The sequence below is a fragment of the Scardinius erythrophthalmus genome, assembly GCF_964197995.2.
Source record: "Scardinius erythrophthalmus genome assembly, chromosome: 8".
In the NCBI taxonomy this organism is placed as follows: Eukaryota; Metazoa; Chordata; class Actinopteri; order Cypriniformes; family Leuciscidae; genus Scardinius; species Scardinius erythrophthalmus.
The window spans coordinates 32,342,471-32,630,828 of NC_138228.1; the positions used below are offsets into that span (position 1 = coordinate 32,342,471).

The following is a 288,358-nucleotide window of genomic DNA, read 5'->3' on the forward strand; positions in this document are numbered from 1 at the left end:
TTTATGATTTTTTGAATGTATGGACAAAACAGCATATATATGAGGTTTGGGGGGCTTTTATTTTGTAAAACGACATCAGAATGTCCTGAAACATTGTAGTTGACACCTTGAGAAGGTGTACTCTCCAGCTGAGGTGGAATTGGCCTGTGGAAGCTAGGACTTTTATTTTTATGACTTTCTGAATGTATGGACACACCAGGTAATATATGAGGTTTGGGGGGCTCTCATTTTAGAAAACAACATCAGAATGTCCTGAAACATTGTAGCTGACACCTTGAGAAGGTGTACTCTCCATCTGAGGTAGAATTGGTCTGTGGAAGCTAGGACTTTTATTTTTATGATTTTTTGAATGTATGGACAAAACAGCATATATATGAGGTTTGGGGGGCTCTTATTTTGTAAAACGACATCAGAATGTCCTGAAACATTGTAGTTGACACCTTGAGAAGGTGTACTCTCCAGCTGAGGTGGAATTGGTCTGTGGAAGCTAGGACTTTTATTTTTATGATTTTTTGAATGTATGGACAAAACAGCATATATATGAGGTTTGGGGGGCTCTCATTTTAGAAAACAACATCAGAATGTCCTGAAACATTGTAGCTGACACCTTGTGAAGGTGTACTCTCCAGCTGAGGTGGAATTGGTCTGTGGAAGCTAGGACTTTTATTTTTATGATCTTTTGAATGTATGGACAAAACAGCATATATATGAGGTTTGGGGGGCTCTTATTTTGTAAAACGACATCAGAATGTCCTGAAACATTGTAGTTGACACCTTGAGAAGGTGTACTCTCCATCTGAGGTGGAATTGGTCTGTGGAAGCTAGGACTTTTATTTTTATGATTTTCTGAATGGATGGACACACCAGGTAATATATGAGTTTTGGGGGGCTCTTATTTTGGTAAACAACATTAGAATGTCCTGAAACATTGTAGTTGACACCTTGAGAAGGTGTACTCTCCAGCTGAGGTGGAATTGGTCTGTGGAAGCTAGGACTTTTATTTTTATGATTTTCTGAATGTATGGACACACCAGGTAATATATGAGATTTGGAGGGCTCTTATTTTGTAAAACAACATCAGAATGTCCTGAAACATTGTAGTTGACACCTTGAGAAGGTGTACTCTCCAGCTGAGGTGGAATTGGTCTGTGGAAGCTAGGACTTTTATTTTTATGATTTTCTGAATGGATGGACACACCAGTTAATATATGAGTTTTGGGGGGCTCTTATTTTGTAAAACAGCATCAGAATGTCCTGAAACATTGTAGTTGACACCTTGAGAAGGTGTACTCTCCATTTGAGGTGGAATTGGCCTGTGGAAGCTAGGACTTTTATTTTTATGATTTTTTGAATGTATGGACAAAACAGCATATATATGAAGTTTGGGGGGCTCTCATTTTAGAAAACAACATCAGAATGTCCTGAAACATTGTAGCTGACACCTTGTGAAGGTGTACTCTCCATCTGAGGTGGAATTGGTCTGTGGAAGCTAGGACCTTTATTTTTATGATATTTTGAATGTATGGACAAAACAGCATATATATGAGGTTTGGGGGGCTCTTATTTTGTAAAACGACATAAGAATGTCCTGAGACATTGTAGTTGACACCTTGAGAAGGTGTACTCTCCATCTGAGGTGGAATTGGTCTGTGGAAGCTAGGACTTTTATTTTTATGATTTTCTGAATGTATGGACAAAACAGCATATATATGAGGTTTGGGGGGCTCTCATTTTAGAAAACAACATCAGAATGTCCTGAAACATTGTAGCTGACACCTTGTGAAGGTGTACTCTCCATCTGAGGTGGAATTGGTCTGTGGAAGCTAGGACCTTTATTTTTATGATCTTTTGAATGTATGGAGAAAACAGCATATATATGAGGTTTGGGGGGCTCTTATTTTGTAAAACGACATCAGAATGTCCTGAAACATTGTAGTTGACACCTTGAGAAGGTGTACTCTCCAGCTGAGGTGGAATTGGTCTGTGGAAGCTAGGACTTTTATTTTTATGATTTTTTGAATGTATGGACAAAACAGCATATATATGAGGTTTGGGGGGCTCTTATTTTGTAAAACGACATCAGAATGTCCTGAAACATTGTAGTTGACACCTTGAGAAGGTGTACTCTCCATCTGAGGTGGAATTGGTCTGTGGAAGCTAGGACTTTTATTTTTATGATTTTCTGAATGGATGGACACACCAGGTAATATATGAGTTTTGGGGGGCTCTTATTTTGTTAAACAACATTAGAATGTCCTGAAACATTGTAGTTGACACCTTGAGAAGGTGTACTCTCCAGCTGAGGTGGAATTGGTCTGTGGAAGCTAGGACTTTTATTTTTATGATTTTCTGAATGTATGGACAAAACAGCATATATATGAAGTTTGGGGGGCTCTCATTTTGTTAAACAACATTAGAATGTCCTGAAACATGTCCTGAAACAGAATGTCCTGAAACAGAATGTCCTGAAACATTGTAGTTGACACCTTGAGAAGGTGTACTCTCCATCTGAGGTGGAATTGGTCTGTGGAAGCTAGGACTTTTATTTTTATGATTTTCTGAATGGATGGACACACCAGGTAATATATGAGTTTTGGGGGGCTCTTATTTTGTTAAACAACATTAGAATGTCCTGAAACATTGTAGTTGACACCTTGAGAAGGTGTACTCTCCAGCTGAGGTGGAATTGGCCTGTGGAAGCTAGGACTTTTATTTTTATGATTTTTTGAATGTATGGACAAAACAGCATATATATGAAGTTTGGGGGGCTCTCATTTTAGAAAACAACATCAGAATGTCCTGAAACATTGTAGCTGACACCTTGTGAAGGTGTACTCTCCATCTGAGGTGGAATTGGTCTGTGGAAGCTAGGACCTTTATTTTTATGATATTTTGAATGTATGGACAAAACAGCATATATATGAGGTTTGGGGGGCTCTTATTTTGTAAAACGACATAAGAATGTCCTGAGACATTGTAGTTGACACCTTGAGAAGGTGTACTCTCCATCTGAGGTGGAATTGGTCTGTGGAAGCTAGGACTTTTATTTTTATGATTTTCTGAATGTATGGACAAAACAGCATATATATGAGGTTTGGGGGGCTCTCATTTTAGAAAACAACATCAGAATGTCCTGAAACATTGTAGCTGACACCTTGTGAAGGTGTACTCTCCATCTGAGGTGGAATTGGTCTGTGGAAGCTAGGACCTTTATTTTTATGATCTTTTGAATGTATGGAGAAAACAGCATATATATGAGGTTTGGGGGGCTCTTATTTTGTAAAACGACATCAGAATGTCCTGAAACATTGTAGTTGACACCTTGAGAAGGTGTACTCTCCAGCTGAGGTGGAATTGGTCTGTGGAAGCTAGGACTTTTATTTTTATGATCTTTTGAATGTATGGACAAAACAGCATATATATGAGGTTTGGGGGGCTCTTATTTTGTAAAACGACATCAGAATGTCCTGAAACATTGTAGTTGACACCTTGAGAAGGTGTACTCTCCATCTGAGGTGGAATTGGTCTGTGGAAGCTAGGACTTTTATTTTTATGATTTTCTGAATGGATGGACACACCAGGTAATATATGAGTTTTGGGGGGCTCTTATTTTGTTAAACAACATTAGAATGTCCTGAAACATTGTAGTTGACACCTTGAGAAGGTGTACTCTCCAGCTGAGGTGGAATTGGTCTGTGGAAGCTAGGACTTTTATTTTTATGATTTTCTGAATGTATGGACACACCAGGTAATATATGAGATTTGGAGGGCTCTTATTTTGTAAAACAACATCAGAATGTCCTGAAACATTGTAGTTGACACCTTGAGAAGGTGTACTCTCCAGCTGAGGTGGAATTGGTCTGTGGAAGCTAGGACTTTTATTTTTATGATTTTCTGAATGGATGGACACACCAGTTAATATATGAGTTTTGGGGGGCTCTTATTTTGTAAAACAGCATCAGAATGTCCTGAAACATTGTAGTTGACACCTTGAGAAGGTGTACTCTCCATTTGAGGTGGAATTGGCCTGTGGAAGCTAGGACTTTTATTTTTATGATTTTTTGAATGTATGGACAAAACAGCATATATATGAAGTTTGGGGGGCTCTCATTTTAGAAAACAACATCAGAATGTCCTGAAACATTGTAGCTGACACCTTGTGAAGGTGTACTCTCCATCTGAGGTGGAATTGGTCTGTGGAAGCTAGGACCTTTATTTTTATGATATTTTGAATGTATGGACAAAACAGCATATATATGAGGTTTGGGGGGCTCTTATTTTGTAAAACGACATAAGAATGTCCTGAGACATTGTAGTTGACACCTTGAGAAGGTGTACTCTCCATCTGAGGTGGAATTGGTCTGTGGAAGCTAGGACTTTTATTTTTATGATTTTCTGAATGGATGGACACACCAGGTAATATATGAGTTTTGGGGGGCTCTTATTTTGTAAAACAGCATCAGAATGTCCTGAAACATTGTAGTTGACACCTTGAGAAGGTGTACTCTCCAGCTGAGGTGGAATTGGTCTGTGGAAGCTAGGACTTTTATTTTTATGATTTTCTGAATGGATGGACACACCAGTTAATATATGAGTTTTGGGGGGCTCTTATTTTGTAAAACAGCATCAGAATGTCCTGAAACATTGTAGTTGACACCTTGAGAAGGTGTACTCTCCATTTGAGGTGGAATTGGCCTGTGGAAGCTAGGACTTTTATTTTTATGATTTTTTGAATGTATGGACAAAACAGCATATATATGAGGTTTGGGGGGCTCTCATTTTAGAAAACAACATCAGAATGTCCTGAAACATTGTAGCTGACACCTTGTGAAGGTGTACTCTCCATCTGAGGTGGAATTGGTCTGTGGAAGCTAGGACTTTTATTTTTATGATTTTTTGAATGTATGGACAAAACAGCATATATATGAGGTTTGGGGGGCTCTCATTTTAGAAAACAACATCAGAATGTCCTGAAACATTGTAGCTGACACCTTGTGAAGGTGTACTCTCCATCTGAGGTGGAATTGGTCTGTGGAAGCTAGGACCTTTATTTTTATGATCTTTTGAATGTATGGAGAAAACAGCATATATATGAGGTTTGGGGGGCTCTTATTTTGTAAAACGACATCAGAATGTCCTGAAACATTGTAGTTGACACCTTGAGAAGGTGTACTCTCCATCTGAGGTGGAATTGGTCTGTGGAAGCTAGGACTTTTATTTTTATGATTTTCTGAATGGATGGACACACCAGGTAATATATGAGTTTTGGGGGGCTCTTATTTTGTAAAACAGCATCAGAATGTCCTGAAACATTGTAGTTGACACCTTGAGAAGGTGTACTCTCCAGCTGAGGTGGAATTGGTCTGTGGAAGCTAGGACTTTTATTTTTATGATTTTCTGAATGTATGGACACACCAGGTAATATATGAGATTTGGAGGGCTCTTATTTTGTAAAACAGCATCAGAATGTCCTGAAACATTGTAGTTGACACCTTGAGAAGGTGTACTCTCCAGCTGAGGTGGAATTGGTCTGTGGAAGCTAGGACTTTTATTTTTATGATTTTCTGAATGGATGGACACACCAGGTAATATATGAGTTTTGGGGGGCTCTTATTTTGTAAAACAGCATCAGAATGTCCTGAAACATTGTAGTTGACACCTTGAGAAGGTGTACTCTCCATCTGAGGTGGAATTGGTCTGTGGAAGCTAGGACTTTTATTTTTATGATTTTTTGAATGTATGGACAAAACAGCATATATATGAGGTTTGGGGGGCTCTTATTTTGTAAAACGACATCAGAATGTCCTGAAACATTGTAGTTGACACCTTGAGAAGGTGTACTCTCCATCTGAGGTGGAATTGGTCTGTGGAAGCTAGGACTTTTATTTTTATGATTTTCTGAATGGATGGACACACCAGGTAATATATGAGTTTTGGGGGGCTCTTATTTTGTAAAACAGCATCAGAATGTCCTGAAACATTGTAGTTGACACCTTGAGAAGGTGTACTCTCCAGCTGAGGTGGAATTGGTCTGTGGAAGCTAGGACTTTTATTTTTATGATTTTCTGAATGTATGGACACACCAGGTAATACATGAGATTTGGAGGGCTCTTATTTTGTAAAACAGCATCAGAATGTCCTGAAACATTGTAGTTGACACCTTGAGAAGGTGTACTCTCCATTTGAGGTGGAATTGGCCTGTGGAAGCTAGGACTTTTATTTTTATTACTTTCTGAATGTATGGCCACACCAGGTAATATATGAGGTTTGGGGGGCTCTCATTTTAGAAAACAACATCAGAATGTCCTGAAACATTGTAGCTGACACCTTGAGAAGGTGTACTCTCCATCTGAGGTGGAATTGGTCTGTGGAAGCTAGGACTTTTATTTTTATGATTTTTTGAATGTATGGACAAAACAGCATATATATGAGGTTTGGGGGGCTCTTATTTTGTAAAACGACATCAGAATGTCCTGAAACATTGTAGTTGACACCTCGAGAAGGTGTACTCTCCAGCTGAGGTGGAATTGGTCTGTGGAAGCTAGGACTTTTATTTTTATGATTTTTTGAATGTATGGACAAAACAGCATATGTATGAGGTTTGGGGGGCTCTTATTTTGTAAAACGACATCAGAATGTCCTGAAACATTGTAGTTGACACCTTGAGAAGGTGTACTCTCCAGCTGAGGTGGAATTGGTCTGTGGAAGCTAGGACTTTTATTTTTATGATTTTATGAATGGATGGACACACCAGGTAATATATGAGTTTTGGGGGGCTCTTATTTTGTAAAACAACATCAGAATGTCCTGAAACATTGTAGTTGACACCTTGAGAAGGTGTACTCTCCATCTGAGGTGGAACTGGTCTGTGGAAGCTAGGACTTTTATTTTTATGATTTTCTGAATGGATGGACACACCAGGTAATATATGAGTTTTGGGGGGCTCTTATTTTGTAAAACAACATCAGAATGTCCTGAAACATTGTAGTTGACACCTTGAGAAGGTGTACTCTCCAGCTGAGGTGGAACTGGTCTGTGGAAGCTAGGACTTTTATTTTTATGATTTTCTGAATGGATGGACACACCAGGTAATATATGAGTTTTGGGGGGCTCTTATTTTGTAAAACAGCATCAGAATGTCCTGAAACATTGTAGTTGACACCTTGAGAAGGTGTACTCTCCAGCTGAGGTGGAATTGGTCTGTGGAAGCTAGGACTTTTATTTTCATGATTTTCTGAATGTATGGACAAAACAGCATATATATGAGATTTGGGGAGCTCTTATTTTGTTAAACAACATCAGAATGTCCTGAAACATTGTAGTTGACACCTTGAGAAGGTGTACTCTCCATTTGAAGTGGAATTGGTCTGTGGAAGCTAGGACTTTTATTTTTATGATTTTTTGAATGTATGGACAAAACAGCATATATATGAGATTTGGGGAGCTCTTATTTTGTTCAACAACATCAGAATGTCCTGAAACATTGTAGTTGACACCTTGAGAAGGTGTACTCTCCATCTGAGGTGGAATTGGTCTGTGGAAGCTAGGACTTTTATTTTTATGATTTTCTGAATGTATGGACACAGCAGTTAATATATGAGTTTTGGGGGGCTCTTATTTTGTTAAACAACATCAGAATGTCCTGAAACATTGTAGTTGACACCTTGAGAAGGTGTACTCTCCAGCTGAGGTGGAATTTGTCTGTGGAAGCTAGGACTTTTATTTTTATGATTTCCTGAATGTATGGACACAGCAGTTAATATATGAGTTTTGGGGGGCTCTTATTTTGTAAAACAACATCAGAATGTCCTGAAACATTGTAGTTGACACCTCGAGAAGGTGTACTCTCCATTTGAGGTGGAATTGGTCTGTGAATAAAAATAAAATAAAAAATAATTTATAGACAAACCAGCATATTTATGATTTTATGAGGACCCGATAGATAATTATAGAGATATATAGATAGATAATATCTCTCTCTCTCTCTCTCTCTATATATATATATATATATATATATATATATATATATATATATATATATAATTACAGTATATATATATAGATAGATAGATAGATAATTATAGGGATAGATAGATAGATAGATAGATAGATAGATAGATAGATAGATAGATAGATAGATAGATAGATAGATAGATAGATAGATAGATAGATAATTATAGGGATAGATAGATAGATAGATAGATAGATAGATAGATAGATAGATAGATAGATAGATAGATAGATAGATAGATAGATAGATAGATAGATAATTATAGGGATGATAGATAGATAGATAGATAGATAGATAGATAGATAGATAGATAGATAGATAGATAGATAGATAGATAGATAGATAGATAGATAGATAGATAGATAGATAGATAGATAGATAATTATAGGGATGATCTGTTATGTATCTAAAGAAAGCTTTAAATGTCTTTAAATGAAACAATTCAAAATGAAAAGAAATAGGCTACTCTCTAATCCAAGATGATGTGCATTTCTCACTATCATGCACGTTCACTACGGAGATGGCGATCGTCAACTTCATCTTTGCAGCAGACACTGACAGAAAACACCAGTTTATTAATAAAAATCAATGCACGCGTGTCACCGGATTTACAAATGCACATCTTGCTTGTTGCACGCACACTCGGCACACATATGATGTCGAAATAACGAGATATATGGTGTTGAAATAACATTATTAATAATAATAATTATTAATATTTAATAATACATCTTTAATAATATTTAATTGAATGCCGAATGTTGTGCTTGTTCAATTTAATAAAATTAATACTTTAATTGTGATCATTAAAATAATTGAATATTAAATATTAAGTGTCCAATTTTCGCTCATTTATTAAAAGTATTTATATATTATATATTTAGCACCCCCTCAACACACGTAAAAAAAATATCTGGCGTCGCCCCTGGTTATAACGGCCCACGTATTAAAAATGATTGGGTCTAAATTGGGCTCGGGCTCATAATTACAGTTAATGTGTCGGGCCGGGCTCGGACACAACGGGCTCAGGTAGGGTCGGGCTTGATTTTTTGGGCCCGATCTAAGCTCTACTCATTATCCAACCAAGTTGTTTGGGCTTGTTGAGGCTCTCTGATAGCTGTATCTTCAGGCTAACGTAAGCCGGAAGTTCGTTACCGGCTTGTTCTACGTTGCCATAGCGATCACGGGAAAGTTCAGAGTTCGGGAAAGTCGTAGATAGATCAGTGGATCAGTGGTACCTGCTCAGATGTGCGCGCGCTGCTGTTGGTAGGAAACAGACGGGCGGACATTGATTTCTGTCGCGCGTGTCAGCTTTTGTTTTACAAGCGTTGATTGTTTTATTATTGCGTTGCAAATAGACAATTTCTATACTATATAATATAATTTCTATAAAATACATTGACGAATAAAAATAAATTGTTAAAGTCAAATTTACTGGGGCATAGAAGATTTATACTACTGGGGCACATGCCCCAGTAAAGGGGGTCTAGCAACGCCCCTTCTCCGGGCCCCGCCCCGAATTTCAGCCAATCTCATCTGGTCACCCTATCAGTAAGCATTAATGTTGAAAAGTTAACGGATTATTTTGAAAGGTCATATCCTGGCGCCAGGGCTTGATTAACTTTTTTGCTCACTAGCCAATGTGGCTAGTGGTTTTCCAAAGTTACTAGCCACACAGCATTTTTACTAGCCACATTTTTGTTGTTGTGAAATTACCTGATAAAAGTTGACTATGGCGTGCTAAAATGTACTTGAACTAGATTTACAACCCTTTTAAATGTAAAACCACTGTATACACCCAAATCAAGACTACATAAATATATAACAATACAGGTCATTATCATTAGCTCTGATAAGGTTGTGTGTAAAGCTCCTTTTTTAAAATAAAACCATGTATTATGTATTATGTCGCCACATTGCTCCACCGGCATACGACATAACTCCAGCAGGTTCTTTGTTGTCTGTCACTAGCGACAATAGTTGTAGTGTCGTAGTGTCACACTTATTTCAGATGCCTTTTGAAAAGACTACAATTATTCAACCCGCCAAAGTGGCTAGTTGGAGTGACTGTGTTACCCGCCACGAGCAAAATCCACCCGCATTTGGCGGGTTGGCGGGTGTTAATGTCAAGCCCTGCCTGGCGCTCAAAAAATTGCGCGCGAAGAATTCAGATTAGGCTACTGCTCATTTGCACCTGGGGGACCACCGCTGATTTGACTCTTGCAGCAACTCCGTAAAAGATGAATTACCAGCAGGACAAAGCCACCCTCTGGCGTGGACACAGAACGATACAAATCCGGGAAGTGGACATCACCCTGGAAAACATTTCGAGAATATTTACGGTTAGAAAAAAATATCAAATTCAAAGTGTAGGCCTATCCCAGAAGAGGTATACAATATAGGTTAGGCTTAATATTGGTTTAGCCTAAATTTAGTCTTGAAAGAAATAGTGTAAGTTAACGGTATGTTAAAGAGGCTGGAATGCCCAAACTCGGCAACAAAGTTATGTTTACAATAAACTCCTGTTAAAATAGTTTTTATAGGTAAAAATGCATGGTATGAAGACTAACTAAAAAATGCTGGGTTCTTTCAACCCAAATTTGGGTAAAATATGGACGATCCCAGCTGTTGGATTACAGTTCTAAATTATTATTTTTTAACCCAATGTTTGTGTTTGTCCATATTTTACCCAGATTTGGGTTGAAACAACACAGCATTTTTTAGAGTCTATGATCCACATCAAGTGCCTTATGATGATGTAATTTTAGAAACACTGATATGAGCATGCCTTATCTGTGAGCTCTTAGCTTTCCAAGTTAGGCCCAGCAGCAAAAGCAAAAAAAAATTGAGCCTAGTTAGCGCCAAATTGGGTGTAATTTGGCGAGCAGGATCTAAATTGCGCGCGTTTTCATTATAGACCACAGCTGCAAACTTATCTGCAGAAATTGTATTCTGTGTTTTCCAATTCTTTCAACACTGGTAAATAATTCTTCACCGACCAAACGGCGACGTTATTATTTTCACTGTTTGGGGTGTCATTTTCATTACTTGAAATGTACAGAAAAAAATATTTTAGAGCCATCAGTAAGGGTTGACATGGTCCCTGTTTCTCCTGCTGAAAGCAGTTTGTTATTTACAATGATTTAAATAATGAGATACGTTTTGATGTAGTGAGAATAAAATCTGGAAGAGTCTTTTTACTCTGCCTGAGTGAGTGAGAAAGAGAGAGAAATAAAATCAACTTACATTGTCATATTTGTATTTGCAGCTGATGCCGACCAGCATCTATTTAATTTCAGAGACTGGCGTTGTCCTGCTACCCAGCTCAACAGGGTACATTGGGGACATCGAACTATCAGGGAGATATGAGGTTTGTGGAGAGGAAGGCCCTACAGCACCAGTGCCACTGCCAACCCAATCTCTCCCAGCACAACCTAATCTGTTCAGATTTGCGACCAGGCCTGTGGCTTCTGCTGTCCGTTTAGGACCAGCGCCTGCACCAGCCGCAAGAAGCTTTTCGAGGTTTGTTGTAACATAAACCAAATACACCCTCAGAGCATTATTGCAAAGCCGTGAGGGAAAACATAAAAGCATGGTATCGTAAAAGGCTGAATGATAAAACAACTCTCTAAATGTATCTCTATCTATCTCCGTTTGTATCTATCAAAAGGAGCATTTCAATCGGAAGGGTGGAGGGTGGAGTCCTTCGTGCGGACGGAGGCACCCTTTATATAACTTTTTTGGAGCGTGAGGCAAATGTGTCCACTATATCTGAAAAAGTGAAACATGACCTGGGCTCAGAGGAAGACATTGTCCTTTGTGATGGTCAGGGAAACCGCCTCATCGAAGGCATTGGCATAACAGGTATGTTATTGTAAAAAAATACAGACATGCTAACGTTACACTTAACTACAGTACGTGACCCGATTTGAAGTGGTTTTCACCCCTTTGAACACTTTTGTTTTCATCCTTGAAAAAAGCCATCATGGCAGCCAAGGAGATCATGACTGCACTGATAAGTCTACCGTGCAAAAACGCAACACAGGTTTTTATTATTATTTTTATTATTTTTTTATTTTTTACAAGTTCCACCAATCAGATGCATCACTGTGGGATTGTTCAGGATTGTGGGTAATGAAGTGTCATGATTCTGCCTTCTTGTCTCAAATTTTCCCTGGTCTTGAGGCAGGATCATGACAGGCCCATGTTTTATGTGTAAGCACATGGCCATTTGTTTTGGCTGTGTGCTTGCGTTGTCTTGTCACCTTACCCCGCCCCCTTGTTATCTCATCTTGTAATCATTAGATTGTTGCTTTCACCTGTGTTCCTGATTAGTTTGCTCCCTATTTAATCCCCTCATGTTCTCTGTCCTGGGGGCTGTTCCATAAAAGACGCTTAGAAAAGCGGGGATTAAACTCCAAAACCGGACTTGAATAAGCCTAACAAATAAGCTGGGGCTAAAGTGGTTCCATAAAAGGTAATTGAAGCTCACGCAATCTCACTAATTTGATCCAGGTTTATCTAGTCTAGATAATTGCGTGTGCACGCGTTTCTGAAGCAGCCCTAGAGGTCGATCGTGGATCTAATCGATCCACCATCAAACAGCGTATATTTTGTGCTGTTTTATGCGTTTGTGACATGTTTTTTCCCCCCTCAGTTCAAAACTTACATTTTACAGTTATATTCTCCATCTGTAAATGTTCGAAAGTCATGCAAATGTATCCATTTTGCTGCTAATTTTCATATTGAACGAGCGCTGCTGCACGCATGCGCGCCAAATAGGAGCGCAATAATTCTTAAAATCGGAAAATTCGGAAAATTAATATGCGATATTTTATAACACTAGAAATATCTTCTAATTATAATAATTTATCTTTAGGATGTTGGATAAGTTGCAGTAAACTTCTAGCGAACAGAAGTACTTCAGTGAAGTAGCCTAAGTCAGGGAAGATTTTAAGAAACTAAATATATAGCGATACAAAATATAGTTTTGGGTATAGGACCTATACTTAATAAAGATGATGTATACTTATTTAGAAAGCTGAGAATTACAGCTTTTAATGCAATATTTTTTTGGAGAAAGCAAGAATCCCCAGTTTTAAATGAGTGGTTTGATTTAGTTTCTAAAGTACACTATGGGGAGGATAACATGAAATTAAGAGCAAATGTATATCATTGGCACCATTTATTTTCAAGCATGTTAATGGCATATTTTTATGAATAAAGACCAGGATCACTGATATAGCTACTTATGTCTCTTTGTCCAAAATTTGAAACATTTATTAAGCTTAAAAAAATATAACAACTTTTAATTTAAGTAAACTTAAAACAATCATCACTTAAACCCATAATAAATGTAATATTTACCTGTACCTTACCTGTCTAACCAATGTGAATTATATAGAAATTGAATACGTTTATAAAACAGTCCGCACTGCATAAATTATAAATGAAAAATAGATTAATCCTTAAGCGTTTGGCAGTTAGTAATTTTCTCTGTTCCCATTGTTCTTTGGTTAACTATAACAGAGAGAATTGCTGTCACTTACCCGCCGCTGCTGACAGGATCTCACGCATTCTCTACTCTTTACGAACTATTTAAGATTGTATTTAACTCATTTTACTGTTCTTGTGAAGATACTCGACAAAACTGACATTTTGACATAGCCTAAATGTGTGTGTTATGCAGGACCGGCTCTAGCCCTTTGGTTGCCCTAGGCAAGATTGAGTTTTTGAACAAACAAAAATGCTCTAATAGTCACTCCAACACTTCAACAAGCAAATTATGACTTGAAGAATCAACTGTAAATTGTTTATACACAAATTCTACAAAGAATGTTCAAGGATATTTACCAAATTGGATTAATTTAAGCAAATTATGACCATTAAACTGGTTTAACTATACCTTGTACAAACAAATGTGCTATTATGGATAATCTACCACTACAAAATTAAAATATTTAAGTTCTTTTAGTTCTATCTCAAATAATAAAATATTAACAGTTGTTTCTGTCATTTCTATTCACCTTCAAAGTAACTATAGCTAGCAAACTATAGCTAGTGACAGCAATGAAACGTCCAATATTAGGTGATGTAGGCTACAATACTCAGTAAATTTATTTCATTGGACACCTTAATAGCTAAGATGAGAAGACTTAGGCTGAGTCCCAATTCGCCTACTTATACTACGACCTAAAAGTATGTACTTTTTTTGTGATGAAAAAGTACATACTTTTGAGTGTGTAGCAAAAAGTATGCACGTTCTGGGACATACTTCGATGACATCATGCAACGTGAACTTGAACGTGGTTGCCTAGTTACGCACACCGCGACTGTTAACAAAACATTTAACATTTCATTCATTCTTATATATCCAATATAATTTTATTTGCTATTCCCATCTTTTTTTCCACAATACATTTACAATGTGTTTACCAAATTGAGGAGTGAAGCAGGGCGTCGTCGTAGATCTCCCAAACGCAGGTCGTTTGTGAGGCGGCTCTGACGTTCATGTGCAAATGTGTGTAACGAAAGCTAGCGCTACTTATTTTCTGAGTTAAAATATTTAAAGTTTATAGTGTAACTATTGTTTAACGTATTTTATACTTCATCTTATACTTATGTATAATACTTAAAAATACCCCGATGAAAATGAACCATGCTTTTACTATAGTAAAAGTGTAGTAACCATGTTTCTTTGGTTGGACTGATAAAGTTAACATATGTACAGCCACAGTATTACTACAAATAAGTCAGACAGAAACATCAAAAGAAATACATAAAAAAAGACACTTGCATGACACTACTACTAGAGCCTTTTTATTTATTGTTTTGTAGACTGCAATGAGGCGCTCGGTATCTTCATCGGACCCTACAAGATAAACACGGTACTTTTTTGGCACAACATAAACCCATTAATATTACGAGACAATAAAATATAACTTTAATTAGGGTTAAACATTTGAATTCTTACACTTAAAAACTGAGGGCGCATCTCCGTTGCAGCATCCGACTGCCAGGTTTACATCACAACCATCACCGCAAAGCTCCTCCCTCCCGAACGCAATGGGTTGTGGGCAATATTAGCCGTTAGAGTGTGCATTGATCTGCACTTCGAATTCTAACCGGAAATAGTAAACCATCCGGGTATCTTTGGAATACTTATTTCAACATGCTATGATTTGGGACGTACTAATTCTAGTTTCGCATACTATTTAGGACGGATAGTATGCGAATTGGGACTCAGCATTACTCTATACTGAGCTTTATTTTTTATCTTCTTCCTTTCTCCGTTTTCGTCCCTGTGCACCAGAGGTTTAGACCGCTTCATTTTCGATCAACGCGCCAGCAGCTGAGCACTTCCCTAACGTAACGTAACGCAACCCTCCCGCCCCCCGCCAATCCAGAAATGGTCGACAAAAATCATAAATTCAATCTAATAATCAGGTTGACAAGTAATTAAACGTGTGGTTGAGGGGGCGCCCTTTGCCCTTTGATCATGTTTAATAAACATGTTTTATTTCGCGTTTCGTTCTAATTTTATGATTAATATGGGAAGTAGATAGGGCGACACTAGAGTGCGTCCGCGCCCCCAACACATTTGTCGCCCTAGGCAACCGCCTAGTTCGCCTATAGCAATCGCCGGCCCTGGTGTTATGGTTCGTACAAGCGCGAAACTCGATGGCGCGCTGTCGACTGCGAATGCGATACTGGCGCGCGTCTTTCTGTGTGTGTGTGTTTCAGGAGGACATTCATTCACTGACAGCGCGTTCTCTTTTGTCTTCTCGCGCATTGATAGTTTAAAACATTTGCGTGAAGGAGAGCATGATCATATAACCCAAAGGATGACAGAAAGAACAGACGCTGCGATAAATATTTTAACACGGTAGAGCTGGACAAATTAATCGCATGCGTTTACGTTGACAGCACGTTAGGCTACTTGTCATACATTGCTGACAGAAAATGTTGCGGTTTAAAGTGGACTCGTTTTCATGGTAGGCCTACATAGAATGTGTTTTTTTTTTTGTAAGCTACACAGAATATTTAATTAAATATTCAAATTAAATATTTAGCCAAGTCTGAAGTTACCAAGGAGCAGTGTATGTTAACGTTAGCTCAGTTATCAACAGGTGTAGACAGAAAATATGATTATCCTGACCTGAGCTAATTTACTGAATCAACTCACATCTCTTCTTTCTTTTCATCCATGATGACATTAAGTCACGTACCGTTACCTGTTGTTTTAAGTTACTCGCTCATTAGAACATTCAGTGAGCTATTTTACACAGGCTCGGTCCTGCTCCTCTATGTCAATGACGGCGTGCGGTTAAACATCATAACAAACGAATTTGAGTGGGGGTGGGGAGGACAACGGGATTTTGGAAAGTGTCCCCATAGGAAATTACGCCCGTGCAGGACATCATCCAAAGCTTCATGAACTAGCGCTCCTTTCCCCGACAACGCTAACGTGACGTATAAATCGTTTCGGTTACTCACGTAACCTCTGTTCTCTCTAGAAGAGGGAACGAGTATTGCGTAGTTGCTTACGCTACGGGAAAGCCTTTCTTTCTCGAGATACTGAAGCCAAAAATTATCCTTAATTTTTATAATCTTGTCAACGCAGTGCGGCAGCCTGCAGACCTAGGGCAAGCTTACTAGCGTGCCCATTGGCTGCCCTGCGGCAACTGCAGCAGCCTACCGCTGAGCCCTTGGCGTGACGTCACGACCAATGAGCGCGCTTGGCGCGCTTAATGCGTCACAGCCCGCGAAAAGGGGTGTGGCTTAGCGTATATAAACAGGGCTCGGAGGCTGCTTCTCTGGTTTCTGTCGCATGAAGCGAAATGAGCTCTTGGTGCGAGCACGGCGGGCTACGCAATACTCGTTCCCTCTTCTAGAGAGAACAGAGGTTACGTGAGTAACCGAAACGTTCTCTTACGAGAGGTTCTCTCGTATTGCGTAGTTGCTTACGCTAAAAAGTTTTTTCTGCTGCCAGAGCCGGATTCGAACACGGGTCTCTGGTGCGGAAGCCTAATGTTCTGCCACTGAGCCACAGGGGCACACATGAGCTTCCGGTCAGTGCGAGCATATGACCGAGCGTTTGTTTGCAGGCGCGCGTGTATTACAACAGGCTCGTTTACTGCAATAATAGTATTTCCAGCCGCCTGAACTTAGAGGGGACTGAGAAATATGCGAGGATTGGAGGAAGTCCGGCCTAAGCGGGACGAAAACACTCTCTCTTCCTCCTTTCGCCGGTGCTCGTGACGTCCGCTCTGATATCCCTTGAGAACGGCGCAGTTGCGCGGCTCGAACAAAGGGAGAGAGAGCGGGAAGATGTCATTATGTGCTGTGACATCGTTTGTTTGCAGGCGTGCGTGTATAACAGGCTCGTTTACTGCAATATAGATATTTCTAGTCGCCTGAGCTAGGAGGGGACTGAGAAATGTGTGAGAAACGGAGGTGGCCGGAGAGTGACGCGCGCGACCGAGACGCGGGGTAGCTTTCTTATAACGTAAAGGAAGCCAGCCCGTGACCGTCTACTTCTGACATCCCTTGTGAGCGGCGCCTTGCGCGGCTCGAACAGAGGGGGAGAGGGCGTGCGTCATCTATGGCGAGCGGATAATGACTTTTCTAAGTCTACCCTGAAGAAGGCGAAGGAGCAGTCTACCCTTCCGTCGCCGTCAGTCCGTGTCTATTTTTGAATGGGATTGATAGAGACGTCAGACGACAGACCGGCGGCGACGTCACGGCGGCGTCACAGTTGTAACGTATACCTTACGGCGACGTGGCGACGGCGTACGTGAGAAATGTATAAAAAATCATAACGTCTGAACCAGGCACGTGGCCTAATAAGACGCCTGATACACACGTCGTCCCTCAGTACGTCGCCTAATAAGACGCCTAATACACACGTCGTCCCTCAGTACGTCGCCTAATAAGACGCCTGATACACACGTCGTCCCAATCTAATGTTATTTTTCCGATGTTGATAACGAAAAGTGAATTGAGAATGAGGAGATGTCGTCACGACACAGCGCCCCGCCCCCAGAGACCGCGTCTCCTCCCCTTTCCGCCATTTTGGGAGGATACCCGCCAGCACCGTTCATTGTTTGTATTGGTAGTAGAGTTGTCGCACTATTTTAGAATGCCTGGAAAACACTGCTGTGTAAAAAAACTGCTCCGGTGTCTCACACGATTGTCGTGGAAACCGTAGGAACCATTTGTTACAGTTTTTTCGTTATAGCTGATGCCAAAAACCAAGTAATTAGCTATTTCCATATAAGTGCAAGGTGGTAAAGAGTCTAGGTCTCTGTTCCATTCAGCTGCAGGCAGCTCGTATGAGTCGACGTTTTTAATATCAGCCAGCTTCTCTAAATACCTCTGTTTGACATTGGTAGTAAGTTTCTCCCTGTAATGACCCTTTTCTTTTGCCACATTCTTATCCATTTCTTCTTAATTTTCTCGTACTTTCTATCCATATATCCGTTACAATTTGTATCCGTCTCTGTATCGCTCTTACACTGTTGCCCCTAGCAACCGATAGCGTATCCTCCCAAAATGGTGGGCGGGCTCAATTCATCACGTGACAGCAAGCTACCGTGACGCATGTCCTCATTCTCAATAGCATGAGTAAGATTGGATTTGCAATAGGCGATCGGGAGACATGATTTTTGTTTTGTTTGGTAAGCTTTTCTTTAAAGTGAATTTTTGTTTAATATTAAAGCCTCTTAATTTTAAATTTGTCATCACCCAATTGCTTGGATTTAATAAAAAAAGAAGCGAATATTCCATAAACAGGCTCTAACTTGTTGGTCTTTCTACAGCAGTGTTTCAATAAATGGTCTATCTTAGACAGAAAAGTTAACAACAAAGTAATAAAAATCTTTTATTTGCAAAATCTATCCCTGCCTCCAGATACAAATGGTCCCCCTTGTATGAAAATATTAATTGGAATGGAGCATGGAGTAACCCACATACATTTTTAATTACAAACAAATTAAAAGAAATATAATTTATTACCCCTGTAACAAGATTATCTCTAAATTTATATACCGTAGACGAAAAATGCAGCTTTTGCTTTATGGAAACGGAAACGTTAGACCATTTATTCTATAATTGCTCACAGCTCTTCTCTGTGGAATGATATAGCCTACAATGTTTCATTAATGGCAACATAAGAATAGGACAGAGGCCGCACTATGCATAGACGTTTTTTATTCGTTGCACAAACGCGTTTCGGCGTGTGCCTTCCGAAACGCGTTTGTGCAACGAATAAAAAACGTCTATGCATAGTGCGGCCTCTGTCCTATTCTTATGTAGGCTATTATATTTTTAGGCCAGCACTCTAAAAAGTGTATTATCAAAAATTGAGTGAAGCCTGCTCCTATCCTCATTAATCATTAATGGCAACAACAATGTTTCAACAACTTGGCTCAAACATAGCCTACATTTATCTAATTTTGATATCTTCTTTTACTTTTCTGACTCAAATTTCTCTGTACAATATATAGTCGACTTGGAAAATATTTGCTTGGAAAATTCTTTATTCTTAAATCGAAGTTTATGAAAAACTACGGTGACGCATTGCTGCCACATAGGCTACATATAATTTTTTCCACTCAATTGACCTTTCGCCGAGCCCCGCCCCCCTTAGTTACTGTTGCTACGTCCGACAAACAAATGGTCAAACACGACCAGCGCGACAGATTGCCATGATGGAAAAAGGTATACCCGTGCGTGTCAGTGACCTTTTTTGGAGCAATACCTCCACGATATCCTCCAGATTGAGGCAAAAAGGGTTACAGTATGCAGTGGAGGGATATATTATAATATAAAAATACGCAATGAAGGAGACACGACTACTATCTACGTCTCTATCGAGGCTAATGCTTACCGGTGTTCATACACATCATTTGTGATTATGGCAAAGAACAAGGAAACAAGTGTTTAAAAGACACTTACTGTTGTGTTTTTGTGTGAAAGAAAAAACTGTCTCTGAAAATAAAAGTGCTGTCAGCAATAATTTCTTATGTGTGTTTTTTCGCATAACACTATGACTAAAATTTTAAATGCTGCAAAACACATGGGAGTTATATTCCCGATGCTGTAGTTTATTTGATCAGTCACAGTATATCATTAATCAAGCTTAATTTGACTTTTCAATTACAATTAGGCAGGGTGAACTGAAAGCTTTTACAATATTTTAGCTATAACTTAGGCCTATATCATTGACAAAAGTATGTGCATTTTCTTCCAAAAATGATTTTCTTTCTCAAATTCATGCTTCAAGTTGACAAAGCACAATAAACGAAATCACACAATAACTGTTTAACCAGACATAGCCTTAATTTGCATCTAAATAACTTTCATTGATTGTCTTTCATAATGCACTTACCATAATATTTATTAGGGGGACAACAGATCACAAAAATCGCGTTTGAGACCATACAATTTATTAGTGGGGCAACGGATCATAAAACTCGCGGTTCAGACAATATTATGTTTTTTGAGTTACAGATAGGATAGTTTTTCAGATCAGAAAAACAAAACAAAAAAAACTTTAAGTAGCCATCGATACCACAGCCAGCAGACGTATTTATGCTTCGTAATTTTCGACACATTTAACTGGGATTGGGGCCGTCCACACTGTTTTATCCATTGTAGGCACCGCTCACGTTGTGTTTTCGGCTTTGGGAATGGAAAGACCACAACTCCTCCAGACAATCTCTCGGGGTATGTAGTGTCCGATTTACAAACGCCATGGGCGCACGCTTCACCATCTTGCTAATGTTTGTCGGACCTGCTCACATAGTAACGGTTGCTATGATGTGTGATTGGACAATGGCCGTTTTGGGGGAGGGGCCGGCGAAAGGTCAATTATGTCGTAATAACAAAGAGTATAGAAGCCCAAGAGGCGAAACTCAATAGAACGCTCCATAGCAACAGTTGCCCCCATGACGTGACGGCGCGGCCGCCATTATGGACTGAAAACTGAAGGAAAACGCCGAAAAATAATGGGAGTCAATGGCACTGAAAAACTTAACATAACAAAAACTTAACATAACTTAATTTTTTCTGGCCGTCATATCTCAATATGAAAACAATTTAAAATACATTAATGAGGATAACCGACGTTAAATGACGTTAAATGACAGAAAATATACGTCTATGTGTTGGTTATGCATGGCCTAATTACCCTTAGGAAAAAAGTATTTTGGGACAAAATATTACTATAGAAGTACTATAAGACTACTATAGAAATACTATAGCGGCTCTAGGATATTATAGAGGTATTACAGAACATAACATACTTCTGTGATTTTCTGTAATACCTCTATAATATTTTAAAGCTGCTACAGTATTTATATAGTAGTCTTATCGTACTTCTGTAGTATGCCCCAAATTACTATAGTATTCCTATAAGATTACTATAATATTTTGTCCCAAAATACTATAAGATTCCTATAGTACTTTTTAGTAAGGGTATGTCCCCCACCCAATCGGCTTCATTAGCCTACCACTTACGGTTTGCAAAGATACAATTATAAAATTACTGCAAAACTTTAATCTATCAATATTTATGTTCTATTATGCATTTTCCTAGTTATATGACTAACAGAAATTCATGAAATAATATAGGCTATAGGCAGACACACAGTAATAAGATATAAGTAATAAGATGTTTATTCAAATGTTGATTTTGAAATTAGTGAACATCACCATATATATGATTTGGAAAAATAAATAAATAAATAAAATTATAAATGAACATTTCTAAAGACAGTTAATATTTTACATAGAATATCACAAAAATATTAACAACTTGTTTTTTCAACATCTTCAGTGAAAGTGCACACAGTGAACGTTTCAATGGGAAGAACAAAAACAATCTGTGAATGTCCTATTACAGGCGGAAAGGTACAAAAAAGATGTGCAATCTAGCAAGTGCACACACGAACTATAAACACCTACTAAAATGGATTTTGCCATTGATAGTCAGGTCCGGATCTTCAAGATTGTGTAACCCTGTAGGCATTTTTGAGGAAAAGTTGTTATACCACATTTTTAGAAAGTTCTATGTCTCCTGAATAAGGATCCACCGTATAACATTTGAAATAAGGGTCCCATTTTCTTGTAATTGTTATTGAAAGAATAGGTGCATTATTCACAGCCGAAACACTAGAGGTGGATAGGGTAAATTTTTGAAGTTATAGATATCACCATAAAACCTTTCCAGTTTTTCACTTACATAGAGACAGACATTTTTTGTATTACAAGTTTTCTGAAATGTCATGTTTACATATGCAAATGAGGCATACCAGTATATATATATATATATATATATATATATATATATATATATAAATAATTCGAGGGGCAGGCATACCAGTACGCGGTTCTCCCTTTCGGGCTAGCCCTGTCTCCTCGCGTCTTCACGAAGGTTGTCGAGGCAGCCCTTGTTCCTCTCGACGCTTCAGCTTTGGCTACGCGATTGAGTCCCGAGGTGGGCAAGGCAACACGGCATGCTCCGAGTCCCAGTGACTTCGACCTGCCGTCAGACCTTCACCCCGTGGACGAACCTCAGTTTTCTATGGGCTGGAGTGCCCATAGAACGAGTTTCCTGGCATGTTGTTGTATCAACAGATGCCTCCACAATGAGCTGGGGTGCCATGTGCAATGGACATGATGCCGCGGGCTCCTGGACAAGCGCCTTTGGCATGTCAATTGCCTCGAGTTGCAGGCTGTACGTCTCGCCCTGCACCGCTTCTGTGCGTTGCTCAGGGGTCAGCACGTATTAGTCCGATCAGACAATACTGCCACAGTAGCGTACATCAACCGACAAGGTGGTCTGCGCTCCCGCCGTATGTCGAAACTCGCCCGCCACCTCCTCATATGGAGTCAGAAGCATCTGAGGTCGCTTCGAGCCATTTATATCCCGGGAGACCTGAACCGTGCAGCTGATCTGTCTCGGTTTCGGCCTCTCGCTGGAGAATGGAGACTCCATCCCCAGTCGGTTCAGCTGATTTGGGATCAGTTCGGGGACGCACAGGTAGATCTGTTTGCCTCCCACGACTCGTCCCACTGCGACCTGTTTTATTCTCTGACCGAGGGCACGCTCGGCACGGATGCACTGGCGCACAGCTGGCCGCGGGGCCTCTGCAAGTATGCGTTTCCCCCAGTGAGCCTTCTTGCGCAGACTTTGCGCAAGATCAGGGAGGACGAGGAGCAGGTAATTTTGGTTGCCCCGTATTGGCACAACCGCACCTGGTTCCAAGAACTAGTACTCCTCGCGACAGCACCTCCCTGGCCAATTCCTCTGAGAAAGAACCTGCTTTCTCAGGGACGGGGCACCCTATGGCACCCTCGTCCCGATCTTTGAAACCTCCATGTGTGGTTCTGGACGAGGCAGGTTTGAGTACCCTACCACCAGCGGTGGTGGCTACCATCACTTCCGCTAGAGCATCGTCCACGAGACATGCCTATGCGTTGAAGTGGAACCTCTTCGTCAACTGGTGTTCTTCTAAACTTCAAGAACCCACGAAAGGCCCGATCAGTGTCGTGCTTTCCTTCCTGCAAGAAGGGTTGGAGAGAAGGTTGTCTCCCTCCACCCTGAAAGTGTATGGTGCCTCCATTGCCACACATCATGATGCAGTTGATTGTAAGTCCATTGGAAAGCACGACCTGATCATCAGTTTCCTGAGAGGAGCGAGGAGACTGAATCCTCCTCGCCCTCCTCTCGTTCCCTCTTGGGATCTCTCAGTGGTTTTAACTGCCCTGCAGAGTGCTCCCTTTGAGCCTCTGCAATCAGTGGAGCTTAAGTTCCTGTCAATGAAGACAGTGCTCCTGGTTGCATTGGCCTCCATCAAGAGGGTAGGGGACATGCAGGCATTTTCGGTTGACGAAGCGTGCCTGGAATTTGGACCGGCTAACTCTTACGTCATCCTGAGACCCCGGCCTGGATATGTGCCCAAGGTTCCCACCACACCCTTTCGAGACCAGGTGGTGAACCTGCAAGCGCTGCCCTTGGAGGAGGCAGACCCAGCCTTGGCACTGCTCTGTCCAGTACGCACCCTCCATGCTTACGTAGACAGAACGCATTGTTTCAGGACTTCAGACCAGCTCTTTGTCTGTCATGGTGGGAAGCTGAAGGGAAAGGCTCTCTCCAAGCAAAGGTTGTCTCACTGGATAGTGGACGCCATTGCTTTGGCTTACCAGCAGCAAGGTCGACCATGCTCCCTTGGTGTGACGGCCTACTCCACCCGGAGTGTGGCATCCTCTTGGGCTCTAGCGCATGGCGCCTCGCTAACAAACATCTGTAGAGCTGCAGGCTGGGCGACACCTAACACGGCCTCTGGGCGACCCCCACGTGTGTAGTCCACTGTAAGCCTCTTTGAGCATGTGTCTTTCCCTCGGCAAGCCACCTTGCCACCCCTGGGTTTGAAATATTCCACCTGCGGCTGGACACCCCAGTGATTCTCAATATGCAGCCCCCTGGGGTCATGTGTATTCCAAGTCCCCCCCCTTCGGGCTGGGCATAATTGCATATTTCCACTGATATATGCTTCCCAGTGTACCTTGGTACCTTGGCATAATTCCAGCAGCTATTAAAAACTGTCCCTTTCATGTTAATGTTGTTTTTTCATTGTTTACTTGTTTAAATATTCTGAGAATGCATAGTTTAGTTCTAATGTTTAATGTTTAAAATGCAATAAATGCATTAAAACGTTTTTTTTTTTGTTTTTGTTTTTTTGGGCAGCCATTTTGTTTTATTGTTTATGCCAAAACAGTGATGTTTACAACTTGTTATACGGCAGAAATGGATTCAGCACCTAAAAATCATATAGAAACAACACTTGAAGTACTTTTCCTCAAAAATGCCTACTGCATCTTATCCAGGGCTATTTATCTATTTTGGGACTCGACTATGACTGGCGCTAACGATTTCAGCAGCTTTCAGTCCATAATGGCGGACGCGCCTCCGCAGCGCCATCTACAGACTGTTACCCATAACACAACAGAGTTTCGCCTCTTGGGCTTCTATACTCTTTGGTAATAACGAGATCTTATGTCGTTTTGACGACATATTTTTCTCGTAATAACGAGATCTTATTTCATTAAAACGACACATGTTGTAGTCATGTACAAAATATGCCTTTATCCACATAAAATTGATAGCCAATCATGTCTTTATCATACGTTCAAAAAGCTGAAGAAATAGCAGCCCCCAACGGACATTCATGTTAAAAGATCAAATTCTGTACACACCTTATTAATAGCAGATGAGCCCAGAATGCGAACATTGTGTTTAATTCAGACTGTAAAAAATAGGTTTAATTGCATATTAGGCTAAGCATAAAGAAAAAGCTTAATGTGGCTTAATAGGCTACTTCAGTGATAAAGATCAAATGCTGTACACACCTTATTAATAAACCATATCCTACAGAAAAGCAGATGAGCCCAGAATATGAACGCAATGCATTTAATTATTAAGCGTTTTCCGATAGAAACCCTTTATTATAAAGAAAATAAAGGTGGCTCTTAACGTTTCTTTCTATGGGAGGATGGCATTGCGGTGCACAGCAAATCCTTTAAATGGTATTCAATGCAAAACAAAAATGAAAAATAAAAGTAGCCAATAAAATAAACAAATTATTGTGGCATTAATTAGCCCACAAACAATATTTATTTTAAAGACTAAACGAATTTGTTTAAAGAAAAAAAAAAACAGCATTGGGCGTTTATCTGTAGAGTGTTTCAGCCGCCCTTTTCAAACTGGCGCAATAAAATGCAACAGAATTTGATTTGTTAAACATGAAGGACTTATCAGTCTGGCATGGCCGCTCGCTCTAACGTTAACCTAGATAAATGTTCGCTATTATTAAGCGCATATCCGAGTGTTTGTGCAGAGTGTGGAGCGCGCACTGCATGGCACACATGGACGCGCCGGTGCCATCACTCGCATTTTCCTATCAACAGTGGAAACAACTTAAATACTCCATTTCTGGTCATACAGAAAAGAATAATACATCAGTCGCAACTTTATTTGTGTAAACTCTCAACAACAAGAAAACGTTGTGCTTTTGTAAAATAAAAGAAAACGAACGCGCTTTCATGATCTCTGTGAATTGGAGCGCATCTAAAAAATGAGCCGAAAACAGTTAGCCTCACAGACATGAGAAATATCACTATCTATATAAAGTTTATAAATAAAATAAAAATGTCCACCAACGAAAAAAAAATCCAATCGAAAGCAAATACGGTAGGCTACCATCTGATTATGTGATCCTGTCCGTATGAAAGGCGCATTCATTAGCCTACTTTTGCCGGTGCTTTGCGGCAAGTTTTATGCGCTTGAGCGCGGAATAGCCATATACACCCAGGATTGAATATAAACGTGCGATTAGTCCTAATTGCTTAAATAAATTACTACTAGTCTAGAAAAATCCTTTAGTCTATGGCAACTCTAATCAATAGCCTACATTTAATATTTGACATTATTTAATTAGTAATTTTATCCAGCTCTTTACATTAAATTAGTTGAGTTAGCATAATTAGTTCATGAACAAATAAAATAATAAAATAAAGTTTAAATTATACCGGTAACATTTCTATATAGCATTGCTTATTCCACCACAAAAAGGACTGTTTATAAGGTGACTGTCCGTTATACATGTGAAGATTGTATATGGCTGTATCTTGAAGATTTTTGTATTGTATCTTCTGTTATAAAGATGAAGATTGACATTTCGTTAATTAAACAAAATAAGAACACAATGTTGTAAAAAAATAAACAACTTAGGCTATGTTCTGTTAGATGTGTTTTGACTACTTTTTGTTTAATTATCTCTAGGTAATGAAGATATAGCCTATTAACAAAAATAAATCTTTGGCTATATATAATTAATATATTATATAAAAAAAACTTATAGGCCTGTATAAAATATATTTTTAAAAAGGGCCTCATTGATTCATTTTGCCTGATTGGGGGCTACTATTTGCATAAGCTTTTTGAACGTAGAAGTGTGAAAAAGGATAGGCTATCAATTTTATGTGGATTATAAAGGCAAAAAAAAGATGTCGTGACATCTCGTTATTACGAGAAAAATATGTCGTTTTAACGACATAAGATCACGTTATTACGAGAAAAGATGACGTTAAAACGACATAAGATCTCGTTATTAGGCTACAACATAATTGAGGGGAAACAATAATATGTATGTGGCAGCAGCTATCCCAGCAAACATTTGGACGTTTAATGACCGTTGAAAAGACGTCCGTCCGAGACGTCCCGTCATGGTTGAAAAATAGTTCCAAAATGGAAGTTGAACCGACGTCTTTTCTGGCCGTGAATTCCACGTCTCTTCTGGCCGTGAATTCCACGTCTCTTCTGGCCGTGAATTCCACGTCTCTTCTGCGCGTCCCTGGACGTCTAAATGCGTCGTCATATGTGTTTAAATGTGTTGCATAATTTAAGTGTATATATAAGCCTGCATATAAAATAATCACACACCTATTGTGTAACATCGTGAAAGACAATCAAGTCTTGAGGTTTAGCCTACACATCTTGACAAAGGTTCTAAAAAGGTCCAAAATTGGTCCAGTCAGACCTGAACGTCAATAAAACGTTTTAATCACGTGTACATCAAAAACAATAACACATTATTTGTGGACATAAGCAAAAAAGAAGCATGTTCTGATTAAGCACAACATTTTATTGATATTGAACAGCCAAAATTTCTCTTTATTTTTTTCAATGTTTAACATTTCGTGAGCTTAGAATTTTAAGGTTCTATCCCCACTTTTGGTTGAAATTGAGTTTTTGACAATCTGATCCATTAGGTGTTTATTAATGCCTGTGGGGTGTTATTTTTGTAAAAAAAAAAAAAAAAATTGTTAGTAGTTATTAATAAAATAAAAGGTTCCATCTCACAAAACATAAACCGAGTTTAAAAACTTTGATGCTCAATAAACTACAATAAACGGAGATAGAACCTTATAATTCTAAGCTCTCGATTTGTTAACCAAACTAAAATACCAATTGCAAAATACTGAATTATTATATAAAGATAGTTCACCCAAAAATGAAAATTATGTAATTTACTCACCAAATTCCAAACCTGTATGAGTTTCTTTCTTCTGCTGAACACAAAAGAAGATATTTTGAAGAATGTTTGTAACCAAGCAAATAGAGCATCCACTGACTACCATTGTTGGAGAAAAAAATATTATTAATGGGAAGCGACATCTGCTTGGTTACAAACATTCTTCTAAACATCTTTGTGTTTAGCATAGAAAGGTATACAGGTTTGAAACATGAGGTTGAGTAAATGATGACAATTTTCATTTTTGGGTGAACTATCCCTTAAACACATTGTTTGGCTCATTTTTTGTATCCACCACCCCCAGCTCTTCCTGGAGCGTGTTTCAGGTGTTCTGCCATTGCTGCATCAATTTCAGTGTCTGTATAGCATGTGGGCTCCACCTCTTCACATCATCTAAGGGAAGAGAATATATTTCTTTTTAAAATAAATGAAAATTAAAAATTTGAGGTAAATGACATGCACTTATTTTCAAAATATTTTTATGGTCTTCAGCTAAATTCAAAACAGCATTTGTCCCCTGCCTCTTCAATACCACTGTGGTGCCCTTGAGAAAGACCCTTAACTAGGTGTGTAACAGTGAGAAAGTGAACAGGACATTTCTGATAAAGACAGGTGGGCTGTGATGTCCCCTGAATAGACATGTTTAGCAATTCTAAAATTACAAAAATTTTAAAGCAGTTACTGAAAACATACATGTTCAAATCCAGCTAAACATTTCATTCTACTTCAGATAATTTACTTTCTGAAAGAAACTCTCAAAAGGCTACATTAATAATTTACAGTAATAACTTTGACTGTATCATTAAACATACTTTATGGTATACCGTCGTATAAGTTCAAAGCAACTTTTAGCCCACTAGCTAATTTTAGCCAAACTCAGTTAACGTTAGCCAATTTCAGTTGACAAGGTGGGCATCATTTCTTTCGGTTCATTCATGTCAAACAAGTAAAACTCTAGCACGTGAATCTAATAATACAAAATGTACGTACCCAACAGTAGATTTTTAATAATATGGGCCTCAATTCCTCCTCTCTTCGTGGTTGTTCAAACTTCAGTGTTCCGGAGTGAGTCTATGGGGAAAACGCGTTAACATCTCGTGAGATAATCTAACCTATCGCGGGATTTGGTAATGTCGGGAGATCTTTTGTTACATCTTGGCAGCACAGTTTTGGCAATTACATCCAACTCAGACATAAATGGTGACCAGATATATTTCTGTTTTACATGCATACATTCCATAAAAAAAAAAAAAAAAAAAAAAACACAACGTATCAGGTTGAAATAATGACTAAAATGCAGAGGCTTTGCATTCACTTAACCACACTGGGAACTGTGTGATTATAATTTATTTAAACAAGATAAAGTAAATATATTTACTTTGTATACAATTCGTGTATTTCATAAAGATAATTCCTGGGTTTTTTTTTCCTCTGTCTTGCTTGACTAGACGTGTACGTCAGTGGACGTGTATTCACAGCCTTGACGTGTAAAGGACGTCAGTGGACGTCTTCACAACCTCTTAAAAACTACTTGGGCAATTAAATTAATTTTTGCAGTATTAACCATGCAAGGATTAAGCACAGCTTTTGCATATTTCACAAGGATTCCATGATGGAGGGTCATAATGGACTATAAATGCACGTGTAAAAGACGTCGCCAGGTGACGTCCTCTCACCCGATAAAGTTTTAATAAGTTGTGTGAATACGTCCACTGACGTGTAAAGGACGTCAGTGGACGTATTCACACAACTTATTAAAACTTTAATTTAATAAAAAATTGTATTAATTATTGCAGTATTAACCACGCAAGGATTAAGCACAGCTTTATCACAATTGATTTCATAGAGGGTCATGATGGACTATAAATGCACGTGTAAAAGACGTCGCCATGGTGACGTCCTCTCTCACCCGAAACACAACATGGTATATATTGAACTACACGTAGCTAAAAGTCAAAATAACAATTATACATGCAACCTCAGATAACTGTAGACATGCACACATGTATCTGAATGCATTTTTAGGAAATGTTCTGTGTTACATATTTTTATCGATTTATGCCGTCATACCGCGACTATTTTTGGCCAGGGACACGACGTTGCCGTCGGACCAATGTTTGCTGGGATGCCTCACCGTAGTACTGCTCTTGATGTAAAGTGTAACAATTATCGTCAGTTATCCTCTTGCGCCCTCTGTTGGCATTTGTACATAATATACATATGTTCATTGTTTATATATTTCTTCATGTATTTTAATAGTGTTGTTAAATAAAATAAAAGAATTAATTACTTTTAATACCCTACTTTATTTGAACCAATTATATTGCCTCATTTGTAATTATGTATTTAAGTCATACTAAAGGCTATTGTTCACTTCAGATCTATCTTTATGAACAAAAAATATATAGCCTAAATAAATAGTCGACACTGACAGCCCTAGTCTTGAACATTTGACCATGAACCTACATTGTTTTGCATTTTGTGACTAAACGACTATTTCCCTGTCTTATATTTTTTCATTGTTGGTTTCTTGAAAATAATAGGCTATTAAAATACTTTCTTGTCACCTTCTCCTGTAAACAATATCGTGAATAGTTTAATTTTGTGTATTCGCCCATTATGGTCAACTGTGTAAATTAAAATTATTACCACCTTCAAAAGTAAAAACTCAGACTGACACATTCCAGAATATTATGTTTATAGATTACAATTAATGAATTTATCTGTTCAACTTTAAAGTTGTTGTTAATAATTGTGCAAAAAGTTGTGACTTTGATGGTGTATAATTTGCATAGCCCTCATATCCAGTAGAAAGTGAGTGAATTATATATATATATATAAAAAACTATGTTCGTAAACCATTCAGAGATGACATTAATGACATACACAACTTTGTATACAATACAAAATTTGTATCAATGATATTTTCAATGTCATCAGAATACAAGAAAAGAATGATTGATTAGAAAGATAACAAAGGAAAGATAAGAAAAGCTAGGGGGGGAAATAGATATTATTTTATTGTGATGCGACGTTGGAGTCATGCTGTGGTGAGACGTTGGTGTCACGCGTCTGTGATGCGACGTGCTGTGGTGAGACGTTGGAGTCACGCGTCAGTGGTGCGACGTGCTGTGATGCGACGTTGGAGTCACGCGTTGGTTTCACCCGTCTGTGGTGCGGCGTACCCCTTCTGTCACGTAAAAGTACACGACTGTAGACTTAGGTAAGTTATCCGTGGCATTATCCACTCGCCATAGTCATCCGGGGGGGGGGTAGCTTCCTTGTAACGTAAAGGAAGCTATAGCCCGTGACCGTCCGTTCTGACATCCCTTGTGAGCGGCGCCGTTTGCGCGGCTTGACAGAGGGGAGTAACCTGCTGGTCTGCTTCATCCCCTGAGGCGACGGCAGTGCGGGCAGAGGCCGGCCGCTGCGCGTCGGTGAAGGGCGGGGGAGAAGGAGAGAGCGAGGCTCGCGGGAGGGGCTCCGGCGAGCGCTCAGCTATAACCACCGGCTCGGAAGGCCTTGAGAGCGGCGTTTTTTTCTTACGCGGCCCGGAAGAGGCAGCCGGAGAAGGTGGAGGATCGTGAAACATGGCGAGTCGAGCCCGCAGGGTCGACATCGGCAAGTCCTCACACTGTTCGCAGCCGCCCGTGAAGGGCGCGGGCTGCGTGGTCGAAACCCAGGCAGAGAGCGCAGATTACGTGGCGGTCTCCGTCGCTGAGCGCGGCTCTGCACGAGCCACAGGATGAGCGAGGCATTTGCAACAACGCCTCGCGCTCTTTTAGATGCAAAGTGTGTCGCGGGGCGAACACACAAACACATACAACACAGAGCAGTAAAAGGATATATTCGCCGGATAGCGAAGCAGGCAGGGAAAGCTGAAGGCGGCGAAGGCGGCCGGCGTCCTCAGGCTGAGATCCTCGGCGTGCTGGTCGCTTGATTCGACGGCGGCTTCCTCAGAGAGCAGCGATGCGTAGAGCTTCGCTGAAAAGACAGAAAACAGAGAAGCAGCCTCCGAGCCCTGTTTATATACGCTAAGCCACACCCCTTTTCGCGGGCTGTGACGCATTAAGCGCGCCAAGCGCGCTCATTGGTCGTGACGTCACGCCAAGGGCTCAGCGGTAGGCTGCTGCAGTTGCCGCAGGGCAGCCAATGGGCACGCTAGTAAGCTTGCCCTAGGTCTGCAGGCTGCCGCACTGCGTTGACAAGATTATAAAAATTAAGGATAATTTTTGGCTTCAGTATCTCGAGAAAGAAAGGCTTTCCCGTAGCGTAAGCAACTACGCAATACGAGAGAACCTCTCGTAAGAGAACTCAATCACACTGTGTTGCCAGGCCCCGCCCTGCTCTGCTTCTGATAGGCTTGTAACGTTAGTAGAGCTGCGTTTCTTTCATATGATTGGTAGGTGAAATCAATTGACTCGAAAATATTGAACCGCATGCAAGATTCAAATTTATTTTTTTTCTTCATCACGGCCGCACGCCGGAGATCCGGCACGGTGCCGGAATACTTTAAGCCCTGCTATTAGGAATTATGTGTCATTATAAGAGTTTGATATAAATATGTTAATGTTAAATTTTTATTACTATTTATTTATTGTTTTTTTGTCTTTTCCCCCCTTAAATCATATGTAAAAGTGTCTATGTACTTCTTGGTTATTGTTCTAATCATGTGTGTTTTTAGGCTATGTGTTGGTGGGTATTATCACAAAAGAAAAAAAGTAGAAGGAAAAATAAGGAATATTTATTGGGGGAAAATATGATGTCTTTAAAGGAACTGTCCATTTGTATAATTGTGTTAAATGTGTTTGAATTGAAAGACATAATAAAGTACATTTTATATATATATATATATATATATATATATATATATATATATATATATATATATATATATATATATATATATATATATATATATATATATATATATGGGCGATTCCACAGTTTCGGTCCACAAGGGGTGTAATGAACAATATAGATTGAATAATACCCAGTTGTTGTAATTTTTTTATTTTTAGTTCACTATTTTGTTAAAGATAGATGTAAGAAATAATAAAGTTACTTTTATCCCACTAAGCCTTGGCATTATCGTGTAATGAGACTTTATTTTATTTCCGTCCCCAGAAATTGCGGGTGTCAGGGTAGGACATTCAGTGCATCTGGTTTTTCCTAAGTCATTTCTTTCATTTCCTTTAATAAAATCCTGAATTTTGGCGCATAACATTTATTTTGGTGTGTCTTCTACAAAATACTACTACTAACACTGAAAGTAGAATTCCCTTAATCCACCACGATGCAATGGAAACATTTACTAACGTTCGTTACACTTTCTGTCCAAGCAGTTACGCACGTTAAACTACCCAGATAGCAGACGGATGTGGGCCACTTCAGGCAATGATGCGGCACTGCTGGCCTACTTATGGCCCGGACCAAATGTGTCTGAGCCTGAAGTGGCCCACATGTAAAATGGCAAATATGGCCCAAATATGTTAAATCACATGTGGGCCTTTTTAGGCAAAGATGCGGCACTCATGGCAATGTGTAATCTGAATGTGAGCCTAAAGTGGCCCATATGATAAACAATGAATATGGCCCAAATATCACAAACCAAATGTGGGCCACCTATGGCAAAACCGTGGCACAATCGACAATGACTAATCTGGATGTAAACCAAAAATGGCCCACATATGTTTCAGCAAATGTGGCCCAGTTTTCTTAAAACATATCTGGGCCAGTTTGGGCAAAGATATGGCACAGTGGCACTGTCTCATCTGGGTGTGAGCCAAAAGTGGCCCACATATGATGCTTCAAATGTGGCCCAGTTATCTTAAAACACATCTGGGCCAGTTTTGGCAAAGATATGGCTCAGTGAGCACTGGCTCATCTGGGTGTGAGCCAAAAGTGGCCCACAAATAATGCTGCAAATGTGGCCCAGTTATCTTAAAACACATCTGGGCCAGTTTTGGCAAATATATGGCTCAGTGGCACTGTCTCATCTGGATGTGAGCCAAAAGTGGCCCACATATGATGCTTCAAATGTGGCCCAGTTATCTTAAACCATATCTGGGCCAGTTTTGGCAAAGATATGGTTCAGTGGCACTGTCTCATCTGGATGTGAGCCAAAAGTGGCCCACATATAATGCTGCAAACGTGGCCCAGTTATCTTAAAACACATCTGGGCCAGTTTTGGCAAAGATATGGCTCAGTGAGCACTGGCTCATCTGGGTGTGAGCCAAAAGTGGCCCACATATAATGCTGCAAATGTGGCCCAGTTATCTTAAAACATATCTGGGCCAGTTTGGGCAAAGATATGCCTCAGTGAGCACTGGCTCATTTGGGTGTGAGCCAAAAGTGGCCCACATATAATGCTGCAAATGTGGCCCAGTTATCTTAAAACACATCTGGGCCAGTTTTGGCAATGATATGGCTCAGTGAGCACTGGTTCATTTGGGTGTGAGCCAAAAGTGGCCCCCATATGTTTCAGCAAATGTGGCCCAGTTATCTTAAAACACATCTGGGCCAGTTTTGGTAAATATATGGCTCAGTGGCACTGTCTCATCTGGATGTGAGCCAAAAGTGGCCCACATATAATGCTGCAAATGTGGCCCAGTTATCTTAAAACACACCTGGGCCAGTTTTGGCAATGATATGGCTCAGTGAGCTCCGGCTCATTCGGGTGTGAGCCAAAAGTGGCCCACATATGTTTCAGCAAATGTGGCCCAGTTATCTTAAAACACATCTGGGCCAGTTTGGGCAAAGATATGGCTCAGTGAGCACTGGCTCATCTGGGTGTGAGCCAAAAGTAGCCCACATATAATGCTGCAAATGTGGCCCAGTGATCTTAAAACACATCTGGGCCAGTTTGGGCAAAGATATGGCTCAGTGAGCACTGGCTCATCTGGGTGTGAGCCAAAAGTGGCCCACATATAATGCTGCAAATGTGGCCCAGTTATCTTAAAACATATCTGGGCCAGTTTGGGCAAAGATATGCCTCAGTGAGCACTGGCTCATTTGGGTGTGAGCCAAAAGTGGCCCACATATAATGCTGCAAATGTGGCCCAGTTATCTTAAAACACATCTGGGCCAGTTTTGGCAATGATATGGCTCAGTGAGCACTGGTTCATTTGGGTGTGAGCCAAAAGTGGCCCACATATGTTTCAGCAAATGTGGCCCAGTTATCTTAAAACACATCTGGGCCAGTTTTGGTAAATATATGGCTCAGTGGCACTGTCTCATCTGGATGTGAGCCAAAAGTGGCCCACATATAATGCTGCAAATGTGGCCCAGTTATCTTAAAACACACCTGGGCCAGTTTTGGCAATGATATGGCTCAGTGAGCTCCGGCTCATTCGGGTGTGAGCCAAAAGTGGCCCACATATGTTTCAGCAAATGTGGCCCAGTTATCTTAAAACACATCTGGGCCAGTTTGGGCAAAGATATGGCTCAGTGAGCACTGGCTCATCTGGGTGTGAGCCAAAAGTAGCCCACATATAATGCTGCAAATGTGGCCCAGTGATCTTAAAACACATCTGGGCCAGTTTGGGCAAAGATATGGCTCAGTGAGCACTGGCTCATCTGGGTGTGAGCCAAAAGTGGCCCACATATAATGCTGCAAATGTGGCCCAGTGATCTTAAAACACATCTGGGCCAGTTTGGGCAAAGATATGGCTCAGTGAGCACTGGCTCATCTGGGTGTGAGCCAAAAGTGGCCCACATATAATGCTGCAAATGTGGCCCAGTTATCTTAAAACACATCTGGGCCAGTTTTGGCAATGATATGGCTCAGTGAGCACTTGCTCATCTGGGTGTGAGCCAAAAGTGGCCCACATATGATGATCCAAATGTGGCCCGGTTATCTTAAAACATATCTGGGCCAGTTTGGGCAAAGATATGGCTCAGTGAGCACTGGCTAATTTGGGTGTGAGCCAAAAGTGGCCCACATATAATGCTGCAAATGTGGCCCAGTTATCTTAAAACACATCTGGGCCAGTTTTGGAAATGATATGGCTCTGTGAGCTCTGGCTCATCTGGGTGTGAGCCAAAAGTGGCCCACATATAATGCTGCAAATGTGGCCCAGTTATCTTAAAACACATCTGGGCCAGTTTTGGCAATGATATGGCTCAGTGAGCACTTGCTCATCTGGGTGTGAGCCAAAAGTGGCCCACATATGATGATCCAAATGTGGCCCGGTTATCTTAAAACACATCTGGGCCAGTTTTGGCAAAGATATGGCTTAGTGAGCCCTGGCTCATCTGTGTGTGAGCCAAAAGTGGCCCACATATGATGATCCAAATGTGGCCCAGTTATCTTAAAACACATCTGGGCCAGTTTTGGCAAAGATATGGCTCAGTGAGCACTATCTCATCTCGATGTGAGGCAAAAGTGGCCCACATATGACATGGCAAATATTGCCCAAATAATTAATTACATTTTGGGCCACGTTTGGGAAATATATACGGCATATCAACGTGGCAAATATTCTTTGTGTTTCCCAAAAATTAAAACCTACGTGGTAAGTACATTTCTGGATTGGATGCAACAATTCTGAAAATGGCTAATTTAGCTTAAAAGGGACAAAGTTTGAAACTGTAATGGCCTGAATAATTTTTTTTTTTTTTAATTTAACAACATTTAACAATATTTTTTTGGTATGGATGGAGCAGACACTTAGGCTGGATGTGAGGCTACATGTACTTACATCTATGACATATATGCTATTGCTAACATATGTTTTGTAGGTAGAGTGTCTAGAAAAGTTCAAGTGTCTAGGTTCAAAGTTATGAAGACTTTTTATGGTTTTGGGATGTGCAAGAAGATACTTTAGTTGCTGTTTGTGCAAAGCTTGGGGCACAATGATTTTGCCAAGTACATGCTCCTGTATCAATATATTTTGTTGTAACATACATGTAACATGTAACATTTTGTAGCAATAACATTCCTGTCCATAAAAATAGTCCTAACCCTAACCCTAAACCTACAATCAGAGGGAAATTATAATAACATTGATCTAAAAGCATGGTTGTAAGCCTAAACTTGACATAACTGCAAACTTCAAATCTAATTGGTCGAATGCTGTTCCAGGATCAACAAAGATGTTGAGCCAGGGACATGTTGTAGCCTACTCGGTGTAACCTTGCTTATCTTGCTAGCAGTGCCATCTAACTTCTAGAGCAGACCTGGACAAACTTCCACTGGGGCCTCAAGATGACTTAAAATTATGACAAAACTATTATTTGGCTATTTTTATAACAAATGTACAGGATTTGTTGTGGAGAATATAAGGGGACATTGAGGTTGCGATTCACTGTTCCTAGGTGTGTCAGTGGCCCCACAAAGGGTAATATTTTAAACTCCCTTAAAATATTTAAATATGTAAAATATTTTATATATATCTTCATCTTCATTTAATTGTATTTCATTTTATATATATATATATACACATATATATATATATCTTCATCTTCATTTAATTGTATTTCATCACTTATAGTGTCAATTAGTATTATAATTTTTATATATATATATATATATATATATATATACATATAGCCTATATATATATATATATATATATATATATATATATATATATATATATATATATATATATCAAAAATATTTTATTCTAAATAAACCTTACATTTTTCTTACATTTCTGGCTAAATATAATTTACATTTATACAACTGTCATCTTTAGGCTATAAACAATCTTTATTAAAGATTAAAAAATTATAATACTAATTGACACTATAAGTGATGAAATACAATTTAATGAAGATGACAAATCAGCAGAACCTGCTATGAGAAAATATTATTTTGATATTTTTTCTTGAATACTTTTTCAAAGCCCTGCATTCATGACAAAATGTTCCCACTTTTTTGCTGATTAGAGATCTATTATGTTTAAATATAATATTTACTGCATTTGTAGTTGTCTGTGAAGAAAAAAAAATCTAACGGACGATTTTCCAGTTCACGGCCCTTTAAATTTAAACGTTGCCGGAAAGCGCGAAAAAGGCGCTGAAAACCAAAACGTCAGAGGATTGTCAGGACAGAGGACGGAGGACGGATACCGGTACTGCAAAAAGTCAAGGTAAGACATAATAGAAATGTTTATTTTTGTTAGCGATTACTTCGTTATATCAAGTTGGAGTCTGCATGTTGTGTTATATAGAGTCGATGGAATCATTTCTATTCGAAGTTACATTATTTTGGCAGTTCAACTCTAAGCTGGTTGTCACGAATGCGAAATGAACAAGTATCGATTGCTCGGCGCGCCTTTAACGTTACATTTAGATTTGCTCATGTTGCTCCCTATCACTCTCCCAACCTTTAGTCAGTTCTGCACGGTTAAAGTATTTAACTCGTGTCTTATTTTGGCACAACAATGAAAAGATAAATATATATTATAGTGTAATTTGACATTCATACATTGGACATAATACTGCACTAGTTGTATTACTTTGTGACAGCAATGTTTCATTAACCCTAGGAATAATGCACAAAAAAAAAAAAAAAAACTACATGCTTTTTCTTACAATAAAAGCTTTTATGAGATGATTACAAAGTAACAATAATAGATGTTTTGGGTTCAGGTAGACTATTTAAAAGTTGGTTCAGGTATTAGGCTATTCCTCTATGTATTTCACATTTTTATTATACCCTAGTAATTATAAAATTAACGTTAGGTGGCCTGCTTTATGTTTTTTTTTTTTTTTTTTTTTGTCATTTACTGTTTTGAGTCAGGATGTTTTCACCTTAACATGTGTCAATGTGATTTGCTACAGAAAACTGCTGGTGGGAATAAAATAGCCTACAGTTTAAAACACATCTAGTGCATTTGCTGCCAAAAAGCCCCTTTTTTTGTTTCATCTGACCATAGAATCCGGTCCCTTTTGAAGTTCCAGTCATGTCTGACAACTGAATATGCTGGAGTTTAATTTTAGCGGAGCGAGGAGGATTTTTCTTGAAACCCTCCCAAACAACATGTGGGGATGTAGGGGTTGTTTGATTTTTTTTTTTTTTTTTTAGGCTTTCTGACCCCAAGACTCAACTAATCTCTGCAATTCTCCATCTGTGATCCTTGAAGAGTCTTTGGCCACTCAAACTCTCCTCCTCACCGTCCATTAAGACAATATAGACACACGTCCTCTTCCAGGCAGATTCGTAACATCATTAGTTGATTATAACTTCTTAATTATTGCCCTGATGGTCAAAATGGGGATTTTCAATTCTTTAGCTATTTTCTTAGAGGCACTTCTAGTCACCCTGTTGTGCTAAAAAAGATAAATATTAATGGGAATATACTTCTGAGATATTTTACTCGTAAACAAAATCTAGAGGTGCCAATAATTGTGGCCAATGTGTTTTGGAGATAAACATTTATTTCATAATGTGATTTCCATTTTTTGACGCAGTCCGATCTTCCTAGCAGGCATCAAACTTGTTCCTTTTGGACATCTGGAAGCAAAGAGTGTCCTTGGCCATGGCCAAAATGTTCTTTACATTGGCGCTGGCTAGCTATGCATTAACTATGCGCTAATGCTTGTGTTACCTAATTGGGTCCTAAGATTTTAAAAGTTGTGTAGTCCATCCTTGCATTTACAATGTTATATTTTTTTAGGAACTGTCAGAAACAACAGACTGACAGCTGCGGCCACCGATCAAGAGATCGAATCATTTATTAAAAAATGGCTTCATCTTGCAAGTGACCGAGACGGAGGGAGAAGAGAAAGAAAAACGGAGGAGGGTCCAAGACACCAGTAAGTCAGTTACATTGTGTTTTTGCTATTGTGTATAATACCATGGTCTGTCTGAATACTTTATTCTGATTGGCTGCAAGGTGTAGCCATTTGTAACACTTTACAAGTTAACATTAGTAACTACTTAAGTTAACATGTGGCATGAACAATTCTTCTACAGTATTTATTAGGGGTGGAACGGTACATGTATTCGTATTAAACCGAAACGGTACGGGCGTCATGGTTCGGTGCATGAATATACACAGAGAATACACGGTATAAAAATAAATAAAACTTGCGTGCAAATTAATTAATGTAATGCGGAACTACTGTTAGATACGCGGGTTATTTAGGGACACCTAATCTGTAGCTCCGCCTTAGCTCTGAAGCTCTGTGGCTATAATGAACAGGCTGCGATGTCAAGATTGCAATGCTGGAATATGTTGTGTGCGTGCGTGTGTGAGAGAGAGATCGAGGCGTGGGCGCGATCGAACAGTGGAAACATAAAAACATACTCCATCATTTTGTTCATACAGGACATCATTCAAACTGCAAAGTGTTTACTTATATTTGTGTACACTCGCAATAAAACACAACATTGTGCTTTCGTCAAACTATAAACTCTTGTCAAACTGTAACCTACAACTGTCACCCAACCAAAATCTCTCTCTCTCTCTCTCTCTCTCTCTCTCTCTCTCTCTCTCTCTCTCTCTCTCTCTCTCTCTCTCTCTCTCTCTCACACTGTTTAAAAGCAAAAAATATTTATCCAACCCCATTTAAAAACAGTCTGTGGGTGCCATCTTTTGGACATTCATCATATTGCATTGGTTTTCATTTCTTGTCCTAAAAATAAACAGAGCAGTAATCCGTTTATTTTTAAGTTAAACATTCTACATTGATTAAAAAAAGAAAATCAAATGTGTTTTTAATGGTAGTATTATTTTATACAGAAATAAATTATGTATAATTAATTTAGTTAGAATAACTTAGAATAAAGTTTGTGTTCATTAAAATTTTAAGGAAAACAAATATATTGATCTGAAATGTAGCAAATTTATTTTAAATTCATTCAGATACAATTACAAAACACATCTCAAGTTCTTTTTGTCTTTTTATTAATTTAATTAATAAACTAATTATATAAAACTATTGTCAATGCACTACAAATAAACTGGTTCTATGCCTTTACTTTATTAATAAAACATTTAAAAAAAAAAAAATACAAGGCTTAAAGGAGAACTCCGGTCAATTTTAACATTGAACTCATTTTTTTGTAAATTTGGAGTGCTGTCAATACAGAGAACAACAACAAAAATCGGTGTTGCCTACACCGTGTTATCCTCTTTAAAATTTGCACCCTGTTGACTTAAATGGGGCAAGTACTAAACCTGCTTTTAGCCTCTTAACATCCTTGATGTGTCATTACAAGTGCACAGTCATGTGAGTGATTCCTTCAGAGTGAACACGGGTGAATCTGACTGCAGTAGATGAGAAAGATATGAATAAAAGTGATGTTAATTCAGCCAGCGCACATACCTGTATTTACATCCTGTTTTCGGTCGAAGTCCACAGTAGTCGATTGTCGAGTTCACACGCGTGATCATAGGTAACTAAGCAACAGTGGAGAATAAATTCACTCTGAATAAAATCACTCACATTGGCTGGTGCACTTGTAATGACACATCAAGGATGTTAAGAGGCTAAAAGCAGGTTTAAAACTTGCCCCTTTGAAGTCAACAGGGTGCAAATTTTAAAGAGGATAACACGGTGTAGGCAACACCGATTTTGTCGTTGTTCTCTGTATTGACAGCACTTCAAAATTACAAAAAAAATGAGCTCAATGTTAAAAGTGACCGGAGTTCTCCTTTAAGACATTTATTTTCCTTTGGTGGTACAGCCTACAGACATGCACAAGAAAAAAAAATTGCTTTCTACATTTTTGTTTTGCTTTTCCCTCCATTGTACCGAACTCGTACCGAACCGTGATGTCCGAACCATGACTTCTGTGTACCGTTCCACCCCTAGTATTTATTAATCGTAATAAATGCTAATTGTGATGCTTACTAATGCATTACTAAAATCAAAAGTTGTATTTGTTAACATTAGTTAATGCACTGTGAACTAACATGATCAAACAATGATTGACTGTAACTTTAAGAAAGCTTAATACATAATGTAGTTAATGTTAGTTAATACTAGTTAATACATTAACTAATGTTAACAAATAAGACCTTACAGTGTTACCAAACCGTTTAATGCACTGGTAGTTCCAGTCCATTTATTCACCATTCAGTATTAATGTGCTGCTTTGATTAAAGCACAGAGACAGCCGTTTTTAAAGTTTTTAAAACTTGCAGCTTCACTATTAGTAAATAGACGGTGTATAGACGCAGGTAATTCCTGAACGCATTTCTCACTACAGTGCGGTGCCTGCTTTTTTTGTTTTGTATTTATTTATTTTATTTTTTAATTATATTTTGTTTAGGGCTTTTTTATTTAATTTGGCTTCTAAGTAGTTGTGTGTGTGTTTGTTTTGTACTTCAACACTATTGTATTATCAGCGTACTGTTACTGATTCAACAGTTTTTTTTTTTCATTTGTGTATTCAATAAAGGCTTGCAAGATTGCCATGATGCAGATGGGCCCAGTCAAGGAGGTCAAATTTTATAATTTTGGATGGATCAATTTGCCAAATTTTTGTAGTGTGTTAACTTCTGTGTTGTCTGTTTGTTTGTTTTTTGGATGACCAAGGCTACTGGAAACATGTTTTGTTTTTATTTAGTTTTTACTATGCTTTCTATGCATATATTGTGTTTGTTTATTGTTGGTGTTTTTTTTTTGTTTAGATTGCTTTCCAGTTTTGAAAATGTGGGTTGGGTTGTTCTTTGGCAATATTAATAAATGATGCAAATGTTTTCAGAAATGTGTTTGAATCATCTGTTGTAACTTATCTTAACATAAAGAGGGACCATTTTTACATTTCTCTTTTCTGTATGTTGGATATTGTTGATGCAGAGTTCACTTAGTGTCAGTGATATTCAGTCACTGAGTTTCCCAAAGTTTAAATGGCACAGCATGCACACACAAAAACACACATTTAAGGCTTATTTAGTTAATTCTTGGCTAAAATGTGGCTGAACAAATGGCCTGCTTGTGGCCCAGATCTGTTAAACAGGAGTGGACTACCCAAGTGCTATCATTTCAGGTATACATACAAGGTGTCGAATCTGGGCCCGAATTAAAATGAACTGTGGCTCAGATATGGGCCAGTTCTGCTTCATTTGTTTTGTTTATGGCTGACATGTGGCATTGCTATGGCTTAATTGTGGCCCAAATCTGGCAAACAAGAGCGGACCGCCCAAGTGCCATCATTTTCATCTGGCCCACATACCGCGTGGAATGATGGCACTTGGGCGGTCCGCTCTTGTTTGCCAGATTTGGGCCACAATTAAGCCATAGCAATGCCACATGTCAGCCATAAACAAAACAAATGAAGCAGAACTGGCCCAGACACCAAAGTTGCTGTGGCCCAGATCCGGCCCACACTTGACACTTTCATCTGGCCCACATACCGCGTGGAATGATGGCACTTGGGCGGTCCGCTCCTGTTTGCCAGATGTGGGCCACAATTAAGCCATAGCAATGCCGCATGTCAGCCGTAAACAAAACAAATGAAGCAGAATTGGCCCATATCTGGCCCAGACACCAAAGTTGCTGTGGCCCAGATCCGGCCCACACTTGACACTTTCATCTGGCCCACATACCGCGTGGAATGATGGCACTTGGGCGGTCCGCTCCTGTTTGCCAGAGGTGGGCCACAATTAAGCCATAGCAATGCCGCATGTCAGCCGTAAACAAAACAAATGAAGCAGAACTGGCCCATATCTGGCCCAGACACCAAAGTTGCTGTGGCCCAGATCCGGCCCACACTTGACACTTTCATCTGGCCCACATACCGCATGGAATGATGGCACTTGGGCGGTCCGCTCCTGTTGGCCAGATGTGGGCCACAATTAAGCCATAGCAATGCCGCATGTCAGCCGTAAACAAAACATATGAAGCAGAACTGGCCCATATCTGGCCCAGACACCAAAGTTGCTGTGGCCCAGATCCGGCCCACACTTGACACTTTCATCTGGCCCACATACCGCGTGGAATGATGGCACTTGGGCGGTCCGCTCCTGTTTGCCGGATCTGGGCCACAGCAACTTTGGTGTCTGGGCCAGATATGGGCCAGTTCTGCTTCATTTGTTTTGTTTACGGCTGACATGCGGCATTGCTATGGCTTAAATGTGGCCCACATCTGGCAAACAGGAGCGGACCGCCCAAGTGCCATCATTCCACGCGGTATGTGGGCCAGATGAAAGTGTCAAGTGTGGGCCGGATCTGGGCCACAGCAACTTTAGTGTCTGGGCCAGATATGGGCCAGTTCTGCTTCATTTGTTTTGTTTACGGCTGACATGCGGCATTGTTATGGCTTAATTGTGGCCCAAATTTGGCAAACAGGAGCAGACCGCCCAAGTGCCATCATTCCACGCGGTATGTGGGCCAGATGAAAGTGTCAAGTGTGGGCCGGATCTGGGCCACACCAATTTTGCTATCTGGGTATGATTCTAAAGGAAGCGGAGATATAATTTTTCCATGTAATTCTATCAGTAGCATAACGATAAAACCATCTTGTGTGGGTTAAATTCTCATATTCGTTGCCACATGATAAATAGTTAATAAATCGGGATAAAACAGGGGCAGAGATTTTCTGTCCAAAAATCATAACGCTCGAACATTTTATTCTGACGCTGAATTCCCATCTCCTAATGTCTTAACGTTTCTCATGTCAGAAATAAGATTGTCTAGGTCACGGTCGCTCTGCGCGGGAGGAAGAGTTAAAAGGATTTCACGGATTTCGACGACTGTGGGTAAGTTTGTGGATTCTGTCCAAAAGGTTACGAACGTTAAAATGATACGAACGTGGTAAACTTTGGTTAAGTAAACATTAAATAGGATTATTGTGATGAGAAAGGATAAAAGAGTGTGCAAGTCGGATGATTGCGAGTGGTTTCGGACCGAGAGCGTCGTTCATCGTGAAAGAGCATGCATGAATGGTGGTTTTATACATTTTGACGGATTCTGCACATCTTGTTCGTAAATTAGACGAAAATTTTCAGTCTGTCCAACTTCCAACGTTGTTTTCTGCGTATTTTTGACTAAATAAGCTGTTCATGAAAGTCAACATCGTCAATGACATTTTTCTGTTTTTTTTTTTTTTTTGATGATTTTATTTTTCTGTCCAATGTTCGTAAGAATATAGCTTAGGGCGATTCCACAGTTTAGGGCCAACTGCAAGGACAACAGCCTGCAAAAATCAATCTTCATGGAGAAAGCCATTGTCCTCAGGTTAACATCCTGAGAAAACCTGGGGTACAGCTGTGTGAAAGGCAGGATAAATTTGGCAATGGTAAACTAGTAAACTTTGATCAAAGTTGAGCTTATTTCAAATTTAACGTATGTAACATGGACGGAAAAACAATGTAAGTTCAAGCAAAAAGTGTACTTAATCTAATTCAGTTTAATTAAATTCTGGTTGAATCCCAGTTCATGTTTTACTTTGTTCCTAATTTGGTATAGTTATGAGTCATGCATTGTGTATGGTTCACAAAACTGGTAATAGGACTTCCATGCAGGCAGGGTGGCCATCTAATATTATCTGTTCTATAAACTTAAAGGTGCATTTTTTTAGTCATGTTCATAAACTGAAAGCCAGCAAAATACTAACTAATACCACAGGTATATTTGTCAAATTTATTTGCCAAATGTAGAAGACAAAGGAATTCCTACAAGTGTGCTAAGTTATAACGTGTGTAACGTGGACGGAAAAAATTAAACAATCCTGCAAGATTGCCTCTGTAACACAAAATAATACCATTTCATGAAAACTGGCAAAGAACAGAACAAGTTCATAACACATTAAAATAACCTGTCATCATACTATCAAATTTAAAGATCTTACAGATTGTGTTAACGCACTATTAACGTGTTAACTTCGTCAGCCTAAGCCAGAGGTGGAAAGAGTAATAAAATATTCTACTCAAGTAAAAGTACTATTACTACAATTTTTTTTTACTTAAGTACAAGTAAAAGTACCAGTCGAAAAATCTACTCAAGTAAAAGTAAAAAGTAGCTCATTTAAAATGTACTCAGAGTAAAAGTTACTGAGTTACTTTTTTAACAGCGGGGGTGGGTTGGGGAGTCCCCCGAGTAGGGTTGTAATGGTATGAGATTTTCACAGTATGATAACCGACTCCGGAAATATAATGGTATTAAAAAATTATTAAATATAAAAACTGTATTATTAAATTAGGGTTATTATTATCATCAGTTAAAATGAGTTACAGTAAATGGATGAAAACAGTATTTTTGGGAACATTTGTTTTGTTTATTAAAATTTCAATAAAACATGTCTAATCAACTAATTTCAATAAATGATTGTGAATTTGATTAAAGGAGTAGTTCACTTTAAAATGAAACCAGCCCAAATGATTTACTCACCCTCAAGCCATGTATATGACATTCTTCTTTCAGACGAATACAATCAGAATTATATTAAGTCAAGTCTCCTTCATTTATACAGCGCTTTAACAATATAGATTGTTTCAAAGCAGCTTTACAGAGATAATAGGAGATTACAGTAACAGAGAGTGTTTTGGCTTTACAGCCGCTCTAGAATAAAGTTATTGTCCAGCTAAAGTTAGTTTTTGATTCATTAATTTTTGATTGATTCATTAGTTGCGAAAAGCACATTAGTTGTTAACTTAGGGGCCGCTAACACGACACCGCTTTAACAGAAAACAGAAAACTTTAATGTGTTCTGGCCGTTCATTTGCACGACAACAGTGTTTGGAGCTCAAGAATGTAAACCTTGAAATAAGTTACAAGGTGCAAGCTTTAAAATTTGAATGTGTGCATGCGAGTAGTCTTTCTTTACAAATTGACCTCACCAAATTACTTGTCTGGCCTGCATAATACAAAAAAAAATGTGTCGCTTCCGCGTATCCATGCGAACTGGAATCATTTTGATAATGTTTTATCTGTACAGAGGTGAAGGAAGCCTCTGATATTAATAAACACCCTGACGCTTCCTAGCTTGATAATGGCTGTGGATTGCAACCATCAGTTTGAAGCTCATAAAAGTGCATCTATCCATCCATCATAAAAGTGCTCCACATGGCAACGGGGGGTTAATAAAGGCCTTCTGAAACAAAACGTTGAGTTTGTGTAAGAAAGATATTCATATTTAAATCTTTATGAAGTAAAATAACTAGCTTCCGGCCAAACGAACATATGTATTCGACTTAAATCTAAAGCGCAACTTATGTGAGTAATGCGACATACTGCTGATATTTACGCTACGCCAGGACGCACTACACTACTTCTGATGTCATGAGTTGAATAAGTTGCGTTTAAGGTGTAAGTAGACTGCGTATGGCGTACTTTTTTGAGCTTTAAACTGATGGTTGCAATCCACTGCCATTATAAAGCTCAGAAGCATCAGAGTGTTTATTAATATAATTCCGATTGTATTCGTCTGAAAGAACAAAGAAGAAAGTTATATAGCCTACACCTATAGGATGGTTTCAGGGCTGATAAATCATGGGGTAATTTTCATTTTAACTACTCATTTAACAACTTATTTTTTATCATTGATAATTTATTAAAATGTTCAAGAACAATAGACTTCTATGAAATGTATTTAATTCAGAAAAATCCTTTTTCTTTTTATGATTTAAAACAAATATATTATCCAAACGGTGGTAATCAAATAAAAGTTTAACACATTTTTTTAACCTTTTATTTTTTGGCAAAGTGCTGCAAAACAGATTTACTCAATTAAACCATGGACAAAAAAAAATCCTTAAATAATATTTAAATAAACTGTATTATTATTGTTGTTGTTAATATTATTATGAGAAATTCTATTGTAGGCCCACAACAGTTATGTCATCATTTCTTTGTAGTTAAACCAAACTTTTATTTTGATGGGTTGCAATGAAGTCCTGTTTCAGAGTGTAGGCTATTTGACAAGGTTTTTCTCAAAGGTCATTCTCTCAGAGCAGCTCTGGAGATGTTCATGTTTTCATGTTCTCATATTGTTTGTGAGATGCTGAAAACACCATTAGCGCGTCGCATACTTGAGTATGTAAACGGCTCGTCTCATTCGCACTGATTCACACAGACAGACACGCAGATTATACATTTATATAGCAGTCTCTTGTGCTTTAATATATAGACTACAGACCATGTCGCAATTTGATTTATTGTACAGCTTTACTTTCATGTGTTTTACGTGACGTCTGCGTTACTGTAAATTCCATTTTCATGATAATGAAACTCCGGGATTCCCTCTGCATAACAGAAATTCTTCGACCTTAAATTATAAACGGGACATATCTTAATCTGCACGGAGGGATGGTGTTCCCGAACACGTTCTATGTGTTTCCTTCTTTTGCAGCCAATTTGCGTCCACAATTTTTGCAAAATGAATAGGCTATGCTCGAGCCTCGAGGACAACCACGCGTTCGTTTTTCTATATCCAAGTATCCCCATACTTACCAGGGGTTCGCCTCACGTGTGTGTGTGTAAAGAATCTGTGTTGTCCGTCTCCATATTGTTTGTGGTTTTTTCGTGTCTGTTCTCCCGACTCCCGCCCTTCAATCAATCAATGCTGAGCACGAGCGCGCGCGCTGTTTTACCCATAGTAGGCTAGTTAATGTTTTTTTAATAATGTTTTTTTTTTTTTTTTTACTCAGTAACGGATATGTTTTAAAATGTAGCGAATTACAATACTTTAAACAAAACATACTTAAGTAAAAGTAAAATTACAGATTTTAAAAACTACTTAAAAAAGTAGAAATACACAAAAAAACTACTCAATTACAGTAACGCGAGTAAATGTAATTCGTTACTTTCCACCTCTGTCGCCCATATATATATATATATATATATATATATATATATATATATATATATATATATATATATATATATATATATATATATATATACTAAAATATTTGTTATTTGGACATTAGATGTGCCTTATTTAGAATTTTAAACCTGTATTTTTATGATAGCAATAACTGTAAAGGGGTAATAACTATTGTAATGGGGTAAATCAAATGTAGGCTAATATACTGTCAATTACTAAGCTCAGATTCATCTTACCAGTTAAAATTTATACTCTGCTTTTGTAATTATTTATTTTTAATTTTGTGATTTTAACTTCTGCTTTAAAAATCTTTTTTTAGATTGTGTTCTAATGTTCTTCTAATAATCATAAACGTGTACAGCTGCCAAACAAAACCAGAGAGAAATGTATTCATAAATCTTTAAAACAATCTAATTAAATCTTGGGCATAAAACATTCAGCCAGTAAAAAAACCTGTAGTAGGCCTACATATTTTGTATTTAGGCCTATCTATCTATCTATATAGGTCTATATTGTCTAATTTATCATTGTAGCCTTATTTAAGTTGATTTTCTGTATACTGTGTATTTATTTTTGGACTAATAGTGGTTAATAAAGTCCAATAATGGTATGAGAGAGTGTCAGTGGTAATATCATTGTGTTCTTGTCGGTCAGTGTTAGAGGATCTGTGTAACAACTGAGGCTTAGCTTGACAGTTAGCCTGCCCTGGACCAGGCTAGTTTCCCAGCATATAAGTTGCCAGGGTAACTTGAGTTTGAACTATTTTAAGTTTGCTTTATGAAACCGAATCTACCAAAAATAAGCCTGACTAACCGAAATAAGCCTGGCTTATACTCTAATCTTGGTTTATGGAACAGCCCCCTGGGTTGGTACATTGTCTAATATTGCGTGTTATTCATTGTGAAACCTTGTGAGTATCCTGTCAAGAGTATTGTCTAGAGAAAGTTCTATTTTTGCTGTTTGTTTATAGTCTAGTTAATTGTCAGAGTCATGTCTTGTCTAGTTTTGCCCCCTCGTGTGTCACGGTTCATGAGTGCGCTGCTTCCTGCTTGTCTCGTGCATTTGTTATTGTTGTCTGTGTGCCATGTGCGTGTGTGTGTGGGTGTCACCGTATTAATTATCAGTTAATCACATCATCCGCAATCAGCTCAGCGCCAGCTGTCACTCATCTCCTGTTCCTTTAAAAGACTCACTGAATCCTTCTCTCATTGTCAGATCGTTGGTCGATGTTTGTGCCGTGTTTCCCGTTTGAGTTGGTGTCTTCCTGGAGTCCTGTGCTGTTTGTTCTTCGTGTCTGGTTCCTGTCTTCACCTTCACGCCGTTTCACCGCCGGATTCATCACGACCATCTAAGTCCCTGCGTCACCCTGCTACAGCCGTCTGACCCTCACGATCTGCCTGAGTCTACTTCTGTTCTGAGTGTTAATAAACGTACTTTCTTGAGATCGCCTGCATTTGCTTCCTTTTTTCCCAGCACGTCATGACAGAACGATCTGACCAATCGATGGGAGCAGCAGGCGAGACCCAGATGTCTATGGAGGCTTTCATCGGCACTAGTATGCAACGAATGGACGCTCAAGAGGAGGGGCTTAACAACAACGGACGTGCCATACAGGCACTGGTGACGCAGGTGTCCGAGCTAACCCAGCAAATTCAACATCTGCGCATGCCCACTGCGCCACCCACGCCGTTCGTGCCCCCCGTTCCAGCTGATCCGCTCTCCCAGTCTGAACCTCGGATGCCAGTTCCGGAGAGGTATGCTGGAGAACCTGATTATTGTCGTGCTTTCATTACCCGTTGTGAGATGCATTTCGCCCTACAGCCACGCACGTTTGCCACGGAAACTTCTAAGGTGGCATTCGTTCTCACTCTCCTGACTGGGAGGGCGGCCCTTTGGGGTACGGCGGTGTGGGCGAATAGAGATCCCTGTTGCGTGTCGTTCCAGGCACTCGCGGAAGCCATGAGGGAAGTCTTCGACCGCGCGGCGGCCGGGAGGGAGGCTGCTAGGAGGCTGGCGGAACTCAGACAGGGTAATCGCTCTGTATCGGACTACGCCATTGAGTTCCGCACCCTGGCCGCCGAGTGCCAATGGAACGACACGGCGCAGTGGGACATGTTCCTGCATGGGCTGGCTGACCGCGTTCATCAGGAGATCTACGCCCTGGACCTCCCGACGACCCTCCACGGGTTAATAGAGCTGGCGCTGCGGGTGGACTCCAGGCTTGGCCGGATGAGTCGACGCGCGCCAACCGAAGCTCCAGTCCACTTCTTCAACCTCCCGAGGTCCAGTGGCACCGACGCAGTCAGCCCCATCAACGACACCGAACCCATGCAGGTGGGGAGAGCTCGGCTTTCCCGGGAGGAGAAGGAGAGGCGGAGATCCCTGGGCCTTTGTTTGTACTGTGGAGGATCTGGACATTTTCTGAACTCATGTCCGTTAAAAGGCCCAGCCCGGCAGTAACTATGAGGCTACTGTCGGGTGGGATCTCCGCTGCTAAGACCTCAGGAACACCATCAGCGACATCTACTCTCCTCCCGGTTAGACTTAGATGGTCGCATCACCAACACCACTGCCACGCACTCTTGGACTCTGGGGCGGAAGGTAATTTTCTGGATCATCACTTCGCCATCAAACATCACATTCCTCTACTACCACTCACCCAACGCATCTCTGTCCACGCACTCAACGGCCAAGACCTCCCTGTCATTACCCTGTCCACTGCTCCTCTCACACTCACCACCTCCGGAAACCACACTGAAACCATCACCTTCTACATCATGGACTCCCCCCTGGCTCCCATAGTACTTGGACACCCCTGGCTCACTCAACACAATCCCAAAATAGACTGGCAACACAGAACTATCAATGAATGGAGCACTGAATGTCATAAGTCTTGTCTTTTGTCTGCCTGTTCGTCTGTTCCCATGTCTGTCTTACAGGAGAAAGCAGCGGACTTGTCAACCGTGCCCGAGGAGTACCACGACCTGAAGGAGGTGTTTAGTAAGTCTCGAGCTGCTTCTCTTCCTCCTCACCGTCCCTACGACTGTGCTATAGATCTACTGCCAGGTAAATCTCCGCCTAAGGGCAAGTTGTATTCACTTTCTGCTCCAGAAAGGGAGGCCATGGAGAAATATATTTCTGATTCTCTGGCAACCAAATTCATTCGCCCTTCCTCTTCTCCTGCAGGGGCGGGGTTCTTTTTCGTGGGGAAGAAGGACGGATCCCTGCGACCTTGCATTGATTACCGGGGACTGAACAACATCACGGTAAAGAATACTTATCCTTTGCCGTTGATGTCTTCAGCCTTCGAGAGGTTGCAGAGAGCGACTCTCTTCACGAAACTGGATTTACGCAATGCTTATCATTTGGTCCGCATCAGGGAGGGTGATGAATGGAAGACCGCCTTTAATACCCCCAGGGGACACTTTGAATATTTGGTTATGCCCTTCGGGCTTTCCAACAGTCCAGCGGTCTTCCAGGCACTCGTCAACGACGTGCTGCGAGATATGGTAGATCAGTTCATATATGTTTACCTGGATGACATATTGATTTTTTCTTCATCTCTCCAGGAACACGTGCAGCATGTCCGACGAGTGCTTCAGCGGTTGCTAGAGAATGGGCTTTTTGTCAAGGCGGAGAAATGCGAATTCCACGCACAGTCGGTTCAATTTTTGGGGTACGTTATCTCGTCCGAGGGGATTCGCATGGACCCTGACAAGGTTAAGGCTGTGGTAGAGTGGCCAATTCCAGATTCCCGCAAGGCCCTGCAGAGGTTTCTGGGATTCGCCAACTTCTACAGACGTTTCGTCCGTAATTTCAGCCAACTAGCCGCACCTCTGACTGCCTTGACCTCCCCCCGAACTACGTTCAGGTGGACAGACGCGGCTGGCTCCGCGTTTGCCAAACTCAAGGACCGCTTTGTTTCGGCCCCTATTCTCATCGCCCCTGATTCCTCACGTCAGTTCGTGGTGGAGGTCGACGCGTCAGAGGTGGGGGTAGGAGCAGTGTTGTCCCAGCGTTCCCCCACGGACGAGAGGATGCATCCTTGCGCGTATTTTTCACACCGTCTGTCTCCTGCCGAACGTAACTATGACATTGGTAACAGAGAGTTGTTGGCCGTCAAGCTAGCGTTGGAGGAGTGGCGCCACTGGTTGGAAGGGTCGGGGGTACCTTTTATTGTTTGGACCGATCATAAGAATCTGGAATACATTCGTACTGCTAAAAGGTTAAACTCCAGGCAGGCTCGGTGGGCACTTTTTTTCGGTCGTTTTGATTTTTCTCTCTCGTACCGCCCGGGTTCCAAGAATATTAAACCCGATTCTTTATCGCGACTTTTTGATCGTTCCGAACGCCTGGTTACTCCCGAGTGCATTTTACCGGAGAGTCTATTTGTCTCCACACTCGTATGGGAGGTCGAATCGAAGGTCAAGAAGACCTTAGAAGGGGTAACGCCCCCGGTCGGGTGTCCACCGAACCGTTTATTTGTGCCGGAGGAACTACGGTCTGAAGTTATTCAGTGGGGTCATTGTTCCAACATAGCCTGTCACCCAGGAATCAATCGCACGAGGTTTTTGGTTAAGCAGCGATTCTGGTGGCCACGGATGGCCCGCGACATTCACGATTTTGTTTTGGCTTGCTCGGTATGTGCCACTGGTAAGACTTCCAATCGCGCGCCAGATGGGTTACTCCAACCGTTGCCAGTCCCTTCGAGACCCTGGTCCCACATCGCTCTAGATTTTATTACCGCCCTCCCGCCCTCCCAGGGCAACACGGTTGTTTTGACCGTGGTGGACCGGTTCTCGAAGGCGGCTCATTTCATTCCCTTGCCCAAATTGCCGTCAGCCAAGGAGACAGCGGTTGCCGTCATTGACCACGTCTTTCGTTTACATGGCCTTCCGATTGACGTGGTCTCTGACAGGGGTCCCCAGTTTGTGTCCAAATTCTGGCAAGAGTTCTGTAAATTACTGGGCGCGACTGTTAGCCTGTCCTCTGGGTTTCACCCTCAGAGCAATGGCCAGACCGAGAGAGCCAACCAGGATTTAGAGAGAATGTTACGGTGTTTGGTTTCCAAGAATCCGACTTCCTGGTGTCAACAACTGTCTATGGTGGAGTACGCCCACAATACGTTACCAGTGTCATCCACGAGCCTTTCTCCGTTTGAAGGTAGTGTAGGATACCAGCCACCTGTTTTTCCCAGTCTGGAATCTGAAGTCGCGGTTCCCTCCGCACACGCCTTTGTCCAGAGGTGCCACCGCACCTGGACTAGAGCCCGTGAGACTCTACTCCAGGTGGGGGCGCGCACTAAGGCTAACGCCGATCGCCACCGGTCTAAGCCTCCCGTTTACATCGTCGGTCAAAAAGTGTGGCTTTCTACTAAGAACATTCCTCTCCGTTCCGTCTCGAATAAGTTAGCACCCAAATTTATTGGCCCGTTCACTGTCACCAAGATTATTAGTCCGGTGGCAGTCCGCCTCAACCTTCCTCCAGCGTACAGGAGGATACACCCCGTGTTCCATGTCTCCAAAATTAAGCCTGTGTTTCGATCAGCAATTAATCCGCCTGTACCGGTTCCCCCACCGCCGCGTCTTGTAGATGGGGAACCGACGTATTCGGTTAACCGTATTCTGGACACCAGGCGGAGGGGACGAGGATTCCAGTACTTGGTGGACTGGGAGGGTTACGGTCCGGAGGCGAGGAGTTGGGTTCCTGCGAGAGACATACTAGATCACTCCCTTATTGATGATTTCCATCGACAGGTAAGGGAGTCTGGGGACGCCAGGAGGCGTCCCTAGGAGGGGGGGTACTGTCACGGTTCATGAGTGCGCTGCTTCCTGCTTGTCTCGTGCATTTGTTATTGTTGTCTGTGTGCCATGTGCGTGTGTGTGTGGGTGTCACCGTATTAATTATCAGTTAATCACATCATCCGCAATCAGCTCAGCGCCAGCTGTCACTCATCTCCTGTTCCTTTAAAAGACTCACTGAATCCTTCTCTCATTGTCAGATCGTTGGTCGATGTTTGTGCCGTGTTTCCCGTTTGAGTTGGTGTCTTCCTGGAGTCCTGTGCTGTTTGTTCTTCGTGTCTGGTTCCTGTCTTCACCTTCACGCCGTTTCACCGCCGGATTCATCACGACCATCTAAGTCCCTGCGTCACCCTGCTACAGCCGTCTGACCCTCACGATCTGCCTGAGTCTACTTCTGTTCTGAGTGTTAATAAACGTACTTTCTTGAGATCGCCTGCATTTGCTTCCTTTTTTCCCAGCACGTCATGACATCGTGGGCTTTGTTTTTCCTGTTATTTGTACAATAAACTGTGTTCCTGTGACTACTGTCTGCAATTGGGTTCATCTCCACACCACCCCATGACATGAAGTACTTATCCAAGACATCGCGAATAAAAGGCATTTATCTAAAAACAAGATTAGTGCCGTATGAACTTATGGCGTTTATATGAGCATATACAATCGCTTAGTACAGCCGTAGCTGGTTTTAAGTCTACCATGTATGGTTACGTTTTTATGGCTTATACCCCTACTGCCAATGGAGAAATTGTATTGAATTCTTACTTCCGGCACCAGCTGTGGGCGGGAATGTGATGCTCTATTATCAAACAAAACGGAGGCTAGCTAGACCCTCCCTCCCTCCTCCTCGGTTATTGGCTAGAACAGTCTGTTATTTTTCATGATATGGGTCGAACTGTTTGTTGCTCAGTTTGTTTGAGCTGCGTTTGTGGAGACTAGGCTGTCTGCAGAGACTGCGTTTTTTTACAGTGTGTTCAGGGGACAGGCAGCTAGCGGATAGTGAGGAGATGTTTGCGGTAGGTGACAAAAAAATGTTTTGGCCTAAAAAACGTGTGAGATTGCTGAATGCACCTTTAATAGTAGTTCATTATTATTATTGACACCACATATCTTGGATATCACCTATTTTTTCAATATTGTCTGATTAGCTTGTTTATTGAATGTATTTCACTTTAATTTTGTAGCCTTTGTAACGTGTTTTCATATAAGCTGATAATTGTCCTACTCTTTTGCAACCTGTTGCACTCCTGGTTGCCAGCAATGGGCTCTCTCTTACTTCCTTCATTGGGCAAGGCATAGGGAGTTAGTTGTGCCTTTCATCTAAACCACATTAAACTTGCCAAGGAGTCTGTTCAAAATCAAAAAAAGTAATGGAATTGAAATTGAAAATGTAATTTTATCCCCAACATCTTCTCTTTAGGACTCTTGTTCTGGAAGCAGAATGCTCGGAAGATTGTTGCCCTCTGTGACAGTGCCTACCAGGAGTTGATGAGAAAGAAGAGAAGGAGGACAAGGTAACAAGCATACTGTTTATAGAAGCCTTCATCTATTACAGAATTCAAGACTAACTTCTTTCAACACAAAAGGCACTGCAGAGTAAATACTCCAGAGTCTCCACATGTACATTTAAATTTGAATTTCAAGTCAATAAGCCCTTTTCAACATATAAGCAAATTCACAAAGACCAATAAATTCTGTCAAAAACCATCCAGCAACGGAGATGACTTTAAATTGATTAGGCATTATCAAATTAAATTATTTTAAAGTATGCTGAATACAAATAAACTGGTTAAAAGGTGTGACGGCCCCAAGAGCTCTTGGTGTTGGGCCTCTGTACTGTGTGCTGTCTCTGTGTTTCTCACTGCAGGCAATTAAGGAGATTGGGAGCACCTGGCCCGTAGCCCAACCTATTTAGGCCTGCCCGCCCAGACGCCAGTGCCGGCGCTTGTGCCTGCCACGCTACAGTCATGGTCAAAATTGATGGCACCCCTGGTAAATATGATCAAAAATGGCTGTAAAAAATAAATCTGCATTGTTTATCCTTTTGATCTTTCCTTCAAAAAATTCGCAAAAATCTAACCTTTCATTTAAGTAAAAGAATTGAAATTGGGGGGTAAATCACATTATGAAATAAATGTTTTTCTCCGAAAGACGCTGGCCATAATTGTTGGCACCCCTAGAATTTTTTTATGAGAAAAATATTTCTGAAGTATATTCCCATTAATATTTACCTTTTTTAAGCACACCAGGGTGACTAGGAACATGAAATTGTCCAGCTATGACTTCTTGTTTCACAGAGTTTATATATGAGGAAACACAAAGGCCAAATTCCCTGAATCATCCATCACAATGAGTAAAACTAAAGAATATAGTTCTGATGTGCATCAAAAGATTGTTGAACTGAAAGTGGCTGTAAGAAAATATCTAAAGAATTGAAAATCCCCATTTTGACCATCAGGGCAATAATTAAGAAGTTATAATCAACTAAAGATGTTATGAATCTGCCAAGAAGAGGACGTGTGTCTATATTGTCTTAATGGACTGTGAGGAGGAACGTTTGAGTGGCCAAAGATTCTCCAAGGATCCCAGATGGAGAATTGCAGAGATTAGTTGAGTCTTGGGGGTCAGAAAGCCTAAAAAAAAATTATCAAACAACCCCTACATCACCACATGTTGTTTGGGAGGGTTTCAAGAAAAATCCTTCTCGCTCCTCCAAAAACAAACTCCAGCATATTCAGTGGTCAGACACGACTGGATCTTCAAAAGGGACCGGATTCTGTGGTCAGATGAAACTAAAAAATGACTTTTTGGCAGAAAACCCAGCAGATATGTATGGTGCAAACAGGGATAAAAAGTACCCCATGCCTACGGTTAATTATACTGCTGAATCTTATATGTTGTGGGCCTATTTATTTGCTGGAGGTCCTGGACATCTTGTTCAGATACATGGTATTATGGATTCTAGCAAATACAAACAGATAAAAAATCAAAACCTGACGGCCTCTGCTAGAAATCTTATAATGGGCCGTGGTTGGATCTTCCTTCAGGACAACGATCCAAAACAAACATCAAAATCAACACAAAAATGGGTAACTGAGCACAAAATGAAGCTTCTGCCATGACCGTCCCAGTCCCCTAAACTGAACACTATAGAAAATGAGTGGGCTGAACTGAAGATAAGAAGCACCAACATGAACTTGTGAATCTGAAGGATCTGGAGAGATTCTGTATGGAGGAATGGTCTCTGATCTCAGGTCAGGTGTTCTCCAAACTCATTAGGCATTATAGGAGAAGACTCGGAGCTGTTATCTTGACAAAAGGAGGTTGCAAAAAGTATTTAATAACAGGGTGCCAACAATTATGGCCAGCGTGTTTTGGAGAAAAACATTTATTTCATAATGTGATTTACCCCCCAATTTCAATTCTTTTACTTCAATGAAAGGTTAGATTTTTGTGAATTTTTTGAATGAAAGATCAAAAGGATAAACAATGCAGATTTATTTTTTACAGCCATTTTTTATCATATTTATCAGGGGTGCCATAAATTTTGACCATGACTGTATTCTTTTGTGTTGTGTTGTTTTAGATACATTTATGTAGCCTGGCAAGCCAGACCTACATCAAGATGTTAGGTCTGGAAACTCACCATAGTCACGGCTCAATCCGAGGGGCGGGATAAACGGCTGTCTTTCAAATTCCCTCTGCACGCAATAGGACAGCGCTTCAACCAACCAGAGCGTTTTCCCAACAGCGGAGCTTAGTTGATAGATTCAACTTTTGCCATATCTGGCCGGCAAAACGACGAACACATCTTCCTTTTTTAAAAAAAATGACTTAAGTGCCGTTCTTTGCTCTTTTCTCAAAGAAAAACTTAACTCCAAGTCCTCCAGAGTCGCGGCCAAAGCCGATTCGAAAGACCGTTGTTCTCCATCAGCAGCCGCCATTCTTTGTTTTCAAGTAGCAGCAGCCAGGTAACCGTCGCAACTCTGTCGTGTATGTTAAGCCCGCCCCCGCCTACTCTATACACAACGTGATTGGCCTGACCCAATCTGGGTTTTTGCAGCGAGAAGGTTTATTGAGAGTTGCTAGACTACCCTAGCCTGGCTCCGCCCTCCTACGTACTTCCGCTCAATTTCATTTTCCTTCAGTACTACGTCTGGGACTGCTGTATATTCTTAGGTTTCCAGAAATCAATTTTTTGTAGGACCAATCAGCGAACAGAGGGAGTGGCTGAGAACGATGACGTTGATGTAGTGCGTCAGTTTGAGTTGGAGTAATGGCAGCGGAGAAAGATGTGAGAAAAGCTATTCGGTCCTTTGTTGCAAAACTGCCGAATATACAGAAGTTAAAGCCGGAGCAAGAACAATGTTTGCTAAGTTTTGTTGGTGGCCATGATGTTGTGGCCCTCCTCCCCACGGGGTTCGGGAAAAGTTTGATTTTCCAGCTCACTCAGCACTAGAAGTGCCAGAATTCCATAACTACTAGAACTGCCACAAGCGGTCATTTTGATCGCTATTCAAAACTCTGTATCTTTAATGATAAATCCCCAATTGAGAGATTAATGCATTTATTGTATTAGGATGTCTTTTAAAAACAAAACAACACCAAACTGTACATTTAAACAAGTTTAATTATAATTTATAAATAAATAATATTCGTAGATGCCCTGAACAAAATGACGGAGATGTTTTCATGTTTCCACTGTTCGATCGCGCCCGCCGACACACACACCATATTCCAGCATTGCAGCCTGTTCATTATAGCCATAATAAAATATAATAATAAAATAGTCAACCTAACATATAAAAATTCCACTGCTCTGTTTCTCAGTACTGGTAGGCTACAATTCGTACCATTTTATGCGTGTGAAGAGGATGATTTTTTCCGTCGATATTGGAACGTGAGTGAAGTTCAAAGCCTATATGATAAAGAATAGTTTAGCATCCAAATACATCGCAAATGTTGAAACATTTTGATTCTAATTAGAGAGTTACGTGAGCCCAACGCCGCTTACTTTCACTTTCGCGTATAAAGCATTTCATTTTGGCTTTAGTTATTTTTTCATTCTTGTTCTGTTCTGAATATCATTAAATTTAAATGATTTGTTGTTGAATATGTTAGTGTATTTTTTACCACATTTTATTGTTGCGTATATTGGTATAATAATACCGCGAAATTCAGTGCGGTCAATATGACCGTTTATGGCCGAAATAGGTAAATATGTTCATTTGTTTTTTTTTTTTTTGCTTTATGTGTAATTTACATAGGTAATTTATATGAAAAACATTTTAAATGAAAATACAGACACTTTTAGGAAAAGTCAGGTACCAGCAGGATTGTATTTATTTTTTCAACAAAGTTATTGCAGATATAAAATTCAAAACGGTAAAAATGACTGGCAGTTCTAGTGGTGAATGTGTTAGCTAAGGCGAGCGATAGGGATGCAAAGCCGATAGTTGTTGTCTTCTCCCCTCTTGTTGCACTAATGGAGGACCAAGTGAAGGAGGCAGAAAAGTTGTTTCCGTATCGCGCAGTAGCCGGTGATCACTGTACAGCATTTGCGGCAGATCCGAAACGACCGCAGCGGCGTATTGTTAATGATTAGATCCAGCTTCGACAGTTGACTGAATACATCACTGTCCTTATACATTTTGAATTTGTAAATGTTTCCGGCCGGTTTCGGCGCATGACATACGTCACGACCACACGTTAGCGATTGGCTATGGCAGATCCTGAGTGACTCTGGGCAGATCCAATAGTTTTGAACTTTAACAGAGAACCCGCCTACAAGGAAGTAAACGTTTCTCAATGGAGAGATTCCAGACTCTCTGTACAAATGAAATGTACGAGAGTCTGGTAGAACCAGGCTAAGACTACCCTGGCTGTGAAATACATTTTGCTGCCCCTAGGGTGCGTCTAGATTTCTAGGCTAACATTTATGTTAATATTTGAAAACCTGAGTTGCATCCTCCTTCTTTGTTGCGGCCTGAGAGCCGGGTTTGTAACAAATTGGGTGCTCGTCTGTTTTTTTTTTTTTTATTCTGGTAGGTTTAATTTTAATAACTTTATTTAGTAAGTTTGTTGCGTTCTAGGATTTTTTTTTTTTTTTTTTTTTTTTTTTTTGGAGGATGAGCTTGAGCAGGTTTTGGATCACATTTAAAACAAATGGTAACACTTTACAATAAGGTTCATTAGTTACCATTAGTTAACTACATTAGTTAACATTAATTAATAATGAACTGCACTTATACAGCATTTTTTCATCTTTGTTAAAGGAGAACTCCGGTCAATTTTAACATTGAGCTCATTTTTTTGTACATTTGGAGTGCTGTCAATACAGAGAACAACGACAAAAATCGGTGTTGCCTACACCGTGTTATCCTCTTTTTAAAATGTGCACCCTATTGACTTCAATGGGGTAAGTAGTAAGCCTGCTTTTTAGCCTCTTAACATCCTTTAAGTGTCATTACAAGTGCACAGAAAATGTGAGTGATTCCTTCCGAGTGAACACGGGTGAATCTGACTGCAGTAGATGTTAGAGATATTAATAAAAATGAAGTTAATTCAGCCAGCGCTCATACCTCTGTTTACATCCTGTTTTCGGTGAAAGGCCATAGTAATCGATTGTCGAGTTCACGCACATAGGTTTAGTGCCTATGATCACGCGCGTGAACTCGACAATCGATTACTATGGCCTTCCACCGAAAACAGGATGTAAACAGAGGTATGAGCGCTGGCTGAATTAACTTCATTTTTATTAATATCTCTAACATCTACTGCAGTCAGATTCACCCGTGTTCACTCGGAAGGAATCACTCACATTTTCTGTGCACTTGTAATGACACATCAAGGATGTTAAGAGGCTAAAAAGCAGGCTTACTACTTGCCCCATTGAAGTCAATAGGGTGCAAATTTTAAAAATAGAATAACTCAGTGTAGGCAACACCGATTTTTGTCGTTGTTCTCTGTATTGACAGCACTCCAGATGTACAAAAAAATGAGCTCAATGTTAAAATTGACCGGAGTTCTCCTTTAATGCTAATTTCAACATTTACTAATACTTTATTAAAATCTTGCTAACATTAGTTAATGCACTGTGAACTAACATGAACAAAAAATGAACAGCTTTATTTCTATTAACTAACATTAACAAATATTAATAAATACTGTAACAAATGTATTGCTCATTGTTAGTTCATGTTAGTTAATACATTAATTAATGTTTAATAAATAAACCTTATTGTAAAGTGTTACCAAACAATTTTTTTGCGATTGTGGTTAAGGAGCTGGTTTTATAACCATTTCTGCGGAAAAGGGATGAGTGTGAAACCAAAAAGTCCTTATGTTAAGTTGGGTTAGGTCATGAAAACCAAAAATATAGATAACAGCAAATAATCAACGTGGCTGTTCAGCATGACTTGCTTGAATTGTGTAAACTAACTTTTTTGTACCCCACAGTGGCATTGATGACCAAACTGTCCGATGTGTCGAGGAGCTGGTGCTGGCAGCCGAAGAGCTGTAATACGCAATACGCTCGAGCAAATAGGGTCAGCGCGGTGGCTCTGACTGGTGACCAGGTGGCAACAGTCAGGTCAACGTTTCAGTGCCTTATATGCAGAGGTTAGTCAGTTGTAAATTATCTACAAACAAGTCATATTCTGCAGTAAAATCAAGTCATAGCATTACCCTATTGAAAGTCGCCTGTCACATTAAAGGGACATTATAAACGGACACTGCACTGCCAAACTTTGTTCAAAGATTTATTTTAGATTCTACTACAGAACCCAGGGTTTCAGAAGAAAACAAATATGTACTGCTTAATTACAGGGAAATGTGCCAAAACATGTTATGTTTAATGTAATCCTGCAGCTATAAAACAATGGCATATTGGATTTTAATATTTGTATCAATATAAGTGTGATGTAGCTTCAGTGAAGATGTAACCAGCAGATAAAAAATATGGATGTTACTGTCATACAATATAGAACATGGATGTTACTGTCATACAATATAGAACAAGAGGCTTATGACACCAGAGATATATAGGGGATACATAGGGATTTTTTTAGACAGATATCATTACTATGACTACAATTTTTATTAAAATTTAATTATTGCAGTCAATGGGAATACATAACTATTAACACACTGTAACACTAACAAGTGAAATGAGACAGATGAAAATTGCTTGAGAAAACTGTTGAAATATTTGTTGAAAAATATTCTGAATCTTGCAGATGTGATGGAAAACCCAGTTGTGGCACCATGCTGCCGCAGCCTCGTTGGATATGCCGGGTCTGCGTTGAGCAGTGGGCAACTACCTCGCCGCACTGCCCAAAATGCAGGGTTGAGATGTTCCAAGAATTTTTTTTTGAAATTACAGGGATGGGGGAGATTGTGAATGTTTTTAAGGACACTATAATTTAGGGGATTGTTTTAGTTAGTGTTTTTTTTTTAGGTTTAGGTTTTAAGTTAAGTTGAATGGTTAAGTTTGTTATGTTCATCTGTTATGTTATTTTATGCAAATTGTTCCATTTTCTTTCTATTATTCTCACTTGCAGAACTCCTTTTGTTGTATTCATTTTTGTTATTTTATGCATATAATAAATTAATATAAACATTTTAATAAAATAAATTATGTTCACTTGCATGACATACTGCTTGTTGTCTATTATACACACTAGAACCACACACCCCGCTGGACTGAAGGCCTATATGTGAGACATGTTTTTAAATTTGTGAGTGTTACAGTCCACTCCTAAAACTGTTCACGCAGTATAATAGCACACATGTAAATCAGACAATCAAACATGAGGAGAAAGAGCTCATTTTGGTGAGTAGGCTAATGCCTTAAGCAGCAGTGCTAAGAAACGTGATTTGTGAAAGCACAGTTGTAATTAAAATAATGGAAAGTGTTTTAATTGCAGAACATAAATCAATATATCCATGACAGTAGCTCGCACACAGCAGACACAGTGCGACACCTACTGGTCTCTAATCGTTTTGAACTGCCCTTGATTTTAAACTTCGTTGGATTATTAACGTTACATGGAGGACTGAGAACCTTCACATATGTCGTTTTTGATTGTACTACTATCACTATTAGTTACCTAACTAGCCTGTAACACTGTAACGTGAGCGAGGTAACAGCGTGTCCTTGGGCTTTTTGAAAATAGATATGATGCGTACGGCGCTGTCAAGCGCAGCTTCACCACACAGATTTAACTCCGCACAGCTAAATAAAACAGGCTGGTGGCAGACTAGTATTTAATATTTCTAATGTAAAGATTTCTGTGAAACGCGTAAAGTAGCCATAGTAACGTTAGCGGACTATTATTTTGTTGAACAGGCCTGAGCGACGACCGATGACGTCACATGCTCAGATTTGCTTGACCAATCGGCGGAAGGGGGCGTCTCAGGACCGCCCACATGTGGAAAACGAATTTTGAAGTCATTTATTCGTTTTTTGCCCGTGAACTAAAAAACGAAAAATCAAGCCGAAATCTCGTTTTTTCGGGTTTTTTTGAAAAAAACGAAAAAAACGAATAAAGGGGGCCTTTTTCTCGTTTCTGCTTATTTCATTTCAAATTGGAAAACAAACTATCAAAACGTACACAGACCGGGTCACGCTTCACAATTCAGTTTTCAGACCATACAATGCAAATGCAAAAATGAAAAATTGAAACCAGACATTCATTTTTCTTGTTTTTCCAGTTACATTATCAATGGATATTTTCCCTTTTCAATCAGGGTATCTTCCCTGCGTCCGTGTACTTTTTGATCATTTCATTTCCTGTTTGGAATGGAATAACGATAAATTAAAACAAACTCGTTTATTCGTTTTTTAATTTAGTTTAAAAAATGAAAAATTCGATTTTGACTAGATGTTTCATTTTTCGTTTGTGGTTTACAAATAGGTTTATGGGTTCGATATTTCATTTGCACACGTGGGCGGCGCCGAAACGCCCATTTCATCTGATTGGTCAAAACGCTACACCTTCAGTAAGCTACGAGCTTTTCTTTCTGTCAGGCAGAGTCAGTACGACAAATCATCACGCACTATAATAAAATAATGTCTGAAACCACCACTCACTTGTAACTACGCACAATATTTGAAGCAGAATATGTTGCTGCTCACGTAATTCGTGCTGCTGCTACTTGCAAGCGACCCCATTAATGTGAGCCACAGTATAGCCTATGACAGATTATTTTAGCATGATATTTCCCATTGATAAATACAGTGCAAATAGTTCCGTCTCTTTGGATAAAAGGGAAGTGGAAATAAAAATTAATAATAGGCTGAACGGTACCATGATATGTCCGTAACATGTTCGTAGATGACCTACCCATAACTGTTACATTAGAGGGGATAACACAGTTTGTACAGTATAAAAATTATGTCTAAGGTTCCCATAAAACATGAAAACCCAACAACCTAATGGGAATATATCCTTGTTGTGTAAAACATCTGTTCATAATCTGTGATTACACAATTCCAATACGAATAGCACCGGGAGGCGTCTGGAATAACTGCAATGATCAATCCGCATTTTTAAGACAGCTAATTTTACAGTAGGCTCATATTCAAAATGTCCTTGTCGTATACCGCACGACCGCACAAATGCGCTTCCTTATAGCAGACCACCGTTTTAAATAACAGTTTAAAAAAGATGGTCTGTTATAGTCTGTTATAGTCAGACAGACAGACAGACAGACAGACAGACAGACAGATAGATAGATAGATAGATAGATCTTGAAGTGTAAAGCGTGTTCTCACAGATATGGCTTATTTATGAATGAAATTCATGCATTTATTTGTCATTTAAACTGATGCAAACAGGGAAAGAGAGTAGAAAACACTTATTATCCTGTCGCACCCTCTAGTGGACAGCATTAAGCATTACGGCCTTCATTGCTCAGAAAAGATATAGAAAAGATATAAGCGAGTCAGACCAGTCTGAAGGTCTCAGCTGAGTTTGGTGATGAATTTAAGTTCTAGGCGGAGTCAATTTCTCATAATATTAATAGGCTACATAATAATAATGTTTAAATATATGCTGGCTTTTTCAAGCCAACATAAAGAAAACTCAGAGAGACTCGACCAATTCAGTAGCCTATGTAATAAAAAATGTATTAGTTTTATAATAAAACTAATAACATTTCAAAGGTATCCTGTGCTCTTCAACCAACATGACTTTAATTAACTTTAATTAATCCCAAACCTGTAATTTTTTCAGTACTAATGTACGTTCACTTCTAGCTGGCCCGTGTACGTTTTGATAGTTTGTTTTCCAATTTGAAATGAAATAAGCAGAAACGAGAAAACGGCCCCTTTATTCGTTTTTTCGTTTTTTCAAAAAAAACGAAAAAACGAGATTTCGGCTTGATTTTTCGTTTTTTAGTTCCCATGCAAAAAACGAATAAATAGGCTTGTTTGAGATGCGCCTTGCCTCGCCTGCAATGTAGCCGAAAGTAGGCGGCTGCAGTGAGAGGAGGAGTGAAAAAAGCGCAGGCAAGACGGACAGTTCTCTCTTCTCGCAGTGGATCTGACACCTGTGAGATCAAAGATGGATATCGCGGGATTCACCGGATTCACGCTTGTGCACAGTGTTGCTAATAAACTGGATAGAATTTAAGTTCTGTTGCTTTTATGAAAATAAATAGAATGAACAAGACACCCAAAGTAGCCTACTTATTTAATTCCATTCCAAATACATGTTTATCAGTCTTTTTTTCTTTAATACAGACTTGTTTTTTTTTTAAATAAAAAATACATTGCATAACCCATAGAGATCGCACTGGTAGTTAGTTTGGGAATATTCACACATTAGGCTTGTTCGACTTCATGCAGCTCTGCGCAGACCGATCGGCGGCTGACTTGAAGCAGTGCATGCCGGTTAGAAATTTTGTCCGACTTGATCAGTGGGTAAGCGTTTCATATTACTTTGAAGGTACCCCCGGGAGCCGCCATTGGCTAACAAGCCTTCACCTGCTGTTAGCATCCCATTGACTCCCATTCATTTTGGCGTCACTTTGACAGCGAATAACTTTACATCTGAGGCGTTTAAAGACTCCATTTGTCCATGGTTTATTTCTAAAGAAACACGACAATGTATAAAAGGCTCCATTACCTTGTATCTTACGTTATGCCCCCGTAGAAGCAGTTTTTGTAAAAGTAGGCTAACGATTGCGTCATAACCACGCGACTCTCTGGAAATTACCGTAGAGACAGGAAGAGAAGCTCGCATGCAATCGGGGGGACGTGGAGGCATAAAGTCCGATAAAGTCAAGGGAGAAGGCCATAGAGAGTCATGACGTTGCTCCTGCTCCTAGCTCATGGACAGATTCTACTCACGCTTTCCATCTCTGCAAGATTCGGAAGGGAATGGTTCAGATTTCGTTTGGCACAGCTACTAGAAAACTTACAACTGTCAGGCAGGCTGCTCACGTCACATCCACGTTGTCAAGCTCAGTTTGAGTCTGCGCAGTACGCTTGGCAATCAGGAAATGAGGGCTTCTAATGTGCTTCACTTTCTCTCCGTTGAAACCTATGGGGTCACTGTGTCCAGTTTATATACTGTCTATGGACTTGATACAGCGCCGACGCCACGTGACTGTGACGTATGCCATCAAAGTACCGCGAGAGCAATTCGAGAGTAGCCGGAGAACTCAGCCAGCGCAGCTTCTCAAGAGCGGCTGCACTGGGCTGCACGTGGGCTGATGACGACACAGCTGTTCCACGATTGGCCGGATTCACCGCATGACAACGATCACGTGTGTTTCGTGTTTATTTCGAACACCTTTAGTTCCTCTAAAGCTCTCAAATCAGTTTATTATAACAGTGAACACTCTTTTCATGTCGTTGTCATGCTATATTGTGTCATGTTTATCAAATTAAAACTGCTTAAAAAACGTAGACTCCACTTCATTGATAGTTGCTTATGTTGAACTTTATTCTTGTTCAAACAGACGCTGTATGAAGCAGTACATAAAGTATTGAATGAAAATGTCTCTGAAACATCTGTGCATTATTAGGCAAATATTGCATTTACTTCACTGCAGCTGTGGTAAAGTATGCAAACACCACGTGAGCGGTCACTACGGGAACCAGAAAGTGTCCGACTTCACGTCTCCGTTTGCAGCTCCTCCCCGCCTGCACGCGGCTACTCTCGCAGATCGGGTGCATCCAGCCGCAGCCGATGTCGAACACACCTATAATTTATACACATAAAACATGATATCAGAGTTTTAAAATCAAACATTTTAAAATAGAACAAATACATCACGGTTGTTTAAACCAATGAGCATTAAGCTGTGACGTCAGCAAGTCGTTTCCCATCATGCTTTTGATCAGCGCAGTCGGTGGAGAGCAACTGCGCGCGACTATGGCAAGCCATTTTAACATTTAAAAGCAAATTTTGACTATCCGGAATTAACATTGTAGATATCAACAATGTCTTTCTGACTAGTCGTAATTACATTTTGGATAGTTGGAATTGTCATTCAAGATATCTGTAACGTAATTGTGACTAGTCGAAACGACAGATAGAGATATCTTTAATTCAGTTTTGACTAGGCAAAACTGAATTACAGATATCTGCAATGACCTCATTGAAAATGACATTCAACTCGTCACACATCTTAAATGACAATTGCAGATATCTGTAATTCAGTTTTGACTAGGCAGAATGAAAGTTAAAGATATCTCAAACGTCATTATGACTAGTGCAAATTATTGTGCATGACGTTGCTCTATTTTACATATCCATTTCCCCTCCCCACCACAATCAAAGAAAAAGTGGGTTAATTTCTTTATTTCTATGAATGGAAGAAGAAAGAATCAGGCTGTAATCGAAAAAAACACCAGAAAATGTTTTTTATATACAAAAAAAAATAAAATAATTTTTACAATGCTATGTTTATGTTCATGCTTAAAAGGTTGTTGTTGCCGTAAGATTTATGCATGAAAAAGATTCACACTAATTCACTTTAATAAAGATGCTTACATGCATGCTATTCATGAAAGTACAATAACATTAACTTCCTTAGATGAGAAACAAAGTTCTTAGTTCAGATTAGTTCTTATTTTTTATTTTATTTTTTCAGTTTGAAACAGTATCTAACAGCATGAAAAAAGATGATTAAAAACTCTGGTTGCTCTGACATGGTGCTAATCAGTGCTAATTAAAGTTAACAGTTAACAGGTGCTATGTGATTTGATGATGAACAACACGCTCTGCTCCCGCCTAAAGTGTGATGCATGCATACAGATATCTGCCACGTCATTTGGCCTAGTCAAAACTCTAATTCAAGATATCTGTAATTACATTTTGACTAGGCAGAATAAAAGTTACAGATATCTCAAATTTCAGATATCTCTAATCAAAATTAATTTCAAGATATCTTTAACTTGATAATAGATATCTACAATTAAATTATGACTATCCCTAACTCCAGTTTGAGATATCTACAACGCCATTTTGACTAGACATAACTCTAGTTACAGATATCTACAACGTAATTTCGCCTAGTCAAAACTTAATTTAAGATATCTGAAAAGGAACATGTAGATATCTTGAATTGAGGTGAATTAAAGATATCTTGAACTGGAGTTATGACTAGTCAGAATCTAATTGAAGATATCTCAAACTAGAATTACAGATATCTACAATTCAGTTACAGATATCCGTAATTCACATAGTGGATATCTGCAACTGAATTGTAGATATCTGTAATGATAAACCCCATTCAAATGAATGGCAAAAGTGATGTCATTTGTCCTAGGAAGAATGTCTTTGTGGATATCTGAAATGACAATTATGGATAGGAAGAATGTAGTTGCGGATATCTGAAATGTTCTTTTCGACAAGGCAAAACTGAATTAAAGATATCTGCAACACATATCCAGTCTAGCTTTTAAATGTTAAAATGGCTTGCCATACGCGACTGCAGAATCCGACAGGTGCGCCTTGCGCTCGCGAGAGATTTTTGACATACGTCAGCATGACATCAGAGCAAGGCGGACCGCACTCGGACACATTTCTAACCTATGGAATATGGAACGCCGTTGGGGACAATACTTATTATATGCAACGCGTGAAATTTGGACGCATTAACACGCACAGTTTGTACGCGTAAATACGAAGTATATGTTCGGGTGTCGCGTCAGACCGCACAACAGCCAATAGCGTTGCTCTATTTAGGATTTCATTTGCATTTGTGATGCGATGGCACGTTGCTGTATACATATATAAACATCAGACGACATTTCTTTCCGTGAGGGATGATGTGCTGTTAGGTAAGCAAATACCTATGCAAACGTCACACGTAACATTTGTTCGTGAATGAGATCGTAATTTTACGTTGGCATGTACGTAGGCAAGCGTAAAACTTTAGAGTCAATAGGTGTGTTCGACATCGGCTGCGGCTGGATGCACCCGATCTGCGAGAGTAGCCGCGTGCAGGCGGGGAGGAGCTGCAAACGGAGACGTGAAGTCGGACACTTTCTGGTTCCCGTAGTGACCGCTCACGTGGTGTTTGCATACTTTACCACAGCTGCAGTGAAGTAAATGCAATATTTGCCTAATAATGCACAGATGTTTCAGAGACATTTTCATTCAATACTTTATGTACTGCTTCATACAGCGTCTGTTTGAACAAGAATAAAGTTCAACATAAGCAACTATCAATGAAGTGGAGTCTACGTTTTTTAAGCAGTTTTAATTTGATAAACATGACACAATATAGCATGACAACGACATGAAAAGAGTGTTCACTGTTATAATAAACTGATTTGAGAGCTTTAGAGGAACTAAAGGTGTTCGAAATAAACACGAAACACACGTGATCGTTGTCATGCGGTGAATCCGGCCAATCGTGGAACAGCTGTGTCGTCATCAGCCCACGTGCAGCCCAGTGCAGCCGCTCTTGAGAAGCTGCGCTGGCTGAGTTCTCCGGCTACTCTCGAATTGCTCTCGCGGTACTTTGATGGCATACGTCACAGTCACGTGGCGTCGGCGCTGTATCAAGTCGGACAAAATTTCTAACCGGCATGCACTGCTTCAAGTCAGCCGCCGATCGGTCTGCGCAGAGCTGCATGAAGTCGAACAAGCCTAATGATGCATTTATACGTTGGTTGTGATGTCAGTGCTGTGTCATGCTGTGTCATCTCATCCCGTTTGTACTCATGCAGGTTTTTTGTCTCCGGTAACGTGGAAAAGTGGATTGCTGATGGAGTTTTCGGTTCCTTGCCACTGTTGCCTTTGGCTTGCTCAGTTGGGGATATTTTGGGAATATTTAATTTAATTTTATCAATCAATAAATTTACACTAGAAACAAACCTTGTTGTGTTATTTTGGTTTATGCTGTGAAGCTGCTTTGATGCAATCTGTATTGTGAAAAGCGCTATATAAATATACTTGACTTGACTTGACTCTCTACGATGGCTCTTAGAATTTTTTTATAAAACTGTCAAAGAACTTTTACAGACTGCGTTCAGTTGGCATCCTCTTATAACAGGCTATATGTTAACATATACAACATACAACACTGGATACGGCCATATGCCAGGGTTTAATAATTAGTGAGGTCCACGGTGGGGTGTCAATAATTATACATATAGTGCCAATAAATGCCATAAATCATTCAACTTTAATAAATACAATGAATAATAAAGTTAGCAAAGGCTAAATACTAAATACTGTGGCTATTGTTTTTTCAAAATGACTGGAGTAATCTCTGAGTGGGCCAGCATCAATCTGGTATGATGACTCTGGAATGCTCCTTGAAGTCGGGATGTCAGTTTGACTGGAAATAATTAATACACATATACTGTATGTATACTGTATATGTCAGATAAAAATCTAATAACAACAATATATTGTAACAATCACAAATTTAACAATTATATTATAACAATAAGGCAAATACAAAAGCAGAAAACAAAGCACCAGTAGCCTATGACAATTTACAAATCTTTATTCAACATTTAAACACAGACACAATCATACAACACATAAACATTACAGAATCACTACAGCAGGCGGACCACGTAAACTGTGGGGCAGCCAGTCCAAGTCCAAGTGTAAATAGCAACAGTTGTGGATTCAGTAGACATTTAGCTACCCCGAACCTTACCCTAAATGTAACTTTTATGAATTAAAATGAATTTTAATTCAAATCATTTTTATTGAAAACAAATGCGTTTAATAACTGTAAAGTTATATATAAAAAAAGCGCTGTCAGTGGGAATAGAACCCCGGTCTCCCTTTACACGTTACGCCACAACCGCTGACTAAAGAGGTGACTTTTTCCACATATAGGGTAGACTGGCCTAGTGTAATTAGTTCTGCCAACAAGTAGGCTATTTGCAGTGGTCCAAATAGACACCTCGAATGTATTAACCAGAAGGGAAATATGGTCGTTTACTTTACCTACAGGACAAATTCCTTTAACGTTACAAAAGAATATAATGTTAAATGCATGCAGAAAATTGAATGTATTTAATCACTGACTCTAAATTATCACCAGTTTAACTAAAACAGAAAAAATTGTATGTGGGTGGGAGACATGACATGCAATTCTACCCATCCATGATGTCATAACCTATTAAAAATGGGTATTTGTTAAAAATATATATCTTCATGTTGTTCCTCTGACAAGATATTATTACAGCATACCATAGCTGTAGTAGGTGTATAAAGACCTCTACTTCAAATTTTTATCTAAACATCAAAATTGTCATGTGGTGTGACTGTCCGGGATATGTGTGACCTTACTAATATGACAATATATATCAGCAAAGTATAAATAATTGATAGATTTACAGTTTAAGTAACAGAATTAGGCCATTTCAACAGACACAGAAAGTGTTGATGTCTGTGTATGATTTTAAAGCAAGTTCTGGACAAATACATTTTGTCCGTAAAATATGCGTCAAATGGTGTGACACTGCAATCTATATTTTTAACGGGCAATAATTTGGACATCATTATGATGAAGAGGTCCACACTCATCCAGGAAGTTCTCTCCATCTCTGGAGTGGTTTGCAAGGTCAAGAGTTGAGTTCTGGCATTTTCATTTTTAATTAAAAAGCTCTGTATCTGATATGCTCACTAGTGGTCAATGTTTTGTGTCTTATGGTGTGACATTATTTACAAAAAAATTAAACACTTTTATACAAATTTAACTTATTAATTCTTAAAAATCATTCCTGCCATGTGGCAATTTACATGCTAAGTAAGCTAGCTGTTTTTAGTTAACCAAGCGATTAGCTTAACTGAACAAAACGTCAGATGGTGTGACACTGTATCATACGGTGTGAGTGTTTTTCTAAGTCACACCATATGATATATTTGTCACACAATATTACATACACCTTTTTTAATGATAAATAAATAACTATTCAAAACATATTCAATAATAATAGTGAATGTTTAATAGTGAACATTAAATTACCTATACAATTAATGTATTTCTTTTCAATTTTATACTTAATTTAATGTTCTTGAAGTGAGATGGTGTTTGATTTACTAATTTTTATGAGTTTATTATAATTTTAAAAGTTTTAAAACAATGTTAGTATGTTTTTTTTTATTAATGTTAACTGAATTGAATTAATTGAATGATGAATGCAAATAAAAAAACAGGTTTTTTACATTGACAAATCGTGGAGTGTTGCAGTTCCTCATATAGCGTGACACTATATAATTTGGTGTGACATTCAGAATTGTGCCAGTAAAAATACTTTCTTAATCATAACTCATAAAAAAGTCAACGGAACACAAGCTGATTTAGAAAAACAATACAAAATCTAATTAATCTGCACAAAAGAAATGTTAAATCTTAAGATAGTAATGAAAAAAATGTGTGTTGAAGGTAGTTACTTAGGGAGAGTATATCCCATTTTTATTTTATATAGAATAACTTTTATGTCACATATGACAATTTTAGGCACAAATGCAACAAATTGGTGAATAAATCCAATTTGAAATACAAAATCTAAAAGACCACATATATTGTGGGAAATGCAAGAGTCAGTACAACACAACTCAATATTTTTTATGCCTAATATTTGAAGTAAAAAATAAAAACTTTTTTCAGGCGTCTCCCACCCATGTCGCACATCAAATAAGACTCAGAAATATTACACGTTCAAAAATGTCATGTTTACACGACGAAAACGTTCGTCTAGAAACACGTAACAAAAAATACACGGCCATAAATGTTGCGTTAAGGCGATACAAACGATCGTGTCTTTAAATAACATGACAAAAAAATTCGTGTTTAGACGTACAAGGGCCATTCCACCGAATGGGTGACATTTGCTTGTTGTAACTCTTAAAAATTAAACTTAATTTTTTTATTTTTTTCAACACTGAATCTAATACTCAAATATTTACCTATTCAAAATGTGTATTGGTCAATCTCAGGCTACTTTATTTAATTTTTTACAAGGTTTCTAAGCAGAAGATGGATGCATGTTTTCACAGTCCTGTTACCGAAACTCATGCGACATTTAAAAAGCATGTTTAAAAGCATGTCAATTATTCCTTTGTTTTCCCCACAAGAAAGTGTTTATTTTAAAGATATTGTTGGTTATATGTTCAAATAACTGATATTTGTGACAAAAAAATCACTATATTAAGGCAAAGTGTATTTTAATAAAAAACACAAAGCCATTTTTTCATTTTAAAGAAGACCGAAGCCTCAAGTTTATAATTTTTTTTTAGAATTTAATTTATTAAACAATTGTATAAATGATGGACCAAACAAAACTGATAAAAAAAGTGGTTTAACTTTATTTTTTTAGAAAATAAATAAATAATAGTAACAGGAATGAACACTTGGTAACAGGAATGAACTATTTCATAACAGGAATGAGGAACAGGTAACAGGAATGAGTGTCCATATGTGTGTGCACGAGAGAGAGTGTACATGACTGTGTGTGCATTAGATTTCTATGTTGAAGTGATGTACTATATGCTAGTAGTACTTCACAGCAAATGAGGTGGAAAGAGAAATAATATTTACAGTATTAAATCATCAAAACAGAGGACTCTACTCACTCCTGTTACGTTAACTCACTCCTGTTATTTTTTCATATAAGTAACAGGACTGAAAGTAACAGGATTGAGTTTTTAAGCAAAAAGTTCTCAAATACATGACATATGGCCACATAGCATACATGCTAATAGCATGAGGACACTGAGCAAATTCTAGTGACTTAACAAAAGTTAATATCTTTAAAATAAACAAATACATTCTAAGAAATTATTTAGGTAACAGGAAAGTATGTTGAGATTGACCTTCTCAGTCATAGTTACAATTTCATCAAATATACAGAAATTAAAATAAGAGGACTAACTTATGATCTTCCCATTGCCTTTAGAAGATCAAGATGATGCAACTTCCTGTTGAAAATGTGTCTTGTGGAATATTCCAAGTTTTTCAGAGGGGGGGATGTGTTAGGGTAACAGGACTGAGTGAAAATCCGGGGACATGACTAAAATGTGTATTTTATCTAAAATATTAGATAAAATATTTTTTTCTCATAAAAATAAACAAACATTTTAAATACATTGGATATTAAGTCATACAACAATCCCCAAAACTTAAGATTTCTGAAGGATTTTAATCATTATATTTCATGGCAAAGTTTAGAGACAGAGAGTGGGGACATGCAGAAAATGCTATTTTTTTGTGTTCTATGTAGTTTTTATTAATGTTTTTAATTATAAATTTTATAATTTGTAGTTAGCTTAATATGCAGGACATTTTGCTTAATAATAAAATGTATTTTAGAGTTAATTTTCATGCAATTTTTTACATATGATGTTCTGGGGACATAAATGTCACCCATTCGGTGGAATGGCTCACAAAACGTTCGCGTTTACACGGACCAAGACGCGTGCAAACTGTGCCTATTACATGCAACGCGTGAAATTTGGACGCATTAACACGCACAGTTTGTACGCGTCTTTTTGGTCCGTGTAAACGCGAACGTTTTGTACGTCTAAACGCGAAGTTTTTTGTCATGTTATTTAAAGACACGATCGTTTGTATCGCCTTAACGCAACATTTATGGCCGTGTATTTTTTTGTTACGTGTTTCTAGACGAAAGTTTTCGTCGTGTAAACATGACATTTTTGAACGTGTAATATTTCTGAGTCTTATTTGATGTGCGACATGAAAAAAGTTTTTATTTTTTACTTCAAATATTAGGCATAAAAAATATTGAGTTGTGTTGTACTGACTCTTGCATTTCCCACAATATATGTGGCCTTTTAGATTTTGTATTTGAAATTGATTTATTCACCAATTTGTTGCATTCGTGCCTAAAATTGTCATATGGTGTGACATAAAAGTTATTCAATATAAAATGAAAATGAGATATACTCTCCCTAAGTAACTAACTTCAACATACATTTTTTCATTACTATCTTAAGATTTAACATTTCTTTTGTGCAGATTAATTAGATTTTGTATTGTTTTTCTAAATCATCATGCAAAGTAAGTCATCTCTCCTCAGCCTTTCCAGATATTTTAGATTAATTATGTTAAACCCGGTTATAAATCTATGAAAATGCTTGTGACTCTTGCTGATACTATTTCTCTTGTGTTCCGTTGACTTTTTTATGATTTATGATTAAAGTATTTTTACTGGCACAATTCTAAATGTCACACCAAATTATATAGTGTCACGCTATATGATGAACTGCAACACTCCACGATTTGTCAATGTAAAAAAACAGTTTTTTATGCATTCATCATTCAATTAATTCAATTCAGTTAACTTTAATCAAAAAAACATACTAACATTCTTTTAAAACTTTTAAAATTATAATAAACTCATAAAAATGAGTAAATCAAACACCATCTCACTTCAAGAACATTAAATTAAGTATAAAATTGAAAAGAAATAATTTAATTGTATAGGTAATTTAATGTTCACTATTAAACATTCACTATTATTAATGAATATGTTTTGAATAGTTATTTATTTATCATTAAAAAAGGTGTATGTAATATTGTGTGACAAATATATCATATGGTGTGACTTAGAAAAACACTCACACCGTATGATACAGTGTCACACCATCTGACGTTTTGTTCAGTTAAGCTAATCTCTTGGTTAACTAAAAACAGCTAGCTTATACTTAGCATGTAAATTGCCACATGGCAGGAATGATTTTTAAGAATTAATAAGTTAAATTTGTATAAAAGTGTTTAATTTTTATGTAAATAATGTCACACCATAAGACACAAAACATTGACCACTAGTGAGCATATCAGATACAGAGCTTTTTAATTAAAAATGAAAATGCCAGAACTCAACTCTTGACCTTGCAAACCACTCCAGAGATGACACTGTAACTTCCTGGTTGAGTGTGGACCTCTTCATCATAATGATGTCCAAATTATTGCCCGTTAAAAATATAGATTGCAGTATCACACCATTTGACGCCTATTTTACGGACAAAATGTATTTGTCCAGAACTTGCTTTAAAATCATACACAGACATCAACACTTTCTGTGTCTGTTGAAATGGCCTAATTCTGTTACTTAAACTGTAAATCTATCAATTATTTATACTTTGCTGATATATATTGTCATATTAGTAAGGTCACACATATCCCGGACAGTCACACCACATGACAATTTTGATGTTTAGATAAAAATTTGAAGTAGAGGTCTTTATACACCTACTACAGCTATGGTATGCTGTAATAATATCTTGTCAGAGGAACAACATGAAGATATATATTTTTAACAAATACCCATTTTTAATAGGTTATGACATCATGGACAGGTAGAATTGCATGTCATGTCTCCCACCCACAAACATTTTTTTCTGTTTTAGTTAAACTGGTGATAATTTAGAGTCAATGATTAAATACATTCAATGATTGCATGAATTAACATTATATTCTTTTGTAACGTTAAAGGAATTTGTCCTGTAGAAAACGACCATATTTCCCTTCTGGTTAATACATTCGAGGTGTCTATTTGGACCACTGCAAATAGCCTACTTGTTGGCAGAACTAATTACACTAGGCCAGTCTACCATATATGTGGAAAAAGTCACCTCTTTAGTCAGCGGTTGTGGCGTAACGTGTAAAGGGAGACCGGGGTTCTATTCCCACTGACCGGTTTTTTTTATATAACTTTACAGTTATTAAACGCATTTGTTTTCAATTAAAAAGATTTGAATTAAAATTCATTTTAATTCATAAAAGTTACATTTAGGGTAAGGTTCGGGGTAGCTCTAGGTCTTTAATATCTCAATAAGTTGCCATGATTTTAATATTGTTTTATAAATCTAATGATCTACTGTCAGTTATATTGCAGGATGTTTAATGCACAACAATACTGATGAGCAAATAGTAACGTTATCTGTCACTATTTATAAGTAAATAGCATCTAAATGTCTACTGAATCCACAACTGTTGCCATTTACACTTGGACTTGGACTGGCTGCCCCACAGTTTACGTGGTCCGCCTGCTGTAGTGATTCTGTAATGTTTATGTGTCGTATGATTGTGTCTGTGTTTAAATGTTGAATAAAGATTTGTAAATTGTCATAGGCTACTGGTGCTTTGTTTTCTGCTTTTGTATTTGCCTTATTGTTATAATATAATTGTTAAATTTGTGATTGTTACAATATATTGTTGTTATTAGATTTTTATCTGACATATACAGTATACATACAGTAGCCTATATGTGTATTAATTATTTCCAGTCAAACTGACATCCCGACTTCAAGGAGCATTCCAGAGTCTCTCATACCAGATTGATGCTGGCCCACTCGGAGATTACTCCAGTCATTTTGAAAAAACAATAGCCACAGTATTTAGTATTTAGCCTTTGCTAACTTTATTATTCATTGTATTTATTAAAGTTGAATGATTTATGGCATTTATTGGCACTATTATGTATAATTATTGACACCCCACCGTGGACCTCACTAATTATTAAACCCTGGCTATGGCCATATCCAGTGTTGTATGTTGTATATGTTAACATATGTTATACATGTAGCCTGTTATAAGAGGATGCCAACTGAACGCAGTCTGTAAAAGTTCTTTGACAGTTAAATAAAAAAATTCTAAGAGCCATCGTAGAGAGTCAAGTCAAGTCAAGTATATTTATATAGTGCTTTTCACAATACAGACTGCATCAAAGCAGCTTCACAGCATAAACCAAAATAACACAACAAGGTTTGTTTCTAGTGTCAATTTATTGATTGATAAAATTAAATTAAATATTCCCAAAATATCCCCAACTGAGCAAGCCAAAGGCAACAGTGGCAAGGAACCGAAAACTCCATCAGCAATCCACTTTTCCACGTTACCGGAGACAAAAAACCTGCATGAGTACAAACGGGATGAGATGACACAGCATGACACAGCACTGACATCACAACCAACGTATAAATGCATCATTGACTCTAAAGTTTTACGCTTGCCTATGTACATGCCAACGTAAAATTACGATCTCATTCACGAACAAATGTTACGTGTGACGTTTGCATAGGTATTTGCTTACCTAACAGCACATCATCCCTCACGGAAAGAAATGTCGTCTGATGTTTATGTATGTATACAGCAACGTGCCATCGCATCACAAATGCAAATGCAATCCTAAATAGAGCAACGCTATTGGCTGTTGTGCGGTCTGACACGACACCCGAACATATACTTCGTATTTACGCGTACAAACTGTGCGTGTTAATGCGTACAAATTTCACGCGTTGCATATAATAAGTATTGTCCCCAACGGCGTTCCATAGATTTTTGACATACGTCAGCATGACATCAGAGCCAGGCGGACTTCTGTTAGGGTTGTTCGACTTCATGCAGCTCTGCCTGTCTATGAGCTCTGCGCAGACCGATCGGCGGCTGACTTGAAGCAGTGCATGCCGGTTAGAAATTCTGTCCGACTTGATCCAGCGCCGACGACACGTGACTGTGACGTATGCCATCAAAGTACCGCGAGAGCGATTCGAGAGTAGCCGGAGAACTCAGCCAGCGCAGCTTCTCAAGAGCGGCTGCACTGGGCTGCAGGAGCTCTGATGACGACACAGCAGGTGTGTTCGACATCGGCTACGGCTGGATGCACCCGATCGGCGAGAGTAGCCGCGTGCAGGCGGGGAGGAGCTGCAAACGGAGACGTGAAGTCGGACACTTTCTGGTTCCCGTAGTGACCGCTCACGTGGTGTTTGCATACTTTACCACAGCTGAAGTGAAATAAATGCAATATTTGCCAAATAATGTTTCAGAGACATTTTCATTCAATACTTTATATACTGCTTCTTCACACAGCGTCTGTTTGAACAAGAATAAAGTTCAACCTTCAACATAAGCTACTATCAATGAAGTGGAGTCTACGTTTTTTAATCAGTTTTATTTTGATAAACATGACACAATATAACATCGCAACTACATGAAAAGAGTGTTTACTGTTATAAAAAACTGATTTGTTGTGCGCTTTAGAGGAACTAAAGGTGTTTGAATAAACACGAAACACACGTGATCGTTGTCATGCAATGGATCTGGCCAATCGTGGAACAGCTGTGTCGTCATCAGCCCTCGTGAAGCCCAGTGCAGCCGCTCTTGAGAAGCTGCGCTGGCTGAGTTCTCCGGCTACTCTCGAATCGGTCTCGCGGTACTTTGATGGCATACGTCACAGTCACGTGGCGTCGGCGCTGTATCAAGTCGGACAAAATTTCTAACCGGCATGCACTGCTTCAAGTCAGCCGCCGATCGGTCTGCGCAGAGCTGCATGAAGTCGAACAAGCCTAGCTGTTCCACGATTGGCCAGATCCATTGCATGTGTTGCGTGTTTATTCAAACACCTTTAGTTCCTCTAAAGCGCACAAATCAGTTTTTTATAACAGTAAACACTCTTTTCATGTAGTTGCGATGTTATATTGTGTCATGTTTATCAAAATAAAACTGATTAAAAAACGTAGACTCCACTTCATTGATAGTAGCTTATGTTGAACTTTATTCTTGTTCAAACAGATGCTGTGTGAAGCAGTACATAAAGTATTGAATGAAAATGTCTCTGAAACATTATTTGGCAAATATTGCATTTATTTCACTTCAGCTGTGGTAAAGTATGCAAACACCACGTGAGCGGTCACTACGGGAACCAGAAATTGTCCGACTTCACGTCTCCGTTTGCAGCTCCTCCCCGCCTGCACGCGGCTACCCTCGCCGATCGGTTGCATCCAGCCGCAGGCGATGTCGAAAACACCTATTGTCAAGAAGTGCTTTGAACGGATAGTCATGTATGCAACACATCACAACCACGCCTCTGTTTGACAATACAGTTTGAAACTTTAACTTGAAACTTGGTGACACCTGCTGGTCGGAGCATTGTAAATGCAGCAAAGCTCAGCCCAAACATGCATAATACATAAGATAACAACAAACCAAATTCAAATAATTTATTGAAAGTGTAATCTATTAAACACAATTAACAAACAATCTAATACTGAAGTGTCTGTATAATATGCAGTTATTTTATTAACTTGTTTTGCTTGTTTATAGAGAGTTTGATTAATCAGGCCAGTTTTTCTGAATTGCTAAAACACTAAACCCCATTCTCTGAACCAAATTCAGGCATTTAAAACACTGTTTTAAATCTCATGCAAATCTCATGCACTCTTTTTGCAAAACTCTAAACAAATTCTCACTCACTAAAACACATTTCGCACTGTGATGCACTTATGTTTCAAAATGCTAAACAAAAGCAGGCAAAAGTCAAACACAACTACAACACAGTTGTCATCGTTTACACACAATAACTCAAAATTGTTCACACTTATTTCTAATGATGTGACCAAACCAACTGTACATAATACAAGTCAGTTCAGAGTGCCAAAATTGAGACTCAAAAGAATGTTTATACCAACAATGGATGGAAACAATATAAGTGGGAGAGTCGGAAGAGTATGAGTAAGAGGTGGTGAAGAATGAGGAAGAGGATGAGAAAGAGCAAGGTGTAGAGAATGTTGTTGAGGCTGGATCTGGCATTAGGGGTTTTCCCTTTGACTACAGAGATGACATTGTCTGTAAAGTGGACAAAGTCCTCCGGCCAGACCCAACATGAAGACATGATGCTGAAGCAGAATCAATCTCTCTCACTGACCTTGATTTTGCAGTTACACAGCTCTTCTGAGTGTACTGTAACATGCTTTTCATTTACTGTAACATGAGTTTTTTACTGTAAAAGAGTTTTTACTGTGTACAGACATTCAATACTATACATTATTTAGTACAATACTACAGTGGGGAGAACAAGTATTTGATACACTGCCGATTTTGCAGGTTTTCCCAATTACAAAGCATGTAGAGGTCTGTCATTTTTATCATAGGTACACTTCAACTGTGAGTGATGGAATCTAAAACAAAAATCCAGAAAATCACATTGTATGATTTTTAAATAATTAATTTGCATTTTATTACATGACATAAGTATTTGATCACCTACCAACCAGTAAGAATTCCGGCTCTCACAGACCTGTTAGTTTTTCTTTTAGAAGCCCTCCTGTTCTCCACTCATTACCTGTATTAACTGCACCTGTTTGAACTCGTTACCTGTATAAAAGACACCTGTCCACACACTCAATCAAACAGATTCCAACCTCTCCACAATGGCCAAGACCAGAGAGCTGTGTAAGGACATCAGGGATAAAATTGTAGACCTGCACAAGGCTGGGATGGGCTACAGGACAATAGGCAAGCAGCTTGGTGAGAAGGCAACAACTGTTGGCGCAATTATGAGAAAATGGAAGAAGTTCAAGATGACGGTCAATCTCCCTCGGTCTGGGGCACCATGCAAGATCTCACCTCGTGGGGCATCAATGATCATGAGGAAGGTGAGGGATCAGCCCAGAACTACACGGCAGGACCTGGTCAATGACCTGAAGAGAGCTGGGACCACAGTCTCAGAGAAAACCATTAGTAACACACTACGCCGTCATGGATTAAAATCCTGCAGCGCACGCAAGGTCCCCCCGCTCAAGCCAGCGCATGTCCAGGCCTGTCTGAAGTTTGCCAATGACCATCTGGATGATCCAAAGGAGGAATGGGAGAAGGTCATGTGATCTGATGAGACAAAAATAGAGCTTTTTGGTCTAAACTCCACTCGCCGTGTTTGGAGGAAGAAGAAGGATGAGTACAACCCCAAGAACACCATCCCAACCGTGAAGCATGGAGGCGGAAACATCATTCTTTGGGGATGCTTTTCTGCAAAGGGGACAGGACGACTGCACCGTATTGAGGGGAGGATGGATGGGGCCATGTATCGCGAGATCTTGGCCAACAACCTCCTTCCCTCAGTAAGAGCATTGAAGATGGGTCGTGGCTGGGTCTTCCAGCATGACAACAACCCGAAACACACAGCCAGGGCAACTAAGGAGTGGCTCCGTAAGAAGCATCTCAAGGTCCTGGAGTGGCCTAGCCAGTCTCTAGACCTGAACCCAATAGAAAATCTTTGGAGGGAGATGAAAGTCCGTATTGCCCAGCGACAGCCCCAAAACCTGAAGGATCTCGAGAAGGTCTGTATGGAGGAGTGGGCCAAAATCCCTGCTGCAGTGTGTGCAAACCTGGTCAAGAACTACAGGAAACGTATGATCTCTGTAATTGCAAACAAAGGTTTCTGTACCAAATATTAAGTTCTGCTTTTCTGATGTATCAAATACTTATGTCATGCAATAAAATGCAAATTAATTACTTAAAAATCATACAATATGATTTTCTGGATTTTTGTTTTAGATTCCGACCCTCACAGTTGAAGAGTACCTAAGATAAAAATTACAGACCTCTACATGCTTTGTAAGTGGGAAAACCTGCAAAATCAGCAGTGTATCAAATACTTGTTCTCCCCACTGTATACTTGCAGTGCATTCAGTATACAATTTATTCATAATTAATTTATATACTACTGTAATTTGTCATTACTATACTTTTTAACGTAATTGCAGAATTTGTTTACTTGTTACAATATACTTTTTTTTTTCCTGTAACTGCATGCTTTGGGTTCTGTGTTCTCCTTTTTTCTTTTTTCTTTTTTTTTTATGTATAGTCTAACTATGTAGTGTCTATCTGTAGTGTTTATAATATTGACTCGTGTGTATGATCTGAAAGCATTGTTTGATTTTGAGCACAAATAAAATGGTTTTGAGGCAGTTGTTTCATTCTGCCAGAAGAGTCTGAGGTTCACTGAATGTGGAAAAACTGTAATGTTTTACAGAAAAAGTGATTGATCCGACAATTTGGTTTAGGCGATTGAGAATTTGGTTGAGAGCATGGGGTTTAGTGTTTTAGCAATTCAGAAAAACTGTAATCATGTTTTCTTTTTGCGAAATGAAATGAATCAAATGTTTTTGTTCATGTACTATATTGTTTTTGGAATATGTTCTGATTTTCATTGCAAAATGCAAACTTTGGAAATGCATGGATGTATTGAATGGTTTTATAATGTGGAAAGAAATTATTTTCATCAATGTGCAGTACTGGACTTGTGTTATGTTTGGTGGTCACTATATTCATGTACTTCACTCTAACAATATCTCTGAAAAAAAAATCAAGCACAGACTATCATCAACTCAAGTCACCCTTATATATTTATTTCTTATTTAACGCTTTTTACAATACAGATTTTTTCAAAGAAGCTTTACAGTGATAACAGGAAAATAATGCAACAAAGTTTGTTTAGGCTGTACAGCGGATCTACAAGAAATTACAAAAGTAGAAATGTTTAACGTGTTTAAGTTTGAGCAGTGTAAAAGTGGTTCAAACAGTATCAGATTGTATCAACCATGTGTGTGCCATAGGTGTCAAAAAATGTGTTTTGTTAAATTATTCTAAAGTTTTGAATGAAGTGTTTCATTTTGCAAAAGAACTGTGTTCTGCTACTTGTGTGTGAGGATGTGTGAATTGTGTGTAGTGTGTTGACAAAATGAGCATTGTTTTGTAAAACCGTGCTTAAGCAATCGTAAAAAAAACTTGAGAGGATCGCCCTCTGCTACTGGACCATCAAATGAACACAGAATTTTTCGAGCAAGATTAACTTCCTTGTTCCTTGTGTTGTAACAGTGATTATAAAAATATGAATATGTGGTTTATCTGATTTACCCTCTGTCATTACATAATGACAATTGTGCATTTATTTGCTTTAGTTATGAATATGGTGCATTCACAAAGAAAAATGTCCCTACATTTTGAAACTGTTTAGAAGTCACTCAACATTAGGTTATACACACAACACAAAAAAGAGGAAATGAAACTTGGCAATAATATAAATGACAAATAATTGAAAGAAGCAAATCCTGAGTTTATTGTAAGTACAAATGAACACATAACACACTCTCTTGAGATAAATAAACAAAATCACTGTTAACATTTTGACAGCATCCAAGTAAACATATTGTTCCTTCTATTATTATATTAGATGATAAAAATCGCTCCTCAGTGACAATAATAATGAAAATGGATGAAAGTAACAGGGATGTATAAAATTGATCAAGATCACACCCAAGATATTATAAAATAAACGCAATACAAGTCAATGCCATATCTCTCTCTCATCTATCTCTGTGTGTGTTTTGATGCAGTTTGTCAGTTTAAACTCATCATAAATGCTTCATATTTCAGTTACTTGCTGCTGAAGCCTCCTTGAATGATAGGTAAACTGTTTTCACACTGGAATCTTTATTCGTTGACGGTCACAGACATGGGATTGTCATACGCTGCCGTCTCTAGGTTATCCACCTTCTTTCGGCGGAGTTCGGGAGGAGGTCGAGGTGGAGGGTTTTGAGGAGGTTCTTTGATGCTCTCCCCAACACGCTTTGGTGGCTCTGTCCGGGGCAGTATTGGCTCCCAATGCTCTCCATGAATAGCTGCCTGTGATGCAGTACAACAATCATGTACAAAAGGCTGAATTTAATGCGAATAATCTTTACAACAAGTCCATATTGCCACACAACTAAATACATCCAAACATAGATGTTGTCCCGAGACTTCTTTAAGTGAGTTCATATGAGTCTAAGGAAGTGAAATACACTGTACTAAAATACTGTGGGATGGATCATCATACACTTATATAATCTGTCAGCATCACTTGTCAGCACAAAGACAAAGAACCATATATGTTTTTAAAGCTTGAGTTCACTCAAAAAGGAAAATTCTTTTAGAATTTATTCAGTAGAACTTAAAAGGAGAATGTGAATGTTTCACAGAATGTGCATATGGACTACATGTAACGTCATACGAGTTTGTGAGCAAATGACAAAATTCATTTTGGTTGAACTGTTCACTGTAACAGTTTGAAAGTAAAAAAGGGGATTTTACAAGAGGAAGCATCTGAACATGAAGCAATAAGATCTTCTTTTAGTTTCCTATCTTCTTTTAGTTGTGGTTGCATTCACATTCATTCAGTCACTGAATTAGTTTGGACCTGTTTGGAGGAACTTACCGAAAGGTAGATTAAACTGGCAATTGCTAGACACACACTTCCCAGAACTGTGGCTAACATGAACCCTCCAGGAACACACAGCCTGCAGGGTAACACACACAGAAACACAGGTAAGTTGCTGTCTTATCCCGCAACAGTAAAAGTTCATGGACCCATGACAACAACTGACAGAAGAATGACAGACTTACACAGCGTGTAAGAACGCTCTGATGTAATAGTTTCTGGTCAGGGGTCCAAAAGCCTTTACACATGCTGTGAAGCAGTACTGACCACTAAAAAATAAAATAAATAAATAAACAAATTATATATATTTATATATACACACATATATATTAAACAAAAAAGCCTCTCAAGAAAAGTGTATGATTCAAAGCACACAAGGAAGTTTTCACTATACAAATGACTCAGTCCAAAATGTTTTTATGTGGTGAAATCACCAGGCTGTACTTCCTGTAATAACTTACAGTCTCAAATGAGGTCAGATTGATACATATTAAAGACTTACGTTCTCTCAACGCTGGTGCCTTTGCCCCGTTTGCTGCGCGGATATTCAAGCAAACACACAAACACACCGGCAGCACTATCACAGTAAAGGATATAAATGTATACACTAGAAATACACTTAGGAACTTTACAACAAAAAAATGGTAGGCTACTTTATCAGCCGAAAGACTAAAAGAACAAATGACGAAAAGAAAATGAAAAATGAGGTCAAATCAAAGCCATTAATAGGAAAGATTCCTGCAGAGGTTGTAAGGATACATGCCGAACGCTGCAAACTGCCAGCCTCTGAACTGACCGGCCACTCCGACGATTCCACCAGTCGCATAAACTGCAACAGGAAAAAAGTCGCATAAACTGTCACACAAGCCTGCATTAACTGACAATAGGCCTATATATTTTTTAAGATAAAAATAGTAGACCAATATAAGAATTTAAACATTGTTCTTTCACATTTAACAATTAGCTCAGATAGCCTACTGAAAATCAACTTCTTGGTTTTAATATAGTCTAAATAAATAATAGGCTATAGCCTACAATAATAATAATAAAAAAAAACATCACGGAATGAACGGCCGCTTACAGTTTTATATGTTAAAACTTTTAGTTATGTAGTATTCAAATATTAATGGAAGTGTAACTTCCTCGTTTAAATGCTTTAGACAGCCAAAAAAAAAAACAAAAAAAAAAAACAGAATGAGATAAAGAATTAGAGTATAATGTGTGTTCTTACTGAGTCCAGCAGCCAGAGCTTGCTCGTTAGCCCACATAGCCCACTCAATCTTCCCCATGGCCACTTGAGTGCGTGCTGACACTGATAAATGAAGTATATTTTCAACTTAATTCTATAATACAAGTGGGTAGTGGCCAGTGTTTCGTAACCCCAACCCTTTCATTTCATCACTTCCGCTTTTACTTTGCTCTACGTTTCATCAAATTGACTCCTACCAGAGCCCGTCTACGGAGAGCCTTGGCACTCCCTATTCAGCCCCATTGTATTGATTTTGGTTGCAGTTCCATTATAATTCCACTGGGGGTGATCGCGAGCGAGTGCAGACTGAATGGGAGTCAATGGGGCTAGACGGCTAAATGTGTCTCTTTCACCCAAATGCCGTTGAGAAATCTCAGATTTTATTGTAGGTTTTGCAAGTTCAACATGGGTTATAGGTCGAAAGTTGAATGAACGAGTACTTATTTCTTTTCTATTTCTTACAGGTTGAGTTGTTGTTGCCCATAACACGCTAGCATTCTGCTAATGACGTCAGCATTCTGACGTCATTGACATTTTAAAAGACTTTTTAAACCAAATAAGTGACTCTAAAAAAATCGAACACCCAGCAATGTGTAATTTCTTTGCATCTCCTTTCGAATACAACATTCAAATTACTAGACAAAAAATTATATCCTGAGAAAAGTGGGTTTTGAGGGGTATTTCGCCATAGACCTCCATTCATTCTGCACTCGCTCGCGAGCGCCCCCGCATGGACAGAGACGTGTTACTGCAACCAATCCAGAACCCGGAAGTAAGCAGAGAGTGCCAATTCTCTTCCTATTAGACATTCTCTGCTCCTACTCCTGCGAGGACATATGACGCAAACTCTGAATCAGCATGCTCCACCTATGCTACATTCTCTATTGTAATCATTGTTCACAACTTATAATAATAACTGAGCTCATTGTTTCTGCCGTAAATTAATACTTTATTAGCTGCGTGATTTGTGTACATTACTTGGACACAGTCACCTCTGATAACAGATTCCTCTTAATTGTAATTTAGACACATGCATTTTCTGTAAAGTTGCTTTGAAACGATGTGAAAAGCGCTATACAAATAAATGTGAATTGAATTTAATCAAATTATTCAGTAAATTCGTTAAAGGCCAATTAAAGCGCTAGAGTGGACATGTCAATAAAGAGAAAGACCACAGGAGGCGGGACGACAGAGCTGGTAAGTCCCGCCCCTTCCGCTAACCCCACTGGACCTCTAGGTTGAAAAATCGTCAATGCAAGTGAATGTGAGAAAATAATTATTTTCTGGTCCCGTTTGAATTTTGCCATGAATGTGAACATATGTTGTCTGTGAATTTTTAATACAATTTTTTCGTGTGAAGAATGCTACAATTTAGCTGGTAGAAGTTTGATACGGTTAGACTTTGTGTGAGAGCACTTTGTGGACTACAACTCTTCGCTGCTTTCAGACGGGAATCTGAAGAAAAAACAGCCCATTTGGTTTGAATGGTGACATTTGGGTACAAAACACACAGACATCTCGATCTGTCTCCATAGATTATCGCAGCATTAGCACCGTGATTTGATAAGTGGAGGGAAAATGTGTTATGGGGTGACGTCACACAGGCGACATGTAGTCTTTCTCGTTATGTCTTTTCCACAACTGCTAGCCAAAGAATCATACAATATACTGTCAAACTCGTAATATGAAAAATTATATAAAAAATTCACAGACAACATATGTTCACATTCATGGCACAATTCAAACGGGACCAGAAAATAATTATTTTCTCACATTCACTTGCATTGACGATTTTTCAACCTAGAGGTCCAGTGGGGTTAGCGGATGGGCGGGACTTACCAGCTGCTCAGACGAGTTGAGGTCAAGACATTCTCTGGTCGAGTCTAAAATCGAAATGCTCTCTTGCAGCTCTTGTTTGTGTTACATTACATGCAGTAGAGTTTTTAGATTTCTTCAATGAGTTTAGATACATATCAAATTCTTTCTTAAAAATAAAAAGAAGGATTTTTTAAAAAAATGTAGGCTACATAAAAATGTGGCAAGAAAAAGTAGTACAATTACAAATTTAAAATGAGAAGGGTCTAATTAGATATTAAGTTTATGTTATAATACCTTTATGTGTGCTTTTCGTCAGCTGCTTTCAAAGCGATGTTATGTTTTTGTTCTGTTTTTTTTGTTTGTTTGTATTTTAACATAATTGACGCAAAAATACGATATGCTCTCGTTGTGTCGTGGCGACATCATGTGGACAACATGTGAACGTGACGTCTGATTGCCAGGAATTTACCGAGGTCTGAAGTGGAACATAATTTATATATTCCCACGCCAAACCTTGTCTGGAATGCAGTAGTGTGTGTGTGTGTGTGTGTGCGCGCGCATGCATGCATGTTTGAGCTGTTTTAAATGAAAGCATATCTTAAAATATGCCAGTGCGTTGTTTTGTCTTTTTTTTTAAAGGCATTTTTATAAAAGCCACTTAAATGTCCTGATTGAACTAAAAGACTAATCCTGGCTTAATCTAAGCCAGGTTTCACCGGGCCCATGTCTTTCTCTTATTTTATTATCTCCCCCATTCATTTTAAATGGATGGTCATTTCTGACTCAGATCAATGTTAGAATTAGTCTACAATCAGTCAGTTTAAAAAAAGAAATACAAAACCTGTCCTAATTGAAAGAAAACAAGTTGACAAAAAGATTGAATCTTGACTGAATATTTATTATAAGCTATGGTATTTTGTAGGCTGGACATTTGTTTGACCGGGAAAACCACAGGTGTGACTTTGTACCATTTAGTACAAGATAAAAGCATTTCAAAACAAACTTCCTAAACATTAAAGCACACTAGTGTGATACATTTTTACATTTTATTCAATATTGCCAAAATTACCCACAAATAATGCTTTTTGTTTTGGTCAAACATTTAGGTACATAGGCTCAGATAAAGGAGGCCTTTGTGGTGATTATTTTTCGAGATCTGAATGTGAGCAAAGAATTGTGGGGACTTGGCAGCTGAGATATGCAGCCTTACTAGGATGCAGCGTTCCGACTGAAAAGCACACCCATCAGCATGAAAAGAAAGTTGCAATATTCTTTTCTTTCCTTTTGTGGCATATATCCAAGTGAAACCATAGACATGCATGTATTTATGGGTGCTTCTAAATAGAAACAAAGATAAAAATCCCTTTTTGCAGACCATACAAAAAGACAAATCATGTCATCATTAAAAATCATTATTTTATTCAGAGTAAATGTACTCTTTAGACAACAATTTATATTAAAATATATTTACAAAGTAAAGTATATATTTATGCAAAATCATTTTCTTTTTTTCTTTCTTGATCTAAAAGGATCTTTAAGGTTAATCTGAGACTGCATTCTTCTTGGGCAGCCCGTCAACACCCAACAAATGATGGTTTGGATCCTCCACCACACATGGTCCAGGACCAGCCTTAAAACAGGTTATGCAGCAATTATGATAAAACAGGTATGATAAAACATTTTGCACTGACACAGAATTCAATAAGGGTATAGTGTTACATAAATATAGTGAGACAAACAAGGTATTTTATTTCTTTTTAAAGAACTATTAGATAATAGATGAACGTGCCTTACAGTTAATGCAGTTTCCAGATACTTACCTTAGTGCTGATTATGTAGTGTATGCCCTTTGGAGTTGGCTCCATATTAAGGTCTCTCTTCAGCTCCTCAGAGAGGTCAGCTGAACATACAGGAAGACCTCTGACAAACCTGCAAATTAAAGTTACTGCGTTGAGTTATAGGTTGATGTGCTTTGTTTTGTGAAGAGCTGCAGTGTTTGTTTTAATATGTCAAAGTAAAAATATGAACAGCATGCTTGATTTTAGCAACTTACTCTGATCCATTGGCTTCTGAGGGAAAGAAATGACGAACCACCTGTACAAACTCTGGTACGTGCTCTTGCAAGGTGTAAATAACAGCATTAGGACCAGCATCAAAGGTATATGCCACCTAAAACAAGACAAAAGGTGCAAATACATCAATCCACTTACATCAAAATAAAGGAGTATGCTGAGATTTAAAGAAAGAGAATTTTATATAGTATATACAGTACAAAATAGTATTTAATGTGCACCGTCTAGGGTTCATCTTAAAACCATACAAACATTCCACACACTATCAGAGTCAACAGGTTAATATGGGGCGCCGTTTGTAAAGCGGCTCACGCTGAAAATAACAGCAACATTTTGTCACATTTAGCTTCAAACAATGTTTAAAAAACTGGTATGAATTTTTGACGGTCACTTTTTACCACATTTACAACAATATTTGTCAACTTAGAGATATTTTAAATAGTTAAATCTAAATATTAAATGTTACACCTAAATGTTAAATGTTAAATCTAAATCTAAATCTAAATGCTAAATCTAAATCTAAATGTTAAATCTAAATCTAAATGTTAAATATAAATATAAATATAAATGTGAAATCTAAATATTAAATCTAAATCTAAATGTTAAATCTAAATGTTAAATCTAAATCTAAATGTTAAATCTAAATATTAAATCTAAATCTAAATGTTAAATCTAAATGTTAAATCTAAATCTAAATGTTAAATCTAAATGTTAAATCTAAATCTAAATCTAAATGTTGAATCTAAATCTAAATGTTAAATCTAAATGTTAAATCTAAATCTAAATCTAAATGTTGAATCTAAATCTAAATGTTAAATCTAAATCTAAATATTGAATCTAAATGTTTGGGGTGAAACTAAATATTTAACTAATATGCAAATTCAAAATGCCGGTAACAGGAAGTTCCAAAATAAAAGCTCGAGGTGGTCAGTGTGTGTTTATAGCATGGTTTATAGTGTCAAATAACGAATAAAAACCATCTCATCCGAGGAAATGGACTCTTGGACATAGATTATCGTGATAATAACTACCTAAAATAATAAACACGTTTGGAGAAACTGTATTTGAAGAGTATGCTAGTGTCACTTTTATGAAAAGTGCGGGACTTATGACCTGTAGCCATAATAGCCAGCCACTAGGGGGCTCACTTTGACTGAATGTCATGTCATCGCTCTGTCATCACGAGACTCTACAGTTTCTCCAAACGTGTTTATTATTTTAGGAAGTTATTATCGTTATATTATAGTTATTATTATGAGATGGTTTTTATTCGTTATTTGACACTATAAACCATGCTATAAACACACACTGACCACCTCGAGCTTTTATTTTGGCACTTCCGGCATTTTGAATTTGCATATTAGTTAAATATTTAGTTTCACCCAAAACATTTAGATTCAACATTTAGATTTAGATTCAACATTTAGATTTAGATTTAGATTTAGATTTAACATTTAGATTTAACATTTAGATTTAGATTTAACATTTAGATTTAGATTTAACATTTAGATTTAACATTTAGATTTAGATTTAATATTTAGATTTAACATTTAGATTTAGATTTAACATTTAACATTTAGATTTAACATTTAGATTTAGATTTAATATTTAGATTTAACATTTAGATTTAGATTTAACATTTAGATTTAACATTTAGATTTAGATTTAATATTTAGATTTAACATTTAGATTTAGATTTAACATTTAACATTTAGATTTAACATTTAGATTTAGATTTAACATTTAGATTTATATTTAGCATTTAGATTTAATATTTAACATTTAGGTGTAACATTTAATATTTAGATTTAACTATTTAAAATATCTCTAAGTTGACAAATATTGTTGTAAATGTGGTAAAAAGTGACCGTCAAAAATTTATACCAGTTTTTTAAACATTGTTTGAAGCTAAATGTGACAAAATGTTGCTGTTATTTTCAGCGTGAGCCGCTTTACAAACGGCGCCCCATAGGTTAACTATATACTACACTATACTAAATTATATCATACCATTCCATACTATCCTATTGAAGGATCTAAGGATTCTTAATAGCAACCTGTTTGTGCAGCTTCAAGAGAGCAACATATATCTGTTGTACTTTATTTGTGTTGTTACTTTGTTTCCTTCAAATTACTTGCTATACCTGTATACTAATTTAACAAATTAGCTGGCGATAGAGACATGGAGCAGGGACCCCTGATACAAAATGTGTCAAACAGAGCTACACTGACGTTCAAAAGTTTGGGGTCAGTAAGATTTTTTTAATGTTTTTAAAATAAGTATCTTCTGCTCATCAAGGCTGCGTTTATTTGATAAAAAAACAAAAAAAAACAAAAAACAGTAATATTGTGAAATATTATGACAATTTAAAATGACTGTTTTCTATTTTAATATATTTTCAACTGTAATTTATTCCTGTGATCAAAGCTGAATTTTCAGCATCATTACTCCAGTCTTCAGTGTCACATGATCCTTCAGAAATCATTCTAATATGATGATTTGATGCTCAAGAAACATTTATGATTATTATAAATGTTGAAAACAGTTGTGTACAATGTTTTTTCTAAATTCTTTGATGAATAGAAAGTTCAAAAGAACAGCATTTATTTAAAATAAAATATTTTCTAACATTATAAATGTCTTTACTGCAACTTTTGATCAGTTTAACTCATCCTTGATGAATAAAAGTATTGATTTATTTTATTTATTTTCCCCAAAAATAAAATTAAAATTCTTAATGACCCCAAACTTTTGAACGGTAGTTACAAAAGCTTTAGATTTCAGATAAATTATGTTCTTTTGAACTTTCTATTCACCATAGCATCATGAAATAAAATGTAAATAACTGTTTTCAACACTGATAATAATCATAAATGTTTCTTGAGCATCAAATCATCATATTAGAATGATTTCTGAAGGATCATGTGACACTGAAGACTGGAGTAATGATGCTGAAAATTCAGCTTTGATCACAGGAATAAATTACACTTTACTGTATATTCACATAGAAAACACTTTCTGTAAAGCTGCTTTGAAACAATGTGTATTGTGAAAAGCGCTATACAAATAAATTTGAATTGAATTGAAAAAACAGCTGTTTTAAAGGTACAATATGTAAGAATTTTGCATTAAAATATCCCATAATCTCAAGGCCAGTGTTATATATTTTGTTAAGTTGATTACTTACAATATCCCAAATGTTTTCAACTATTTTTAAATCGTGAGAAAATTGCGATTTTTAACCAAGGAAACGGGGCGTTAGAGCAGGGGGGAGCTGGGAGTCGCCAGTCAATTGTGTCATATCCGCGTTACCCTCGGTTTCCGCTCGTACTGCGTGGAGTCCTGGACAAATGCGGAAGTTGTAGTTGTAGCGTCTATCAAGCAACAAACGTTAGCTTGTTTCGTGCAGTCGTTATGGAACACAATTATTCTTTACCGATTGCAGCTGGTTCTGTCGACATATCTGTCAATATTAATAGAAACCAACCATACAGCCACAACCAACAGTTGATTAGAACTATGCACATTATTGTTGCACATGATTAATTGTCTGTATGTTACTTTTCATTGTTAAAATTGAGATTTATGTATCACAACAAATATACATGTTGCAGTAAAAAAAAAAAAGCACAATTCATTAGTTGTTTACAGTTGTTTTAATCACAATTATTTTAATGGGTTTGCAATCATACATTTTAATTTTACTGTCAGATGGACAATTAAACATTTACCTGAACTTTAGCTTTAGGTGTATAAACATTTTAATTTTACTGTGAGATCAAATCAATGAGGGTGCTTCTGAAATTAGTGAGTGAGGGTGCTCTAGTAAAGTGCAGATGTAATGTATAACTAATGGGTCCACAATAACACGAATATGTACAGAGAGAGTCTGTAAAGTCATTACTTTTACAATTAGTATAGAATAGAATAGAATAGAATAGAATAGAATTTTTTTTAAATATTTTGATACCTATATTTTTCTGTTAAAGGAGAATTCCGGTCAATTTTAACATTGAGCTCATTTTTTTGTAAATTTGGAGTGCTGTCAATACAGAGAACAACGACAAAAATCGGTGTTGCCTACACCTTGTTATCCTCTTTTTAAAATTTGCACCCTGTTGACTTCAATGGGGCAAGTTTTAAACCTGCTTTTAGCCTCTTAACATCCTTGATGTGTCATTACAAGTGCCCAGCCATACAAGTGATTCCTTCAGAGTGAACACGGTGAATCTGACTGCAGTAGATGTGAAAGATATGAATAAAAATGATGTTTATTCAGCCAGCGCAAATACCTGTATTTTCTTCCTGTTTTCAGTCGAAGTCCACAGTAGAAGATTGTCAAGTTCACGCACATAGGTTATCACGCGAGTGAACTCGACAATCGACTACTTCGGACTTCGACCGAAAACAGGAAGAAAATACAGGTATAAAATCCAGTCTATTTAACGGATCTTCTATCGCCCTATAATCCATCGCGCTCTTGAAGGTCACTAAATTCGAGGCTTTTGGTCATACCTAGGATATCCAGATCCACCAAAGGAGGGAGAGCATTTTCACATTTAGCTCCAAAACTCATATAACTCATTCATATAATACTTTTAATCTTACAGTTAAATCCGACCTCTAGTTCATAGACGCCAGAGGAGAACTGGCCCCCGACTGAGCCTGGGTTCTCCCAAGGTTTTTTTTTTTCTCTCCATTAGGTCACCTGATGGAGTTTTTCGGTTCCTTGCCACTGTTGCCTTTGGCTTGCTCAGTTGGGGATATTTGGGGATATTTAATTTAATTAATCAATCATCAAATACTATTGATCAGCATTACCAAACGTGGACATTCTACACTAGAAACAAACATTGATGTATTATTTTAATTTAATACTGTGAAGCTGCTTTGCTACAATCTGTATTGTGAAAAGCGCTATATAAATAAACTTGACTTGACACACACACACACACACACACACACACACACACACACACACACACACACACACACACACACACACACACACACACACACACACACACACACACACACACACACACACACACACACACACACACACACACACAACAATATCAGTTCTTCTCACATTGCTAACTTGACGTTGCAGCCTCTTATAAGACAACTAAACTCATACACTGTTCGTTTGTTGGCCAGAGGAGAACTGGCCCCCCGACTGAGCCTGGTTTATCCCAAGGTTTTTTTTCCTCCATTCTGTCACCTGATGGAGTTTTGGTTCCTTGCCACCGTCGCATTGGCTTTTGAGTTGCTTAGTCAGGGACATTTAATATTCAACGATATTATTGATCTGCCTGCATTGATACCATTATATGAGAACTGAAAACTGGAAGATGACATCACGGTTTTTATTTATAAATAAATAAATGAATAAAAAAAAAAAAAAAAAAAAAAAAAAATGAACTAAATTAATAACTTTTTTACAACAAAAATTAACCATCACTGCACTTACTTAAGCTGGTCTATGACGCTATTTTTTTCTAGAAACAAACTTTGTTGTATTATTTTCCTGTTATCACTGTAAAGCTGCTTTGAAACAATCTGTATTGTAAAAAGCACTATATAAATAAAGGTGACTTGACTTGACTAAACAAAAAAGTTATTCGGTTACTCAATTACATTTTTCTGTTGTACAATATGTAGGCTGTCACTCCGTGGTGTTATTCCAAACTATTTTTTTTGTTTTGCATATGTGAAGGATGCTTTTTTATGTGTGGATATTGGGATTTTTATTTTATTATACTGTTTCTTTTTTTTTCTCTGTTCTGAATAGGCCTACCATTAAATTGAAAGGATTTAGAGTGATGGGAAGTAAAATACATGTTTAGGGGAGACCGGATATGGTTGTAACATGGGGAGAGTTGTAACACCACCAATGAGGGATAAGCTAGGAGTCCTTTCATTATTTACCCACTTCCTCCCAGATCCCATATGAATGGTTGTCCCCCTATAGTGTTTAGAGTTTGTTAATTTACCAGTTTTATTTACCAGTATTTTACATTATTTCATTATCTGTTATTAATCTAATAACAAAATGCGACTTGTACACCAAAGCGACTTATGTTTTTTTTTTTTTCTCAAAAATGCAAGTTTGACCTGATACGACTTATTTTCTAGAAAATACAGTAAATAATAAAATTGAGCTGTAGCCTATTATTAAAAAGTGCATTTACAATGGGGACCATTTGCAACAATAAAACAAGCATATTATGTTCATTATTCTCACCCACATTTATTTATAATTATGATGGGGTCCTTGGAAAATTCTCTTTCCTCTAAGAAGACCCTGACTCTAAAAGCTAAAGTTTGAAAACCTCTGCTCTAAAACAAAACTTTTATTTCAAGGTTAAATATAGCCTCGAAAGAGCGCAAAGGCCACTCATGTCAAGAGTTTATACTTTGTTAATGAGAGGATTCGCAAGCAAACAGATCATTTCATTAGTTACCCACTATCTCCCACATCCATATGAATGGTTGTCAAGGGTGTAAATAGTTACATGCAGATTGTATAAAGAAAAAACTGAAAATTTTTAGATAAGAATGTAATTTTAGGACTAAAAGTATATTTTGTTTTGTACTTAAACTTTTGCAGATAAAATTATATAATTTATATTAGATTCAATTATAGTTTCTCAGGCAAAATTGGGGTAGTCATGGCCTAATGGTTAGAGGGTCAGATTGGTATCCCGAAGATTGTGGGTTCGATTTTCAATACCGACAGGAAATGACTGAGATAACCCCCAATCACTCACTAGGCGCCGTAGTGAATGGCTGCCCACTTCTCCGGGTGTTTGAGTCCACGGTTTGCAGTGTGTGTGGGTTCACTACTCCCTTCAACTGCTCCTAATGTGTGTGCACTAACTTGAATGGGTTAAATGCAGAGGACAAATTCCAAGTATGGGTTAGCAGACTTGGCCTTCACACATCAGACACTTAAAATGTGATGCATTTTTAAACTGATAATTTCAAACAATAAGTTAATACGGCTAGCTAAACACTGGCTGACAGGGGTGGAGTAGGTTGTACCACATCTTTAAAAAATGTTACAACCATCCCCTTACATACAACTAAGATCAGTTTCTTTTTAATAATATTACAGAATGCCTAGACAGTGGAAAAGAAGGGCAGATAGATGTGTGCCTGCCAGTGTTTAAAAAGAGGAACTGGTGAGGTTTCAAAGAAGGGCAGGTTAATCAGATCAGTTGAGATGACAATGTTGAAAGCCAGTGGTGAGGATTCTGAGACCATAGACAATTAAAACTTGTATGTGTCTATGTGGAGCCATTTGGCAACTCAAAGCCTAAGGAAGTGTTGGTAAAATGTGCCCACCAAGCCTACACTCTAGAGTTAAAAACGCTGAAACATTGTTACTCTGAGAATATTCACAGATATAGTTTTTTTATTAGATTTTCACGTTCTTTACACAAATACACTGCAGTCGAGTGTTCATTAAGCATAAATACCGCTAAGGAAGTTTGTTCTAGTAGACTAACTTACACATGCACATCCTCCTGAGTCAAACAGTAAGTGGATTTGAGCTGTGGTCAATCACAGAAAGAGGCATTGTTTTGTATTGTTCTTTTGGATTGTTTTTGAAGTTTATTGCATGGTGTGGCTGCTGTTTTTGCTTCTTTTGTCTAATTGTTACAACTTACCGGTAGTGGGGTAGATTGTAACTAACATTGTACACCATGTATTTGACATCAACTTATAAGGGCTGTGATATTCTTACAGAGGTTTGAATGGGTGCCTTTTGTAGTAAACAAATGTGTGTACTTTGTATAAAATTCAGTTACAGACGCTGAAGCTAAAGGTGTTACAACCATAGCTGGTCCCCCCTATAGTGTTTAGAGTGTGTCAATTTACCAGTATTTAACATTTCTGAATCTAATAATAAAATGTGACTTATACACCAATGCTATCAGGTTTTTTTTTTTCAAACCCAAGTTTGACCAGGTGTGACTGATTTTCTGGAAGATAAGGTAAATAATAAAATTGAGCTTATTATTAAAAAGTGCATTTACAAATTTACAACGTTTGCACCAATAAAACAAGCATATTATGTTCATTACTCTCACCCACATAGATTTTTGGCTTAATCAATGTTATTATTAATATGACAGGGTCCTAGGAACATTTTCTTCCCTGTAAAGGGTCCCTGAAGCTGCATGAAAAACAAGTTTTATTCAATGGATTATATATAGCCTCAAAAGTTTACACTTTGTTAATGAGAGGATGTTTTGAGCTTTGTTTTGAGCGGTGAGTGGATTCTAACTCAAACACCTCTAATTGGCCATTGTGTTCAAGAGATCAACAAACATGTCTGTGATTGGCTAAATTGCTCACCGCAGCAAAAACACATTGTGAATAGAAACATTTGACATTCTCCAGAGCCAAAACACAAATATGAACTGGAGAGTTTGCCAAATTTCGCCAATGTGATATTATTACAGTATCAACTTGCAGAGTGCTCTTGCTTTCAATTGAGGGTTCTTAACACCTCCGTAGAACCGGGCATGAGTGGGTTTATTAGCCTCCACATCTGGATTTGCACCGGGTGCTTCTAAAGAGGTGGAGGAATTGCATGCTCAGGGTGTGTAGATATTGCAAAGCGATCCATTCTGGCGAGCTAAATTGTATAAATTATTAGCCAATAGAGTTTTACAGTTTTATAGCGCTCAGTCTACAAAAACAATCACATCTCATTGACTATATTGTACATCGACGTGATGTGGGTTTTATTAAAGCTGTGAATTTCATCTTTTAAAAACCAAATATTATATATAAATTTGACTTTGTGTTTTTTTTACCCATGTTTTAATTTTTGACTCCCAGCAGTACTGCTGCAGACCCCAGGTTGAAGACCTTTGAATTAGCACGTATATCTTATTTGATTTATGTACTCATTTTATAGATTTGTTTTTATTAATGTTTAATAATATGTTGTGTTGCCTTTACAAGTATGTTGTGAAGCAGCCTTCACAATCTGGGCTGATCAGACAAAGTCTTTCTTGAAGCATCAAGAAAGGCACAACTAGAAATGATTCAACAAACTCTGCAGCATTTTTACCATTACTTCGTCTTTTGATTCCTGCTCTTCCCCTGCCTCTGTTTGCCTCTTGGGCTGATAGAAGAATTAGTTGAACTAGTTTGGATATCAGACAAAATCAGTGTTAACTGGATTTAGGTATCAGACAAAAACAGATATATTTTAATGAGATTTGGTAAAGAAACTGGATCCATTATCTTGGACAGTATGATGACAGCATCTAACATTATACTACAACCTCCTTACAATTAGTTTTAGAACTAGATGAACATCATCTGTGTTTGGTCATTTGATGTCTTTACTAAAGGGTTGCAAGACTCCTTAGGTAGACTCAACCCCAGATGTCATGTCCACAGTCCATTCACTGACCCTCTGATGCATATTGCACACAGAAATACTTTCTAGTGAGTGTTGATCTGTTTGGCTGATTTAATTCAACTTTCAAGAGTAAAAGGAACATTGGTTTCATCATCCGCTTGGAATCAAAAGTTGTGTATACATGGTACTAGGTTGACATCATGAGTTTTTTCAAGAATGAAATAATCACTGGATTTGTCCAAGTTTGCAAGTTTGGCAAGGTTAAGATTAAATATCTGAATATTTAGTTGTAATGTGCTCACCCTGGTCTCTCCATAGAACTGGTTGTAGCGGTGCACAAGGCTGATGATTCGGTGGGATACGTTGTTCAGGTAGAATATTGGTGGGTAGGTGTCCAGGCAGGTGGCATGAAACTGATTACTGTCTTTCATGGTCAGCTCACCAAATGCTGGGAAGTCTCGTTGGCGAATAACCCTGATCATCTCCACCATACGACAGGGCACCACAACATCTGCCCGGTACTGTGGAAGAGTAGTAGTAGGTGAACTTATATACCTAACCTATGCAAATAAAACAAACCTAAATTACCTTAACTTGTATTCCACTGCTAAATTAAAACAGATGTAAATTTAGACTGCAAACTAATTTAAGTTATATATTGTAGCAGCTGGTTACAGTACTAAATTTGTACTTTTCTGTTTGTTCTAGACAGACTGATCATTTTTGCATTATTGGTGGGGATTTTTCATTGATTCCTTCTGAAGGTTAACATCATTACGCAAGTCTTTTTGAGTGAGTCACTGAATTATCCACTCAATAATTGTCCCAATACCCACACGTGCGGTCTTTGCACTTCACCACTTGCCTACATACATGACTTATTTCCTGTATGTGGCCCAAGTGTTCAAGTGGGTCTGAAATACAATTAGTTATGTGCTTTGAGACATGAGGTAATTTAATGCCGTCTCTCGTTTTGTGACGCCTTGTAAACTCTTCTGTGTGCGTTTATGTGTTTTGAAGGTGGCATGGCTTTGGAGAGCGCTCTGAAGGGAGGATGGGATCTCATGCTTTCAAAGCCTTTCCGAAATTGCTTACCCTACCTTTAAGTAAAGATTTTACATAGCTTTATTTACACATTTTTCTTTTAAGGACTTCCGGTGAGAGTACGCTGTGCACAGTGTGTTGCTTCTCATTAGCTATTTCCATCCACGTATTTATATGCACATTTTGGAATATTGCATAAAAAAACACTGGATGGAAACACCAAAATGCACATAAATTCTAAAAATGTGAATAAAAAAACGCATGCGCTCAGTTGAGTCGGATAATTATTTTAACTGATAAGAAACTACGATAAACTGCATAAACTACGATAGAAACACATTTACTGAATAAATTCCTTCATCGTCTATGCGATGGGACGGCATAACTGGACCAACTAGCAGATTGATCTCGCTGCACAGCATCTGAAATGCTGTTTTGGTTGTTCTGAAATGCCTGAGTAAAGTCTATTGTCAAAGTGGTTGGGTATAATTACCTCCCAGAACTGTCTTACACGACTGTGTTTCCAAACAGTAGGCATCCGCCTGTGAAAGCAAGATAACTTTGCTGTGTTCAGTCTGTATGCTCTGGGGCGCAAGTCATTTATTATATATGAAATTATTATATACAGTGGCTTCTCTTTCTGCAGCAGCTTATTTCTTACTGTGATATTTCTTAGTGATATTTAGCGGCAGTTTATCAGGAAGTGACGATTTTGTTCTCTTTGGCTCACTGGATGGAAACGGTGCTTTATTTGCAAATGTTTTATGTGATATTCCCCAATTTTGCGCATGCGTTAAATTTGCAACTTTGGGTGGAAACATAGCTATTGTTGTTTTGTTGATTATTTGTTAATTGCTTGCAAGTTGCTTGTAACTTTGTTTTATGGTTTATTGTTGATCTTCCACCGGTCTGCCTCGCTGGATGTTTGGATGAGTGTTTCCTGCTACTTTAAAGTGCTGTTGTCTTGACTTGTGTAAGGCGATGTTTAGACTATATGTTTGGATTAAATGGATCATCATCATTATCATAACCACCACCACCTTCAACGTCATCATCTGTGTTTTCCTCTTTTTTGATCTATAATTTTCAAATAATCGTCAAAGACATTTTTGGACTGTTCCTAACCTATTATTTATAAACTTTTGCTCTCACCTGTGACGGCGGCTGTTCGCGACGTTCAAGCATCTCAAACCCCTGTGAACTATGGGGTTATTTTTATTCAAAATAAATAGACTGAGATTCACAAACTAGATTAAAGACGCATCTCTTCAGCCAGGCATTCATATAATACTTTTAATCTTACAGTTAAATCTGACCTCTAGTTCATAGACGCCAGAGGAGAACTGGCCCCCGACTGAGCCTGGGTTCTCCCAAGGTTTTTTTTTTTCACCATCAGGTCACCTGATGGAGTTTTTTCGGTTCCTTGCCACTGTTGCCTTTGGCTTGCTCAGTTGGGGATATTTAATTGAATTAATCAATCAACAATACTATTGATCAGCATTACCAAACGTGGACGTTTTCCACTAGAAACAAACATTGATGTATTATTTTAATTTAATACTGTGAAGCTGCTTTGATACAATCTGTATTGTGAAAAGCGCTATATAAATAAACTTGACTTGACTTGACAAATAAATGAAAAGAAATTCACAAACATTTATAATACAAATAAACAAATTACAAATAAAATGAGATTTGCAAATTAATGTACGTGCACGCAAAAATTCAAAATGTCTGTCACTGCGAGTTTCCTTGTAAACACAGTCGGTAATGTGTTTTGTAAACAACTGAAAAAGAAACCGGAAGCATATCATGCTGCGTTCACGCCATGTTGTAATTACTATAAACAAATCATTGAACAAAAAAATCAGCTCACATCACTCCCATCCTTCAGCAACAGCACACACTATTGAGTATAGCATTCAGTTTAAAATACTTGTCCTGGTTTCTAAGGCTTGCCATGGTTTAGCACATGGTTGATACATCCTTATGTTCCTACCCACATACTCTTAGATCAAGTTCTGAGAATTTGATTGTACTACCCAAGTTCAAAATATCTACTGTTGGAGATAGGACATTCAGCATATCAGCTCATAAGCTTTGGAACAAGCTGTTGTCTCTTTACTCTAGACCAGGGTTCCTCAAATCCGGTCCTGGAGGGCCACTGTCCTGCAAAGTTTAGTTCCAACCCTGATCAAGAAAATTGCAGATAGGTGAGTTTGCTCAGGACCGGATCTAAAGTCTGCAAGACAGTGGCCCTCCAGGACTGGATTTGAAGAACCCTGCTCTAGTCTAGACCTTCAAGACTAACATTTACTTATGTTTTGTTAACTGATATTTTCTTTCACTGTCAGATCCTTACTTATTTCGGCTACTATCTTGTGTTATGTTATAAGATCTCTGTCTGACTACCTGTTCAATTTGTTGTTCCCTGATTATATCTGTATTATAGGAGTTATTTTTCAAAATGATGTAAAGTGTCCTTCTTGAAAGGCGCTATATTAATAAATAAAATAAAACATATTTTGCTTTTCAATGCTTTGCACTTTAAAATAAATTTGGTTAAATGTGACAGTGTACTGTATGTAACAGACAGCACAATTTAATTGTGGTGCTTCTCATTAAATGATAAAAAGCAGTTTTACAAAATACGTAACAAAACGTTATTTGTGATTTGTGTATCACAATATTCGTTGTTTGTGACGTTATTGAGTTTTTCGTTGACGGAGCAAAAATACACAAAGTATCTGGCAACTTGTGTCTAAAAAAATTCACAGACAACATATGTTCACATTCATGGCACAATTCAAACGGGACCAGAAAATAATTATTTTCTCCCATTCACTTGCATTGACGATTTTTCAACCTAGAGGTCCACTTGGGGTTTTACGGATGGGCCGGACTTACCAGCTCTATATTGCTATAATACACCCCCCAGTAAGGACAAACAGAAATGATGAATCATTTGTACCTTCAGAAGTTGACTTGTTTCCACACTAGTGTGCATTCCAGACGTGCTCCCAACAGACTTCTGCTCAGCACTCACCTGAGAGATAACATTCATATCAGATACAGAAATGAGTAGCTGACAAATAGACATTTTCCAAGATCTCAGAGTAAATCTGTTGAGGGAAAGTGTGTGTTTTAAAATGCTGTAACTGGTCACCAGTGAGCTTTTCACTACATTCGGAGGTGGTGTGAGACCTCTCGAATGCATCTTGCAGAGCATTTATGTCTTTTCATGATCTGACCAGTAAAAACAAGTGAGTTGAGCAAGTGTAAATACACGTAGAAATGCATGGGATTCCATCACATTTATAGTGTAAATGCTAATGATTTTTTTGATTTGTCTCAGATAGCACAACTGCCTACTTAACTGTGAGTTAATCATTGCACAAATACAAACTCAACTGGAACAAATTGTCACAGAAATGTATTAAATGGAAAGACTGACATTCAAGTTAAGACTATAGGAAGAGACTTTTGAAAAACACTGGGGGAAATGGACTACACATATATCAAAACAGAGAAAAGGGAGATAAATGTATGCATATAAATATTCCTATCACACATGTAACCACCGTGAGAGAATATTACTTCAAGCTGCATGAAAGTATGGATATGGACATGAGAGTATTTGTGTTTGTATGTATGTCTACGAATGTATGTGTCTATAAGTGTGTATAAGTATGTTTACATGATAACCTGTTGACTTGTTATATTTTGAAATAATTTCCATGCAAATACCCATGAAGCTGTGTTGACTTGTTTGTTAATGTTTATCTTTGTTCTGAAAAGTTGTATAAAAATAAAGTTAAAAAAAAAATCATTGCACAAATACAAAGGTTTAAACTTTAACAGTCAAAGTTGTTCAGTCAGTGGAAAAAATGGAAAAAGTTCAAACATATAGATGTTAAAGACATGATTTGCTTTGGAAAAAAGTAGATCCAGCGAAGTACATCTGATGTTTTAATACAACTGCTAAAATAACCATGAACATTTTGTTCACAACATTGTGTGTGTTGAGAATAACAATGAAAAGTATTTGGGAGTAACTGTGGCAACTTTTTAGTGCTTTGTCAACATGCAGTGATACACTGATGTAGTGAATGTGAAGTCAAGAGATGATAAAATACACACCACTTGTGTTCACTACTTGTGCCTGATTACTTAAGACAGATGTTCATTTTAGACTTATATTCCTCATAAAGTGTGTGTGATTTTCCAATCACTAAACCCGTTTTTGCATCCTGAAGGACACAGACACTTCGTATAAAAACTTCCCGGATACACTAATGCTCAGCAATGTTTAAATTGTTGGTCTATGTACATGTGACAGATATCCTATTACCAAGTACAAAAGGACAGTGGACTTGCTGACCAACTCAGATCATTTTTTCAAAGCATTTTTTTTTACTTTTAACCCCAATTGATATGCATCCTGGTAGATCCAACTAATTTAAAAAAAATATCTTTTATCCACATTTTATGTATGCTGCTGCCATTCTAAGGGTTAAATCCACACACTCACCACTAGGATCAATACTCTGAGCTCCGGCCAGTACGACTCAGATTCCACTTGTTCAGCGATACTGTCTTTCCCATCTGACCGTTCCCCCATCTTCCACTGGACAAAGCCACCGTACAAACTCCTGCATGCACTGCCAGAGCCCTGTCGCGCCACTGTAGACAGCTCACCCTCCACACCGAACAACTGTGACAGTGTGTACACTAAAACAACCCGAGTTTTCACATCATCATCAGGAGCACAGAGTCTCATTTTATGTCATTTCTTTTTTTACTTACCCAGACAGGCATAGCCTGCTGCAGAGGATGCCAAGCCAGCAGCAGTGGGGAAATTATTCACAGAGCAGATATGGACCTTATGGGACACTACGCTGATATCAGAAGTTGGATCACCAGTATTCCGTCTCTTGCGAGCTAACCTTCGAACTGGTGAATTAAAATGAGTTTAATATCACAATGACAGCTCCTGTCATACAGTGCTTAATAATGTTAATGTTCTGAAAGTCAGGGACGTACTTTCCTGCAGACATGACTGCAACCTGGGGCAGCTGATATCCTCCTCCTTGCCATTCAGCCAGATGCGGTCTTGCTGAAAACTTCTGCTGCATGCAATTGTTGTAGTTGTTTTGAGCTGAGAAATAATTATAGTATATAATGGCAACCTTGCTGTTACAGCTAAAAATCTAGAGCTCTTAAAATGCATTGTGGTAAAGCGACCAGTGTTGACAGGGCTAAAAATATGGGGACTATCAGTCACCTGTTCCTGATGCAGTGTCACACTGAGGGATGAATTGATTGGCAGAATGAGATCTTCATTGCGTTTCCCCCCTGATTCAATGGCAATAAGTAATAACTCAACAAAACTCTGAGTAGAACATGTCCAATATTACAAATATTTGCAGAAGATGTATACAGTTTCCCCAAAAAGTTTTTGGTCACTTAATTCACACTTACAAATGTGCGACTGTCACTGTAGTATTATGTATACATTTTTCTCTTCACTAAAATGATTTTTTCTTCATTTTTGTTCAATGCCTTCTAATCAGCTGGAGCTTTGGAGATTTATGGTTTCCTTACCACTGTCGCCTTTGGCTTGCTTAGTTGGGGTAGCACTTACCCCCGGTTTCACAGGCAAGGCTTAAACCTAGTCCCAGACTAAAATGCATGTTTGAGCTGTTTTAAATGAAAGCAACTTTCACTGCCATTTCTTAAAATATGTCAGTGCCAATGTTTTGTCTCAAGATGCACACCAGTAAGGTATTTTTCTAAGGAACGTTATTAAAGATACTTAAATTACCTTATTGAACTAAATCTTAATCCTGGCTTAACCTTAAACCCTGTCTGTGGTCTTAATATCCAGCAATATTACTGATTAGACTGCATTGACACTATCAGATGAGAACTAAACTTAAATTGAATTGAATTGAACTGAATAACGACCCTATTATCTTGCTTTAGCTTTAGAGCAAAAATTGGAACTTGTCTTACTTTTGGTGTTTGCATAATTAATTCTGTTATCTTCTGTTATTATTGTGAAACTGCTTTGAATTATTATTGTGAGCTCGTTGCAGTCACTATATATATATATAAACAAATATGAAAATAAAAAGAACATAGTAAGGACAAAAAAAAAACAAAAAACTTTAGAACATCTTATAATAATCACAAATGAATCCATTATGTTTGAAAGACATGCACACTTACAGTATTTGACGACCGCGATGTTCACTGGTGCCGTGCAGGTGACCATAGCAAGATTTTGGTGACTGCTTTCCAGCATATTTCTAAATGTAAAAAAATTGACAAACAGATGATTTAACAATAGTGAATTATTTACACGTACAACGTGCACTGTAGACCGGCTACTGCTTGACAGTTTAAAACAGAAAGCAAATGAACACAACAGAATATTTGGATTGGGTCACGCTGAACACGAGAATTCGTATTTGACCAATTAGAGAGATCACCGTACAACCCTATATCAAGTGAACCAATGATTGGGATCGGACCATGGTTTCACGCACAGATAGTCAGCGGATTTGTCGAATAGAAAGCCAGATCTTCCGCGCATGCTCAGTATCACCGGTGCTCGTCAAAAAATAAGTAGTGAGCCTTCTTTTACTCTCTATGGTAGTGAGAGGAGAAACGAAGCTTTTCGAAACTTTGAATCAATTGATTCCCTAGTTAGAAGTTCTCGAAACGTTACACGCTGGTGACGCCTGATGGTCAAAACTGTGTAAATACATCGAAAATTCAACCAAAACACACAAGAAGGACCTGGCCAGAGCCCGTCTACGGAGAGCCTGCCCACTCCCTATTAAGCCCTGTTGTACCGAATTTTGGTTGTAGTTCCACCAGAGTTCCACTGGGGGCGATCGCCATGAGTGCAAAATGAATGGGAGTCAATGGGGCTAGACGGCTAAATTTGTCTCTTTCACTCGATTGCCGTTGAGAAATCTGAGATCTGATTGTAGATTTTGCAAGTTCAACATGGGTTATGGGTTGAAAGTTGAATGAACGAGTACTTATGTCCTTTTGATTTCTTACAGGCTGAGTTGTTGTTGCCCATAACACGCTAGCATTCTGCTAATGAACGCTGATTGGTCATTGAAGGACTGATTACGACAGGAGATACCGCTTGATGGCATCGTGGCATCCGAAGCAGGACCAGAAACAAACAAAACAAAAACTCTTCTAGCACGTGTATTTACCTGTGTCAGCTGTGCTGTCGATGTCTCGAGAGAAAAGAAAGTGCAGAGCGCGAAAGCATCAGTGTGACTGAAGGATTGCCGTAAAGCCGTATCTCTGGTCGTACATGTGTATGACGTCATTGACACTTTAAAAGACTTTTTAAAGCAAACAAGTGACTCTAAAAAATCTAACACCCAGCAATGTGTAATTTATTTGCATTTCCTTTCGAATACAACATTCAAATTACTAGACAAAAAATTATATCCTGAGAAAAGTGGATTTTTATTGGTATAGCGCCATAGACCTCCATTCATTCTGCACTCGTCCTGTGAGCGCCCTCATATGGAATCAGAGAGGAACTGCAACCAGTTCAGAAGCCGGAAGTGTACTGAGAGTGAAACTTCTCGCCATATTAGACATTGGCTGCGTTCGAAACCGCATACTCAATGAGTAGGTACTTAATTTCAATGAGTACTTACTTAACGAGCGCTAAAAGAGTAGGTACTTTATAGCCAGATCTCGTTGAGTATGAATGAGAACCGGACATCTGCCATGTTGACGTTATCATGTGACCTACGACGCGTTATCAAACGCGCAACAACTTAAAAGATTTGAACGACACGTTTAATTCATCTATCTGTAAATATCATGATATTGATTAAACTTGCTCATTTTGTGGTCTTTTTGAAGAAACTGCTGCCCATTTATTGTGTGAGTACATTTAGGGTTGATTTAAGTTCTTATATTTAACCCTACTAATGTGACCCACCGTTTTATCCTTAACGATATTTATTTTTATTACGAAATCCCAAAATTGTCATCTCTTGAATATGTTGTTAATTTCTTTATTTTATATCCAAACATTTTCATCCATAAGCAAAAGTGGCTTACTGCTTTGTTTTCCTCTTTTTCTTGTTAAATTTAACTATCGTTTCATCCCTCAGGCCTATAAATAACAGAAAATGCATTTTTTTAAATGTATTATATAATTATTTAAGAAAATATATATTGATATTCAACCTTATAGGTTTTTTCCTGTGTATAAAATCTCATAATATGTTTGCAAACCCATGATATATATATATATATATTATATTATATTATATATATATATATATATGTATAAATACATACATACATATACATACATACATTTACCTCACATTTACTCGACAGCCCTACCTAGAACGGTTTTCCTCAGCGTTTGTAATGTCTGCACAAAGGGAGATTCACCTTTGGAGAAAACTGTTGATTTTATACTCGAAAAATATAAGTATCATTATTAAAAATTAATATTACCCCAGAATGAATTGCATTGCTCCCAGCCCAAAACATACAATAATAACAACGATAAATGCTGATCAATTAATTATATTACTTTTTACTGTAAATTATATAATTCAATAAAACAAACAAAATGTAATGTATATAATATGACATAGCTATGCATGAATACACTCTAGATGTGTATATAGTGAACATCTACATTTTCCTTCAAACAATAAATAAAGCATTAATTAATTGTATTTTATTTACTGACAACAATGAGAAATATTAATAAATTAGTAAAAGAATGAATCAAAGTCACCATCACACAATAAACAAATGCATATACAAGTCAACACATGAAACAAAGCTTTATTACAATCATGTATGTAGGCTACAGGCACTGAACCCCACATCCTTCTGCCATCTCAACACAGCGGTGCCCATTCTGCAGATTTATTCTGATGAATCAGATGACCGCCAGAGGTGAGCCGTTCCCTCGTGCCTGAGGTTGTTGCGTGATGTGTTGTGCTTCACAATCTGAGGCAATAAAGGCAGGTGGAGTGATGGTGGGTCTCATGAGGGCAGGTGGAGGTTCTCATAAGGGAGGTGGAGTGATGGAGGGTCTCGTCCATGGCACCATCTCCAGGATTCAGCTCTGTGCTCTTCGTCCTCAGTGCTCACACCAGCCTGCTGACATTTCAGATCCTACAAAATACACAAACATAACACAAAAGCAGTAATTTTAACAGCACAATGTCATTTGATTTCAGTATTATTTAGAAGACAAAAATGCTTTTTTCCACAAATGCCGCCATCATCTTTCTTTGCAGGTCCTGCACCACCACAAAAGCTGTGCAGCAAATGCACAGAAATCAAGAATCAGAAAAGTGCTGTAATAGCTCTGTTTGAAATTACAATAATTAAAATAAACTACAACTTAATATTTAAATAGTTGTTGTTATCCATTTCTGTAATGTCACAAAGTCTTTGATGGCAGCATTCAGCTTCATGAGCCACTCTAACATCCAGACCAGACTCATGTTACCTCTGTGATTTATGAGCTCAACACTACATTTACATGTTGAGGTTGTTTTAACTTTTAGTTTTTATCCAATATAAATGTTCCTCAATTTATCAACTAATGGACAAATAAAATAGATAACTTATGTTTAGTTACTTTATAGATTTGTTCTACATAATAGCACACATACATCACTCAGATGTCTATTTCATATAGTAATATGCAATTCTTATAGAAGAGTTTCTTGCCAGATATTAAATAGACATTTAGTAATTGTATTTAAGATGTATACGGTTTAAAATGTATGCAAATCCACTTTGGAGACGTATGTGTCCTTACTGGAGCTTCTCTGTTAGCTATACATAATAAAATGTGATTTACAGCAAAATCACAAATAGCCTATACAGAGGTGGAAAGAGTAATAAAATATTCTACTCAAGTAAAAGTACTATTACTACAATTTTTTTTTACTTAAGTACAAGTAAAAGTACCAGTCGAAAAATCTACTCAAGTAAAAGTAAAAAGTAGCTCATTTAAAATGTACTCAGAGTAAAAGTTACTGAGTTACTTTTTTAACAGCGGGGGTGGGTTGGGGAGTCCCCCGAGTAGGGTTGTAATGGTATGAGATTTTCACAGTATGATAACCGACTCCGGAAATATAATGGTATTAAAAAATTATTAAATATAAAAACTGTATTATTAAATTAGGGTTATTATTATCATCAGTTAAAATGAGTTACAGTAAATGGATGAAAACAGTATTTTTGGGAACATTTGTTTTGTTTATTAAAATTTCAATAAAACATGTCTAATCAACTAATTTCAATAAATGATTGTGAATTTGATTAAAGGAGTAGTTCACTTTAAAATGAAACCAGCCCAAATGATTTACTCACCCTCAAGCCATGTATATGACATTCTTCTTTCAGACGAATACAATCAGAATTATATTAAGTCAAGTCTCCTTCATTTATACAGCGCTTTAACAATATAGATTGTTTCAAAGCAGCTTTACAGAGATAATAGGAGATTACAGTAACAGAGAGTGTTTTGGCTTTACAGCCGCTCTAGAATAAAGTTATTGTCCAGCTAAAGTTAGTTTTTGATTCATTAATTTTTGATTGATTCATTAGTTGCGAAAAGCACATTAGTTGTTAACTTAGGGGCCGCTAACACGACACCGCTTTAACAGAAAACAGAAAACTTTAATGTGTTCTGGCCGTTCATTTGCACGACAACAGTGTTTGGAGCTCAAGAATGTAAACCTTGAAATAAGTTACAAGGTGCAAGCTTTAAAATTTGAATGTGTGCATGCGAGTAGTCTTTCTTTACAAATTGACCTCACCAAATTACTTGTCTGGCCTGCATAATACAAAAAAAAATGTGTCGCTTCCGCGTATCCATGCGAACTGGAATCATTTTGATAATGTTTTATCTGTACAGAGGTGAAGGAAGCCTCTGATATTAATAAACACCCTGACGCTTCCTAGCTTGATAATGGCTGTGGATTGCAACCATCAGTTTGAAGCTCATAAAAGTGCATCTATCCATCCATCATAAAAGTGCTCCACATGGCAACGGGGGGTTAATAAAGGCCTTCTGAAACAAAACGTTGAGTTTGTGTAAGAAAGATATTCATATTTAAATCTTTATGAAGTAAAATAACTAGCTTCCGGCCAAACGAACATATGTATTCGACTTAAATCTAAAGCGCAACTTATGTGAGTAATGCGACATACTGCTGATATTTACGCTACGCCAGGACGCACTACACTACTTCTGATGTCATGAGTTGAATAAGTTGCGTTTAAGGTGTAAGTAGACTGCGTATGGCGTACTTTTTTGAGCTTTAAACTGATGGTTGCAATCCACTGCCATTATAAAGCTCAGAAGCATCAGAGTGTTTATTAATATAATTCCGATTGTATTCGTCTGAAAGAACAAAGAAGAAAGTTATATAGCCTACACCTATAGGATGGTTTCAGGGCTGATAAATCATGGGGTAATTTTCATTTTAACTACTCATTTAACAACTTATTTTTTATCATTAATAATTTATTAAAATGTTCAAGAACAATAGACTTCTATGAAATGTATTTAATTCAGAAAAATCCTTTTTCTTTTTATGATTTAAAACAAATATATTATCCAAACGGTGGTAATCAAATAAAAGTTTAACACATTTTTTTAACCTTTTATTTTTTGGCAAAGTGCTGCAAAACAGATTTACTCAATTAAACCATGGACAAAAAAAAATCCTTAAATAATATTTAAATAAACTGTATTATTATTGTTGTTGTTAATATTATTATGAGAAATTCTATTGTAGGCCCACAACAGTTATGTCATCATTTCTTTGTAGTTAAACCAAACTTTTATTTTGATGGGTTGCAATGAAGTCCTGTTTCAGAGTGTAGGCTATTTGACAAGGTTTTTCTCAAAGGTCATTCTCTCAGAGCAGCTCTGGAGATGTTCATGTTTTCATGTTCTCATATTGTTTGTGAGATGCTGAAAACACCATTAGCGCGTCGCATACTTGAGTATGTAAACGGCTCGTCTCATTCGCACTGATTCACACAGACAGACACGCAGATTATACATTTATATAGCAGTCTCTTGTGCTTTAATATATAGACTACAGACCATGTCGCAATTTGATTTATTGTACAGCTTTACTTTCATGTGTTTTACGTGACGTCTGCGTTACTGTAAATTCCATTTTCATGATAATGAAACTCCGGGATTCCCTCTGCATAACAGAAATTCTTCGACCTTAAATTATAAACAGGACATATCTTAATCTGCACGGAGGGATGGTGTTCCCGAACACGTTCTATGTGTTTCCTTCTTTTGCAGCCAATTTGCGTCCACAATTTTTGCAAAATGAATAGGCTATGCTCGAGCCTCGAGGACAACCACGCGTTCGTTTTTCTATATCCAAGTATCCCCATACTTACCAGGGGTTCGCCTCACGTGTGTGTGTGTAAAGAATCTGTGTTGTCCGTCTCCATATTGTTTGTGGTTTTTTCGTGTCTGTTCTCCCGACTCCCGCCCTTCAATCAATCAATGCTGAGCACGAGCGCGCGCGCTGTTTTACCCATAGTAGGCTAGTTAATGTTTTTTTAATAATGTTTTTTTTTTTTTTTTTACTCAGTAACGGATATGTTTTAAAATGTAGCGAATTACAATACTTTAAACAAAACATACTTAAGTAAAAGTAAAATTACAGATTTTAAAAACTACTTAAAAAAGTAGAAATACACAAAAAAACTACTCAATTACAGTAACGCGAGTAAATGTAATTCGTTACTTTCCACCTCTGAGCCTATACAGCGTCTTTACACCTTAAACAATTCAACAGTTTACTGTACAGTAGTTCAACACATGCGATCATTTGATTTGTAATACTCACATTTGAAAACAGTCTCGTCCGTCATCCTTTCCGTCACGTTCGAGTATGACCTATCCTTCTTCTTTTTTGTGACGTATCCTCTCGCGTGGCCTCCTGGGATAGAAGAGTATCCATCGGTCGAGCACTCAAAAATCTGGCTGGAAGCAGTAAGCCATCCGGGAACTTCTCGCCTACTCTTTTATGAATACTGATGTTTCGAACGTACTGCTTCCTTCACGTACTGTTTTCGCCTACTATATAGTAGGAAAGTAGGCATATTCGAACGCACTTAAGTCCGAATCTCGCGATAATTAGTACGTCACCCAGGTAATTCTCGCCTACTCTTTTGGATTCGTACATACTTTTTCGCTCGCCTACTCTTTTTCCCATACTAAATAGTAGGGAAGTATGCGGTTTCGAACGCAGCCATTCTCTGACCTGGCTGCAGCCTGCATATGGGGAGGGGCTGCATCTGGGGCGGGAATGTCACCCCGCCCCATGATTGGTTCCATCGTCTTTCATAGATAGAAGAAACATGATAGAATGGAAAGTATTTCACGTGATAGAAAATGTGTTTGTAGTTGGTGTAGGAAGGAGTATGTAATTTAAAAAACTGGAAAAGCTGTGCAGTTTCACAAAGCCTTGATTTTAATGCACAGAAGGAAAAAAACAGCCTGTAACACACAATGTCCCTGAAATGATTGTTTTGATAAGCTATTCTTTTGGCTAACGCATGAATGACCCCACAGCATTTCAAAAAATTATTTGGTTGATCTACAGCAGGAGGGTCAGGTCTTTCTTGAGGTAGAGGAATGAATTATGAATAAGGCTAAATGATTTGACATTTTGATTTGTTCATATCACCATAGTATGAGAAAGGAATCCCCTATTCACCTAATGGGAATTCCCAGATGTAGTATTTGTGCAAGTATTTGTTACTATTTTTATTACAACTAAAAAAAAAATAAAAAATCATTGAATCCAGTAAATTTGTGTGTGTTTGTATTCCAAGTTCAAGTGCAAGAAAAATGTCTTGGACCACTCCAATGAACTCTCAATTTTTTCAAATTAAAAGTTTGTGTCAAAATTACCCGAGCAGAGGATGAGAGCGCAAAGAAGCAAACCGTGTCTAAGTGTTAAAAAGAGAGAGAGAGAGAGAGAGAGTCGATAGTTTCTGTTGCAATTTCGATTTCTTCTCATCTATACCTACATGGTTTGCTGAGGGGTTGAGATAAGGCAGTAAGTTTATAAAACAATATTTAGTGGTAGTTCTTTAGTGGTCATGGTAGTTTAGTGGTAGTGAATTGATTGGCAGAATGAGATCTTCATTGCATTTCCCCCTGATTCAATGACAAAACTCTGAGTAGAACATGTCCAATATTATAAATATTTACAGAAGATGTATACAGTTTTCCCAAAAAGTATTTGGTCACTTAATATGATCCAACGCTGGATACTCTTATAGGTTACGTCCGTGGATCACGGCTGAACGCGTCTTCTCCGCACTCATTTAAGTTACAAACAAACATTTTTTCGCCTATCGTGCGTCTACTCTACACCCGTACCACTGAAAAGACGGATTATATCCAAGACTTAAGCCATAAATTAGTATTAATATTGATAGCACCACTGGTAGCGTCGTTGCTAACTTAACTTACTGTCCATCTGTTAAAATGGCGAATATATCAAATGTAAGTAGTCTACCTTTTGGTGCAGGTGAGGACACATTTGAGCTGCACGCGGTGCAGTCTGAGCTGGAAGCTGTTGAGAAACAGATCCACGACCTTTTAGTAAGAAAAGCCGAGCTGATAGACCGGCGTTTGGCTCTCGAAACATCACGTGCCGAGGCACACAAATCAGAGATTAATGTTACTAACCCGCTGACTCCGACCTCGTCTACTCCGTGCGTTCCTCAACATCGGTCCCGAACGTCGAGGTCGCGATCAGCCATGGTCTCGTTCACTCCGGCTCCAACATGCCATCACGAAGCCTGGATTTTTCCGCAGCGGAAGTCGCGAGTCAGGTCTAGACCAAGAAAACTCTCTCCGACCCTCCCGGTTTTCGAGATATCCACACAAAACCGCTTCTCCCCTCTTCGCGAAACAGAACGCGATGCTGTGATCATCGGCGATTCCATCGTTCGACACGTACACGTTACGTTAAATAAAAGTAAGGTGCATAGTCACTGCTTTCCTGGTGCTCGTGTTTCTGAAATCGCTGCTCACGTTCCCGAGATTCTGAACGAGCGCGTCGGAACCGTTGTCCTGCACGCGGGAGGGGCCGACATCAGACTGCGCCAAACGGAGGTTTTGAAGAAAGACTTCAGGAATCTGATCGATACGGTACGCAGCACATCGCCTGATATAACGATTATTGTGTCAGGACCGCTTCCCACGTATCGACTAGGTCATGAAAAGTTTAGTAGATTATTTGCGCTTAATGAATGGTTAATGTCATGGTGCAATGAGCAGAAACTTCTCTTTGTAAATAATTGGAATCTGTTTTGGGAGCGTCCTAGGCTTTACCGTGCTGATGGCTTACACCCAAGCAGATTCGGATCGGATCTTCTGTCAGATAACATCTCCAAAATGTTAAATACCTTTTGACTAGTAAACAAAAGTCCAAATCATAGTCTCTGCTGCACCAATTTAACTGATATAAATAGTGTAGAACATTGCATAGAAACTGTGTCTATTCCTCGTTTAGTGAGATCAAATCATAAATCTACTGCAGGATCTAGAAAAAATCTAATTGTTATTAAACCAGAAAATGTTGCTATTGGTAATCAAAAACAATTTTTAAAGCTAGGTCTTCTAAACATTAGATCACTCACACCTAAGGCAGTTATTGTAAATGAAATAGTCACAGATAATAGCTTCGATGTACTTTGCCTTACTGAAACCTGGCTTAAACCAAATGATTATTTTGGTTTAAATGAGTCTACTCCAGCAGGATACTCCTATAAGCACGAGCCCCGTCTGAATGGTCGTGGCGGCGGTGTTGCAACAATCTATAGAGATTTTCTCAATGTTACTCAGAAAACGGGTTATAAGTTTATTTCATTTGAAGTACTTGTACTAAATGTTACGCTCTTAGATGTTCGAAAAACATCCCTATTATCTCTAGCCTTGGCTACCGTATATAGACCGCCTGGGCCTTACGCTGATTTCCTAAAAGAGTTTGCAGATTTTCTCTCAGACCTATTAGTTAACTTCGATAAAGCATTAATTGTTGGAGACTTTAATATCCATGTAGATAATCAAAATGATGCGTTAGGGGCTGCGTTTACAGATTTATTAAACTCCTTTGGGGTCAAGCAAAACATTACCGGACCGACTCATCGATTTAATCATACACTCGATTTAATTATATCCCATGGAACCGATCCAACCGATATAGATATCATTCCACAAAGTGACGATGTCACTGACCATTACATGGTAACTTGCATATTACGTACTCCTGTAATATATCATGCTGCGCCGCGTTATCGATTAGGCAGAACAATCCTTCCATCCACCATAGATAATTTTTCAAACAGCTTATCGGATCTGTCTCAGCTGCTCAGTGAACCCAAACAAACAGATGAACTTGAGGAATTAACTAGCACTATGAGCACCATTCTCTCTGGATCATTGGATATTGTTGCGCCCATTAGATTAAAAAAGGTCAGAGAGAAAAGTAAAGCACCATGGTACAACAATACTACGCGTGTTCTAAAGAGAGAAACCCGTAATTTAGAGCGTAAATGGAAACAAACCAACTTAGAGGTCTTTAGAATCGCATGGAAAGACAGTATGTCACGTTATAAAAAGGCCCTAAAAGCGGCCAGGGCTGAGCATCTACGCAAACTAATAGAAAACAACCATAACAATCCTAAGTTCTTATTTAACACCGTGGCGAGACTAACAAATAAACAGATGTCTCCTGAACAAAGTATTCCATTACAGTTTAGTAGTAATGATTTCATGAAGTTCTTCACTGAGAAAATAGAAAACATCAGAACCACAATTGTAAATGTTCAATCCTCAATCGCGCCTTATAATTCAGCCTCAATTATCACGCCGCAAGAACAATTACAGTGCTTTACAACTATAGAAAAAAAAGAGTTAAATAAATTTATCATTTCCTCTAAAACAACAACATGTTTATTAGATCCCATACCAACTAAACTATTGAAAGAAGTGTTACCTGTAGTGGAAGAGCCTCTCCTCAATATTATTAACTCGTCTTTATCTTTAGGTTATGTTCCAAAAACATTTAAACTGGCAGTTATAAAACCTCTCATTAAGAAACCACAATTAGATCCGAATAATCTAGTAAATTATAGACCCATTTCAAATCTACCTTTTATGTCTAAAATACTAGAAAAAGTTGTGTCCGCTCAACTGGGCTCTTTCTTACAAGAAAATGACACCTATGAAAAGTTTCAGTCTGGATTCAGGCCGCATCATAGCACTGAAACTGCGCTCGTTAAAATCACAAATGATTTACTTTTAGCTTCTGACCAAGGCTGTATCTCAATATTAGTTTTACTTGATCTTAGTGCTGCGTTCGATACTATAGATCATACAATACTCTTAGATCGACTACAAAATTATACTGGTGTTCAAGGACAAGCATTAAGCTGGTTTAGATCGTATTTATCTGACCGCTACCATTTTGTTTATTTAAATGGAGAAAAATCTATCATAACTCCAGTAAACTATGGAGTGCCGCAGGGATCTGTGTTAGGCCCTCTATTATTCTCAATATATATGCTACCACTTGGAAATATTATAAGGAAACATGGAATTAGTTTCCATTGTTATGCTGATGACACTCAAATCTATATTTCATCACGGCCAGATGAAAACGCTAAATTATCCAAATTGACAGAGTGTGTTAAAGATATAAAAGATTGGATGACGCATAATTTTCTTTTATTAAATCCAGACAAGACAGAGGTACTACTTATCGGTTCAAAAAACCACCCACAAAACCTCTCACAATACAACTTTAACATAGTAGGATGTCCTGTTACTTCATCCTCTACAGTAAAAGACCTGGGTGTTATATTAGACTGCAACCTGTCTTTTGAAAATCATATTTCATATGTTACAAGAACAGCCTTTTTCCACCTTAGAAACATTGCTAAGCTACGTAATATGCTATCAGTTTCTGACGCAGAAAAGTTAGTTCATGCATTCATGACCTCGAGACTAGATTACTGTAATGCGTTATTAGCCGGTTGTCCTGCATCCTCAATAAACAAGCTACAGTTAGTCCAAAATGCCGCCGCTAGAGTTCTAACTAGATCAAGAAAATATGATCATATAACACCGATTTTATCATCCCTACATTGGTTACCTATAAAGTCCCGTATTAATTACAAGGTATTGCTACTGACTTATAAAGCCCTAAACGGCTTAGCTCCAGTCTATTTAACCGATCTTCTATCGCCCTATAATCCATCACGCTCTTTAAGGTCACTAAATTCGAGGCTTTTGGTCATACCTAGGATATCTAGGTCCACCAAAGGAGGGAGTGCATTTTCACATTTAGCACCAAAACTCTGGAATAGTCTTCCGGATACTGTTCGTTGCTCAGACTCGCTCTCCCAGTTTAAAACTAGATTAAAGACGCATCTCTTCAGCCAGGCATTCATATAATACTTTTAATCCTACAGTTAAATCCGACCTCTAGTTCATAAACGCCAGAGGAGAACTGGCCCCCGACTGAGCCCGGGTTCTCCCAAGGTTTTTTTTTCTCCATTAGGTCACCTGATGGAGTTTTTCGGTTCCTTGCCACTGTTGCCTTTGGCTTGCTCAGTTGGGGATATTTGGTGATATTTAATTAAATTAATCAATCAATCAACGATACTATTGATCAGCATTACCGAACGTAGACGTTCCACTAGAAACAAACATTGATGTATTGTTCTAATTTATTACTGTGAAGCTGCTTTGATACAACCTGTGTTGTGAAAAGCGCTATATAAATAAACTTGACTTGACTTGACTTGACTTAATTCACACTTACAAATGTGCGACTGTTCCTGCATTATGTATCAATTTTTCTCTTCACTAAAATTTATTTTTCTTCATTTTTTGCTCAATGCCTTCTAATCAGCTGGAGCTTTGGAGATTTATGGTTTCCTTACCACTGTCGCCTTTGGCTTGCTTAGTTGGGGTAGCACTTACCCCCGGTTTCACAGACAAGGCTTAAGTCTAGTCCCAGACTAAAATGCGTTTTGAGCTGTTTTAAATGAAAGCAACTTGCACTGCCATTTCTTAAAATATGAGGCAGCAAGTTTATAAAACAATCTTTTATTGATAGCTCTTAGTTCTACCATATTTGTAACAAGGAATTGGAAAAAAAACTTTAATGATGAGTTTTTTTCTGGATATTGATCTATAGGCAATATCTCCTGTTTAGAAAAAAAATGTGTAATGACCATATCCAGCAGAGGCCCATAGAGATCCATTCATTTTTCTGGATGTGGCTAACAATATATGTTGTCTGGATGTGGCTAACAATACATGTTTAAGAACTTACTGTATGGTTGATGAAACATCAGAACGAATCTATGAGAAAATCCAAGATCGACGACTCTTTGTTAAGCCCCTGTGGTGAACAATCGAGTCCGTTTGAAGAGATGAGTCCGAGCTTAGGACCCCATTAGTATCAGGGGGGCATGGATTTCTATTATTTTGAAGGTACCCCCGGGCGCCGCCATTGGCTAGCGGACCCCCACCTGCTGTTAGCATCCCATTGACTCCCATTCATTTTGGCGTCACTTTGACAGCGAATAACTTCACATCTGAGGCGTTTAAAGACTCCATTTGTCCATTATTTATTCCTAAAGAAACACGAAAAAGTATAAAAGGCTTCATTACCTTGTATCTTACGTTATGGCCCCGTAGAAGCAATTTTTGTAAAAGTAGGCTAACGATTGCGTCATAGCCATGCGACTCTCTGTCGCACAGTAGGAAATTACCGTATGGACAGCAGGAGAAGCTCGCGGGCAATCGGGAGGACGTGGAGGCAAAATGACAAAGTAATTAATCAAAACAACTACTAAAAGTTTCTCCTGCTCCAAGCTCATGGACAGCTCCTACTCACACTCTCCGTCTCTGCAAGTCTCGGAAGGGAATGATTCAGATTGATTTTGGCACAGCTACTAGAAGACAGACGGTTTGCTTACGTCACATCTACGTCGTCAAGCTCAGTTTGAGTCTGCGCAGTACGCTCGACCCCCAGGAAGTAAGAGTTTCTAATTGGCTTCACTTTGTCTCCGTTGAATCCAATGGGGTCGCTGTGTCCATTTCTTTTACTTTCTATGATTAGTATGCCAGTAGTATGTCTGATCTAAATCTGTTCTCGCGATAACTTGTAGCTAACGTGAGCTGTTTTAGTGTTATTATGTGGTATCTTTATGTAGAATGCTGAATCCTGCTGCTATAATCTCAAGTTGCGTCAATATCAGAGGAGAAAGACCGCTACATTTAAAAATACTACTAGTTATTGTGACGGAATGTAGTTTTAAGAGTTTTTCAGTCGAGAATGTAGTTGTTTGAATCTCAAATATGTTGTTTGTTTATACAGATAGCGCCTATTTAAAAAAAAAATAAGCTAAAAAAACCTGCATGGTTCACCTTTAAATATTTAATATTTGGGCTGTTAAACATGTATTCCTTCTAATTAAATTATAAAACTCACATTTAAAAACAAAAGACTCCTTTGTGTGGTTACCATGCAATGACGAGTTCACATGATCAATGACACAAATTTGCTTATTTTATTGACTGATGCATAATCCTTTGAAAGAGAAACTTTTTTTTCTAAGCAATGGCCTACAGCAGGGTAGTTTTGCAGTATTTTAATTAAAGATAATTACATGTACTAAAGTGCTTCTAACATACAGTGTATGTATAGTATATCAAAGGTATATTAATTATATTCAAATAAATGTAACAAAACCCCAATTAATGCACACAATTCTGAAAGCATATTCCAATATTTAATGTCAAACTGTTTAAAGAAAACAATAAAAATCAGTTAATTATATATATAAAAAAATATCCAGATACAGGGGCAATCTATTATAGTGACACATACAGTAATGTAAAAAAAAAAAAAAAAAAAAAGAAATAATTCCAAGTTATATTTTTACAAACCAAGAGATGAGATTCAACTTTGTTATGTGAAAATATATTTGTTTCTTCGCTTTAAAGAACAAATAGGCAAAAACAAAGGGTGCACCTCACTGGACACATCCTACGCCTTCCCAAACAACAACACCCAAAGACAGTTATGAAGTGGACACCACCAGGAGGATGCAGGAGACAGGGAAGACCAAGGAAGACACGGAGACAGATGTTTCACGAAGACCTGAAGAATGCCAGTGTCCCATGGGAAGATGTGGAGAACTTGGCCACGGATCGAATACGTTGGAGGACACTTGTTGCCCAATGTGCCCAGCACAGCACAGCACTTGATATATATACAGTGAGGAAAATAAGTATTTGAACACCCTGCTATTTTGCAAGTTCTCCCACTTGGAAATCATGGAGCGGTCTGAAATTGTCATCGTAGGTGCATGTCCACTGTGAGAGACATAATCTATAAAAAAAATCCAGAAATCACAATGTATGATTTTTTAACTATTTATTTGTATGATACAGCTGCAAATAAGTATTTGAACACCTATCTATCAGCTAGAATTCTGATGAAAGATCTCACCTCGTGGGGTCTCAATGATCCTAAGAAAGGTGAGAAATCAGCCCAGAACTACACGGGAGGAGCTGGTCAATGACCTGAAAAGAGCTGGGACCACCGTTTCCAAGGTTACTGTTGGTAATACACTAAGACGTCATGGTTTGAAATCATGCATGGCACGGAAGGTTCCCCTGCTTAAACCAGCACATGTCAAGGCCCGTCTTAAGTTTGCCAATGACCATTTGGATGATCCAGAGGAGTCATGGGAGAAAGTCATGTGGTCAGATGAGACCAAAATAGAACTTTTTGGTCATAATTCCACTAAACGTGTTTGGAGGAAGAAGAATGATGAGTACCATCCCAAGAACACCATCCCTCATGTGAAGCATGGGGGTGGTAGCATCATGCTTTGGGGGTGTTTTTCTGCACATGGGACAGACAGGGCGACTGCACTGTATTAAGGAGAGGATGACCGGGGCCATGTATTGCGAGATTTTGGGGAACAACCTCCTTCCCTCAGTTAGAGCATTGAAGATGGGTCGAGGCTGGGTCTTCCAACATGACAATGACCCGAAGCACACAGCCAGGATAACCAAGGAGTGGCTCTGTAAGAAGCATATCAAGGTTCTGGCGTGGCCTAGCCAGTCTCCAGACCTAAACCCAATAGAGAATCTTTGGAGGGAGCTCAAACTCCGTGTTTCTCAGTGACAGCCCAGAAACCTGACTGATCTAGACAAGATCTGTGTGGAGGAGTGGGCCAAAATCCCTCCTGCAGTGTGTGCAAACCTGGTGAAAAACTACAGGAAACGTTTGACCTCTGTAATTGCAAACAAAGGCTACTGTACCAAATATAAACATTGATTTTCTCAGGTGTTCAAATACTTATTTGCAGCTGTATCATACAAATAAATAGTTAAAAAATCATACATTGTGATTTCTGGATTTTTTTTTTTTAGATTATGTCTCTCACAGTGGACATGCACCTACGATGACAATTTCAGACCCCTCCATGATTTCTAAGTGGGAGAACTTGCAAAATAGCAGGGTGTTCAAATACTTATTTTCCTCACTGTATATATAAGATTACCAGAAGATTAAAGTCATACAATTTTGAAAATAAAGTAAAAATTACAAGAATTAAGTTATAGTATAATGAGAATAAAGTCGTAGCAAAATTGCGATTAAAGTCGCAATACTTTGAGAATAAAGTCGTTGCAATAGGGGATTTATATTGGAAGTATATTGAGTGAATAAACTTTAATATTTTGAGAGGGGTAAATCAGAGTATTACGAGAAACAATGTGATTATCACAATAATGAACACTGCGGAGGATTTAGTTAATTTCATTTTGACTGGAATTTGATTTGGAATTCTATGGAAGCTACAGTCTTACAAAGATAACATTAGCACAACTAAGTTTACGAGTAGGTATATAACTATACAACTACAATGAATAATTTAGGCTGCTCTAAAAAAAAACATCTTTTGGTGTAGCTGCAGAATTATGCCTCAAACGAACTCTCATATGTTTATGTTGAAACATTACTAGAATTGTATACACCTACTGTACACAAGGGACTGTGTGAAAATTCCACTTGCTCCGTAAAAAACTTTTGTGGTGTCCAACCATTAATTCTTCACATGTATTTAACATTAAAAATAGTAATAACAAATGTTCTCAAGTTTTAATAGGCTCCAACTCGGTTAATTGACTAAAATACATGAATAATAAAACAAATGTTTGTAAAGCGATACCATGCCCTTTGTGTGTAGATTTTACTTTAAATTCATCCTAGTTCTATGGAAGACTTGAACCGCAACCAAAAAAACAAAAAAACAAAACAAAAAAAACAACATTACGAGATTAAAGTCGTAATATTTTGAGAATAAAGTCAAAATTATGAGAATAATGTTGTAATATTTTGAGAATAAAGTCAACATTACGAGAATAATGTTGAAACATTACGAGATTAAAGTCGTAATATTTTGAGAATAAAGTAGTAGGCCTATATTGCTTGAATAAACTTGATTATTTTGAGAGTTGGAAAACACAGTATTACGAGAAACAGCGTGATTATCACAATGAGCATGGATGTGGAGGATTTAGTTAAATCTGCGCCGGTAAAGTACCGCAGTTTCATTTTGGCTGGAATTCGCTTTGGAATTCTATGGAGTATACAGTCTTACAAAGATAACATTACGAGTATAACTATACAACTAGAATGAAACATTTAGGCTGCTCTAAAACAATCATATTTTGGTGTAGCTACAGAATTATGCGTCAAACTAAGATGTTGCCTCTTATACGCCTACTGTACACAAGGGACCGTGTGAAAATTCAGAACATTTTTGGCGTCCAACCATTAATTCTTCACATGTATTTAACATAAAAAAATATAATAAGAAATGTTCTAAGGTTTGAATTAGGCTCCAACTCGGTTAACTGACTGATTTACAAGAGTAATAAAAGCAAATGTTGGGAAAGTGATACCATTGTTCCCTTTGTGTGTATATCTAACTTTTAAATTCATCCGTTTCCTTCCATCTTTCCTATAAGAAAAGAGTTCAAAGAGACGCTGAGTTCAAAATACCCACCTAATATGGTCAAATGAGAGAAAATAACCTTGATAATTTACTTTTATTTTATTTTACAACCTCTTCTTCTTCCTCTTCCTCGTATCTACCCCGAATTGATAAAATAAAATAAAATTCTGAATCAAAACTATAAGGAAACACCAGTAATTTGTTTAGGCTTGGTTTGTAGGGAATAACAAACCTGCACACATATATTCAAACGCACAAAACTATAGAACCATTTCTTAATGCGCATGTGAACGCCATCAGCGTTTCTTACAGGATCACGTTTAAAGTTTGTGTAAAGAGAATAGTGTCTTCTTGGCGGCCCCTAATTTAATAACAAATGATCGTTGCGACGGAAGCGAATCAATCAAAACTAACTTTAGCTGTAAAATAACTTTATTAACCCTTAATCAGTGTTTGGGGTCATTATGACCCCACTGGACTTTTCTTTCCTTTTTTAAAAATGTTACCTTCATCTCAGGGGCATGAAACTCTGGGACTTTTCCTAAATAACCTATCTAAACATGCACAAAAAAACTGGGCTTGATTTGGTTGTTCTAAAGGTGTGTAAAAAAAAATTTACCTTTTAAGGTGTTTGGGGTCAAAATGACCCCACATTGAAAATGAATGGGAAAATGAAAAAAATGACTTTTTTTTATTTTGTTTGTCAAAAAAATCAAATTAAATCCATTATAAATCTGAAAATTTCTACATATAAACCAAGGTCTGGTCCTAGAGCATAAATAAAAAGTAGAACGAACTTTCTATCTCATACACACACACACACAGACACACACAAACACATAAACAAACAAACAAATGTATGTTTTTGCAACAGAGAGCATTTTTACAGAATTTGGCAAATAAAATAAACAAAACTGGCATAAATCTAAAAAAAATTTACATTTAAATCAAGGTCTGGTCCTAGAGCATAAACCCAAAGTGGAACGAACTTTCTATCTCATACACACATACACACAAACGCACACAAACACACACAAACACACACAAACACACACATGTATGTCACTGCAACAGAAAGCATTTTTATAGAAATTGGCAAATAAAATAAATAAAACTGGCATAAATCTAAAAAAAATTTACATTTAAATCAAGGTCTGGTCCTAGAGCATAAACCCAAAGTGGAACAAACTTTCTATCTCATACACACACACACACAAACACACACAAACACACACATGTATGTCACTGCAACAGAGAGCATTTTTATAGAAATTGGCAAATAAAATAAATAAAACTGGCATAAATCTAAAAAAAATTTACATTTAAATCAAGGTCTGGTCCTAGAGCATAAACCCAAAGTGGAACAAACTTTCTATCTCATACACAAACACACACAAACACACACAAACACACACATGTATGTCACTGCAACAGAGCATTTTTATAGAAATTGGCAAATAAAATAAACAAAACTGGCATAAATATAAAAAAAAATTACATTTAAATCAAGGTCTGGTCCTAGAGCATAAACCCAAAGTGGAACGAACTTTCTATCTCATACACAAACACACACAAACACACACAAACACACACATGTATGTCACTGTAACAGAGAGCATTTTTATAGAAATTGGCAAATAAAATAAACAAAACTGGCATAAATCTAAAAAAAATTACATTTAAATCAAGGTCTGGTCCTAGAGCATAAACCCAAAGTGGAACGAACTTTCTATCTCATACACACACACACACACAAACACACACATGTATGTCACTGCAACAGAGAGCATTTGTATAGAAATTGGCAAATAAAATCAACTAAACTGGCATAAATCTGAAAAATGTCACATAAGCAACATGGAACAAGCTTGTTCCCACACACACACACACACACACACACACACACACACACACACACACACACACACACACACACACACCAACACACACACACACAATCATGTCATAGTGGTGACTTGTAATGGTTCTGCAAATGTATATAATAATTTGATAATAATTATATAATTAATATTATATAATTATAATAATTAATTTGATAATTATAATAATTAGATTTTTTATGCATTTCAAAATGTTTAAATAAATATTCACATATATATATGTATATATATATCAAATTTGTGAGGAGAAGTGAAAATGAGTGAATGAATGGTTCTCTATGGCCCTCTATTGGATACATTTGGCCATTGCACTTTAATTCCTTTCCCATAAGAAATAAGTTTTTTCGACTAACCTTTAGATGGCAGTATTCCATCCCTAACACATAGAGCAATGCCCAAAAACCATTTATATTGAATTAATATCATTATTTAAGTGATTTTTTCTTTAAAAAATCATTTTTCATGAGCCAATTTATGGCCTAGTTATGTAATTGTGCAGTAAATAGGTAAAAAACTTCAAAATTTCCACAAAAACACAGCATAAATGTATAGTTGAGAAGTAAATAAAAAAAATGATATATAGTTTTCCATATAAAAATGTATATTTCCTTATGCAATCGCTCTTTAAAAGTTTGGGGTCAAAATGACCCCAAACACCTTAAGTGTCGTCCTTTTCAAACACTGATTAAGGGCTAAAGAACCGCTATAAAGCCAAAACATTCTCTGTTACCTTAAATAATATACGTTTATTTCTGTAAAGCTGCTTTGAAACAATCTACATTGTTAAAGGCGCTATATAAATGAAGATGACTTGACTTGACTTGACTCTTTAATATCCAAAGGTGTTCTCCCAGCAGCAGTGTTGAGCAGCATTGTCATCGTTATCACTTTGAGTATCAAAGAGCACTGCTTTGCACTGCTATTTTTTTACATTATACCAAAATGTATAGGCCATAATGAGGTCTAATGGTGCGTTCACACCGAACGCGAATAGCGCGTCAGGCGTGAATTATTTCAATGTTAAGTCAATGCAAAGACGCGTTACGCGCGTAAAAAATTCCTGCGGCGCGAATGAGGCGTAGAGCGCAGCGCGGTAGACGCGAATACGCCTCATTCGCACGTCAAGTTCGCGCGAATGGCGCGAATTGAGCGTCTGGCGCGTTAAGCGCGTTTAACGCGTTACGCGCGAATGATTTTATTAGTGCTTTTTGTGCATTCACGCGTTTGACGCGAATTCGCGTCTGCCGCCCGAGTTGAAAAATCTGAACTTCTGCGTCAATTTGCGCCGCGTTAACCAATCAGGAGCCTGCTTGCTGCTGTCACGTGGTGAAGTGACAGTTTATAATGTTATTTTATGTTTCACCTCAATAAATTATTTTGTAATATGACTAAAATGCACAAAGCAAATCTTTCACATAAAAACTCGATTTCAATATATGAGAGATACTCATTTTGTATTGAATGCTATTTATTCCATATCTATTCCAGATCATATGAAACATTATTAATCTAATGTAAATACAACAAACACAATTTAGTGTATAAAAACAAAAAACAAAAACCACAGGACAGGTTTCACTTTTGGAGGCTGGCTCCATTTATTATCAAAACAAAAATAAATGACAGATTAGGTGGGTGCGGGCGATGAACCTTGCGCGGGGGCTCGTCAGGCAGCGACCACTCGAGGCCGAGGCCTTATACGGCCTACGCTGTCCTCGTCAGCGTCCTTACCGGTAGGTAGCTCCTGGAGCAAGTTGTGAAACTCCTGAAACCCTCCGGAGGGTCTGGTCGACCCGAGTACAGCGACGATGTCCCCTACGCAGCTGTTTCTGCTCTCCAGAGCATATACGAGCTGTGACTCTCTCGATTAATGCTAATGCTCGATAAACATCTAAAAAAAATGGCCGCCAACGGGTTTCGAAACTTTCGCCTCCGGATTTCGCCTCTGATGCGCGTAAATTTCGCTTCAAACTTGTTTTTACGCACGTCAATTTCACTCTTGACGCGCGAATTAACACAAAGTGGTCAAGCGTCAAACTAGACGCGGCAGGTGCGAATTTGACGCGCTATTCGCGTTCGGTGTGAACGCACAGTTAGACCTACTTAAAAATCTTAAAGCATTGTTTACAAGGTTGTGTCAAAAACAACTAAAACAATAACTTCTTTGTGCATTTTAGCAGTGCAGGTAAAAATATGAACCAGCCCGACTGGGCCTGTAGAAATTTTTTTTTGCATTGAACCCTGATATATTAAAGGCACAGCTAAATGTGACATTTATTACAATGAGTTTATGTGAAGATTGTTTTAAATTCACTTAAACTAAAAGTTGTTATATTTTTATAATTTTATGCCTATTATGTTCAAATTGACAGCGTTCTATTGTACTGTAATTGTTGATTAATGGCTAAAATTGAGAAAAAAAAAATATTTAAAAGAGAAATCAGTATCAGTATTGGTATCGGTTATATTGGACTTCATTCATAGTGCTTAGTAAAAAATATTCCATTAAACAAATATTTAGAAAATACTGTATGTTGTTTCTACATTATATTGGAGCTTCAATCCATGTGAACGTATTACAATATAAAAATATATTAAAAACTTTAATGTTAGGTGCGATCAATCATGATTATCAGAAAAATGTGTGATTAATAAGTACATTTTTTAATCGATTGTCAGCATTATATATTATATTATATTGATCTTACCCTTCTCTAAAATTTTACCTTTTTCTCTGAGGATAAAAAAAACTGAATACTGATTTTGGGTGAACTATTACATTAATGCCATTGTAGAATACTTCTTGATATTTATCAAAAAATAAAAATAAAAGATGTCCTTGTTACAGTGTATTATACATATAAGTACAGAGTAATATTAATTAACTACATGTACTTACTATTAGAGTTAGGGTTAGGATAAGGGTTTGGTTTAGGGTTTAATTATGCTATTACTACATGTAACATAAATAACAAATCCTACAAAACATTTGATCTGAATAACATTTGATCATTTTATTTTATCAAGATAAAATATGTTTTTCCTTTCTTGCTAATTTGGAGCAGAAATGAGGGCAGCAGGGCCCTGACCAAGACTCTGTCCAGCAACACTGCTTTCGAGTGGCTTAAAGCAGAGTTCTTCCACAGGGATCCCAAATGCCCGTAGCTTTGCTTCAGAAGTCTTCAGCAAGTCATTATAGGCCTGTGGACAGAAACAGACAACTACACTTAAAAAACTACAGATATTTTTAAACTAGGTACTTTGTCTTTGTCACAATCAATCAACATCTAGTCAGATTTCAGTGAATAAACTTTCATTTCAACATCCATTCTCGTAGACAAATTAGGTTCCCATCTTGTTAATTTTCTCACACACACACACACACACACCCCGATTGTGGGTTAATTGTGAATTTCCAGTCAACAGATCTGATACAGCAGAAAATGGAAGTGTCAAAAATTGTCAAACTGTTTAATTTTCTGTCATTGACATAGCATGCATTGGACAGGAACATTTGAGGCACCATATAGGGTCTAAAGGCCCGTTCACATCAATAACGATAACTATAAAGATAACTATAAAAGATAACTACCGTATATCATCAACCACACCAGTGCACAATATCATTGTTTATTCTATGCACGTGCTGCAGTTTTGTCGTCTGCCACTTTAAATGCTCAAGTTCTTTAAAGCAGGATGGATTCTGATTGGCTGTCAACGTTTTTTATCATTCATCAGCTGGAAAAAAACATTCCGAAAGTGATTCCAACGGTATTATTTGCCTGTGCCGATATCGTTATAGTTGTGGTGTGAACTCTGCTAATCTTTTATATTTTATATAACCTTGGTTCCCTGAGATGAAGGAACGAGACATTGCGTGAGAGGTGATGCTATTGCGAAAAATCTGATTGGAATAACGCCCTAGCACTGCAATGGCAAATGGCCTTCAAGTGCTCAAATTAAGGGCAGGATCTATATAAGGCAGTGCTGAACGACATTTCCTCAGAATCTGTCAACTAAAAAAGCAACTCACGAAAAAAACATGAGCATGAGTAACACGGCATGTTAGCAGTGTCTCATTCCCTAAACTCAGGGAACCGAGGTTATGTCAGTGACCGGAGATGTTCCCCCTTAACGATGTTGCTTCAGAGCTGACGCTATGGGGAACTGCTTGTGTGAAAAAATTGTTGCACAGAGGACAGATGCAAAATGTGAAGGGAAAGCCCTTTGACTGAAATCTAGTAAAAGTGTAATAATTGCAGTGTTCTGGTCAACCGCTATAGAGTTAGAACCAGTGAAAGCGGTTTATAGGTTTCATAGAAAGAGAATGATGTGAGCCAAATCAGTCGCTGTTGGAATACTTAAATGGCCGTGGACAAAATAGCTCAATACGAGAGGCAAAGCAAATGCAAAGACATGGGAAATAAAACATCATCATGTTTTAAGAAAAAGAGTGGCTTGATTAAGTGGTGAAAGTAATAGATGAATGGGGGCACTAGGCGTTGTATACAAGGCCATCGACAGAAAATTCAACATTTGACATCTGGGAACGGCAGGGATATCAGTAGATAATCATCACAAATACTTACCACTTGCTCAATATCTGTAAATCCATTTTTATGAATGAATGACTCTCTCTACCCGTTGCTCTGGTCTTCGTCAACAGCCGCTTGCACCACCTGCTGGAGAGGTCGACTAACAGCTATGGAGATTATCAATCGGCAATCTACTGATATTCCTGCCGTTCACGTTGTCAAATTGTCAAATGTCAAATGATGTCAAATGTTGAATTTTCTGTCGAATTTGAACCATTGAATTTGTGGAAGTGAATTTGTAAAGCGAAATAAAATGGCACAAAAATTGCCTGTCGAATATTACAGGTTGTATTTTTAAACAGAATGAATATTTTGGAAGTGAAATCTGAAAGTTGAATATGGATCATTGAATTTTTTATAATGAAAATGTGTGTGAAATGTTTTGAATTGAAATATTCACAGCTTAAATATACAACCATGTTGAATTTCAGCCCATAAAAATGCAAGCCCTAAAAATACAATGCATTAAAATGTAAACAGGGTTAATGCAATGCATATTTTTTTCATATAGTGCAATTCAACAAGCTTTTTTGTTTCAAAAACATTTGTCATTATTTTACTTCTATACATTTGCCCTCTGCTCTGCAGCAAGGGAGAAAAAGACTCTGCCATTGAGACTATTGCATTTCTTCACTTGAAAGGCTTAGTCATGGAAAAAAAAAATTGACTTCATTGCCCAACATGCAGGGGAACATAAGACAAGCTGAAATAGACGCATGGATTTTACACGGCTGTTTAATGTAAGCAACAGTTATCATGAAAAGTCTATGAACGGCGGCAATGCCAGCTTATAGAGCATATAGCCAGGGATGTGATTGTGCGAGTGAAAAAAAAGCAGGACATTTTTTTAAGACCCAGCATGAAGCACTTTTTGTTTTTTTTTTCTGATTCACAACTGAATCAGCCATTTGCTACATGAACTACCAGGAACTGTGAAGAGTGGCACATGGAAACATATTTAACAGTTATAATTTATTTCTAGTAATACAAAACAGGACATCTTAACATCTTTGGGGAAAATGTAATCCGTCTCTTGCGCGGATTATTGTGCTTTTAATACTTATTTTTATTATCATTAGACAGCGTTTTAATCTTAAATCTTAAAATTACATACAAAAGTGTAACCTTTATAGGTTCAAACCAAAGAATAAAACGCTGAATGCATAAAATGCTGACTGACTGTGATCGAATTAAATAGGTTGTAAATGAGCTCCATCACTGCATGTGCTGCATTTAAACCTGCATTTTTGACTACTGACATACATTTTGTTCTTGCATTGGTTACATTTGTAGCAATTTTGCACTTTGACAGTCAGTTTGAGATATAGGCTATATTTGAGTATTGTGTGTGTCTTTAGATAGTTTACAAAATAAAATAGGCTACTCTTTGAAATCATAATTGTATTTCATTACATTGTTTTAAACCCCAAATCTTTTACTATGACATTCTTCATTAACAATTATTCAGTTATTTGTAATACACAATGCCATTGTAAAAAAAAGAAAGAAAGTAAAATAAAGGTTAAATAAAGGTTAAATAAAAAAATAAAAAAAAGTAATTTAAATGTAGCTACTTTTTGATAGTAACCTCTAGTGTGGCCAACTACTTTTTCAGAAGTATCTAGCTTGTCAAGCTAGAGGTTCAGAGTAGCTTCCCCAACGCTGCCAAGGAACTCTAAAAAGTGTTTTTTGACATGATTTCTTTACCTTTAGCATTCAACAGTAACCATGTATGTAATTAATATATTTGTATGCAAATGCTTCATTTATGCAAATTAGTAAAGTTTGATTTAAAGTGCCCCTATTATGGATTTTTGAAAATGACCTTTCAAGTAATAATAATAATAATAATAATAATAATAATTTGTTACATTTATATAGTGCTTTTCTTGGTACTCAAAGCGCTTTACATAGAAGGGGGGAATCTCCTCAACCACCACCAATGTGCAGCAGCCATATTGCACCAGAACGCCCACCACACACGTCAAGTCAAGTCACCTTTATTTATATAGCGCTTTATGCAATACAGATTGTATTAAAGCAGCTTCACAGTGATAACATGAAAATAATAAAACAAAGTTTGTTTCTAGAAGAAAATTGTGTCATCGTCCACCTTAAGTTAGGCAGATCATTAATATTGTTGAATATTAAATGTCCCCAACTAAGCAAGCCAAAAGCCAAGGCAACAGTGGCAAGGAACCAAAACTCCATCAGGTGACAGAATGGAGAAAAAAACCTTGGGAGAAACCAGGCTCAGTCGGGGCCAGATCTCCTCTGGCCAACTAGCGATCAGTGTAAATTGAGTGATGAAGCCAATGAGTATATATATATATATATATATATATATATATATATATATATATATATATATATATATATATATATATATATATATATATATATATATATGGGGATGATTAGGAATGTAGTGTGTAACATAGCTCTAAGTGAAGGAAAACATCCTGCAAAGTTTTAAATCTGAAAGTGCACCGTATATAAAGTTATTGTCTTTCAAAAGTAAGAGTCGACTCAGAGTCAATTAAATTAATCGTTTTTCAAATGAGTCATAAGCCGTTTAGTTGTGACGTCAAGATGAAACATTAGCATATTGCCCGCCCACTTATTGCGCACGCAGACACCAGGGAAAACTTGAACCTCCTCAGACACTGCAGCTGATTCCTGTGGATACTGGATAGCATCATGTCGAGAAGATGCTGTACTCTACAATGTGACGGTAAAGCCAGTTTTCACTGCCCAAGGACGAGCATGTGAAGAATCAGTCGGTAAAATTCATATTTACCACAGCAGTATAATCCTAAACTTTTCCTGTGTTCCCTTTATTTTACTGATGACTGCTTCTCAAATCAGGATTCGCAAACCGCTTGCTCTTGAAAGATGGTGTTCAAAATACTTAGTTTTGAGTTTTATATTGTGTTGGTCTCCTGCTAACTGGTTAACTCACATTATTACTGTCTTACTGAAATACTTATAGTCGGGGAGCCAAAGTCTCAAAAGCTCAATAAAATGGGTTGAACCTGACATGGTCTGTTATACTTTTTATTTGTGTTTTTTCTGTTAACTTTGACCCTAAGAACCAATAATTGGAGGGTCTGCTCTGCCGGAAATATCGCGAAAAAAAATTGTGGCCATTTTAGTGTATGCACCCTTTATTTTTTATCCGAAAAATGTGAAAAATGATTTTTTTCCCTCAAATCCTCAGTGGGTTTGGTAGGCTGTCAATAAATGCACTCCAGATACAAAGAACACATTTGCTGACAACATCCACGGAAAAAATAACTCTTAAAACACATTTCTACATGATTTTGCATCAATTTAATGCAAAAAATTAGGCGTTTTCTCACTTTTTTCCAATATTTTCATCTTTACTTCATTGGCAATCAACTATTCCCCCAAGTTATGACATCAGTCAATATGTCATTCTTTTCACCAAACAGTATACTCATTCCACAGAAAAAAACATAAAAATCCAACCAAAATCAATGGATCTGTGATGATTTCACTAATAGTTGATCAGCAGGCTCAGAACCTCAATAGAATTGTAGGCTACTCTCAAAATTCCGAAAGACATGTAGTCCATGAGTCAGGGGGGTTGATCGGTATCATCGGGGGGAAAAATGCTATCATTGTTATTTGGCAAGGTATACACCCCTAGTATTAGAAAAATCACTATAGCAGTGCAGGGGTGGTAGCGAAATCACTTTTTTCAACTCATGAAGTTACTAACCCCCTAAGATAAATTCCGTTTTTGAAATCTGGTGTATATCTGGTTTAGGCTCATGCTAGGGATATTGTCAATATTCTATAATATGGTGCTTGGTATCGCTGGAAAGGGGACCTTTTAGGCTTTCATTTAAGCTCAGTACTGAATCTGTCTGACAAACACAGAGGTCACATGACTTCTTTAAACCAGAAATAACACACATTTTTTCACAATTTCCGCCTAAACTGTATGCTTTATTTTATCCCTGTGGCATGAAAGAACACCACGGACACAAAAGTCAACAACTTCAATACTCAAGGCACTCTGATGACTCAGAAAATGTATAATATACCCATACTATTTATTTGTGAGAGCCTTAAATTAGACTTGTGCAGCCAGCACAAGTCTTCAAAATAGAATAGAGCCAATAGAATGGACAAATAGAATACCCTAGTCCAGGGCCAAATGTTGTAATAAAAACACTTGTAATTGGTGTAACAAAATGTTTCTATCATGTATTTTGATATTCACCCACTTTCAGTTAGAATGTCAGAATGTAGCTCATGCACTGAATGTTACTGAGAGTTCCAGGGGTATTCAATGTAAGTACAAAATACTTTTTCTCTTGTGCTTGTGAATTGGTGGGGAATAGTAGCAGTAGCTAATGTAAGCTTGGTGTTTTTCACACTTAGTATACTTCTTTTAAGCTTAAAATAAGAAAGTATACTTTCAGTCTACATTTTATGTACTTCTCAGAAATATACTTAAAATTACACTTCAGTGTACTTGATGTATACTGAGAGAAAAGTCCAGGGCCCGTATTCATAAAGATTCTAATAATCCTCTCAGAAAACTCTTAATTTTGCTTAAAGGAGAACTCCGGTCAATTTTAACATTGAGCTAATTTTTTTGTCAATTTGGAGTGCTGTCAATACAGAGAACAACGACAAAAATCGGTGTTGCCTACACCATGTTATCCTCTTTTTAAAATTTGCACCCTGTTGACTTCAATGGGGCAATATTTAAACCTGCTTTTAGCCTCTTAACATCCTTGATGTGTCATTACAAGTGCACAGCCATGTGAGCGCTGGCTGAATTATTAATGTTAAAATTGACCGGAGTTTTCCTTTAAAAACTTTTACGTAGGAGTCTTAGCTTAAGAGCGATTCGGGGCCAATCTGAGAACAACTCTGAGCAAGGAAAAGACAAAAACTTTCATCTTAGTGAGGAGGCGGGGCTGACCCCGTTGCTATGTATGACACAATCTTTTGAAGACTGTGATTGGCTGGTAGTCCAAGAAGGAAAAACATTGTGATTTGTCTATTCTAAGCCTTCACTTTGAAATTACATGCGACTGTGTACATTACACACTGCTGCATTGTTTCATTTTCCCAGTTGCCAAATATCGTAATGTAGTGATTACTTTCATTTCTGGCGCTATTGCAATTCTGCGCTGTCGGAGATGTTAGCGCGTCTCTAAGATCAGTCACAAACATGATCCATGCACGATCTAATCTTTAGCATCTTATTAACTCACTGTCATCCACTGTCTGCAACAGATTTCTTCTTCTTCTTTCTGCCATGTTCTCCTCTGCTGAAGAAACTCTTCAGCCTCTTAAAAGTCCTCGTCCATGCTCCTAACAACTTTTACCTTAAGACCTCTTTTAAGGGTTAAGATGCTTTCTGAATTACTTTTTTCTTTACTGGGATTTTTTTCTTTAATTTTAAGAGTAAACGGCCACATTTCTAAGAATTTTCTTAGAATTTTGTCACTAGGAGCTACTCTTTGCATTAAGATTCTTTATGAATACGGGCCCAGGTATATTTGGCCTGTACTTGAACTCAATCTTTTGATCCAGATATACTTAAAAGCAGGGTTCACCAATCTCGGTCCTGGAGGGCCGCTGTCCTAAACTCTGCAGAACAGCGGCCCTCCAGGACCGAGATTGGTGAACCCTGCTTAAAAGAATAATTAAGAATTCAAAGTACTTGTAGTTGTGTTAACTCTTTTGATTGAGTAGTCAATTAAATATACTTTTTTACATAGTTTTTTCATATACATACAGTCTTATGAAACTTACATTGTTTGAAAATATTGATTAGAAAATTGATATAAAACAGATATGTTTCTAATTCTGCATGAATTTTTGTGTAGGTTAGTCCACTGGTCGTGTAAATCAATTTACTCTAATTCTACTTTTTTGTTTAAAATGTTGCCTTTCTTTATGAAACTTACTGACATTCAAGTGTTAAGATTAAAAAAGGATGCATGAAGCTAATAACATGTTTTTAAATTTAAAGTACAGTTAAAGGTATTTTTCAAGTGCAAAAATAATAATGTTACATGTTAAGTGCAAAGTATAATGTTATGTTTACTTAAAGAAAACTTACAAGTATACTTGCAGTATAAACTACGAAACTAGTAGTTTACTGAGAGTACACATCAGTGTGTACTTTCATAAACTAAAAAATGTACTACTTGTATTAAAACAGTAAACTACTAGTATACTTATAAGTTCACTTGTAGTACAGATGCATTACAAATGAGAAACCTAGTTGTGTACTTAGTTTACTACTCTTACAAATACTAAAAATACGAAAAGTGAGCCAATTTAGTCCCAAGCAGTATTGAAATAGTACACAATTTTACTACAAGTACACATTGATATTAGTATACTTACTACATAAAGTACACTTAAAAATATACTTGAAAATTACTTAAGTATACTTCATAAAATGAACATGAAGACATGCACTTTTAGAATGGATAGATGGACTTTTATGATGGAGAGATGGACTTTTATGATGGAGAGATGGACTTTTATAATGGACAGATGCACTTTTATGATGGATAGATGGACTTTTATAATGGATAAATGCACTTTTATGATGGATAGATGCACTTTTATAATGGAGAGATGCACTTTTATGATGGATAGATGCACTTTTATAATGGAGAGATGGACTTTTAGAATGGATAGATGGACTTTTATGATGGAGAGATGGACTTTTATGATGGATAGATGCACTTTTATAAAGGAGAGATGGACTTTTATGATGGAGAAATGGACTTTTATGATGGAGAGATGGACTTTTATAATGGACAGATGCACTTTTATGATGGATAGATGGACTTTTATAATGGATAAATGCACTTTTATGATGGATAGATGCACTTTTATAATGGAGAGATGGACTTTTAGAATGGATAGATTGACTTTTATGATGGATAGATGCAATTTTATAATGGAGAGATGGACTTTTAGAATGGATAGATGGACTTTTATGATGGAGAGATGGACTTTTATGATGGATAGATGCACTTTTATAAAGGAGAGATGGACTTTTATGATGGAGAGATGGACTTTTATGATGGAGAGATGGACTTTTATAATGGACAGATGCACTTTTATGATGGATAGATGGACTTTTATAATGGATAAATGCACTTTTATCATGGAGAGATGGACTTTTAGAATGGATAGATGGACTTTTATGATGGAGAGATGGACTTTTATGATGGAGAGATGGACTTTTATGATGGACAGATGCACTTTTATGATGGATAGATGGACTTTTATAATGGATAAATGCACTTTTATGATGGAGAGATGGACTTTTAGAATGGATAGATGGACTTTTATGATGGAGAGATGGACTTTTATGATGGAGAGATGGACTTTTATAATGGACAGATGCACTTTTATGATGGATAGATGGACTTTTATAATGGATAGATGCACTTTTAGAATGGATAGACAATAACAGATTTTTACAGCGATTGATTCCAACAATCTTTTCACAAAACTGACAAAACCTTATCAAAATCCATCAACATTCAGTGCATGAGCTACATTCTGACATTCTAACTGAAAGTGGGTGAATATCAAAATACATGATAGAAACATTTTGTTACACCAATTACAAGTGTTTTTATTACAACATTTGGCCCTGGACTAGGGTATTCTATTTGTCCATTCTATTGGCTCTATTCTATTTTGAAGACTTGTGCTGGCTGCACAAGTCTAATTTAAGGCTCTCACAAATAAATAGTATGGGTATATTATACATTTTCTGAGTCATCAGAGTGCCTTGAGTATTGAAGTTGTTGACTTTTGTGTCCGTGGTGTTCTTTCATGCCACAGGGATAAAATAAAGCATACAGTTTAGGCGGAAATTGTGAAAAAATGTGTGTTATTTCTGGTTTAAAGAAGTCATGTGACCTTTGTGTTTGTCAGACAGATTCAGTACTGGGCTTAAATGAAAGCCTAAAAGGTCCCCTTTCCAGCGATACCAAGCACCATATTATAGAATATTGACAATATCCCTAGCATGAGCCTAAACCAGATATACACCAGATTTCAAAAACGGAATTTATCTTAGGGGGTTAGTAACTTCATGAGCTGAAAAAAGTGATTTCGCTACCACCCCTGCACTGCTATAGTGATTTTTCTAATACTAGGGGTGTATACCTTGCCAAAAAACAATGATAGCATTTCCCCCCCCGATGATACTGATCAACCCCCCTGGCTCATGGACTACATGTCTTTCGGAATTTTGAGAGTAGCCTACAATTCTATTGAGGTTCTGAGCCTGCTGATCAACTATTAGTGAAATCATCACAGATCCATTGATTTTGGTTGGATTTTTATGATTTTTTCTGTGGAATGAGTATACTGTTTGGTGAGAAGAATGACATATTGACTGATGTCATAACTTGGGGGAATAGTTGATTGCCAATGAAGTAAAGATGAAAATATTGGAAAAAAGTGAGAAAACGCCTAATTTTTTGCATTAAATTGATGCAAAATCATGTAGAAATGTGTTTTAAGAGTTATTTTTTCCGTGGATGTTGTCAGCAAATGTGTTCTTTGTATCTGGAGTGCATTTATTGACAGCCTACCAAACCCACTGAGGATTTGAGGGGAAAAAATCATTTTTCACATTTTTCTGATAAAAAATAAAGGGTGCATACACTAAAATGGCCAAAAAATTTTTTCGCGATATTTCCGGCAGAGCAGACCCTCCAATTATTGGTTCTTAGGGTCAAAGTTAACAGAAAAAACACAAATAAAAAGTATAACAGACCATGTCAGGTTCAACCCATTTTTGAGACTTTGGCTCCCCGACTATTATGCTAATCAGTTGTGGTCCACTATTACCTAAAACTGTGTCTATTAATGCAGATTGTCTGTCGTTCTCACTACTTTGAGGAAAGATTAAGCATGGATCAAGAATTGTTTTACCAACGTTTATGTTACATCAGTCATTCACGCTAGAGCTCGGCTAATGTATGCACTGTTATTGATACATTTTCCACATGTTCACAGCAATAAATAAAAAAATACTCTGTAAATAAATAAGTACAAGTAAAATAATCGGTTTGTTGATGGACATGCACTTGTTAATGCTGTTGGTGAGGAATTACAGTAGAAACATCTCATAATGTACCTCAAACTGAGTAGTGTATCACTGAGAAACGTCCTGCTAGAGTTGTCCTTGCGATGGAGGTTCGGGTTGAATAACTAGTTCTTCCAATGTTTCATTATCGCACTCACGGTCTGATTGATATCGGAAAATCAATTGAATCTTTACTATCATTCCTTGTTGTTTATACTGCTAAATATAGCTTACTCAACATCACACATTAACCTGACATTGCAAGCTTCAATCTAAATCGTTATTGCTAGCACAACACGCTAGTAATTCGCTAGCCTGACAGCGTGCGCTCCATGCGCTCTTTATTTATTTAACTGTGGTGAGTAGGATCAGTCAACAAACACATGAGTCATGTCATCCTCTCCTCTTATTGTCACTTGCACTTAATGTAACATGTATAGCATAGCCTTCTCTGTCAGCACAGAATTTACATGTGATAAATGCAGGGAGATGCAGGGAAACTAGAGACATGCATCCAAACTTTAATCGAGGTTAATTGTAAGATTGCAAGGGCTTTAGATACTGCTTTGGATGTGACTAGCTTAGTGAACTCTGTACATTGTTCGGTTCCGGCTGTAGTAGAGCCTGTGCAGCAGGGCAATTGGGTGACGGTGAGACGCTGTAGTTGCGGGAAAAAACACTGCTCTTCTGTTCCAATTACCATAACAAATAGATTCTCCCCACTCAGTGAAAACACCCAGTGTGAATCCTGTTGAATGTGCCCTAGTTATTGGCGATTCTATTACACAGAACATGAAAATAAAGCCACCAGCCACCATAGTCACATGTTTGCCGGGAGCCAGAGCGCCTGACATCAAAGCAAATTTAAAAGTGATGGCTAATGCTAAATTCTCTAAGATTATTATTCACGTCGACACTAATAATGTTCAACTCCGCCAGTTGGAGATCACTAAAATTAACGTTAAAGAGGTGTGTGAACTCGCGAGTACGATGTCAGGCACTGTAATTTGCTCTGGCCCCTTTTCCTGTGCGCAGGAGTGATGAGATACTTAGTAGACTGTCGTCACTCAATGGCTGGCTGTCTAAGTTGTGTCCGCGAAATAATATAGAATTCATAGACAATTGGAAAAGTTTTTGGGGCAGACCTGACCTGCTGAAAAGAGATGGTATTCATCCCTCCTGGGATGGTGCTGCTCTTCTCTCTAGTAATATGGCACATAGTCTTAGAGCTCAAACATGAATTGGGGCTCAGGTCAGGAAGCAGACAGACTGGCTAAACCGACCGTCTGCTAGCTGTCTCACGTCACCAAGGTCAGATAAATCCCATCACATAGAGCCTCTTTCACCTAGATATCATCATATAGAGACTGTGTCTGTTTCCCGAATTAGGAAATACAAAAAACTTCCAAACCCATCTAAGGGTAAAAATGTAATTGATGTTCAACAAATAAAAAACAGATATAATACAAATAAGCAAACAATAAAGCTTGGGTTGCTGAATATTCGATCCCCTTACTTCAAAAGCACTTATTGTTAATGATGTGATAACAGATTATAACCTAGATGTGCTGTGTTTGACAGAAACCTGGCTAAAACCAAACGATTACATCACTTTAACCCTCTGGGGTCTAAGGTGTTTTTGGGGCCCTTGGGATGTTTTGACATGCCCTGACATCTGTGCTTTTTTCAGATATTTATAAGCATGATAATGGCAAAGGTGTAAATTCACTCTATATAGCACAAACAGGGCTACCATAATATGTGAGCAACATGAATGTAGATGTTTGTATTTTTAAGAGAATAATGTTTATGCGTGGTTATTGGAAAAAATAAAAATGAAAGTTGCTGAAATAAGACCACAAAACTCATACTAAATATGTGTCCACAAGACTTTTGACTAATGGATGTTGTCGCTTCGAGTTCTGGCTTCAAAATTATGCGAAAATAGTCTTGCTTTATCGTTCACATAAAATAATACATTGATTTAAATTGTGTAAAACAGGTTTTGCTTGGAAAACCAATATGCGACCCCCTCGCGTGAACGAGGAGTGGTTTACACCTGATAATACAATGTCCCACCCACTCTGCATAATGAGCCATTCATTCAGGTGTGACACTGACTGAGCCACAATGCAAGGACAAAATATATATTTAGAAGAAGACTTATATTGACCATTTAAGATTTTGCTATCTTGTAAATATGTTTTGCTATTTTATTAAAAAGGTTACAATTACAACAATAATTACAATTTCAACAATATTTCAAGTGTACTCTTTCTTTGTAAAAAAAAAAAAAATGATTATAGGCCTACATTTTATCATGTGTATTCATTAGTTTGAATATAGCCAACATGGGAACAGCTAACATCTTAGTTGATGACTTTATTTTTGACAAAAATAGTATTTTTATATATATATATATATATATATATATATATAAATAAATAAAACATATGAGCAGAAATTGCTAAACAAAAGCTTATTTGATGTGGCACTATATTCTACAGTAAAAACTGTACCCAAATCTAGTCAACAAAATGTTGTCTTTCATATTTCGCCTGACTGTAATGTTGTTTTTATGAAATATTAGGGCATATAAATGTTAATTTGCAGTTTAATACGTTGCTTATACAAATAGCCTACATTTTATTTCAACATATTTCAGTCGATTTTTACTCAGTATAGCAATTTGCTAAAACATCATCATTCATTCACACACAGAAACGCGATTTAAATTTAAACTGTCTTTTTGCGAGCTGTGGTAAACAGCGCGCATCTCTGCCGTTCATTCATTCACAAACAGAAACGCGATTCACTTGAGAAGGAAAAAAAACTTACTACAGTATTCCTCAGCTCAGTCGGATCCTTGCTCCTCGAAATACCCGCACTTCTGAGGTACATTTTCCATTATTATTATTCCTCACAGCGCTGCGAGACGGTGTAAACAACTACAATGATCTGATAAACTTGTGTTTTCTCGAGCTGATATGGGGGCGTTCACAGGTTTGCGTGGATTACCTCAGTCATTTGCGTTTGAATAGCGCGTGCTCTCCATGGGCGGGGTCACATTAAAAATAATTAGATGAGATGAGAACGACTGACATCTCGCTCTTTTCTTACAGATTACATGAACTGAGAATATTTGTTTTTTATATAAATTACTTCATTTAAAGGAAGAGAATTTAAGCTTCATGCCTGTGTGTCTGTATGCCTGTTTGACTGAGTATTCGCTGAGTTATTGTTCATTTTCGGACGCGTTTCAGAATGGACTTCACTGACAAAGAGAAGGCAGAACTTGCTTCGAGTTTATTTTTCTTTATTTGGCAAAAAGCACAACACTTTGTTTTTATTGTGAGTATACACAAAAATAATACACATTTAACAGAATCGATTGATGTATGAAACTTGTTTGTAATATCAAAGTCAACAGAGCAAAATGAATCTCTTTTGAACTGATAAAAAAAAAAAAGCGAGCTGGTATCGCCGGCGATACCGCCGACCCCAGGGGGTTAAATGAGTCCACCCCCCAAGATTACGGTTATAAACATGAGCCTCGTCTGAAAGGCAAAGGGGGAGGGGTGTTTCTGTAATTTATAGTAATATTTTCAGAATTACTAAGAAGTCTAGTTTCAAATATAATTCTTTTGAAGTGTTGGTGCTTAATGTAACAATATATAGTGTAAATGATGAATCACGTTTGAGATTTGTGCTGGCTACTGTATACAGGCCACCAGGGAACCAGACAGACTTTATCAAATAATTTGCTGACTTTCTATCAGAGTTAGTACTGGCTGCAGATAAAGTCCTAATTGTTGGTGATTTTAATATACATGTAGATAATGAAAAAGATGCATTGGGATTGGCATTTAAAGACATTCTTAACTCTAATAGAGTTAGACAACACGTGTCAGGACCCACTTATTGTAGTAATCATACTCTAGATCAGTGGTTCTCAACTCCAGTCCTCGGGACTCGCTGCTTTGCACATTTTGTATGTCTCCCTTATTTAACACACCTGAATCTGATCATCAGCTCGTTAAGAGAGACTCCATGAACTAAACTGAGTGTGTCAGATAAGAGAGACATACAAAATGTGCAGAGCAACGGGTCCCGAGGACTGGAGTTGAGAACCACTGCTCTAGATCTAATATTATCACATGGAATCAATGTTGATGCTGTTGAAATTCTGCAGCAGAGCGATGACATCTCAGATCATTATCTAGTCACGTGTAAACTTAATTTAGCCAAGGCTGCAAAGCCGACTCCGTGTTACAAATATGTTAGACCTATCACTTCTGCCACTAAAGATTGCTTTATTAATAATCTTCCTGGCCATTTCATCATCTCAGCATCCCAGATAGCTTAGAAGATCTCGATATTGCGACAGAAACTTTTAACTCTCTCTTTTCCAGCAGTTGCTCCTTTGCGCTTAAAGAAGATTAAAGAAAATAGTCCAACGCCGTGGTACAACGAGCACACACAGGCTCTTAAGAGAGCAGCCAGAAAAACGGAGCGTAACTGGAAGAAAACAAAACTAGAGGTATTTCGCATTTCATGGAAAGAGAGCACAATTGCATACAGAGAGGCCTTAAAGGCTGCTAGATCTGCTTATTTTTCAACCCTATTAGAAGAAAATGAACAAAACCGTCAAAAACTACAGTATCGCATCAGGGAGTGCATTGTAGTCTCCCTAAGGAAAAATCTGATTCATTCATTGCTATAGGAGAGGAAGAATTTTCTAAACTCGTTTTCTTAGGACTAAGCTATTGAAAGAGATACTTCCAGAGGTCATAGATCCTCTTCTTAAAATCATTAATTCATCTTTGTCATTAGGATACGTACCAAAAACTTTTAAGCTGGCTATGATTAAACCACTTCCGCAACTTGATCCTACAGAATTAGTCAATTACAGGCCGATCTCGAATCTACCTTTTCTGTCAAAGATACTAGAAAAGGCAGTATCTTCACAACTATGTTCCTTTTTAGAAAGAAATGATATCTGCGAGTGCGAGGATTTTCAATCAGTATTTAGACCGTACCATAGTACTGAGACAGCTCTCATCAGAGTCACAAATGATTTGCTCTTATCATCCGATCGTGGTTGTATCTCTCTATTAGTGTTACTCAATCTTAGTGCTGCATTTGATACTATCGACCACAACATTCTTTTAAATAGACTCGAAAATTATGTTGGCATTAGTGGAATTGCATTAGCATGGTTTAAATCATACTTATCTGACCATTATCAGTTTGTAACAGTAAATTAAGAGATGTCTAATCGATCAAAAGTTCAGTTTGGTGTACCACAAGGCTCAGTACTAGGACTGTTGCTGTTCACTCTGTACATGCTACCCTTGGGAGATATCATTAGGAAGCATGGAATTAGTTTTTTACTGTTATGCTGATGATACGTAACTCTATATTTCTTCACACCCTGACGAAACTTACCAATTCACAAAATGTGACCCGATCTGGCGAAATGAGTAGGAAGTCGCAACGTTCCATTTTAAGATATGGGCCGATTATGTGGAAAAACAATGAAATAATAGATTTAAAAAAATTTTTTTTTAGCTAAAATCCAAAGAACAGACATCCAAAAATAATCTCCTAAAGTTTCGTAGTCCAGATAATTGAGTAAAGGTATTTAAATGACTATTAAAGTTTACAAAGTTTTACTAAATTCGCTGAAAATGAATATTGCTTTTCTCAACTTCTCTCGTCACCTCTGAGCATTTCCCGGGAATCCCCTCAAACGTCTCTGCTCTCCAAATATGGTGTTTCATGTTGTATAGAACCAACCAAAGAGCTTAGAAATGTACACAAACGCTGATCATTTGTCAATGGGAACCCCCGTTTCGACTGACCGGCACGCGATTGGTCCAGCCATCCTCCTGTCAGACTCGTAGCGCTATGTGTAAACAAGCTAGCAGATCTCCTCAGAAAGATTAAATATTATTAATTTGAGAAATGTCGCTGTCAAAAGAGAGCAAAGTCGCCAAAAAGTCGCCAAAAGCGCTGAAATCACTAGAGGCTTCTAACCTAAGCTCTGCTGCTGGTCATCAAGAGTGGCTAAGGCTAGTCAGTGAATTTTTTTGGATATGGAGATGTGTCATCCTCTGATGACAGCGACAGCAGTGACAGCCCTGTTGTATTTATTGTGTATGGATGTGAGTGAGTGCAATTATTCTGTGAGTGTATTTATCTGCAAGGAGAATCCATTACAATGTGTTTGATTTATTTTAACCCAATATTTAACTGTTGGTATCTCCGTTATGAATGTGTTAAACTGTTATTGTCAACTAGCCTACACAAAGATATGATTGCATAGGCTAACATTATTTTGTTCTCTGTTTCCTTGTCTCTCTGCCTCTCTCAATTTCTCTCTCTCTCTCTCTCTCTCTCTCTCTCTCTCTCTCTCTCTCTCTCTCTCTCTCACACACACACACACACACACACACACACACACACACACACACACACACACACACACACACACACACACACACACACACACCCTCTCTCAAGGAAAACTGTAGCACCTCTGTTCAATCTTTCTGATTTTAGTAAATGTTTGTAAAAGTGCCTTTTAAATTATTTATTAAAATAAAAACTTTAAAATAATTTGAGCTTCAGCCTGGTTTAATAGCATATATTAATGTCTTTGGTCAAATTAAGCTGTACAATAAATAGTTTATCCCTTTAAATGCAATGGATTTTGAAAGATATCAACAAAAAACGGGCAAAAAACTTTAAAATTAAAAAGAGGACAGACGACCATAATTCAAATGTGTATATCTTTACAACCATTCAAGGTATGACTTTGACTTGGGTATCATTTGAAAGCTTATGATCTCCTCTTTCCATTAATACAAAAATCTCAATTTTTAAATTTGGGTCACTGTGACTCATTTTGCTGGATCAGGTCACAAATTAACAGAATGCATAGCTGATATAAAAAAACTGGATGACTAGCAATTTCCTACTACTTAAAAAACCTACTTCTGAAAAAAACAGAGATTCTAATTATTGGACAAAAAAACGTCCTCACGTAATAACCTAGAATACTGTCTAACACTGTATGGCACCTCCGTGAAGTTGGCACCCCATAAAACGAAATAATTTCCAAAACTACGCCATTCGTTTGTGCTGCGTTTGTGCCGCAAAAACGAACGTTTGTGCTGGTTTGGTGTTTGAGATTTTGAACATTATTTTTTGGGTTGTGTGACATCACTCTCCACCCCATGTCCTTCAAATCGCTCCAAACCGGTGTCATTCGTTTGTGCTCGGTTTGTGCTGGTTTGTGCCGTCAAAACAAACATTGTATCTGTTTTCCTTTCGCAGATATAACAAATTTAATTCGGGAGCTGTGACGTCACTCTCCACCCCACCTCATCTAAATCGCACCAAACCGGTGTCGTTCGTTTGTGCTCGGTTTGTGCTGTCAAAACAAACACTGTATCTGTTTTCCTTTCGCAGATATAACAAATTTAATTTGGGGCATTGACGCCACTCTCCAACCCACCTAAACCCATCTAAATCGCACCAAACCGGTGTCGTTCGTTTGTGCTCGATTTGTGCCGGTTTGTGCCGTTGAAAGAAACACTGCAACTACGATCCCCTCTTAAACATAAAAAAATAAACTTTTTAAGTACAGTTACATAACTGTCCACCCCATATGGTCCAAATCGTTGCAAAACTGTGCCGCTCGTTTGTGCTCGATTTGTGCCGGTTTGTGCCGTTACGATTCGGGACAGTGACGTCACTCTCCAACCCATGCCGTCCAAATCGCCCCAAACCGGTGCTTTTTGTTTGTGCTCGATTTGTGCTGTTTTGTGCCGTAGAAATAACCATCATAAATGATTTCATTCTTTAGACATCACAAAATATTTGGAGGAGTAGTGACATCACGCAAGCAAGCCGCGCTCTCCATCCATCTCGTCTACAAACCTGTCCGGTTCGTTTGTGCTCGCACAGGGCCGCAGCTGTCAGTGTTCTTTTCTTTAGATATGGGAATGTTTTATTTTAGATTTGTGCTATTGACATTGGTCTTTATATAATCACCAATGCACTATGTATATGCAATGTAGGCTACTATGAAATGTAATGTACTTTCACTACTCTGGCTGTAAGCTATGTGTGACTGATGCTTAATTTTGTATTAAAATAAAATAAAATAACCAATAAAAAAAAAAAAAAAAAAAAAAAATTGTGTGGTGTCTTAAGTTTTCTGAATACTTTTAACAGCTTACAGTGCCGGTTTGTGCTGTTAAAGTTTCGTTTGTGCTGCTTCGGTTTTTTAGATATTAAAATAATATTTTTTGGTCATTCTGAGGTCCCAAATTCACCCAAAATATTCTCATTCGTTTGTGCTTCATTTGTGCTGGTTTGTGCCGGTACAAATTTACTTTGTGCTGCGTTGGGCTTTAAAATATTAGACATTAAATTATTCACGGAGGTCTTGAACGCTGCTCTGTCAAGTCCTTGTCGTCGGTTAGGAACCTGGGTGTGCTCTTTGATACCAATCTTTCATTTGAAAGTCACGTGCCTGAAAAATGCAGAACAATTAGTTCATGACATCAAGGCTAGATTATTGTAATGCTAATATGGGTGGTTGCCCTGCACGCTTAATAAACAAACCACAATTGGTCCAGGAAGTAGGACCATATTAGCCCGGTTCTGTCAACACTGCATTGGCTCCCTATTAAACAACATATACATTTTAAAATATTGCTGATTACTTACAAAGCACTAAATGATTTAGCTCCTCAGTAATTGAGCGAGCTCTTAACGCATTATAGTCCTTCACGTCTATTGCGATCTCAAAATACCGGCCAGTTGATAATACCTAGAATATCAAAATCGACTGCTGGTGGTAGATCCTTTTCCTATTTAGCATCAAAACTTTGGAACAATCTTCCTAACATTGTCTGGGAAGCAGACACAATCTGTCAGTTCAAATCTAGACTAAAAACACATCTCTTTGGCCTAGGCTAGCATAAACATAACACATTATAGACTTCTATAATTCAATGTTAGGCTGCATAGATTAGGTCAGCCGGAACCGGGAACACTTCTCCTAAATCCTGATGTACTTGTTACATCATAAGAAGGATGGCGTCTATGCTAATATTAGTCTGTCTGTTTATCTGAGGTTTACCGCAGTCCACCGAATCCAGGCCTTATCCAGATCTGATGAAGGACCTGCTCCTGGACATGATGAAAATGCAGTCCTGAAGTGTCAACCAGTCCCTCACCTGTGAAGGCCTCCTTCCCTTCCCTTTACCTCAGTACAGATAAAATGTTGTCGGGATAATTCAGGTTCGCGTGGCTACGCAGATGCGACAAAAAAATTCTGGATTATACATTTTTAAGGCCAGACAAGTAGTTTATTAAGGGTTGATTTGTAAAGAAGGACTACACGACTGCGCACACATATATATTCAAACGCGCATACCTTTGGACTGAATACATAATGCGCATGTGTGCGGCATCTGCGTTTCGCAGATTTGCGTTTTTGAGGTTTGCACAGAGATAACAGATAATTGTTTGCACCTTCGAACCTATTTCTGGGAGTGCGTTCTCGAGACAGCAGGCACTGTTTTGTGCGGATGGGCGGCCGGAGCGTTTTATGGGTTTTCCTTTTAGAACGGTGTTGTGTTAGCTAAGTTAATAACTAATGATCTTCGCAACGGAAGTGAATCAATCAATCAAAACTAACTTTAGCTGGACAATAACTTTATCCGAGAGCTGTTTTAAAGCCTAAACAATCTGTTACAGTAATTTCCTATTATCACTGTAAAGCTGCTTTGAAACAATACATATTGTTAAAAGCGCTATATAAATGAAGGTGACTTGACTTGACTAGTTAACAACACAAGGGGCACTTTAAACCCTATACAGCACATTATACAGGAATAGTTTCTCACCTTGCAAACTCGTGCCACTTCATACTGTAAGTCTGTGATAGTATGGTTTTTGGACTCCAAAACTTCCTAAACAAAAATAGAAAGTCACAACTGTAGAGACACATTAACAAACAGTTCTGTAACACTGATTTATTTATTTCTAAATCAGTAATATAAAACTGGAATTGTAGAGGTCCTTTGCATATGCTTATATAAAACTATATACTAGGGCTGTCACCGACTAGAGATTTTTGTAGTTGAAAGGTAGTCATCTAACTATACTTGGTAGGGGGGGGGATCAGGGCTGAGAAGAATATTAACATTACTAACATTGTTCTACATAATTGAGAAATACTAAATCATAATATTGAGCATTTAAAATATAAATGAAGCGCTCAAGTGCATAACACTTGCGTTGTACACCGGGAAAAGTAATGATTATGAATGTGTCGGAAAAAAACAGCAAGGAAACTTACTGAACATTTTAATAATTAATTGGTAAACTAGTGTTTTCTGAGTCAGGGTCAGCTGCAAAGATGAAGTTGACGATGCTGACGCCATCTCCGCAGTACAGTGGACACGTCAATAGAGAGAAATGCAAGTTTCAAACGGATTAAAATTAAATAATCAGAGAACATTTGTTTTTGAATTTGAATTGGTTCATTTAAAAGTAGAAATTTCAACTTTATATCTCAAGCATATAGAATATGTTTGTGAGGCAAGTATATGCTTGTAAGAGGCTACATTTACACTAATGCATTTTCATTTTAAAACACATACATACTTTTGTTGTTTACACCTGCCGTCCACACTATTCCGGAGTTTTCGACCCTCGAAAACTGAGACTTTTGCAAACACTGCAGACCCTGTTTAGTTTGAAAACTCCGGGGTTGCGTTTCAGTGTAGATGGATCAAAATGGAGACTTTTGAAAACAAAGACGTGGTTGCCCAAATTCACTTCGTGATTGGGTCTTCTGGCTCATTGCGTATCTTTCCCTTATTCGTCAAGCCCCTATCATATGACCATTACGCTACCGGAAAGACGACAATAACAGACCAGCCCAACGACTATGTAAACAATAACATAGATACGGTACTGCAAGTTTAGCTGACTTTGTGGTCCTTTTTAGCAGCTATTGTGCAGTTAAACTCTACATTTTATAATTCTGCAGCTGCCTACATGCGCAAGAGGCAAGCTATTATTAGAGCAATCGACAACAATCTGCAACTGTTTACAAATGTATGCGCATAGCCAGTGTGCATGAATGGTCATGTGACATGCGTTTTCGGTCGTGTAGTGTGAACTGAGATCTTTTCAGAAACGTAGTGGAAACGCCAGTATTGTGGAGGATTGTTTTAATTTTAAAACGCTGTGTTAAAACAAAAATGCACAAGTGTGGACATAGCCAGAGAACGAGTTTTGGTTCATTTTTATAACCTGCTTTAGAAAGAAGTTCACACAGAGACCAAGACAGCTAAAGCGCATCCTGTTTGTTTTCTTTATTTTACAAAAGCACAAGTTTTGTTGTTATTGTGAGTGTACACAAATAAAAGTTAAATGTATTACTCTTATCTGTATGACCAAATGTTTAAGTTATCTCTGCATGAACACTTGGATATGCATCAAATAATAGCCCATTAATCCAGGTTAACATTAGAGCTAATGTTGGTTAATGTTAGGCTACAACTTAAATGTTTCAGATGATAGGCCATATTTGAATAATAGGCGAAAATTTGGATTTCCTGCCCGGCATATTGTAATTACTACTTTGACCCGCCGTGTTAACGATCTGTTCGTCACAGGCTGTGACTTCACAACCTCCTATGGAATTTTTATTTTCTGGAACTAACCGACTAATTAAAATTTGGTCAGCTAAGCCTCTTCTTGTCGACTACCGTTTAATCAGCTATTAGGGGGCAGCCCTACTATATAAACATTCATAAATGTACCTCCAGTTTATGGGTGACCACACCGAGGGTAGTAGGGTCCAGATTGGAAACAGACAGCACCTCACTGAGCTGGGCTTCCTTCTTTTCCAGTGTGTCATTGAGTGCACTCAGTTTGCACTCCAGCAGCAGGTTTTTGAAGCCACTTTTCTGCTGAACCTCCAGGATGGCTTTAGTGAATTTCATGTACAATTCGTCTCGCTCCAACTGAACCTGCACAACAATCAAACAATCTTTAGCTCTTACACATGCAGCAGTCCTCCTAATGAATCACTATGAACAGATACAAACTTTAAGAGACAACTGTTATCCAGTATAGTAATGTTATATAAAAATACAATAAAAACAAAAAATACAATTAATAATTACTTGGCTGAAATGTATTACAGTGTGTACATCAAACAGAGATTCTTGTTATGTCATGGCAGAGATGTTATCAAGATGAAGAGGAAACCTGTTTTTTCCCCCTTGTAAGTTGTCATAACACCATTAAAGCTGATAGTTCAGTGCGTTTTAAAGGTCTGATGCTGTTCCTTCAATCACCTTAGTAAATCTCTGCTCCAACACTTCATGTTCCCACTTAAGCTCCTTCAATTCTCTGTCAAATATTTTGAGACGAGCTCTCGTTCTCTGACAGCAGAACAAAGAACAAGATTTACATACATTACTAAAATTAATTAAAACTTTTGTTATAATTAACATTTAACATTATGCCACAGTTCAGTGTCAGTACAATCCACTAGAATTACTAAATACTACTAAGACCCTGAACATACAGTTAGAGCACTCTTGTCCTTCTCATAGTTGGCAAGCTGTTTCTGAAGCTCTGCGACTTCCTGTTTGGCCTTTTGTGGAGACTCTCTAAGCTCCTTATTTTGCTCAAGCACTTCCGCCATCTCTTTATTTCTTTTCTCCTCCTTCCTTTTCATGTCCTTTAACTCTTCCTGCACACATTCCACCAGAAGAGAAAATAAATAAGAACTGACAAAGAATCACTTCCTGTACCTCAGCTTGTAGCATTACACCAAGGAACAAACATACTTACATACATACACTGTAGTATTATAGTTTTTTTATAGCTTGATTGCCACATACATAAATGTAGATTTAATAATTGTGAAGATGCAATGATGACTATGAATAAAGTTACTAAAAACAGATCTATGAGAGACACTATGTTATTTGATTTATAATTAATACGAAGAAAACAAATGTGTGTATGTGTTCACGTGTGCGTTTTCACCTTGAGCGAAGTGATAAAGTCCAGATTTTTGTAGACTATGTCATTGAAGTAGTTTCTGATGTCTCTGAAAGCTTTCTCATGATTCTTCATAAGCATGTTGATGTGGCTGTTCTTTCGCTCCTCGATCTCATGAATCTCCGTCTTGCGTCTTAGTTCTTCCTCCTGACGCAGCTTCTGCATCCTTTTCTCATATTTGGATCCAATTTCTGTGCCAATATTTTCACTCTCATGTTAAATCATTAAAGCAAGCCTTAAATGCCCATAAAATTCTTTACATTCCATTCCATTTTATTTTATGACACATTTTTCTGTGTTATACAGGCAGTATGTATTTAACTAAGAATATTTGCTACTCATCAACAAAGTACTTCATAATGTGAAAGTGAAAAAAATCCAGAAATTGTATTGAATTAATAACAAAAAAACAAAACAAAAATAAAGATAATAAAGTATTTCCTGGTTACTTTTTTTTTTTTTCATCAATCAACCATGAAGACCAAAGAAGGAGATCTGAGACAAAGTTCTTCAAACAAATGAGCCAATGATGAAAAATAACTTGCAGGGAACTGAATAATATCTACAGTAGAGAAAATCCACACTGAAATTGACTTTACCAATGTGAAGCTTTAAGCCACTTGTCCTCCAAAATAGAGTGTTCAGGCACTTAAGAGCAAATGCATGCAACAGGAAGTAAGTGTGTAATAAATGCAAAGGCTTAGTGCCATTATCACACACTAAATCCACTACATCTCTAATAACTTAAGTCCTGAAGGTTGAGAGGTGGGGCCTCCATGGATTGAATTTGTTGGTCCAGCGAATCCCATAGGCCCTGTTTACATCTGGTATTAAGAAGCATTTTTGTCAATCCGATCACAAGTGGACAACGCTAAATACAGGTGTAAGTGGGTCCTAAAATGTTTTGAGCTTTTCCATTTTTGACCATTTCCAGACATAGTCGAAAATGCATTCGACCGGCTTGCTTTCGTAGTGTAGTAGTGTGTGGGTGAATACGCTCGAACAGCCACAAAAGGCCGCCTACTCTCCGCCTATTGACATGGTGAAACATTTGTGCTTTTATTATTTCATCCTCTTATACTTTTTTATCCGCCTGAGATAATGAAATCATCTGCAATTGATTAACTAGTTGAAAATCTCCCCTCGCTCTACGCGTTTCGTACCTGCTCGTTCTGTGCGTGAGAACTGTTTACTCCCAATGACAATCCCACATTGCGCTGCAATGAAACCACACAGACGCGTCACGCGGCTGATATTTCACAGACAACTCTTAAAAAAAGCAAAGCAACTCTTTTTCTCACATAATTGTTCTGACTCATGTTCTGAAGACATGTGGGAAATATATATATTAGGGGCGGGGGAAAATCGATTTACTAATAAATCGCGATTCTATCTTCTACTGATAACGATTTTCTGAAGTGTTACACTTCTTTAACTTTGCAGTACTACTTAATGTTATTGACACGTTAGGGTGTTATTAATCACAACATGCCGCGAAAAAGGTTGTGTGGTGTCATTACGATTATTCTACTGGTCCCGATTGCGTTGGAGCTTGCACTATCCCAAATCGTAAATTTCAAACATGTTTGACATTTACAACTCTTGATCAGGCTGCCTGTGATGTGATACCTGTGACAGCAAATGAGAGTGAGCAAGGTTCACCAATCGGATGTTGCGTATTGAGGGCCTTATTTTAACAATCTGAAAAGCAAGTATCAAACGCGAAACGCAAGTAACTTTGTGGGCAGATCTTGGGCGCTGTTGCTATTATACCGGTGGGATAAATGACTCTTGTGCCCGGCGCAAATTTAAAATGGGTTGGTCTGAAGTAGCTACATTACTCATAGGTGTGGTTTGGGCATAACGTTAAATAAACCAATTAGAGCATCATCTCACATTCCCTTTAAAAGCAGGCGTGCTTGTTCCATGGCGGATTGCTTTTATAATGGTGGATTTGCACGCCAGGAGTGGTTCACAGCCGAGGAGACCAACGTTCTCGTCAGGGCCGTAAAACACAGAGAAGTGACATTGTATGGGGATGGGAGAAACCCACCCAAATTAGCTTTGCTTAAACAGGCGTATAATAATTTGGGTTAATGTGTAAGCTAGATTTATGCCTATTTTTTCACATCTTCATGGACACCACAATGATTTCCCTTGTGTGGTAATATTTTTCCTTGTAATTATGTATGGTTTGCAAAAATGGGAACTGCTGCATGTACAGTAGATGAGAGAAGCAAAGTGTATGGGCGTTGTGCACACGCTACATTACGGCCAAGCATGCGCCCTTAAAATAACATCTGAATAATAGCACCAGGGAACGTTTGTGCCGGAACACGCCTCCTCTTTTCGCTGAACCGCCCCTGGTTCAAGTTCATAATACATGCGTCGGTGTACAAAGTCAATTGCGCTGGGTGCAAGATAGGGCCCTGAGAATTGAGAAAGAAGACCACCCATATTCTTTTTCTCCTTTGTTTTTCTTCCCGTAAAACAAAGTTCACGCCAGAAGAACCAGCTGACGACATCGATCGCATTCGTCGGAATATAATGCTAAAAATAGTTTGAAATGTCCTTATGTCTGTGGTCTCCCAGTTTTAAAATCGGTTAAGATTTGAAGATTTGGTCTAACGTTACACTTATCATACTAAACTGCATTTGAGTGTGTTGAATGTTATAATGTTACTCTATGTGTTTGTTGGCGGTATGAGACTAGCAGTAAGCTAGATCAACAGTAGAATAACATACTGATCATATTCTAACATTTCATTATGTTGAGCAGTAGCGTGTTTACCCACCACGCAAAGCAAAATTACGTGGTGCCCCGCGGGCTTGGGGGCCCCCTACTGGCCACAAGCGGTTAACTCATTTAATTATTGCTTTTGATATTATTCATTAACATGTGGCCCAGATACATAGAAAGAAACAACCATGTAGCACGCATCTCAAAGCGATGCTCAAAAACGTAAGAAAACAAAAGAAAATAAATCAAATTCTGAAAGTTTACCAAAGCTTACGTTTTTTTTTTTTTTTTTTTTTTTTTGCCTAAAAATCTAATTGAAACATCTGAAGAGGAGGAAGACCCAGCCATGCCGCGGCCGCCCACTGAACATGCCCGCACTTGTCACTATTTTTTGCCGGCGGCGGAGATGAGTGTCCTGTCCCTGATACCCAGCCCCTGCCCAACGATTCGGTGGTAAGCGAAATCTTGCTTTCCAATGACCCAGCGCTTTGGCCTGACAAAATAAATGACCAACAAAGATGCAGCATTGTCAAAAGGGGACCAGTTCAAATAAAGGATTTCGATTTTCCACAAAATTGTGATAAAATTCCTCGTCGTTTTCACTGCAGATGGTTATTAAGCTGAAAGCTGAAAGGACTATATTTTTGAATATGCAAGACCGAAATTTTTTAAACCAAAAGTTTTTATGTCTTCTACCAAACTGTAGACAATTTTGTGTGCTGTTATGCAGTTCAAAGTAAAATAAATACAGGTTTTATATGCCTCAGTTACTTATATATACTCAATATTACTATTGTGCAATTCAAAGGAAAATCTTAGGCAATGTTAGGGCGTGGGGGCCCACAGGACGTGACTTTGCTTAGGGCCCCCCAAAACAGTAAACACGCCCCTGATGTTGAGCTATATTACACTGATTAGTTTTATGTACATTTGTTCACCTGTCTAATAAAGTACATACGAGAGTGGCGTCTCTGCCAAGTCGAAGTTAGTCACGGACGTGGAGCTCTTGGCATCTCGAAAACGCCATGCTGATATTGATCCTCGTTTTAGTTCTCCTTTTGTCCCAAAGTCTGCTTGCCGTGGTCCATAATGTTTCAACGAAACAACAACAGCGTGAGTGGAACGCTAGACGCAGTTGTCCACGTCTGTTGCCATGGTTACTCTATGAGCCATGGCAGTACGAGCGGAAATCAGGGATAACGCGGATATTACGTCATTGACAGGCGACAATGACCAGGGACGAGCCATTATTTATAATTGCAATTTCTCTGAAATTAAAAATCTTTGGGAACTGTTGGGATATTGTAAGTACACAACTGCAGGAAATATATCACACTGTGCAAGTGATTTTACTTATTGTACCTTTAATGAAAAAAATCACTCTTTCAACTGAATCACTTTTGTATCTTTAATATGAATCAATTTATATCTATTTCCTACAGTGAAGACTATAGAATGTTTTATATTAATCAAAAAGTTGATATTTCAATTTACATATTACATATTTAACTACATATTAAATAAACCTAGGCTACTGTATCTGAAAAAACTTAAAGTTTATTTAATTTGTATTTTTATATATTGTATTTGTCCTATTTGCTTCTTTGTTCCATTGTTTAATATCAAAAATAAAATTGCCTTCCTTGCATTATTACAGAAGACTGCCAGTCATACAGTATGTGCAATTAAATTTCAAGGTTCATGTTTAATTCAGTGGGATTTTTTTTCTTCAAGACCTATTAAACTGTCTACCACAGTCAAATAGGAAAAGTAACACAAAATAGTAAATTAGAATCAAATCTATGCATATATCGAATCGAAATTTGATTTAAAAACGAGAATCTATTTTTAATCAAATCGTAATCTCAAGAACCAACAATGAAAAGAATTTAGTAAGTTAGCCAGAATCTGCTTAACACCGCTGAAAACGCACGTTTGAAAAAAATATCACGATAATGTTTCATATCATTTGGTATCGATAATTATTGACATTTTTTATAACCTTTTTTTTTAAAAGTCAAGTAGAAAAGTTTAATTTAAACCACTGTTTTTTATTTTATCCACATTATTAAGGCAAACAACAAATTATATTAGTTTTAGCAGTCAAAGATAAAATGTAAACAAAAATATCTTCCTTTTGTTATATAATAACCCTTGTGTGGTGTTCACAACCCAATTTCCCCTGTGGTGTTCCCGGTCAAAAATGACCGGACTATAAAAAATAGCTTATAAATCACTTGTTATGCAATATTATCACCCAATATTGGATTCAATCTTTTTGTCCACTTGTTCTCTTTCAATTAGGACTGGTTTTATATTTCTATTTGCATCTGATTAATTGTAGGCCTCATTTATTTGAGAGTAGACATCTAAATTTTTGAGTGAAAAAAAACATTATTTTTGAATAATTTTGGAAATATAAAATAAAATCTGAAGAAAATTGGCACTGTTGATCACACTAGTCTACTTTAATTTTTCACCAGGAATTTTGTTTTGAAAAACTTTTATTTTGTACAAAATGGCACATTGTCACTCTTGTGGTGTTCCCGGTCAAAAATGACCGGCCTACAAAAAATAGATTATAAATCACTTGTTATGCAATATTATCACCCAATATTGGATTCAATCTTTTTGTCAACTTGTTCTCTTTCAATTAGGACTGGTTTTATATTTCTATTTGCATCTGATTATTCGTAGGCCTCATTTATTTGATAGTAGGCATCTCATTTTTTGAGTAAAAAAAAAATATATTTTTGAATAATTTTGGAAATATTAAATAAAATCTGAAGAAAATTGGCACTGTTGATCACACTAGTCTACTTTAATGTTTCAAAAGGAATTTTGTTTTGAAAAACTTTTATTTTGTACAATATGGCACATTGTCACTCTTGTGGTGTTCCCGGTCAAAAATGACCGGCCTGCAAAAAATAGCTTATAAATCACTCGTAATGCAATATTATCACCCAATATTGGATTCAATCTTTTTGTCAACTTGTTCTCTTTCAATTAGGACTGGTTTTATATTTCTATTTGCATCTGATTAATCGTAGGCCTCATTTATTTGATAGTAGGCATCTCATTATTTGAGTAAAATTTTTTTTATTTTTGAATAATTTTGGAAATATTGAATAAAATCTGAAGAAAATTAGCACTGTTGATCACACTAGTCTACTTTAATTTTTCACCAGGAAAAACTTTTATTTTGTACAAAATGGCACATTGTCACTCTTGTGGTGTTCCCGGTCAAAAATGACCGGCCTACAAAAAATAGCTTATAAATCACTTGTTATGCTATATTATCACCCAATATTGGATTCAATCTTTTTGTCCACTTGTTCTCTTCCAATTAGGACAGGTTTTATATTTCTATTTACATCTGATTAATTGTAGGCCTCATTTATTTGAGAGTAGGCATCTCATTTTTTGAGTAAATAAAAAACATTATTTTTGAATAATTTTGGAAAAATAAAATAAAATCTGAAGAAAATTGGCACTGTTGATCACACTAGTCTAATTTATCACCAGGAATTTTGTTTTGAAAAACTTTTATTTTGTACAAAATGGCACAGAGTTACACTTGTGGTGTTCCACTGGGCCATTGAGGGCCATTGTTTCAATTGGCCATTGAAAGTGAATGGGAGAGACATGTGTTAGAAGTCCATGAGGAATATCTTTAGATCTGAGTGATGGATTATGGTGAGTTTGGGCTCTTTTTAATCTTAACAATTTCATGTAAATAATGCTGTGCCATTTTCCACAATTTATGCATGCTTCATTGAGTTACGAGTTAAAACGCGACATAAGTGCTAGGCTACATCTATATTCAAGGCTCTGTGTGCGTCTGTTGGGGTTTGTGTGTTACAACTCCATTAGGAATATCTTTAGATCTGAGTGATGGATTATGCTGAGTTTGGGCTCTTTTTAATCGTGATAGTCTGCTGAAAATAATGATGTACAGTTTTCTACGATCTGTGCATGCTTCGTGAAGTTATGAGCGAAAACCAAACGCGAGTGCTTCATGAGTATATACTTGGCTAGGTGCGTCTGTGGTATTTTCTGTGTTAGAATGCCATGAGGAATATCTTTAGACCTGATTGATGGAATATATTGAGTTTGGGCTCTTTTTAATTGTGAGCTACTGCTGTAAATAACTGTGTCATTTTTCATGATCGATGTATGTTTCATGAAGATACGAGTAAAAAAGCCAAGTCTAAGCTACCTTGCTTGGCTACGTGAGTCTGTGCGTCTGTGGTATTTTTTTTGTGTTAGAACTCCATGAGGAATATCTTTAGTTCTGAGTGATGGATTATGTTGAGTGATGGATTATGTTGAGTTGACTCATTTTAATTGTAAGCATCTGCTGTAAATAATGATGTGTCATTTTCCACAATTGGAGCATGTTTCATGAAGTTACGAGCGGAAATGTGTCTAAAATTCAGCATCCATATATGGTTTACACATGGGTCTCTTGAAGGGTTTCTTTTACAAAAACCTCGCTCAAGTTTAGTAAAAAGCCTGAAACAATTATGCTTGTTGTATTCTACTCATTGAGACCTTTCAAATGACATATGACACAGGACTATCTGAGCTGTATGATGTATTTTACATATTGCTGAATGTAATACAAAAAAAGTAGTTTATAAATTATGAATTAGTTTTTTTCTATTTATCAGCAAATAACTCAGCACTACATAGGAGTTTATCAAATTGGCTACATTCATTGTAAATTTCAGACTCTAAGCTTTCAAATGACACCTGTTTTAAGTTGATCATGGTAATAGTTTTGAAAAATATTATGATTATTTATTTCGCAGCTAGGTGGCGCCTGCGGGGGGTACACTCCGTTTTAGAGTGATAACTCGTTAGGAGTTGATCAAAGTGATTAGATGTATTAAAAAGATGAGATTCTAAGCTTTAAAATGATACATATTTTGTGTTGTTCCATTCATTGGTTGCATTGGTCTCTCCCATTCACTTTCAATGGCCCATTGAAACAATGGTCCACAATGGCCCTCAATGGCCCAGTGGAACACCACAAGTGTAACTCTGTGCCATATTGTACAAAATAAAAAATTTTCAAAACAAAATTCCTGGTGAAAAATTAAAGTAGACTAGTGTGATCAACAGTGCCAATTTTCTTCAGATTTTATTTTATTTTTCCAAAATTATTCAAAAATAATGTTTTTTTTACTCAAAAATTGAGATTCCTACTCTCAAATAAATGAGGCCTACAATTAATCAGATGCAAATAGAAATATAAAACCAGTCCTAATTGAAAGAGAACAAGTGGACAAAAAGATTGAATCCAATATTGGGTGATAATATTGCATAACGAGTGATTTATAAGCTATTTTTTGTAGGCCGGTCATTTTTGACCGGGAACACCACAAGAGTGACAATGTGCCATTTTGTACAAAATAAATTTTTTTCAAAACAAAATTCCTGGTGAAAAATTAAAGTAGACCAGTGTGATCAACAGTGCCAATTTTCTTCAGATTTTATTTAAAATTTCCAAAATTATTCAAAAATATATTTTTTTTTTTACTCAAAAAATGAGATGACTACTCTCAAATAAATGAGGCCTACAATTAATCAGATGCAAATAGAAATATAAAACCAGTCCTAATTGAAAGAGAACAAGTTGACAAAAAGATTGAATCCAATATTGGGTGATAATATTGCATAACAAGTGATTTATAAGCTAGTCCGGTCATTTTTGACCGGGGACACCACAAGAGTGACAAGGTGACAAAACCCCCCCTAAAAAATTAAGAAAATTGTCACAAAACATTTCAGAAGTATTTATACCATTTGTGAAAAAAGTTTCAGTCCAAAGCGATAACATTAACTAGTATTTTCGGGAAAAAGAAAATCTTCTCCGGGTCAAAATGACCCGAACACCACATGAGGGTTAAGATAAAAAAGTAAGTGTTAAAGAAACTCTTGAACTTAAATAAAATGTTACAAAATGTGTGCAATGTAAAAGTGTAAACGTAGAACAATTAAAGCGAACTTTGAGGTAGATCAACATCTGTAATAAGTAGTGGTGTAACCGTTCGATACGATACAGCGGTGTCATGGTTAGGTACATTTTCGATACAGCAAAAAGAAAGAAATGCCAAAGAAATTTCCTTGATTTAAAAAAAAGAAAAAATATTTTTAAATAAGTGTGAGTTTTCCTACATCTTGAAACTTTTAGTTTTATAAATGGGTGTAATATTTGAAGGATGAACAAATAATGTTTTGGTCATGACATTAAAAATAACATTTAAATATGATAATATTTTAGTTTTGAAGTGCTGGAAAAAGATGTGTGACATACTTGAAAGCATTTTACTATTCCTGCCAAACTTCCATGGTTAACTTACAGTTAGTGTTACTACATTAAATATAGGCCTATGGTGAATGTTGCAGATCTGTGGACTTAAAGACTATAACTAGTTCATTCATGGCACATTGTTTCTCCTGGTTTCCACGTCAGCGCTGTTTGATCTGTTAATAACAAAGAAATTTGAATGCTTCTCACTAAATCTCGCAGTGATGTTATTACTTCTGTGGTGAATTCAAATGCTTTCTTTACTGGATCTCTTAGTGCTGTGTAGTAACAGTGTCGCTTGATCAAGATCGGCTCACGCTGCACTGACATTGATGGTCCAAACTGATAAACGGTCCGTAAAGGACAAAATAATAGCGCAATTTCGTTCCGCTTTCATTACGCTTGCCATTTGATGTTAGGCAACGTTGTGTGTGGTGACCTGCGCACATTTGAATGAAAACATTGAGCGCTATAGTGAACATTTTTTATATCGTTACCGACAATGGAGTACCGTCGATAAATTGTTTTATCGATACTGTTTTATCGCCCAGCCCTATTAGAACGATATAAAGAAGCACCAATTATATGGGCGTCTTTTGTGAGTATGTGATGGCTTCCTTTTTGTGTATTCATGGGGTGTGCTACCGCTCATTCTAGATGTAAGGAACTATGTTAATAGTTTAGGCTTCCTCTCATGATGAGAGCTTTTTGAGGCTGCCGCTCATTCACATAAATGGAATGTTAGCGGAGCGCTAAGTGGCAGAATGTCATTCTAGAAAGAATGGAAGTGTTTTATGCTGCCGCTTGTTTTATTTCTGAGACACATCTGTGTTAGCCCTTGGGCTATTAGCCACCTCGGGGTAGAGTAGTTCGTCTCCTCCAAAAAAAAATCTTATGTCCAGCCCACGGCATGTCTGACATTGTTTGGTCTTGAGTACATCACTCCCCTGAGCTCTGTTTGGATTTTCATACAGGCTGAGCGTTTTTTTGCAGCCCTCATATGAGACAACTCTGTCTTGAGGCTGTGGCTCCTCCGAGCCCTCAGGCAGATCCATGCTTACAGGCTGGCCCTCACCAGGGCCGCCATAGTAGCTGGCTTAGGCTATACTAGGGATACTGGAGGTGTTCTGCTAAAGCATTTCTATATGAATGTAGGCCTTTTAAGCATCCCTATATAACAGCCTCCTCCCATGGTGGGAGTCGTTCGGCCAAGGCCCGTCCCCTTCTCTGCATTCGGGGGTGAGTAAAGTAATGCAGGTTAGTGCAGAGACATGAGTAGTAAAGACCTAGGGTTAGGCCTTCAATAAGGCCTCCCGGTACAATAGGTCTTTTTTGAGCAGGGTTTAGGCCGCCTTTCGCCTCACAAAGAGACTGGTTTGTTGTTTGCCCGACCCCGCCGTGCAGAACTAGTATATGGACCCAGGCCACCAGAATAGGCTCCACTCAGCACGCTGAGCTACCTGCTCGAGTGATGGGTTATAGGTGGGTGGCTTGCAAATCAAGCCCCACTTCCCTAGGCTGGGCGCAGATACGGTTCTGTTACCCCTAGAGCCACTGGTAGACCCAAACCCTGTTGAATCTCAGGATTAGGTGGTGGTACTCCCCTGTTGATACAGGGTAGGTAGTGAGAACCCCACTCTCAGTTCTTTATTATTCTACCTCGCACCACTATGGCTTGGGTCGAGCGGGAAGTTTTTGCCTTCACTTCCTTTTTTGGGTTTCGAAATACGCTCCCATGAAGCCAGAGCATTGCCATGAGCTGACGCCCATGCGTACAGATGGTAGGCCCCTGACTCTGGGGCCTCCATTGAGGCAGAGTGGTGTATTAGTCCATGGGCCAGACCAGATATTGGTACCATCTGGGTGGGCAAAACCATACCTATTCTAAATTGTTTATGGGGTTAATATAAGTTAATTATAATATGATAACCTTTCCACAGGCCCAGCTTTTTATACTTTTTTTAGAATTAGTCATTTTCCTACTTTTGTGTATTAGAATTATTTTTGAAAAATACACAAACGTCCAATACCGTAATAACAGTGATCTAATATTAATCCCAAGCAAACTAAAATATATTGTGCATATTAATAGGCTTAATAAAGTCGATATCTTTGAATTGAACATTGTTTTGAGATGTAAAAAATATAAAAGAAAAGAAAAATAACACATGTATTGTCGACTCTACACTGTCTACTATTGGAAAGTCATAAAATGTACGGACGATTTGTTCTTAATTTTTGTATAATATATTTGAATTAGTTTTGTTATCCGGTTCATGTGGAATGTATTAGGTTTCAGCTTTGTAACACAAGAAAAGAAGAAACGTTGAAATTCAGGTAAATATTAACACATATGCCCAGAAACCCCATTATATTCCAAAATCTGTGTTTATATTGGTCACAACCTTCATTGCTATTATATTGCCGTTTTCTAACCACAAAATAAACACACACCCAGCTAACAGGGAACGTTCCCAGAACATTCACTAACGTTCTTTAAAAGTTGTGTAAATGTTAGTACAAAACATTATTAAAGTAATGTTTTCGGAACGTTCATATAACGTTATTAACGTTCTTGTCTTTATGACGTTATTTGTGATTGCTGAACGTTCTCATAAGGTTAAGTACACTTGTTAACAAATGTGCGCTTCTTAACATTAGTTTCAATCAATAGATTTGTATATACAAGTTGCATTTGAACCAGATTTAAACTGGAGTTACCATGGAAACGGGCGGGGAGCTCAACTGACGACAAGCAGCAACTCCGTCTCTCACTGTTGTTTTCGCTAATTTCAGGTAAGTTTAGTCCCCAAAATGACACAAATAGTACATAAAAATGTTTCTGACACATTCTTTCATGTAAATAACACGCTTCCGTTGAATATTTACTTTATAGAAATGGTTTAGTGTCTTCGGGAAAAGTCCGTTAGCATCTCAACTGTTAGGCTAACTAACTTAGAGGTAACATTAAGTTGACTAGACTTTAGCTGTAAGTTTAGGCTTTAGGCTTTTAATCTTGATTAGAGGTTTTGTAAAAGGTTTTGGTGGCAACTTATCAATGTGAATGGAAGTAAACTAAATTATCTTAAAATTGATTAACTTAAACTGGACTAAACTCACTGGACGGTTATTTCATAGTTTTCACGTGACAGAATGCCCACCTGGAGGGCAAATTGGGGTTTTATAATGCCATTTATGCATAGTATTAACATGAATGTCACGCAACCGCTTAATTCACAGGTAACGTTAACGTTAGTTTCAAGTCAGTTGAATCAACGTTTTATTTGAATGTGCTCTTTTAATTTGACGTTAAGCATACAGCCGCACACACACACACACACAGATACGTTACACACAGATGAAAACGTGAAAACGGACCAAAAAGGGCTTAGTCCCCAGAAGGTTAATATTAATTATTAGTACTTAAGTTTCAGCAGCTATCATTAGACAAGTAAATTATCTTTCATTTTGTGAGATGTGTTCCACATAGTAGAAGTCCTCACTGATTTTGTTATTCCTGTAGGTTGCAAGGTTTGATGGTTCTCTGAATAAGTGATGGATTCGGCAAGTCCCTGCAAAGGCATCCTGCCAAGGAAGCGGTCCCGCATGGATTGCATCATCCACTGCTCTGACGAGGATTCCGACTCACACTTGGTGTCACCCAAGAACCTGGACTCATGGAAAACTTTGTTGAGAGCAGCAGAAATAAGAGGACATATCCCAATTCTGGACATTGCCAAAGAGTTGAGCGAGCGAGAAATTCCACCAGTGCTATATCATCGCAAGTGCCGCAGCATTTTCACGATGAAGAAACTCTTAGATGCTATCACAAGAGAGCCATCTTCCTCAGCTTTTGAGAATGCAGAAGAAGGGACTTCAAGGAGGGCATCTCGGGGTGTTCCAAGCACGTCAAGGGTTTATGATGAACTGTGTATCTTCTGTGTGAAATCAAGCAAGTACCAGAAGGGCCAAAACACGAGGGAACTTCTCATACAATGTTCTGAGTTACGTGCAGATGACCGGATCCGGAAAGCAGCAGGCATCAAGTTAGACCAGTGGATGCTTGCTATCACTAGTAGAGAGCTTGTTGCTGCTGAGGGACATTATCACAGATCCTGCTATCGAGCATACACACGTGTCGCCGAGCCTGCCGTTAGCTCCAAGGCAAAGGAACAAAGTGTGAATGCAGAAGAACTATATCAGACAGCAGAAAAGTATTCCTATGAAGAACTGTTCTCGTACATTCGGAAGAACTCTTTACAAACGCACTCTTTAAAGATGGAACTACAGCACGCCAGATCTATCAAATCTGAGGATGTTGTAACGAAAGCGGCAGTGCTGATGAGAAACGACATAAAAAACCAAGACACCAAGCAGGAGTGGCCACCAGATGTAGAACGAGATGAAGCCATCATTCCTGAATCCGTGACCCACTTCATGCACACACTTCTGACTGGAGGCAGTGAGCGCGGAAGTCCCCCTGAAAGAGTCCAGCGACTTGCTACCTCCTTTGGCAGTGACCTAGTCTTTGCTGTCACTTGTGGCCGGATCAAGCCGCCGAAGCACGTTCTTCTGCCATTTGCTGTGAAGTCTTTGACGGGTAACAGAACTGGTGCACACTCTGAATCGGCTCGGTCACAGTGTTTCCTATTCTCAGTTGGAAGAAGTTGACACGGCTCTGTGTCTTCGGAAGATGGAGGTGTCGAAGGATGGTATTCCACTGCCAGCTAACATCTATCCAGGCATCTTCACCACGCTGGCGTATGACAACATTGACCGACTGGAAGAGACCATTAGTGGAGTAGGAACTTCTCACAGAGTGAATGGTATTGCCATCCAGGCGAAAGCGATCATACCGGCTGCACCTGAGAGGCACGCAACAGCAGTCATGAAGTCAAAGAGGAGAAGCATCACCCCCACACATCAGATGCTACCCATCTACAATGCTGGCCAGAGAGTTGGACCACCAAAGACCGCAACTGCTGACGCCGACTATGGTGCACATGTCCAGGAGGCAAAGGCAAAGAACATAGCCTGGCTGCTTGCTAGGATGTCTGCCCCAGAGGCTCAGACTGTGAGCAGCTGGACTGGATTTAACATCCAGACCCGTGACCAGGTTGAGGTGGTACAAGACACTGTGGGTTACCTGCCAACCATCAATGCGCCTCCTACAGAACTATCAACTGTCTACGAGGTACTCAACCAGACATTAGGCATAATGGAGTCCCTGCAGTTGAAGACAATTGTTTGTGTCTTTGACCAAGACCTGTATGCCAAGGCAGCAGAAATTGTGTGGAAGCATGAGAAGTTCAAGAACATTGTCATCAGGATGGGTGTCTTCCACACCATCTGCAACCTGCTCTTCATTCTGGAGAAGAGATTCCAAGATGCAGGGCTGCGGGATCTGTGTGCGGAATCTGGCGTGATTGCTGAAGGATCGGTCTCAGGTGTAATGGAGGGCAGAAAGTATAACAGAGCCGTCCGGCTGCACAAGATAGTCTACGAAGCACTTATGCACCTTACCTGGAGAGGCTTCCTACCATGGCTAGAGGTCAAACACCCGACACAGCTCCCTCAGCTGGAGGAAGCCCTGGAGAGCATTGCCAGCTTCAGCGACGATATCAGGCAGGAGGCATTCACCAAGCTTCTTGATAATGCAGCATGCGCCCACACCATGCAACTGTTCCAAGTCTACCTGGAATCTCTGCGAAACCAGCATAACCTTTCATCCTTCTGGATGTCCTACATTGACATAACAGAGATCATGCTTGGACTGATTCGCGCTTCCAGAGAAGGCAACTGGATGCTGCATCTTGCATGCATCCGAGAAATGATTCCCTGGTGCTTCGCTTATGACAAGCTCAACTACGCCTGCTTCCTGCCCTACTACTATGCCACGATGAAGCAACTGCCTGTTGACCACCCAGATGTCCATGAGCGCTTCTCACGAGGAGGCTTCTCTGTCCAGATTGGCTGCAGAAACCCCTTCGGGCGTATACCAGTCGACCAGACCATTGAGGGGACTTTCAACAAGGACACGGAGACAGCAGGAGGAACAAAGGGCTTCAGCCTCAAGCCCGGAGCTGTCTCGAAGTACTACCTGACAGCAGAGTACCGCAGCGCATACCTAAGAAAGCTGAGAGAGATGGTCGGTCGGGGTGATTCTCAGCTGAATCATCCAGACCTACAGCCGCCCAGGATCAGAAGAGATGAGGCAGATGTCCAGTCCATCGTTGATCTCCTGGAAAACTGCTGGCAGAATCCGTTCAGTCCAGAACAAGAAGAGTTTGTCAGTCTGTCAACTGCAACTGTAGCCCCACCTGATGTGGCAAATGACCTACTTGAGGCCAAGAAGATTGGAGAAGAGGCTTACCAAAATTTTAAGACAGAACGTCTGGAAAAAAGAGTGACACATTTCTACGACACGATGACCAAGAAAAAGCTGAAAACATTCTCAGAGCTCAAGAAGAAGCAACGCAGCCAGGAGCAAGCCAAGCAGGTAGTCTTGAAGGCCGACAGAAACCTCTTTGGTCACATGATCTTGGTGGCACAGAGCCCACAACTACACAAGTGATGTCTTGGCTCATACTCTGGGACCTCTGCCTTGGGCCCTAGAAAACGGGGATGGGTCTCTACGCAAGACAAACAAGGCAGCTTTGGCCAGAGAGTTGGAGAAGAGCGTGTCCCCAGCTGAGGAAATCCCAGAGCCATCAACAACCGTCATTGATGGAATGAGCCTTTTATACAGAAACTGAAGGGCCAAGACAAGACCTTTGCGCTGTTGGCTGTCACAGCTCTGGACAAGGTGCTGCACGAAGGGGGGAAGAGCCAGCGTATAGATGTTATCTTTGATGTGTACAAGGACATGTCAATCAAAGATGCTGAGAGGGCTAAGAGAGGCACAGACACAGGAATTCAGTTAAAGAACATTGTGTCAGGCCACAAGATCCAGCAGTGGAGGAGACTGCTCTCCAGCGCTACCAACAAGACAAGCCTGATCGCTTGAAGAATGGAAAGAGCCCAAATACAGAGAGACGCTCCAAGACAAGACTCTGTACCTCACATGTGGCGAAGACTGCTTCAAGCTGGATAAAGAGCACTGGGAAGAGGCAACAGAGCTGAAATCATCACAGAAGGAAGTGGATACGCGCATGCTTTTGCATGCTCTTCATGCAGCAGAGTCAGGTTACAAAGCGGTGATCATCACAGCTGACGACACAGATGTTCTGGTTCTGGGTGTGGCCTTCAGCAGAGATATCCCATGCCCACTGTTCCAGAAGAGCGGCACCAAGAACAGAATGAGGTACATTGACATATCCAAATTGCGCCAGTCTCTCGGCAGCAGTTCCGCAGAATCCCTGCTCGGCATGCATGCCTTCACTGGCTGCGACACTGTCAGTGCATTTGCGGGACGTGGCAAAGTGGGTGCCCTGAAACCGATGAAATCACAGGAAGATTGCCGAGAAGCCTTCCTGGAGCTCGGTCGGTCATGGGCTGTGTCTGATCAGCTGTTCGAGAAGCTGCAGGCAACCACCTGTAAGATGTATGTGCCTTCAAACAGCACTGCAGAGGTCAACGCTCTTCGCTACCAACTATTCTGTGTCAGGCGAGGAGAGGTTGAATCCAGCCAGCTTCCTCCATGCGAAGATTGCCTCCTCATGCACGACATCCGAGCCAACTACCAGGCTGCTATCTGGAGGCGGTCTCTGCAAACCATGCCTGCTGTGCCGAGTCCCGAGGAGCATGGGTGGAACACAGATGAAGACGGGCAGCTGACAATCCAGTGGATGCGAGGCACCCCAACACCTGATGCCGTCCTGCAGCTATTATCCTGCAAGTGCACCAGGTCATGCAAGCTACCTGATTGCACGTGCCTCGCCAACAGCCCGAGGTGCACCAACCTGTACAAGCTGCAAAACTGTACTAATCAACCTTGTGAGGAGGAGCCCGCTCCACAGCTGTCAGAGTCTGATACCGAAGACGATGATGACTAGTACTTTATTGAAATTTTGTGATGATTTTGTAATGACTGTTGTTTTCACCATACATTAAACATTGTGGTTTTTCTAATCTTTGACTGGCTCATCAATCATTGTCTCAATGCTCTTTCATGATATTGTGGTATTGCGGTTTGACATGCTAATACTCCTAAATTTAGCCATGTATTTTGGAATTATTGCCTTTATCTCATTATTTCACTAATTTAGAACCTACTTTATTCATGATGAATGAACCACTTGATAAATTATCAATTGGATGAACCAGATTATTTCCATGGAAGGTACTTTTACTATTTCTTTCACTGACAGGGGTCAGTCACTTCAAGCAGTCATAACCACTACTAAGATGCCAGTTGGCAAGGGTTATCATGTCAAAACATTATCTAGGGTAGTGTTGTCAAAAATATCGATATTTCGATAAATATCGATACTGAAATATCTGAACGGTACCAATACTAATTTCCTGAAGTATCGATACTAGCCGAGCTGTCACTTTCACTTCTCTCCAAACAAACACCACAAACAAACACAAACACCACACGCGCACACCAGGTTGACAAACACCACACGCGCACTCGTCTCATTCGCTCTGGTTAAATAGCAAAAGTGAAGTGAATGGGGCCGATCACACTTGACGCGTTTTTTGCAGTGAGAGGCGCCTATTTTCAATTGGTTTCCAGCGAGCGTTCTGCGCGCTGTTTATGCGCCTGCTGCGCCTCGCGGGCCTTCCGTTTTAGTGATGAAAGCTAGTTGCTTGAACGCCCGGAGAGTGCGATGATGGAGGATAAACTTGTGGTGCTCTCGCGGGTTGGGCCACCAATGGAAATTGGACATCGATGCAGGTGTTTCTAATCATGGCGAAGGGACGAGGTGGAGCTGAAAGAAAAAGATAACTATACTAACGCTAATTGGACACCAAGTGATAAGAAAAGATATAAGACTTGAGTGCAGACCATTGTAAGATCAGATGTCCGGATGGCCAGCCGGCTTCTCCTTTATTGTCTGTACAATAAAGTTAATTCTTCTGACCTGGAGCCTCGACTTTGAGAAACTTCTTTGAGACCTGAACCAAAAAGAACTTTGAATTTGCCACAACACTACCAGCTAGTAGGCCCGACCAGGCCTCCCTGAGAGGCGAGTCCCAAGCACAGTGAAGATGGCTGACAGCACTGACTTGCTTCAGGCCTAGTAGGCCTCTTAAATCCTCTAAGTGAGTCTGCGAGTGACGGGAATACAAACAGCAGTGTTGATGATTAGGCTCTGACCTTAGCAGGCCTTCCTGACCCTAGCAGGCCTTCCTGACCCTGAGCCCCATAATGGGGTGCTCGACTGTTATTTCACTGGCCAATTAGACAATTGGCCTCAGTGGGCTTCTCTGGAGGCGAGCCCCGATTATGATCAGCCGAATAGGTTTGACCACTGTCAGGCGGTAGGCCCTATCAGGCCACCATATAGCTCAGTCCCCAACCTCTCTGGTTCGTGGCAGTTAGTTTCTTACATAAAAAACTTTCAGGAGGCCGGCTTTAACAGGCTGCTCCGAGACTGAGCCACAGGACTGGCTGGCCTTAGCAGGCCGCCCTGGGACTGACACCCGGATTCAGGATTCATAGCAACCAGTTGTTTAGCTTGCTATCAGGTAGTAGGCCTCTTCAGGCCTCCCTGAAGGCGAGTTTCCACATAGGGTGGTTATTAGGTAGGAGACCTCACCAGGCCTCCCTGAAGGTGAGTTCCCACATATGGTGGTTTTATAAGGTAGTAGGCCTCACTAGGCCTCCCTGAAGGCGAATTCCCACATATGGTTGTTATCAGGTAGTAGGTCTCACCAGGCCTCCCTGAAGACGAAGTTTCCACATGTGGTGGTTGTCGGGTAGTAGGCTTCACCAGGCTTCCCTGTAAGTGGCAGCTCAGGCGGCTAGTGGCTGCTTGCTATCAGTTCAGCTGTTCAGCAGTTCAGATCCTGGAACCTCTTTTTATCCTGCCTACAGCCTGGTTTGCCTACCAGGCAGACCATGTGGTCCCCTCACTGAGGCTCACTGAGGTATACAAACTTTCGTCCACTTGAGACTAGGGTTGTCACGGTACCAAAATTTCAGTAATCGCTACCAATACCAGTAAAATGTTGTGGTTCTTGGTACCAATTGGTACAGTCAAAAACTGTTGAATTAAGCACTTTTAAAAACGGTCTCACAGTTTCCGTTTCAATTGCACATTTAAATACAGATGTCAATCCAGAAACTTTGCAGCATGAAAAACTAAACTTGTATTTAGATTGTAAAAGGGAAATAAAAAGAGAACTTCCAGTAAACAGAAAGCAAGAGAACCATTCATTTATAATCACTAAAGCCTGGGTCAGACTACAGGAGTATCAGGCTGATTTATGCCTGATTTACCCCTCCCGACATAAAAAAAAAAAAAATATTGGTTGGTTCTGATGTTCGGCCCAGATTATCTGGCAATGTGAGGCGTTTACAAATCAAATCTTACACCTCACAATCTGCTCGCAAACACATCGAGACCGCCCCGACAATATAAATCATGTTTGATATTTAGGATTTCAAATCTGGATGATTACGACTATAATTACGTCAGTACTTCCACAATAGCCAGTGAGAGACAAGTCTACAAGGAGACAGAACTGCAACAACAAGCAGCTGTAAAGGAGATGGAGGAACGGCTGGTCGAAATGTGGGAACACGACTGCCTAAATGTCTACTCAAAAGCATATCATAACCCCAGCGATAAAGAGAAAAGCTGGGAAAACATTGCATCGGTTTTGGTTCGTACTGGGTGAGAGTGTAGAAAGTTGTTAGCGAACTACTGTAAACAGATTAAAAAATCTTACCTCCAGTTCTCGATGAAGAAGACAATCTGTGCTGAACCTGTCTCCCCAACCACTTTCTCATTCGCAGTCGTTTAACTTCCTTATTTTGTTTTTTCTCACGACAAAGTATCCATTCTGTCTACTGTATATCCACTTACCCTATGAGAACACGTGAGGTGCTAAATCTGGCATGATAATCTTAAGAATATCTTGTAGTGTGTGATGCACAAGCTCACTGAATTCTGGACTCTCACGAAAACTCCTGTTAAAATAAAAAATATATATTCTTAATTGTACAATGAATCTCCTATTTAGATTGCGTTTACACTTTATTGGTTATAATTAAATGATTCGCAAGCGTGTGGCTTGCATAAAACGTCCATTTTCAGCGGTGTTAAAGGGGTGGTTGATTATGATTTCACTTTTCTAACTTTAGTTAGTGTGTAATGATGCTGTTTGAGCATAAACAACATCTGCAAAGTTACAATGCTCAAAGTTCAAAGCAAAGGGATATATTTTCTTTTACAGAAATCGCTTTTTAAGGACTACAACAAACGGCTGGCAGGGACTACACAACATTCCTCCCGGATTAGTGACATCACAAACCATAAAATTTACATAAACCCCGGGAACACGATTTATAGATTCACAGACACAAAAACGGTGCGTTTTTGCTCACCCTCAAAAAGTGACAATTTTAAAATGCTATATAAAAATATCTGTGGGGTAATTTGAGCTAAAACTTCACATACACACTCTGGGGACATCAAAGACTTATTTTACATCTAGTGAAAAGTGCATTATACCATCCCTTTAAGCAGATTCTGACTAACTTACTGACTAGGACCTCTGATAGGCCATTGCGATCACACGTTCGATTGTGATTGGCTACAATGCTCAACGCTTGTAAAAACACGCTGTAAACAGAAACCTTTGATGCTCAGAGAGCGCTCAAACAAACAAAAGTTATAAAAAAAGTTATGTTCTGGTTCAAAACTTTTCACGCTCCTTCAGGGCATCGTGCTGATGACCCATACCAAGTTTCGTAACAATCCATTCATGAATTCTTAAAATACAGCATTTTAGCACATAATTCAAAATGGCCGACAGCCAAAATGGCTAATCTGGGAAAATTGGATAACATCCTGTATTTATTTCCTGTTTTCGGTCGAAGTCCACAGTAGTCAATTGTCGAGTTCATGCGCGTAATCATAGGTAACTAACTAACTGCGCGAACTCGACAATCGATTACTGTGGACTTCGACCGAAAACAGGAAATAAATACAGGTATGAGCGCTGGCTGAATTAACTTCATTTTTATTCATTTCTTTCACATCTACTGCAGTCAGATTCACCGTGTTCACTCTGAAGGAATCACTCACATTGGCTGTGCACTTGTAATGACACATCAAGGATATTAAGAGGCTAAAAGCAGGTTTAAAATTTGCCCCATTTAAGTCAACAGGGTGCAAATTTTAAAAAGAGGATAACACGGTGTAGGCAACACCGATTTTTGTTTGCCGTTGTTCTCTGTACTGACAGCACTCCAAATTTACAAAAAAATGAGCTCAATGTTAAAATTGACCGGAGTTCTCCTTTAATCCCCAGGCATGAAATGCAGCTTGCGTGTCCATCGGCCTCATGCAGCTTGACTCCGCACGTGGCGCATGATGAACGAGGCATAATAATCACAATTTAGTTTTGAAAAGGGATATTGCGTCGTCGCCGGATAGCCACAGGTGAGACGGCGTCAGGGGGAAAACGGCTGAGAGGCGTAGTCCGTGTAGATGTGCAGCTGCTGCAGCACAGCCTATGAGCGAGCCAGATGCTCAATGTGCTAGCTGTGCAGCTGCAAATGCGTTTTACATATAAGCTTCAGTAAAATTCGAGGAAAGGAGTTTCCCCACTGCGTATAGCTACGCAATATGAAGTGACCGTTCGAAAGGGAACTGGAGGCGGACAATACAAACCAGCACAGATTCGGCTACATAATAAGGAGCTTAAATTATTATTTGTATCATTAAATGTCATCTTGTTGTGTTGTTGGGTGCAAGCATCGATGAAAAATGAGTATGCTGTATCTGGAATTTCTATTTCTAGAAAATATTCATATCATTAAAATTGCACCGTAATGTCACTCTTTACATTGTCGGCTTCTTGGTGCTGGCTAGGCAGAACTGCGGATCGTACCACACGTCTTTACATGACCATTCAGCACATAGTTATAGGCATTTAAGATTTATATGCCCTCAGTTTCTCTTTACCCTCGGTTTCTCTACCGGGTAGGTGTAGAAGTCAGGCCACTCAACTGGAGGTAGCGTTAACGTTAATCCTGTCAGATCGTCCATCCATTGACTGAGCATGTACGGGTCAGCCAATCTGGTTCCGTCCGTTAAAATTAACTTTTGCAAATAACAATCGCGGTCCTGGACAGTGAGTGACCTTGCACATTAAGACAAAATCGGATTTTCTCCAGTCACTGTTAAAAAACAAGCTAACAAAACTTGCAAACTAACGTTAGTGAAGCGGCCGGAGGGATCGTTCTGCCTCCACCTAAGCTCCGCCCACAAAAAAATGTCACCATGTTTACTAACTGAAAAGGGGTCTATAGGAATACCATAGTATTTTGGGATACTATAGAAGTACTATAGAGGTATTACAGAACATCACAGAAGTATTATACACTACTATAGAAATCTTATAGGATTACTATAGTTCTTTTTTCGTAAGGGATGTAGACAAATCTGGCCCACTGCCTAATACGAGTTTAACACTCACTACTATATCACACAGGGATCTACTCACACAGTAATCTCAAAAAAGAAAGCTCAAAAGCCATTTTGTCCTCCTTTCCGGTTCTGTGTGTTTATTAGGAAGGATGTAGAACTTCAGTTCATAATTTGTTTGTTTATTGGTGGTACAGAAAAAGACACAGCAACTCTTCGGCATGATTGTCCCGTGTATTTCAATTAGCGCCAAGGCAATGTTTTCCCCCACGGGCTAAATTAACATCACGTGACGGGGCGTTTCCGGGGGCGTTCCCAGACCAACCGTCTGGGAATAAACACGGAATAAAAAAATCTGTTACGTTGACATTTTCTACCGCGGTAACGATATATACCGTCATACCGCCCAGCCCTAGCAAAAGCAGATTCAACAATCCATAAATACGTAACATTTTTCATAAATGTGTGATGGGAATTAATTCAAGAACTTGATATATACATATTTGTGTAAACGTTTTTTATTTAGGTAAGATGCATTTGTGTGAGCATTTGGGGAAATATTTATGCTTTTACTTGTGTATTTATGAATTATGTTTTGAATTTACGAATTGGATTTTGTAAATGTGAATTGTGCTGTGCATTTATGAATTTTGTTTTGTAAATTTATTATTTTTCAGGCTGATCTGGCTCCATACAGGGCTTATAAAATCTTCTTATTTATATGCTCATGCACAAAAAAAAAAAATAGAACAAAATGGGTACTTGAAACACTCCTGAACCAGGAAGAGCAGGGAGACTGTCATCATTTGGTACAAGAACTTTATAATGATCCGTCAGGTTCAAAACCTATTAATAACCTGTTCGATGATTGGTTAAGGCTGACTCAAATATTTTATCTTTGGCGGCGCCTGCCGAGCTCATGAAAGTGGCAGGATTTTTGGTGCACGAGCACCACTAGTGCTCTGCCTCCATGCCGCCAGTGAAACTGCTGCATCCTGTGTGAAAGGGCCTTTACACAAAATAGCTTCAAGCTGTTAAATTCTATTTGAATATAAAGTATAAAAGAGGCAAATGAAATATAAATGTAAAATTGATGATATATATATATATATATATATATATATATATATATATATATATATATATACAGTGAGGAAAATAAGTATTTGAACACCCTGCTATTTTGCAAGTTCTCCCACTTGGAAATCATGGAGGGGTCTGAAATTGTCATCGTAGGTGCATGTCCACTGTGAGAGACATAATATAAAAAAAAATCCAGAAATCACAATGTATGATTTTTTAACTATTTATTTGTATGATACAGCTGCAAATAAGTATTTGAACACCTGTCTATCAGCTAGAATTCTGACCCTCAAAGACCTGTTAGTCTGCCTTTAAAATGTCCACCTCCACTCCATTTATTATCCTAAATTAGATGCACCTGTTTGAGGTCGTTAGCTGCATAAAGACACCTGTCCACCCTATACAATCAGTAAGAATCCAACTACTAACATGGCCAAGACCAAAGAGCTGTCCAAAGACACTAGAGACAAAATTGTACACCTCTACAAGGCTGGAAAGGGCTACGGGGAAATTGCCAAGCAGCTTCGTGAAAAAAGGTCCACTGTTGGAGCAATCATTAGAAAATGGAAGAAGCTAAACATGACTTTCAATCTCCCTCGGACTGGGGCTCCATGCAAGATCTCACCTCGTGGGGTCTCAATGATCCTAAGAAAGGTGAGAAATCAGCCCAGAACTACACGGGAGGAGCTGGTCAATGACCTGAAAAGAGCTGGGACCACCGTTTCCAAGGTTACTGTTGGTAATACACTAAGACGTCATGGTTTGAAATCATGCATGGCACGGAAGGTTCCCCTGCTTAAACCAGCACATGTCAAGGCCCGTCTTAAGTTTGCCAATGACCATTTGGATGATCCAGAGGAGTCATGGGAGAAAGTCATGTGGTCAGATGAGACCAAAATAGAACTTTTTGGTCATAATTCCACTAAACGTGTTTGGAGGAAGAAGAATGATGAGTACCATCCCAAGAACACCATCCCTACTGTGAAGCATGGGGGTGGTAGCATCATGCTTTGGGGGTGTTTTTCTGCACATGGGACAGGGCGACTGCACTGTATTAAGGAGAGGATGACCGGGGCCATGTATTGCGAGATTTTGGGGAACAACCTCCTTCCCTCAGTTAGAGCATTGAAGATGGGTCGAGGCTGGGTCTTCCAACATGACAATGACCCGAAGCACACAGCCAGGATAACCAAGGAGTGGCTCTGTAAGAAGCATATCAAGGTTCTGGCGTGGCCTAGCCAGTCTCCAGACCTAAACCCAACAGAGAATCTTTGGAGAGAGCTCAAACTCCGTGTTTCTCAGCGACAGCCCAGAAACCTGACTGATCTAGAGAAGATCTGTGTAGAGGAGTGGGCCAAAATCCCTCCTGCAGTGTGTGCAAACCTGGTGAAAAACTACAGGAAACGTTTGACCTCTGTAATTGCAAACAAAGGCTACTGTACCAAATATTAACATTGATTTTCTCAGGTGTTCAAATACTTATTTGCAGCTGTATCATACAAATAAATAGTTAAAAAATCATACATTGTGATTTCTGTATTTTTTTTTTTAGATTATGTCTCTCACAGTGGACATGCACCTACGATGACAATTTCAGACCCATCCATGATTTCTAAGTGGGAGAACTTGCAAAATAGCAGGGTGTTCAAATACTTATTTTCCTCACTGTATATACAGGTGCTGGTCATAAAATTAGAATATCATCAAAAAGTTGATTTATTTCAAGAATTCAACTTAACAGGTGAAACTAATAAATATATATACTCATTACATGCAAAGTGAGATATTTCAAGCCTTTATTTGTTATAATTTTGATGATTATGGCTTACAGCTTATGAAACCCACAAAATCAAAATCCCAGAAAATTAGAATATTACATGAAATCACACAGTAATTACACAGTGATACCATGGTCATTGAACCAGGTTTTGGTTCTTTTGGCAGTGTGGGCAGGTGCAAATCCTGCTGGAAAATGAAGGAAGCATGAAGTGCTCTGAAAATGTCCTGGTAGACGGCTGCGTTGACTCTGGATTTAATAAAGCACAGTGGACCAAAGTCCTCTTTTCTGATGAGAGCAAATTTTGCATCTCATTTGGAAACCAAGGTCCCAGAGTCTGGAGGAAGAATGGAGAGGCACACAATCCAAGATGCTTGAAGTCCAGTGTGAAGTTTCCACAGTCTGTGTTGGTTTGGGGAGCCATGTCATCGGCTGGTGTTGGTCCACTGTGCTGTCCACTCAACGCAGCCGTCTACCAGGACATTTCCAGAGCACTTCATGCTTCCTTCAGCAGACAAGCTTTATGGAGATGCTGACTTCATTTTCCAGCAGGATTTGCACCTGCCCACACTGCCAAAAGAACCAAAACCTGGTTCAATGACCATGGTATCACTGTGTAATTACTGTGTGATTTCATGTAATATTCTAATTTTCTGGGATTTTGATTTCGTGGGTTTCATAAGCTGTAAGCTATAATCATCAAAATTATAACAAATAAAGGCTTGAAATATCTCACTTTGCATGTAATGAGTCTATATAATATATTTGTTTCACCTGTTAAGTTGAATTCTTGAAATAAATCAACTTTTTGATGATATTCTAATTTTATGACCAGCACCTGTATATATATATATATATATATATATATATATATATATATATATATATATATATAAAATTGCATACAGCATCTTGAAGCCTGAGACTGAAAACTTAAGTATTCATGTATTTACATTAATTATTTACTTCTCAAAAGTAGTTCTATACAACAAAAAAACTATTAAAATCTAGCCCATTCAAATATATAAAGAAAGTGACTTCACCTCGTACTTGTCTGGCAAAATCATTTCGCAGATCAGTAATTTCCTCATCGTGTTTCTGTTGAAAGACAATTTTGTTTATGGTCATGAGAGATCTAAATCAGAAATGTAACTGTCATTGTCATTGTAATCATTATATACAGGGTGCGAATTGGCTGGGGGTGTGTGGGGGTGCCGACCATGTAATGAGTCATAGTCAACATTTCCTGAGCAGTTGACTGAAATAAGCTTAGAAAACATTGTTCATTCAATGACGTACATGGATGGAGCAAGATCAATGCAAGTGTTCAAAATAAATTTGCGCATTTAAGTTGAATGATAAAGTTTGACTTCTTTAATGCTGTTAAACAATGTACAAAGCCAAATGTTTGCTGAAATATACAAAACATTAACAACAACACTGAAATAAAAGTGCAATTTTTCTGTAAATCAGATATGTATGAAAGTTGTGTTTTTGTTTCTTTCAGAATCATCATTGGCTGTCAGAAAGATAATGGTAGCATTTTATTTAAACTGAGAATAATATTAAGACTTTTACACACAGGGTGTGTTATAAAATGTTCGATATGAATAAATATAGTTAATTAATAATGATCTAAGATTTCAATCCCCAGTGAAGACCATGAGCCAGAGAAATAGAACAAAGAGGGCACAGTTTTACTTAGGATTTACACTTGCAAACAAAATTATTCAACCCCACAGAGAATGCACCAATTTACAAATGTAAGCTTTTCTAAAGATCCAGAATTTAATATAGTATTTTTTTTTTTTGTTCACAATACACTGTATATGTCAATATATCATATCTACTCAACCCCTATTCAACATTGCAGTGCAACATTTAATCACTTACTAGTATGGTAGGGTACAAAACTGTGTTAGAACACAATTAAGCCTTTGGAAACTCTATAACGACAATTAGCTTTAGACGTGACACATGCATGCATTTAGCCTATGCATTTTCTGATGTTGAGTAGCAAATATGGGCAAGACAAAAGAGATCTAACAGAAGATAAAAAAGAAGGCTATAGATACAAGAACATTTCCACGACACTAAAGGCTCAAATATACCTTAATTGAAATCGACGAATGAATTGATGTGACGTAATTTCAAACAAAATCAGGTCAAAAAGTTTGTTTTGGCCTGATTTTGTTCGAAATGACGTCACATCAGTTCGTTCTTCGACAGCTTGCCAAAGCGAACTTTCTGGAAAAGTTTGCTACGGCTAATAAACACCTTTGTACTACTATTGGTCCGTGGTGATTACGTAACAGGTCGGTGTGTGCTGAGGCTCCGCCTTCTTTCACGTGGAAATCTTTTCCACTTAATTTCTCCTGTTCAGTCTGTCGAGGTCAGACATCAGCGAGTTCAAATGTGAACACACTGGAGAGCTGCTTCATAGTAGAAAAATGAAGTTGTAATTCTGATGAAATGAGACACTGACACTGTTTTTCTTCTTTAATATGGTAAAGCTGTTTGATTTTAAGAAATCTATTGTATAAAGTGCTATAAAAATAAACGTGATGTGATTCTGAATTGCAGAGCTCTTGCAAACATATCATTGCTATGATCAGATGCTTTTATCATGCTTTATTAAAAAATGCTTGCGACACGTAAATTGAAACTATTTCATGGAAATTTCATGGACAATGTTGCGGGTGAGATGGTAACAGGAGCGGGACTGAATCCTGTGGGAGCATGTGGGAGTGGGACTGAAAACATTGAGGTGGATCAGTCTTGTTAGGTGGTGCTTTACTGCTGCAGTAAGTGGAAATCTTGACTATATGAACAGCGTCATGGATTCTTTGAAGTATCAGGCCATTTTAGCAAAAATCTGCAGGACAATGATCCCAAGTACACAACCAAATAAGCTTCGTTCAGGGTTTGGTCCTGGATTTTTCTTGAGTGGCCTGATCAGTCTCCAGATTAAAATTTCCTTGAAATATCTTTCTTTGAGATTGGAAGAAAGCATTAAGCAGCATGGAAATCAAATAATATTATTGAGCTGGAAGCTTTTGTAAAAAAAAAGAATGGTCTAAGATTCCAGTAGAGAGGTGTCAAAAGCTTTTTAAGCACTTACAGATGACGTTTACTTGAGATTACAAATAGTAAAGGATTCTTACATTTTTTTTACTTTTGAAGGTTGAATAATTTTGTATTAGGGGTGTAAAGATTCATCAACTACATCGATGTATCGATTTATATTCCTATGATCCAACTACATCGATCTGTGCTCGGCAAGTTGGCCTTCCGGACGACATATATCAATCTAACATCGTTTTAAAAGGTAATGAATCGATTGTATCGATACTAGGAAATAACGCATTGGATTTAAGCACGTCAGACTTTATTTGGATGTTTTTTCTTAGCACTTTTAATGATAAAGGCATTAAACGTTACTCGATTCAGTCTGCCTATCTGTGACATCATCGCCATACGTGACGCGCCAGCAGCAGCGCAAAGACAACAAGCAGCGCAAAGTCTCTCAGCCGCTATACTGCAGTAGCGCGCACTCTTCAATTGCACGTGCAAATGCGGCGGAGCGCGCTGTAGGCCTATATCGCTTCACTATATATAAAGCACAAAATAAACTACAAGCATGCAACGTCGTTACGTTTTAAATTAGAAAAAAAAACGTGTTGTCCAGATTCAGTATCTGCGGTCAGATGATGCTGTCAGGCCATTATATGTCCGTGTCATTATTCTATCATTATTTTCATAACTTGTAGCGAAATAAAGTCTCTCACCTCAGAAAAACGAATCAGGGCAACAAATTAATGGAAATCCACTGTCTCCTCAAAAGAGTCCGTTTGCAAGCAGCAGAAAACCACCTTATGCGTCACACACACAATAAACATGAGTTGTTCACTCAGCTGTGCAATAGCACCAAATTAATAAAAAAAACGCAATATATTGAACCGAATTCTGTTTTAAATCATGCGCTGTGCACATTAGCGATGACGTATGCACGCAAATGCACCAGCGTTTGATAGAATCAAGTTGAGTGTGAAACCAGACCAACGCTGCGGGGGGTGCCGGGAACAATCGCGCTCGGGCTCGGACCGCAGCAAACGAGCCCAGTGTGAAAGCACCCTAAGAATCACTCAAATGTTTATTAATAAACTTTTTATGATGCTTTAGTTGAAGTGTTTTCACAAAACCAGAATGTCTTGCAGGTCAGGGAGGTTCAATAATTTTGATTGCAAGTGTGTGTGTACACTGTATATTAGTGGTGTAATGATACACTAAACTGACGGTTCGGCACGTACCTCGGTTTTGAAGTCACGGTTCGGTTCGGTACAGCAGGGGGGAGAAAACTAAACAACATTTTTTTTTTTTAATACAGTGGTTCACTGAAAAAATTGTGTCTCTGTCTTTAAATGAATTCAATTCTAATTAAAAGTTTCTTAAGGATAATTTTTTTTATCTCTGCTAATGCTGTAAACTATATAGGGAGCCCTTACTTGCACATTACTATAATATGAAAGGTTAACAACAGAGCCCAAACTATTAGCCTAAATTCAGCTTCTATTTCTTTTTAGACATAATAATCAACATTCAAATAACAAATTGTATGCAAACATGTAAACTGCACACATGGCAGTATTCGCATTAACTTCAAAATCTATTTATAAAATTATGATTTTAATTTTAAAAACAAAACGTGAGAGCATCACGGTTCGTACCGTGGGTGGTGTATCACGTTTTTTTGGTTCGGTTGGAATATCGTTATACCCCTACTGTATATATATATATATATATATATATAATTTGGATAGCTGTTGAAAATATTCTTAGCATAGAGCCCTGCATGTGCCCCAAACTGCGACACTAGTAGCAGCAAAAAAAATAATCTTTTTTTTTTCTTGACTGTTGTCATGCTATAAGATGTCATCATTACTGATTTCATGAGTGACTTGATTTTTCCACCATTATTTATTTTTCTTCATTATTTAAAAAAACTAAAGTGTATTTTGTTTTTCTGTGGATGTCCAAATTGTGGTACAGGATGTGCAATTTTAAGAGAAATGTTCAGGTTACATATTTTGGTTGCATTTGTGAGTTAATAAAATGTAACTGTTATTTTACACAAATAGGCACATTATAATATCGATCAATATACCCCTGAATAAATGTTTTGAGGTATCAGCAAATATCATATCGCTGGCTATGAGAATCGATATACGTCCGATTTAAACCCCTAATATTTACATATTAGTCTAAACAGCGCTCTTATCAGTGTGGAGTGTACGTCGGGATGTTCTTTAACAGTATAGAGCTGCGGAGATATTTCAAACTTATTTTTATCCACAAGCATAAAACGAAAAAGAACTTCACTATTAGTATATCACAAAATGAATATTTGCTAACTCAGTTTCTATAAACTCCCTTTTAATTAATTTTCTTTCTTCATTCTTAACTTTGATGTTTACTGTGCATTTAGGCTATGTATAAAGAAAGACAAACATAGTAATGAAAGCCAAAATATCAAATGCCATGGATACATTTTTAACTGAGTAATCCACTAACTTGTAGAGTGGGGTCAAAATTTTAATTTTCAACTAAAATTCAAAACCGTACTACAGGGGGGAGAAAATGACTTTAAAAAGATTGCAGGTTGCAACCATTTTAATCTTCCACACAGATAGGTAGGTCTATTAGTAAATTCTGTTGTCATTATCAATCCTAGTTTTGTATATACCAAAGGTGACAGTTAAATATGGGAAGAAACACTTTTCATGTTTTTTCTCCAAAAGTCAGAATCCCTGTAACTCCAAAAGTAATAGATATCTCAATATTTTTTTAGATTCTGGTTCTTAAATCAAAATAATTGTAAAGAACACACCTGTCTGAGTATCAAAATATTATTTTTTCCAATGCTTGAGTGACTGTAACTATTAAATATTAAAGATATCTCAATATCCTTTTAGATTCTGATTCTAAACAAACAAATATGGTTTATTCCCAGAGATATGGAGATCTCAAAACGGCTCTATGTGTAAATTGTTGAACTTGACCCATTTTCAGTGGTTGAAAACTAAATGTGGGTGACTTTGCATACAGCTGATACTTATTGTATTGAAAGTGGAATGTCTGAAGAACAAATAATGTTAAAAGTGAAAATATGCCTATATTTATTCACATGAAAACACGTCAATATCTTGATTTTTGAGAGTCCAAACATATTGTTATTAAGAATATAGAAAACATAGCTATTTTGCTGATACAATACTTTTATTAGGGCCTGAACACTAAAGGCCAGGACACACCAACATCGGGCATCAGTTTGCTCAATTGACCTTTCGCCGGCCCCTCCCCCAAAACGGCCATTGTCCAATCACACATCATAGCAACCGTTACTATGTGAGCAGGTCCGACAAACATTAGCAAGATGGTGAAGCGTGCGCCCATGGCGTTTGTAAATCGGACACTACATACCCCGAGAGATTGTCTGGAGGAGTTGTGGTCTTTCCATTCCCAAAGCCGAAAACACAACGTGAGCGGTGCCTACAATGGATAAAACAGTGTGGACGGCCCCAATCCCAGTTAAATGTGTCGAAAATTACGAAGCATAAATACGTCTGCTGGCTGTGGTATCGATGGCTACTTAAAGTTTTTTTTGTTTTGTTTTTCTGATCTGAAAAACTATCCTATCTGTAACTCAAAAAACATAATATTGTCTGAACCGCGAGTTTTATGATCCGTTGCCCCACTAATAAATAGTATGGTCTCAAACGCGATTTTTGTGATCTGTTGTCCCCCTAATAAATATTATGGTAAGTGCATTATGAAAGACAATCAATGAAAGTTATTTAGATGCAAATTAAGGCTATGTCTGGTTAAACAGTTATTGTGTGATTTCGTTTATTGTGCTTTGTCAACTTGAAGCATGAATTTGAGAAAGAAAATCATTTTTGGAAGAAAATGCACATACTTTTGTCAATGATATAGGCCTAAGTTATAGCTAAAATATTGTAAAAGCTTTCAGTTCACCCTGCCTAATTGTAATTGAAAAGTCAAATTAAGCTTGATTAATGATATACTGTGACTGATCAAATAAACTACAGCATCGGGAATATAACTCCCATGTGTTTTGCAGCATTTAAAATTTTAGTCATAGTGTTATGCGAAAAAACACACATAAGAAATTATTGCTGACAGCACTTTTATTTTCAGAGACAGTTTTTTCTTTCACACAAAAACACAACAGTAAGTGTCTTTTAAACACTTGTTTCCTTGTTCTTTGCCATAATCACAAATGATGTGTATGAACACCGGTAAGCATTAGCCTCGATAGAGACGTAGATAGTAGTCGTGTCTCCTTCATTGCGTATTTTTATATTATAATATATCCCTCCACTGCATACTGTAACCCTTTTTGCCTCAATCTGGAGGATATCGTGGAGGTATTGCTCCAAAAAAGGTCACTGACACGCACGGGTATACCTTTTTCCATCATGGCAATCTGTCGCGCTGGTCGTGTTTGACCATTTGTTTGTCGGACGTAGCAACAGTAACTAAGGGGGGCGGGGCTCGGCGAAAGGTCAATTCAGTATGTTGAATCGGTGTTGGGGCCGTCGGTGAGAGAGGGAACTCTGACTGGATGTTCAGTTTAGCGAACGTGCTTGGGTTGCAATCGGCTGAACGTCAGCAAGCCCAAATTAATTATCGTCCAGTTTACCTTCCTGTTTCCAACGCGACAACATTCTGGCGTGCTGCTAAGGATTCTAATTTTCTTAAAAACAACAACCTGAAAATATCCAAGGATCTGCCTCCAGCAGATAGAGAACGAAGAAACAAGCTATGGCCCATCGTAGAAAAGGTGGGAAGAGAGAACAAGCGAGCTTACTTTGTGAGTGTAAGGGCTTTTGTAGAGGGATGAAATATTCCCTCCAGACTAATATGTGTTTCTCGTTTATTCTTATCGTCTCTTGACTTTAATATTGCTTCCATCCTCTTGGCTGGTTGGCGCTTATCGATGTTCTGGACTATCATCAGTCTACAGTTCTTACCAGGACACTGAAGACACTCATCTGGCGGTACTACTATGCAAGACATTTAATATGCTGCCTTTTCACATGGTTTAAATAGTTCTATTCTCGAACGTATTACAGTTTGTTGGGACATATAGCTATTGAGACGTTCTAGTATGCTTCAGACATTTGCGTTGTCTGGCTTGTATAATACAATACAGTCTCCTAAAGACTTAAACGATCTGACCTGCGTTTCCCGAAACCTTCTTAACGCTACGTCATTCTTAAGTTACACCTCAAGCTGTATCTTATCGTTAATGCGTGTTTCCTGAAACGTTCTTAGTTAAAGGGATACTTCAGGATTTAGCATTAAGCTTTGTATTAGTAGAAAACCTGTAGTATTTTCGAATTACCGTGCTTTCCACCCTCATATCCCCCTGAGAGGAGAGATTTATGTATTTTTTGTCTGGAAAAAATCCTCCGATGACGCAAAAATCGTCATTTTGCGTCATCGGAGGATTTTCTGGCCAGAGGCTAAAGACTACAGCCAGTAGTAGGGGCTGTCCCGCATTTGTTCAACCCGCCCATAGAGGGTGGGATCTCACTCACATAATGTACACACAGTCAGCCGTCTTTCTTTGGCAGCTAAGCTTGCAGGCTCTTGTTCTGTGAAGAAAGCTGAGTAGTAGGAGAAAGCTGAGTAGTAGGGGTTACCATCCTCTTTTTCCCGGACATGTCCGGCGGGCGAGATCGTTCAAAATGTCCGGGATTCAGCTTTTGCTTTCTGCGGTCGCCATTCATTGTTTACATGCACACCTCTTGTTTCAATCTAACTGAATTCATTCCGATTGGTGAATCTAAATGTAGTGTTGACATGAACGCTAAACAAGTGATCGGTTGATGTGCGTTTTAACATTGCTAAGAAAATTCCCGCACCTCCGTGAGAGACGCGAGACCGGCGCGTCTCAGTAATGACGCCACCGGCCTCGCACCGTTCTCCCGCGGCCGTCAGCCTCGTCCTGCTCGCCACAGTAAACATGATGAATGGCGACTGTAGAACGCAAAAGCCGAATCCCGGACATTTTGGGCGATCTCGAAATCCCAGGCAGACTCGTCACGGAGACTCACTGGTAGCCTAACCTTGTTGTTTTCAACTGCGCTCTCTAACCGGTAGGCGTGGCCTCCTAGGGCAGCGAAGCAAGTGCATTCTGGGAGTTGTTGTCTTTCATCCACATAAGCCAAAAATACATTTTCTGGCTTTTCTCAGTCTAGAAAGCTCCAAATTAAAAAAATGTATTCACATTTCTTCTACATAAATGACCAATTTTAAATACACATTCATCTTTCCAGAGGTGAAGTATCCCTTTAAGTATACCTTCTGTAAGTCATACATTTGAAAGGTTGGTCTGGACCACTCTTAGCTTTATCTTATCACTGTTGCAGGTCTATACGAATATAATTCTGAAGTTTTAATACACCCAGACAGTGTTCAATTAGGCTAATTCAAGTGTTTTCATGTAAAGAATAAAATTGTCATTACACTGATTGTTGTTAGATTTTTAATTATATTATCCAAAGGTACATCAGGGGCCGGTTTCACAAAGCTATTTTAGACCGGGCTATAGTGTTAGACAAGTCTACAATTTGCTCATAGACTAGTCTAATGCAAGTTAGACTGTTTCACAAAAATAAAGACTGACTTAATTTAGACCAAAAAAATTAGACACCTTACCCCCAGGCTAACTTAGGTCTAAAGTGGATCGCACACCAGACGAGAAGCGCAGCGCCGCATCGCGTCTAGGACAACCCGAGGTATCGCACACCGGACGCGCATTTTCTCAGTTTATGGCCAGCAATATTGTTATGTTTAAGGACATTATGGAATTAAGATAATGTCTGTCCTATGTTATGATTGTACTGTACAATTAAATACAATCGTTGCAAACTAAAGTCTGCAGTCTGAACACTTTACCTCAGAGCGTCCGTTAACTGAATGAATTGAGAATATCACCGAAAATCCGATAACATCAGCAGTTTTCATCCACGCAGCTGATTTCTGTAAATGAATGTAAAACTAAATGTATATTGCAGGACAGGATGAAGTCAGTATATACATTAACGACGATTTGAGACAAATATGAGACAAAAATGTAAATGGCGCTCTGTGGCGCGGCAGGATTTTGAACAAGGTCCTGAGCCGTTGCTGGGCACCGCGGACAGATGCTGAATGGTGCCGCCGGTTTACACTGCGTTGAGATTTTATGCAACAGGAACTTTTCTGAATGCTGTTGGTGACACAGTGGGTCTCAGCAAAGCTTCTGTGTCACGGGTGGTATACAGGGTATCTTGTACCATGTTTTTGTATCTTTTCTGTACGTCTTTAACGCTCAGCTCAACGATCGGATTAAAGCTGTTAACTGTTGTAGCTATCTTTTCCAAATTAAACATTTCTTCTTGTTACTACAGTCTCTGCTAAATTTCCCATGTAAAATGTCCTTGTAACTGTTATACTCCTCCAACAAACACATATTTTCCGCTGGGGTAAACTGCACTGAGCGGTTGAATGTGCTTACTCGATCCGCCATGTTTTTTGTTATGAAAAGTGTTTTATTTTACCCAGAATGCATTGCAGTGTAGTCCTACTTAAGATAGTCAGAGTCTTAAGTGCTTTGTGCAACGGTCTGATTTAGATGTCTATCTGAAGTCTGACTATCTACTATATCTAAGCCATAGTCAAAGTCTATCTTTGTGAAACCGGCCCCAGCTGGCAAACCATAAAAGGCTTAATAGTCTATTTAAAGGGAATGATTGTGGTGGGGAGTTTGCTCAAACTATGGCAGCGATAGGCTACAGCGAATAGTTGCTCTAAAAGAAGGAAGAGAGCGGTGTCACTGCCTTTAAAGAGAGCTAACTGCTGGCTCAGTAGACCCCGCCCTCCTCTCACAGTCTGGTGCTAGCGCTACTGCTACAAGGACTAATTCAGACGCTGAGGACCTCGGGCTCCTCAGGACTAATTAGACCTCAGGCTCCATTGGACATCGCCCAAAGAGCCTGCTAGGAGCTGGTTGGATGGATGGTTTCTGCCAGGGCACCAGCAGGCCCCCCGTCACAGACCAGCGCCCTTTTTTCCTGAGGTTCACGATTAACTCACAAAGTCATGGTGCGTCCCCTTCTCGGTGCGTACGAGCGCTTCTGCAATGCTCTCCTCTGTGGACGGCACCGCAGAAAAGGGATAAGAGAGACTGCCCCCTCTCGAGGAAGCAATCGCCGCTCACCTCTGCCCGCCCACTGCTGCTGGCTGGAGATATAGAGCAGTAAATCCATCTAAGCCCTGCCGAAACACCTCAGCCCTAGCTGGACGCGCGTTTTCTGCTTCCCGTCAGGCGGCATTGGCAGCAGGCGCGAAGTCACCTGATTGGGCCGCGCGTCAGAGACGCTTCGCCATAGGGTGTGCAGTTACCGCAGCACAGCCAATGGGCGAGCTAGACGCTCTGCTGTGTTCGCTGTGCAGCTGCACTGCGTTTTAAATATTTATCGAGGAAAGGAGTTTCCCCACTGCGTATTAGCTACACAATACTCGTTCCCTACTCTCAGGGAACCGAGGTTACGTTAGTAACCGAGTACGTTTTTGCTCTTCTGATGGTTTTCAGCCTTCTCTTTCTGCCAATTTTATAGTTGTATGGTGTAGCCTATAGCGTTACGACCCAGCACCCAAAATACTATCAAAACACTCCAACGCAGCCTTTTTCTTTGCGAAAGATGGATAAAAAAGTGCACAGGAAACAAAAACCTTGAAAAAAATGATATACGATCCCACCAAATCACAGAGATGCCGATTCGCACGGGACTAATATTATCACGGGACCTCGGTGTTCAGCGAAAGGTCATTTGCGGGGGAATTTTTACTTTACAAATTACAGACATGGCCGATTCGCACGGGATTAAGATCACAGACAACCTCCGCAATTATTACAAATAACTAGAGGTCACCAGGTAATACTTATACTGTGCGAATAGGGCTTTAAGTCCTATTCAGACGCTAATTGTTTCTCATGGGCTCGTCCGATATTTTAAGTCGGTGATTTTATTGCCATCCAAATCCATAATGTCAGTGTTTTTTTCTCACCCAACTTGCGTAAAAATCCTTGGCCAAATTAGCCTACCTACTGTTTTTTGACAAACAGGTTGTGTGGTAATTTAATTGCCATCTGAGTCCACTTCTCTGAGTTTACAAGAAGAGATTCAAAATTCAATGTTTAAATTTGTTGATCACTGCCGAGCACCGTACGTAAGATGTACACTTTTATTACTGAAATGCTGGAAAGTATTTACAAGAACAATATTTCATTGCAACTCCACCTCAGCGAACAAAAATGGGAAAGAGAAGAAAGCACGTAAAAAATTGAAATGGTTATTATGGCAGCAATTTTAAAATATGTAGGCTAGGCTATCCCATGAATCCTAATAAATGCAGTTTCAACTATTTCTGAAGTGCTTCTTTTATAAAGAACACCGCTTTCTCACATAATGCAGTGAAGCAGCCCCTGCACGTGTGAATAATTGATTCTCGAGCAATCAATATTAACCAATTCAGCACCATTGCCACGGACAGCACCTGGTAATGTCGCACGTAAGAAGGTATATCTTAAGCAGCTTCCTAAGATATGGTTCAGGGGAACACACCTAGAAATGGTATACCTTTAGTTAAGTTATACCTTAAGAGTCTTCGTAGCGCGCTAAGAGACAATGTTATCAGGAAATGCAGCCCTGGTATTATACTTGTATGTTCTCAAATTTAATTTAAAGTTTTACTTTATTGGCATTTCATACTGTATTCTTCTGAGTGATTTAGATCTTTTTCCTATTGTTTGAGTTGCGGTTCTCATCCTAGAGCTCATTTCTTGACGGTTAGAGTTCTGTACAAGAAGTTATTTGTTTTGCTTATCTAGGTCTATTACATTTTTTTCTCTTCAATTTCCTTTCTTTTACTTCATGTCTTTATCTGTTGTTTCTTTAAATGCTAGAGGGCTAATAAATCTTACTAAGCGAAAGATTGTTTTCTTTTATCTCAAACAATTCAAATCTGATTTTTGTTTCCTCCAAGAATGTCACTCAACTGTAGAGGATCTTAATTTCTGGAGGTCACAATGGGGACTGGACATATGGATGTCTCATGGTACGACATTCAGCCGGTGTATGCATTTAAAAAAAAAAAGTTTAAAGGAAAGGTGTTACTCAATGTAATAAGTGATTTGATAGACATTATATTCATCTCATTACTGAAATTTCTAATTTGACGTGTATTCTTGTGTGTTTATGGTTATAAACAGCAGAAAGAAAATAAAGCCTTTATTAATAGTTTAGAGGAACATGTGTTTAAATGATTGACTAAATACCCAAATTCCATGCTTATTTTTGGTGGAGATTTTAATGTGGCTTTAGATGGCAGCATAGACAAATGGCCTCAAACTCCCTGACAATACTAGTTTATACTTCAAAATATTTATGCAAAGATTCTCTTTGATCAATAGTTGGAGAGTATTGCATCCCTCTCAAAAGATGTTCACATGGAGTAATAACTCTCTCTCCTCCCAGGCCCGAATTCACATATGGCTTATCTCTAAGGAATTATGCAATACCTCTACTGACATTTTGCCATCACCATTTTCTGACCACAAGAGTATCTTTATTCGTACCCATTTTCTTGCTTCTGATAATATGTGCGGATTCTCTTCTTACTGGAAACTTAACAACTCCATTCTCTCTTACAGTGAAGTAGAAGATGAAATTAAAAAGATAATTCACAAAAATTGGAATAAAGCAAGAGAGCAGAACAGTTAAAGTAGCAACTAGGAATCTATCTATAAATTACGGGAACGTCTTTCTGTCTGTGTGTGTGTGTGTGTGTGTGTGTGTGTGTGTGTGTGTGTGTGTGTGTGTGTGTTATTTGCATATCTCTCGAAACCGTTAGTACGATGGATTGACAGGTGTCTTGCTACGGGCATGAGTAAGTGCAGTGCCAAGTTTGACGTTGTTTGGAATAGAAATGCAAAAGATATTGGTAAATATATATTGGTTAAAGAAGAACACACTGGCTTTTGCCACTCTAGCCGTTGGCCACTCCCCCTCTCACACTGACACTGAGTGAGCACAGCCCAGGACCAGAGACAGAGAGGGTCGAAGAAAGCAGCAGAGCTTAAATAGCGTTTTCTCAGAGTTCACTGTGTAGCCTGCTCCCTGAATCGTGTAGTTCAATTTTCCACATTTATTGTATGTCATTATGTCAGTATCAGTATTTGCTTTCTACCATGCACAAATAAAAATGTCACTGAACTTTTGCTGTGTAATTGTAACAAGAATGAGCACTCAAACACACCAAACCAACAATTACTAAAAACACACACAACAACTGATTTTGCACGGGCATTTTGAACTAGTTTACTAAATATGAAATTGGCAACTATCTTAGGAAATTTAGTACTGATTTGACAAAAAAGAAAAAAACTGATGAAAATTCCATTATATGCAAATTCACCAATCTTTTATCAAAAAATGTAATGTAAAATGTAAATGATTTACTTATTTGTGAAAACGCAGAATTGGTTGACTTACGGTGCAAATTAGAAAACATATAAACAAAGCTAAAGGGGCGTTCATTAGATCGCACAGAAAATGGATCGAAGAGGGTGAACAAAACTCTGCATATTTTTTCAAATTGGAAAGACAGCAAGCTAAAAACAACCAATTTCAAAAACAAATGATTTACGGTAATATTAGACATGACCCTTAAAGTATCTCAGTCATGATTTATGCAGAAAAGACTAATATATACGGTTAGCGCTAGATATGTTAGACTATTCAGAATGAATTGACAATGATGACTTCATTTTTTTTTTTAGATTATTACAAAGCCTTTGACACATTGGAACACACATTTTTATTTTAGGCTCTTAAAATTGGCTTTGGTGACTCCTTTAGCAGGATGGTCCAAATGCTATACATAAACGTAAACAGCTCAATCAAACTAAGTAATGGTACTTCACCTAGATTCTTTTTAAAACAAGGAGTTTGATAAGGATGTTCAGTTTCCCCTTACCTATTCCTAATTGCAAAACAGTTCCTTAGCACATATATCAATAGTAGTCCTTTAAAGGATATCACAATTGGCAACACTAAAATAAAAATTTGTCAATTAGTGGACAACACAGCTTTATTCTTGAATGATTCGTCACAAATTCCAGCAGCTTGGGTGTTCTTCAGTCCTTTTCTGAAGCCTCTGGACTAAATCTAAATTTTAATAAACGTGAATGGCTACCAATTAAAAATTGTTCTTTTTCACTTTATTTGAAGATATTGCTGTTAAAAATATAGGGTAACATATCTTGGTATACAAATTACTAAAGATGAATAAAGGTGTTCAGCAAACTTCAAACCTATTTCTATCAGGACCACTATCGTCAAATACAATTGACAATTAGCATATAGTCTGGATTGGCGGTATGGTTCTGTTCTGGGCAAGAACTCCCTGTGCATCCATGCAGCCTAGCATGGTTAAGAGCAGGGAGAGCAGCAATAAACCCCCCTTAGGGTAAACAGAACTGAACCAACAAAAATGTACTGCAGATATCATTAACTCATTCAGGGGAATCAAAATGCCAAATCCTGACTGGACGAGAGGAGGAGCTGGGAATGGAGAAGGGTGATTAGCTACTGAGAAACGCGATAGCTTCTGATAATACTGAAGGAGCTTATATATGAATACAGTGATAGGCGTCGTATTCCTATAGGTAGACATGGATCAGCTGAGAGTACCAAAAAACAAAAAATGCAATTGCTGGTTACAAAGGGATCTGTCCATAAAAGGCAGAACACTGCTCACTAAGGCAGAGGATCTGTATTGTTTGGCCTGTGCAGCTCAGTCTCTTTTTGAGGATAAGCCCACGTCTACATTAATTAATGAGGTTTTAATAAAATTCTTATGGAGAAAAAGGATAATTATATGAGAAATTCAGTCATATTAAACTCTTATAATAATGGTGGTCTGAATTTTTTTTATTTTAATTCCCTCAACAATACATTTAAAATTAACTGGCTGAATCAGTTCCTAGCCAAACCATCTTCTATTTTGAATGTTTTTCCTCAACTTGTTTTTTCACAACTTGCTGGCATTCATTTTCTCTTAATGTGTAATTATGATATATCCAAACTCCCTATCAAACTCTCCAACTTTCATCGCCAGGTTCTCTTAGCATGGGCAGTTTGGGCACTCATTTATAAACATAACTTTTCACCACAGAGATGTTTTATTTGGAACAACAAGAACATCCTATTTAAGAATAAATCTCTGTTTTATGATAAATGGTTCAGTAATGGTTTATTTTTAATGGAGCAGTTGTTTAATAATTGTCTTTTGTTCGGACATTCAGAATTTCTTTCCAAAGATCTTTATTTCTTAAAAATTGATTTCTGTTCCACCTGTAATTTCCTTTTGGAAAAATTTGTTTGTAAATAATTGGAAAAAAATCTAGTCTTTACATTGTTCTTTCTCACAAATAAAGTGAAAGAAATTTCCTTTAAGCTCATACACAGGTTCTATCCTGTTAAGAAATTTATACAAAGATTTAAAGCTGACACTGAGCTAATATGCTCTTTTTGTTTGAATTCTGATGAAAAAGTGGTTCATTTATTTTGGTCATGTCACTACACTCAGAAGCTTTGTAATGATTGTGTGTAAGTGATAGAAAAATGATATTAAAAAATATAGTAAAAAGTGTAAGATTTTGCCAGGCTTCTCAATACATGAGAAACATTATATTTGGATATTTTGACCTCACACACACACACACACACACACACACACACACACACACACACACACACACACACACACACACACACACACACACACACACACACACACACACACACACACACACACACACACACACACACACACACACACACACACACACAAAAAAAATCTGTTTTGGTATTAATTTAATTATTTTCCTAAGCAAATTTTACGTTCACAAATGCATACTTTCAAACTGTAAACTTATCTTCTCTGTCTTCTTAAAAAAAATGGAAAATAATTTAACTGTGATTTCAGTATACTAATAAGAAAGCTACAAGGACTGTTAGGATTTGCTCTGCCTGTGAACATTTTTATGTGATGTATGTAATGGCCCTCTCTCTCTTTTTTCTCTTTCTTCTGAATTTGTTTATTTATACTTTTTTTCCCCTTTCCTTTTTTGCTGTTGTCTCCTTTATTATTGTTGTGGTTGATATTATGTGATGTATGCTTATTCTTTTGTATGTTCCAGTTCTCTGCATTAAAATGCATTATTCAGTGCTGTAAATTTAACGCAACTGCATGGTGGGCAGACGCAACTAATCGATTATGACATTCGTTGCAAATGATTTTCTTTATCGATATTATCGATTAGTTGTTGCAGCCCTACTTACTGGAAAGGCATTAAAACTGAAATCATTAACACTATGAGTAACCCCCTTTCATGCAGTGGAAGCAGGTGTAAAGTTGGAGAGTTTGCCTGGAACCTGCACCTGAACAATGTTGGTGGAAAAGTGTTGTTGTGTATGTTGATTCTCAATTTATCCAGAATCGGGCAGCTCTAAGGCATACACAATCCACAACTGTAATTGTTTTAGCTGTAATTATTTTGAAATATTTTGAAACATAAGTGCACTCTGACCCCAAACCTCAGAACTTCATCTGAAAATAGCAGTCCATTTTTTAGCGCAATTTTCCTACGGACAAAATTGCGATTGTTAACTCATGATTTCTGTTCTGTCTGTGCGCACCAATCTTGCACTTCTATCTCCTCCTCAACCAGACCACCTAGAGACTTCGGGTTTTCTGCATTATGTTAAGGAAGGTCTAATCTCGGGAACGCACAAAAAAAAAAAATAAATAAATAAAAAAAAAAATAAATAAAAAGATTTACTATCTCTTAGTGTTGTGATCCCATGACGTCAGAAAATTGCGCTAAAACACTCACTGAGTTTTTATTACTTGTTTTTTTTTACATGAATTACATTTTAAGTCACATCAAATGTGCCAATGCTGTGCCTCAAAAGCACTGATGCCAAGCCCCCTTTTACCCTGTTGTGCAGTTTGCCCTGGCTATGGATCTCTTTGACCTAGCATACACATAAACTTCAATGTTAGGTTGCATACTAGATTAGGTCAGCCGGAACCGGGAACACTCCCCATAAATCCTGATGTACTCGTTTCATCAAAAGAAGGATGGCGTCTACGCTAATATTAGTCTCTCTGTTTATCCCAAGGTTTACAGCAGTCCGCCGTATCCAGGCCGCATCCAGATCTGATGAAGGACCTGCGCCTGGAAACGACGACAGCGCAGTCCTGAAGTGTCAACTAGTCTCTCCCGTGAAGGCCCCTTCTCCTTCCCTTTACCTCTGTACAGATAAAACGTTGTCAAAATAGTTCCGGTTCACGTGGCTACTCGGAAGCGATAAATAATTCTGTATTATATATTTTAAGGCCAGACAAATAATTTGTTGAGGTCAATTTGTAAAGAAAGACTACACACCTGCGCACATATATATTCAAACTCGCATACCTATAGACTAAACACGTAATACGCATGTGCACGCTGTCAGCGTTTTCACAGGTTTGCATTTTTAAAGCTTGCGCAGAGATAAAATAATTTTCTTATTCCTATTTCAAGGTTTGCGTTCTCGAGCCACCAGGCACGGTTGTTGTGCAAATGAGCAGGTCGGAGCGTGTTAAGGGTTTTCTGCTAGAATGGTGTTGTGTAAGCGGCCCCTAAGTTAATAACTAATAATCTTTGCAACGGAAGTGAATCGATCAAAACTAACTTTAACTGGACAATAACTTTATTCTAGAGCTGCTGTAAAGCCAAAACAGCAGTTACCAAAAAAGCCAATATCTGTTACTTTAATTTCCTATTATCACTGCTTTGAAACAGTCCATATTGTTAAAGGCATGCAAACTTTGGAAAAATTATATTTTTTGGCTCCAAATCTCAGGTGAAAATTGTCATTTTGATACCCCTCAACAAAATACTGGATTACTTTAAATACATTTATAAATTTGAACACTATAGTGTTAGGTCCCATTTAGGCCTAATTATTACATGTCTGTACCTGAATACACTACAGTTAATGGCTGCCCCCAACTAAAGATTTTCTAGTCGACTAGTAGTCGTTCATTTAAGCCATTGGTCGACTAATCGCAAATTTATATTAGTTTAATTACTGGGGGATGGATCGGCCTATTCCGCGCTCAAAGCGCACGCATAAAGCTTGCCGCAAAGCACTGGCAACCAAGAGTAATGATTATGAATGTGTCGGGAAAAAAAAGGAAGGAGACATTTGAATTGTTTATTAATAAACTAGTTTTCTGTGTCAGTGTCAGCTGCAAAGATGAAGTTGACAATGCTGACTCGTCATCTCCGCAGTAGTGTGACCAAAAATGACGGAGCATTTTAAGTTAAAAAAATGCAAGTGATCACGCCAGCGCCTCCATGTCATGCAGTAAGGATGACACGTAGTTCCCTTTCACACTCGATCCATGAACACTTGGATATGCACCTAATAATAATAGCGCACATTATCTAGGTTAACGTTAGAGCGAACGGCCACGTAAAGTTGCTACTACTTACATGTTTCAAATGATAAGCCATATTTGAGGTTGATGAATGATAGGTGAACATTTGGATTTCCTGTCCAAAATATTGTAATTACCACAAGGACCTGCCGTTAAGAATCTTTCCCTCACGGACTGTGTGACTTCACCACTTGCTGTGGAGTTTTTTTTCCAACGACTAACTGACTAATAAAATCTTGATTTCCTCTTGGTGAAGCCTCTTCTCCTCGACTAAGGTCGACTATTAGGGGGCAGGCCTACTACAGTTAGACCTTACTTTATTTCTAACTTTGTTATACTGTATTTATCTATGCTTGTAATTAGTGTATTTGATCTTAACTCCCCCCGCCAGCTCATTAAACAGCTTTTAAATTCAGCATCATTAAAAATATTGAATTTCATTAAAAAGTCTAATATTAATAAAAAAATAAGCTAATTTAAAATAAGAATTAAATAATTTTTAAAAAGCATTTTCGGTTTTGGTTTTTGGCCAAGAGCATCCAGAATTTTCGGGTTTCGGCCTAGAATTTTCATTTCTGTGCACCCCTAATGTATATTATATTATTTATTTTAACAGTGTTGTTCAATACAATCAGAAAATTACTTACTTTTGATACTTTATGTAAACCAATTATTACTGCCTCGTTCTTATTATGTATGTATTTTGAGTCATTTTAAAGGGTATTCACTTAGGTCTATTTTTATTACCACAAAAATTATTATCTGATTACTCAATTAACTACTCAATTGAATAACTCGATAACAAATTTTTTTGTTAGTGTCAGCCCTAGATTAGTTAAATGAGAAGTAAAATGCACCTGCATTGCTTTGCATTTTGTGACTTTCAGTCTAATAAAAAACTATTTTTCCAGACATTTTTGTCATTGAATATTTATAAATTTCTTAAATATAATGTTTCTTAGTTAAAAATTTCTTCTCTTGAACCCAATATCATCTATCGTCTTGTTAGCTAAGTGCATCATCACACCCCTAATATAAGCCCAGTTGCATTGTAAGGTAATCAGTCACTGTGTAATTCGCACCCTGGTTATATCATATTATAATCATGCACATACCAGATGAATGCTCTTGAGCACATTCTCACTGGACAGCTCCTGCTCTTTTAAGTAAACTTTCAAGTTGCGCATGTCATTCTGCAGATGATTCTCGAGGACATCGTTCTCCTTCTGCAGCTGTTTGGTGCTGACAACACTTTCAGCCTTCAGCTCAGAAAGCATGTTCTGCTGTTCATACAGTAAGTGCTTCACCTTCTGCTTATAAACCTGAACAACAACAGATTCATGTCACACAACGTGTTCATTATAAGCCCACATGCAATTAATTGAGGGGAAAATTACTTTGACATCACCACAGGACTCTTCTCAATACCTTAATTTCCACTTGATGGCGCTCCTCAGCCTCCTCCAGATCACGCTCTCTGTTTCTCAGCTCGCACTTATTCTCTTCCAGATGTCTTCTGGTGATTTCCCAAAATGTGTGGATTTTGTCCCTCTCTAGCTGGAAATAGTTGCGTTCCTCTCGTTCTCTGTCCAGCTCCTCTCGCAGACGCACAATGTGCTCCTCCAACTACAAAACACCCATGAGTTTTGTAGATTGGGGTTCCAGGCAGATTGGTAAAATAAAATAAAAAATAACATGGCTGTCATCAACAAAGTGTGCTTGTTTTCTTAATTTTCTTATTGCCTGACCAACTAGGACATTAGTATTATATATGTATATATGTATGTATGTATGTATATAAATATATATATATATATATATATATATATATATATATATATATATATATATATATAAAATACTAATGTCCTAGTTGGTGAATATCAAAATATATAATTTTCTTCTTTCTTTCTTTTTTTTTTTCAGAGAATAACAACTCTAAATATGAGAAAATCACACCTGCTCTTTGGACATCTCGTCTGTGGACAAGCCATCCACTACTGTTGGAGTTCTGCCCTTTAGGGACTTGTTGGAAGATTTTTTCTTTGGCGGCTGGAATATGAACAGATAAACGGGTAACTTAAAGCTCAAAAAAGGAGAGGTCTCTTGTATTAGCCTAGATACTGTAAATGTCTATAGTGCATGGCACAATACATTTTCACATTTTATAAACATAGTTATATACTATTAATGGGTTGACGTCTCAAAATCAATATTTTGCAGGGGATACATTTTAATTTGATCAGACTTTGGCTTCTGTATTAGCCGATGAGCTAACTTAACGTCTCACCCACAACAACAGCGATACTAAGCTTTTATTTATCCCCGGTTAAATTTCTTCTGACAAAAAATGAACGATTTCATAAGTCCAATTTCATTATTATTTAATACTTGCTTACCATTATTTGTGAACGCGTTATCACCCCCTAAAATGAACATAAAGTGACTTGTTGCTTCACAAGCTGCTGCTGCTACTACTCAACAATGGTTTCCTAGCAACATGAGAGCTAAGCTCATAGATGTATATACATAGAAACCTCATTAATGGTTAGGGACACGATTAATGGGCCGTTGCCGTCCACCATATTGGAACGGTCAAAGCATGTCTGTGAAGCGTGATTTTTTTTCCCAAACCACTTCAGCGGAAATCCCGCCCTGCAGCCTATTTAATTGGTTCAGGTTACAGTGACGGGTAGGTTTAGGGATCAGTGTTTGGTGTAGGCAATCTGTGACGGGTAGGTTTAGGGATCAGTGAGCAAGTTAACTGTACATCTGCAACCGAGACGAATATCTATATCTGCAATAAACTTCAGCAGATGATTTTTGCTAAACTAACAAGACATTAAAAAGTTACCATAGTAAAAGTAAAATAATTAAAAAAGTACCAACCATAGTAAAACTGTAATACTGAGTTGATATAAAAACACAAACCAATATTCTCACCTGTGAAAGGTTATCCCATTTCTTCAGGAATTTAAATATTGGCGGTTTCACAACCAAATGCTGCGCAATGATTATTTTCAAAGTCCCTTAAAGTCTTTGTTCTTACTGTGAATGACGAAACGCTGACCGTTCCAAGATGGTGGGTGCGCCGACGTGTCTGGAGCAGTCGAATGTGGTCCCTACGTACACATTTCTATAGCTCGGCTTCATAAATGTCTTCTTCTTTCGGGGCTGGTTTGGCGTTTTTCTCAGCTTAGGCACACAACGCCACCTGCTGTTCCTTTTCTAACATGGATATGTGTTTGTACCAGTTTGTTTTGTACAAACTAGAGTAGTAGTTAAATCACTAGTTACAGTAGTTAAATCACTAAAGATGACAAATCCTACACATCTGATTGTGCATAACGATTATATAGAACAACAAACTTGCAAAAAAAAAAAAAAATTATACAGAAGTGAAACCGCTTAAGGGCTTTTATGTCTTTAAAAAAGTTCAAAGAGTTGCTCAAGAGTTTAACCTCATTCTCCAAAGTTGAACTTTAATATATCTGCACTTTGGAACTTAGTTAAAGTGGGCTGTTTTAGCTTTATCGAACTGTGCTCAATGGGTGTACATTTTCCAAGCACAACAAAGGTCTTTAATTAAAGAGACTATTTCTTTAAATGATAAAATAGTTTTGGCTGATGTAATGACACTGTTGGGTGTGGCCAGATCTCAAAGGAGGACTCCCTCATGGTGAGAGATAGAAAACCCATCTAATTTATAAGGTTGCTCACTAAATGCAAACACATATTATTGTGACAGTTCCTGTTTGGTTTAATAGGGAATAAAATTCAAAGAATAGGCTAATAATTAAAAAAAATGTTAGTTGCCTTGTAATGTGTTTAAATATTGCTGACCCACTTTGGCTAAACGTGAGAAAGTGGACGACCTTCAATCTTCAGTAACTATACCCAAATTCATTAAATAAACTGACATTCACTGGTTATTTACGTGTGTAAATGAAGGAAGGAAGGTGAGGCATGAAGTTGAATCTGGGGAATGAAGAAAGAAATAAGAGGAACAAAATATAGATGCAGAGCATAAATCTTTAAAATATGGACACAATTAAATTCATTTAAAGTGTTTAGAGAAAACAGAAAAAAATGGTTAACATTTTAAATGTTCCAGTTTTTTTGTTAGCCTGTTTGTTGTTGCATGTGTTATAGTCACATTTTTAATATGTTATAGAGTTCATTTTCATCAATATTATGATTTCTGAATTTTACATATGAATTGAGTAAACTTATTTTTACAGTAACAGGTACAGAATGTGTGCTCCTTTATTTGAGAGTCACACTTGTGTTCTTCGTGGTCAAAAGTGATTTTTTTTAAATAGTTACCTCCTTTATTCCCCAAACTTTGCATATTGTTCCCTTATATTTACATGGAAGTACTTCATAGGTACACTATAATTACCGAAAGTTACGCTGTAAATTCGTCTTAATTATGCAGTACTTTCCGAGCTGTAATCTAAAGGGTTACCTAAGTTTGTTCTCTCTGTATATTTATTGATATATTTGTATTTTTTTCATCCCTGCTAGCCCAGGGCATTTGTAAAAAATGGAAGAAATGTAAGCAATTTGATTATTTGAATGAGCACTAATACAGGTGTTGCTCTTAGCTTGGTGTTAACGTAGTTGTAAGTAGTCTAGGTATGTTTTATGTTGTTTGCTAAACTGGTTGTGGGCTTATGTGGTCTTGTGTTTGGCAGATGACAGCCACTGTGATGAGGTGGCTGACCAGACCGTTCCACTGTCAAAGTCACCAATGCATAAAGATGCTGACACATGGGAGGTTTAGGCACTGATGGATCACACCTACATATTAGGAGAAAAGATGAAGGATGTATGCGACAGAGAAACACAATGTGGTGGAAAAGAACCCCTTGCCATCCTGAAGAATTACACTAGCTGTGTGTTGTACACAGGCCTTTCGGTATGATTGTCATGAGTTAACTCGCGATTAATCGCAATTCATCGCACATTTTTTATTTGTTCTAAATGTACCTTAAATTAATACTTTTCAAGTTTGTAATACTCTAATCAACATGGGCATGGATAAATATGGATGCTTTATGCAAATGTATGTTTTGAAACCATATCAACATAGAGCATGAAGTTGAGACATGTTTCAAAGGTCATAGATGTTTTTCAAAGAACTTGTTCATGTCTATTAGACACACATGTAGAAAGAACAAAGAAATACCAGGTTCCCATTATTCTCTTTCTTTACACTGAGCAATTTACTAACACAAACATGTTTAGATTTTTGCATGACAGGGCAGCTCTCCTGAAAATGCTAAATGTACATTTATTATTTATTACATTAGTTTGTCTCTCTCTGTGCCCATTTTAATGAAGCTAAATTCTCAATAAAACTGTTTTCATTGCTATATTTTACTGTTTCTTTTGTCAAACAACGGAATGAATATGAAATAGTGACGTAACGGCGACCCAATAAACATAACCAGCTCTCCCTTCTAAGACGTTAATCTGCACAAAAATCCTGATAATCGAGCCGTCGTCTGATGAAATCAAATACACATAAGATAAAGACAATATTTGTGTTGTCTTTTCGGCTATACTTGCATGTAAAATTAGAGAAGCAACATAATATCTGTGTTTAACTGAATTAAAGCGCCGCTCCTTTCTGCAGCGCGAGACGCAGAGAGAGAGAGAGGTGCGCGTGCTTGGAGAGCGGCGATTCTCAGAGACTAAATAAGGTTTGGGCGCTTTTTTGAAGGGAAAAAATCGCTAAAGGGGTCTGCAATGTCGCTAATTGGCAACACTGTATCTCCATTTCTACAACTAGGGATTGGGCCACGGGTCAAACAGAAAATACGCGCTGCGTTAATCGCCCGTTAAAAAATTAGTGCCGTTAGGGGTCACGTGACTGATTCATGGCGGTGCAGACGTGAATTTTGTGTGCTCCACTTACTACTCGTTACTTTCAGTTTATTAGAAAGCAAATAATGTTGAATTACGTCAAAACTTCTAAAATGTCGGCATCACATAATACTGGTGCAACCAAAGAAACCGAACTTTCCCCTGTCAAGAAGAAATTCAAGGAATCACCGACTAGCATCTCCAAAGCAGACCTGGACAGCGCCATCTTAGCAGGAGTGAAGCAGGCCTTAGCTGAACAGAGAGCTGAGCTAAATGAAATTGTCACTGCTGCGGTAAAAACTGCTTTAGATGATGTGCTGCTCCCGCAAATATTGGACCTTAGACTTGAACTGAAGAATACCACGGACACTATAACGACAGCCACTGGCCAGATTGAACAGCTGGAGAAATCCGTTCAACGGCTTCAGTCAAGGTGCGATTCTACGCAATCAGCAGCTAGGCATGATAGAGACCAAGTCAGTGCTATGAGGCTGAAAATTGACGAGCTGAGTTCCAAGGTGGCAGATATGGAAGACAGAAGTAGAAGATCCAACTTACGCTTAGTTGGGCTGAGTGAAGGAGTAGAGGGTGACAACTGTATCGCCTTTTTAAAGGCGAATCTACCTACATGGATCCCATCTGTTGCTGACCGAAACATAAAAATAGAGCGAGCCCACCGCCTGTACGCTGATAGAAACACCAACGTTAGCCGCCCTCGCACAATTATATTCAAGTTGCTAGACTATACTGATAGACAAGCAATCCTGAATGGTGCAAGGGCTGTTTATCCCGTTAAACATGGCATGGACACTTTGAGCTTCTTCCCGGATTTCAGCGCAGACACCACTAAGAAACGAAAGGCCTTTGCTGAGGTGAGAAAGCGGATAGAAGCATCTGGGATTCAAACGTTTCTCTTGTTCCCAGCCACACTGAAGATCACTTACCGCGGCAGGCAAACGCTATGTCGGTCTCCATCTGAAGCGGAACAGTTCATCCTCTCTAACAACCTGACCCGCAGAGGTACCAGTTCTTCACCTAGGCGTGGCGGCGAAGCGTCGGAGAACCGCAACTCAGAGATGGACACACACCAGATGGATACAGCAGAGCATCAGCCTACACTGGCCACTGCAAGCAACATCGCAAACTAGCTTGTTAAATATTTCAGTACGGGACTGTGGACTTTTCTCTTGGTGATGTCATACGGGTGAAGTACGATTTTTGTGGTTCTCATTTTAGTTGAGACTATCTCGACGCTTAACGCATTATAGGCATATCATCTTTCACTTGCGTTAGGCTAGCATAGACTTCAACAGCACCAATAAGACTGGCCTAGTCTAGGTTATTCTTTGGATCGATAGCTGAGGTTTATTTCACTCTTTATGTTTGCAGTTAGAAACAGGTTAATATTTTTTTTCCTCAATTATTATTATTTTTATTTTCTTCTTCTTCTTCTTCTTCTTCTTCTTCTTCTTCTTCTTCTTCTTCCTCTTCTTCTTCTTCTTATTATTATTCTTATTATTATTATTTTATTTATTAATTTTAATTTTATTTTTTTTCCACAAAGGGACATATCACCATATTGCTTTATTTCCCGTTGAATATCGCCTATTCTATGTTACTCTCTGGATCGATAGCTGAGGTTTATTTCACTCTTTATGTTTGCAGCTAGAACCAGGTTAATTTTATTTTTATTTTTTTTTTACGAAGGGACATATCACCATATTGCTTTATTTCCCGTTGAATATCGCCTAGTCTATGTTATTCTTTGGGTCGATAGCTGAGGTTTATTTCACTCTTTTTGTCTGCAGCTAGAACCAGGTTAATTTTATTTATTTTTTTTAACGAAGGGACATATCACCATATTGCTTTATTTTCCGCTGAATATCGCCTAGTCTATGTTATTCTTTGGGTCGATAGCTGAGGTTTATTTCACTCTTTTTGTCTGCAGCTAGAACCAGGCTACTGATACTTTAGTTATTCTTTTTTTTTATTTTTTTTTTTTATTTATTTTTATTTTTTTACGAAGGGACATATCACCATATTGCTTTATTTCCCGTTGAATATCGCATCACTGTAACGAGTGGGGTGGGGGAGTTTGCATCGTTAGGAGGAGTCACGTCTCTTACAATCTCTAACTTTATACTGGCCAAAGGGGCTCTCTTGAACTCCTTGCGGCTTGTAAAGTATGTTTTGTATATAGTTTGGAATGTTATTATTTTGCTGGCAGCCGTTAACTTTACTGCAACTCTCTTTTGGCCTTGGCATTTTGCTCTAAGGGCACCAAACGGTTTATTGTTAAAGTTTGTTTCCCAGAGAGGTTTTTCCAATCCTGCTGTACTACTACCAATTAGTAGACTATGTCTGATCTAAACATTATATCCTGGAATGTACGTGGCCTGAATACTCCGGTTAAGCGTACCCGTTGTTTAGAATTTTTACATCGCAAAGCAATAGCTATAGCTTTAGTTCAAGAATCGCACTTGAAAAAGGAGGATGTGTCCCGCTTCCAAAATAAAAACTACAAGTTACTGGCATACTCGTGCGCCCCTAATAAATCCAAAGGTGTGCTGATACTTGCGAAGAGGTCGCTACATTTATCCATAGACTTAATGGGAGGAGATGACCTTGGCCGTTTTGCGTATGCAGCTGTAACACTAAATCATTCTAAACTCCTGCTGGTATCCATCTATGCTCCAAATGAGCCTGATCAACATTTTCTGAATAATATCTGTGTAAAACTACTACAATTCAGTGATCTGGACGTCGTCATAGGGGGAGATTTCAATGCCTCAATTCATCCTCAACTTGATCGCTCATCCTGTTGTAACCCCTCTAGTGCAATGTCCACATCATCTCTAAATAGGTTCATTACAGAATTAAATCTAATTGACCCATGGCGCATACACAATCCACATACGAAGGGCTATACATTCTACTCTCCCAGGCACAAATCCTTTTCAAGAATTGATTATATCCTGGTTAGTGCCCCTTTGCTTCAGTATATTTCCAATATTGTCATACTGCCTATTTTGATTTCAGACCACTCTCCCATTATTTGTAATATCACTCCTGCTACAGCTCATGCTAAGTCCCGTAGATGGCGCTTTAATGACTCCCTGCTGTATGATACTACATTTATGGACCAACTCAGATCTGGGCTTACAGAATTTTTGGAAATTAATACGGATCATTGCTCAAACCCTCAGGTGTTATGGGAAGTTACTAAATGCTATCTACGAGGAAACTGCATTGCATTTTCCTCAAAGGCCAAGCGTCTTAAAAATAAGCGCTTTGATTATCTTGAACAAGAAATAAGGTCTTTGGAGCATCAGCAGAACCAGTCTTTCTCAGATGAGGTTGCTCAGAATTTGTTACTGTTGAAAAAAGAATACAATAGCCTGTCAATGTCCAAAGCCGAGTTCATCATTCACAGAACTAAGCAAAATTATTATTTTCATTCAGATAGAACTAGCCATCTGCTTGCATTGAGGTTAAAGGAAACTGAGTCCAAAGCAAATATTGATATGTTACAAAGTAGTGATGGCAAAATAGTTACAGATCCTAGGGCTATTAATAACACCTTTAAAGCATTTTATTCCACACTGTATTCTTCAGAGGTGGTCCTTGACAGACATGCATGCAAAACATTTTTAGAGAACTTGAACCTGCCTATCTTATCAGTAGGGGACAGAAACCTTCTAGAAGAACCTCTTTTGTTGGAGGAATTTCACAATGCGGCCAAATCTCTTAAAAAAGGGAAATCCCCCGGTCCTGATGGGATTCCCCCGGAGCTCTACCTGGCTGTTTGGGATGTTGTCGGGCCCTTAATCTTGAACTCTATGAATTATGCTATTAAACATGGTATGCTTCATAGGGACCAGAACATAGCGCTTATCATTTTGTTACAAAAGAAAAATAAAGACCCATTGAATTGCTCCAGTTACCGTCCAATATCTTTAATTAATAGTGATGTCAAAATTCTGGCAAAAGCCTTGGTCTCCCGGATTGAGCCCCTCATGGATATTTTGATTAATTTTGACCAAACTGGATTTCTTAGAGGGCGGCTGGCCGCTGACAATATGCGACGTTTATTGCACATCATTGAACATTCTCACACATATAATGACACTTGCGCAGTTTTTTCCCTTGACGCCCTCAAAGCTTTTGACAGACTTGAGTGGGACTTTCTATGGACAGTACTGGATCATTTTGGTTTCGGCCCTAAATTCATATATGCCATCCAAACTCTTTATAGTAACCCAACAGCCTCTATTTCAACAGGCGCGTACCAGTCGTTACCCTTTCCATTACAGAGGGGTTGTCGTCAAGGCTGTCCCCTATCACCACTTCTTTTTGCACTTTCATTGGAACCCTTAGCCCAAGCTCTCAGACAAAGCCAAGTTATTGCACCAATTACTTTACTTGGTTCTCAGCATTATATATCATTGTATGCGGATGACATCATTTTGTACCTTTCAGACTTGGAGAACTCTATACCCAATGTCTTGAAGTTATTCCACCACTTCAGCAGCATGTCTGGATACATGATAAATTGGGATAAATCCTCCTTAATGGCCCTTAACAATAGCTCTCACCATATTTCCCTTCCTAACAATATCGTGTTTACTAAGTCATTCACATACCTAGGAATCAAAATAGCAGATTCTCTGTCAAGAATCATCCAAGTAAATTTCAGTGAATTCAGCCAGAAAATAAAACTTGATCTTCAAAGATGGACTAACCTTCAGATCTCAATGCAAGCCAGAATCAGTACAGTTAAGATGAATATTCTACCACGCCTGAACTTCTTGTTCTTTATGATCCCATTCACACCACCTCCCAAATATTTTAAAGAGTTAAACTCTGCAGTATCGAGATTTGTCTGGAATGGCAGACAACCCAGAATACGTTTTTCTGTTTTGCAGCGCACAAAATTAGAAGGTGGCCTTGCCCTCCCTAATTTTCAAATTTATTACTGGGCATTCCAGATTAGAGCTATGCGAACGTGGACGGACAAAGACAGTAAAGTGCCATGGAGAAGCATAGAATCAGCTATTGTACATCCCCATAGACTTCAAGATCTGCCCTTCACAGGTATAGGACGTCGCAACTCGTACCATAAATTTGGTAAGGTTATTTCATCCACTTTAGCTGCATGGTACAGTGCTGAAAAAGCAATAGGCCATTCAAAGAAATTCTCTCAGCAATCTCCTCTATGGAATAATGCTCACTTCTTATCTGATCAACAACCTTTTGTTTACCCTTTGTGGCCGTCTAAGGGGGTTTTTACTTTTTCCAATATTTTTGACGGGACGGGTTTGCGCACATTCCAGGATATCCGAGCAGAATACAGCCTACCTGGCTTTTCTTTTTTCCTGTACCTGAGGTTGCGATCTGCTATGAAAGCCTATGGCGTGCCATGGAATTCTGTTTTGAGTGACCACCCAATGTTTAGCTGGATTGATCCTGTCAAAGATTCAAGAGGGGCGGTCTCAGTAATCTATAATTCTTTACTCAGTAGTGTTCATAAACCTTTAAAGATACTATCAACGTGGGATTTGGAACTTTCTTGGTTAGGATTCCATCCAGATTGGGAAACAGTGTGGTCAAACCTTGGCCTTACTTCTAAAAACCTTAGTCATGTACTTATTCATTTTAAGACTATTCATCGTTTCTACTACACACCTTACAAGCGATATCGCATGAAACTTATACCCAATCCATACTGCAGTTTCTGTAACACTGACGCCACTGGTACATTTCTACATATGTTTTGGGACTGTCCAATGATTCAACCGTTATGGAAGTATGTGATTGTTATGTTACATGATCTTACAGGTCTATATTTGGATTTGGACCCCTGTTTACTATTATTGAATGATGACTCAAAGTACCAATTTTCTTTATGTGAAAAAAGAGTGTTGATGGCAGGGTGCACAGCTGCAAAAAAAGCTATCTTACAGCAGTGGATAACCCCAGACACAAACCTGAAACAATTTTGGATAGTCTCATTTCATTATATAGTTTGCCTTGAGTGTACAACTGCAAAGATCAATAAGGCAAAGACAACTACTGTGAACACCTGGATGAATATAGCCTCTGCCCTTAAAGAGCTTCTTTGATTACAGTCATTATGAGTTTGCTGCCAGTGTTTGTTAAATGTGTTTGTGTTCTGTGTGCATGTGTTTTTATTTTACCTTATTTTAATTTTATTTCTATCCTCGTCCAAATGCTCTTTCTGTATGACGTGTTTATTGATTGAAAATAAAAAATCATAATCACAAAAAAAAAAATTAGTGCCGTTAAGATTTTGCGTTAACGCGTTATTAACGCATATATATATATATATATATATATATATATATATATATATATATATATATATATATATATATATATATATATATAGGCTATTTCTTTTTATATGAACTTTACAATAATTTTCATCTACCTCAATATCAGTGCCATTGAATGACTTTTTTTTTATGTGGATTGCAATCCTGTAATTGTGAATAGTTCTTCAAAACATATTGTATAACTACGAATCTGCATCTGGTTGACATCAATTAACATCTGAGAATGGTTACAAGTGTCAGCCTACGGAAAAAGCCTATATGTAACATTGCCCCATGATGATTGATTGCTGTTTACTTATATATATATATATATATATTTTTTTTTTTTTTTATATATAAAATATACTTCACAATAGTTTTCATCTAACTCAATAGTGCCATTGAAGGACTTTTTTGATGTGGATGTTGCAATCCTGTAATTGTGAATAGTTCTTAAAAACATTGTAGCTATAAATAAAAATCCGCATCCGGTCAGTATCTTTACTTTGGTCAATAGCTCATTCTGTCAAAATAAAAAATTTAAAAAGCCTATCACATTTGTGGTGTATGTATTGCCTTTTAATTTATCTACATTGCCTTTTTATTTACAAAAATGTGTGCTTGTCAGTAGAGTCCTGCACAGATTCGGGTAACCAACGGGTGACCCGCAAATTTTGCTCACGCGGGTGAAAAATATCCAACTGTGTCGAATACGTGTGCGGGTCATGTCGGAAAAGGTGGGAAACACGGGTCTGAACACGGGTTTAAAACAACCACATGCAAACGTAAAAATATATGCATATTTTTAGGAACACAAAAATATGCCTGTATTTCAAGTTGATAAAATAATTTCAAATACACATCAGTTTATTTGTGTACTTTAACTTTTAAAAAAATCATCATAACCGCGCGCGCGATCTGCTTGCAATCGTCGAGATGGATGCTGAGAGGAGTTGAAGAAAAGAATAGCTAGTAGTGGAGATGGTAAAGTTGTTGACAATACGTCATCAAAAATCAAGTCAAGTGTGTGGGAGAAATTTGGAGTTATCTGAAGAAAACAATATTGTATAATATTTGCTGCATGCATGGATAGCCGTAAATGTGGAACTTCATCGCTGAGGAAGCACGCAGATACTGTGGTAACAAACCAAGCAGTTCTATCGAACAGTATTTTTCAAATTTAAAGCCCATGTTGCAGGTTAGAGTAGGGGAGAGCGGGGCACAACCTAACGCATTTTGGTTTTGGCTCAATTATTTAAAAAATAATTAGGTTAATCTTTTTTTTTACACAAGCAACATGTACATCTCTGCTACAAATGAACACTTAAAGTTTTTTTCTAGGACCTTCCATTTTCGTACAGTTGCACTGAAAGTGACAGAAGTGCAAATGTTACAACTTACCCCATATGCGGGGTAAGTTGTAACAGACAGAGGGGTTAGTTGTAACACTTGTGTGTAACACACATAATTCAGTACTATTTTATCTCATCCAATCATCCTTCTATTATGGATCAATATCATGGATAGAGATATAGGAAAGGGCTGCACAGTTTTGCAATAAATAAATAAAATCATCAAATATTGTAATTGCATTGAATTATATTTTGTGTGGCAGCTGCATGCAAAATTATTATTATTATTATTATTAATAGTAACAGTAATAATAATAAAAACAAGCTTAAACTCACATTTTAAAGTGTTTATTACATGAAAACAGGCAATATTTTTAATAAATAAACAAGAGATCAATATAGTAAACAAATCCCATAGCCTACAAAGTGAAAAAAAAAAAAAATCATACTATGACTTTGATTCAAATTCCAAAATTGTTTGTGAAAGTCCAACAAAGTTAAATGTGTCAAAATAAATATGTAAATAAATAGGCTATCTGAAAAGTTGTGTGTGTCCTTGTTTTATCAAGACAGGTTTACTGTTTGTCACAGTCATGACAAATATAACGTTCATATCCCTCAGTACACAATTCATGTGCCCATCCCTCACAGAAGACACACTTCACCCATTTCTCCCCAGGGACAGAGGATGCAAACTCTTCACCGCACACAATGCAATCATCACAGGACTGATTCGTTTCATTTTTCTTTTCTTTCGAACTGAAGAGCTTTCTCTTGGACTCTTTAACTGTTTTTCTACATTTTCTTTTCTTTTCCTCTTCTTCTATTGCTTGTTTGACCGGAGTGTCTGTGAGGATGGTGCTGATCTTCCTCTTCCTTCCCTTGGCAACACTCTTCCTTTGTCCTGCCTTTGGGAAGGGCCTGACATCTACAGGGCTGAATACAGGAATGGGCACTGAGGGGCCAGGAGAAAGCACAGTAGCAGTGGCAGGCACTGAGGGGCCAGGAGAAAGCACAGTAGCAGTGGCGGGCACTGAGGGGCCAGGAGAAAGCACAGTAGCAGTGGCGGGCACTGAGGGGCCAGGAGAAAGCACAGGAGCAGTGGCGGGCACTGAGGGGCCAGGAGAAAGCACAGGAGCAGTGGCGGGCACTGAGGGGCCAGGAGAAAGCACAGTAGTGGTGGCGGGCACTGATGGGCCAGGAGAAAGCACAGTAGTGGTGGCGGGCACTGAGGGGCCAGGAGAAAGCACAGTAGTGGTGGCGGGCACTAAGGCAGTGGCTGGTTCTGGCCTGTCGGTTACAAAGGATGGAGCAAAGTCATTTTCACTAAAAATGTCACAATTGTAGGGCCAAATGCCTGTGCATCTAAACCCTGACATGATATTTTCAGGGGTTACCGCCTGTGGCAAGGCTTTGCCAACAATGCCAGGTAGGTCATAGATAGTAGCATTGATACCTGGGTGAGTCTTCAACCAGTGGTCAAAATGCATGTTAAATTTACTCTTGAAAGAGCGGAACACACTTCTGTCCAGGGGCTGAAGCTTGTGGGTGCAGTGAGGAGGGAACGTCAAAAGTACAATCCCATGCTCCTTGCAAAAATTCAGCGCAGACACTGACACATGGGAAGCATGGTTATCTAACAAAAGGAGGACCTTTGACTCCTGCGATGGCTTTGTGTGGTTGGCAAAATGGCGTAGGAAAACTAAAAACTCCTCCTCCTGCATCCATCCTGAACCATTTGCTGCACCAACACATCCAGTGGGTCCGTCACGGATAAAGTGTGCATGAAATTTCTTCCGAGGGAAGATAAAGAAAGGGGGAATATAATTCCCCTGTGCATTGACCACAACAGCAACAGTAACTAGTTTACCTCTCTCACCAGATGTCATGGCCCCAATCTGCCGCAACCCTTTGGACGCAATGATTTTTTCTGGTACTTGCACGGTGGAAACTCCGGTTTCATCCATATTCCAGATATTTTGTGGCTGCAAACCATGCTTGTCATACACGCTTTTCAGGTTCTTAAAAAAAGTGCCCACATTGTGTTTGTTGAAGCTTGAGGCCCTTGCCAGACTGGTTGCTTGTGGCTTCCTGATGGACAGTGTGGGGTTACGCTTAAGGAAAGATGTCATCCAGTCCTTTCCTGCCATCTCATTTGTCTTCCAGGACTCTGGATATGTGCAGTTAAATTGCACTGCACACTGGAAGGCAAGTTTTCGTACCTGAAAAACAACAACATGCAAATTGTATGAATTGTTTATATTATTTATATGTAATGTTTATTTCCAACTGATCTTGTTTAAAATGAATACTAGTACTATTTTTATTAAACAAACTCATTTGTGAACTTCAATGAAATGTAAGGTTAGCCAACTAAATAAATTGTATAGATTTTTTTTTGTGGACGCTCTCTGGAATTAACCTTTTTATTCATATATTTGTTTTTTAGTAACAATTTACAATTAGGTTCTATATTATAAATTAACCAACATGGCCTAACAATTCCAATGTACAAGCAATCTATAGGCCTATTACTTTCTGTTTTTAGTAAAAAAAAATAAAAAATTATTTATTATGCTGGAAACTAATACAACCACTGAATTTTATATTTAGTTAATAAGCTTTTACCAAACAACCTTATTGTGAAGTGTTAGGCTATTATGTTTAGTTTTTTTACTTCTTAACCACCCTACCTCTTTAGGGCTTAGCCCATAGTACATGGCAGATGCTATTCTTAAATAGTCCCTGAGCTTCTTTTCCTGCTCTGCGCTAAAGACCTGCTTGTGGCGAGAATAACCGACAGTGGGTAGCTTGCTGCTACCAGCCTCCTGAAGCTTTCTCTTCTGCATGACAAAACGATGGAGAGTCACATGGCAAATACCCAGGGTTTAAATTGGGATTTATTATGTGGGGGGGCTCTCCCTAGGGGGGTCCGGGGGTATGCCCCCCCGGGAATTTTTTTTTGAAAAATAAACTATTAAATGGCATTTTCTGGAGAGTTTTGTGCAAAAGAAATGGATAAATTGAGTCTTACATAATCTGTGAAAAACTGCAAGGTTAAGAGCATATTTGCATTGTTGTAGTATCAACAGGTATTAGGACATTTAGCATTTACATTACTGTTAATCAGCAGTGGTGGAATGAAACGAAGTACAAATAGCTTACTTCGTTTCTGTAGGCCTAAGTAGAATCAATAGTGCATACTTTTGACTTTTACTTCGTTACATTTTGCAGTAATTATTATACTTTCTACTCCACTAGATTTCTACAACGTTTCGTAACATTTTCTGATCAGTTTTTCCCCTGCCAAAACAGGGATTGAAAAAAATGTCCTGTTTTCGGTGCTGATGCGGTGGTGACGCGTTCATGTGAGGGTGGCGCTGCCAATAAAGCACATAAAAGCTGTCACAAAGAACCAGCAAAAGTAATGATTATGAATATGTAAAATATAGCAAGGAGACATTTTAATTGTTTATTAATAAACAAGTGTTTTCTGTGTCAGTGCCCTGCATAGATGAAGTTGACGATGCTATCCTCGCAATCTTCGCAGTAGTGAACGCGCCAGAGAGAAATGCACATTTCGGATTACACAAGCAGCGGTCTGATTTCTTTCGTTTTGAATTGTCATGTTTAAAAGAAGACCTTCCAAGCTTTCTATAGATATATTTATCAGGTCTGTCAGGCAAGTAGGCTCCCTTACGAGAGTCCAGTTCACTCGCCGGCGCGTCCGTGTCGTGATTATATTGTCTATATAGGCTACTAGCCTATATTTAAATGAAATATATGAAACATTGATTAAAATTAAGATACAATTAATACAAAACGAAATTCATTTTAAAGAAAGGCTTTGTGCTTTCTGTTTGAGGTCTCAGTGAAAGTTTTAAACAGTCTTTTAGTGCCGCTTTCAGCGCTCACGTATGTAACATTGTTTTTTCCTCATATGCGAACATGAAAAATAAAATAAAATGAATATGTTATGTTCTGTGGAGAGCCAACCCTTCTTCATCCGGAGGGTAGTTACTGTGGTTTGCAGTGTAATTCACAGAATTACAAAAAAAATATTTCGCCACCTAAAAGTTAAAGATTTTTTGTGTCACGTCTACGGCATGTCATGTGTAGCCTATTTTCCTCATATTAAATATAAAACGCTTGATTACACATTGTATTACCTTGTTATGATATAGTGACCCATACAATGTGCCAAATATATTTTCATTACCTTGTCTTTCAATGCAGGGCACTGTTTATACAACCAACATTGTGCTGAACTTGACAAAATTGATCTGCTGCTGCAGCGGCGGCCAGCAGCTCGTTTTTTTTTTTTTTCAAGGCAGTAACGTTAGAAGGTTCTGGAACTTTTGCGCGCTTCCACATCCCGTGCAACAACGGATCTCCCAGGAACATTCATTATTGCTGCGTACATTTATCCGTGTCGGAGTTCTGAGAAGTAGCCTACCTATGCGCATGGCATGCGCGAGCGGTAAGCGATCATGGTCGACTGACAACGAGATTAAGCAGCTGAACAAGACTACGGCCGTGTCACGATTGTTCTCAGCTCCGCCGAGACTAAATAGACATGCCATTTCAAAATCTTTCATTTATAATCAGAAATATGTTTTCAAAAGCATCACTTTCATCAATTTTTATGTGACATAATTTCCAATAAGCAACTGACTGCAAACGAGCAGGCTTATGTGCCGGGGCTGAGCCCCGGAGAGCCCCGGCCCAATTTAACCACTGCAAATACCATACAACTTTGCCACTCCTCTGATAGACCTGCCACTATCCACATGCCTGGCAGCAATACACAGAATGTTCCTACTCACTCCTCTATCTGTTTTCCGCTTTGGATGTCTCATTCTGTAAAAAAAAAAAACTGAAAGAATTAGGCTCCCTGTTTTTATTTCAATATCGTGAACACTTGGCGGCTTAGTTGTAACACTGTGCTACAACTAACCCCGCTGTGTAAAAAATATTTTAAGCCTAGCTAACAGTTGCTAGGAGTTGCTGACATGTTTCAAAATGGTGCCATGTTTTAGCCAACAAGACAGTGATTAAGGCAATATAAAGTTAGATTTGGTGACGTACACACACAACTCAGAAACAGAAAAATACGTATGATGAAAAAAAATACTTACATGGTGTCAAAACACTCTTTGTCCAGTATCTTCGCAAAATATTACCCAAACTTTTCACAAATCCACGGGAGACCGTCTTCTGGCAGCGAGGGAAAAAGAGCGTAAACACAACCCGCGTGACCCTGAGTAACTACGTAAAAGGTCCGTGTTACATTTAGCCCCGCGTTAGGTTGTGCCCCGCGCTCCCCTACCCATTAAGCCAATGTATAGAAAAATAATGTAGGAATTAGATTTAAATATAAACATATACTTATAAAACGCTATTTAGGCTTCTGGAGTCGTTTTTGTGAGAAATTTTTACTTCCGCATTTGAAAATCGCTTAAACCGCCGAACCTGAAGTGACGTAACATGAGGTAGAGCGGTCAAAGTAAATCAACTAGCGAATGGGAAAGCAATGGATCGCTATGACAGCTCGGAAAGCTGGGGGAATTGTAGCCTAAATGTTTACTCGTATGATATATATATAATTCATATATAATTGATATATATGATGATATCATATAATTATGAGCCTGATATGAAGCCAAGTGAGCAGGACAGGCCAGGGTTAGACAGAACAACGGTGAGTTGTGGTGAGGAGAACAGGGCGAGAGTGTTAGCTTATAGATGTATTCACGTTAGCCGACGATATGTACAACACTATGCTTAGATCACAATACTGTACAGATTATTATCATCATGTATCAGGCAATAGCAAAGCTAGTACTTAGACCCTTACCTGCATGTGTTGTAGGGGTGGGGGAAAAATCGATTCTTAGATGAATCGCGATTCGGGACGTGGACGATTCTGAATCGATTCACAAATGTCAAAAATCGATTTTCTAAAAAAAAAAAAAAAAATTCTAATAACGTAACATTGACGGAACGCAAAAGGCGGAACTCTGAAGCGGACGTGCACGTGCGCGGACAGTCTGTGGCGTGCACATAACAGAGAGACGCGCACATAACGGACGCATGATGGCTAAGCGCCAAATGTGCAATGCCAGTCACAAAAAGTTACATTTTGACTAAGTTACTCTCTGCAGACGTTCATTCACTTTCTTTGTATAAGCTGTTTTTGATTGTGGTATACAGCAAAAATTTCAAGTCATAACTCTTTATTATTTAGTTGTGTACTATAAGTCAAGAGCGACTTTGTATGTAACTAATTATTCAGAATATGTGTAAGTCCACAAGCATTATACGTTATGATAGCTTCTGGTACATAATTCTATTTTTTTGAACGAAAACTGTTTGTGAATTTGCTACAGCAAAATGTTGTTTTTTTTTTGTATGAAGGATTATATTGCAGCAATATTATTGCTCATTGGAAATAACAAGAGGATGTTGGTTAGAAGTCTATTATTAAATGCTACTATGCTAGAGATTCAGAATATGCTGAAGTTTGTATTAATTTACTACAAGTATGCTGCTAGTACAAGCACACATTTATTTTCCTGTTGGTTCTCAGCAATGTTGGGACATATGCTGGCAAATGTAACCTTACAGTTGACTTGCCAAATCACTTCCATTTGTTTTATTAATAAAATTAATATAGGAAGTATTAGAAGTAAGTTCGTTATGGGTCATCATAAATACTTTGCTTTAAAAGTACCAAGTAAAAACATTTTTTCAATGTTTTTGATAAAAGGCACTTCCCTGAGAATTGAACTTAATAAATGTGAAAAAGACACTTTAATGTCTGTTATTATGTTTGTCATTCTGTATAGCAAAGCAGATGAGAGTAGATCATGATCAGAAACCTGATTAGAAATCTTTATGAATAAAATCGAATTGTTTTGAATCGAAAATCTTTTTGAATCGAAAATCGATTTTGAATCGAATCGTAGCCTCAAGAATCGGAATCGAATCGTGAGATGGTAAAAGATTCCCACCCCTAATGTGTTGTGTGTGTCAGCCATTAGGAGACAGTTTCCAGAGGAAGAGGGACTTTATAAAGGCTTTGAATTGACCCATTTGGTGACGATGAATAAAAAAAATGATCACAATCACAACTGTCTTACTGTATAAAAACTTTATATGTAGAAACAGCCAACACAAACATTAAAGTCGGTTTGTACAGATTGAAAATGAATTATAGAACATAATATATTATATTTATAATAATAATAATAATAGTGTCGGCTGCAGACTAATAACAAACACATAAATGCATTACATTACAAGTTTATGTAGGATATGTTAATGAATTAAATTAAGACAAGGCACATTTTGTAAAACAGATGTAGCCTACAATAAGTGATCTCTGACGGATCCGTGAGCGTCATGTTTCCCGCTGACGGCGGACCGGGCGACCCGATGAAGGAGCTGGGACAGTGTGCACATATCGCCGGGATTATAATCATTCGGTCTATAGTGAACGCTACACACTACAGCGTTTTTCAAAGCAGAAGCAGAAGTGAAGTCCCGTCTCTTACCCGGCACAAAATGCACACTGGCACGGAAGATTGCACCGTCCTTTTTCTTATTCGGAAACCTGTGGACTCGATGTCCTGACAGGCCATAATTCACAATCATTTACCACGACGATGATTAATTGAAATACAATAAGCACAGAAAACACACTGAATCATGACCGCTCCAACTGAATACCAACCTATCTCTGCACTGAGCGCGAACGCAGAGCCAAACGACTACCTCATGTGACGTCATATGACGCGATGGTGAAAAAAAGCGCTTTTTCAACACGGTCAAGGAAACGGTCACGTTTTCTATTAAATTTGTGCCCTTATGTCTTGCAAAACAATTTTTAATCCTGCATTTACTTTTCATATGGTATTTTCATACAAGGTTATATTAATAAAAAAAAATAAAAAAAAACCTGCAACATGGGCTTTAACACTGTTAAGTATGTGTAGTGTGCAAGGCGTGTTTGAACCTTTACAGTCTATGGTTTGAACCCAAAATTGTCAGATGTAGGCTAGACGAAATTGCGTGGCATATGTTGTAGCCGCGTCTATTCGATTGGTAAAATGTTATATATATATATACAGTATATATATATATATATATATATATATATATATATATATATATATATATATATATATACACACAGTATAAGGCTAGCCTACTAAGTTTTGTGGTAACATTAGCCATGTTCTTCATGTACGCGCCTTTTGACAGCTTCGGCTGAAGTCGTCCTTGTGTTAATGGTCGTGTTATAACTTCTGTATGACCAGGCAATAAACATTTTTGTAAGTGTGTCTATAATGTGATAGTCTAAACTGATTTTATTTCAGGTGCGGGTCGGGTGGTCGGTTCTATTTTAAGCGGGTCGGGTCAGATGCGGCTTTAAGCACTGCGGGTACGGGCGGGTGCGGATTTACAAAATCGGACTCGTGCAGGACTCTGTCAGTAGCCTACTTACCACTTAATTATCACTTTTGTATCCGGCACTAGACTGCATATCTCAGCTTATGGGGGATGAATGAAACATCAACATCACGTAAGTTAATGTGTTTGGGTATTTGTTCATTAACATATATCATTTTAATTATGAACGAGATTCAAAAGATCCGAGTCAGTAAAATGATCTGAACTTCCATTACAATGAAGCTGAAAATGTACAGTATTTGTGACGTGGTAACATGATTCACAACATGGTAATGCCTATTACAACATGTGCAAATATATTTCACATGAGCTCTATATAACCTATAGTAGTAACATGTTTTCCACATGTGCCATGTGCTCCATTATGTTCACATGTGGTGAAATGTTGTTCACATGTGGTGAAAAGTTGTTCACATGTGGTGACATGTTGTTCACATGTGGTGACATGTTGTTCACATGAGGTCACATGTGATCACATGTGGAAAACATGTGATAACATGTGAAATTCATGTGTTTTTTTCTGTAAGGGGAGGGAAAAGTGATTGTGTGGCCCGGAGCTGGGCCAGAAAAAAATTGCTATGTGGGTTCCTGGTGTATCTTCGTCCCGGCGATGAAGTGATGGCAGACAGAGGCTTTAGCATCAGAGATCTGCTGTTTGAGAGAAGGGTTAACCTTGTTTTACCAGCGTTCACTCATAAAGGAGGGCAGTTGTCTGATAAAGATGTATCTGCCACAAGGAGGATTGCAAATGTGCGCATACATGTGGAAAGAGTCATCAGGAGGCTCAAAGTGTTCAAAATAATCTCCCAGACTGTACCCATCAACTTGGCACACAAAATGGACAAAATCATCAGAATCTGTGCAGCCCTTGTAAACATGCAGGGGGAAATCATCCACAAAGATGCTGACTGAGCATGGAAGTTTCCATGTCAAAAAGATCCTGATTTCCACTGTAGCTTAATATTTGTAAATAATTATTTGACAGCCTGCAGTGCCTTGATTGTACTATCATTTGCACATATGATTTGCCTTTAACATTTTATTTTTCAGGTATCTCTGTTCTGCACTGCTGATTAGTTATTTTACAGTGTAAACCAATGGAATTATAATGCACAAGAATGTGTTTTGGATCTCAGGTTTTATACTAAATAGTTCTTGTGTTTAGCACCTTGATGTTTTTAATTTTGTAATGACTTTTCAATTTTGTAATAACTTTTCAAGTATTGTATAATATTAACTTTTAGAATATTTAAATGTTTACAAATACAAAAACATGATATTTAACTTGTGTCCAGCTAAAATGTGTATTATTAACATTTTCAATCTGTTTTAATTTTAATTTGTTGTATTTAGTCATATTTTGATCGAGTGGATGTTGTCCTAACCACATGTAAATAACTAAAAAAAGTGTATTTTATGTACATAAACTGGCGAGAAGATACAGTATTTCACTAATGGAATTTATTAACATGTCATTTGTTTACATTGAATGTAATTACAATTATTCACTTTTAAAATGGTAAAACATCACTAAATTTAAACATTTCACTTATGTGAAATCTAAAATCCTTGGCAGCATGTGACTAAAATAGAAGGACTTGAGTTTAGGTAGAACTTGTGAACAATACTCCAAATCAAAGGGGCACATCAATGACAACTTTCTCAGATGGAGCCCAGACAAGCAGCTTGCATCTCTCTAGTCCTGTACAAAACATATCTAGTTGGACTTGAAGGTAGTAACTATGGGATCCATTTGGTTGCAGCTGTGGAACCCCGTCCACCATCTTCACATCTGTGAGCTTGCTGGAAAACTCTTCAGCCAGAGATGCACAGTTCTTGGTCAGAACAGGACATTTAATCTCTAGCAGCTCTGTGGAGTTAACCACGCCATCTGGGCTTGCAGAAAGCCATGGTTCTGTGACACTAACTACAGTGCCTCTCTTCTCAACTATAAACCCACAGCTCTCCATCCATGCGTAGGCCACCTCCTCATTCTCCTGGCCATACCTGGTTGCAGTGTTCCCATGGAACATGGGAAACAGGTGCTCTCTAAGAAAATAATCTGGCTTAGTAGATGCACGCACAGGGACCTTTTTTGCAGAGCTAGTAGTTACTCTTAATTTACGTGCATCAAATCACAAGTGGGAGGCACTCTGCATTTTAGTGAACTTTTCCAAACTGGCACATTTGTCCCCATGTAATTGAATGTACATATCATAAAATGACATGCATTTCTGGCACTGTATGTCCGTTCCATATTCACTATGGGGCTGCTGGAGCTGTGTGGGAGCTGCTGGAATTTGATCTGGTTCAGCAGAGATGCATTTGTGCAGAAGGCTGCCCACTGGAACATTGGCGATGTAGTATATAGTGCCGTGCACATATACTAAGGTTAAATAGTGCCCGCTTAGAGGCGGAGGGATTGACATATGTGATGTTGTTTTTGTTGTTGTAGCCTGTTGTCAGCGCAGCTGCTGCTATTAAAAGAGCAAACAACTTACCTGGTGTCATCCTTCCACTCGCCACAACGCATGTTATAAATGGTTACTATAAGAAACTACTACATGGTGTCAGAAGCTGGTCCAGTGCGCCGATTTTTTTTTCTATTTTTTTTATTTTACCGAAGTTAGACACAGACTTTTGCTAAAGGCTAAGCTAGCGTGAGCGAGAAGGCAGCTACGCTCGAGAGCGGAAAAGAGATGGAACAGTTCAAACTACCGTCCCCGCTGGTGCTAACAGGCAATATAAGCGAAAACTGGAGAAGATGGGAACAACGCTTTCAAATATACATGACAGCAAGTGGTGCTGATGGAAAGGAAGCTAAAGTACAGGTAGCTATCTTACTGCATGCACTCGGAGATGACGCTCTCAAGGTATACAACACACTAGACGTTGTATAAGCGGATGAAGCAGAGCTAACAGTGGATGATATTTTATATGCATTTAAAGCATATTGCCAGCCAAAGAAAAACACAGTGGTTGAAAGACATCAGTTTTGGGCTCATCCCATGTCAGAGTCAGTCACCATTGAGAAATATGTGACTGAGTTGAGACAGAGAAGCAAGGACTGTGAATTTGGTGCGTCAGAAAATGACATGATCAGAGACAAGATTGTGTTCAGTTTAAATGATCCACGGCTCAAAGAAAAGCTGTTAAGGGAGTCAGATCTCACGCTGGAGAGAGCGATCGACATCTGCAGAGCAGCGGAGACTGCCAAAGCACAAATACAAGCAATGAGTACTACAACACAAGAAAGAGCAATACATGCAGTGAACAAGGCCAAAGGTAAAGACAACCAACAATGGAAACTGGGACGAAAACTACAAGTCCAGAGTGAGAGCAGGAAAATAAAGGATCAAGTGTGCAGGACATGTGGAAAGTCACACCAACCAAGGCTTTGCCCAGCATTTGGAGTCTCGTGCCGAAAGTGTGGTAAGCTCAATCGTTACGCAAAGATGTGTGAGACTACAAAAGCAACACATAAGATGAAAATGCATGATTTGAGCTCAGAAATAGACACACTTTTCATTGGGACAGTGAACATTGACCAAATAAGCACTAAAAGAGACAATTCATGGTATGCAGACATAGATGCTGGAGACATGTCTGTTAAGTTTAAGTTAGACACAGGAGCAGAAACAAATGTACTACCGCAGGCTGTGTACAAAACATTGAAGAGAAAAGCCAGACGTGAAAAACGAATAAACTTGCAACTGAAACCGACAAAGACTGTGTTGGTGGCGTACGGTGGAGTTAAGCTGAAACCAGAAGGAACAATCTCACTGGAGTGCTCCAATGCCCAAACCAAATCTAACCTGCTGTTCTGTGTGTCAAACCACTCGGACACAGCCATCCTAGGCAAGGATACATGTGAAGCGTTAGGTCTGATAAAAAGGATGGACATTGACACACTCGCAGTCAAGTTCCCAACTACAAAAGAGGAGCTGCTAAAGCAACATGCGAGTGTCTTTGAAGGGCTTGGTGAGTTTTCAGGTGAACATCACATCCACATTGACCCTACAGTCACTCCTGTCATACATGGCTGCAGGAAAATACCACTGGCAGTTATGGATAGACTGAGAGACAAGCTTGATGACCTGCTAAAAGCAGATATTGTTGAACAAGTGACTGAGCCAACGACATGGGTCAATAGCCTTGTAGTCACTGAAAAGAAAGACAAGAAGAAGCTGAGGGTTTGCCTAGACCCTACAGACTTAAATAAAGCTATTTTGAGACTGCATTATTCAATTCCCACAGCAGATGAGGTGTTGTGTAAACTAGCTGGTAAGAAAGTCTTCACAGTGCTGGATGAGAAAGACGGCTATTGGCAAATAAAGCTGGACAAGGAGTCGTCGCTACTGTGCACTTTCAACACGCCATGGGGGCGCTATAGGTTTAAGCGCCTACCATTAGGGATCAAGTCGGTGAGTGAAGTTTTTCAGCAACGCAACTGCGAGACATTTGGGGACATCACGGGTGTTCACATAATTGCTGATGACATGATTATCGCTGCATCCACAGAAAAAGAACACGATGAAATACTGCAAAAAGTTATGACTAGAGCAAAGGAGGCTAACGTCAAATTCAACAAAAAGAGAAGATCCAATACAAGGTGAACAGTGTTAAATACATAGGTCATGTTGTGACCTCAGAGGGTGTTAAAGTAGACGATGCAAAAGTTAAGGCAATAGTTGATATGCCATCACCCACAGACAGACCTGCTCTGCAACGCATGCTTGGGATGATCAAGTATCTCTCACAGTACATACCTGGAGAAGCGACAGCCACAGTGCCACTGAGACAACTGCTGAGAAAGGACAGTGTTTGGCAATGGCAACACGAACATGAGGAAGCTGTAAAGAGTCTAAAAAATGCGTTTGTAACAGCCCCTGTTCTCAAATTCTTTGACCCAAAGAAAATTGTCGTGATACAAGCAGATGCATCCAAGGACGGTTTAGGCGCATGTCTAATGCAAGATGGACATCCCATCGCCTATGCATCCAGAGCTCTAACTGACACAGAAAAAAAACTATGCACAGATAGAGAAGGAGCTTCTGGCTATCGTGTTTTCAGTGAAGCGCTTTCACCAGTACGCCTATGGAGTCAAGGTTAACGTGCAGTCGGATTGCAAACCTTTGGAAACGATCCTGAGAAAGCCACTGGGAACAGCTCCGTCCAGACTACAGCGGATGCTACTTCAGCTCCAACGCTACGACCTGAATGTAATCTACACACCAGGTAAAGAGTTACTGATCGCAGACACACTCTCACGAGCAACTACACATGAGCAACAGAGTCAGTGTGACATTTTTGACGAAAAAGTGATCTATGCTCTTGAGCCAACAGAGGCCCTAAGCCCAGAGACTCTGGTACAGTTAAAGTTTGAGACACAAAACGACGTCATATTGCAAACATTGCTGGACATTTACAGGCAGGGCTGGCCACATCACAGAAAACAAGTCGACAAAAAGCTGATACAGTACTGGCCTATTAGGCACTCAGTGTCAATAAGAGAAGGAATAATGTTTGCAGGAGACAGAAATATTCTACCGAGTAAAATGAGGTCAGACATGTTACAGAGGCTGCATGTGGCACACCAAGGTATGCAGCACACCAAAGCTCTGGCCAGAGTACACTGGTATTGGCCAGGTATGACAAGAGACATTGAAAAAATGGTTGAGGAATGTGCAACTTGCCAGCAGTTCCAACCTCGCCACCAGAGGGAGCCGATGATCTCTCATGAAATCCCAGAGCTTCCTTGGCTGAAAGTAGGAGCTGACATATTTGAAATCAGCAGTCAGTCATTTCTTCTGGTTGTCGATTATTTCTCCAAATACCCGGAAAGTACTAAACATTAGAGACAAGACAGCACACACAGTCATTAACAAGATGAAATCAGTATTTGCCAGAGTGGGTATACCTAAAGAGATTGACCATGTGCCTTTTGCAAGCCAAGAAATGAGAAAGTTTGCCACAGCATGGGGAATTAAGCTCACTCACTCCAGCCCAGGCTATGCGCAGTCAAATGGCCTGGCCGAGAGAACAGTGAATACTGTTAATTACCTGTTAAAGAAGGCCAAACAAACCAACACTGACCCATTTCTGGCACTTTCAGGAACACACCTGTCACAGGTATGGGCTATTCTCCAGCACAACTGCTTATGGGCAGGGTCCTGAGAAGCACTTTACCCAGCTCAAGCACAGTGCTGCAGTACCAGCTAATGCACATTCTACTCTTCAGGACCTCCAGCGAAGACAGAGTGCTTATTACAACAGAGGCACAAAGAAACTTCCGGTGCTGCTGCCTGGTGGGACTGTTCACATGCAAACTGAACGAGGATGGCGTCCTGCTGTTGTCATGGCGACATGCGCTGAACCACGGTCCTATGACATAGTGACATCATCTGGACAGCAGTACAGGCGCAACAGGAGACACCTGAGGAAGACACCCAGCAACATTCAGGTGTATACTGAACCGGACAGTCTCGATGATGAGCAAGACAGCACCCCGGATGCTCCTACCGGTGCTGATGAGACTGCATGTGTGGAGCCTTCTCTTCCTCCACAAATGGGTCAAACCAGAAGCGGCCGAGTTATTAGGCCACCAGTTAGATTCAGAGACTATGTGTTAAGCCAATAAGTGCATACAATATTGGGCTTATGTTGTGTTTATTAAAAAAAAAAAAGGAAACAGTAGATATGCAATGGTATGTTCAGTTTAAGTTTAATGTATCCCTGATTGATACACATTGAAATATTATTTCAGCTAAGCTACATTTTACATCATCTCTGCTAAAGATAAACTTTTGTTTTGTTTATTATAAGAAAGGAGGATGTAGTATATAGTGCCGCGCACATATACTAAGGTTAAATAGAGCCCGCTTAGAGGCGGAGGGATTGACATATGTGATGTTGTTGTTGTTGTTGTAGCCTGTTGTCAGCGCAGCTGCTGCTATTAAAAGAGCAAACAACTTACCTGGTGTCATCCTTCCACTCGCCACGACGCACGTTATAAATGGTTACTATAAGAAACTACTACAGGCGACTTCTAAGCTTATCTTCAGTGCTTCATGTGAGTGTAACCCTCATCTCAGGGTTTTTTTTTCCTAATAAAAAAATAGAAATTGTCCAAGTTCGTTCAAGGAGCTTTGGGATTTTTCCCTTTTAGTCAAATACACAGAACTGAATAACTAAAATATCATGAAAAGAGAAAAAACTAAATAAAGTAATGCCACACACAGAATTTGAGTTAACCAGAAATATATTTGTGAGGCAATTTAAATGCTCTCTGTTCTAGCACTTCAAAACACCAGAATGTTAAGCATCAGTTGACCCTCAATCTCAGATCATTAACAGAACAACAGTACAATTGTAACAAAAAAATTGACCTTTAAAGTCCAAATCTGGAAAGTTCGATTTCTTTTTCTTGGGGACAAAATGTGGAAAAAGAGAAAGGAAAAAAAAAAGTCTCAGTCCTACCACTTCCCCAAAGGAATCAGTAACTCAAGGACAAAGAAGTGCTGAAAGCTGGTGATGAATTGAAGAGGATCTATTCCAGACGATTCCTTTCAAATGATTCAGGTCCCAATGTATCACCAACAACCATCCAAGGAAAAAAACCAGTCTGCACAAATATACATTTCAAATTGATTACATCAATAACATTAGACATTTAACCCATTCTTTGTAAGAGAAATCATATGTACACTTTAAAATAAATCAAATTCTACAGTTACATTTTATGTCAACAATTTGACTCAACATGTGAAAAAACACAATAAGCATGGGCATTGTACACCTCGTGCTCTCCATGACTAGCAACTAGCATCATGGTGGCTGTACTTAACTTCCCTCTTAATGGCTTGAAACACTCTACATGACAATTTAAACACATTTTCCCTCTTTGGCAAATACATTCTGACTGGTTTTGCTCAAATAATAACATTTAGTTACACTCACCAGAATGTCTCAGAAACAGTCACAGAAAGCAATATGTGGGTAATTCTTCAACTATGGTACTCTTTGAGCTAGACAGTTTCAGAAAATAAAAACATTTCTACAAACAGTTTTTTAGTATCAGTTGGTTTCTCAATCTGTCTAGAAACCTTCCCTTAAGTTGGCTGTGATGATTTGTATTGAATAATATACATATTTTGCCATTTTTACCTGACAGTCCAAGAAAACGGTCATTTCCATCACATAGCAAAACATGTGTTTTGAAGAGAAAATAATAAAATATATTCTGTTATAAATATATTTGATTAAATAGCACACAAATCTCTGATCAAATTTGTAATTTATTTATTTTTCAGAAATGTAATTGTAAAGATTTTACAATGTTTACACTAAAAAACACCTAAAACTAGATCACTGGAACATTTCATTTACTTGTCATAGCTCAAAATCATGTATTTCTCAAAGTGTATACACATATCTTACCCCTAACTGCACAATTATCAACACCACTGAATATAGTTGTTTTGATTGTATGTTTTTTATATGTTTTACTTTAAAATATGTGTTGTGGTGGAAATGACATGGCGTGGCGGAAGAGACAGTGTGTGGCGGAAATGACATAGATAGGCAACTTCCAATTAAAAACTATTTTTCTACTGCTCTATGTGGTGAACCAGAGCAAATCAATAAGCAACAGCATTAGTGAACAAACAAATATAATCAATATTTTTAAATGAAAATCAATCCAAAAAAAAAAAAAACATAAATATGTGTTAAAAATCAGCAAATAATTTCTTCACTGCTTACATGCTGAACTAGAGCAAACTAAAGCAAACCCTTTATGTCATCATTGCCTTAATATAACCTTAATATAACCAGTTGAATATAATGTTGAATAACAGATAAAATAGGCAATATTTTGAAATGAACACCTTGTTGCTTTTTCTTCAGGTATCTTTATCTGTCCTTCTTGAGGGGCTCTGCATATTTAAGTGGATCTGATTTTATTCTTTCTCTATATGATCTTGACCTCTGTGCTGTGGTATTGCTTGCCATCTTAAAGAAAGAGCCAAGACATCATGTCAAACTTATCTATTGTTCTCTTATTTACCAACAATATTGTAACAATAATAAATAATAAAATATTTCCTTACTACCTTAACTTAACCTTTTCATGCATGAATTATGATAACCTCAGTCAGGATTTTTTTCCAGTGTGTTTTTATTGCTCTTAGTGCATGAAAAACAAGATTTGAATTGTTTTTTTTTTTGTTGTTTTTTTTTACACATTTTTCAAAGCGATTTTCAGATGTCCACTTGAGTGGACAGCATGCGTTTATAGTTTAAACTGAAGAGATACTGTATTAAACATACCGTAATACAATAATCAAACAGATAACGTATGTGTATTTAACAAACTAATCAATAAAATTATATCAAATCATGTGAAAACTATAAAATATATACAAAAAATATAAATGTGAAATATTGCAAAGGCAGTTGAACTTCATACAAGTTGCACTTCGCGTGTCTTTTATATCAGACAGAGGTGGACAGTAACAACGTACATTTACTTGAGTACTGTACTTAAGTACACTTTTTGAGTATCTGTACTTTACTTGAGTATTATTTTTTGTACTTTGTACTTTAACTTCGCTACATTTGAAAGACAAATATCATACTTTTTACTCCACTACAATTTTGTCAAGGTCCTTGAGTAGAAAGTAACATCAGTCAGTGGATGATTTTGGTTGCAGGGTTGCATTTTGGTTGGAAATGAAAGTCGGGTTGACATCAGAACCCTGCATCTTATTGACATCAGAACCCGACGTCAGATTGACGTTGGATATTAATTGAAAATAAAAGACGGGTTGACGTCAGAACCCGACTGATGTTGGTTTCTGACGTCAACCCGATTTTCATTTTCAACCACAATACAATGTCTGTCCAACGTTGGAGATCAACGTCAATCTGATATTGGATTCTGACATACACCTGATTTTCATTATCAATGCTGGGTTTGGTCTTCTAAATGCAAATTTTGTCACTTTTTTGGAGCACACTAGCTTATAGATAACAGTAAGGCTAACATATTCATACTAAAAGCCAAAAAAAAATTAAATAGGGCACTATTTGAGGGAACAGCCATTTGGGTGTCGGAAACCATTGTGGACATTATTGAGCGATCAATCTCACATTCAATCCCACTACTGGAACTGTGTTCTAGAAATAAATTTGATATTGACATGAGGGTAGGTATGCAGGCATAGATTTAGAGGCATACGGTCCTTTAAGTATTACATACAACAATAAAACAATGCATTGACATTTACTTTTTACTTTTGATACTTAAGTACTTTTAAAAACGAGTACTTCTGTATTTTACTTAAGTAAAAATAGGTCTTCACAACTTTTACTTGTAACGGAGTAATATTTGACCAGTAGTATCTATACTTTCACTCAAGTAAGGAAGTTGTGTACTTCGTCCACCTCTGATATCAGAACATGAGGACGTGATTCCATCAGAGATCTCTACAAGGTACAACTGTGGAAACCACTCAGATGCTCCCTCCAGTGTACCAGAGTATGGAGATTTACCCTTATTAGCTGATAATTCTGATTATGTTCAAGACGGACCGACCTGATCTCACGGGAAAATGTACAAATTCTACGAGGTGGCTAATTCGTACGAATTCATACGACTTCAATTGTACCTCAATCGTACGATTTTTGCAAAACCGTACATATTTTACAAATTGAATTATACGAATTCATACGAATGACCTACCCCTGACCCCGCGCCTAAACCTACCCATCACATGGGTTTAGATAAATTAGCCACCTTTTTATCATTTGTACAAATTCGTACGAATAGGTCGTGAGATAGTGTTAGATGAACACATTTCTAGCATAGCCCTCCTCTGAGAAAACCTAGCGATACGTTTTTATCAATCTCATCTTGAATGAGCAGTGTTGGGGGTAACGTATTACAAGTAACATGCATAATGCATTCAGATTACTTTTTGATGTTACAAGTAATGTATTACAAGTAACATGCATTACAAAATCAGATTACCTTATGATGTTAAGAGTAAAGAAAAGCATTACAATAATGTGCATTACGTAATCAGATTACTTTTTGATCTAACAAGTAAAGTAATGCATTACAAGTCACATACATTATTTAATCACAAAACTTTTTTGATGTCAATGAAAATTACATTCTAATAATACAAATACATTTATTTACAGTCAAAAAAGCCACTGCATGTATTTTGTATTTTCAAAAACAATATTCGCAGTATAAGTATGAATTGTAGCTGAAATATAGCCATTGATGCATGAGGTTCACTAGTGGACAGATGATTAATCAGATTTTTCTCTCAATCTAAAATCAAAACTTGGAAAATTTTACTGTGATATGACTCATTAGATATTGCTTGATGCTGCAATATTTTTTTACCTACAAGAGTCTCCTAGGATAGAAGGAAAGGGTGGATATTACGGAGCAACTTGGCATTTCTGACTGACCATCGGCAATCTTGGTTTGGAGGGGGAAAAAATCGAAACACAAAGGCTTGCCACTTGGTTGCAATGTATGCACCAGGGTCCAATGAAGAGGCTGATGTGCAACTAAGCTATCAAAACCCGTGCAAATTCAAGAAAATGTTAGCTGTCCACTGTAGTGACCACTATGCATGAAAGGGTTAATTAATTATATGTTTTTTTATATTAAAGTTTTAGTATTATAGCCCAAATAATTTGCTGTTTAGCACGAACAATGTCATTTCCACCACAACCTGTCTTTACCACCACAATGAACACCGTGGTGGAAATGACTGTGGTGGAAATGACATTTCCCCCCTTTTCTCTCTAAAATATCTCTCTAAAATATCATGCTAATATTAATTTTTATATTAATATTCTACAGCTAGCATAGAGTTAGAGTTATAGAGTTAGCATTAAATATACACAAATTACACATTATTAAATTAAATTAATCTAGTTATTTGTACGTCCATGTGAAATATGAGCCGTTTGGAAATGACGACTAATAAACATACTCTCAGTTTTAGTCATATTTACCTTGATTTTTCTTCTTTTCATTACCCACTAAAGAGGTCACCCTTTCACCCAGCCGTGTGTTTCACTGTGGAGTTTCTGTTGCTATGATTACTAAGTATACAACCCTAAAACAATGATCCCAGGATTCTATTTTGTACAGTGTGGTGGAAATGACAGTGAACCCAAGGGACAAGGGTTCTACTTATGAAAAATATAGGAAAATGTGAATAAATATTGCAATATATATTATGTATAATTGAATTAGACATTATTTTATCATTTGTACTTGAAATCTACATTATTTAAATATTTAATTTAGAATTAAGCGAGGTTGAAGGTATAAAGTCTGGCTTAGGGACAGAGGGAAAACAGTAAAAACCTTGCATAAAAGGACTCATATTATATAATAAAAAAAAATGATTGAGCCATGATACATTTTTTATAAGTTTCCCTTGGGGTGAAGTAAGTGTGGCAAAAACAAAAAAGAAGAAATGTTTTTTAGTTTTTATTATTTCATCCAGGGACAAGAAAAGTACCATAGTTAAAGAATCACCCATGTATTCTTCGTTTTCTCTTCCAGTGTTTCAATTCAACCTCCCAGCTGATATATAAAACAATAAATCAGGTATTCAAGTCACACTATAAATGCTCATTTTAGTCAGCAAATCAGAATTACTCACAATCTATGCGTTTTCTCCGTGCTTTTCTCCATGCACATTCACTCTGCGCGCTTTCACTGTGCACTCGCTTCCTGCATGAACTACCCTATCTCTTAAAGGGGCAGTACCCAGGTTTAAAGAAACGCAACTAAGAATTTAAACAGAATATAAATGTCAAGGGTTACATGAGCTGTAGGCAGGGGTTGGCGGTAGAGATGGAGAGATGGGCAGGATGTTCTCAGAGACATCAGAACTTTCTTTGAGGTGCCTGAAACATATATTGCTCAACCTTTTGGGGACTAAATTGCACTGTGTCCCTGAGTTCCAGTGACTCTGCTCATCTGTGCAGGACAATCCAGTCAGACCTTTGGACACTGCAAACTGCACCTTTAACAAAGTTTAAATAGAACAGTTACATATTTTTTTTGTGTACTACAGTCCTTGGTGTCACAATACTTATATAGAAAATATGGACAGTTTATGGTGACAACTATAATGTGCATATTTTTCAACTTACCTTGATGATAAATTTTATTTCACAAATGACTTAGAAGCCAATGTTTTCATCAGCTCTTTAGCACTGATTCCCAAACAGTACAAATAAAATAGAAATAAACTTGAAGCTTCAATGTAAATCTAGCTTAATTTTTAATGTGACAAACTTGCATCAAGAGCTCTGTGAGTACACATCAGATTGGTACAATGTGTCAAACTTCAAGCCTAAACATTATGAGGTAGGCAACAGTTCAGTTAACGTTTTGATATCAAATTTTAACGTTAGTTCAATCCCAAACATTTAGCACTGCTATCTATGTAAAATAAACTGACTAGCAATCTAATCTGCCCTACAAAGGCAAAAGACCTTAACTCGATAGAGTGTGGAACTGAGAAAAATGACTTTAAAGATTTTTAGTTGTCCCGCCAAATTAATTGTAGGTAGGACGCTGGAAATCTTGAGCTCAAACTTTTGAGACTTTTGACCACTATTTTAAAGTTACTGTACTCTGCCTTTGTATTGTCAGCAAAAAGTGAGAAGTCATGCCAAGGCAAACTTCAAAGTAACTTCCACATTATCAATATTTGGTTGCTGATCACCATTAACAAAATCATTATAGTAACACCTGTTTAAAATCTAGTGATCATGGCATTTATTTTGTATGATTTACAATTATTTATAGCCATCTACTTATTGCTATCCTGTGCTTTGGTTGCATTCTGATGGCATTATTAATACATTTGACATGAAAAAATACCTCCATAGATGTATTAGTCCAGCGTTGGTTCGACCGTGTTTAGGGTGGTGCTGAAGGCACCGGCGAAGTTTTGGCACTCTGCCAGCTAGATGCATGGGTGTTTCAACCAGGTCCGGTACCCAAACTGGGTGAGGCGGGGCTTTAGTTCTTTGTTGTATTCACCTGCTACGGCATGTGTAACATTTTTCTGTCCACTCTGCATAATCCTTCGCGATCGATTAGAGGGACTGATGGCAGCTGTAGGCCTACAAAGTACACAGGCTACAAAAATATAAATAACTAATTTTCGACCAAAAACGAAGTTACGGTCTTTTGCCTTTGCACGGCAGTAATCACAATGAGGCAACAGCTAGTATGTTATGGCACTGAACCATAGACTGTATATAAAACAGACAACTAAACAGACAATTCATTAGCCTACCTTCCATAAGATCGCCGCTGCGTGACTGCTGGACTTCCACTTGAATTTAATTATTTATTGATCCAACAATCAGCTATCTCATATACATATGAGTGCTGTTCTTCCTGTGGTCAAAATCACTATTACATATCAATTTTTACAAAAATAAGCATGCATTCATACAACATACAACCATAAACAAAGACATTTAGTAGAAGACGAACTGAAAATATTCCTTGATTTAAGTTGGTTAAAATTTAAATCAAACTCACGAACTAAGAACCCATGTGTCACGGTCACGTTCTTCAGCCTTCATCTGTGTGTGCACTTCATTCCCCAGAATCCTCCATGGCGCACACCTGCACTCACTCACCCAATCACCAATCATCATCACCTGCACTCCCTCATTAACCACCCTTTATATTCAACACTCTCCCTTCACTCCTTGTCTGGTCTCGTCGATGTTCACATGACCCACAGACTTCCGAACACTTACCTGGATTCCTACCTGTCATTTCATCCTCTCCAATCCGTCCTGCCTGCCATCCTGTTCTGCCTTCAGCCCGACATCATCTGCAAAGAGAAAGAAAGACAAGGACATTACCAACCAGCTAAGCATCCACTGTTATTCTGTGTTTCTGTTACTCACCATCTGTCTGCATCTCCACACTCCCTGAAAATAAACTATTAACCTTACCATCTTGTCTGCATCCTCTGTAAAACCCTGACAGAAGACCAGACCACACGAAGCATGGAAGTTGCTCACTTCACCCTAACCCCAGCTGATCGTCTGATTCATTGTTTTCAAGATGGCTGCTCAATCGAGGAATATGTCGCCGGCTTTCTGGAGCTTTCTGTTGGGGTAAGCTGGACAGATGATGTCCTAAAAACAGTATTTTGGGGCGGACTGGATAACCATCTGTACCAGCAAGCTCCAGCGGAGGCAATCCCAGGCTCATTTGCCCAGTATCTAGATCATGTGTTGTGGTTGAGTGGCTCAAGGTTCACCGTAGGTGAGGTTGAGGACATCGCCACTCAACCACCATCTCCAGCCATCTTCACCACGCCACCCATCATCATCCGGAATTCAGTCACCAGCACTAGCGAGCCTGCATTTGACGCCAGTCCAGCCGAGCCTGCACTTCACGCCAGTCCAGCCGAGCCCGCACTTCACGCCAGAGCTGCCGAGACCAAGGCAGTAGGCGTCGTGCCCGCCGCCCCTGAGTCTATGAGCGTCATGCCCGCCGCGCCTGTGACTGTCAGCGTCGCCTGCCCGCCAGAGCCAGAGCCAGTCGCCTGCCCGCCAGAGCCAGTCGCCTGCCCGCCAGAGCCAGAGCCAGTCGCCTGCCCGCCAGAGCCAGAGCCAGAGCCAGTCGCCTGCCCGCCAGAGCCAGAGCCAGTCGCCTGCCCGCCAGAGCCAGAGCCAGTCGCCTGCCCGCCAGAGCCAGTCGCCTGCCCGCCAGAGCCAGAGCCAGTCGCCTGCCCGCCAGAGCCAGTGAGCGTCGTTCTCCCCGAGCCAGAGCCAGAGTTTTCAAAGCCCTCATCGCTGGTCCCGTCCAGCACAAAGCCCTCATCGCTGGTTCCGTCCAGCTCAAATCCCTCTTCATCGCTGGTCCCGTCCAGCTCAAATCCCTCTTCATCGCTGGTCCCGTCCAGCTCAAAGCCCTCATCGCTGGTCCCGTCCAGCTCAAAGCCCTCATCGCTGGTCCCGTCCAGCTCAAAGCCCTCATCGCTGGTCCCGTCCAGCTCAAAGCCCTCATCGCTGGTCCCGTCCAGCTCAAAGCCCTCATCGCTGGTCCCGTCCAGCTCAAAGCCCTCATCGCTGGTCCCGTCCAGCTCAAAGCCCTCATCGCTGGTCCCGTCCAGCTCAAAGCCCTCATCGCTGGTCCCGTCCAGCACAGAGCCTTCTTCGCCGCTGGTCCCGTCCAGCACAGAGCCCTCTTCACCGCTGGTCCCGTCCAGCACAGAGCCCTTTTCACCGCTGGTCCCGTCCAGCACAGAGCCCTCTTCACCGCTGGTCCCGTCCAGCACAGAGCCCTTTTCACCGCTGGTCCCGTCCAGCACAGAGCCTAGCACAGAGCCTTCACCGCTGGTCCCGTCCAGCACAGAGCCCTCTTCACCGCTGGTCCCGTCCAGCACAGAGCCCTCTTCACCGCTGGTCCCGTCCAGCACAGAGCCCTCTTCACCGCTGGTCCCGTCCAGCACTGAGCCCCCTTCACCGCTGGTTCCGTCCAGTACAGAGCCCTCTTCACCGCTGGTCCTGCCCAGCACCGAGCCTTCACCGCTGGTCCTGCCCTGCACAGGGCCTTCACTGTTGGTCCCATTCAGCTCAACACCCTCTTCACAGCTGGTCCTGTCCAGCTCAACGCCCTCTTCACCGCGGGTCCTGTCCAGCTCAACGCCCTCTTCACCGCGGGTCCTGTCCAGCTCAACGCCCTCCTCACAGCGGGTCCTGTCCAGCTCAACGCCCTCCTCACAGCTGGTCCTGTCCAGCTCAACGCCCTCCTCACAGCTGGTCCAGTCCAGCTCAACGCCCTCCTCACAGCTGGTCCTGCCCAGCACAGAGCCCTCATCGCTGCCCAGCACAGAGCCCTCATCGCTGCCCAGCACAGAGCCCTCATCGCTGCCCAGCACAGAGCCCTCATCGCTGCCCAGCACAGAGCCCTCATCGCTGCCCAGCACAGAGCCCTCATCGCTGCCCAGCACAGAGCCCTCATCGCTGCCCAGCTCAGAGCCCTCATCGCTGCCCAGCTCAGAGCCCTCTTCGCCGCTGGTTCCGCCCAGCTCACAGCCCTCTTCGCCGCTGGTTCCGCCCAGCTCAGAGCCCTCCTCGCCGCTGGTCCTGTCCAGCTCAGAGCCCTCCTCGCCGCTGGACCAGTCCAGCTCCAAGCCCTCTTCGCCGCTGGTCTTGTCCAGCTCAGAGTCCTCTTCGCCGCTGGTCCTGTCCAGTCCAGAGCCGCCTTCATCACTGGTCCTGTCCAGCCCAGAGCCGCTTTCGCCCCCTGCCTCTTCCAGTCCAGTGTTAAAGCCTGATATTTCCCCAAAGGAATTTTGGGGGGGGGGCTATCAGTCGTCTCCGCCATGGCCACCTGAAGGGTCCTCACCGCCGTGGCCACCCGAAGGGTCTTCTCCGCCATGGCCACCCGAAGGTTCTTCTCCGCCATGGCCACCCGAAGGGTCCTCACCGCCATGGCCACCCGAAGAGTCCTCTCCGCCATGGCCACCCGAAGGGTCCGCACCGCCATGGCCACCAGAAAGGTCCTTACCGCCATGGTCCCCTGCTCAGCCTGTATCACCATGGTCCCCTGATCAGTCTGCTTCACCTTGGTTCCCTGCTCAGCCTGCACCGTCCTGATCACCTCCTCTGTCTGTCCTGCCACCATCCTGGAGTCCGTACTCCTGAACCTGCTCCACCTTCCCGTCACGGACTCCAGGGTGCCCACCCCCCCTCCCGTATGCTGCCTTCTTCGGCGCGGGACGCGCCTTACGGGAGGGGGGAGTAATGTCACGGTCACGTTCTTCAGCCTTCATCTGTGTGTGCACTTCATTCCCCAGAATCCTCCATGGCGCACACCTGCACTCACTCACCCAATCACCAATCATCATCACCTGCACTCCCTCATTAACCACCCTTTATATTCAACACTCTCCCTTCACTCCTTGTCTGGTCTCGTCGATGTTCACATGACCCACAGACTTCCGAACACTTACCTGGATTCCTACCTGTCATTTCATCCTCTCCAATCCGTCCTGCCTGCCATCCTGTTCTGCCTTCAGCCCGACATCATCTGCAAAGAGAAAGAAAGACAAGGACATTACCAACCAGCTAAGCATCCACTGTTATTCTGTGTTTCTGTTACTCACCATCTGTCTGCATCTCCACACTCCCTGAAAATAAACTATTAACCTTACCATCTTGTCTGCATCCTCTGTAAAACCCTGACACCATGTATACTTATAGGGTCAAAAACTTTTACTTACTGTATATAGCACCTTTTTAACAAAAAACAGAAGTAAAAAGTCATATAAGAACTTGTGTAAATAAATACAATTTCAATTTAATTTTAAAGACCATCTTACTAGCTTCATTGACCAAAAAACTAGGTAAGGAATTCCATTCTACCATGGCCCTATAGTGTAATGTTCTCTGTCCGGCTCCTGTTCTATAAACAGGCAGGAGAAATCTTCCTTCTGATGACTGACGTGTGACATATTCGTGTCCATCCTTAGAAAACTTAAAATTATTAAATAAAATAACAGGAGTCCTTGTTGTTATAACATTTCTTGCAAAACCAAGAAGAGAATAATATAACCTACTTTTAACTGGTAACCAGTTTAACATATTCAACATATCACAAACTCTAGTTCTATATGAACAATTAAGCACTATACGGGCAGCTTTGTTTTGAGCCACCTGTAATCGATTGAGATTATATTCTGATGTGTTGGACCATATGACTGTACAGTAATCTAGCTGAGAGAGAACTAAAGCTTACATTAATTGTTTAATCAAATGTCTTGGTAAATATATTTTACAATATCTAATTGCAGCCATCGCTCTCCCCATTTTCTTCAACATTTCATCAATCTGACTTGTCCAGGACATACGGCTATCAATCAATACACCAAGTAACTTAACTTCTGTAACCTGTTCTATTTCTATGTCATCTAGTTTTAAATGCAGTCTTGGCTCTACTCTCCCTACCCTCTTAGAACATAATACACTACATTTTGTTTTTTCTATATTAAGTACCAATTTATTTATATTAACCCATCTCCTAATACGCACTAGCTCTTCATTTAGAGTCTCTTCAAGCTCTCTTGACACAAACGCTGATGAATATATGGTAGAATCATCTGCGTACATTGCAATGGAAGCATTGTTTAAAACTAAAGGTAAATCATTAGTAAATATTGAAAATAAAAGCGGCCCCAAACAACTCCCCTGTGGGAACTCCCACTCCACAGCTCATAACCCTCATTTCTGAGAAACCTCCATTGAAATATACACAATATTTTCTATTGGTAAGATAACTATTGATCCATGCAACAAAATCCCTGTCAAAACCATAGCAGTGCAATTTCTTAATTAACAATTTATGGTCAAGAATATCAAAAGCGGCACTGAAATCTAGTAAAACAGAGCCCACTATCTTTCCTGCATCGATTTCTTTCAACCATTCATCAGTCATTTGTGTTAACGCTGTAGCTGTAGAATGTCCCTTCCTGTAGGCATGTTGATGAGCTGTGTTCAAGTCATTTATACAAAAATAGTTTTGAATTTGCTCATATACTATTCTTTCCATGATTTTACTTAGGGTGGGTAATATACTTATCGGCCTAATTCTTCCCTGAAAAATTCTCTTTGTGATTTTCACTGACACAGGAGCACCCGGCCGTCTCAATAGTGCCGGTTGATGTAGTCAGGATCCATGCCAAGTGAACGTCAGACTTGCTTTGGCTTGGTTGGACATCAGCCTTCATGAATATCAGGTCATCGATGTTGTTATTGATTAACACCTTGCCAACTTTTCCACTGTGGAGGTACTGATACACCTCTGTACTTTTGTAATTGCGCATTGTAGACCCATCTGCACAAAGTGACAACACAAAATATTTAAATATGTCCTTGTATGTTATATGAGGCCACTTCTTCATATCATCCTCCCACTCGTGAATAGTTTGAGGGTGTGGCACTGACTTGCCATTTCGATTGTTCAGCGATTTTTGGAAATGTTCCCACAACATAGTTCAGCAATTTAGTTAAGCTAACGTTAATTAGCCTAGGGAAGCGAGGAAACGGAAGTGCCGCACAAAAAACGGAAATTGGACCCATATTTACTTCCGCATTCGAAAATAAGGCGAATAGACCTTATGTTCCATTTTACACTGTGTGTCAGTGGAGCACTTCCGATTGTCTTCGAACTTACGGTTTACGCGGCTAGTTTTTAAAGCAGGAATGTTTTGAACATCAACCTCAACTACGATGTGATTGTACCTGTGGAGCCACGTACAACCTTTGAACTGAAAGGCTTTGAACTGAAAACCCCACCCAAACGTGCTTTTGTTTGTTCCTTCCACTTTGTGGATGGAAAGCCAACTGAAGAACATCCCTACCCTGAAAAGTGGCTTGGCTATGAAGCTCTGTTGAAGAAGCCACGTCGGGTGCTAGTTAGGCACGTCGTGTGTCATTCGCGAATGAGCCGGCTTGGGCGGGACTTTATTTGGATGGGCACACTATGTGGCCAATCACATGGGAATACAGACTAGGATCAAACCATTATGTGAAAGAATTGGGACACACACACGCTCCGAAGATAGCAAGTGTAGTGGTACAGGCCATGTACACAGAGCGACAGAGAGGGGCCGGATTTAAATGCTAATGTTAAGACTTTTGCCTTTATTTTTTTTATTTGTTTGCTGTGGTTCTGCGTTTAATTGTTCAATTAAAGTTTTTTTTAAATGTTAAATAATAGTAACTGTGTATTTTTTTTGTAATGAAAAAATGCATAAAAATAAGGCTTTAATGAAAACACTGAATAAAATATGGCTTACCAACATACAAATCATTCACAATTGCAAAATTGGTATAAAATTGAAGGCTCCGAGTGATACTAAATGAAGAGCCATTTTATTATTTTACTAGATGACAATGAAATACTCAGCAATGAAGTACTGGAGTATGAGGCCACTGATCTAGTGGATGTGCCACTGGATGACTCCCATAAAGATGTTGGGACCCAGTGGGAGGACCGCTCACTTGGTGACCATAACTACTGTTCAAGTCACCCCCTGATGCCTTTGACCACCACTACTGACCAGGGAACACAATGTGTCAAACTTCTCCACAAGACTCTGCTTAGGACCGAAGCTCTCTCTTTGCTCCATACGGGCTTGTCACGTGCTGCCTTTTATTCAGTGGCTGAACACCTCATACCTCTCTACAAAGGTAACTTCCAGCTCGACCCAACAGACCAGCTTCTGTTGGCTTTGATGAAGCTGAAGCTTAATCTGCTCCAGGATGACTTGCCTGAAAGATTCAGCGTGTCGGTTCCCGTTTGGCATCCACACAGGATTATTCATATCACTCATCCTCTCCGGTGTATTTGTATCCTGGTCGCCCGCCTGCTATACGTGGTGTTTTGAGTATTATCATCTGTTCAACCTGCCTTCAATAAACTGACTCTAATTCTGACACAGTGTGTCCCAGAGTGTCGTCAGCCGAGTGTTAAGCTACTGGATTGACCTCATGGAAGAGAATATGAGGGAATACATTCCTTGGCTTCCAAAGGAAACAATATGTGCTACAATGCCCCAGTCCTTTTAAGAAAACTACCCAGGCACAACATGCATCATAGACTGCTCTGAGACCCCCCTCCAAAGGGCCAGGAATCTTGATTCCCGTGCAGAGTCTTTTAGCCATTACTATGCCCAGAACACAATAAAATACCAAGTGGCAATTGCACCCTGTGGCCTAATAATATTCATCTCCCCAGTTTATGGAGGTAGATGTAGTGACAAATTCATAACATGCAACTCAGGGTTCCTGGAGTACTTGCGTCCAGGAGATGAGGTCATGGCTGACCGAGGCTTCACCATCCGTGATATACTGTCTGAAAGAAAGGTGAAGCTCACGATATCTGCCTTTACTAAAAGAGGGGCACAGCTTTCTGAAGAAGAGACCACCAGCACAAGGAGGATTGCTAATGTGCAAGTCCACGTGGAGCGGATAATATGCAGACTAAAGCACTTCAGAATTATTTCACAAGTTGTGCCAATCAACCTTGCTTCAAAAATAGATACAATTCTGAGAATCTGTGCTGCCCTGTGTAACCTGCGAGGTGACATTATCCATGAAGATGCTGAGTGAGATAGATTGACGTTGTCAACAAAGCAACGTAATGCTTATGCGTAAAGTGGCAAGTAATGCCATTGGAAGGGTTTACTTGTGTTTTATACATAGGCCTAACAAGGAATGTACAATGAAATGTTCAATTGTAACAAAGTTTATTAAATATATTAATTTAAACAACATTACACAATAAAATTGCCTTTTTAAAATAGAACTAGCCACTTAAAGGGACAGTTCACCCAAAAATGAAAATTGTCATTTATTCACCCTCAGGTTGTTCCAAACCTGTATGAGTTACTTTCTTCTGCTGAACAGAAAAGAAGATATTTTGAAGAAAGTTGATAACCAGGCAGTTGACAGTCGCCATTGACTTCCATAGTATTTTTTTTCCTACTATGGAAGTCAATGGGGTCCATCCACTGTCTGGTTATCAACTTTCTTTAAAATATCTTCTTTTCTTTTAAAATAATTCAATTTCTTAGACCTGTTAATTTAAACTCTCTAGAGGTACAGACGACCCAGAGCACTGCATTGCATCCTAAATTAGAGAAGATTTCTAACTTTCACAAAGCTGCTTGTACCCATCACTTAATGGCAACATGCCTGCCTGAAACTCATTGGCAATGTGAGGCAGCATGTATTTAAAATAAAAAGCCTTAAGCCTTAGCACAATGTCAGCACAGAAATCTGCATCATATTTAACATTGATCAAGGCTTGATGGGATGGGGTCCAGATGAGCAGCTTCGAAGTGGTCAGTCCAGTACAGAACATGCCCAGCTGCACCTGCATGTAAAAGCCACGTGGACCATGTCGTTAAAGTTGATGTGCCCCATCCACTATTTTCACATCTGAGGGCTTGCTGCTGAAGAGGTCTTCCAGAGATTCAAAAGATTTTCCGAAGACTGGACATTTGATCTCTAACAGTTCTTCTGTGTTCAACACTCCATCAGGGCCTGCCAACAGCAATGGCTCTTCTGTGCTGACCACAGTGCCTCTGTGAATGACAGTGCCTCTGTGCATGACAGAGTAGCCGCAGCCTTTGAGCCACTGGCAAGCTTTGAGCTCACTCTCGTTCCCATAGCATGTAGCTGCATTTCCGTGGAACTTTGGATAGAGATGCTCATTAAGGAACTTCTCAGGACTGGCTCTGACTGGAACCCTCTTGGCAGAGCTAGCAGTGATGCGAATCTTACGAGCTTCATGCCATATGTGTGAGGAACTCTGCTCATTGGTGATGCGCTCAAATGATGCAGATTTGGTCAGGTCAAGCGCAATGAAGGTATTGTAAAATAACAAACATTTCTGGCAGGTGGCTGGAACATCATGTACCCCATGTGGGAGGAAATCTGGCTGGGATGGCTCTTCGTTTGGTTGAGCATTACGACATTTGTAAAGCAGGCTTCCTACAGGCAGCTTCAGGTGGCTCAAGCTCTCCCTCAGCTTTACATGGGATTGAAATGCAGGGGTGGGAGGCAGAGGTGGGCATTGTGACCTTGCTTCTATGTGCTGAAATTGGTCAGTGTCTCTATGGAGTTCAAACCTGATGTCTACTAACTGCTTTGGGGCAAGATTCCTCTGGGTTCCAGCATTCCAGTAGCATTGCTCATCAATGCACGCTATCAAGTCAAGTCAAGTCAAGTTTATTTATATAGCGCTTTTCACAACATAGGTTGTATCAAAGCAGCTTCACAGTATTAAATTAAAACAATACATCAATGTTTGTTTCTAGTGGAACGTCCACGTTTGGTAATGCTGATCAATAGTATCGTTGATTGATTAATTAAATTAAATATCCCCAAATATCCCCAACTAAGCAAGCCCAAAGGCAACAGTGGCAAGGAACCGAAAAACTCCATCAGGTGACCTAATGGAGAAAAAAAAAACCCTTGGGAGAACCCAGGCTCAGTCGGGGGCCAGTTCTCCTCTGGCGTTTATGATCTAGAGGTCGGATTTAACTGTAAGATTAAAAGTATTATATGAATGCCTGGCTGAAGAGATGTGTCTTCAATCTAGTCTTAAACTGGGAGAGCGAGTCTGAGCAACGAACAGTATCAGGAAGACTATTCCAGAGCCTTGGAGCCAAATGTGAAAATGCTCTCCCTCCTTTGGTGGATCTGGATATCCTAGGTATGACCAAAAGCCTCGAATTTAGTGACCTTAAAGAGCGCGATGGATTATAGGGCGATAGAAGATCGGTTAAATAGACTGGAGCTAAGCCGTTTAGGGCTTTATAAGTCAGTAGCAATACCTTGTAATTAATACGGAACTTTATAGGTAACCAATGTAGTGATGATAAATTTGGTGTTATATGATCATATTTTCTTGATCTAGTTAGAACTCTAGCGGCGGCATTTTGGACTAACTGTATCTTGTTTATTGAGGTTGCAGGACAACCAGCTAATAACGCATTACAGTAATCTAGTCTCGAGGTCATGAATGCATGAACTAACTTTTCTGCATCAGAAACTGATAGCATGTTACGTAGCTTAGCAATGTTTCTAAGGTGGAAAAAGTCTGTTCTTGTAACATATGAAATATGATTTTCAAAAGACAGGTTGCAGTCTAATATAATACCCAGGTCTTTTACTGTAGAGGATAAAGTAACAGGACATCCTACTATGTTAAAGTTGTATTGTGAGAGGTTTTGTGGGTGTTTTTTTGAACCGATGATTAGTACCTCTGTCTTGTCTGGATTTAATAAAAGAAAATTGCGCGTCATCCAATCTTTTATATCTTTAACACACTCTGTCAATTTGGATAATTTAGCGTTTTCATCCGGCCGTGATGAAATATAGATTGTCATCAGCATAACAATGGAAACTAATTCCATGTTTCCTTATAATATTTCCAAGTGGCAGCATATATATTGAAAATAACAGAGGGCCAAACACAGATCCCTGCGGCACTCCATAGTTTACTGGAGTTATGATCGATTTTTCTCCATTTAAATAAACAAAATGGTAGCGGTCAGATAAATACGATCTAAACCAGCTTAATGCTTGTCCTTGAACACCCGTATAATTTTGTAGTCGATCTAAGAGTATTGTGTGATCTATAGTATCGAACACAGCACTAAGATCAAGTAAAACTAATATTGAGATACAGCCTTGGTCAGAAGCTAAAAGTAAATCATTTGTGATTTTAACGAGCGCAGTTTCAGTGCTATGATGCGGCCTGAATCCTGACTGAAACTTTTCATAGATGTCATTTTAATGCAAGAAAGAGCCCAGTTGGGCGGACACAACTTTTTCTAGTATTTTAGACATAAAAGGTAGATTTGAAATGGGTCTATAATTTGCTAGATTATGTGGATCTAATTGTGGTTTCTTAATCAGAGGTTTTATAGCTGCCAGTTTAAATGTTCTTGGAACGTGACCTAAAGATAAAGATGAGTTAATAATATTGAGGAGAGGCTCTTCCACTACAGGTAACACTTCTTTCAGTAGTTTAGTTGGTATAGGATCTAATAAACATGTTGTTGTTTTAGATGAAGTGATACGTTTATTTAACTCTTTTTGTTCTATAGTTGTAAAGCACTGTAATTGTTCTTGCGGGGTGATAATTGAGGCTGAATTATAAGGCGCGATTGAGGATTGAACGTTTACAATTGTGGTTCTGATGTTTTCTATTTTCTCAGTGAAGAACTTTGTGAAATCATTACTACTAAACTGTAACGGAATATTTTGTTCAGGAGACATCTGTTTATTTGTTAGTCTAGCCACGGTGTTAAATAAGAACCTAGGATTGTTTTGGTTGTTTTCTATTAGTTTGTGGAGATGCTCAGCCCTGGCCGCTTTTAGGGCCTTTTTATAACGTGACATACTGTCTTTCCATGCGATTCTAAAGACATCTAAGTTAATTTTTTTCCATTACGCTCTAAATTACGGGTTTCTCTCTTTAGAACATGCGTAGTATTGTTGTACCATTGTGCTTTACTTTTCTCTCTGACCTTTTTTAATCTAATGGGTGCAACAATATCCAATGTTCCAGAGAGAATGGTGCTCATAGTGCTAGTTAATTCCTCAAGTTCATCTGTTTGTTTGGGTTCACTGAGCAGCTGAGACAGATCAGATAAGCAATTTGAAAAATTATCTATGGTGGATGGAAGGATTGTTCTGCCTAATCGATAACGCGGCGCAGCATGATATATTACAGGAGTACGTAATATGCAAGTTACCATGTAATGGTCAGTGACATCGTCACTTTGTGGAATGATATCTATATCGGTTGGATCGGTTGCATGTGATATAATTAAATCGAGTGTATGATTAAAACGATGAGTTGGTCCGGTAACATTTTGCTTGACCCCAAAGGAGTTTAATAAATCTGTAAACGCAGCCCCTAACGCATCATTTGAATTATCTACATGGATATTAATGTCTCCAACAATTTATGCTTTATCGAAATTAACTAATAGGTCTGAGAGAAAATCTGCAAACTCTTTTAGGAAATCAGTGTAAGGCCCAGGCGGTCTATATACGGTAGCCAAGGCTAGAGATAATAGGGATGTTTTTCGAACATCTAAAGCCCTATTCGGACGGGACTAGTTTCACAGGGGGACGTTAGAGAAATTTCTGTTTCACAGATGTACTTTGAGATTTTAATCCTGTCAGAATCTGCCATGTCTGTCTTTTTCTCACACGACCTCTGTAAAAATTCCAGAGCAAATTACCTACTGTTTTTCGTCAAACTCGCCGGTCCTCAGAGAAATCTAATCCCGTCCAAATGCGAATGTCTGTGATTGCCGAAAATGTATTTTTTTCCAAAACGCTTTTTCTTGTGTGTTTTGGTCAACGTGAACTGCCATACAATCTCTATCGCGCCGGTATTCAAGTTTCTGCTTTTTGCGCACTGATAATGGATAGATGTGTTCAGTACACTGCGAAGAAATAAAAAAATGAAATCAACCAGAAAGAGCCAAATCACGTAAACTGTTAAGACTTGTTACTGTAATATCAGTTTCAGATAAGATTACTTTCATTTCTGCACTTAATTTCATAACGTGTAAATGATATAAGTTAAAACTTTTTATTCCAGTGGGTTTATTATAAGAACCCAGTTCTATAAAATCATGATGATAATGTATGTTTACTTTTTTATACTACAATTTTTATAAAATGTTTACAAAACACTAAATACGTTAGGACGTTTTACTTTAAATATTTCAAAGTGCTTAATTTTAAAAGTACTTAATTTCAAAATACATTTGATACATTTGACCATACGCAATCCACGCATTCTGAACACGTGATCTTCTTGTCAGGGTTCTGTCACTTCGGTCTAGTTAATTTCTTGGTTTTGTGACAGAGCTCTGACACTCCCTGTTTTGTCTCGTCTCTGTGTGAGTGTGCGGTTCACTCACTTGTCTATGTGCCTTGTTATATGTGCGGGGCATGGTGTTTGGATCCCGACATGTCTGTCTAGTTAGGTTTCGGTTCTGTGTCGGGATTCGGACATCAATGCTCCGTGTGTTTGTTTTCTTTTGTGAGCGCACAGAATGAGCTTTCGCTCGTTCTCGTGCGCTCTGTCTTGTCACGTGAGCGCGCGCGGTTTCGAGTTCGCTCGAGCCGCGCGCTCTTCTGTCTGCGTGTTTTTTCTTGTCTTGTGCTGTGTAGCACACAGCTAGTTTTTCACTGGCTGTGTGCTTCATGTTATGTTTTGTGTGAACACGTGGCTTATGAGTTTTCACTAGCTGCGTGTTCATGTCTCGTTTTGTGTTCTAGTCCTGTTTGTTGTGAGCACATGGCTTGTCATGTGTTTCCTTGTGCCATGTGCTCTCCTGTCGATTGTCTAACCCCGCCCACCTTGTTACCTGATTATTGATTCATTTTCCCCACCTGTCCTCCCTCGTTACCTGCTTTGTTTGCTCTCCCTATTTATTCTCCTTGTGTTTGCAGTTCTGTGCTGGTTCGTCGTCGTACACTGTGTGTTTCCCTGCTGTGTGCTTCAGTCAAGTCCAAGTCCAAGTCCAAGTCCAAGTCGAAGTTCAAGTCCTAGTCCAAGTCCAAGTCCAAGTCTAAGTCTGTCTTGTTTTCCCCCTTGGGGTAGTTTTTGTTTTGTTTTATTTTGTGATATATTGAATAAAAGACCTTTTTCTCGCAATTGAGCCCTCGCTCCCTTACTCTACCTGACAGAACGAACCAGCCATCAGAGGACTCAGCAGAAAGATGGTCATCTTCCTGTTTCCATCTCCCAGAGCTTGCCCCTCCACTTTTCTGAAGATGAAGCGCTATGGCATGCTCTTTTCTCTTCGCCAAGGGGTGTCTACAGTGAAAGAGTTTGCCCACCAGTTTGTCATCACTGCGGAGGGGCTTGATATTAACAACACTGCGCTCAAGGACATTTTCAACAACGGCCTCAATGAGCCTGTCCCTGCCTGGGAGATGGGAATGCTGGGGATACTTTCATTCTGGCAGTTTGTGGGGTTTGTATACAACCGTGGGGAGGAGGGTGGCCTTCCACCTCTTGGTCCACCTCCTATTCACCTCACAAACTGCCAGGTCCCCAGTCCTCCGATGACCCCTTCGGGGAGAGGGAGGAAGAACAGTTCTGCCTCCTACCCACTGGCGGCTGAAGAGGCTGCAGCACCCCCACTAGAGGCTGCAGCGCCCCCACTGGCGGCTGAAGAGGCTGCAGCGCCCCCACTGGCGGCTGAAGAGGCTGCAGCGCCCCCACTGGCGGTCCAAGAGGCTGCAGCGCCCCCACTGGCGGTCCAAGAGGCTGCAGCGCCCCCTGTGGAGGTCCAAGAGACTGCAGCACCACCTCGCTCTTGGAAACGGAGGAGGAGAAGGAGGAAGGCTTCTTCCATACCCCAGGACCAAGAGGTCGTCCCAGAGCCTGCTGCGGGTCCAGAGGCCATTCCCAGGCTCCTTGCCCTGCCGGCGCCACCCAGGCTCCTTGCCCTGCCGGCGCCACCCAGGCTCCTTGCCCTGCCGGCGCCACCCAGGCTCCTTGCCCTGCCGGCGCCACCCAGGCTCCTTGCCCTGCCGGCGCCACCCAGGCTCCTTGCCCTGCCGGCGCCACCCAAGCTCCTTGCCCTGCCGGCGCCACCCAAGCTCCTTGCCCTGCCGGCGCCACCCAAGCTCCTTGCCCTGTCGGCGCCACCCAAGCTCCTTGCCCTGCCGGCGCCACCCAAGCTCCTTGCCCTGCCGGCGCCACCCATGCTCCCTGTCATGCCGGTTTCGGACAAGCTCCCAGAGGCCGTCCCAGAGCCCGCAGCCAGCCCGGAGGCCGTCCCAGGCCGTTTTTCGAACATCTAAAGCCCTATTCGGACGGGACTAGTTTCACAGGGGGACGTTAGAGAAATTTCTGTTTCACAGATGTACTTTGAGATTTTAATCCTGTCAGAATCTGCCATGTCTGTCTTTTTCTCACACGACCTCTGTAAAAATTCCAGAGCAAATTACCTACTGTTTTTCGTCAAACTCGCCGGTCCTCAGAGAAATCTAATCCCGTCCGAATGCGAATGTCTGTGATTGCCGAAAATGTATTTTTTTCCAAAACGCTTTTTCTTGTGTGTTTTGGTCAACGTGAACTGCCATACAATCTCTATCGCGCCGGTATTCAAGTTTCTGCTTTTTGCGCACTGATAATGGATAGATGTGTTCAGTACACTGCGAAGAAATAAAAAAATGAAATCAACCAGAAAGAGCCAAATCACGTAAACTGTTAAGACTTGTTACTGTAATATCAGTTTCAGATAAGATTACTTTCATTTCTGCACTTAATTTCATAACGTGTAAATGATATAAGTTAAAACTTTTTATTCCAGTGGGTTTATTATAAGAACCCAGTTCTATAAAATCATGATGATAATGTATGTTTACTTTTTTATACTACAATTTTTATAAAATGTTTACAAAACACTAAATACGTTAGGACGTTTTACTTTAAATATTTCAAAGTGCTTAATTTTAAAAGTACTTAATTTCAAAATACATTTGATACATTTGACCATACGCAATCCACGCATTCTGAACACGTGATCTTCTTGTCAGGGTTCTGTCACTTCGGTCTAGTTAATTTCTTGGTTTTGTGACAGAGCTCTGACACTCCCTGTTTTGTCTCGTCTCTGTGTGAGTGTGCGGTTCACTCACTTGTCTATGTGCCTTGTTATATGTGCGGGGCATGGTGTTTGGATCCCGACATGTCTGTCTAGTTAGGTTTCGGTTCTGTGTCGGGATTCGGACATCAATGCTCCGCGTGTTTGTTTTCTTTTGTGAGCGCACAGAATGAGCTTTCGCTCGTTCTCGTGCGCTCTGTCTTGTCACGTGAGCGCGCGCGGTTTCGAGTTCGCTCGAGCCGCGCGCTCTTCTGTCTGCGTGTTTTTTCTTGTCTTGTGCTGTGTAGCACACAGCTAGTTTTTCACTGGCTGTGTGCTTTCATGTTATGTTTTGTGTGAACACGTGGCTTATGAGTTTTCACTAGCTGCGTGTTCATGTCTCGTTTTGTGTTCTAGTCCTGTTTGTTGTGAGCACATGGCTTGTCATGTGTTTCCTTGTGCCATGTGCTCTCCTGTCGATTGTCTAACCCCGCCCACCTTGTTACCTGATTATTGATTCATTTTCCCCACCTGTCCTCCCTCGTTACCTGCTTTGTTTGCTCTCCCTATTTATTCTCCTTGTGTTTGCAGTTCTGTGCTGGTTCGTCGTCGTACACTGTGTGTTTCCCTGCTGTGTGCTTCAGTCAAGTCCAAGTCCAAGTCCAAGTCCAAGTCGAAGTTCAAGTCCTAGTCCAAGTCCAAGTCCAAGTCTAAGTCTGTCTTGTTTTCCCCCTTGGGGTAGTTTTTGTTTTGTTTTATTTTGTGATATATTGAATAAAAGACCTTTTTCTCGCAATTGAGCCCTCGCTCCCTTACTCTACCTGACAGAACGAACCAGCCATCAGAGGACTCAGCAGAAAGATGGTCATCTTCCTGTTTCCATCTCCCAGAGCTTGCCCCTCCACTTTTCTGAAGATGAAGCGCTATGGCATGCTCTTTTCTCTTCGCCAAGGGGTGTCTACAGTGAAAGAGTTTGCCCACCAGTTTGTCATCACTGCGGAGGGGCTTGATATTAACAACACTGCGCTCAAGGACATTTTCAACAACGGCCTCAATGAGCCTGTCCCTGCCTGGGAGATGGGAATGCTGGGGATACTTTCATTCTGGCAGTTTGTGGGGTTTGTATACAACCGTGGGGAGGAGGGTGGCCTTCCACCTCTTGGTCCACCTCCTATTCACCTCACAAACTGCCAGGTCCCCAGTCCTCCGATGACCCCTTCGGGGAGAGGGAGGAAGAACAGTTCTGCCTCCTACCCACTGGCGGCTGAAGAGGCTGCAGCACCCCCACTAGAGGCTGCAGCGCCCCCACTGGCGGCTGAAGAGGCTGCAGCGCCCCCACTGGCGGCTGAAGAGGCTGCAGCGCCCCCACTGGCGGTCCAAGAGGCTGCAGCGCCCCCACTGGCGGTCCAAGAGGCTGCAGCGCCCCCTGTGGAGGTCCAAGAGACTGCAGCACCACCTCGCTCTTGGAAACGGAGGAGGAGAAGGAGGAAGGCTTCTTCCATACCCCAGGACCAAGAGGTCGTCCCAGAGCCTGCTGCGGGTCCAGAGGCCATTCCCAGGCTCCTTGCCCTGCCGGCGCCACCCAGGCTCCTTGCCCTGCCGGCGCCACCCAGGCTCCTTGCCCTGCCGGCGCCACCCAGGCTCCTTGCCCTGCCGGCGCCACCCAGGCTCCTTGCCCTGCCGGCGCCACCCAGGGTCCTTGCTCTGCCGGCGCCACCCAAGCTCCTTGCCCTGCCGGCGCCACCCAAGCTCCTTGCCCTGCCGGCGCCACCCAAGCTCCTTGCCCTGTCGGCGCCACCCAAGCTCCTTGCCCTGCCGGCGCCACCCAAGCTCCTTGCCCTGCCGGCGCCACCCATGCTCCCTGTCATGCCGGTTTCGGACAAGCTCCCAGAGGCCGTCCCAGAGCCCGCAGCCAGCCCGGAGGCCGTCCCAGAGCCCGCAGCCGGCCCGGAGGCCGTCCCAGAGCCCGCAGCCGGCCCGGAGGCCGTCCCAGAGCCCGCAGCCGGCCCGGAGGCCGTCCCAGAGCCCGCAGCCGGCCCGGAGGCCGTCCCAGAGCCCGCAGCCGGCCCGGAGGCCGTCCCAGAGCCCGCAGCCAGCCCGGAGGCCGTCCCAGAGAACCGTCTGTCCTATGCCCACTGTGCATCCTTTGGAGCAGTGATATTTGTGGGATTTCCCTTCCTCACTATAATCCCTGTCTTTCCCAAGTCTGGCCAGTCTGCTCCGCCTGCCCTGATGGATCTGCCCTTGCAACCTGCCCTGTCGACGCCACCCAAGGCCCCTGTACTGTCCTGGCTCTCAGCTGGGACTCCTGTCCCGCCGGATTCTCCCTGGTCAGTCCCTCCGGCACCACCCTGGCCCTCAGCCAGGATTCCAGACCCGCCGGAGTCTCCCTGGTCAGTTCCCCCAGCACCGCCCTGGCCCTCAGCCAGGATTCCAGACCCGCCGGAATCTCCCTGGTCTGTCCCTCCGGTTCCACCCTGGTCTTCTGCCATGACCCCAGATCTGCCTGAGCCTCCCTGGCTCAACCCGCCCGTCCCTCCCTGGTCCTTCTTTTTGACTTTTTAGATGTTCCTGCTGGCTCTGACTTGGCTCCCCTCCCTCCCTCCCCACTTTGTCTCTGTGTCTTGATCTTCCTGTCTTGTATTGTCTGTTGGTGAGTTGTCTTGTCATGTTCCTGTCTTGTTTTTGATGTCCCGCTTTGGGACGCCAGGTGGCGTCCCTTGGAGGAGGGGTAGTGTCAGGGTTCTGTCACTTCGGTCTAGTTAATTTCTTGGTTTTGTGACAGAGCTCTGACACTCCCTGTTTTGTCTCGTCTCTGTGTGAGTGTGCGGTTCACTCACTTGTCTATGTGCCTTGTTATATGTGCGGGGCATGGTGTTTGGATCCCGACATGTCTGTCTAGTTAGGTTTCGGTTCTGTGTCGGGATTCGGACATCAATGCTCCGCGTGTTTGTTTTCTTTTGTGAGCGCACAGAATGAGCTTTCGCTCGTTCTCGTGCGCTCTGTCTTGTCACGTGAGCGCGCGCGGTTTCGAGTTCGCTCGAGCCGCGCGCTCTTCTGTCTGCGTGTTTTTTCTTGTCTTGTGCTGTGTAGCACACAGCTAGTTTTTCACTGGCTGTGTGCTTTCATGTTATGTTTTGTGTGAACACGTGGCTTATGAGTTTTCACTAGCTGCGTGTTCATGTCTCGTTTTGTGTTCTAGTCCTGTTTGTTGTGAGCACATGGCTTGTCATGTGTTTCCTTGTGCCATGTGCTCTCCTGTCGATTGTCTAACCCCGCCCACCTTGTTACCTGATTATTGATTCATTTTCCCCACCTGTCCTCCCTCGTTACCTGCTTTGTTTGCTCTCCCTATTTATTCTCCTTGTGTTTGCAGTTCTGTGCTGGTTCGTCGTCGTACACTGTGTGTTTCCCTGCTGTGTGCTTCAGTCAAGTCAAGTCCAAGTCCAAGTCGAAGTTCAAGTCCTAGTCCAAGTCCAAGTCTAAGTCTGTCTTGTTTTCCCCCTTGGGGTAGTTTTTGTTTGTGTTTTGTTTTATTTTGTGATATATTGAATAAAAGACCTTTTTCTCGCAATTGAGCCCTCGCTCCCTTACTCTACCTGACACTTCTGCAACGCCCACATGTAAAACACAGACACTCCTACCTCGGTAATAAACACGGAGATGTTAGTCCCCTCCGAATCCGTACATGAAATCACAGACTTAGGTTGATAAGAATTGTAACTCAAACGTCGTTTGGAAAACTAGTCCCATCCGAATAGGGCTTAAAGGTGAACTAAGTAACTTTTTTACCTTAACTGAACAGCTTCGGAGTCATTGGAATGGTAACATTACTTATTTCGGGTTGAATGGTGGTCGTTTTGCACCCCCCTGGTGCCCGTGAGCGGAAAATACGCACTTGCAACTTTGAGCCGGCGGGCCGCCGACCGCCGCGTCAGGAAGTCTCGCGTGATATCAGGTCTCGCGATGTAAACAATTGCTTTACGGCCAAAAGAAATCTGTTAAAATGCTGTCATTATTGCGCTCCCTCACGCTGTTTGAACCCGAATGAAGAAGACGTTTTAAAGAATGTCCCATCTGCTTTTATGTCGTTGATCTACTAGCCTCTGGTGTCCGAGAATCGCCTACGAGTTTTTACAACAGTGTTGTCAAATATCTATTCCGAAGCTGTGGGGGGAGCTCTAGAGAGAAACTTGCGAGCAAAAAGCGAGAATACAGCGAAGAAATCCCGAAGTTACTGAGCCCCGCTTTAAGAGCGTAACATTTAGTACAATACTTCAAACGAAATAAACTTATAGCCCGTTATCTGAGTAACATTGAGAATATCTCTATAGATTGTTGCAACACCGCCGCCACGAACAATCAGACGGGGCTCATGCTTATAGGAGTATCCTAATGGAGTAGACTCATTTAGACCGAAATAATCATTTGGTTTAAGCCAGGTTTCAGTAAGGCAAAGTACATCGAAGCTATTATCTGTGACTATTTCATTTACAATAACTGCCTTAGGTGTGAGTGATCTAATGTTTTGAAGACCTAGCTTTAGAAATTGTTTTTGATTACTAATAGCAACATTTTCTGGTTTAATAACAATTAGATTTTTTCTAGATCCTGCAGTTGATTTATTATTTGATCTCACTAAACGAGGAATAGACACAGTTTCTATGCAATGTTCAACACTAGTATTTATATCAGTTAAATTGGTGCAGCAGAGACTATGATTTGGACTTTTGGTTACTAGTCAAAAGGTATTTAACATTTTGGAGATGTTATCTGACAGAAGATCCGATCCGAATCTGCTTGGGTGTAAGCCATCAGCACGGTAAAGCCTAGGACACTCCCAAAACAGATTCCAATTATTTACAAAGAGCAGTTTCTGCTCATTGCACCATGACATTAACCATTCATTTAGCGCGAATAATCTACTAAACTTTTCATGACCTAGTTGGTACGTGGGAAGCGGTCCTGACACGATCGTTATTTCAGGCAGGTCTTTCTTCAGAACCTCCGTCTGGCGCAGCCTGATGTCGTTCACTCCCGCGTGCAGGACCACAGTTCCGACGCGCTCGTTCAGAATCTCGGGAACGCGAGCAGCGATTTCAGAAACACGAGCACCAGGAAAGCAGTGACTATGCACCTTACTTTTATTTAATGTAGCGTGTACGTGTCGAACGTTGGAATCGCTGATGATCACAGCATCGCGTTCTGTTTCGCGAAGAGGGGAGAAGCGGTTTTGTGTGGATATCTCGAAAACCGGGAGGGTCGGAGAGAGTTTTCTTGGTCTAGACCTGACTCGCGCCTTCCGCTGCGGAACCATCCAGGCTTCGTGGTGGCGTGTTGGAGCCGGAGTGAACGAGACCATGGCTGATCGCGACCTCGGCGCTCGGGACCGATGTTGAGAAACGAATGGAATAGACAAGGTCGGAGTCAGCGGGTTAGTAATGTTAATCACTGATTTGTGTGCATCGGCGCGTGATGTTTCAAGAGCCAAACGCCGGTCTATCAGCTCGGCTTTTCTCACTAAAAGGTCGTGGATCTGTTTCTCAACAGCTTCCAGCTCAGACTGCACCGCGTGCAGCTCAAATGTGTCCTCACCTGCACCAAAAGTTAGACTACTTACATCTGATATATTCGCCATTTTAACAGATGGACAGTAACGTTAAGTTAGCAACGACACTACCAGTGATGCTATCAATATTAATACTAGTTTATGGCTGAAGTCTTGAATATAATCCGTCTTTTTAGTGGTACGGGTGTAGAGTAGACGCACGATAGGCGAAAAAAATGTTTGTTTGTAAGTGAATGTGGAGAAGACGTGCTCAGCCGTGATCCACGGACGTAACCTATAGGAGTATCCAGCGTTGGATCACTAATAGGCTTGAGACGCGTCTGCTCAACAGTCCGCGTTGTAACTATGAGGTGAGGAAAAGTAGAAAATGTTCGTTGTAGGTGAGTTTAAAGAGAAATCAAGAATTATAAATCAATCGATGGAGCTCCAAAGACAACAACGCGTTCAGACGCGACGCATGCGCATTCGAAAACCAATGATACCAATGAGTCCCTGGGACACAGCATTCTGAACCTAACACAGAGACAATTACAGTCAGAATATTAAATATATAAAGATACAGGGCCCTATTTTAAAGGAGAACTTGGTAATTTTTTTAACTTAATAAAACTGTCTAGAATTCATTTGGATGGTTAAACAACCTGTTCTGGTGATATTGGTGACTTCCCCCGCTCCCCCCAGCGTTCCCAGGCGGAAAACCAACCTTGCAACTTGGGGACTACCGTCCCGGCAAGATAGAAATTGGAAGTCTCGTGAGAAGCGAGAACGAGAACGGGCGCGAAACACAAATTGCTTTACGGCAATTCGACACACACGCATGTATGATGTATTACCAGATTACATCACCTCGGTAGACATAGCCCCACACGATACAGTTGGCTTGCTCCGATCAAAACAAACGCACATGAGCAGCGGTAGAGAGGGGGAGGAGGCCGCCGCAAGTGAGTTTTTTACGACCGTGTTGTGAAATATACGCCCCCCCACAGCTGTAGGGGGAGCTCGTGGGGAAAACATAAGACAACAAAAGGAAAAATCAGCGAAGAAGTGACTAGAGTTCGCTAGAGTTGGTGAGTTCTCCTTTAACGATCTAAGCTCATGATCTAAAATTTTTTTATATATAATATAATATAATATATTTATATAAATATATATATTTTATATATAAATTACTTTTTTATATATAATATAAATATATAATATACATTTTATATATAATATAAAGATAATATTGTGTGTAAGATAGAGCCCATAAAGATATTCATTTCAAGCAACAATGGAGCAATTGGATCAATATACTGTACAGCAATTATACATCTTTAAGATTAAAAATGCAGACATCTGAATATACTACTAATAAACTTACTTTGGATCCAAGTTATATGATTAGACTTGTACTTACTGTGACATATCCAGCCCATTACTGTATGTCTGGAGAAATTGACTCCAAAACTGCAACTGATTAGACTATTATCATTTTGAAAAGTGACAACAGTAGATATTATTAAATATTACAGATTATGCTGTATGAGTCCAAGAGCTGATTTTTTCCACCATGTACGATTTGAGTAAAATATACTGAATGTATCATGCTTTGGTGTAGACAAATATATTGATAATAGCATATAGTTTATGTATAATACTATAATAATAGCAATATAATATGACATCAATTACAGAATATAGGCTAGACAATAAAAAATAATAAGTTAAATAGTGAAATAAGTTAAATAGTGACTATGAATAGTATAATAATTTAACAATTTGATCATTAAACTGACATTTAACAAAAAGATTTGTCTCGTTTTATTTTATGTAGGCCTACATACAGTGAAGAGAATGTATATATAAAATAATTTATATATTTTTAAATATTCTAACATAGGCTAACGTTATAAAATAAAATGACACAACCCTGTCTCTTTTTGTTAAATTTCAGTTTTATTGATCAATAATAGCCATTATAACAGTCTAGGTAGCCTAAAAGGTATAATAAGCTATACAAGTCAAGAAATAAAGTGAACGATTCAGTCAAACATTCAGTCAAACATACAGCAGGCTACAACGTTAAAATTAAATAGCCTAAATGTATAAAATTATGAAACTTCACTTTGCCCTCAGCCAAAACGATTTGCCAGGGAACAAATTATAGATGAGACCAAAGATCGCCCGTTAGATTCACAAGACGAATTATATCTCATGTGTAACCACTAGATTAGAGACATCAGAGCCAGCGGCAGGGTAGCCTACATGAGCGCTGAGCGCCTATAGAATTATTTTTGTGCCAATAATAAAGAACGTAACTTTTCAAGAAACTAATGAAAATATAAATTGAAACTGAATAAAATATCTTTGAAACTGAATAAGAATAAATTGCAGGCATTTTTTTTACTTTGTTTTTAATACAATGCATGTTTTGCTAACTGTTTTCTCATCTTTCTTACGCTGATCTGAGCTTACAAATGCGCTTCCAGAGTTTTCATTTACTCTTCTGAAGTTTTCGTTTGCGCTCCCTGAGTTTTCGTTCGCCGTTCTGACACATAGCTCTCGCGGGGGCGGGGCTAGTAGCAATGTGTTCTCATTGGCTACTGAGTTTTTGATTAACAACTTCTTGACCTGGAAGTAAAGGCGTCAGTGTTGTGTTTACATGTGTGGATGTGAGCGTCTGTAACACAGACAGTAAAAGAAATGGACACAGCGACCCCATAGACTTCAATGGAGAAAAGTGAAGTCAATTAGAAGCACTCACTTCCTGATGGCTGAGTGTACTTCGCAGACTCAAACTGAGCTTGACGACGTAGATGTGACGTGAGCAACCTGTCTGTCTTCTAGTAGCTGTGCCAAGAGAAATCTGAATCATTCCCTTCCAAAACTTCCAGAGACGGAGAGTGTGAGTAGGAGGTGTCCATGAGCTAGGAGCATGTAGCGACTGGGCTATTTGAATCATTCGTTCGTTTGATTCTGAATTAACAAATTCGGACTCTCTGTGTTTTCTAAGCACATTCCTGCCCATAACGGTCTTTGCTAAGCTTATCAGAGCTCGTAACCTCCTGACTTCGAAATTACAAATCATACGCCAGGCTCCATAAAGACTGGAACAAATGGACTTTTACGACATTTTATTGCACCTTGGGGGAAAGGACAAGAGTTCACAAAAGCAGCCTGAATTCTGAATGACACACACACACACATACACACACACACACACACACACACACACACACACACACACACACACACACACACACACACACACACACACACACACACACACATCTGTTGTGTTTACCTTAATATCCTTTTAATGTATGTAACTCAGACTTGTATCTGAACTTCCGGTATGTATGTGTGATTAATGTTGTTGTGATCGTATAGCTATGATCTTCGAGTGTTGGCTCTGAAATGTATTTTTCTCTGAAGAATCTTCTCCCAGTAGAATCGCATCCTGTAACCCGATATCATTGATAACAGGGGCGCAACATTCCAACGCACACACATTCCAAAACTCACAGATACACACACACACGCACATTACCATATACGGACTTCCACTGGTAAAATTTCATTTTACCAACTATTACAACTGTATAAAGCGTGTTCTGGGTGATTTGCATGTTCCCCAGAAGGATATTAGAGTAGTTGTGTTTTTGAATTACAGTAATGTAATCTTAAAGTGCCTTCGTGTCAACAAAATAATGTATCTCTATGTTGCTATCTTTGCCAATATTCGTCCTTAGTATTGTTTGGATCCCCTCGGCATGACGAAGAAGATTTTTGATAAGAGACTGTGATAAACGTTATGGTTCCATGCGTTTTAATTCCCTGAGCATAATATCATATTTTGCCCCCTCGTGATTCCACACGAGGGTCGGGAAGCATTAACACACCCAGACGATCTTCCTGCTCGGAATGCCCTAAACTGATTCGTCATCCACGAAAAAGGAGGCGTACACAGGACACTGATAAAAAGTCCAAACCCTCTTTCTTCTCTCTCTCATTCCTACGCTCTTCTTCCTCCTCCAAAACCCAAGCCCGGACCGGCTTCGGCCTGCTTCTCTTTTATTCTCTTTTATTTCTTTCGTTTTCCTATTCGCCTCTGCTCATTCACGATCTGAATGAACTTAGCCTGAATCATTCCCGGCAACTTCACCTCAAAGAAAGACTCTTTGAAGCTCCCGCGCTCGCACGCGCGCCGGAAGACACAGCACGCGCACACCTCCCCTCAGACGACTCACGCTGCTTGAAAGACACGCAGAACCCTGCCTTCCTCCCTCACACACAGAGAACCATGTGCCATGCAAGTATCGATTATTGAATTGAACTTACAATGTGATTTCTTTGTTGTCTCTTACGGGTTACTGTCTGTGATTTTGCCATGCTGAGGTCATCTCGGTGATCTCTCTCATCCTGAACTTTAGTTTCACTTTCTCCCTTCCTCTCCCTCTCTCATCTGTTATCCGTTTAGTCTTGTATTTTGTTTACGTGTCCTGTACATACATATTTACTCGTGTAAATTGTAGAACTTGTATTCCTTAGTTCAATGTAGTATTAGTCTAATTATTAAATTCCATATGTCCTTGACTGACTCTGTTTTAATTGCCCATGTTACTTAGTCCCTGAAATGTTCGATCTTAGCTATATGCTTTATCTTGGTAGCCTACGATTTAAGTAAGCTAATTTTACAAACATAGAAAGTTGTCTTTTCAAGGCCTGGAAAAGATACTCTTTCTCGTGTTTGTAAGAAGGATAATTTTCCTTGAGAATTAAGTTAATCTTACGTTCAATTCAATGTTTGCTGGACAAACAGATTGTTTGATAACTAAATTAATTCCATTAAAGTTATCCCATAACTTCGAGCTGAAATAAGACTATTTGATGTATTAATGACGAACCATAACCCGTTATGGTAATCATTCATATATCAATCTAGATCAGCTGCGATAAATTAATTTAACTGTAACATACAAAATATTAATCATATTCATGATTAATTATTAAAATTCCCTATAGATCATTTGAGCTAATATTAATATTAATGTACAACCCATTGTTGTTACAGTTTGGTGGAGAATGCGGGCATTTCAAACTTTGTTATGGGCAATATTCAGTTTCAGTCTGTTTATATGGTTATTAATAATTTTTGCGCATTATGAAATTATGAATTTGTGAGTTAAGTCGCTAACGCGAACTCACTCCTAACTGTCCAAGGCAAAAAGCCGAAGTCAGTAGGCCTAACGTACATTTTAACAAGTTGCTAAAATATGCCTAGACGATTTTAGCACTGTTAAATGCTACGTACACTGCAGTATTTAATATTACAAATGTCCTGTTAAGAGATGAAGAAATATCTCTGCAGTTGATACATTTCTAATATTTGTTTTAAATCGCTGTGAACGAAGAATTCTCACGTGCGTACTACCGGTATTAATAAATATGTTTCTAAAGCGAGATTCCTTTTTAAACATTTAGGCCTTGCAATGCATGCATGCTATCGTTATTGAATTCGTGGTTAGTCCAGTGATATTCAACAAAACGGTAAACTCCTGGTTAACATTGACCTAGCTAATCAATCGAAAACCTAAATACACAAATCATAAGGGCTATTTCTAGCAACAGACGGAAAATTCCTGTTGCCCACATTTGAGTATTTGCGGCGAAGAAACCCCGCCATACTTTCTTGTGTAGTATTAATAGCACCAAAAGGTCCGCCGAGACCTCAGAATGTTGCAGAAATCAGCGCGTGACGCGAGCTGAAAAGCTCTTAGCGTTTGAATCACATTGAAGTTGTGTAATTCCATTTACTAAACGCCAGAGGGCGTAAGTGGTTAGCAGCCTCAAATTACCCCTTTGCCCCCCTGATTTCCGCCTGCATGAGCGCAACAACGCCATCTCGTGGCCAGTTATCAGATAACGCTCTCTTTACGGCTGAATTCATTTCCCTGTGAATTAATGTTTAAACTCTAAATAACTATTCGCATTTATAGCTTTGCTCGTGCGATTATTATTTTGTGTTAGACAATTTTCCTGCTTTTGGACTGAACATTTACTCTGAGTTTGGTTCAAACAAGATTTGGATTAAAACTCAGATTAAATCTCAGCCATTCCCTTAGAGAAAACAACTGCACCTAGTGGCCGCCTCCCGCTAGGTCGGTCCACTCAGCTCTCTTTTCTCTCTTTACAAATCCTGTCGGGAATTGTTTACTTCCACTTTTCTCTTTTGATTATCTTAATAATTATTGATGAGACTTCACTGTTACCATTAATTATTATGGGATATTATTCTGAGTTTTCCTTTTACATGTTCTTTACATGCTCATTCAAATTTGATTTAAACTAGTTTGAATTTTAAATTTAAATTGAGTTGTGTATTCACCCACTGATATCCACTTGGAGGAAACAGCACCATCGTGTGGCCTTGTGGATACTAAGTCGGCATCACTATTTTCCTCCTTTCACTCTTTTATATCGGCTTTCTCTCCTGATTATTTTTATAAATAGGACTGATACTTTAGTGTATCTGGATTATTATAAGATATTCTGATTTTTACATTTCCTTACATGCTTATTTTAAATTTTAATTTAAACAAGTTTTGAATTTTTGATTTGAATTAAGTTTTCTGTTTGCCAGGTTGAGCACAGAGAGGGAGCACGCCCCCTTGTGGTAAAAACCCACTACTGCGGCCTGCCTCTTCTCCTGGGTTCATCCTGTCATTTCATTTTGATTTTATAAAAAAAAAAAAAAAATTCTATCATTTTATTTCTACTGTTCCTACTGTTATTCTTTGTTATTCTTTTCCTTCTCTCTTTTGGGTTAGGTCATTTTGATAAGTGACGTTATCATAATCTCCTTTTGTTATAATTATTTAGTAAAACCTTTGACTCTTATTGCCACATAAATAATTAATCCATTTGGTTTAAACAAACTAGCCTTAATTCACTTTAAGTTTCACTTGTTTATCCTTTTGTGTATTTATAGGTGGCATTCACTAGAGCACTGTGGTGAGTTGCAGTCATCTCGGGTTGGTTTCCGCGAGTGAGGTCATCTGTCCGACGCTACCTGGCACTGGCCGTGTGTCTCGGACTCTTCCGAATCTCGTACCTCCGGTTGTGGCACGCCACCCCGACATCAGCAATTTGGCCCGCCAAAAGGTTAAGTCAACGTCAGCGACACAAGGCAATTTTGAGACAATCACTCGACCTGGGGTCTGCTGAAAGGACCACTCCGAAAGGAGAGTTCCGAGGAAAACTCAATCTTTCCGTGCCGTCTGATGATTGACACCTTGGCGTTGCCACTTTGTGTTTAAAGTCGCAAGTGGTTTGAGTTGGCACACCGTGGTACCGAGAGACGAGGTTGCCCGAGAGCACTGCGGTCAAGTGTTGGAGAACCGTCGGAGAGGTTGACCGAGCCACTGGTTTCCACCTGAGTGGCCTCAATTCACCGCAGGTAAACTAAATTTAGTAAAACCCATTCCACTTACTATAAGCCACAGAATATTAGATATCCCCCTGGGTACATTCTAGATGTTTGGCCCACCTTTCTCTCTTCTCTAAGCCATACCATCTTCCTAGGTTTCCTGCCCCGATAGCCCCCACTCACCTGTTGGTCTATCTTAAACCCTAGCAGTGGTAATAGCTTAGGTCTCTTTATCCTCTTGAACACGTACTGTGTTACTATTCTGTTTATTTTAATTTCAGACCTAGTCATCACTAGTGTTTTGTTGTACCTCAGTCTTTTCTATCCTTTGTTCGGTTGTGATTTGTTTCTTTCATTTTCACCTAGAGACAAGTAACCTATGAGAGCCACCAAGGAAGCTAAGTAATAGAGCGACAAACCAAGCAGCCGGTGTCATCACGTGACCCGCGAGGCTACTGCCTGTCAAATCTCTAGTTCTGGTCCTTCGACCCGTCAATTGGCTCCGCTAACTGTCTAACTGTGCATCAGTTAGCCCAAAATTCTCATAAATGGCATAGGCCTTATGAGTATAGCTAATCAACCTTAGAACGAACTTGCATTGGTCTCTTTGTGTGTGTGCTGTGTTTTCTCTCGCCTACAGTGAAGCCAATATGTCCCGTTCATCCAGTCCCGCGGTCCGTCGGGAGCACTTAGCGACATGGCTGGAAGCGACAACGAGCACCTTCCTGCCCAAGGAAGCCAGTGACCTGCAGCATCTGAACCAAACGCAGCTGGATACTGAGCTGGACCAGCTGATGGCACAGGATCCTAGCCAGAGTTACACCCACAAAGAACTCGCCAGGATCACCGGGACCCTAGCTCACCTCCTCGTCGCCCAGGCACGGCTCAGCGAACGGAGCAACATCGACCTGGAGCAGCAAGCCGCAACGCTAAAGCTTCAAGCGGATGAGGCCTGGAAAAACCAGGCCCGAACCCAAAGTCGTCTAGATCAGCTCCTCCTCGAGACCCAGTACCGGCACGAGAAAGAGGACGCCACAGATCCAGAGCTAAAGAAAGAAGTAGGAAGACTTTGAAATGCCCTGCAAGATCTGCACCTCGACAAAGACCAAAGAGAACAGTTGGAGAGAGAAACCAGAAAAGAACTCGACGAAAAATTCCAACAAAGTGACACTCTCCTAGAGAGACCCGAGACTGAACTAAAAGAAGCAGAAGCAAAAGCCAGGGCCTGCGAAAAACATTTGCAAACGGCCCGAGCTAAAATCGGCGAGCTTACTCTGCAGAGAGACGAGCTCCAAGATGAACTTGACACTGTTCATGCAGAACTGAGACAATCTTACAGAATGCAGAGTGGCTGGAACGGAGAAACACACATCACAGAGTTTCTCCCGGCCAGCCAACCCTTTCAGCCAAGAACCCAAAACTGAAAGGGGAGATGTAAGCCCACGGCTCAAGACATCACCAGCCAGCTTTCAAGAACACCTGTCAGCAGCAAAAGGGGGAGGACCCCTTCAGACAACCCATGCCACTAACCACGGCACGACCCCCCGAGAACTTGACAAGCTAGCTCGAAACATTCCTATGTTCGATCCAGATTCTGCAGAAGGTTGTGACATTCATGCTTATTTAAAAGACATTGACTTTCACTTGCAAACTGTCGCCAACGTGACAGCTTGGGACAATTTGTATCTGTTAAGAATAACGGATAGCTATAATGTTCGTAGCTTCCTAGACCGTCAAACTGAGGCTGTCAAAACGGACTTCCAACAATTACGGCAAGCTTTGATCCGTGAATTCTCTGATCCAGACTCCGATCAAGGTTTCATCATTGCTGTAGACCTCAAACAAGGTCGGCGTGAACACCCCCAGATCTACTACAACCGACTCCGACAAGCCTTCTTCGGAGCACAGAATGAGCCAGGGATGGAACAGGATGTTACCTTTAAAACTCTTTTCCTGCGGAATCTCCATCCAACCTTATCCCATCATATTGGGGTTTTGGCCGATGCACGGACCATGTCTACCCAACAGCTGCGTGACTTAGCCCATAAAGCTTACACCAAGCAAAAGACTATTTCTGAAAAGACTGTGAAAAACCCCACAATCTATTCTGTCTCTGAGCACTGTTCAGAACTGACTTTAGAGTGTGCCCCACAACACCACAGTCACAGACATTTTTACAGAGAGTCACGACCGTTCCAAACCAGCAGAGGGCAACACAATCACGGTGGTGCTCGTCCAAAGCACCAGAGCGAGCGCTCTGAAAGATTCTGGGAAGCCGGCCGGCGACCCAAGAAGAGCCGATCTCCACCGTCCAGGACAACAAGCCCCGACAGAGAGTGGAACCACTCTCGACACGACACTGGTAAGCTCAAGCCTGAGCGCACATCAGATAACCACAGTGCGGCCACGTCTGAAACAGCAGAGATCCTAAGGGTGCTGAAAGAGCTTCTTCACCAGAAACTAGGGCTGCACGATTTTGAGAAAAAACCTAATTGCGGTTTTTCTGACAAATATTGCGATTGCGGTGCGATTTTCGATTTTTTTGGTTTTATTTATTTTAAAGCTTAAAACTGTACTTTTTATGTAATTTATGTAATAAATATAACCTTATTGTAAAGTGTTACTGATTAGTTATACACCGATTCAGACGTCTCCTGAGTTCACTGTTGGAAAGATCAGTTGTTTTAACCATTCATTAAAATGAATCGGTTCAAAGGAGTCATTAGTTCGCGAATTGGACGTGTCATGCGCGTTGTGTGATTATCCCAGCAGTTAGGACATGGACATCCAAGATTTCTGTCAACACAGAAAACATTTCATCACTGGATATTTTTTTCGTTTAATTAAAGAGTTTTTTTTTTGTCAGTTAAATGTCCGGAACGCTTTTGAGTTCAATTTATTTAGCACAATTCACACCCAGCGGTAATTCAGGGGAAAAAAAAAATCTCCGAATGATCCACATGAAACTTTGGTCTTCCGACCTTTTACCACCGTGTCGATTTATTTTGTGCGAGGGAGAGAGAGCAAGACAGCGCTTAGTTTGGAGACTGTGAAGTCTTGTTTACTTTCGCCAGGCTCCGAAGAGAGAGAGAGAGAGAGAGAATGCGCGCGCGCGCGACCGGCTCTCTCTCTGCTCGTTCTGTTAAACATGCGCCCTGTCACTCACAAGCGCAGCAGTTCATCTACATTACTCACCGATCAAATAATACTTTGGCGGGACAAAAATTCACTTTGGCGGGCGCTAAAACAAGTTCAATGCAGAAAATTCATGCGTGAATTTAACTTAGTAGGCTACATGACCATGCACTCGCACAAATGCGACCACATAAAATTTTAACTCGCACATTCTCAAAAAATGGTCGCATATTTCGGCCATTTCTGCGCAGTTACAAGCTTTTTCTATTGGCACAATTCGAGGTAGCCTACACGTTGTGTGTTAGCTGCTTTGCTGCTGACAGAAATACGGTGCACTGCATACAACCTTGTAACTTTCCATTGCCATTTCTAATTGGCCAGCAAGCCAGGAACGCGAGATTCGACCATTTTGATTGGCTAATTGGTTTGTCACTCAAATGTCAGAGGTGGGGGAAAAAACCTCAGACTCCTGAGGTTAGGTTATTGCGGGAGTTAAAACCTCAATATCGATGCGATAAAGGTTAATCGTGCAGCCCTACCAGAAACGTTGCAAGAAAGACAAGAAGGACGAGCCAGACATCTTATGCCTAAGCATAAGAACTGAAACCAAACCGTCTGTCCGCCATCTGACTGAGCCAAGCACCTCGAACACTGCTCATCATCCACAGACCACAGAGCTAACTGTCACATCACAAGGTGACAACATCACCAAAGCTCCACAGCTGACAGCTGCACACCATGAACGAAACAGCACACCTCCTCACACCAGGTACCAAAATACCAAGGTACCAAGCAAGCTACACAAGACCGGTCCTAACCACCCAACGACCGTCACACCTGCCATGCCAACATTCCTGGGCAACCTAATCAAAAAGGGGGTGGCCCAAAAACTCTACCTGAACATCACGTTGGAAGAGGAAGTGAGCATGGAAGCCCTGATCGACACAGGATCAGACATTACGGTGATCTCAAATGAACTTTTCAAAAGACTCCAATCTGAAGCTAAGAGACAAGATCAAACTCTTACACCTCAAACTTGTGAACTGAACGTACAGTCATACAGTCAACATGACATCCGGCTCGAACAGGTAGCCCACATTCACCTGACGATTGGTCCTTTGAGTCTAGTCCATCCCATGTTCATCTTAAAAATGGACACTTTTCCGTTCCTCATCGGCAGAGACCTTCTAGATCGTTTTGAACCGTTACTGGACTTGAAACAGCTCAAAGTCTGGGCTCAAGTACGAGAACTTTGCCCCCTCCAGTCACAGCCAGACGGTCAGGTCACAAAGGTCACAGAGTTCATGGGAACTCCCACAGCCAGCCAAAAAGACACAGACTCAGCACCAACTGAAGGTTCGAATCCGCTACCCTGCACCTTACAGCCCACCAAAGACTTTGACACTTGCTGCCTCAATGTCATGACTGACCTGCAGCGACATGACCTCATTCAAGCCATTGCCAAGCCTGGTGCATTAAACAACAAGCTGTGGTCACTTTCAACCCACCCACCCACCCTAGAGGTTGAAAAGCTTACACACAGCACAAGAACTTTACAAACTCAACTGCCTACTTCAGAGCCGCTTACGCTGGCTCCGCTACTTGAAAAGACAACCATAATGGACATGCAGGCTTTTGTCAGCTACATAAAGACTTTCCTTATCCACCCTCATACGCCGTCTGACTTCACTAACAACCAGTGCCTCAGACCACTGCATGACACCACGCACATGCTGCGTGTACAGAACAACATTATGAGTTGTGCACCGATTGACATCACTATGCCAAGGCATGTAATGCCACGGCGCACAAAGGGGGATAAACTGCTAATGTTCGTCTATAACGCATCATGTGCTGCACACCGCAACACCAGAGACACTGACGAGACACTGAAGCAAGCGACAAGCCAACAGCAAGATGTGGCAAAACATGGGCCAAGGCGAACTAAACCCAGTCGCCGCCCACAAAGTAAAAAGACTGCCCTGTCCAATCAAAGACAACCCTTGCTGGCTTCTTCCTCCCCTTTCTCTCTCTCTCTCCCTGTTGTCTGTACCAGGTTGCTGCTGCGGTTCGCCATGCTGTACTGTCTGCCAACCAGAGGACAGCTGCCACCGAGAGAACGACCGAGACCCCAGATCACTGACGGCAGGACCTACCCCCAGCAAGTGCATGTTCGACTCATCCAGCCCCGCCCGGTCTACAGAGCACACCACCCCAGCTCCGTAGCCCAATACATCTGGACAAGTGTCCGACGGACAGAGGACTCCCTCTCTCACGCCGAGGCCAAGGTTGAACACATGTTCAACCAACTTGAGAAAGTGACTGTTGCACAATCGGGACTCCTAAGCACCAACCACCACTCCAGCCAGTTCCTGGGAGCATTGCTCGGAACCGGAGCTGCCGCCGGAACTCTGTTTAACATTGGTGTGTCCAGTGTAAATGCAGCGAACCAGACCGCAAACTCCATGAAGCCGCAGTTTACTGTCTTACAGAGTGACTTTGTCCAGACTCAGCTGGTTACAGTGCCAACGACAGACATGCTGTGGGAGGTTAGCTCCTCCAATGACAGCATAGCCACAGGTGTAATCCCACCATACCTGACACTAAGCCTGATGCTAACTGTGCTGGTTTCCGCCATCAACACGCCAGCTGACTTTCTACAAAAACACCTGGCCTACTCTCTGGGTAGCACCATCTCACTCTGCGTCGATCCCGAGCAGAGAGAAGTGGGCCTTCTCCTAAATCCGCCTATCATCGAGTAAAGCCAAGTCTACAGACTTACAGACATTTGCAAGGTCAGGTTTTGGGAACGCAACACCCACATCAAGATACACACTCCAGACGTGGTGGCCTACCACGACAGCGACATACAACCGTACTCAGCCCCAAACCTGCACCTGTGCACTATGACCAAAGACATTCATTATCTCTGCCCTGCCGAAGCTAAGCCTCACACACAAGTGACAGAGACGCAAGCAGAGATTGTAGGTGAAAGGTGGTCTGCTAACACACCTGTGCGCACAGCCGCTGTCACTCACGACCAGCATGACACAACCAGCCGTGTCAACATGCTCAACCAGGAAATGGGACTTCAAGTACTGAAAGGTGTCATCCTACACCTTGATGGCCTGACATGGTACCAGCTTCCCAGCAAAGAGTGCCAGACAGCACTGAAACTACCATCCTCCAAGAACTTCAACTTCACCTTGAATCCAGGACTGGAACTCTGGATTGAGAAAAGGGGGTCCCAACTCACCGACCCTGCTCCTGTCAACACAGCCCTCCGAGCACTGTCTCGACGACCCGTTCTGAACACTTCATCTGCGGTCCAAGCCGGGACCGCCGCCGACATTGGGCTGTGCACCTCTGCAGGTAATCAGCCACACCCTAACACTAGGTTGGCCTCCATCCTGTACAGAAGACTCAACGAGATGCGATACAGCCAAGCTCACGAAAGCTGTGTCCAAAGGTTTCAGACGGAATCCCCGGAAAGGGGGTGTCAAGTCAGAGACCACGCCGAACCTCATCGAGCTGAATCCTCAGCTCCAAGATCCACCTGCTACACGACCATCATGATCCACCGGCTACACGACCATCATGATTCACCTGTCATCTGCCCATCGTGATGATTGCCGTCCGATGATGTCCACGCAGGGACTTCATCGGACGGAAAGGGGGACTGTAGCGACTGGGCTATTTGAATCATTCGTTCGTTTGATTCTGAATTAACAAATTCGGACTCTCTGTGTTTTCTAAGCACATTCCTGCCCATAACGGTCTTTGCTAAGCTTATCAGAGCTCGTAACCTCCTGACTTCGAAATTACAAATCATACGCCAGGCTCCATAAAGACTGGAACAAATGGACTTTTACGACATTTTATTGCACCTTGGGGGAAAGGACAAGAGTTCACAAAAGCAGCCTGAATTCTGAATGACACACACACACACATACACACACACACACACACACACACACACACACACAAACATCTGTTGTGTTTACCTTAATATCCTTTTAATGTATGTAACTCAGACTTGTATCTGAACTTCCGGTATGTATGTGTGATTAATGTTGTTGTGATCGTATAGCTATGATCTTCGAGTGTTGGCTCTGAAATGTATTTTTCTCTGAAGAATCTTCTCCCAGTAGAATCACATCCTGTAACCCGATATCATTGATAACAGGGGCGCAACATTCCAACGCACACACATTCCAAAACTCACAGATACACACACACACGCACATTACCATATACGGACTTCCACTGGTAAAATTTCATTTTACCAACTATTACAACTGTATAAAGCGTGTTCTGGGTGATTTGCATGTTCCCCAGAAGGATATTAGAGTAGTTGTGTTTTTGAATTACAGTAATGTAATCTTAAAGTGCCTTCGTGTCAACAAAATAATGTATCTCTATGTTGCTATCTTTGCCAATATTCGTCCTTAGTATTGTTTGGATCCCCTCGGCATGACGAAGAAGATTTTTGATAAGAGACTGTGATAAACGTTATGGTTCCATGCGTTTTAATTCCCTGAGCATAATATCATATTTTGCCCCCTCGTGATTCCACACGAGGGTCGGGAAGCATTAACACACCCAGACGATCTTCCTGCTCGGAATGCCCTAAACTGATTCGTCATCCACGAAAAAGGAGGTGTACACAGGACACTGATAAAAAGTCCAAACCCTCTTTCTTCTCTCTCTCATTCCTACGCTCTTCTTCCTCCTCCAAAACCCAAGCCCGGACCGGCTTCGGCCTGCTTCTCTTTTATTCTCTTTTATTTCTTTCGTTTTCCTATTCGCCTCTGCTCATTCACGATCTGAATGAACTTAGCCTGAATCATTCCCGGCAACTTCACCTCAAAGAAAGACTCTTTGAAGCTCCCGCGCTCGCACACGCGCCGGAAGACACAGCACGCGCACACCTCCCCTCAGACGACTCACGCTGCTTGAAAGACACGCAGAACCCTGCCTTCCTCCCTCACACACAGAGAACCATGTGCCATGCAAGTATCGATTATTGAATTGAACTTACAATGTGATTTCTTTGTTGTCTCTTACGGGTTACTGTCTGTGATCTTGCCATGCTGAGGTCATCTCGGTGATCTCTCTCATCCTGAACTTTAGTTTCACTTTCTCCCTTCCTCTCCCTCTCTCATCTGTTATCCGTTTAGTCTTGTATTTTGTTTACGTGTCCTGTACATACATATTTACTCGTGTAAATTGTAGAACTTGTATTCCTTAGTTCAATGTAGTATTAGTCTAATTATTAAATTCCATATGTCCTTGACTGACTCTGTTTTAATTGCCCATGTTACTTAGTCCCTGAAATGTTCGATCTTAGCTATATGCTTTATCTTGGTAGCCTACGATTTAAGTAAGCTAATTTTACAAACATAGAAAGTTGTCTTTTCAAGGCCTGGAAAAGATACTCTTTCTCGCGTTTGTAAGAAGGATAATTTTCCTTGAGAATTAAGTTAATCTTACGTTCAATTCAATGTTTGCTGGACAAACAGATTGTTTGATAACTAAATTAATTCCATTAAAGTTATCCCATAACTTCGAGCTGAAATAAGACTATTTGATGTATTAATGACGAACCATAACCCGTTATGGTAATCATTCATATATCAATCTAGATCAGCTGCGATAAATTAATTTAACTGTAATATACAAAATATTAATCATATTCATGATTAATTATTAAAATTCCCTATAGATCATTTGAGCTAATATTAATATTAATTTACAACCCATTGTTGTTACAAGCAGGAGCAACTTTTGCTATTCTGATTAATTATTTTGTCATTTTGCCTCCACGTCCCCCCGATTGCTCGCAAGCTTCTCCTCCTGTCCATACGGTAATTTCAATACTGTGCGACAGAGAGTCGCGTGGTTATGACGCAATCGTTAGCCTATTTTTACAAAAACTGCTTCTACGGGGCCATAACGTAAGATACAAGGTAATGGAGCCTTTTATACATTTTCATGTTTCTTTAGAAATAAATAATGGACAAATGGAGTCTTTAAACGCCTCAGATGTAAAGTTACTCGCTGTCAAAGTGACGCCAAAATGAATGGGAGTCAATGGAATGCTAACAGCAGGTGATGGTTTGCTAATCAATGGCGGCCCCCGGGGATGCTTCAGTTTACGGCTGATAAATTACCCCCTTGGTCTGTAAGCGCAGCTTTCTATTTTATTTTAGTGATATTAAGTTATGTTTGTTTTTGAATTTGATCTGTATTTACGTGCTGCTATATCTTTGTTGACAGAAGCTTTTAGGACTGCAAGAGATCTATTTAGTCTATTTGTAAAGGAGTTTTGACTAATGTGCTGATTAGGTGATTGTGCTCGCCTCAGGTTGTCAATCAAAACACATCACATGATTCAGAGTCTCCTCATCTTTACTTTACAGACATCCCAACCTGCACCAAGTCATTTCCGGGAGTCAAGAAATCTCCAACGGGGGGGGGGGGGGGGCTTTATGCATTCGGTTCGAGAAATCTCCAACCGGGGGGGGGGGGGGGGGGGATTCGGTTCTGATTAGTTCGGTTCTAGAAATCTCCAACGGGGGGGGGTTCTGATTAATTCGGTTCGAAAGTAGAGATAAAATCCCGAGGCACACACGCACACTAGCGCACACACGCAAGGTCTCTCGCTCCCTCTCTCTGCCGTGCGCGCGCTACGCTTGCGCGCTCTTGCTTCCGGGAGATTTTAACTGATTTGCGGGCATCAGGGAGCCGCTATCAATATGCGGGAGACTCCCGGAACTTCCGGGAGACTTGGGATGTCTGACTTTACTAGTGTGTATGTGGTCTGAAATAAACAAACGAACAACATTACAATTGTGTAATTAAACAAAGTATTATAACAAATTATAATAAAGTAATTACAGTATTCAATCATAATAGTAATAATATACATGTCATTCTACATCCAATACAATTATCAGGGTTTGTACTGCACTACCGAAATTAACCGCTAGATGTCGCATGAAGCACATATAATGAGGATTGTGAATTCTCTGTGTCTCTGAGAAAACGCTGAGTAATCATCATATATCGGCAGGGTTACGGAAATACGACAAATACTATAAACTTCACAGTAATTAAAGTAATTACAAGCAAGGAATAAAGCCAGTAAATAACTTAAATAACAAATTACTTTCTATATATGTTATATTTGTGGCAGTCAGTACGAGGTGAACGCAGTGGACAATAAATAGATAAACAACTCGATAATTTACATTAATCAAACTGTAACACGACAGATAACTATACTAAAGAGCACAAATAAGTAAATAGACTTACATTTTGTCATGAACGCACACACAGCAGGTAAACTCTTAAGATTAAGATACAGGAAAATGGAAGATACGAGGCGTGTTCTTCTCTTAACTCTGCTTTCTAACTGTTCGGGAAGTTTCTAACTCGCCACCTAACGTCCTTTGCTGATGTCACCAATAAGTTTGTCGCTGATTAGTTAGATCTCCTTAAAGGTGCATTGCGCAAGTCTCTGAGTTTTTGCAGAACTATGCCCCCTCTGGCGACAAGTGAAACTGCAACACTGCAACTGAACGTGCATGACGTCACGCCCAGTCTCAAATTCCGACCCGAATCCCTCTTATTTATTTTACTGTACAGGATTATAGAGGCAATCGCAGTGATCAGAGAAGGGCTCATTCAGCCCATCAGGCAATTGTTTAAGCATGTATGGGTTAGAAAAACGGGTATTTTTAACATGAAATGTTGCGCAATGCACCTTTAACATCGCCGCCCCCAAATATGCAGGGGCATATTTGTTCCTGCATTTAAGTTACTTAGTGTCAGTAATCTCTGGTAAAGGAATGAGACGGGCAACAGGTCGCGTATATAACCTGCCTTTAACGTTGATTTCTACAGACCTTACATGTCCATCCGCCCCAGGGAATGTCCTGACTACTCTCCCAATTAACCAGAGGGCACGGGGTAGCTGAGGGTCAACCAACATTGCAACAGATCCGACCATAATGGGTTTAGTTTCTGCATGCCATTTCTGTTGTAACGGAAGGTTAGGCAAGTAGTGCCTCATAAAGCTTGACCAGAAATGATCAGTGAGGACTTGACTCTGTCTCCATCTACGTCGTCCTATGAGCTCAGTAGTGGGGTACATCACTTGAGGTAGAGAGCTGTCTGGCCGCCCCATGAGCAGGAGATTTGGGGTGACTGGATCCAGGTCAGCTACATTGGAGGAGACATATCCTAGGGGCTTGCTATTGAGAATTCCCTCTATCTCAATAAGCACTGTCTGAAGCACTTCCTCTGTCACTGTTTGTGAACCTACTACTGTACGGAGGGCATTTTTGAGGGATCGGATTTCTCTCTCCCAGATGCCACCAAAGTGGGGAGCACTAGGAGGGTTGAAGAGGAAGGGGATTTTTTGTTTGGCAGGATGTTGTTGAAGCTCTGGGCTACAGTTTGTTAAAGCTTCTCTTAATTCTCTCTCTCCACCCTGGAAATTGGTGCCCTGGTCAGAAAGCAGTTCAGATGGGGTGCCTCGACATGCAATAAATCTCCTCAGAGACATAAGGAAGGAATCTGTGTCTATGGATGTGAGGAGCTCAATGTGTACACATCGAGTGGTCAAACACTTGAATATTATACCCCATCTTTTCTCACAGCGTCGTCCTACTTTTATTTGGAAGGGACCAAAACAGTCCATCCCAGTGCTGTAGAAAGGAGGTTTGTGAAGTCTTAGACGGGCTGGGGGTAGATCAGCCATTTTAGGAACCTCAGCTTTGGCCTTCCACTTGTGACATTCTATGCAGTTGTGCTGGAATTTGCGAATTGCTTCACAACCTCTCAGTATCCACACATTTCTCCTCATTTCAGCAAATACTCGTTCTGTTCCTGGGTGACAGAGCTTACTGTCATAGTCCTGTATGAACAGTTTGGTTGCTGGATGGTGAGGATCCAGAACTATTGGGTGAATTGCCTGGAGTTCTAGACCTTCAGCACGACGTAGACGTCCTCCAACTCATATAAGCTGACTGACTCCAACAAACTCTGGTGATAAAGTGAGTAAATGGCTCATAGTGGATACAGGCTTACCAGCTTTCAATCGTTCATATTCCTCTGAAAAGCTGTCACGTTGGATATTCTGGAAGATGAGGCATTCTGCCTTCATGTAGTCTTTAGCCGTAGCTGGACTGGGTTGGTTTGGGTCACTTTGACTGTGCTGGACTGTGGCTTCAACAAGGTCCTTCCATGTACTGTACTCACTGGGGTTCAAGGGGTTTGATACTCTGGTGACACCGCAGAATACACTCTTTCTCTTCTCCATTTCATCCTCAGGAGGTTTAAGAACTGGCATAGCTGGCCACTCTGATTCAGCCTGTAGTAAGAATGGTGGGCCTTGACTCCATCTATTTGGTGACGCAAGTTATTTTAGGCTGCGACCCCTTGTGAGGTCATCTGCAGGGTTTCGGAGAGAATCTACGTATCACCATTCATGCTGATCAGCAAGGTCTTGGATTTCTGAAATCCTAGTCCCTACGAAGACTTTAAAGCTACAAGACTCTGATTTCAACCAGGAAAGGACTGTGGTGGAATCAGACCACAAGACCACTTGGCTTATTTCTATTGTAAGTTCGGTTTCTCGCAGCTTTGCCAATTGAGTACCAATAAGTGCTGCACACAGCTCTAGTCTAGGGATAGTTTGTTTCCGTTTGGGGGCGACTTTGGATCTGGCCATCAAGAATGCAAGCTGAATTCGGCCTTCTTTGTCCTCAGTTCTCAGGTATGACACAGAGCCGTATGCCTGTTCTGAGGCATCACAAAAGATATGAATTTGTCGTGTAACACTGGGTTGGTCCATATCTGCTGAGACATAGCACCGTGGAATGGTAACCTCAGAAAGACAAGGGAGCTCATTCTCCCACCCGTTCCAGGCTTTCAATAGGTCTGTTGGCAACATGGGGTCATCCCAATCTCTTTGTTTGTTCCACAGCTGTTGGATCAGGATCTTTGCACGGGTGGTGAAAGGGAGAATATATCCCAGAGGATCATACTGGCTTGTTGTCACCTTATAAATGTGGCGCATTGTGGGTGTGGTTTCTGGTACCGGGCGGTGTTTATATCCAAGGATGTCTGAGTCATAGTTCCATCTCAATCCAAGAGTGGATTCTTGTGGTTCAACTTTGTCATGTGACAGCCAAAGCTCAGTGCTGTCTGAACTAGCCTCTTTAGGTAGATGATCAATGACATTTGGCATGTTGGCAGCCCATTGACGGATCTCAAAGCCACCACTAGCAAGAAGTTCTCATAACCCATCCACTAATTGCTTGGCCTCATCTGGGAACATTACGCTCTTTAGGCAGTTGTCTACGTAAAAGTTCCTTTCGACTGCTGATCTGAGGGAGTCATTTGGCTTGGTGTTATCTAAAGCATGACGCTGTAAGGCATAGATAGCACAGCAAGGGCTGCAAGTTGTGCCAAAATGGAAGCACTTGCCACTCATAAATGCTGGGGGGGTTATTTGTTTCAAGATCACGCCAGACAAAGCGGAGTAGGTTTCTGTCTTCAGGCAGTAGGCGGACCTGATGAAACATACCTTTTATGTCTCCGTTCACTGCGAAAGTATGCTCCCTGAAACGCAACAGAACCCCCAAAAGGGAAGGGCCTAGTGCAGGTCCGGCAAGGAGGTGGTTGTTGAGATTATGCCCCTTGTATTGAAAGGAGCAGTTGAACACCACTCTGTTTTTGCCGTTATGATGAACCATGTGATGGGGAATAAACCATGATTCTTCCTCATCAATCACAGAGTCTGTTAAGTTTAACCACATAATTGCTTTCCTCCAGCCTTTTGATCTCTTCTTTGTATGCAGATGCCTTTACAGGGTCTTTAGTTAACCGCCGCTCTGTGTTTCTCAGGTTGGGCATGACAGAGTCTTTGGAGGCATTGAGGTGAGGCATGTCAGCCTTGCGCAACAGGGGTGTGGCATAGCGCATCACTCCATCTACCATTACTCTGGTGGTTTTAACTTGTAGCAAGTCCATTGCTTTCTGATCTTGTTTGGATCGTGTGACTAGTCTTTAATTTTTGTGGGGAATGGTATCTCCTTGCCAAAGTCTCTCAACATTCCGGAAAAGTTCTTCCATTTGAGGAGTGACGGAGAGGTGCAGGCATTGCTGAGGCTGAAACTGTTGCTGTAGATCCTTGTAACACCCAACCCAGCTAGTTCTAATTGCCGCTGGACCTCCAGGTGGGCCAAGGCAAACCGGCTCAATAGGGGTAATCAGATGAGGATGATCTGCACCTATTAGAAGGAGAGGATGCGCTTTGAGAATGGGCTGCAACGGGATGCCTTTTAGGTGCCAGTATTTCTGCTGGAGCATTTTAGTGGGGTAAGAGTGCTCGGCCAAACTTAAGTGCTCAGAGGTAAATGCGTTCTGGATCTGGTAGCTCTTTTCTGGCTGTGACATCGAGCGTACACTAAAGGAAACGGAGGCCCCATGAAGTTTCTTAACATCTTGTCGAATTGTTCTTAATGCAAGATCCTCAGTCTGTCCCTTAAGCCCTAGTTTCTGAGCTGCAGCTGGAAGTAGCATGGTTCTTTCAGATCCATCGTCAAGTACTGCATAGGTATTTAGGGTTTGATTCTTGTGTTGTAAGACAACAGGAACCACTTTCAGCAGAACATGTTTGGAACTTTCAGGCCTGTCCAGGTACAGGGACTCATTTGTGGAACTCACTAGGCAGTAGGGGTTGCACGACTACTGATTTCTGCTAGTCGATTTCTTATCAAAACAATACTCGAGTTACTCGACTACTCGTCGTTCACGCTACTGTAAATGAAAAGACATGAAATAGCTAGATCTTATCAATAAACATTTATTTATTCATAGCCTAATGCAACAATTACATAAGTAAACTCTCAAAATATTATAATAATGACATTTCATTTTTAAATTTTCATGTAACAGTCTAAAGCCAAATAAATGGCCGTTCTTGCCTTTCATTTCAGACGTCTGCTTCTAGGGGCCGTTCACATATCGCGTCTTTTCCGCGCTCAAGGTCATCATTTCAAATGTAGGTCATAATGAAAGAAACATGGTGCGCTAGTTTTTCCAGGCGGGTTTTTCCTTCTCATCTCCAGAAATATATCTAGTAGTAAAGCTAATGCAAGGGCTAGAAATATATGAATCCTTCGCTGAATGATAACTTCCTCGTCGTCATCATGGAAAGCGCAGTTTGGTTGCATAGCAACGACAGACGCCACGGGAGCGCAAGCGCTTGTAGGAGACAGCGGCACGGCCCCGCGCGCTTTCCACACGTTTTTAGACGCAATATGTGAACGGCCTCTTGCAGAGTTGGCCAATTACAATATTTTTGTCATCCTTGATGAAATACTTCCACACATCTGACGTGTGGTGTCTGTTGGTGATGTTCGCCATTTTTAATTCATTTATGGTTAATGGACGCTCGAGTAGTCGATTGTTTCCGACAGCGTCGACTAGTGGTTGAAGTAGTCGATCTATCGACTACTCGACTAGTCTATGCAAGCCCTACTAGGCAGGTACCCTCTGTCTGAGACCGGTCGTTAACTTCGTGAAGGATTTGAAGGTGTTTCCCATTACACACACGGAAGGGCTTTCTCAGGGTGCAATTTTTTGCTAAATGTGACCGTCCACATTTCCAGCAACAATTGCTGTCTTTAATCCATTTTATCATCTCCTCTTTACTGAATTTCTGGAAGGTGGGACACTGGCTTAGGAAATGCTCTGTACTGTCACAGTATGGGCACAACACTTTGCTTTGTTCAGGTCTCTGTGCTGTCTTGGTTGGCTTGAAGGACGACAGTACCTGTGTAGCTGTGTTAGGGGTTTGATCAGCTCCATGAAGAACAGTGGCAAATCTGGACTTAACTACAGAGCCTGATCTTTGCTGCGCCGTTTTACGTCTTTGCTCCTTTCTTGAATTTAAATCATCACAGTCTTGACACCAGGATTCAAACTTGAGCCACTCAGCCAGGTCCAATAAAGTGTAGACTACACCAGATTGATAAGGTATGTGTCGTCTGAATGATGCACGTAAATCTGGAGGGAGTTTAGTGAGCAGATGGACAACATGTGACCCACACTGTAACTCCACATTACCTTCAGGACCCAATGTCCTCAGGAGACCCACAAGAGCTTGTATTTGAAGGGCAAACCTATCGAAACTGGCCAAATCTCCAGGCTGAACATCAGGGGCATCCATGACTGCTGCTATTTTAGTTAGGGCCAACTGGTGAGGTCTTCCAAATCTGTCAGTAAGTGCAGTCATAGTGTCTGTGTATGGCCAAGGGGAATTGAGGAATGAGTCAGCAATTAGGCGTGCTTCTTCAAACTTCAAGTGATCTAGAAGGACTTGATACTTAAAGAGCTCAGTCGCATCATTGGGAAGTAGATTGTCAAGGGCTAGCTTTAAACGAGCGAACTCGCTAGGGTCACGACGTGTGAAACATGAAATTGTCGGTTGTGGGCCCCTGTAGGATGTCTCTGGACATATAGTGCTATGAGGCCGCCCCGTGGGAGAAGAATATGGCAGATTATGAACAGTGGCAGGCTGTGGACTTGATTTATAGGTGTAAATGTCAGCACCAGGCTTAAAGGGACTCCTTCTGGGTTGTACTTGAACTCTGCGTGGAGTAGGTTGTGGAGTGCGGGGAGCTGGACTCGGTGCTGCTATCTGAGGTGGTCTATGTATGGCTCTGGGTAATGGCACTGGAGTCTGGTTTGTATGCTGTGGTGGTTGTGGAGTTATTGAAGCTGACTGCTGCTGTATAATTAAATCTTGCATACCTTTGTGAAGATTTTGTAACTGCAGAATTTCCTCTTTAAGGACCAGCTGAGCTTTACGCAATTGCCTGTTCTCTTGTTTTAAGTCTTGAACCTCCAACCTGTGTCTAACAGCTGTGATTGAAGCCTCATCCTCCTGCTCCTCCTCTTCATCACTTTCATATTGTGGTGCGGTTGGCCACCGTCTGTCAGGTTGTCTGCTAGCAGTCATTCTGGAATAGGGAGTAATCGTGGCTCCAGCTGTTGCTCCAGTGCTGTAATCATGTGAACTTGAAAGTGGAGAGTCAGGAGGTAATATCTCAGACTGGTATGTCCTTGCACTTTGTTGTAGTAAACCTTCAGGCACAGGTGAATGCTGCATTGGATATTGGACTTCATAGTCTCTGAGATAAACTGGAGGCTGGGTTGTACGTCGTGGGCGCACACTCTGGTAGAAAGGCTGCTCTGACATCCTGTCTCCATGGTAAGCACACATCCGGCTCGAAGGACCACTATGTAAAGGAGTTTTGACTAATGTGCTGATTAGGTGATTGTGCTCGCCTCAGGGTGTCAATCAAAACACATCACAGGATTTAGAGTCTCCTCATCTTTACTTTACTAGTGTGTATGTGTGTGGTCTGAAATAAACATATGAACAACATTACAATTGTGTAATTAAACATGGACCAGACGTCTTCACTTCCAGGTCAAGAAGCTGTCAATCAAAAACTCAGTAGCCAATGAGAACACACTGCTGCTAGCCCCGCCCCCACGAGAGCTATGTGCCAGAACAGGGAATAAAAATTGTAAACGAAAACTTCAGAAGTGTAAATGAAAACTCTGGAAGCGCATTTGTAAGTTCAGATCGAAAGATGAAAGAAAGAAAGATGAGAAAACGGTTAGCAAAACGTGCATTTTATTAAAAACGAAGTCAAAAAATTTGCCTGCGATTTATTCTTTTTCAGTTTCAAAGATATTTTATTCAGTTTCAATTTATATTTTCATTAGTTTCTTGAAAAGCTACGTTCATTATTATTGGCACAAAAGTAATTCGATAAGCGCCCGGTGATCGCCTGGATCTCACAACTCCGAAAACGTCAGATCAAATTTTTAAATAGGCACTATCTTAATAAATAAACCACAGATTTGAACTTTAAACAACTACATTGTCGACTGAAAAACTCTGCCTTTCTCCTCTGAAAATAAAAATAGTAAATGAAATAGTGGCTAGTACAAACCCGAAACAAGTACTTGTCATAAAAGTCGGTTTTATGAAAATATAGATGAATATTAAGATTTCAGGAAATTTACTTTATAATATAAAATATAATGTAAGCTAAAACTATAATATAAATCATGTCAACTCATGTTACAACTTTCACAGCTAAGTTAACTAGCAACATCGCTAGCTATTTAAGTCTGACTGACTCCGGTGGCCAACTAACATTACTATTACTAATTATATCATGACCAAATACAACCAGAAACAAATGTTCAGTCTTGCTTGTGAAAGGTAATTCCTCGAGACCTGTTTTCAATTGTGTGGCAATTTGTACAGCCCCAAGCAGCACACAAAGCAGGCATTTTTCTCAATTCCCGATGAGAGGTATGGGAAAGTTGCCCTCTGCAATATGGTGGCGCCATTGATGTACGATCCAGCGGCCAATAGGGCGTCTATGTATTTATTATGTCTATGATCAACACACCCCACAGAAGGGAGGGGTGGGGTGAGCAGTTGCTCATTATCATTTAAAGAGACATGCACCGAAAGCTGTGAAAAGAGCTGTATTTGAGGAGGTAAAAAGGGTGTTGTTTTACACAACCATTGAGGAATTTTAACCAAAGTATGTTACAAACTTTACATGAAGACCCTAAAGAATCGTATCAACTTGTGGATAATGGGCATCTGATGACCCCTTTAAAATCCAATTTTCCACCTTAAAATTTTCCACTTTAAAATCCACCTAGCTATCCGGTGAGAGAAAATAAAATAAAACATGTAATTTTATAGAGTAACCACTAGATGTCTCTATAGCTATCTTATAAAGAGGCTTGTGAATTCCCTATGAGTTTTTTTTATTTCAATTTTTTTTAATTTCAGTCTTCTGACTCATTTTTGCTGCATGGTAATAGACCTACCAGTTCATTTGTGTGTATAGTTGTATGTGTGTGTGTGTGTGTGTGTGTGTGTGTGTGTGAGTGAGTGAGTGAGTGTGTGTGTCTGTTTTGCACTCTTGATGTTTTAGAATGTAACTCCTTCCTTGCTGTCCACTTTTTTACTGCATTGTGGTTGAATTATCGATTTTATTTTACATATTTGTTCTGCTACAGCCACACCAATTAATTGGTGTGTGTGTTAGTGGGTGAGTCTGTTTGCACTCTTGATATTTTAGAGTTTCACCTCTTCATTGCTGTTGTGCCTTTGCTTTCCAGCTAAAGACGTTGAATTTTTTCAGAAACCAGACAGGTTTATCGTGAACTCAACTTGAGTCTTTACTCAGTTTTTCTTTCTCTACGTAATGACGTCACACGCATTACGCTTAAGACATGACATCTCCCCTTTGTGTGGAATTAAACATGCCTTCGAGAAAATTGCATAGAAAAAATTGTAAACTTATTCAACTGTCATAATCAATATAACCTATCAACGTTCCACCAACAGAAGTGATAACTTAAGAACATGGACCTCTTTTTTTTTTCAATGTTAAACTTCCTTTTACATTTCTGTTGTAGACTGAGGACATACCCAGCAAACATTGAGACGTGTAAAGACCGTTGAAAAGACGTCCCTTCGTCACGTCCCGTTATGGTTGAAAAATAGTTCCGAAATGAAAGTTGAACCGACGTCTTTGACGTCTTCTGGCCGTGAAATGCACGTCTTTTCTGGACGTCCACGGACGTCTAAATAGGTCATCTTCTGGATGTTTATAATAAGATGTACTGCTGCATAATTTACGTGTGTACATTAAAATATAAAATAAACATACATACCATATTGTCTAACATCGTGAAATGCATTATGTCTCGAGGTTTACACATTTGCTGAACTTGACTAAGGTTCCAAAAAGGTCCAAAAGCGGTCCAGTCCGACCTGGACGTCTATAAAATGTTTTTCCCACGTGTACTTTACAACCAATAACACATTTGTGAGCTTAAATATTTTACTTTACCACAAGATACCATGAACTTAACATTTTTGAATAATATCTTCCAGTTATTAAACATTCAAACAAGACTCTACAAGTATTGCAATTTAGTTAACCAAATCTGCGGTAATTGTGTTTTCAGTATTTTTAAATTAATGTGTAGTTTTTAATCAAACAACATAAAAACACAGGATATAAATATAAACACACCATTCTTTTCCAAAAAAAATTCTATTTTATTTTAGTGCTCCACAACATAATTGCATATTTTGTGTGTGTGTGTATGTATATTTATTTATAAAGTATAACAATAAACAGGTTAAACACTGATTCAGTAACTTTGCCATTAGGTTTACCACCATTTACTTATAACTCCCACCCCCAGCTCTTCCTGGAGCATGTTTCAAGTGTTCCGCCATTGCTACGTCAATTTCCAAGTCAGTAGCATTTGGGCTCCACCTCTTCACAGCATCTGAGGGAAGAGAATATGAATGTAAAAAGCAAGAAGTTAAACAAGCACTTATTTAGAAAGTGTTTTTGTTTATCAAACTAATTGTACAATGCAGTCGAACAAGACTTAAAAATTTAAAATGAAGATTTAATTCATGACACAGGATGTTGATTTCATACATGTCCACATACGAGTACACTGGGACTAAAAACATGTTTATTATGCGTTTGGACATTTCTGATAAAAATAGGACTTTTAAATAAATAAGACACAAGGAACATACAATGTGTGTCACAAATTACCTTGTATTATATTATATAAAGGTGTAGCCTTGAATGCCTTCTTTTCCAGCTGGCCACCACCCCTCATGTTGAATTTTGCCATTAAGGCATTTGACATGATTCTGAGAAATAAACAATTCAGGATTTACTTCATAATATTAAAATGCATTGCAAATTAGCAGTACTGTGCAGCTTGACAGTTGCATGCAGTGTTAAAACATACACTTTCACAACCACTAGTCTATCATGTAATAAATGCTCTGCCTCTGTCCCTATCCAAAGTTTTTGTGACACGTAATAACTCATTCATTTCTTACACTAACATTATGGTTTTTATATCTTGTTTAAAGTCCTACGAACAGCCTGATTTAGCACAGACATTTAAACTTATTTGACACAAAAACTGGCAATTATATAAGTAGATATAATGCGTGACATAATTATAGTATTATCAAAGGTTGAGGTCATTATTGTAGCTACTGTTATTATTGTCATTTTTTCTGAAATATGACACAGCTAAACACACAAACAATGCTAGGTAAATACATACCTGTTCATGACTTTGTTTACACAGTCTCTGACAGACATTCCGCCAACTCTGGACAGTTGCTGAACCTAAAAGTGACACCACAATCAAAAGAAATGTAATATGATATTTAAATAACACTTATCTGTGTGTGCACGTACATATGCATTTATGTATATCTGGAAATATACCCCAAATCCTCATCACAATTTAAACTTACACAGATCCACTTCTTTTGGTCATCTTTCATGCACTCTTCAAAGGATTTCAGGTCACTTTCAGACTCTAGTCTCGTAAACGATGATGATGACGACTTTCCAGGGTCAAGAATGGCAGTCAACTCTTGCCCTTCGACGTCTCCACTTTCTTTGATAGTCAGAGGACATGTTTAGCAAATCTAAAATGACAAAATACTTTTAAACCACTTATTGAAGTCAGCCATGTTCGAATTAATTTACAGATTTCAGTGAATTATTCATCAGCTCCTCCTACAGTTTTAACATTGCAGTGCCTTTCATTTAATTTATTTTCAGAAATGAACTGTCAGAATGCTACATCTGAGTAGCACTTTTTATTTTAATCTTTAAACATGTTTAATTAACCAATGTGCTCTTATGTGCTGCATGTCTTTGATATCAAAGTAAATATCCATTTAACTACTGTTTTTTCCTTTTATGCAAATTTTTGTCTTTACTGAATCAATTTACCACCAAGAGGTTTGCTTAAGCAAAGTAATCCCACATTTTTCTCAAGAAGTTTCCCTAATAATAAAGATATATATATATATATATATATATATATATATATATATATATATATATATATATACATATATATATATATATATATATATATACACATGTGTGTGTGTGTGTGTGTGTACTATACTGAATATATCATTATTTATGTATCTCATAACACAAACACACTTTAACATTCTGTGAAAATATTCGAAAGGTGGTTACTTCAATTTTTAAGTTCCATAAACGTTTTATTTTGCCACAGATGAGTTTGTTTTTAGGGTTAAAAAAGGCCCTAGCATTAAACATTACCTTTTAGCATACTAGCTAACTTCAGCCAAACTTAATTTAACTTACTTGACAGCGTGCTTATACCTGCTTTAGGATTTTTGTTCCGAGTAAAACAAGTAAAAATAAAATACATTAATAAAATACCTCAAAATGTACTTACCCACCAGTAAATTTTTAATGATTCGTAAACGCAAAAAACTCCTCGTGTTGTAGATAGAAATACGCCAGAGAATGTCTGCTCACTCCTCTTCTTCTGGTGTTTTTGGCGGTTTTGCCAAACCAGCATAAAAAGATGCATTACCGCCACCTACTGATCTGGAATGTTGAGTATACAAACTGTCATATCGCGAGATTATCTGCTATAGGGATATCATATCGCGAGATTTGTTACAACATCTTGGCAGCAGTTTTTGCATCCAGCTCAGACTTTAAATTGTGTCTTTATGAATAACGTATGAATAACTTATGGATATAGCCTATATATATTTAATAATTATATAAACAAAATAATGAAATCATACTGTAATGTATGGGAAACTGGTGGAATAATGAGTAAATGCAGTGATTTCACAATTACTTAACTACAGGGGCACTTTTTGAATAGAATTTGACATAAAAAAAAGATGTAAAACAAACTGAGGTTTTTTTTTTTATTAAGATTTCCGTGCTGGTTTGTTTGGGTCTTACTAAACGTTTAAAGGACGTCAGTGGACGACTATTAACAACCTCTTAAAAAATAATTGGGCACTTAAATAAATTACTGTAGAATGTGAATGTGTAAGCACAATGGCTTTTGCATATTTCATAAGGATTTTAAAGAGGTTGACGATGGACTATAAATGCACGTGTAGAAGACGTCACCTGCTGGACGTCCTTTCACAACTGAATCACAACAGGGTATATTTTGAACTACACGCAGCTAAAAGTCAAAGAAACAACTTTACATGCAACCACAGAGAATTGTAGACATGTACAAACGTATTTGAATGCATTTTTAAGAAATATTTTTTGTTACAATTTTTTGCATATTTTGTCGTCCTACCGCGACTATTTTTGGCCAGGGACAGGACGTCGCCGTCGAA

The 288,358-nt window shown here is 39.3% G+C and overlaps 4 protein-coding genes and 1 long non-coding RNA gene across 13 annotated transcripts; all 5 read right to left on the bottom strand.

The window, feature by feature from the left end:
- Positions 1-84,961: 84,961 nt before the first annotated feature.
- cyba (cytochrome b-245, alpha polypeptide) lies at positions 84,962-87,633 on the bottom strand. The gene is made up of 6 exons (XM_081373052.1): positions 87,357-87,633; positions 86,885-86,954; positions 86,628-86,702; positions 86,311-86,394; positions 86,123-86,204; positions 84,962-85,551 (listed from the first exon to the last, which is right to left on the bottom strand). Exons 1-6 carry the CDS (start codon positions 87,412-87,414, stop codon positions 85,360-85,362), a joined length of 561 nt encoding a protein of 186 aa, XP_081229178.1. The 5' UTR covers positions 87,415-87,633; the 3' UTR covers positions 84,962-85,359.
- Positions 87,634-90,071: 2,438 nt separating this feature from the next.
- Positions 90,072-121,340, bottom strand: mvda (mevalonate (diphospho) decarboxylase a). 4 transcript variants are annotated; one of them, XM_081373056.1, is made up of 11 exons: positions 121,134-121,340; positions 107,929-108,008; positions 106,982-107,052; positions 106,741-106,855; positions 106,504-106,650; positions 106,229-106,428; positions 104,669-104,743; positions 100,956-101,174; positions 91,246-91,361; positions 91,013-91,121; positions 90,072-90,822 (listed from the first exon to the last, which is right to left on the bottom strand). In XM_081373056.1, exons 2-11 carry the CDS (start codon positions 108,002-108,004, stop codon positions 90,733-90,735), a joined length of 1,218 nt encoding a protein of 405 aa, XP_081229182.1. In that variant the 5' UTR covers positions 108,005-108,008; positions 121,134-121,340; the 3' UTR covers positions 90,072-90,732. The 4 variants fall into 4 exon arrangements, with proteins under 4 accessions (XP_081229182.1, XP_081229181.1, XP_081229180.1 ...); XM_081373055.1 differs by lacking the exon at positions 121,134-121,340 and adding an exon at positions 108,936-109,035; XM_081373054.1 differs by lacking the exon at positions 121,134-121,340 and adding an exon at positions 108,502-108,565.
- A 7,856-nt stretch (positions 121,341-129,196) lies between these two features.
- Positions 129,197-234,472, bottom strand: drc4 (dynein regulatory complex subunit 4). 4 transcript variants are annotated; one of them, XM_081372041.1, is made up of 13 exons: positions 234,395-234,472; positions 229,173-229,317; positions 201,620-201,712; positions 201,089-201,286; positions 200,776-200,982; positions 181,075-181,129; positions 154,554-154,759; positions 154,087-154,254; positions 153,854-153,940; positions 153,314-153,523; positions 151,385-151,450; positions 132,332-132,444; positions 130,734-130,943 (listed from the first exon to the last, which is right to left on the bottom strand). In XM_081372041.1, the coding sequence occupies exons 3-13, from the start codon at positions 201,632-201,634 to the stop codon at positions 130,925-130,927; spliced, it is 1,344 nt and encodes a 447-aa protein (XP_081228167.1). In that variant the 5' UTR covers positions 201,635-201,712; positions 229,173-229,317; positions 234,395-234,472; the 3' UTR covers positions 130,734-130,924. The 4 variants fall into 4 exon arrangements, with proteins under 4 accessions (XP_081228166.1, XP_081228164.1, XP_081228167.1 ...); XM_081372040.1 differs by lacking the exon at positions 132,332-132,444 and having other exon boundaries at positions 129,197-130,943; positions 234,395-234,471; XM_081372039.1 differs by lacking the exons at positions 229,173-229,317; positions 234,395-234,472 and adding an exon at positions 202,060-202,154.
- On the bottom strand, positions 213,551-218,527 carry LOC308694854 (uncharacterized protein). 2 transcript variants are annotated; one of them, XM_081372615.1, is made up of 3 exons: positions 218,357-218,527; positions 218,045-218,078; positions 213,551-215,440 (listed from the first exon to the last, which is right to left on the bottom strand). In XM_081372615.1, exons 2-3 carry the CDS (start codon positions 218,075-218,077, stop codon positions 213,794-213,796), a joined length of 1,680 nt encoding a protein of 559 aa, XP_081228741.1. In that variant the 5' UTR covers position 218,078; positions 218,357-218,527; the 3' UTR covers positions 213,551-213,793. The 2 variants fall into 2 exon arrangements, with proteins under 2 accessions (XP_081228741.1, XP_081228742.1); XM_081372616.1 differs by lacking the exon at positions 218,045-218,078 and having other exon boundaries at positions 213,552-215,440; positions 218,357-218,484.
- A 50,517-nt stretch (positions 234,473-284,989) lies between the features above and the next one.
- Positions 284,990-287,531, bottom strand: LOC308694576. Of its 2 annotated transcripts, none has more exons than XR_014030620.1 (5): positions 287,437-287,531; positions 286,466-286,642; positions 286,270-286,334; positions 285,741-285,841; positions 284,990-285,459 (listed from the first exon to the last, which is right to left on the bottom strand). It is a non-coding gene; the product is annotated as an uncharacterized lncRNA (long non-coding RNA). The 2 variants fall into 2 exon arrangements; XR_014030621.1 differs by having other exon boundaries at positions 285,207-285,459; positions 287,441-287,531.
- Between the last annotated feature and the right edge of the window lie 827 nt (positions 287,532-288,358).

Bases quoted from the DNA above. Each gene is read 5' to 3' on its own strand.
- cyba (XM_081373052.1), bottom strand. From the start codon at position 87,414: ATGGGGAAGATTGAGTGGGCTATGTGGGCTAACGAGCAAGCTCTGGCT. The intron at 86,955-87,356 runs GTAAGAACACAC...TTCCTGTTGCAG, and splicing joins AGCTCTGGCTGCTGGACTCA to TTTATGCGACTGGTGGAATC. The intron at 86,703-86,884 runs GTATCCTTACAA...TTACTGTGATAG, and splicing joins CAGTTTGCAGCGTTCGGCAT to TGCTGCCGGTGTGTTTGTGT.
- mvda (XM_081373053.1), bottom strand. From the start codon at position 108,295: ATGCGCGGAAGATCTGGCTTTCTATTCGACAAATCCGCTGACTATCT. The intron at 106,651-106,740 runs GTACGTCCCTGA...TTAATTCACCAG, and splicing joins GCAGTCATGTCTGCAGGAAA to TTCGAAGGTTAGCTCGCAAG. The intron at 91,362-100,955 runs GTGAGCACATTA...GTCTTGTTTTAG, and splicing joins AGTTCTATGGAGAGACCAGG to GTGGCATATACCTTTGATGC.
- drc4 (XM_081372038.1), bottom strand. The intron at 200,983-201,088 runs GTATTGAGAAGA...GTTGTTGTTCAG, and splicing joins GCCATCAAGTGGAAATTAAG to GTTTATAAGCAGAAGGTGAA. The intron at 151,451-153,313 runs GTACATTTATGA...ATTTTTGTTTAG, and splicing joins TGGTCACCCATAAACTGGAG to GAAGTTTTGGAGTCCAAAAA.
- LOC308694854 (XM_081372615.1), bottom strand. From the start codon at position 218,077: ATGAGACATCCAAAGCGGAAAACAGATAGAGGA. The intron at 215,441-218,044 runs GTGAGTAGGAAC...GTTGTTTTTCAG, and splicing joins AGCGGAAAACAGATAGAGGA to GTACGAAAACTTGCCTTCCA.